The sequence below is a fragment of the Lissotriton vulgaris genome, chromosome 11 (genome assembly GCF_964263255.1).
Source record: "Lissotriton vulgaris chromosome 11, aLisVul1.2, whole genome shotgun sequence".
Taxonomy (NCBI): Eukaryota; Metazoa; Chordata; class Amphibia; order Caudata; family Salamandridae; genus Lissotriton; species Lissotriton vulgaris.
Genome location: NC_141699.1, coordinates 184,942,940 through 185,231,297, shown reverse-complemented (window position 1 = coordinate 185,231,297; position 288,358 = coordinate 184,942,940). Strand labels below are relative to the sequence as shown.

Here is a 288,358-nt window from a genome sequence, read left to right as displayed (position 1 = left end):
TTGACGTCGCACGGTACGAAGATTCAGCATGGCCAGCTTGTGAATGATCTTTTGGATGCATTGACTTTGCCTACACAAGTTGCGATTGTTAAATGTAGTGCGCATCGTAAGGTGACGGATGATGTTGGTCGTGGTAACGCGTTTGCGGATGAGACTGCTAAGGAGACTGCCCGAAACCTTAGCACTCGGATGTATGTGACGAGTTCGGTTAGGTGGCCTACAGAATCGAATATGTGTGAGGACACTATCGAGAGTGTGAAAGCAATACAGAATGAGGCTACCGAGACTGAAAAAATGAAGTGGAAAGAAAGTACGGGAAAGTTGGATGCGAATGGTTGTTGGATTGACTTGTCGGATCAGAAAAGATGGTTGTTGCCTGATGCGTATGTGCTGGCCGTTGTGACAATGGCGCATGGGTTAGCACATATTAGCGCGAAAGGTATTTGTAAGTTGCTGACTCCTGTGTGGAAGAATGATGGTATTACGAAATGTGCTGAACGTCTGGTGAAGAATTGTATGGTGTGTATAATGTACAATCCTGGCAAAGGAACCCCAACTCCTCCTGGCAGTTTTGCTCCCCCTTCGTATCCCTTTGAGGTGATTCAATTGGACTTCATCCATATGGAGCGATGCAATAACCTGAAATACGTTTTAGTTGTGGTTTGCGCATTCTCCCGATGGATCGAGGCCTACCCTCTCAAAGACAATACTGCTTTGTCTACTGCGAAAATCCTACTGAAGGAATACTTTCCTCGGTATGGAATGCCTAGAGTCGTGTGGTCTGATAACGGAAGTGAGTTTGTTGGAAGTGTGATGAAGAGTGTGTGTAAGGGCCTTGGAATTAATCAGAAATTCCATAGCGCCAATCATCCCCAGTCAGCTGGATTGGTTGAAGGGTACAACGGCACCCTTAAACTAAAGTTAGCGAAGATTCAGGCTACGACTGGTCTTTCGTGGCCTGACGCTTTACCTTTAGCATTACTGTCTACTAGGGCGACTGTACACTCCCGAGTAGGGCTTAGCCCCTATGAAATAGTGTTCGGCCGTCCTGCGAATGTGTGGGGGGTTCCTAGGCCAGGAATGTTTTCTGATCTTGAGTACCCAATGTTGATCGATTATCTACATGACTTGACTGCTAAACTGAGGTTAATTCACCAACAGGTTTACGACGCATTGCCGACGCAGACGGAGGGTCCAGGCCACCAACTCCAGCCCGGAGATTGGGTGGTGACGCGGAACTTTACACGCAAAAATAACCTGGACCCGAGGTTCACCGGACCCTACCAAGTGCTCCTGGCCACGAGGACTGCCGTTCGTCTGGAGGGACGTAAGAATTGGGTGCATGCTACGCACACCAAACGAGTCCCCATCCCTTTGCCGGCAGACCCGTGGGTAAGGAGAGGCATTGTGTCATCTGAAACAGAAACATTACCGACGTTTGTGCCTTTTAGCGACGCACAGCTTGTTGGAAAATCCTCAGCGCAGCAGAAAGACACTGTTGAACCGTTAGCATCGAAAGACTCAAGACCAGAACACTCAACTGATCAGCAGGACGCTGTCTCTCCAACGGATCCTTTGTTTGACGAGCAGACACGTCCTGGGAAAACCCGATACTTCTTGCGATCTCGCACTAAGGACAAATAAAAAGATCTTGTTTTGCTGTATTGACAATTGCATTATCCCGTTTTCCGTGATCAGTTTTGAACTTTCGTATTACTGTAATTATTTTTGTACATATATTTTGAGCTTCACTTCTTGTATCTTTTTGCCTTTACAGCTGAGAGACTTTGTTTTTTCATACATACATATTGTGTATTAAAGGCCGTAGGGCCGCGCGCGTAATTCCTTCTGGACAGTAGGTCTTGACGCTAGGTTAAAGGCCGTCGGTTCCTGGGAACTCCTAGGGATTGACTATTGCTGCACAGAACGAAGTGCGTCAAGAAACGTTGCGGACGGTCGTAGGGATTGGCATTCTCGAAGCTGAATGATTTGGAAGGAGCTCAAGTTCACAGATTCAAGCTGCAGCAACTCAGTCGTACCAAATGTTTCATATTCCAACTGTTTGTATTGTCTTTGACTGCTTCTGCATTATTGGCGGGTGGGGTGTATTACACAATGTCTTACTTCTTACCTGCTACACCTACTCCTACTCCTTACCCTAATCTTACCTCTACTGCTTCTCCCCATTCCTTTCATATGTTACCGGAACACGAGCAGGCTAGACGTGTAGAATTCCGCAACAATTCCTTTATTCAGCTCCTTCATCAGCATCAGTTAGTGGTTAACACTACTAATTGTTGGGTGTGTGGGTTGATGCCACATACTACGGATAAGGGAATTCCATATCTGGTGTTACCGTATAGTTCCCAAGGGTCAGCTCGAGCATTTCAAACAATGTTTCGAAGCGCACTGGGTTTCCACCCCGTTCGAGAACCACGTTCCCCCTACTCTGGTCCTACCTCGTATCAAAAACCTTTGTCGATAGCAATAGAGGACTTAGACAGCGATATCTATGATCCTTCGCTTATTCCCGAAGAAGAGGTACAGGCCTATAGGGTCCTAAGTAGAGGTGAATATAGTGTGTTCACTAGCGAAAAGCAGCTTAAAAGCTCGCCTCCGATATGGGTCGTACCCCACACTGGTAATTTTTGTCTTATGGGTCGTGGCCGAAGATCGCAAGCCCGACTTGGAGCAAGTGCTTGCACTGAAAATTACATTCTGCCGATGTCCTCGTCCCCTGTGTTTCTGGCTGCCAAGGGTACATACTTTATCTGTTATGATCGTGCATACGCATGGTTGCACGCTGACTTCATGGGCTCATGTTTCATTGCAAATTTGTTGCCTCCGACGTTCACTGTAGATGCCGATTATCATAAGACTAGAGTTGTACGAGGCGTAATTAGCAAAGAGGATACTGCCGGTCAAGAGGCAGGAGACTTTTTCAAGGGTTTCCTCCCGTTTTGGGGACCTATGGTCAATAGTAGGAACCTGAGACAGTTGACTCGAGTGGTAGAATCAACAGCTAATATTACTGCCAGTGCCCTTGGTAATATCACCACAGAACTTCAGGCGGAGAGACTTATGACGTTACAAAACCGTATGGTTTTAGATGTCATCTTAGCAGATCGAGGTGGGGTATGTAAGGTGATCCATTCGAGCTGCTGTATTTTTATTCCAGATAATGCTCCTACTGTCTATCAAGCCATCTCGAGGTTGCATAAGATCTCCGAATCCATACACGTGGATGTAGGGGATTGGACGCTACTTGGATGGTTTTGGGGCCTGATGTCGACTTGGGGTTGGAAAATTCTGATGATCATCGGAGTCGTTGTAGTGTTCCTGTTCACGTGTTGCCTTTGTGTACAGTGTGGTCCTGCCTTATGTGGCCTTTGTGCTACAACGTGTATGAGACAACCATCTGTTACCAAGGGGACTCGTTTGGACAGAGCTATGCTACAGCAACACCTCGATGGTCTGATGAATATCGAATATGATTCCGACTAGTGCTTGCCTACATGAGGGCAAAAGGAGCGTCTGAGGTTCCGTGACAAATTGTAAGTGGTGTTTTCGACTCGCACGAATATATTCGAGTCTGGTATCTATGAACCGCAAATGACGAGTTTAGCAAGTATGAGCAGTTTCGCTGTGCTAACTTAAACCGTTCGTTTGTTATGTGGGTTTTTCATCTGTACCCACGGGTTCCATCTTAGATACGGCATCCATTTTGTCTCTTGCCCTCAAGTAGCCAGCGAACGGACGTTGTCCGCTTCGCGACCCTGGGACTCCCAAGATATTTGCGGAAGACACATGTTCTTTGTGAGTGTCTTTATGATGAGGGGGTTGCTACTGTAAGGCAGATGGCGCCGCTCGAGGCCCATCTTGCCGCACGGACTTATTGTCTCAGCCGTGCATCTCATTAGGCACGTCCCTTTGATTCCTGTATCTCGTGTTTCTTGATACCTCCCATTTTACACCCTTTCCGATCTCCCCACTGTCTCCGTCTTCCTCTACACCTGTCCTTGTTCCTATTTCGATCTCTTTTACTGCTGATTGGAATTTGCTAATGGTGGGAAGATGGTTTTTACAGTTGGGAACCGCCAAATGTTTCCGCACTTATGTTCCGGACCTTATGTGTTTCCAAGTGACCAAAGCGACCCCTCTGGGGGATAATGGTGGGAACCGGGTTGTAAACTTTTGTGTTCAATGTAACTCTATGGGTAAAAACTGTATAAAAGGAGCGGTCCACAGAACCAATTTGAAGCAGTCTCCCCAAGTTGCACGTTGTGTACTTGTCGTGACATCTGTGTTCCCTGCAGCAAATAAACCTTGAATCTTTGACGTCTGAGGAAGTGTCCCGTGTCTCTGTGATTCGTACGCCGGAGCAGGTTACCCACGAAGGTTTCAGGTGTTGTGCCCTGGCACCGCTGGGTCCTAAAGAACCCAGTCCTTCAGGATGAACGAAACACGTTTGATAGACGAAATCAATATCAGATATCGGAGGGTGAGAATGTGGAGCACCAGGATTATGTGCATGCATAGGACTGCGTAGGATGGGGTAAGGAATCAATTGAAGTGCCGGTAGATCAGCAGGGTCCATATGTAACAGCGGGTATTCTGGGTTCTACTGATCAATTTCTAGTCGACACAGGAGCTACTCGTAGCGCTTTGTCGAAAAACTTGGTTCCGAGGGCTCCCCTGTCTGGCGAAATGATTACATGTGTAGGGTTCGATGGCACACCCTCCCCTAGCCCATTGTCAAAGCCCCTTGCACTATGTCTTGATAAATTTTTCAGTTTTGGTCAATTTTTGTTATCGCCCCATACACCAGACAATATCCTGGGCATTGATTTGCTTAAATATTTTCGAGCCACAATACGGTGCGCTTCTGAGGGAGTGCGGGTTATCCTGAATGACAATTATCCTGACTCGGATAGGTTTTGCACTATCTTAGACATTCCAGCCTTGGCCTCTCTACCGCACACGTTATGGGCGACCTCAGATACGGATGTGGGAGAGATGCGTATTCCACCAATTCACATTACTGTTAAGGAGGGGGTCCCTCTACCACGAGTACCCCAGTATAAGATTTCGAGAGAAGGTGAAATTGCCTTGACGCACATTGTTCAGGATTTGATCATTGCAGGGGTGGTAGAAGAGGTTCCTTATAATGTCTGTAACAGTCCGATTCTTCCGATCCTTAAGAGAGATACTGACGACAAAGTCTATCGGTTTATTATTGACTTGAGAGAGATTAACAAAATTGTCATTCCCCAATACCCGGTGGTGTCTGACATTACGACCTTGCTTACATTGGTGCCACCAACGGCCACGACCTTTAGTGTAATTGATTTGAAAAACGCGTTCTTTTCCATCCCTGTCCATCCTGATAGCAGATATTTGTTTGGCTTCACGTTAAATAATAAATCGTATAGATTTTGTTGTGTTCCCCAAGGTTACACTGAGAGCCCGAGTATATACAGCCAGGCTTTGAAAAGACAGCTAGATTCCTTTGAGTTGCAAACTGGCGTTGTTCTCATCCAGTACGTGGATGACCTTCTGCTTTCTGCAGACTCTTATGCACAATGTGAAGAAAGTACAATTGCGTTGCTTTCCTTTTTGGCACAGAACAATCATAAGGTTTCGAAGAAGAAGCTCCAATACTGTAGACCCCAGGTGACCTACCTCGGTCATCTGTTGTCTAAGGAGGGGCGTGCACTAACGTCTGATCGAATTCAAGCAATTTTAGACACACCAGTCCCCCGCACGCAGAGAGATGTACGTGCCTTCATAGGGTTGACGTCCTTTTGTAGACAGTGGATCATGGGTTTTTCACACATCATAAAACCTTTGCTAGCATTACTGTCCAAAGCTACACCAATGCCCCTTGAATGGACAGATGAATGTCAGAAGGCTTTTGAACAGTTGAGACAGGCCCTTTGTTCTGCACCCGTGTTAGGCACACCAGACTACACGAAACTTTTCACATTGTACGTGCACGAGAATGATGGGTGCGCGTTGTCAGTGTTAGTACAAGTACACGGGGACAAGCAGAGACCATGTGCATACTTCTCTGCCATTCTTGATCCTGTAGCACGAGGGTTGCCTGGGTGTTTTCGAGCGGTAGCAGCAACAGCAGTAGCCATATGGCAGAGTGAGGGAATAGTGTTATCACATAAACTGCTGGTGTTAGTTCCGCACGCAGTAGATGCTCTGCTAAATCAAACAAAGACCCAATACCTTACGAGTGCGCGGCTAACAGGATATGAGCTGACACTTTTGGCGCCACATATTACACTGAAAAGATGCGCTACTCTGAACCCCGCCACTTTATTGCCCTATCCGGTCGAGGAAGGTCAGGAAGAAAAACATCACGACTGTGTTTTCCTGACCGAGGAACAGACAAAGGGTCGTGTTGACTTACAGGATGTGCCACTTCCAGATGTGGATGGGGAACTGTGGGTTGATGGATCGTGTTTAAGGCTGCCAGATGGTACGACTTCCGCAGCCTATGCTATCACGACACTTAAGACAGTGGTAGAAACAGCTAGGATACCACAGAAATCGGCTCAGGCAGCAGAGCTGATAGCCTTAACAAGAGCCTGCGAATTGAGTGCTGGCCTATGTGTGAACATATACACAGACAGCCGGTACGCCTTCGGAGTAGCACATGACTTCGGGCTACTCTGGAGAGAGCGTGGGTTTTTGACATCTCATGGGAAACATATTATGCACGGAGAACTAGTGCGTGATCTCCTAAACGCGTTGCTTTGCCCAAAGAAAGTAGCGATAGTGAAATGCAGTGCCCACAAAAAGATTACGGATAAAGTGGGCCAAGGAAATGCCTTCGCAGACAGCATAGTGAGACAAACGGCTATGTCCCGGACTAGCTCCCCCATGTATGTGACACAATCGCAGGCTGAGCGATGGAGCGATGCTAGAGCAGAAATATTGGATATTCAAAAATCGGCTACTGAATCAGAACTTGCGGCATGGGCAGCAGATGGGGTACTAGATGATGAGGGTTGTTGGAGAAGCAAAGAATTGGAGAAATGGAAATTGCCTGCAGCTTACTTGCAGGCGATGGTTCAGATGACACATGGATTAGCACATGTCGGAGCCCTTGCAATCACTCGATTGTTAACACGAGTTTGGGAACATCCCGAGATTGCTAATACAGCCAAGAGAGTAGTGCAGACCTGCCTGGTATGTTTACAACACAATCCTGGAAAGGGGACCCATACTCCGAAAGGAGGGTTCGTTCCACCCTCTGCACCATTTGAGGTACTCCAAATGGATTACATACAACTCGAGCGCTGCAACAACCTGAAGTACGTCCTAGTGGTGGTATGTGCCTTTAGAAAATGGGTTGAGGCCTTCCCCACGAAAGACAACACAGCCCTGACAACGGCTAAGGTGTTGCTTAAGGAATTCTTTCCTCGCTTTGGAGTTTGCAAATTTTTGTGGAGCGATAATGGGCCTCATTTTGTTGGGAAGATTGTGGAGTATGTACTGAAGGGGTTAGGGATTCAGCAGAAGTTCCACGCTGTGTTCCACCCTCAGTCGGCAGGTCTGGTTGAACGGTACAATGCTACGTTGAAACTTAAACTGGCCAAAATTGTGGCATCCACGTCGTTGAAGTGGCCAGATGCTTTGCCGCTAGCACTGCTCTCTCTTAGATCAGTACCCCATTCACGAACTGGCCTTACACCATATGAGGTGGTGTTTGGGCGCCCCATGAATATCTGGGGGGTGCCCAAGCCGCGATTGATACATGATGTGCCTTGTGTTATGATGAACGACTATTTGGCACGATTAACAAATGATTTGCTTTCTATTCATCAACAGGTTCGAGAAGCGCTCCCTGACAACTCTATTGGAGAGGGCCATGATCTTCGCCCCGGCGATCATGTGATGATTCGATCGTTTGAGAGAGCGAGCAGTTTAGAGCCAAGGTGGAAGGGCCCCGAACAGGTCCTCCTTGCGACCCGGACCGCTGTACGAGTGACCAACAGGAAGCAGTGGGTGCACTCGACACACTGCCGCCGTGTCTCTCCGGATCTGGTGACTCCTGCTGTGCTGACTGATTACAAAGAGATTCTGGAGAAAGAAAAGAGCCCAGCTGTGACATCGGCCGAAGTTGAGGGAGCCTTCCCGGACCACGCTGTTGCTGGACGAGAGCACTACAACCTGCGTCCTCGATAAGAAGATTTTTGGTTTTTTGTACGTGACTGGTTGGTTACCGCTCCAGGTTTGTGAAACGGAAACCGGGAATTCCAAGGGGGGGGATCAGTTCTGCCAGTGTAGCGACACCCGTCTTGGCCCGGAGAAGAAAACAACGGCTACCTCGGAGTTCAGCACCGTATTTTTCTTTTTTTTAGGTATACACGCATGTGTATTTGAGACTTTGTGAACAATTTGAACTATTTGAGACTCTGTAAGAACTTTTCCGAACTATGGCATCACCAGCATCACGAGCTAAGCGAATTTTGGGTGCCATTCTCTTTGTTTTGACTATTGTGGTGATAGCTGTAATAGCCTGGGTAGTTGAACTTGTGGTACCTGCACGTGAACATTTGCTGCCGACTACCCCGGCTCAATCTGAACATTTTCACTTTACATTACCCTACCATGAAGAGCGACATCGGCAAACTTATCTGAATAACAGTTTTATTCAGATTCTTCATCACACGCATAATATGACCAATACTTCCAATTGTTGGGTGTGTGGGATGTTACCGGGGCACCAGAAGAGAGGGGGCACCCCACTCATTCCACTCCCGTTTTCGCATAATGGATCCTGCAATGCCTGGTACACCCTCCTCTTTACTCTGAGATGGCCAACCAAAGGGGGGGTGCTTTTTCGCTTGAATAAAATATGCTCCCATGACAAGGATGGGTTTCCACGGGCCGAAGGTACTTGGTTTGAATGGGAAGAGTACAGGCCCGACAATGTATCTGCCCCGCGTGTGTACAGCAATCAACGAAACATCAATGTATCCAGCTCACATGTCATTAATGTCATTGCTACTAAAGCCGATTTGTGTATTAGAAATAAAGGTTCGATTGCGGTAGGGAAAAGTGAATGCAACACCACACTTACTTTTGATAGCCCGAATGGCATCTCGTTCGTAGCATCTCGAAACACGTATTTCATTTGTGGAACGAAGGGTTATCACCAGCTTCCATTGGGATGGTTGGGCACGTGTTATGTATCGTTTGTGCTACCTCCTGTATTCATTGCCCCACCAATGTATCACAATGACTACGTCCTGTATCACGATTTTGTCCTGAATAGAGTTAAGTGGACTGTTGTTCTGGATGACATAGACCAGACTGATACTGCCTTACAACAGTATGTGGACTTCAATTTGGGACTGTTTTCCTTTGTGGGGGCCGCGTTGAACAGCCGGAAAATAAGACGATTGACACGTGTTGTCGAGGCTGTAGCGAATGACACTGCCATTGCCCTAGGAAATATCACTGAGGAACTTCAGATTTCTAGAATAGTTATGCTCCAAAATAGGATGGTGTTGGATGTAGTTCTAGCTGATTGTGGGGGGGGGGCATGCAGAATTATCGGAAGTAGCTGCTGTGTATACATAACTGACAATACTCCATCTGTTTATGATGCCATATCAAAGCTCCATAAAATAGCAGCCGAAATACACCCGGACAATGGAATTGGACACTTTCAGGATGGTTCTGGTCAATGCTTACTTCTTGGGGCTGGAAACTGTTAACGATTCTATGTATAATTGTGGGGGTATTGTTTTTTGTATGTTTATGTATCCAATGTGGCCCAGCCCTATGTTCTATGTGTCTATCAGCTTGTATACCATCGAGGACGAACATTCTGATTATGTTCACTATGAGGTCGATTCAGCTAAACGCTAAAAGGGTCGTCTGTCGTAATTGGCATGGCCGCGTTAGCGTTTAGCTGAAACTACACGTTTTCCTCCTTAACTTGGCCATACATGAAAACGCCATTTTGAATGTTGTGGCGGCCATCTTAGACCATAAGCGGCCTCGTGGCCGGCGTGCCCTTTAGTCCGTTGTCCGTACCACTGACCACTTCAGTCTGCCCAGCAACAGGCTATTTTTAGTACTGGTCAAGCTTGCACATGCGCAGTCCCAACTGACCAGTTACCCCTTAGGAATGTGCACCAAACTGACCAGCGGAGTTGTGCCCCCTCCAATGAGCTGGCTGTGTTCCAAAACATGACCATATATGTACATGAATGTGTTCTAACTTGTGCCGCCTATCTTTTATTACCTCAAAACTGTATAAAAGACGGGGTCACACCGGTGTTCGGTGTGATACCTCTTGCATTACCGAAGGGTGCTGTATGAGTGTACCACCACCCCATGGGGTCTTAATAAACTTGTTCTTTGACTTTTACAGTTTCCGTGCCAACAGTTCTTGAGTGTAAGTGGGTTATCTTCGGAGCATGTAGGCCTTGGGAACCCTGATTACTTCACAGGAACTGCGGTATCCTGCGCAAACGGAGGTGGTGATTTCAAAAGGTAGGACAGCAAAGGGTCCTCTACTACTTCCTCCTTCTTATCCGTACCCGTCGGTAAAACGGGATAACACTTATCCACAGTCATACGCTGCAATCTATCAAAAACTTCCTTTTCCTTTTCCTCCTTATCTCGCTGGAACTGCTCTGCATTTCTTACCGTAGTAACGATCCCTTCTCTCTTATTACGTTTAAGCTGCTTGATTTCTTTCTGCTTGGCTTCTTTACGCCACAACCGAAAGGAATCAAACATGGCCGGCCTTGCTTTTCTTTGGAACAATTTAACTTCAAGATTATCTAAAATCGGGGCCTCAAAACTACCATGAGGTGGCCAACTAAGGACACCGTCTTTTTTAGTATAACGAACCCAACACTCATTGAATGCAATTGGACCCAAGCCATGTCGACTGTACAAATTGTAAGTAGGAGTTCCAACCGGAGGTATCGGACACGAGTCCTCCAGTTGGGAATCCGCACCACATCCTCTAAAGCAACTGAACAAAGTACTACGGCCAGGCATCGTGCACACTGGCCGAGTTTCACAAACGTCAAGGGTTATAGGATTACAATGTCCCTGCAAAGAGCAAAACCCTCGGTTTTTGGCGACTGCAGATGTCAAATATCACAACGAAGAACAAAATACCAAGAACCACAAATGCAATGGAACCATGCAACAACTAAGCACCCACAAAAGGACTCTGGGAGCGACCCACAAATACTTACCTCAAAGATCAGTGGTGTCACCAGGAAGGCCCGTCAATCGTCTCGCTATACCAAGGTCTACGCCAGGCGCCAAAACAGGTCTACAGTCAGGGCAGCAGTCCGTCGCAGCCGTCAGGAGGTGGGGATCTTCGCGGGAAAACTTGTTTCGACAACAGGATCGATGAAGTGGGGTGCACCTTCCCTCGGAGATTTCACACGAAGTTCCTCACGATCGTCGGGCTTTGGACCGGTACCGCTGATGCAGCCCCACATTGGGCGCCAACTGAAGGACTGGGTTTTCCTAAGACCCAGCGGTGCCAGGGATAACACCTAAAACCTTCGTGGGTAACCTGTTCTGGCGTACAAAACGACAGAGACACGGGACACTTCCTTCGACGTCAAAGATTCGAGGTTTATTACTGCAGGGAACACAGAAGTCACAGGAAGTACAACATGTGCAAGTTCGAGGAGTCTGCTTCAAATTGTATCTGTGGATCGATCTTCTTATACAGTTTTTGGACATAGGATAGCATGGAGCACAAAGGATTACAACCTGGTTCCCATCGTAAAGGTCATAGGGGGTCGCTTTCATGTATTCAGGGCCCGGAACATAATTACAGTAGCATTTGGCAGTTCCCAACTGTAAAAGTACATCTTCCCACCATTAGTACATTCCGTTCGGCAGTAAACGAATCAAGGAAGAGACAGAAACAGATGCAGAGGAAGACGAGAACAGTGAACAAATCGAAGAGGGTGTAAAAGGGGTTGTATCAAAAAACACAAGTTGTAGGCATCAAAGAGAACGTGCCTAATGAATGAACAACTAAGACAATAGACCGGCACAGCAAGATGAGCCTTGAGCGGGGCCATCTGCCTTACAGTGTCATCCCCCTCATCATAAAGACACCTTCAAAGGAACACGTGTCTTCCGCAAGAGTTTGGGAATCCCAGGGTCGCGAAGCGGACAGTGTCCGTTCGCTGGCTACTTGAGGGCAAGAAACAAAATGGATGCCGTATCTAAGATGGAACCCATGGTTTCAGATGAAGAAACCCATGAAACAAACGAACGGTTTAGGCTAGCGCAGCGAAAACGCGTACACTCACCAAAACTCGTCATTTGCGGTTCATAGATACCAGACTCGACTATATTCGTGCGAGTCGAAAACACCACTTACAATTGTCACGGAACCTCAGTACCTTTCGTCGTATAGTCTGCAGTTCCTAGTTCTGGTGGTTCTGTGAAGTGTTCAATACCTTCGGGCTGAAATGCTGGTGAAGTCTTTGAACTGACGCTAGAACCAAAGTCTGTCTTGGCGCTGCCTTAAACTACTTCCAGACGATAGTCAAAGATCAGGGTAAATTAGGCTTCAGGGAAACAAACCGCTTTGCCACTGACTGAAATATCACTGCTGCTCTCGAGCTGACAATACCAAAATGCTCGACGAGTTGTCACAGGAAGTCCGTTCTTCCCTTCACGGACTCGAAGTTTACTCAGACGACTTCTTCTCAAGGATTGAGATAAGAGAGGCTTCTCTTATCTCCGAATGAGCTTGTACTCTGAATTTCCAATTCCGTTCCTCCCGCTATGGAAATAAACGCGGAGGAACGGACAAGACTTCTCCTCAGGATACGATTCAAATTGAAGTGCGCAGCTCACAGGGCTCGCGCGCTCCACGTAAACTAAACCGCCTAGCCAGGCAACTATTACCCACTACCTGGCGACTTTGGCGGCCATCTTAAGAAGGACAACTAACCTTACAGATACTGCCATATGTTGACAGTTCTAGGTTTAATTAGGAATCGAGCATGCCCAACCCTTCTAGAACTACCCAGAGCAGCCACAACATGTCTCCTGACACTAACACTCCGCTTTGAGAAAGCTGCAGCTCGAGTAAAAATCTACTTGAGCGGCAGAAAAGCACAGCTCCTACTGTGCAAGATGCCGTTTTCAATGATTGCACAGTGCCGGATGCTTGTCCGCACTGTGCAATCATTGAAAATGACATCTTGCACAGTGCGAACATGCTACTACGCAGTTCGCGTAGTGCTATGCGTAGCTCCCGTAGTGCTAAGTGCTCTTCGCGTAGCGTTACTTCACGAACTACGCCCACCCCTAGTGGTTTGGTAACATAGCCCTTTTCCACTGTCTTTATAAAATGATATCCCCATTTGTATTCTATGGAATTGCGACAATGCTGACAATATTGTGTTTATGCATTTTGTTGCTAGTAATGGCATACGTACTATACAATAGAGCACATTAGTTAAAATAAATATCTTAAACTATACTGTGACTCTAATTACTCTTATTGTGGACAGGTATGAGTGAGTGAGCGAAAGAGTTGTCTTGCTACGGCCATTCCTGAGAGCGTCTGGAGTGTTGTGTTCTGGGCTGTCTAATCATCGGTAGCTTCACTATTAGTCGGAGAACGAATGAGACACTACAGCTAGTCGGTGTTTGGGATTGTGAGCACTGGGGTGATAGGTTGGTACACCACTATCCCCGAGGTCCTGGTTTCCTACACTTAGTTCTGTATATATGCAGAATCTCTGCAACAGAACAGACCTTGAAATAGGGCAATCTAAGTGTGGCAATCCCTTTCTTACATAGAACTTGTTTTTCCTATTTTTTGTACAACAAGATTGTCACATTTTGGCTATGTTTAAAGGACTGTCAATAGTAAATGACAAACAATGGGTAACAGAACGATCCCCAACATGTGAGGGGAAAACTATGCAAAATTGACATGGATATCCTTTGGGACAAAAAAAAGTATGAAGGCTAAAACAAGAACTGACCCAAATATAAAACAAGCATTGACATAAACAATTGTCTCACCTTTGGTTCCTTATAAGTATTTAGCCATGCAGCACATTATCCTGAGTGCTACAACATCTACTGTTAATTTACTTTATTTTTCATGTGTTAAGTTATATGCAGGATATGCAGTTACCTCACAAAATACTTACAGAATATTTATTTTAAGCCATACTTTTGACCCTCCTCCTCCGCTCACTGACAGCACCCCATTGCAGTCGAAATCCTAGTCCTCATGCTTTTTTAATATACTTCAACCTCAGGATATGGGTAAAGAAAGAGAAACTGAGAAACCGGAATTAATGTCTTGAGGTCTGACAGGCAATTAAGGTTGCCAAAGGAGCACAAAAGTAACATGATTGGAAATGGCTCTTTGAGTAATCTAGTCTACATTGTACTCCCTATAAAAGACTGGGGGTTCATATACGTTTTATGATTTCACAGTAACAAAAATGGAAAACATTTTTGTTTTCTGGACATTTAACACTTGGGTCTCTGTTAATCCGTCAATCAACCAGCATTTGTATAGCGCAGCACTGTCACCCAAGGAGCATCTGTGTGCGGAGGAGGAAAATGGCAGGAAGAGGGAAGAAACGAGCAGAAGAAGCAAAATAAAGGTCAGAAGTCAGGCAGAAAGAGGCGAAATAATGGTCAGAAACTAGCCGGATGAAGCAAAATAAAGGTCATAAATTACCAGGAAGAGCCAAAATGATGACCAGAAAGAGAAGAGAAGAGGCAGAAAGAGGCACGATAAGGATCAGACACAAGCAGAAAGAGGCAAAATTAAGTTCAGAAACCAGCAAAAAAAGGTAAAGTAAAAGTCAGGTACAGCAGAAAGAGGCAACATAACAGGCAGAATGAGCAGAAAGAGGCAGAGTCGAGGGCAGGAGTGAGCAGCGAAGAATCGGAAAAGTGGGCAGAAAATTAGCAGAGTAGGCGCAACAGAAGGCAGCAGAGGTAAAACACCTGATGACCCTATTCCTTAGAAACATACTAAAGTACTGATATCCTTCATTTTCAGCATGGTGGACCACCAGGCAGCTCATAGTTCCAATACTGGCTTTCATTTACAGCAGAATGTATTATAGTTTGTAATCTTATTTAACTCCATTTGGTAAGCTAATGGTTTATAAAAAATAAGTCCTGGTGGTTGTGGTGATATAAAGTCATATGGGGACCATCAAGCTGAAGGTGTCAGTGCTTTTCTCACCTCAGACATCACTCACTCCACCATGGTCATCCACCCTTGCATGGAGCTCCACTTCTACTGAAATGTCTCCTCTACCGAGAGCCAGGCCTTCCACTTGTGTCAGCCATTGTACCAGGAAGAAGACTGACAAACCTCAGAGCAACTCCCAGGCCACATACCACAACTTATACTCATACAAGCCCATGCACCAGGGAACATAAGACTTACAAGCACCAAAGAACAACTCACAGGCCACGCCTTCCCTGCACTGAGGCCACTTCACCGCGGCGCAAAGGACAATTTTGTGTCTGCGGTTCTCGATAGAGGGGAATATGGCCGTGACCACTAGGGGGTAAGTGCTGCTAGTAAATGCCCATTTGTAGGCACCAAAATAACTACAGAGACTGGGTGTATGTCACTCTGGATATGGCATAGATGGTGAATGTTAAAGCATTTTTTTAGGCAACAGACTTCAAAGAAGTAGATGGACCTCTCAAACAAGATCTACCAGGTTGCCGCTGCTAATTCGGAATGCCTAGCGATAGCCAGTACAGGCAAGAGGAAGCACGTCTTCCATGTTTACATGGAACACGAGTTGAGGGCAACCCATTGAATGACGCACAACTCAGGTTACAGTTTGAGGAAATCCCCTGAGGCTCACAGCCATACATTTTATTTTGTCCACCGCCAAGTTAGATCCATAATAAACACTGCTTATCTGCTTCAACAAAAACATGTAATGTCAGAGTTGTAGCTGCCGAGTTTTCGGTTACATATGTATATTTCAATGTTTTCAGTGTGTGTATATGAGTGACATTTTTCGTCTGTCAAACTTGGGGTACTTTGAGTGATACTTTTCCCCTGAGTAGATGAAAAGTAGGAGCTGTATTCTAAGATGGCCACTGCATTTGTCTAAAAAAAAGTCAATTTAATTTTCACAGTCCTTAAAATGCATTCCTCGGCAAAGAGGACAGGGTAGAATAAATAGTACCTGTATTGCAGAGGAGGGGCACTAATCAAGTCAAATTAATCTGCACTTGGCAGCTGCTCCTCAGCTCGGAAACGGAAGTGATGTATCAGCTGAGCGAACCAATTAGATGGTGTGAGAAGTTGGCTTGATATGTGATGTCCACTATTCTAGTGGGCACCCTGTATCCATCCAAACAACCCTTATGGTGATGGTTGTAAAGTCAATCCTATAGACCAGCTATCCTTGTGGTAGCATGGACAAAGCAGTCTTAGGCTAATACTTCAGAGAGCATGTGAGGCCAATTGTTTTACCAATAATAACCCCTTGAATACCAAATGAAAGGACACCACACAAGGTATATATAAAATATATATGTATTTATTACTAACACAACCCCTCTGCACTCTTTATGAGGTCAGAGTTCGAGATACAGCTCAAGTGACTCAATAAGCATACTATAAGTTGCACAAATAAAATTCTGCCCTAGGCATATCACGAACCATATACTAAGTAAGTGGTATAAGAACCACTTCAGAACAGGTGAATAGGCCTAGGGCCTAGGGAATCACTGGGACTACACTGAACACCCACAGGTTAGGAAGTAGAAGTCTCACAGGATGTGTGTGCAGTGTCTAAACACACACGCGTGTTCTCATCGACTTTCAATGGGAACGTAAAGTTAACAAAGTAGTTGATTTCGGACACTTCCGGGTGGACTACGGGAAAACCCAGTTAAAGTAGGACACTTGGATAGTTATTACCCATGGGAGCACTGGAGTACTCGAGTTACCTCACCCAGGGAAGCTGGGTGCATAGGTGTGAAGTTGTGTCGGGTTTCGTCATCAAATCCTATCGAGAGCTGCAAGAAGATGCTGCAGGAGACCAGGAGGAAGATGTCCAGATGGATCCAAGGGTAGATAGAAGAAGTGAAGAACCTGAAAGCAGAGGGGACAGAGTCTGGGTCACTAGCCAGTGACCAGTAAGGAACCAGAAAGGAACCAGGCGATGTCGAGCTGCAAACAGGTGAAGAAGTGAAGCTTGTCTCTGCAGCCACGTGGACCAGGAGGCATTGATGATGACCAGGAGCTGGATACGGACTGACCCACAAAGGCTCTCACTGTTGGCGGTGTCGGCTTCCGGGTTGGAGTCAACAAGCCTTGACAAAGGCAAACCACGCAGGAAGTGAAGATCGGCTTCTTGTACAGACCATCAAGGTCTCTGGTGCTTCCCCTTTACAGTAAAGCAAGAGCAAGTCCATAGCAACCAGGCAAGCAGCATTGATTCAAAATGGTGTCTTCAAGATGGCCACTAGCCAACGGGCTAGCAACTGCAAAGATGCATCAAGGAGAAATGCAAGAGCAGGCCCCACGCGGCACTCATGGAGTGTGGAGGGCTGAGCTTCGGTGCACTTACAGCTTGGGGTTGGGGCTTTCCTAATCCCCAATACACAATTTCGAGGATGCCTCAGAAGCTGCACTGTTTAGCAAAGAGCAAAATGGCCCGGTGTCCAGTCCCACGTCTCTCGTGTCTGCCACAGGTCTCAGCTTTTCCTGGAGATGTGGATCTGGGTCAGAGAAGACTGGAAGTCCAGTCCTGTGAAGCAGAGTCATCGGGATCCTTCAGGAGCGTCGACAAAGCAAACTGGCAATTCACTAGTTGGTGCCTGTTTGCACAGGGTGGTCACTCCTTGATCACATGGGAGATTCTTCAGTCTTCTAGTTGCAGTAGAATGTCGAAAGTCCAGAGTTTAGTTTCAGAGTTTCAATTCAGGATAATCTAAAGTGTCTAGACTAAGCTCCTAGCTTTTTACTGATTAAAGGGGCTGGATTACCTGCTAGGTCCCTCCTATGGGTGGTACCAGGGAAAGGGGTGGTTACAGCCCTTTCCCTTTGTCCAGTTCTGCGCAAGAGCTGGGGCTGGAGTGCCCCAGCAACTGGTTTGAACCGGGCTATGCATGGAGCACCTTGTGTGCCCCAGGCAGTGTCTCATTTCATTCAACCCACCCTGCCCCAATACACTATAGCCTGTCTGGGGAGGTGCCAGCACCTCCCAAGGCAGGAAATCTATTGTCCAGGCCTCCCTCGCTGGAAGGGCTCCCAGCTGCAGAAGGTCAGACTTGTGTCTGTGGCAGCAGCATCCATTTTGTGATACTGAGGCTCTGTTTACCTTTAACCGGTTAAAGCTACAACTACATGTCTTCTCCCTCTTGAAGGGTGGAATGCTACCCCCCGTCACCATAACTGGTGAGGGGGTAGTAATCCAAAGCGTATGACACTTTACACGACATGTTTTGATAAAGCCAAACCAAAGTTAGCATTAACCGCAGGGATTATAATGCACTTAAGAGTATATGGTATGGCTATATCATAGAACAGCTATAAGGACATGGTTACAAAAGCCGCAGACAGGCTCAGCTCATGCTAGAGCACCATCTCACATAAAACCAAGCACTCTGCCTTCAGGATTGTCAAGGCCTGCCATAGGAGTGACTTATAGGTATATATGTGTTGATATGTAATGGTAGGTATAGGGATACTATACCTAAGCAAGGGGTGATTACACGACCTTGCCCCAGCTGGGTGATCAGCCAGTTGTGTCAATGTGGATGGCCAGCCAGGGGTGGCTTAATACACGCTGCAGCCCCTGGTAGGCCTTGGATGCGCCCATGCCCTGGGTACCTATGGTACACTATACAGGGGCTCACAAAGTGACCCAATACCCAATTAGGTATGTACCTAAAGTACATGGTATGAATTTAGAGAGAGAACAGCTGGGGTGTGGGTCTGATTAGCAGGCCCACAGCCACACTAAAGGTGAGAAACCAGTATTGAGAGCAAAAAGAGGGGGTGACCATAGGAAGCAGACCCTACTCTCCTACAGATGGCAGTCAAGAGGAGCAACACTGGAGTCAACATGTGGTAAGCAGAAGGTAGGATCAAAGTCCTTTTACTAAATCCAGCATGTCTCGAAGAAGCACCTAAAAAAGGCTCAGCAGTAAGAGGCAGAGAGAAATCTCAGGATTTAGGGAGTTAAGTAACCTCAGTCATTCATTCTAGCACACTTTTACCCAGTTTGATCCAGGGAAATGTTGTTTGTCATATGTCACCATAGTTGGCATCCACAAAGAAATATCTCTACGGTTCAAGTCCACCCTAGGATCAGACTTTTTCAAATCCTCGGAGACAGCATTTAATTTACCTACAATTAGTATGTGTGATTTAACTGATGCTAGACTAACAGGATCCTTTGGATAAAATAGAACTTATACATTTTAGAAGGGCGGAAGAGCCATTTTTATCTATGGAAGTCTTATCAACGTTGAGTAAATCTACAGCAATATGGTGCTCATTCATTCCCCTTATTCTGAGGTGATAGATTATTCAGGTTATGTACATTTTACTAGGAGGCAGTCATAGCAGATGCAGCAGCAGAGCAGGTCCTCGTATCAATTTCCCCTGCAACAGTTCTCCTGTCCAGCTTGCCCATAGTCTGCTATCCTCTGCTGCCTGCCTCCATGCTGCCCTCTGTTTGTGCTTTCTCTGCTCGCTTCTTGCTCAGTTTTACTTTTTCTGCATATTTTTTTGCCCTCTTTTTGCTGTTTCTGCTCGGTTTTCTGCCCTCCATTTTGCCTATTCTGGTCATTTATATGCCCTCTGTTTTGCCATCTTCTGCTCTGTTTTGCCTTTACTGTTCCTTTTATCTGACCCTTGTTGTTCGTCTTCTACTCGTTTTCTGCCCTCTGCATTGCTTTTTCTGCATGTTGTTCTGCCCTCTGTTTTGCTTTTCCTGCTCATTTTTCTGTCCTCCTTTTTGCCCTCTTCTGCTGTTTTACCTTTCTGCTCCTTTTTTCTGCCCTGTTTAGACTTTCCACTTGTTTTTTGCACTCTGTTTTGACTTTTCTGCTTGTTTCTTCCCTCTTTCAGATGTTCCCCTCCTCCTGCCATTTCCCTCCTCTCTCTTCCTGCAACCAAGCACCCCACCCTCCCCCCTGGACCTACTTTTATGGAAGTCACAACATGACCCCACTGAGCTGGTCCTCATACTAGCTCCCCCTGTGAGATCTCTCCTATCCAGATTGCCTTCAATCCACTACCCTCTGCTGCCTGTCTACCTGCTGCCCTCTGTTTGTGCATGTTCTGCGGGTATTGTGCTCTGTTTTGCCTTTTGTGCTCCTTCTTCTACCCTCTGTTTTGCCTTTCCTGCTTGTTTTACTGCCCTCTGTTTTGCAATCTTCTGGTCAGTTTTGCCTTTTCTGTTAGTTTTTCTGCCCTCTGTTTTGTCTTTGCTGCACGTTTTTCTGCGGTCTCTTTGGCCAGTCTGCTCATTTTTCTGCCTTCTGTTTTACCATCTTCTGTTCTGATTTGCCTTTTTGCTTGTTTTTTTGCCCTCTGTTTTGCCTTTTCTGCTCGTTATTCTGCCCTCTAATTTGTCTTTACTGCTTGTTTCGTCCCTCTTCCTGCTGTTTCCTCAAAACCTGGCTTTTCAACAGAGACCTTGCACCCCAGTGCCGAGATATCACCTGGGGTGACAGTGCTGCGCTCTGCAAATGCTGATTGGTTGGTTGAAAATAACACTTATTGTAACCATTGCTACAAGACCTCAAGTTCGTCCAACAATCGGGTTTGAATACCAGAATCAATCAATATATAATCCTGGTTCATTGTAGCCACTTATGGCGCATGATTCCTGGACGCAATGGGCTTGCCATAAAGAAATAAAGATCTGGCAGTGATTGTCCCACTTTTTTGAGTGATGTTTAGCTTTGCTCTCTCTATTAAGAGTTTCTGACTTTACAGGAGAGATCTGAAAATGCATTACCTCATCCTCTGTCTTCTTCGAACAGTCCTTACACTGTGATAAGGAATTGCTTAGTATTCAGGACTGTACAGAGGAACATCTGGACTCAGAGCAATGGAGATTACCGGTAAGTAGCTGGGTCATTAAATATTAGATGTTAGTGTCTGGAAGATGTTGTTGCATTGTAACATGTGTATTATATTTCATTGTGTATGTGATGGTGCCTAGCAGATAGGGCTTGCTCTGTTGCAACAAAAAAAAGCAATCTTTGGTGTCTGACTGAGCGCGCGTTAACCAGCCTTCGACATCCCTTCAGGTACAGGCCTGAGGTAGAGATACAGACTCTCCCGTCTGAAAACATTTCAGTACAGAGATGTTTTTCATGGAATGTCAGCGCCGACGCCACCGCACGCTGTCGACATCTTTTAAGTATGCGCGTGCATAGATGCAGGGCTTGTGGGCGAGGAGGCGAGAGCGGCCACGACAGAGAAAGCCTTTGTGCAAAGTGCAGTCTCTGAAAATAGTTTTCGCTCACACTGCGGCCTTTCACATTTTCGCAACATGTCGTTTTAGGTTTCGCTCAAGGGGCGAACGCAACACAGTAGGGAAATATCTCGTGAATTTTCCCCTAGAAGCTAGGAGCGGACTGAGAGGAGTCTCCTCGCGCTCAGCAGGCTGGTTACTGCCTCCGATGATTCAGGGTCGATGTTTATATATTCTGCCAACAAAAGACTTTTGAGAGCATGGAGGCTCTCTGAATAATTTAAGAATTTTTCCTGCTTTAAAAGCAGCTATATTTGTTCTTTTATGTTCTACAAGATCTCAGCCGCATTTTAATTTGTTTCCGTTCATGAGAAAGGCAGCATCTTACCTGTAATGCTGGTATCCCGTGGTGAAGAAAGGCATTTCGAAATGGTGTATACGCGCTGGTTCTTGCTGCTGTTACATGTTTCTGGCTTCTCCCCAGGCACATTATCTGAAAAGTCCCCGATATCCCTGATTTGTTTTTTTCCACAGAAGAAGAGGCGAGTATGGTGCGTTAAATATAATTATATTATGCGTGACAACAACAAAACACACATATCCTTTAAGAGGCAATAAATATGTCGTCCGATTTATGACGACTTGCGCATCCCTGCAAATCAGCAGGGAGGTGCCAGGTAAGATGCGTCACACAAGTTTTACTATGCGGCGCATCGTGGTGCAAGGATAAACAGATGCAAGACGCATCTCCTGTCGGAAAAGGGAGGCGCATTGCTGGAGTCGTGTCGCAAGCGCGAAGTAACTACAGCAATCCTCGTGGCCTACCCATACATAACGTGGTGCCTCACGCCCTACGCCTGCTTCAAGTAGGTGCAAGGTTTTGACGCAGAGGCATCGGAAAAGTGACTCAGTGGAATCATGTAGATTTCACTCAGGCACTTTACCGAGGCTTTACTGCGCCGGAACGCCCCCCACACCGGAACGCCGACATGAAATCTGCGTCAGGTTTCATGTGGTGCAGGGCTTTACAACGTGACTCATCTCACTAGATGTGTCACATTGTAAATAGGGTGCAACGTGGCGCATGGTTTACGCCACTGCTCCGTCACAAAAGTGACGCAACGGCGTTGCAAAAGTGGAGCATGGGGCTCGTAAATCTGCCCTGTCGACTAAAATGTGGCTAAAACAAAATGGTGGATCCATGTTCCCTAAAAAAAACACTAAAGCGTTCAGATTCATAGTAGAGCATTAATCCTAGAAACATGCCCGTTCAGAAATATTGCACAGAAATGTGCTATACACAATATGGGCCTGGTGGATAGCATACCAATGTATTCATTCCAGTAAGATAGTTTGGCCTGACATGGCCACTCCGCCTTTCATCCTTCCTAGGTCGCCAAATGGGAACATTTCAGTTGCGTAACAATGTGAACATCTGTTATTTAGCGCCAAGCTGCCCCTGGATTGTGCACATTTAAAAGTGAACTGGTCACGTTTTTCAAGAGGAGGAGAGTGCCCACAGTCCCAGCAACAATGGTGTAAGATGGACAGATGCTCAGAAGTTCAGCCTCTACGACTTAGGCCATAATTGTGGACAGCCAAAAAGCACAGGCTCGATGCCAGCAGTGCTCTACCACTGCTGGCGATATTACTGTTATTCTACGTTTCTATGCAACTGGGACAGTGCGGCACACAGGTGGCATGACCTGGACCGACTTTTCCCAAATCTTAATCCACTGGCCATCAGTACATTGCATTACGGTCGCCAACACATTATGTCAGCATGTGGCTAATGTGACTAATGAATCCACTCCAGGAGTCAGTTTGGCCTCAAGGTCTCTGGTTGAAATTTAGCAGTTCTGCTCGGCCTTTCAACTTTTTCGAGATAATAACATTAGTAGTAGAGCTACAGTCAAAAACTGTCCATTATTAAGAAGATTCCCCACAGGATGACGGTGCCCTTTGCCAATGTTTTTGTTTTAGAAAATATGAAGTAAAACATTTTAATTTCCGAATATAATCACCATATTTGGCTGTATCATCACCACCTAGAACCATTAAGGGCTTTGGAGCAGAAATCCAGGGATTGAAGACTGCATCATTCAATAAATGCCCACATAGCATGCGATTATTCACTGGTTCCACCCACGATGCAATGCCTTGCCTCACACCACTGGGACACGGCACATTGTCATAATATGATGTGACTCCTTGGTGTACGTTTTGTAAACGTGGATGTATGACGGTACGACGCGTACCGTCACAACGCGTGCTTTTACAACGCGTCTTTAACAATGCAAGTCGTTACAACAACTTGCGTTGGGGGCACTGATAGTGAATAGTATAATTTACAATTCTAACACCAGTCCCCGTGGATACTAGGGAAGGTGTTGGAATAGTAAATATACTATTCTTTATGGTTACGAATTGCGTTGTAACGGATGCGTTGTAAAAGTACTGCGGGGTAACATCCGCGTCGAAAAGGATGTTCCCCTGTAGACGTGAAAGAGGCTCACAAAGCATCTGGCAATACAAAAGGGCGCGAGTCTTGCATAGTAATAACTAACACCTTCCCTTATCTTGAGAGGGGCAGCTAGTTGAATTGAAAATTCTCCATGTGGTTTATTTCCATAAAATTCGGCCTACCACTGAACTGTAGTCAGCCAGCGGAGAGTATCCTGCAGCTCTCCAGGCCAACCGTTCCGCAATCCAGGACAATGGAACACAGTAAACCAATTAAATACATTGCAACATACACACAACCAAAGCCTGCTTACAGACCCGTACAAATAATCCTAAACCTGCCAACCAACCAGATACAACAATAACACAGTATCATTTCACCTCTCCCTTTATCAGCTATTGTTTTTTGTTTTTTTAATGAATTTTTACAAATAATATCACGAAATTGCTTAGGTAACTTGGAAACTTTAGAGGTAACTTTTGTACCAATATTTACATCAAACATTGCATTGCTAGACATATCATCATATGTTGAACTTGCTGAACATTTCCTTACAACATTCGAACAAAATCAAGAACTTGCAGAAAGTACAGAAGTACAGTAAAATGGAAAAGTTACAACAGTTTAAACTAAACTTTAAAAATGCCCCAAACGCAAATAGCACAAGGCAACAATTTCCCCTGCAAAATACTTTAAAAATTTGAATAAAAAATAAAAATGGTGAGCAAACACATGAGGAAGATGAAGAAACATGTCTGGAGCTAATCCTTTGCAAAAAGAGCAATTGATGGACAGAATGCAGAAAAATGTCATGCATTCACCCCAGTACAGAGATCTGCGCCTAAATACATTGTTTTTTTGCTCTCCGTGCCATTCCAGTTTGAACCCAGTCATATGCAAATCAGTCTTGAACCTGTCCCCCATAGGAACAGTCCAGTCCGAACTGCCAGGCCAGGTCCTCCCTGGACTGGAAACAAGCATCATAGGACTGGGTTTGGGGTTTCAGCCCCAAACTTTCCTAATCAATAGTAGCCACTGTAACACTTTTTTAACAAAATGTCATGCAGATTGTTCAAACAAGGGCAAAATTATAGCTAAGCCAATATATGCTCTTCCTATGTAAACTTGGTCTTAGCGATAACTACCCACTGGTGACCGCCAGTAGGTAATAAATATATATATATATGTGTATATCTCTTAGAGTCCTCTCGCCTCTTCATCCCCTCTCGTCGGAAGTCACGGCACAGCAAGCAGGTAGGTTTTTTCAAAATTATTTTATTTTACACACCAGGTGCAAAAGTTTCCGTGCAGTAAATTGGATGGCCTATGCGTTTCGGTTACTCCTAGCCTTCCACTGGACCATAGAGTCCCTGGAGTCTAGACCATTTTTAAAGTGCTTAGTGCAGGTACTCGCTTCCCTTTCCATTATTCCTCTAGACTGTCAACCTTGCTTACAATCTATGGCAAAATAGAGTTCGCCATTTTCTTGATATAAAACATCACAGTAAAGTACATGTAATTGTTAAATTATTTTAAATAATTGCATTTCATTATTCTCTGCGTATTATAGATTCAGACTAGAAACATTTAACTCACAGTAAAGTACCAGTGAGGAAGCAATAAAGGAAAAACATTTTTATATATATATATATATTTCAAAAAATATTTTTGGTTTTTCATCAAGTACTTTTTGCATCGTTTTCTTCAAAAATTGTTTGTTCTTATCAGGGTTTGTGTTTCTTGATGCTTATGTACATTATATACAAAATTCTGTGTTCCCTACCGAGAAAGATTTTTTTGGTTTGTTCTTACGGGAAATTTACAATTCTCGACGACCATGTACATTATTTACAGATTTCTGTATCCTCAATTGGAGTCCTCTTTTGAAATTCGTTCTTATTTCCCTTGAACTATTTGCAGTCCATATTGTAAAGTACATTTTTATGTTTCAGCAAAATATATCAGTTGGACGGACTCCAGTTTGAGATCAACTCCATCTATATACATATTACATCACAGTCAAGACAACCCATTCGTCTTTTAATCATTATGCTTTTTTTTGTCTATCCTTTCATTCAATGTTCATCTGGCGACTTCACCGGTACTTTTCAACATATTCACATCTACGTACAGATATATACAAACAGCCCCAAGATATTGGAGTTCAAAGTTGTTTGACTGGATTCTTTTTATCATATATTTACAGATGTACAAACAGTTCAGAATCTTGGTTGTGTCCATATGGATCCTCTGTCCCCATCCCAAGGATCATTCTTGATTCAAGTTTGCGTAGTTACAATGTACGATCTCCCCCTCTCTCTGATGGTTTACTGAGTTTAATCCCTGAGTATTTCAATAGATTGGGGTTGCTTTGATGACAATCAGCAAAATGTTTGGCCATGGGGTAATTGGGGTCCTTGTTCTTGATCGCACGTAGGTGTTGGAGGATCCTTAGTTTTAGTTTTTTTATGGTGCTTCCTATGTAGGACTTACCACATGGACACACAAGCTTGTAGACCACATATTTTGATTCACACGTTATGTGGTCACTGATTTTCTCCGTTCTTCCGTGTTGCAATTTATATTCAGTGATATTTGCGCCATGCTCACAGGCCTTACATTTGGCGCATTTCCAAAAATCCAGGTGTTGTCAGCCAAGAGGTCTTTTTTGGTTGCTTAATTTGTAAATGACTGAGTTAAAATATCACGTAGAGATGACGTTTTCCTATATGTGATACTTGTAAATGCTGTTAAGTTTTCTTTCAGAGTTTCATCAAGGAGTAAGATGTTCCAATTCCTCCGTAGAGCCTTTTTCAGTTCATCACTCTGGTTGTTGAAATCCATGATCAAGCGAGTCACTTTGTTGGTCCCTCCTGTTTCGGTAGTCGTTACATTTGTTTTGCCACTTCCCGGTACTAGAATATTTGATCTTTTCTTCAAATCCATCCTTGATTTCGCTGTTTCAATGACTTCCTCCGGGTAGCCCCTTTCCCGGAATCGTTGACTCATTCCTTTTATTTCCTGTTCTAGATCATTCATTTCAGAGCAGTTTCTTTTAGCTCGTAACATCTGTCTATACGGAATACTCTATTTGAGTTTCACTGGATGTCCGCTGTTAGCATGGAGTATGCTGTTGCAAGATGTGGGTTTTCTATGTATTTTGGTACATAAGCGGTCGTTCTTCACAAAAGTTTCTACATCCAGGAAGACGAGATTCGTTGAGCTGATGGTTGATGTGAAATGGAGATTAAATTAATTATTTTCCAGCAAATCAATAAATATTTGGAGCTCTTCTTCACTTCCGTCCCAGATGACAAACAAGTTGTCAATGAAACGACACCAGAGCTTAATTTTTGAATGTTTCTTTTGTTCTCGGTTTACAACCTCGTTCTCCTAGATGGCCATCAGAAGGTTTGCATATGTTGTGGCAGAAGATATCCCCATCGCGGTCCCCTGCCTTTGTAGGTATAGGTCCCCCAAGAAAAGAAAGGCATTATGTGTCAGGCAGTAAATTCGCATGTCTATCAACATTGCAGAGTGTTCCAAGTGGCTCACTGATCGTGTTTCCAGGAACTTTTTAATGGCTCTAATTCCATCCTCGTGGCGTATTGAAGTGTAAAGAGAGGCAACATCTATTGTTGCCATCATATAGTTTGTTTTCCATTCAATTCCTGAGATTTTATTCAAGAAGTCCATTGTGTCCCTCAGATATGAAGGTAGTGAGGTTACGTAGTTCATTAGGAATACATCAATGAATCTTGCAGTCGTCTCTAACAATGACCCTATGGAACTAACGATTGGTCTTCCAGGTAGTTTTACGAGAGCTTTATGTACTTTTGGTAGAAAGTATATCATGGCTGTGATGGGATTATTTGTTTTCAAATATTGATATTCATCGAAGTCGATCAGACCTTTGTCCTTCCACCCCAACAGTAAAGAATGATATTCCTCTGTCCATTCCTCCATTGGGTTCTTTTTTAGTTGTTCAAATGGGTCCCTATTGCTCAATTGTCTTTTGGCTTCAGTGATGTAATCTGTTACATGTTGCACAACAACATTTCCCCCTTTATGCGAGGACTTTATTATTATTGTAGGATCATTCTTTAATTCCGACATCGCCTGATATTCCTTTGGCAAGAGAATATTTCTATTCCATACTTCATCTTTGTTGTTGGCAGATTTTCCTGAGATTCTCGTTATTTCCTCCACCATTATTTCGTGGAAAAGATCAACTTTGTTCCCTGGTGGTAACTGTGGGCAGAATCGTGATTGTTTCCTCAATCCACTTTCACCCCCACTATTTGTGGGTATGCCAGATTGATTGCAAAACTCAATGTCCAGTTGAAATGAGTTCTCACTTTCTTCTTGACTGGATAGTGCAGTTTCCCCACTTGATGTTAGTGCCCTCATGGCTGGTAGATCCTCTTGGGTAATTGTGGCGGATTACTTTTTTCCAATTGGCATTCCGGTTTCTGATGTTTCTTCTCAGAGAAATATTTTCTCAATTTAACTTTCCGACAGAACTTGTATAGGTCGATGCAAGCATTAGGTATGTCAATGTTCTTATTTGGGCAATAGGATAATCCTCTATTTAGTAATTTAAGGTGCATCTCTGATAGCTTTTTACTTGATAAATTGATGACTATATTATCAGTGTTTGTTGTCTTTTCTTTAGTGTTACTTTTGTTTTCCTTTGCCTCTCTTTGGCTTTATTCCTCCTTCTGACCCTTCTGGTTGTTGTTTTGTTTGGGGCTTTGATTGTTCTCTCCCTCACGTGTTTGCTCTGCTTCTTCCCCTTTGTCGCGTGATTATCTGAGCCAGCTGCATCTCCCGTGAAAATCCAGTGGCATAGTTGTTGTTTCCTCATCAGCTGAACTGATTTCTGAACTGTCAACCACATCTGTGTTCTCTATTCCTGCATTTTTGTCCATCACTAACCGACTCCTTAAAGTATCATATTTGCGAGCAAATGTGTAAATCCGCCCGTTTGTATAGTCCAGCCTATCTCTCATGAATTTGTTGGCTTTTCGTTTTTCCACTTCCATCTCATGTTTAGCTACCTTCTTCTCCATGTTCTCAATTGAATCTTTATTTTCTTCTGAGACAGGAATGTTCGCTAGTTCTAGTTCTAGCGCCTCAATTACACTTGTAATTTTCTCCAATTTTCTTTCTGCATGTATAATGAGAGTTCTCATAAGTTTGAAGGAGCATTTATTTGTATCCGTTTGCCACAGTTTGATTAAATCTGGGTCAAGATCATTCAGGGTGGGCATAATAAGTATTCTGAGGCCCCGAGGAACTCTTTTGTACTCTATGTATTTTTCCAATGTTGTTTTCTCCCACAATTTGTTGATTTCCAAAGTTTTTTGTTGCTGTGACTCCCTCAGAATGTTTAAAACTGTTCTCTTCTCCTTCTCCTTGCCCCCCACATTTCCTCTTATGTTTGTGCTTGTTGTAGGGGTATTGTCGACATTGAGTAGCCCACTTGCCCTTATCTGGCGGTTTCTTGACTTGTCTGCCATATTAGTAAGCAAGGTCGAGTTTTTCCTTTTTTGCTGCACGTATTGCTCTACTAGGTTTGGCACATTTATTATGTATCTCCGGTTGTCTGCCTTCTGCTCCTCAAAATTGGCAGATTCCCGTGGGGAAACCTGCTGCTCCTTTGTAAACATACTCTTGTGTTTCCTCGGTTCACATGAAAGGCTGTTCTGCCCCCTTAATTTTTCAGCCCTTCACAGATTACTCGTCCCGGGTTCCTGGGGGTTTGTTTACCTCGCATAGATGCGCTTCCATGATACGGGTCTAACCGTGGCGTCTTTTTAGCGCGTATGAATCAAAGTTGTCACAAGAAACCTTCATGTCAGCTTCAGACGCTTACACTTTGGTTACTACCCCATGCAGTTAGCTCACGAGCGGTAGTCGCGGCTCCACACTGTATGAACGCCGCCTCCACCGCGCTCACAAACAATGCAGAGACCGCCCACCCCCCAGCCTGCTCACTCACCACAGGGTTTTCACCAAGCGAACCTCCCGCACTCATCTTGTCCCAACGTTGAGATCAAACGTCTTTCCGATGCGGCAATCAGGGAGTACAGCAGAGGCGTCGGTTGTGTTTTCTTGTATATTGTAACAACTGGAGTCCTTTTCCAACCACCTCGCCTCGATTGTGAGTGCCTGTGATGCACGTCCCAGTCCAAGTGTTAAAGTCTCTTAGCGTCCTCTCGCCTCTTCATCCCCTCTCGGCGGAAGTCACGGAACAGAAAGCAGGTAAGTTTTTTCAAAATTATTTTATTTTACACACCATGTGCAAAAGTTTCCGTGCAGTAAATTGGACGGCCTACGCGTTTCGGCTACTTCTAGCCTTCCACTGGACCATAGAGTCCCTGGAGTCTAGACCATTTTTAAAGTGGTACCCTCTTCCCTTTCCATTATTCCTCTAGACTGTCAACCTTGCTTACAATCTATGGCAAAATAGAGGTCGCCATTTTCTTGATATGTGTGTATATATATATCCCGCCTCGGAGCACAGGAGGAAAACCGGCAGTAGCGAGGTTAATTTAACCTCGTGTTTGGGCTGCAGTCGCAGTATTCGCCGCCCCTGCTCAATGGACACCTGCAATCTGGGGCTGGGCGTACAAAGGGGAGCTGAGGAGGCTCTATTGTGGACAAACAAGCTGGAAAAAAACAGAGCATGACATTTTGTTTTGTTTGATGGACTCACCCTGCTTTGTTCCCGCATCCACGCACAGAACTGTACTTTTAGTTCATCCCCTCAGCACGAATCCCCATGGTCCACTCACAAGGGACTCTGGGATTTGTAGATTTCCCAGGTGCACAGGATACTACACAGGTGTGCTGCCTTGAAATCTCAGGGGGAGGTGCGGACTCGTAACACCGGGTTTAAGAGAGAGGCGGGACTTGTAAAAGAGTGATATTCCTGTGAAGGCTTTGGGCGCTGACGAAGGCATAGCAACAAGCCAGAAATGCATCCGCCACATTATATATATTATATATATATATAACTTTTTGATATGATAATTACTAATTTTAAAACTTTTATCATATGGAATATTCGATATATCTTTTAGCATCATTAATGTATTTTACAGATTAATAATGTGTATTTTACCTAAAAGATTTCTAATCGCTCTGTATTAGACGATGACACTTACTGAGTCTGTTCTCTGGCTCTATATGTTGGAGCCCAATCAAATTCTAGCACTTGCACTTTAAATTAATCACTCCCACTATGGTTCGCTGTCATGTGAGCAAGGCACCTGTGTGCCGAAAAGTTATGAGGAAGCCGGCATGCAATTAAAGAAATTTTGAGCACCGCAGAATTTGGTCCGTGCATTGTGTTCCTTGGCGAGCTGTGATGAGCTGTTTATGCGCAGGGAAAACTTTGGTTTTGCAATATATATATATATATATATATATATATATATATATATATATATATATATACATATATACATACACACACACACACACATTCAATGAAAAAAACAACAGTTACCAGGACATTATAGTCAGGCTCAAATCTCACTCACTGAGCTAACTAAAACTTACGGCACCACAATGCACTGGCTTATGACCTCACACAATATATCACTGATGACATTATCAGTTACATCACTGATGACATCATTGATATCACAAATGACATCACTGATGCTATCATCCAGTGAGTGTGTTTAGTAAAAGTTCCTGAGAGTTAAAGATATACACTAAGCTTCTGCATATGTTAATTTGCTATTCTTTTTGTACTACTAATGAGTGGTACTGTTTCTAATATATGTCATCTGAGTGGCACTGTGACTGTCCGTATCAGTGTGGGAGTGGGTGGCTGAGTGGCTCTTTGGGTGTGTGAGTTGGTGTTTGTGTGGCTGTATGGGTGAATAAGTGGGTGTCTGAGTAGCTGTCTGGGTGAGTGAGTGACTGTGTGAATAGCTGTATGGGTGAGTAAGTGGCTTTATGGGTTAAGAAACATACAAGATGAAATCGAGAATAAGAAAAATCAGACTAGAGTGAAAGAATTTGAGGATAAAATGACAGAATGCCTGCGGAAACATGAAAAGGAGGTGAAACTTAAAAAACAACATACATTTCAAAGGAACAACAGAGATTATATGGAAGGGCATATCCTAACATTCGCCAGAAAATATGACATCTACATCTACAGGAAGGAACTTCTTCAAGAGGATTCACAGAGACGGCAGGATCCGATATCCCAAGGGTCCAGTTCGGGTGTCAGCACAGAGAATAATGATGGTGATAACCGAGCGGGCAGAGTAGGCACCTCGGGTTTTCACAGTGAATATCTCATTTTGAGACAGGCCAAGAGACCAAAGAAGGACATACCCTCCCGAGGAAGGAGAAAGGGGAGCGGAAGAGGAAAAGATGCCAACAAAGACGCAGGATCCAACAAGGAAATAGGGGAATCAATACAGGGCAAGCGCAATCTGCGCCAGAAGAAGAAAACCTAGAAGAACGAGTGACTGTTTTGAATCTATCTCAAATGAATCTTACCAAAGAGGAGACATCACTGTTAGAATTATGACCTCCATTTGATCCCTCTTCAGGATTTGATTTTGCACAGGTTAGGATTGACCTTTTTCTGTTCATTAGAAAATTAAAATGTAACACAATACACAAAGCCAAAAGCCAACCATGTATTATTGGAGAAAGTGTACCATCTTGTGATTTACAGATTGGGGAAGCAGAGGGAGTCCTTTCCCTGTAAATTTTGCATCGAGAAAGTGAGGGAGGAGATCCCCAAATTGAAATGGAACATCTAATGGAGAATCTGGGGATAGACATTAGATCAGCCAGTTGGAGTGGTTTTAAATCCAAGACATGTTCAATTCCCCTAACATCCCATCACAATCTGGTTGCCTTTCATGTACTGGTGATCAAAGACCCGATGAGGCTGAGAAAGAGTGGTGGGATGTGTAGTGATAATCTCACACTGGAACATAGGAAGGCATTACAATCCCTTAAGGATGACACCTCTATTGTTAATAATAATAATGACAAGGGGGGGGGAATTTTGTAATTATGGATTCAGCCATGTACAACCAGGAATCCATGAGACAACTAGGAGATGTTAGTTGTTATTAGGTCATCACAATGGATGAATATGAGATTTGTGTGAACAACTTTCAGTCACAGCTTATGATTGGTATGATGAAACCATTTTAGAACAAGATGAATTACATTATCTGAGCATCCTAGAGTTTCCTCGTTTTATCTGTTGGCGAAGGTGCAAAAAAAATTGAAGAACCCCCAGGAAGACCTATTGTTTCTTCCAATGAGAGTTTTCTAGAAAATACAGCCATATATATTAACTCCTTCCTTTTTCCCTTTGTTAAAACACTTCGCTCATATTGAAAGGATAAGGGTGACTTTCTCACCAAGATCCATAATCTTGTTTGGGCAGATTCATATATCATGATTACATTGGATGTCACTGCCTTGTATACTTCTATTGACCACAGGTACTCTGGGCTGATGATAATTCTGAATATGTACCGAATACCTTAATTCCAACCCGTTTTATCGGTGATTTATTCTTACTGTGGAATGGGCCTAAACCTAAGGCAGAAGAATACATAAAGATTCTCAATGCGAACATGTTTAGTCTGCACTTCACCTCACACATGCATTCCAGAGAGATCACCTTCTTAGAAATGTTATTGCAAGTAAAAGATGGTAAAATTAATGCTATGGTTCATCGCAAAATGACAGTGGGCAATTGCACCTTGCACTTTAGAAGCCAGCATCCCAAAAATCTGAAAGAAAGCATCCCTTATGGTGAAAGACTGAGACTAAAAAGGATTGGTAGTCAGTAGCAAGAGTTTGATGAACAGTTGTTGAATATGAATGGGAGCTTTCGAAGGAGAGAATATTGCCTTAAAACTCCAAATACAGCAAAACTGACATAAAAACATTACTAGGAATCAGCTACTCTATTCAAATACCAGACAGAATAAGAAAAACCCAGTCACCAGATTTATCACCTGTTTTAACTCTATGTCCCCTAAAGTATACCAAATAATGAGAAAGCACTGGCACATGGTGAAGGGTGATACAGTAATAGGGAAAAAAAAACATTAGTACCTCTGATCACATATAGGAAAGGTAGAATTTTCGGAGATACTTTAACACGTAGCTACTTCACAAAAAATCATAAACCAGATACTTGGTTATCAACCACCAAGGGATTCTTTAAATGCCATCACTGCAAAGCCTGTAGGATAGTCAAACTATTTCAATGTTTCAGTCCTCAGATGGGCAAAAAAGAAGGATGAATGGGTTCTATAACTGTAACACAGAGTATTGTGTTTATGTGCTGACTTGCCTGTGTCCTCTAATGTATGTGGGCAGTACTATCTTCCCACTGAAGAAGCATATATTGGAATAGTAATAAGCTAGTAGAAACCGTGATTTCACCTAAGCAGTGGCAAGGCATTTCTATGACTGACATGAAAGTGATCCACGATTATTAAACTGTTTAGTGGTAGCTAAAGCCCTCCTCCTGTTGTGAATGTATCTAGGACCCTAATTAAATATTCCTGATTCATGCCTTCATGCGGTTATGATAAATCATGTCCTAATGAAGACATACAAATCTTTCCCATATTCAGTAATAGACCACGCAGCCCAAATAAGGCAAGGCTACTTCCTTAGATTCCTAGAGAGCACAACGAGTTCTTTCGACACACCAAACCTTCAGCAATCTTCAGCAACCTGGCAATTCCCCATGTCTTTGTTTTGATTTGTCATTGAACTCCTGCGAGCACTAAAGGAACAGTCAGTTCTTAGTGACATCTTTTATTGACGTCTTATGTCCAACCTTACGTCAAACACGGCAACTTTCAGGTATAAATATACCAACACTTGCCTTAAGCAAACACACAGTGGTGTGAAGGAGAGCGGCTATCTACTTATCCGAAGCCCCGCTGATGCGAGAGCTGAAGGAAGCCGCCCCTCCACTTTGACACACTGGAGAAGCTGCCTTTTCTCACGCTGAGAAATCCAGCTCCGGTGTTTTCCAGTCACCCTTGCGGGTAACTGGGAGATCGAGTCCTGAGAAACGAGATACAAGACCTCCTTCATTCTATAACCAAGTTACGGAGCTGAATCAAACCTTAGAGGGAATTCTTGATTCAGATTTTTGGCAAAAAACCCAACTTAACTTAAAACTGCAACTTACTTACTCCTTCCCACATATTAGGTTTAGGTCAGGTACACCGGGGTAGGCGTATCTTAGAAGCACCAGTTTAGTTCATTAGTCAATGTTTTTATGTACGTAAATATTTTATCAGTTTTAAAGTATCATATGGCTAAGAAACCATATCAATGCTTTTACAGTATTATTTTATAAGACTCCTTTTACTGTACGCACTTTACTTCATGATAAGTATTGCAATTGTGGCAATTCATTTCTCTTGCATGTGAAAGAAGACTGCTCAATAAAATAATTGAAAACGCCCGTCTCTCTATTTCTCTGCACCCTGGTGAAATTAAGCATGCACGATTGACTGACTGAAATAGCTGTCTATTGTTTTCACACGACTCTGGAGATACACTCCTTATTCTGGGGGAGCAAAGTTGTCATGTTATATGGTTGTCAGAAGCTAATCTCTTCTTGTCTAAATCAGGGAAGTTAACCCCTCCCTATTCATTCGAGAAAGTTTCTAGTGACCTCTGAACTAGCTGGCAAAAACTAATTAAGTCTCACATAGTCAGTAGAGACCTCGATGACATCAGTCCTACGTCTACACTGCTGTTTATGTTATTCCAATGCGCAGAGCCTATTGGGAACATAGGAACTACACTACACTCCGAATATAAGAGGTTATAATAGAGTGATGAATCTCAGATGCCTAAAGTCTAGATATATCCTGATTCTTCATACCAAATTCCCTGCTGGATTGATTAAGGATAAGGAGCTGGAAGTCCACCTGGGTTTACTGTTGATGATAGCTTGCTTTGTTCTAGGGGGACGTAAATACATAAAGGTGCCTGTAGACAAAAGGACATGGGCATTTACATCTGTTCCAGGATTGTTACTCAATCACTCCCTGTATACACTCTCCCCTCTTTGACACAGACTTATTGTTAATTTTATGGTATTTATGATAAATGTGTACCCTTAGGCGCAATCCGACGGATATAATGAGTATTTATATATTTATATTTGATAAGAAGTTTTCAACAATAACGTAAACTTAAGAACTTTTATTTATTTATATATCTGCTTGGATTATGGAGCATCGAAGGAGCCTCTAAATGACTTATTGGGTATATTTGTATATTTATTTATATATGTATTTATAAGGATTCTTGTTTATTGATTCATAATTATCAATCTGATATATTTTATAGGTCTAAATGTATTGAAGAAGAGGGTGTGACCATATATGATTAAGCTGTTCCTATTGGTTTCTGAAAGATTTTCTATCACTTGAATAATTAAACTGGATAGTATCAAATTTGGGCACTGTCCGAGATGCTGCCTAACTAGGGTCTGAGTTCCCATGCCATAGTACCATACACAATGACTTTTTTATCGAAAAGAGCAGAATATTCTGCTCTTATAAAGTAGTTATATAAAAATACAGAAAACAGCAAACATGTAAATATATATATATATATATAAATTTTAATATATATATATATATATATATATATATATATATATATATATATATATATATATATATATATATATATATATATATATCCAAAAGTAACGGCGTTCCTCACGAGCACTCAGACAAAGGACCACACAGCAAACCACAGGATTACCAAGACAATAGATTTATTTCTTCATAAATCTCGTGACGCGTTTCGCACTCCAGAGAGTGCTTGATCACACAAGTTGCACAGAGTCAATTACATTATTTATGTTAGTTACACCGTACACATCAAGAAAGGACTCATGATCTTAGTCAGTCCTGTAAGCTTACACAACTTTGGAGGCCATATTGACATGGTGTATAACACATATGTTGACGTGTTGGTACAAAAGCAGGTATGAGTTGTATCCACTCTCCTACTAGATCACTGTTGTTCAATCCACCACAATGTTTCTATGCAATTAAAATTAATAGACCGCTATTAATTATACGAACACTTTAAAATAACGAAATTAGTAGCATTGTAAGTCATGACAAAAGGTAACTCATGAATCGTGCAACCCAATGGTTGTAAGTACATTGTAGGGATTTTACTTAATGTTCTTGTTACGGGACGCCTCCCAGTTGTGCGTCATGCTTGGGCCGTAGTCATGGCTACGCGAGGTAAACAGGAACTGCTCGTGTCCAGTGTTCGGTCAACGCACACACTAGTCACGATAAAGGATTATGTAACCTCTGGTTGGTGACTGAATATTAAGCCCAAAATATCGGGAGTGCAGATGAAGGGTGTGTTTCAGGGATCCCCAAAGGGTCCTGTTGCGGGACTCCTCCCCGTGTGTGTCATGCTCCGGCAGTAGTCATGGCTACGCGAGCTGAACACTTTCTGCACGCGATTGTGCATTATTTGTCCCTCTGGTTAGTGAGATAGGGAGTTCGCTGGTAAATTGCGCAACTGTAACTGTACACAGTTGCGACAGTGTCTCGTTGTCCATCCATTGGACACGATCTACACGTGGATGTAGGGTGTTTATTCCTCTGGTTAGTGAGATAGGGAATTCACCAGTGAGGTGCTCACCTGTGACTATAAGCGGTTGCGCCATTGTCACGTTGTCCAACCTGGTTAGTGGAATGGACCTGAGCCCTCTAGGAAACCTGACACGGAGCCCAATTAAGTCCCAATTTGATATAGTAAGAAGCTAGATGTTAAGGTAACTATACGTGTATTACTGCATACAACGTGTACAATAGATGACTCTAGTGCATACATAGAATAATTAAAATAAAATTCTACTTTCGAAGTTGGAAGAGGAGAGGAGGGGAAAGTCACAGTACAGGTTTAGATGAATCGTCTTATTCTTATTCTGACATCTCCCTCGTTAGGTTATCTGTAGGAAGACAGAGAGAGAACAAAAGTGTAAGACAGGAAAGGGAAGCGGACCATACTATAGTAAATACAGATGATTGTGATACAAATTACACATTGACTTTACCAAAGTATAGCCATTCCAGAGTCAAAACATTACATATTTCATTCTTGTAAGTGTACATTGTATTCTTGGTCCATGTTATGCCCCTTCGGGTAACGAGTACAAAGGCTAATAATGTATTTGGATTCTTTTTGCCTTAATTTTAATAAACGGTTACCTCCTCTGGGGCCTATGTTAACCTGTTCCAACACAAAATAGGTAAGTTTTTTGGGATCAGAGAAGTGATGACTCTCGAAATGGCGTGCTATCGGATACTGTTGGTCTAAGTTACTGATAGCTCTGGTGTGTTCCAACACTCTTTTTTTCGCCATGTGTGTCGTGCTCCCTATATACATTAGATTGCATGGGCAGGTTAATGCGTAGATAACAAATGGAGTAGTACATGTAAGGAATTGTTGGATTTGTTGCATTCTGTTTCTGCTGGGATTCCAGAATTCCTTCTTCATGTGGCTATTAGCGCAAGCTTTGCAATGGCCACATGGGTAGAAGCCCTGCAGATCAATGCCTCTGGGAACAGTAGTATTGCTGACATCATTGTGAACCAGCAGATCTCTAAGAGTTGGTCCTCTCTTATATGTTATGCTGGGGCGTTTAGGTAAACTGTCTCCTATTATTGGATCAGAAGTTAGAAGATTCCAATTTTTTACTAAACTTTTTTGTATTTGTTTAGAGTTCCCATTGTATGTGAGAATTACTCTGGTGATGTTATCATTTTCTTCCCTTTCTTCCATCTTAGTCATAAGTAGGTCTTTTCTCTCAATCTCAGACACCTTTCTGCTAGCTTTCTTGATCACCCACAAGGGATAGCCTCGTTGGAGGAATCTCTGTGTCATTGTTTTTTCTTCTGCCAAGTAATCTTTATGGTTGCTGCAATTTCTTTTCGCTCTAAGGAGTTCTCCATAGGGGATACTCCATTTCAGATTGTCTGGATGGTTGCTCTCTGCATGAAGCAGAGAGTTGCCTGCCGTACTTTTTCTGAATAACACAGTTTTGATGGTATTGCCTGTGATTTGGACTTTGGTGTCAAGATATTCCACCTCTTTATCACTGATGTTGCTCGTGAGTTTGATGTTACGGTTGTTGTTATGCAGTTTATTGATGAAGTCATTGGCCTCCGATTTACTTCCTGACCAAATGACAAAAATGTCATCAATAAACCGAAGCCATAATCTGACTTTCTGAAAGTCATTTTTCAGATCAGTGTCATTCCTGATATCTGCCTCCCATGCTCCCATGAAGAGGTTCGCCAGGCTCGGCGCAAAAGAAGTAACCATCGCGGTACCGTGGGTTTGCAGAAAGATCTCATCATTGAAACAGAAGAAATTATTCTCCAGGCAGTGTTTTATCATGTCTAATAACATGGTAGTATGCCCAAGAAATTTTATGTCCCTCTGTTTAAGATATCTGCCGCATGCTTCCAACCCCTGACTGTGTTCGATAATGGTGTAAAGAGCATTTACATCCATAGTCATAAGTAGACACTCTTTGTTAATCTCTACTTGGTTGATTTTTTCAAGGAAATCCTTGGTATCTCTCACATAAGTGGGGAGATCCATGACAAAATCCCTCAGAAAGTGGTCGATATAGCGTGAGACATTTTCCAAAACACATCCCCTGGAAGAGATGATTAGTCTTCCAGGGGGGTTATCAATACATTTGTGCACCTTGGGGAGGAGGTACAGAATGGGTAACAGGGGATAATCCTTTTTAAGAAAACAGTACTCTTCCCATTCTAGCCAACCTCTATCCTTCCATTCACTCAATTTGTCCCACATGTTTTTAATACTGTTACTGTATTCAGTCCGGTTAGACCTTTTGTACGTTTGTCCATCATGCAGTTGTCTTTCCGCTTCTGCGACGTACATCTCTCTAGGCATTATCACAATGTTCCCCCCTTTGTCTGCTTGTCGAATGAGGATACTGGGGTCATTGGCCAGATCTTGTATGGCCATTTTCTGGGCAACCGAGAGGTTATATTTGACTTTTTTCTTTTTGCTGTTGGCCTGGTTGCGTCGGCTGAGCTCAAGTAGTTCATTGCCTATCTGGTCTTGAAATAAGTCTATATTGTCGTGGTTCATTTTAGGGGTGAATGTGGATTTTGGTTTAAAATCTGTATTAGGTGCTTGATTGTGTTGAATTTCTAAAGCATCCAGTATTTTCCTGGCTTCAGTACTGAGATTTAGTTCATCTTCAGCAGTGTTTAGCTCGTCAATGGCCACTAAATTATCTATGTCACCTATGATCATATGTTCATTTTCTATGTCCTGATCATTTGTAGGTTGTCTTTTACTCTTTTTCGGTTTCATTTTATGCCATTTCTTGAGTTTCAATTTTCTGCAAAACTTGAAGATGTCAATCTTGTCATCAACATAATTCATAGTTACCGTGGGACAAAATGATAGACCTAGACATAATGTTCTTTTGACTTTCATGCTTATTTGTCTATCAGATAAATTGATTATGGTTTTGTTTACCTGTGTGTCATCCATCATTATTTCCTCTTCGTTTGGGCCCTTCTTATTCCCACTGGCCTTTGATTTACTGTGCTGTTTGTTCCTCTGTTTCCGTTTCTTCCTCCTCTTTGTCTGGTATTTCTTGGTCTGCCTCTTGTGATCTGGGCTTGTGCTTGGTTCTTTTCTTGTAGTCTTGTGGACGATCTCGTTGCTTCCCGGTTCTGTTTCATGAACCGGTATTGTAATAAAAAATTGCTCTTTTTTGGTCTCGTTTCCTCTGTTGACTTGATGCTTTCTGAGCTCACAGTTAATTCTGACATATCCGTCAGTGAATCCGCATTTTCTTCATCCTCTGTTGCAGTTTCCTCCAGGGTAGGTGTGGTCTGATCATTTTGCGATTGGGTTTCATAGAGATGGTCATATTTCTTACTGTGTGTGAGTATCCTCCCAGATTCATAGTCACCACAGTCTCTATGTAGTTTGTATTGTTTCCTCTTTTTGATATCATCTTCCAAAGTTTTTAAACGTTTCTTCATTTCTTCAAGAAACTTGGTGATGATTTCCTGTTCCTCATGTTTGTTTAATTCTTCAGCTATTTCTTCAATTTCTTTCTTGATTTTAGTTCTGTCAGACCATGCATATTTAATTAGGATTTGCATCATCACTCTGGAGCTGTTTGTGGCGTTATCAGACCAATCTTCAAGCATCTGTGGGTCTAGGGAGTCATATGATGGGATCAGATAGATTCTCAATCCTCTGGGTATCATGTTCTTATCTAGGTAATCCTGTAATGATGTTGCCTCCCACCATTTAGAAACTTCTAATTTGTGAAGTTTATATATATTCACTGAAAAAACCCATAGGTTTCACACCAGTTATAGTTAGGTGGAAATTTTACTCGCATAAAACCATTGAAATTCCCACGCTATAGTTAGTTGGACTCACTATAACTTGCGCGTGCAATGCACTGCTGATGAGGTCACATATTACATCACTCATGACATGGTCAGTGACATCACTCCTGACATCACTGATGCCATCTCAAATATATATATATATATATATATATATATATATATATATATATATATATATATATATATATATATATATATATATATATATATATATATATATATATATATATATATATATATAATTTCTATGGCAAAATGAAACCCCTCATTTTGTTCCTTTTCAAATTAAATGTATTAAGTGTTACCACTTTATTACAATCAAGATGACTTCAGGTGTGCCATACTTTTGTCATAAGTAAGACTGTTAGCGCTCTAGTTGTTCTTTAGAACACTGAGACTGCATATCAGAATTTTTTTAATGAAATATAAGAGGATTTGAGAAGTCACTCAAAATGTGCCCTAATTTTTCTTTCTTCCGCACTAATCATAATTTCTATGGCAAAATGAACCCCCTCATTTTGTTCCTTTGCAAATTAAATGTTTTAAGTGTTAACACTTTATTCCAATCAAGATGACTTCAGGTGTGCCATACTTTTGTCATAAGTAAGACTGTTAGCGCTCTAGTTGTTCTTTAGAACACTCTGGGACATTCTGTCATTGGGCTATAGTTGGGCTACAACTGGCTGATATTTGGGCTACATTTGGTTTTTTTGTCTCTGGTGGCCATCTTTGGGCTACATTGGGCTACATTGGGCTACATTGGGCTACATTTGGGCTCTAACATATATATAGCCCAATGTAGCCCAATATATATTTTTTCAAAGTTAATTTTCGTAAAAAACCACTGGAGCACATATCTTGAGACATAGCAAAGGCACATCGGGCTACCAGTCCCTACAATTTTGCAAAGTTTGGTGGAAATCCATTTAGCCGTTCGGGCTAAAATTGAGGTTGACCGCCCTATGGAAATTAACATGGGGAAAACACGTTTTGGGACCCCCCTTTTATCTCAGCCCCCGCTTGACGAATCCCCCCGAAACTTTCCGGGAAGGACCGGAGCCCCGGGAGGCAAATTTCAGGCAGATTCATCAACCGGCGCCAAAGTTATTCACAATAGAATTTTGAGATTTTGCATTGAAAAAAATCCTAACTATAACTACCTACTGGCGACCGCCAGTAGGTAATATATATATATATATATGTATTCACTGGAAAAAACATATGTTTCAGCCACGTTATAGTTAAGAATTAGCATTTAAAAAACCTTGCAAATTCACTGAAAAAACCATAGGTTTCACACATATTTTAGTTAGCTGGACATTTCACTCATACAAAACCATTGAAATTTCCCCGTTATAGTTAGTTCAGCTAACTATAACTTGTGCGCCCGCAATGCACTGCTGATGACGTCACATATTACATCACTCATGACATGGTCAGTGACATTACTCATGACATCACTGATGACATCTCAAATGACATCACTGAAGCACTCCATTTTGCAGTGCTTGAAACTCCTATGCACTATGTAAGTAGTAGTGTAACCACGTTCACACTTATGTTTCAGGCCTACATTTCCCTAGTCAGTATCTATGCACTCAATTCATAAGAAATACGGTTATTTGTCGAGAATCACTCTGTGAGTCAGTGTCCATTGGGGAAAATTGAGAGAGAATGATTTGGTTGGTTTATGTGTTTGCAGATATATAAGTACATTTACTGTTTTGGTGACCCAGGCTTTAGGGCATGCAGTGCCTGAAACTCCTATGCACTATGTAAGTAGTCGTGTAACCATCTTCACACTTGTGTTTCAGGCCTACATTTCCCCAGTCAGTATCTATACACTCTTTTTATAAGAAATACTGTTATTTGTCTAGAATCACACTGTGAGTCAGTGTTCATTTGGTAAGTCAGGCACTCTCCTTGCAGAACTGTAATCATTCAGTCAGTACCCAAGTACTCTTGCCATGAAGTAGGCCTTAGGTAATGAACTGCTTCACACCCCTATGCACTATACATGCAGTCTTCTATCTACCTGCACACTTGTGTGTTCACATCTTCAGTTCTCCACTCTGTATCCTTACACTTCCACCAAACACTCTGCACTGATGTTTCACTATTGTAGGGACTCATTCAGCAGTATGTGCTAATGTATTCACTGCGCTAAAACTCAAGCACTTATAAATTCAGTCAGGCACTGTGCTTGCAGAACTGTAATCATTCATTGCATTCTTGCATACCGGTGTGTGGTCTTTTGGCGGTCGAGTACTGCTACCAGTCCTTTTCGACCAGGAGCGTCACTATTTTCATCAAACCTCACGGGCGATGCTATGACCAGATCATCCTCCATAGTATTTTCCGTTCCTGGGACATCTTTTCTACTTTATCTTTAGGTGGATACAAAATATTCGTGCTAACAATTATACATCATTATTGCTCGCCTCCGGATATTTTATCAACTTGTGGAGATAAATACTCGTTTCCTTCACTATTGCTCTCATCATCTTACCATCTACTCACTGGAAGTTATCCTCGTGGAGGTTCTACAAATGTCAACACAAATAACGATCTGAATCTAAGCTACCTCCACTATACTGTTCTACCACCTCCTTTTCTCTGATGTCATAACATCATATGACAAGCTATAGGACTACATCGTTCCACATCTCAAGATCTTAAGAAGCTGCCTTTACCGACTGACCTTTTATATCCACGCCACACCTAACTGTCCTGGACTCTTTGAAACTCTAACAATAGACGGTCACCTGAAGAAGGCTCAAGAGCCGAAACGCGCGTAGTGGTGTCTACCGCTTTGCCTTCATCACTGTATATATGTTTCATGTCTATTGATTTTGTATTTTCTCTTTTGTATTTTTTAATTCAAGACTATATAAAATTTTAACACAATCACTTATGAAAACTATATATATTTAAAAAAAACAGTAGAAAACAAAAGAAAAATAGTCAACAACAATAAACAATAAAGCAATATCAGAAATTATTTTGCTCATTGGTTTCTGTACACAAGTGGACTTAATATACTGTTTCATTCTAGGTTTTTATTTACAAAAAACCGTAAATTGTATTATCTAATCAATGTCTGTCACTTTGCTATAGACCTTTCCTAACTCAGTGACATTACTCATGACATCACTGATGACATCTCAAATGACATCACTGAAGCACTCCATTTTTGCAGTGCTTGAAACTCCTATGCACTATGTAAGTAGTAGTGTAACCACGTTCACACTTATGTTTCAGGCCTACATTTCCCTAGTCAGTATCTATGCACTCAATTCATAAGAAATACGGTTATTTGTCGAGAATCACTCTGTGAGTCAGTGTCCATTGGGGGAAATTGAGAGAGAATGATTTGGTTGGTTTATGTGTTTGCAGATATATAAGTACATGTACTGTTTTGGTGACCCAGGCTTTAGGGCATGCAGTGCCTGAAACTCCTATGCACTATGTAAGTAGTCGTGTAACCATCTTCACACTTGTGTTTCAGGCCTACATTTCCCCAGTCAGTATCTAGACACTCTTTTTATAAGAAATACTGTTATTTGTCTAGAATCACACTGTGAGTCAGTGTTCATTTGGTAAGTCAGGCACTCTCCTTGCAGAACTGTAATCATTCAGTCAGTACCCAAGTACTCTTGCCATGAAGTAGGCCTTAGGTAATGGACTGCTTCACACCCCTATGCACTATATATGCAGTCTTCTATCTACCTGCACACTTGTGTGTTCACATCTTCAATTCTCCACTCTGTATCCTTACACTTCCACCAAACACTCTGCACTGATGTTTCACTATTGTAGGGACTCATTCAGCAGTATGTGCTAATGTATTCACTGCGCTAAAACTCAAGCACTTATAAATTCAGTCAGGCACTGTGCTTGCAGAACTGTAATCATTCAGTCAGTACCCAAGTAGTCATACAGCGAAGTAGGGCTTAGGACAAGGACTGATTCAAACCTGTATGCTGTATGCATGCAGTTTTCTATCCAAGCCCACACTTGTCTTTCACATCTTCAAATCTCCACTCTGTATCCTTACACTTTCAGCAAACAGTCTGTCATTGCCCTTGCACTGTTGTAGTGACCCATTCAGCGGTATGTACTAATCTGTTTACTGCACTAAAACTCAAGCACTTATATATTCACTTAGACACTCACCTTACAGTACTCTAATCATTCAGTCAGTTCCCAAGTACTCATGCAGCAAAGTAGGCCTTAGAACATGGACTACTTCAAACCCCTATACACTATGCATACAATCTTCTATTCACCTCCACACTTGTCTTTCACATCTTCAATTCCCCAGTCTGTATCTTTACACTGTCAGCAAATAAACTCTGTCATTGGCCTTGCACTGTTGTAGTGACCCATTCAGCGGTATGTACTGATCATTCAGTGCGCTAAAAGTCAAACACTTATAGATTCACTGAGACACTCTCCTTACAGTACTGTAACCATTTACTCAGTACCCAAGTACTCATGTAGTGAAGTAGGCCTTACGACAAGGACTGAGTCAAACTTGTATGCTGTATGCATGCACTCTTCTATCCACGTGCACACTTGTCTTTCACATCATCAAATTCGCCACTCTATATCCTTGCACTTCCACCAAACACTCGGTCACTGCTGATGCACTATTGTAGTGACCCATTCAGTAGAATGTGCTAATACATTCACTGTGCTAAAACTCAAGCACTTATAAGTTCAGTGAGGCACTGTCTTTGCAGAACTGTAATCATTCAGTCAGTACCCAAGTACTCAGAGAGCAAAGTAGGCATTAGAACATGAACTGCTTCAAACCCTTATACATTATACATGTAGTTTTCTATCCACCTGCATACTTGTCTTTCACATGTTCAATTCCCCAGCCTGTATCCTTACAGTTGCATCAAATACTCTGTCATAGCCCTTGCACTGGTGACTCATTCGGCGGTATGTACTAATCTATTTACTGCACTAAAACTCCAGCACCTATATATTCTCTTAGACACTCTCCTTACAGTACTCTAATCATTCAGTCAGTACACAAGTATGCATGCAGCAAAGTAGGCCTTAGAACATGGACTGCTTCAAACCCCTATGCACTATACATGCTGTCTCCTATACACCTGCACACTTGTCTTTCACATCTTTAGTTCTCCAATCTGTATCCGTACACTTGCACCAAATACTCTGTCACTGCTGTTGCACTATTGTAGTGACCTATTCAGCAGAATGTGCTAATGCAGTCACTGCGCTAAATCTCAAGCACTTATAAATTCAGTCAGGGACTGTGCTTGCAGAACTGAAATCATTTAGTCAGTACCCAAGTACTCATGCAGCAAAGTAGGCCTTAGAAAATGGACTGCTTCAAACCCCTATACACTATGCATGCAGTCCTCTATCCACTTTCACATCTTCAATTCCCCAGTCTGTATCCTTACACTTTCAGCAAACATTCTGTAATTGTCCTTGCACTACTGTAGTGACCCATTCAGCGGTATGTACTGATCATTCAGTGCGCTAAAACTCAAACACTTATAGATTCACTCAGACACTCTCCTTACAGTACTGTTATCATTCATTCAGTATCCACTACTCATGTAGTAAAGTAATCCTTAGTACAAGACTATATGCTGTATGCATGTAGTCTTTTATACACTTGCACACTTGTCCTTCACAACTTCAATTCTCAACTCTGTATCCTTACACTTCCACCAAACAGTCTGTCTCTGCTATTGCACTATTGTAGTGACCCATTCAGCAGTATGTGCTTATCCATTCACTGCGCTAAAACTCAAGCACTTATACATTCAGTCTTGCACCAAATACTCTGTCACTGCTGTTGCACTATTGTAGTGACCTATTCAGCAGAATGTGCTAATGCAGTCACTGCGCTAAATCTCAAGCACTTATAAATTCAGTCAGGCACTATCCTTGCCGAACTGTAATCATTCAGTCAGTACCCAAGTACTCATGCAGCAAAGTAGGCCTTAGGACATGGACTGCTTCAAACCCCTATACACTGTGCATGCAGTCTTCTATCCACCTCCATACTTGTCTTTCATATCTCCAAATCCCCAGTCTATATCCCTAAACTTTCAGCAAACAGTCTGTCATTGCCCTTGCACTGTTGTAGTGACCTATTCAGCGGTATGTACTAATCTATTTACTGCACTAAAACTCAAGCACTTATATATTCACTTAGACACTATCCTTACAGTACTCTAAACATTCAGTCAGTTCCCAAGGACATGGACTGCTTCAAACCCCTATGGACTATACATGCAGTCTTCTATCAAACCTGCACACTTGTCTTTGTCATCTTCAATTCTCCACTCTGAATCTTTACACTTCCATCAAACACTCTGTCACTGCTGTTGCACTATTGTAGAGACCTCTTCAGCAGTATGTGCTAAAGCAGTTACTGCGCTAAAACTCAAGGAATTATAAATTCAATCAGGCACTGTCCTTGCAGAACTGTAATCATGCAGTCAGTACCCAAGTACTCATGCAGCAAAGTAGGCCTTAGAACATGGACAACTTCAAAAACCTATACACTATGCATACAGTCTTCTATCCACCTCCACACTTGCATTTCACATCTTCAATTCCCCAGTCTGTATCCTTACACTTCCAGCAAAAACACTCTGTCATCTGCCTTGCACTGTTGTAGTGACCCATTCAGCGGTATGTACTGATCATTCAGTGTGCTAAAACTCAAGCACTTCTAGATTCACTCAGACACTCTCTTTACAGTAGTGTAATCATTCATTCAGTACCCAAGTACTCATGTAGCGAAGTAGGCCTTAGGACAAAGACTGCTTCAAACCTGTATGCTGTATGCATGCAGTCTTCTATCCATGTGCACACTTGTCTTTCACATCTTCAATTCTCCACTCTGTATCCTTACACTTCGACCAACACTCTGTCACTGCTGTTGCACTATTGTAGGTACCCATTCAGTAGTATGTGCTAATCCATTAACTTTGCTAAAACTCAAACACTTATAAATTCAGTGAGGCACTGTCTTTGCAGAACTGTAATCATTCAGACAGTACCCAAGTACTCATAGAGCGAAGTAGGCCTGAGAACATGAACTGCTTCAAACCCTTATACACCATTCAAAATAGTCCGTCACTACTGTTGCACTACTGTAGAGACCCATTCAGCTGTATGAGCTTATCCATTCACTGCGTTAAAACTCGAGCACTGATAAATTCAGTCAGGCACTGTCCTTGCAGAACTGTAATCATTCAGTCAGTACCCAAGTACTCATGCAATAAAGTAGACCTTATAACATGGACTGCTTCAAACCCCTATACACTATGCATACAGTGTTCTATCTAAGGTTGGGCGTAAAATCCGTTTCGCGGGCGAATTTGCGGATTTTCCGCGATTTCACGATCCGCAAACTCGCGAAATCGCGGTAAAATCCGCGAATCAGCGGGGACGAATTTTCAGCCAAGCAAGGGTTACAGCAGCAGGCGCAAAAGTTGAACCTAATTTCTTTGTAACCTTTTACAAAAGGGTTACAAACAAATTAACTTCAACTTGGACACCTGCTGCTAATTGCTTCCTGGCACCTCGTTGCCTACTTGCAACTATTCTCTGACCCTGCTCTGACCCTTGAAGCAGGGTCTGAGAATAGTTACAAGTAGGCAACGAGGCACCTGTCCAAGGAATTAAACCTCATCAGGAAGCACTTAGAGATATAAAAAACAGGAAGAAGGGAGAGGATGGCAAATACACCCATTTTGAGTTGTCAGGAGGGGTTAAACTAAAAGAGACCTTTACAGCACAATTTTCATATGCATTTTGCTAAAAATAAAAAGCTGTATGTTCTGTAGGGGCAACTCAGGAATCTGGCCCTTCAGAGATCCGGCCTCTCTTTCTTTCTCTTGTTCTCTCTCTCCCTCTCTCTTTCCCTCTCTTTCTCTCTCTTTCTATCTATCTATCTATCTATCTATCTATCTATCTATCTCTCTCTCCCTCTCCCATAAACGACTGCATGGGTAACTTCGCTATGCAAGCGGCTCGCGAAGACGCAAAAATCCCCGTGAACACGCAAAATACCCCGCGAACACGCAAAAAAACTAAAATGCGCAAATTCGCACAAATTCGCGAATTTTGCGGATCGCGAATTTGCAAATCCGCAAATTCGCGGATCGCGAATTTGCAAAATTCGCCCATGCTTAGTTCTATCCACCTCCATACATGTCTTTCACATCTTCAATTCCCCAGTCTGTATCCTTACACTTTCAGCCCTTGCACTGTTGTAGTGACCCATTCAGCGGTATGTACTAATCATTCAGTGCGCTAAAACTGAAACACTTATAGATTCACTCAGACAGTGTTCTTACAGTACTGTAATCATTCACTCAGTACCCAAGTACTCATGTAGTGAAGTAGGCCTTAGGACAGGGACTGATTCAAACCCTGTGCACTATGCATGCAGTCTTCTATCCACCTGCACACTTGTCTTTCACATCTTCCAATACCCCATCAGTATCCTTACACTTCCACCAAACACTCTGACCCATTCAGCAGTATGTACTAATCCATTCACTTCGCCAGAACTGAAGCAGTTATAAATTCCGTCAGGCACTCTCCTTGCAGAACTGTAATCATTCAGTCAGTACCCAAGTACTCATGCAGCAAAGAAGGCCTTAGGATATGGACTGCTTCAAACCCCTATGCACTATCCATGCAGTCTTGTATCCACCTGCTCACTTGTCTTTCACACCTTCAATTCATCAGTCTGTATCCTCACACTTTTACCAAGCACTCTGTCACTGCTGTTGCACTTTTTTATTGACCCATTCATCAGTATGTACTAATCCATTCACTGCATTAAAACACAAACACTTATAAATGCACCCAGGCAGTTTCACCAGCAGTTCAGGGGGAAGCATAGACTTGTAACATATTTATGTACAAATGTTAGATTCATGTGCTTCGGAAGTACTACAGTATACTGCAAGTAAACACCTTATAGAGTTATGCTGTAACACCTCCTTATAGTTCTGCACTTTCACGTTCACCATACACTACCAATGTATTCCTTCATTCATTTATGCACTACTCATTCATTCCAAAAAACTTTTACACACTATCATACTAATATAGCTCTTTTTTTTTACCAGAGAAGTTAGTTCTTAAAATAACTTTTTTTGTCTTTTTTGTTGTTTTGTATATTTTTTTGGATTTATTGAACATTTTTTTTTTGTTTTTTCAAAAGGAAAAAAAGGGAACTGCACAAACAAAACAGTCTGGAACTGGAACAAATAAACAAAAAAAATAACGGTGGGAGCAACGGCGGTCTTGTTTGCGCCTGCAAATGAAATCTATGGATTGTACTCCATAACATAGTATTTCTTTGCAAAATTTGCATAAAATGATGAGGTGTGCAAAATCTGAATGGGTATCCGGATGAGGACTTGATTGTCCTGCAGATGTGCTCGGTTGAGCTGCTGGAGTCTCCTCTCGAAGTCTGCTGCATGCCGCACAAGCATAGTTCCGTGGATGTAGAGTTTTCATGTGCTTCACCATGCTGGCACTGCCAAAGGAGTAGTGTTTATTAGGATTCCCTCGATACAGCACTGCTGAACACACCTTGCAGGTAACTTTAGCTGCATTGACTTTTTTTCTCCTTCCGTAAAGGAAAAGAAATTCCAAATTAGTGCCTCCTTCCTCTTCGTGGCTGGGTCTTCTGCCACAAATTCTTCTTCAGAAGAGTGTTCTGACATATCTTCACCTTGCTGTGCAGCCATAATGAAGATCTATTGAAGAAAGAGCTACTTCACAAAAATATGTTTCTTCAGTGAAGGTCAAAGAAGAATGATTAAAATGGGTGGGGTCCTTCAACGGTTAGAAAAGGAAGTATTATGAACCAATCAAATCTGTTGTTTTGAAGTCACATGGGGTACGCATAGGTTGCTCTTATGGTGCGCATACGTACGACATACCCCGTGATTCGCGTAATTGCTTTTAAAAGTAATATACGCTTATTAAAACTAAATAAATACTATTTTCATGATTACCTCAGATAATGTCTTGCCTTAATATTTACATTAAATTACATATATATATCTCTTTTTAAGCATTAAACATTTTTTGCGGGGTACGCGTACTGTGCGCCGTACAAACGTACATGAAGTCATGCGGAAGCGCCGATTTGACGCGTAACATCAAAACGTATTTCTAACGTATGCGTGGGTACGCGTACAGTACGATTAGAGGTGCGCAGGAGGGTGCGAGGACGTTATGCGTACCCTACATTTACCAGAAAAAAATGCAACAAAAATATATTTAAATTAATTTTAATATATTGAAAAAATATATAAACTAAAAAAAATCTTTTTTGAATTTTCTTTTTTATTATTTTGCATTAAAAATATATATTGTAATTTAAAAAATAAAATAGTTAAAAATAATTATTGTAAAAAATGAAGTAAATCAGTATAAAAAATAAATATGACAATTAATACATTTAAAAATTGGCATTTACAAAACCTATGAAATTCACTGACAAACCCATAGGTTTTAGGCACGTTATAGTTAGGAATTACCATTTAAAAAACCTTGCAAATTCCCTGCAAAAACCATAGGTTTCAGCCCCGTTACAGTTAGGAATTAGCATTTAAAAAACTTTAGAAATTCACTGAAAAAACCATAGGTTTCATACAGGTTATAGTTAGCTAGACATTTCACTCATACAAAATCATTGAAATTCCCCTGTTATAGTTAGTTCAGCTAACTATAAGTCGCGCGCCCGCAATCCACTGCTGATGACGTCACATATTACATCACTCATGACATGGTCAGTGACATCACTTATGACATCACTGATAACATCTCAAATGAAATCACTGATGACATCACTGATGACATCATCCAGTGAATGTGGCTGAAACCTATGGTTTTTTCAGTGAATTTCTAAAGTTCGATTACCGAATCTAGTAAGGAAATGAATATCCATTATATGTTATCGTTCTGAATGATAATGATTTTATGTGTGGAGGAGATCAAGTTTGCATTTTTAGGTTGTACATCACACTTTATTCCTAATTTTTATGGATTTTAATGTGATTTAATGATCCAATTTGAATTTTGTTTAATACTGTTGGTCATTCTAAGTCTTTTTTATGAAAGCTATATGAATATAGTTCTTGTATCTATTGGTTGAGAATTAAGGAATGTGAGGATGCCATTAAGAATTTTTGTTCAGATCTGCCTTTATTTCTCTCTTGAATTTGTATTAATTTCAATATAAATCGCTTCAGATAAATACATTATTTTATACATCCTTCTCTAGGTATTTATGCAGTTTTAATTAGGCCTGGGTAGTGAACTCCACTCAGTTTGCTGAGTTTTTGGAGTTTTCTGCACTCTGCGTTCGCCAATGTTAGGTTGATGAGCGCAAGCTGTCGCTCTGGTAGAATTTCTACCTGAGCTGCAGGAAGATCAGCACGAACAGTCAGTCAAATATTCTTTATATATATATTACAATGGGAAAGAAGATATTTAGTTTAAAACAGTGAGTTGTATCCATCCCAAGCACAAAGGCATCTGACAAAGGCTTTCTGCCGAAACGCGTTATTCCATCACTTTAATAAATTGCTGTCAAGGATTCCCCGCTGTGTTCATGCGTTTTCTTGTGAAGGAGGAAATCGTTGTGGATATTAGCCGTGTGGCCAGTGGCAAGCTAGGGACCCATCCTGAAGTGTTTGGAGGTTCATTGGCAAAACAGATTGAATTATTTCCAAGGGATTGGAACCCTTGGGACCTCCACAAACCACAGTGAGCTGAGGTACTGCTGTGAACTACAGTACGTGACTGCACGGAGAGGCATGCTCACCTGTGTTACCCCTCCGGGTTCGCTCACAGAAGTTGATTGTGGCTGGATGTAGGGAACCGTGACAGTGATTTTGCCGCTGTGGATGCAGGAGTCAAATTTTGTACAGTTGACCGTGCTTGGAGGTCTACTTACCCATAGTGATCACAGGAGTCTATAGAAGTCTGTGGGCAGTGAGTGAAGTTGTCCCAGCTTGCAACAAAGGTGTACCATGGGACTTAATGTCTGTGTTCAGGACTACATGTGCGTCACACTGCGAATTGAATCAGCTGGTATCCCACCAATGGGAAAGAAGAAATTTAGTTTAAAACAGCGAGTTGTATTTACCCCAAGCACAATGGCATTTAACAAAGGATTTCCGCTGAAATGTGTTATGCCATCACTTTAATAAATTGCTGTCAAGGATTCCTTGCTGTGTCCCGTGTTTTCTTGTGAAGGAGGAAATTGTTCTGGACATTAGGCGTGGGGGGGCCGACAAAAAAGGGGGGTCCCAAAACCCGTTTTTCCCATGTTAATTTCCATAGGGCGGTTGACCTCACTTTTAGCTCGAACGGCTGAATGGATTTGCATGAAACTTGGCAAAATTGTAGTGACTGTTAGCCCGATGTGCCTTTGCTAGGTCTCAATATATGTGCTCAAGTGGATTTTGATAAATTAACGTTCAAAAAAATATATATATCTGTGACAGCGCTCCGGGTAGCGCTCCGGTTCGCATACATGACGCGAAACGGAACTTCACGAAGCGAAGCTGATTGGCTCTCCGGTGTCTGTCAACATTCTAAACAGTCCGGAGCGGCCGCCATCTTGTCTCTCGGTAGGATCGAGAGACAAGAGGAGGCCAAAACGAAGGGGGAAATGACCGTAAGGGGGCATAGTAGATCCTCCCTGACCCCCTAGGTTTGATGTGGAGGCTTTAAAAGGGCCCCGCGGGGCAAAAAAACAAAAAACAAAAAATCGTTTTATTTTGCGTGGGGAGCGCCCGGTACGCTTTTGTGCAATGGGCGGTGGTAATCTAAATGATGAGGAGGGGGGGTCGGGGGGGGGCATCGTTCAAAGCACATCAGCGTGTATAAACACGAAAATGTTTTTATCTACCACGTATTTGACTTATCTCCCTGAGATGCATTCTCTTGTGTTTCGGCAATGGTAGTCTGTTCATTACATAGATCGCCCGAGGGCGGTAGTACAGACCGCGTGTAGGAAAGGGTCAAAAGCCAGGGGTATAGGAGTATGTAACAAGCGAGCCATTTAATTGAAAAAACTAAACGTGACAAACGGTTGTAGGATCAGTGAAGGTTGATTTTTTAATTGAAAGTATAACAGGATCAGTTACAATAAAATCGTTCATACGCACACCATGGGCGAGTATCATGGGTTACATTACTTTGAAGCTTTATTAATACAATAATCAATAATGAAAAATCGATATCAATAGGGTTGTCCGTATTCCCAGTCAGTACCCTTCCCCGCCCGCCATGTGCACAAAGACCGCATACATCCCCCATAACGGATCAGTGAAGATTGATTTTTTAATTGAAAGTATAACAGGATCAGTTATAATAAAATCGTTCATACGCACACCATGGGCGAGTATCATGGGTTACATTACTTTGAAGCTTTATTAATACAATAATCAATAATGAAAAATCGACATCAATAGGGTTGTCCGTATTCCCAGTCAGTACACTTCCCCGCCCGCCATGTGCACAAAGACCGCATACATCTCCCATAACGTAAAGGCTAAGTAACTAGAACGTCATAAGGAGTTGCAAGTCGCTCCCATACTGGCGCCATTTTGGTCGAGGCCAGGCAGGTCCAGAGTATAGTTCAATGTCTCCAATAAGTAGCGGCAGGACCAGAATCCCTTTCGGCAGTTCTGGCTTTGTCATTACGAGCACTAGAAAACAAGACATTCTGGGCAATACCACCCTTGACGCAGCCTTTTATGCTACAAGATGGTGTCTTCCATTCAGAAAATATTGTTGGCAGCATTTTGAAAGGAAAGATAAACGGCCGTGGGGGCGCTAGAGGGCGCACGAGCTGAATGGCCGCACTCCCGTGAGGCTCCAGCAGCCTGGCGCTGATATCCGTCGTTTATCCTGGTTGACCTGATCCGGCCCGTCCGAAAACCCCCTGCGATTGCCGAGTGTGTGCTGCTAAGCACTCGGTGAAAGTTTGGTGCTTCGAAGTTCGGTGACTTCTAAATTAGAGCGAGTTGAAGTTTTCACCCTGAAGACGCCTGGCCGCTGCGGAGCTCTGTGGCGGCGCGTGAGGACACTTGACACCGGGGTGCAACACGAGGTACACAGGCCTGAGCGCCGTTCACGGGCGGCGCTCCCAGGTGCATCTGCGACGGCGGACCGCGGCTCCTCCCGCTGCCTCCCGGAACCCATTACCCAGGATCCTGCCTCCGGTAAGGTGGCTGCCCGTGACGAGGACGGAGGGTATGGAGGTCTGACACGGGCTTGCTGATGGGAGGCGCTCTGACCCGCCACTGACACTGCGGTATTGCTTGAAGGCACTACAGTGACGCGCGCATTCTTGGGCAGCTTGGGCACTTCACCCCGGCCTACAGTACCCAGCTGGGCGGAGGCCTGAGCCGTAGACTCCCCTACCTGTGCGACGCTGGGACCAAGTTGAGAGCGTGGGGCTCTGCCTCTCTCCACAGGACCGAAGCGGGCCTGGGACACTGCCGGCTACATTGCACAACGGGGCAGCACACGGCCGTATTAACGCCAGTGATACAGGGACTTTCTACACACCTGCCGGGAGTAGTGACCCCTCTCCCCTGCCTGATACCGCTTTTACAGTTATCAAGCCCCTACGTACTGACTTGTGGCAAAGCAAGGGCTGGATGAGTAGGGAGTGGCCGTGTTTTGCAAAGAGGGAAGTCACCCACTGAAGGCTGCGACTACCGAGACCAGCACTCATATTGGCCAGGACATCTCTGTGGCGCAATGGGGAAACTTGACGGCAGGCAGCCCAAACTACAGTTTGAACCTGCAGTGCAAAAGAAGAGCACGCGGCACACGGTGGATGGCGGACAACCTCGGAGCCCGTCTGCGGAGATATCCACGCCGGCCCAGGCGGCGCCGGACATTGCTACAATGCTACAGGAGATGCGCCAGGGATTCGCCACAGTCGTGGACAAAGTGGACAGACTCTCGGCCAGGATTAATGGCATTGTCCAGAGAATGGATGTCCACGAAGAGCGTCTCACAGAAGTGGAGCGCCGAATATCTGATAGTGATGACACCACAGCATCTCACACATCGAGACTGTCGCGTATGGATAACGTGCTGAGAGTAATTGCCGCCAAGAATAAGGAATTAGAAGAGAGGAGCCGACGGAACAACATTTGCGTCATGGGCATACCGGAGACGACCAACACAGGAAAGATGGAGCTCTACATTGAAAAGATACTTGTCGCTGCGGTGGGGGCGGAGGCCTTCTCCAACCAATTCATAGTGGAACGTGCTCATCGATCGCTTGGGCCCCGGCCCAAACCTGGAGCCGCGCCACGACCCATCATAGCACGCTTACTCAACTATAGAGATCGTGATGCAGCATTGCGAGCAGCCCGGGCAAATCAGAACCTCACGCATGATGGAGTGACGTTTTCCATTTATCCTGACTTCACCCCGGTGGTGCAAGAACAAAGACGGAAATTCCTGGTGGTAAAGAAGAAACTTAGAGACCTGCAAATTGACTATGCTCTTTTGTACCCTGCCAGACTGCGAGTGACGCACCAAGGTACGCAACATTTTTTTGTCAACCCGCAACAGGTCGAGGATTACATTAAAACATTGCCGAACCGAGGGAGGCCAGCTGCGGGCGCTGAGAACCAGAATGACTTAAGCTCCGAATAGGCAGATAACTGCTGTTTGTTAAATGGATTTGTACGTGCCACCGCGTCATTGTCCCTGCCCCGGGGCCACACCCGGTGTCACTGCTGTCTATGATGACTTCAACGATTCCAAGGGATGCCACGGACGGGCACGGACTACAGGTGGTAACGTATGCCAGGCACCGACCCCCCCTCTTCCCCACCCCCTCCGGACAGTGACATAAGGGGCGTGCTTGCACGGAGCGGGAGAAATGGGGGTGGAAGGAAGTGCACCTCAGATGTCCCCTAATGGGTATACCCCACGTGACTTGATATCGTTTCTATTCATGTTGGAATGTTTGGGTAGAACTTTGGGAGGGGGGAGGGCTCCAGGTGCTGGCAAGTTGGGGATGCTTCAGTGGGCGGGGGGAGGTGGGGAAGTTGTAAGATATGGGATGTATGCAGGTAACGGAACATGGCCCCTCTTTGCAGATTTGTTTGGAGTTCCAATGGTGGGAGGGAGAGTGTTTTTTGCTGTTGCTATGGTGCCAACTATGTGCCTGCTGTGGGCTCTTTGGGTAGGGTGGGATGGTTGCATACTTTGGGGAATGGTTTGGTGTATGTTTATTACATGTGCGATGGGTATCGAAGAGCTACTTTTACGCTTTGATATGGGTGTTTTGGACTACACCTGATCTGTGACTGAGCCTGTGGTGCACTTTGACAGCTTTACCTTACAACAGTTTGCTACGGGGGGCGGCACCGTCTTCTGTGAGTCTGGTCCTTTGTTCTTCCTGGGGAAATGGTATGTTCACAACACGAATGTAATCTGCGGCTTGTTGGTGTCAGGGGTGCCAAGACATGGGCCGCGGCCTCTAGTTCATATTTCCAGCTGCCTGTATGGGGGACACTGACTTGAATATACTTACGTGGAACGTGAGAGGGCTGGGCGATCCTAGGAAGAGGAGGCAGATTCTGGGCTACCTTGACCGCCATAAGATACATATTGCCTTTCTCCAGGAGACACATTCCAAGCCGCATGGGTTACACTCCTTTGGAAAGAAATGGGCCTCGCATACAGTCTTCTCCTCATACTCGTCTTATGCACGGGGTACGGTGATTTTAGTAAAAAGAAACACGCCCTTTCATTTAGCGGGCACGAAGGCAGACACACAAGGGAGATTTTGCTTAATGTGGGGTAGACTGGGGCGCATGGCTGTAACTCTAGCCTGTTGTTACGGGCCTAATGTGGATGATCCGCAATAGTTCGCTGATCTATGGGCGGCAATTGTAGACACAGGGCCACAGCACCTGATTTGGGGGGGAGATTTCAACATTACCCTGAATCCCGCTTTGGACAGGTTGCACCCGGCCCCCCATCACCATACTACTGGGAGAGAATTTCTCCGGGCAACGATTGAAGACAATAACCTTTTAGACACATGGAGAGCTATGCATGGGTCGACGGGTGAAGGTACACACTTTACTGCGCAGGCGAGGTCATGGGCTAGATTGGATTACATTCTCTTAACGCCGCAGCTTTACACATCCCTGCTACACTCAGCGCATCTCCCCAGAACGTATTCAGACCACTCCCCAGTCCTCATCACATTGCGAGGTGCTGCATTGGGCCCCCCTGTCACGGCATGGCGTATGCAACCCACGATGCGGCTAGACACTGAATTTCAGGAAGAGCTTAGAAGTGAATGTCTGGATTTTTTTCAGCGCAATAAAGACTCTGTAAATGATGTTGAGACCATTTGGGATGCTTTTAAAGTCACACTCAGGGGTCTTTGTATCTCGAAAGGGTCAGGGGTACTTAAGGCTATAGGGAACAGGTTGAAAACTCTAGAGTCAGAACTTAGAGAGGAGGAGGCTACTCTTCGTGTAGAACCTGGGAGCGACACACTAGCTGCCATACGATATAAACTGTCGGAATACTCTGATGAAGCTGCACGGGAGGTGAAATTCAGGAACAAGCACTGGGTGGCCAGGAGGTATGGGGAGGGCGAGAGACCAGGGAAGGCCTTAGCTGCGTCTATTAAATTTATGCGCTCGCCCACTGTCATTCTTGAATTAGAAACAGCAGAGGGGGTTCTCCTCAGGGACACCACACACATATTAAACGAATTCGTAGGGCATTATAGTGCTTTGTACTCCTCAAACCGGTCGGGAGAACTGTCCCTGGACGACTACCTGGAGGATGTGTCGCTGGGATGGCTGAGTGATTCACAGCGTGCCTTTCTTAGTGCCCCATTTGAACTCCACGAAGTGAGGGAGGCTATTATGCACATGAGCTCCGGAAAGGCCACTGGCCTGGATGGCATTCCTATTGAATTCTACAAGACATATATAGAATTCATGGCGCCGGTTTTACGCGAAGTGTATGAAGACGCTCTGGAGGTAGGCCACCTGCCCGCATCCATGAGGATCGCCCTAATAACATCCCTTCTCAAGCCCGGGAAACCAGCTACCCGATGTGATTCGTATAGGCCCCTGTCACTATTGAATTGTGCTGTGAAAATTCTCGCCAAATTGATAGCTACGCGCATTAGTCTTCTGTTGCCTGATCTGATACTCCCGAATCAGGCTGCGTTTGTTCCGGGTAGGGCAACATCACATAACCTCCGCACCTTGTTTTCAATCTATGATTCAAATCATGAAGACTTGCCAATGGCAGCCATTTTTCTGGATGCCACAAAGGCGTTTGATTCGCTGGAGTGGGACTATGTCTTCCGGGTACTTGGACGTATGGGGTTTCCACTAATCTTCATATCCTGGATTAGATTATTGTATACGGACCCGGTGGCCAAGGTCCTCATTAACGGCAAACTGTCCTCGGAATTTACTATTTCCAGAGGAACTAGGCAAGGCTGCCCCCTTCCCCCGCTACTATTTGCCATAGCCACCGAGCCCCTAGCAGCCAAGTTGCGCCAACATCACCGAGATAGTGCATTGCGGTGCTTACAGAGACAGATACTAATTTCAATGTATGCCGACGACATCACGCTCTATGTCCGTCACCCTGGTGAGAACTTGAATCCTATCCTTAGAGAGTTTGTGCGCTTTGGGGTCCTCTCCGGTGTCCAGATTAACTGGAGCAAGTCATGTATATTCCCACTTACAGCTTCAACGCATAAGTTAGCCTTGGACTACCCGCTTGCCTGGTGTGAGGGAGATTTCTAGTACTTGGGGATACGAATTGAGAAAGACAGGGAGGCACTGATGCGTGCCAATTATGGCACTGTCATGGATAAGATCAGTGATAACATCTCCAGATGGATTACCCTTCCGCTGTCCATGGCTGGCAGGGCATCGCTTATTAAGATGGTGACACTCCCTCAATTACTATACCTCTTTTTAAACATACCGTTCCACCCGGGGAGTTATTTGTTTCGCCTGCTACGCACTGAATTACTGCGACTAGTGTGGGGCGGGAAATCACCGAGACTCAAATTGGAAGTCCTTATTCGGCCTTACTCGCAGGGGGGCTTTGGAATCCCAGATTTTGAGCTTTATTACCGCGCGTCCCAGGCCCATTTTGCTTATTTTTGGATACGGCAGCCCAGATATATGCCCCAAGTAGCGGCTGAACACTGGCTGGCACATCCTACTCCAATTGAGGGTGCACTTTACTCCGCTGTGGAGGGCAGAGATAAAACCCCCAACACTGTGTTAAGCACTGTTACTGCATGGCAGTATATCAGCTCGAAACTAGACCTGAAGTTGCTATACGCCCCACTGTTGCCGTTGGTTTATCACCCACAAATGCCGCTTTTACAAGAACCAGGCTTTCAGAAACTGCTAAAAAAATACATGTTAGTAAGTGGGGGGATCTGTACCATGATGGCAAATTCCGCTCAAGGGAACAGCTCTACGATGGACTCCAGCCCACACCATTAGATGTTTTTTATTATATCAGGCTCCGGCGCGGTTTGCAGGCGGTGACACCTGACTTTCCACACGAACCACCTGTCCTTGTTCCGCTACAACACATCCTCCTAAATGACAATCCCAGCAAATTGGTGTCCACGCTTTACAGATTGGTCCATGCCAATGTAGAATATGCAGACTTACCTGCCAGGGAGAAGTGGGATCAGGAGTTGGCCACGACCCTCACAGACAGACAGTGGACTTTCTGTTTGCAGCAGACGGAGCGCATATCATCTAGTAGTCGATACAGGATCATTCACTACAAATTTATACACAGACTTTATTACACACCTGCACGACTGCACAGATTTCAATTGAGAGCTACTGCTGACTGTGACAGATGTGGGGCTCCGGAGGCGGATTTCTTACACCTTGCATGGGGATGTGACCAGGTTCACTGCTATTGGGTACAGGTTTTTACAGCCATCTCCAAAATGATACATACACTGGTGGAACCGTCTCCGGTAATGGCACTGCTGGGTTATGTGGAACCGCTTCAGGCAGCCCATCGCAAATATGTAGCACTAGCTATGTTGTTGGCTAAGCGAAGAGTGGCATGCAGATGGGGGAGGGGGAGAGCCCCCAAGTTCAAGGATTGGGTGAATGATTTGGTTTACTGCCAGGAACAATTGCATACCTACTCGGAGCTGTTGCCTGTCGCCTCCAGACCTACTGATATATGGGCTCCACTACAATGTTATCTGCTAGAGATACCCACAGGAGAGCCCTCTGATTGACGGTATGCACTTCACATTGCTGTTGTACTAATGCAAGTTATTGCGCCCACGGGTCAGGGGAGGGAGGACAATGAATGTGGCCTCAGTTACTGGTATTGATGTCCCCCTTTTGTCCCTATGTAGGCCACCATGGCCATCAACGTGAGACTCTGTTGTTTCGAAAGGGCGCTATATGGCTGTTTCCTGAAGGCTGGGCATATGCTGGGCCAGACTGTTCCCACTTCCAGACACCATGGCTTGTTACAGTTCAGCTAGGCAACACGGCAGTGTCTAATGGGTAGTGCACCAGGCTTGATATAGGCTCAACACTGACAGATGGACAAACACCCCATATACAGTTCAGATACCGCACGGGTTGAAGTTAACACACCAAAAAATTAAAAAATGTGAGACGCATAGATTTGATTACTGAATCAGCATACTGTCATGATGTTATCCTTTGCAGCTGTGAGTTTGCATGTATATAGCTATATTTGATGCACTGTAATTACCTGATAATATATACGAATAGCGGCCTGCCTCCGGGTTGTTGGCGTGACGCTGTGTACACCTGACAGTACTTAATAAACGTCTTACACCAAAAAAAAAAAAAAAGATAAACGGCCGTTCTCCTAGTGAGTCTCACATTGTTACATTTATGAAGAATGTTGAAGAGTAGTATGTTTAAATCTGAAGCCATTGTTCTACAAACTCTCAACCAGCCTTGGATGGAAAAATCCTGAAGAATGTACAAACTGAAAACCAGTTTTTGTTTGCATAGCATCAGCAGCAACACTTGAGTCAGCTTTGTGTGAAGCCGCCATCTTGATCCAATCAATACCGTCCCCTTGCACACATTCAGGGATCAGGCCGCAGGACGTGTCTTCAGGTCAAACGGATTGTGGGACAAGGTCCAGAATGGAAGAGTCACCAAAAGGCAAAAAGTTCCGCCGGACCCCGGGAGCCGGCCGCCTATGTCGGGGGCGATCTCAGGCCACACCAGGGCAACAAGACTTGGGGAGGGGGCAGGAGCCAAGCGCCCCCTCCCAGTCCGCGCCACCACACCGCCTCTCGGGGGCCTCCGTCAAGCGGTTCAGGGAGGCACTGCATCACATTGCTTTCCAATGCAGTCAGGTCCTCAAACAACCCCCACTTACTTTGAGAATAGTGAAGCTGCAGCAGGTGCAAATGAGCTTCAGACAGTGTTACAAGCACTGCTCGGAACCCTCAACTATGGCACCCAACATCCAGGACTTATGCCATTTGTGCAAGGCAGTGGCATCGAAGCATCTCAGGGACCAAGCAACATACCATATCCAGAGTCCTTCCTACAGCCTCTGCCTTCCTTCTTACCTAGTTATGGTTCTTTCACTCCCACTCTAGGCTTTTAGTCTGTGGATGGAAAGCCATGAACCTACACTCACCTATGAAAATCTTACTATTGATGCTTGACTGAGGCCAAGGAGATCAGAGTGCATGTCTGTGTAAGGTGATGTACCTCTGGGGAGACAAGGTCCAGAATGGAAGAGTCGCTGTATTGCAGGAGTGGGTGAAATTTAGCCGGATGGTGGGTGAGACGCTGTAATAGCAAGAGCAGGCGCAATTCAGCTGGCCGAGAGAGACTTGGGGAGGGGGCAGGAGCCAAGCGCCCCCTCCCAGTCCGCGCCACCACACCGCCCCTTGGGGGCCTCCGTCAAACGGTTCAGGGAGGCACCGCAGGCAGCTGTTCTTCAGATCAGTGGCTCTCACCGGCAAGGCTCCCCTCCTTTAGCAGCGATCGTTGGCGCTGTGGTTGCGGCCGGAGGCCCCCCCTAGTCAACGCCCTGGCCTCTCCATGTCGTAGGCCGCAAGAGTGGGCGCAACTCTGCTGGCCGAGCGAGAAATACCGTCCCCCTGCACACATTCAGGGACCAGGCCGCATTGCGAGGGCACCGCAGGACGTGTCTTCAGGTCAAACGGATTGTGGAACAAGGTCCAGAATGGAAGAGTCGCTGTATCGCAAGAGTGGGTGAAATTTAGCCGGATGGTGGGTGAGACGCTGTAATAGCAAGAGCAGGCGCAACTCAGCTGGCCGAGAGAGACTTGGGGAGGGGGTAGGAGCTAAGCGCCCCCTCCCAGTCCGCGCCACCATACCGCCCCTGGGGGGCCTCCGTCAAGCGGTTCAGGGAGGCACCGCAGGCAGCCGTTCTTCAGATCAGTGGCTCTCACCGTCAAGGCTCCCCTCCATCAGCAGCAATCGTTGGAGCTGTGGTTGCGGCCGGAGGCCTCGCCTAGTCAACGCCCCGGCCTCTCCATGTCGTAGGCTGCAAGAGTGGTCGCAACTCAGCTGGCCAAGCGAGACTTGGGGAGGGGGCAGGAGCCAAGCGCCCCCTCCCAGTCCGCGGCACTACACCGCCCCTCGGGGGCCTCCATCAAGCGGCTCAGTGAGGCACCGCAGGCAGCGGTTCTTCAGATCACAACAGAGTCTCATGCTTGATCGATTGAGCTGGCCGAATCAGGCAACAAGAAGGTGTGTGGGGGGGGGGGCGCACCTCTTGCTCAACCACCACATGAGGAGGTGGTACTCTCTTCCTAGGAGTTGGTGGTGGTGGTGGGGATGCACCAGTTGAAGCTACAACACTTGTTATTGCTAAGTGATGAAAAAAGGTCTTCCTCTCACAAAGATGAAAGTCAGAGTGAGGAAACAAGGAGGGGTTTTCATCATTTGGGACAAAAAATAGTTCTCAACCAATGAAAAGTGTTATTTTTAGGTCACATGACCTAGCCTTACATCATTAGGAACCCAAAAGTGAAATGAACCAATGAAAAGTTTTAATAACAAGTCACATGACCTGTTATGCTTACTTTACCTGCTCCGCGCCGCGCCCCGGATCGCTTCCGGGAAGCTGCTTTTTGCGCCTCGCGCACCGGAGCACTTCTGGGTGCGCTAACGCGGCGCGTCATATGAGAGAAGGGACAGGCAACAAGAACCATCAGTCAAAGAGGGGAGGGCAAGTTCTTCTCTACCGGGTCACGTTGGGGCTCCACCGGAACTGATCGAATTGGTAGTCTACAGTGTTTCTGGATGTTTCAGACTGAAGCTGGCGTCAGCATGAGAGCATTCCGTGGCTACGTCGTGGCCATTCCGCGAGCAATCATGGCAGTCGCTACACACCGGAAGTCTGCGGGAGTCGGGGGCCCCGGTGACTCTTGTAGAATCTTCAAGGCTGAGGGGACGCTTTTGGGAATGGGGCCCATGCCCTAGCAGTCAAGCGTCCGAGTTCCAGGGTTGCCCAGAGCCATCCTTGCAGGCCAGGCCCAAGTCTGTGGAGCCGACCACCATTTCCTGAGCTCCGTGGCAGCCGCCTGTCGCTGTACTGCAAGAGTGGGTGCAATTCATCCGGATGGTGGGTGAGACGCTGTAATAACAAGAGCAGGCGCAATTCAGCTGGCTGAGCGAGGCCCTGTGCCGCAGGAGCGGGCGCAACTCAGGTGGCTGAGTGAAGCGCTGGGGTGTGGCTGAGAAACCTCCACCTGGGGAGGTGGGGGAGGCTCGTTCGCACCGCCTCTTCTTTCTAGTGCACCCCACGCCGTCAAGCGTCCGAGTTCCAGTGATGCCCAGCGCCATCCTTGCAGGCCAGGCCCAAGTCTGTGGAGCCGACCGCCATTTCCTGAGCTCCGTGGCAGCCGCCTGTTGCTGTACTGCAAGAGTGGGTGCAATTCATCTGGATGGCGGGTGAGACGCTTTAATAACAAGAGCAGGCGCAATTCAGCTGGCCGAGCGAGGCCCTGTGCTGCAGGAGCGGGCGCAACTCAGGTGGCCGAGTGAAGCGCTGGGGTGTAGCTGAGAAACCTCCACCTGGGGAGGTGGGGGAGGCTCGTTCGCGCCGCCTCTCCCTTCTAGTGCACCCCACGCCGTCTCCTGGCGCAGGTATATGTGATGGTTGGACCAGGGCACCGCAGGACGTGTCTTCAGGTCAAACGGATTGTGGGACAAGGTTCAGAATGGAAGAGTCACCAAAAGGCAACAAGTTCCGCCTGACCCCGGGAGTCGACCGCCTATGTCGGGGGCGATCTCAGGCCACACCAGGGCAACAAGACTTGGGGAGGGGGCAGGAGTCAAGTGCCCCCTCCGAGTCCGCGCCACCACACCGCCCCTCGGGGGCCTCCGTCAAGCGGCTCAGGGAGGCACCGCAGGCAGCGGTTCTTCAGATCAGTGGCTGTCAGCAGCGATCGTTGGCGCTGTGGTTGCGGCTGGAGGCCCCGCCTAGTCAACGCCCCGGCCTCTCCATCTCATAGGCCGCAGAGTATTTGGGAAGAAATCCCGGGAACGGCGGCATGCATTTGGATCGATGTTGCAGCAGGCTGCCATGTAAATAGTTATTTAATAAAACGTTTTACCCTGTTACTTTGCTGGTGTGTTGTATATATTTATAATATTTGCATAGGGTTTGTCGTTGTTTTGGGCGGGGTGGGCGGCGGAGGTGAGCTATCTTGCAGCCATCATGGCGTCGAGCTCAGTTCCTCTCACTAGTTTCATATTTCTCATGAGGGGTTGTTCCTATTGTTTCTATTTTAGCGAGGTCAAAAAGAGATCCCATTAGTGGCCTACTGATTTTGCTTGATTCCTTTTGTTGTTTCTAACGATTTTTCACTATCTGCAAAGACTAAACAGAGTGTTGCGACTCTGTGCTTGTTTGTAAATAGAGAATGAACCAAAGAGAACTAATTCTAAAACAGTAAATGCTTGGATAACAATCAATCAAATGGAGAGGGAAGCAGGCACGACGGATTACAACGGGGCAAAGACCTGCGTTACCTACCCTTCACTATCTGCAAAGAGAGAATACTCCTAAAAGAAAAGAGGGGGGGAAGGGGGAGGGGGGGAGCGTTCAAAGCACATCAGCATGCATAGACAAGAAAATGTTTTTACCTACCACGTACTTGACATTTTAAAGCTTTTGATATGTGCTATTAAAAAACCATTGAAATTCACTGAAAAAAACATAGGTTATAGACCATATATAGTTAGGAATTAGCATTTACAAAACCTTATTTTACTCACACAAAACCATTGAAATTCCATATATAGTTAGTTGCACTAACTATATATCGCGCATCCGCAATCCACTGCTGATGATGTCACATATTACATCATTCATGACATGGTCAGTGACATCAGCATTCTAACAAAACAACAAAAAAATAGCTGGCATCACGCCGGTGGCCCTGCCCCCTTCCCGCTCAACTCTACAAACGCACCTCCAGGTGCATTCTGGGTTGCGAGAAAAAGTCCCCTTTAATATTATGGGTCCTTAGGGGCCAACTAACCCAACAGGTACCTCTGGAAAGCCCGACACAGTGGGATTGCTGAGAGGTGGTCCGAGGCCATGCCCCTTTTTGCACCAGTCTGCAAACGCGCCTGCGCTTTTGGCACACTGCTGGTGGGGAAATGAGGTCCTCTTGTCCTCTTGTGTCCTGAGGACCTCAGGACTAAAATGGACTTCATCCTCCAGGCAGGAGTGCACCAGGAGGTGCATTTGCAGGGTGGTGTAAAAAGGGGGGGTGGCCTCGGACCACTCTCAGTAATCCAGCTGTGTGGGGCTTACTACAGATAACAGAAGGGCTAGTTGTCCCTCAGGGACTCTCAGGAGACAAGATGACTCCATCCCCCAACTAAGAGCACGCCAGAAGGTGAATTTGCAGAGTGGTGCAGAAAGGGGGCGTGGCCTGTGTATACCTCTCAGCAATCCAACTCTATGGGGCTTACTGAAGCTTTCAGGTAGGCTAGTTGGCCACTAAGGGCCCCGAGCAACGAAGGGGACTGGTGGGCAAAGGGGGCATGACCTGCTTTGAGAATTTACCTGTCAGGCTCAGCGTTGGTTCTCTTCGGGGCTGTGACGAATACCCTATAACCTCCCTCACACGACTCCCCTAGAGCCTGGAATAAGAACCACAGACTACCAGGAGGGGTCCCGTGAGGGCGGGAAAGGAAGGGGACAGCGGGGAGAGAGATCTGCAACGAGAAAGACAATGATTTAGAAAACACCCTCCCAGCAACCCCACAAGCAGTTTTGCTACAATCCTTCTGTGCTCTATACACTTTTATTCTAAGCTCCTACCTGAAAAAGAAAATACAGAAGGCTTTGTATTTCGGGAGGAATGATGGGGTGCAGTCAGGGATGGAAACCAACTGTAACAATAAAGGCAAATAACCACAATGAATTACAGTGTCATGAGAAGCTAGGTTAATCACCTATAATACCTTCCACATACCACTGTCCTGTGTCTCTTCTTTAGGTTTGACCATTCCCTAGATCACGTACCCCTTGGCTCCTCTCCCTGTAGTGTTAGATACAAAGCGCAAAAAACATGTTGGGGCAAAGTATATCACAAAGAAAGATATGGCAGGTTACTTTACGAAATCCGTTCAGCAGTAATCTTGCCACCTTGTACTGATTATACCAGAAGGGAGGAGTCTGCTTCTGGGCACCTCCGTGTCTTGAACCCAGTATTACGTACAAACTATATAGTGTTAATCCATTCAAATCACATCTCCTGATGAGAGACAAAAAACAGTGCAGGTATCTTGCTGGGCTACTAATATAGTCCCGATCTCACCCGACTTTCAACAAACCTCTCCCTGCATCGAGAACCCGAATAGCCGTCTCGGCCAACAGGGAGAGAAAGAAAGAGAGCCCTTGTTAACTCACAAAGTTCTCTTATGTCGGCGGAGGTGAACCCAGCCGCGTACAAAGTCAGCGTATCCAATCCGTACTTCCTCCAACCCAAAACGGGAAGAAATAATCCTGACGGATAGCGAAGAACAGAACAGGAGCTTACCGCTAATCCGCCATTCCAATCCGACTTACTTCATATCTGGAATTATCGGCACCGCTGCCGAGGATCGGCTGAGTCTTTATTTCCGGGTCTGTGCGTGGCCGACGTTGCAACGTGACGTCGTCACCCGGTATGCTGGGAAATGTGGTTTGACCACTGCGGTTGCCCTTTGTCCTGCATTAGGCGGACAGCGACCCAATACCGCCGAATCCTGACAGCACATCCCCCCTCACAAGGGGCGCTGGCCAGCGGCAGGCTTCCCAGGGAACAAACGATGGAACTTCGCCACCAGACGAGGAGCATGAACCATACGAGCAGGCTACCAGGAGTCCTCCTCCCGCCCAAAACCCTTCCAGGAAATCAGGTATTGTAGACGACCCCTCACCCACCTGGAATCAAGAACTCCCTGAACCTCATATTCACGGTCTTGATGGACCCAAATAGGCGATGGAACACGTCGCACCGGACAAATAGAGGGTTTAAGCAGGGACACATGGAAGACAGGGTGGATCCTCAAATGTGCAGGCAGGCGCAACCGAACCGACACAGGGTTCACATGACAAACAACCTTATAAGGGCAAATGAAACAAGGATTAAACACACTGAGCCTCCTAAACCTGATATACCTGGTAGACAACCACACAAGGTCACCCGATTTGTAGACCGGGAAAGGCCTGCGGTGTTTGTCGGCCTGAGCCTTGTACCTACTCTTGGCACGAACAAGGTTCTTGCGTGCATCCGCGAAGATCCGGTGCATCCGCAACAACCTGGTTTTAACCTCTGGCAGCCTAGCATTGTCATTTGGGAGCAACACGGGACTAAGCCACGGATGGTGACCATAGGAACAAAAGAAAAAGGAATGAAGTATGGAGGAATGTTGTGTGTTATTGTATGCCGCCTCCGCCACCCACAACCAGTCCACCCACGAGTCTGTATTAGTCTGAACATAGCAAAGTAGGTATTGCTTCAGGGTCTGGTTCAACCGTTCAGTCTGCCCATCGGTTTGGGGATGGTAACTAGTCGACAGGGAGGAGGAGACCTGTAAAGCAGAGCACCATTTCTTCCAAAACCGGGCAGTGAATTGGGCCCCTCTATCCGACACTATCACCCTCGGGAGACCATGTAACATAACCACATTCACAAGAAGAAGGTGCGCCAATTGGCCTGCAGAAGGAACCTGTCTACAAGCTATAAAATGCCCCATTTTGGTCAGATAGTCCACCACCACCAGGATAGCTGTCTTTCCGTGATCCTTGGGGAGACCGACTTTGAAATCCACTGAAAACAGGGTGTTTCAGGCGTGGGCAAGGGTTGTAGCAAGCCTTGTGTTCTTTGATGATCAGATTTCATCTGGGAACATTCCGCACACTTCTTTCCCCATTGAGTCAAGTCAGTTCTTATCGACGGCCACCAGAATTGTCTAAAGGCCTTTTCAAGAGTCTTCACCAATCCCATATGTCCAGCACATGGAGCTTCATGACACCAGGTGTATCCGGTCTTGCGCAGCGCCTTGGTGGGTACGAGTACTTGTGACCCCCTCATTGGCACCCCGTGCTTTAGTCTCCATTCCGGATGATGCCGAAGCCAGGTTCTCCATATGCAGGTTTGCACGCCCTTGCGTACACTTTGCATAAAGTCTTTTGTCTGAGTTACACCTACTACATTACCAGGATCGATAATGGATCTGTGAGGCGTCAAGGCGTGCATGGCTGGATTTTCTCGCATTGTCAGAGCGTCTGCCTTCTTATTTTCAATGCCGGGTCGAAATGTGACAATGAATTGGTACTCTTCAAATTACAGCATCCAGCATAGTTGTCTAGGTGTGAGGTGATGAGCGACTCGTAAAAACTGCAGGTTCCGATGGTCCGTGTAGACCGTGACCCGGTGAGTAGCCCCCAATAACCAGTGTCTCCATTCCACAAAGGCATCACCTATAGCCAACAGTTCCTTTTCTGCGATTGTATAATTTGTCTCAGCCGGACAGAGTTTTCTTGACATAAAGGCTATGGGATGTAGGATGCCGGTATTTTCGTCCCTTTGTGACAACACTGCTCCTACAAGCGACTTCAGAGGCGTTGGCTTCCACCAGAAAAGGCAAGTCTGGATTGGCATGGTTTAGAACAGGAGCTGTGGAAAAGGCGTTTTTCAAGCCATCAAACGTGCTCTGTGCTACGGAATCCCAGACAAAAGATACGTCTTTCCTTGTAAGACGGGTCAATGGTGTTACCAGAGCAGAGTAACCAAGGATAAACCGTCTGTAAAAGTTAGCGAATCCAAGTAGACACTGAATGTCCTTCACTGAGTTCGGACGCGGCCACTCTTTCACCGCTTTCACTTTTCTGTCGGCCATGATCTGACCAGAGGGAGTGAGCATTACCCCCAAGAATTCGACCGTGGTCACATGAAACTCGCATTTTGAGATCTTACAATACAGGTGATGTAGCAATAGCGCCTGAAGTACTAGGCTCACATGTCTCGTGTGGTCCTCGGAGGTGTTGGAATACACCAGAATGTCGGCTATATATAAGACAACAAAACGATCGAGATATTCTCTCAATACCTCGTTTAGGAAAAACTGGAAGGCGGCCGGGTCGTTACATAGCCCGAAGGGCATTACTAGGTATTCAAAAAGCCCATACTGCGTCTTGAAGGCCGTCTTCCATTCGTCTCCCTGCCGAATGCGGACGAGATGGTATGCCCCACGCAAATCGAGCTTGGTGTAAATGGTAGCCGATCGTACCTGTTCCAACAACACCGGAATCAACGGCAACGGGTATTGGTTCTTAATCGTGATGGTGTTTAGGGCACAATAGTCGATATAACACCTCTTTTCTCCGTTGGCTTTGGGTATGAAAAATAATGGCGAGGCTGCCGGCTATCTTGATGGCCGTATATACCCAAAGGCCAGATATATGTCCAAGTTGGCCCGCAAATACTTGTTTTCGGGTACAGTAAGCGCATAGAGTCTCCCTTTGGGCACCACCGATCCAGGGAGGAGGTCTATCCGGCAGTCATAGGCTCTGTGGGGTGGAAGCACTTCGGCCTGTACTTCGCTAAATACCTCCTTGTATGAATTATAGCAAGGTGGTAACTCCACATCTTTTTCGGCATCCGTGGCTACTTCGTGTATCGTAGACAAAGCCCTGGAAGAGCCTTCCGGGTCAAGCACACAATGGGTACGGCAATATTCCGATGTGTAACGCACCGTCTTGGTCGTCCAATGTATGACGGGTTCATGTCTTTGTAGCCAGGAAAGTCCCAAAATAATGCCATATTGAGGCGCCTGGATTATGTTAAAGGACAGTGTTTCCTGATGGATCCTGTCGTGGATAAGGACATAATCGGGGGTATGAGATGTGATAGGTCCAGCTATGAGCTCACTCCCATCCACAGCATAAACCATTTCAGGCTTTTCTTTTGTGATGAGCCGTACCCCCAGTCTTTTAGCTTCAGAAAAATCCATAAAACATCCAGTCACACCGGAATCCAGCATGGCCTTAATATCATGTTCTCTTGACCCTACTATCAGTGTCATGGCCAGAAACAGATGGTTGTTTTCTTGATCGCAACCAGGGGTCACTGAAGGGATGACATTCCTGCTTGATAGGTCCCCTTCATTCGCCCTCAAGCACTAGAGTTTTCCGACTTTCTCTCGCTAGTTCCGGACACAGACAGTCCTGTTCGGGCCTTTCCTGCTTTGGGCTTCACTGGACATTCTCTCAAGTAGTGCCCTTTCTTGCCGCAATATAAACAAAGACCGAATTTTCGGCGATGTTCTTTTTCGTTTGCTGTTAAGGCAGCCCTTACCGCTCCGATTTCCATGGATTCCGATGAGGAACCCACTTTCTCCCCGGGTCCCCCTTTCTCATAGGACATAACAAGATGTTATTTTTTCTTGGTATCTCCTTTTCTCTCTCTTATCCTGTGATCCAATCGTTACGTCAGCTCGATAGAGCCGCACAGGAACGGGGCTGTGGATCGATATGTGCCAAAACGTCCTTCATCTCATCGTTAAGGCCTTGGTAAAACAAAGCGGATTGCTTGATTTCTGGCCAGTCGGTTTCTGCTACCAGGTGACGAAAACTATTTAAGTAGGGTACCAGGTCGGTGTTGCCTTGTTTCAAGACCAGCAGTTCCCTGTCGGCAGAGAACGTCTCGGCTCTGCGGTCAAAGGTCTTCTCAAATTCGGTTCTGAACTCATCCCAATCATAGAGAAGAGTATCATCCCTCCGTACCACAGGGACAGCCCATTGTGCTGCTTCCCCTCCCAAATAGGAAATAAGAAAGGCAACCCTAGCCTGGTTGGTGGCGAACATCTTGGGCTTACACATAAAATGCAATAAAACCTGCGTCATAAAGACTTGGACTTTCTTATTGTCCCCATAAAAACGTTCAGGAGGTGCCAGGGGTATTTGTGTAGGCATTTCTACCACCACTGAGGTGGGGGGGGGGGACCAGACCCAGCATCAAAGGGGTTCCCCTGTATACGGTCCAGTCTAGCCTTTAGCTGAGCGTTCTCGGATCTAGAGGCCGCCACTTCTCTATTGGAGGCCGCTAGCTCCGATTGAACCAAAACCAAGGCTGCCAGAACATCATCTAAAGACGCCATGGTCACTTCGACACAGCCAAGAAGAGAAAAACAATCATGGGCCGATAATTCTGTCAGGCTCAGCGTTGGTTCTCTTCGGGGCTGTGACGAATACCCTACAACCTCCCACACATGACTCCCCTAGAGCCTGGAATAAGAACCACAGACTACCAGGAGGGGTCCCGTGAGAGCGGGAAAGGAAGGGGACAGCGGGGAGGGAGATCTGCAATGAGAAAGACAATGATTTAGAAAACACCCTCCCAGCAACCCCACAAGCAGTTTTGCTACAATCCTTCCGTGCTATATACACCTTTATTCTAAGCCCCTACCTGAAAAGGAAAATACAGAAGGCTTTGTTTTTCGGGAGGAATGATGGGGTGCAGTCAGGGATGGAAACCAACTGTAACAATAAAGGCAAATAACCACAATGAATTACAGTGTCATGAGAAGCTAGGTTAATCACCTATAATACCTTCCACATACCACTCATGTCCTGTGTTTCTTCTTTAGGTTTGACTATTCCCTAGATCACGTACACCTTGGCTCCCCTCCCTGTAGTGTTAGATACAAAGCGCAAAAAACATGTTGGGGCAAAGTATTTCACAAAGAAAGATATGGCATGTTACTTTACGAAATCCGTTCAGCAGTAATCTTGCCACCTTGTACTGATTATCCCAGAAGGGAGGAGTCTGCTTCTGGACACCTCCGTGTCTTGAACCCAGTATTATGTACAAACTATATTGTTTTAATCCATTCAAATCACATCTCCTGATGAGAGACAAAAAACAGTGCAGGTATCTTGCTGGGCTACTAATATAGTCCCGATCTCACCCGACTTTCAACAAACCTCTCCCTGCATCGAGAACGCGAAAAGCCGTCTCGGCCAACAGGGAGAGAAAGAAAGAGAACCCTTGTTAACTCACAAAGTTCTCTTATGTCGGCGGAGTTGAACCCAGCCGCGTACAAAGTCAGCGTATCCAATCAGTACTTCCTCCAACCCAAAACGGGAAGAAATAATCCTGACGGATAGCGAAGAACAGAACAGGAGCTTACCGCTAATCCGCCGAACCAATCCGACTTACTTCATATCTGGAATTATCGGCACCGCTGCCGAGGATCAGCTGAGTCTTTATTTCCGGGTCTGTGCGTGGCCGACGTTGCAACGTGACGTCGTCACCCGGTATGCTGAGAAATGTGGTTTGACCACTGCGGTTGCCCTTTGTCCCGCATTAGGCGGACAGCGACCCAATACCGTCGAAACCTGACATTACCAATCCTGCTGTGTGGGACTTACTGGAGGTAATAAGAGGGGTAGTTGGCCCCCAAGGTTGTCCTTTGGGGCCAACTACCCCTTCTGTTACCTCCAGTAAGTCCCACACAGTGGTACTGGTAAGACGTCTTCAGAGCCCACGCCTCCTTTCTGCACCGCTCTGCAAACACGCCTCCTGGTACACTACTTGTTGGGGGATGAAGTCCACTTTGCTCCTGAGGGACTTTGGGGGCCAAGAATCCCGCCTGGTATCTCCTGTAAGTCCTACGCACTAGAATTCCTGAGTGCTGGGCCGAGGCCCTGCCCCTTTTCTTTACCATTCTGCTAACGAAACAACTAAATTATAGTTAGAAATTAGCATTAAAAAAATCTCTGAAATTCACTGAAAAAGCATTAGGTTTCAAGGATATTATAGTTAGTAATTAGCATTTAAAAAAACATGTGAAATTCACGGAAAAAACTAGGCTTGGGCAGTAAATTCTGTTCCGCTGCCGGAATTTGCGGAATTTGTGTAGTTTTGCGATCTGCAGAGAACACGGAATTGCAAAAAATTCCGCGATCTGCGGCTTTGTGGAAGTTTTTTGCTTGTGCGCACTTTCAAAATGCATGTTTGCAAGATATTTCTCCCTGAGCACGCAAAACAGCCTTCGCAAACAGGAAAAAAGCATTGCAAACTGGCAGAACAAGCAATTCCGCATGTTCTTGGAACTTTTGTGTGCTTGCATAGATTTTTTACCATTTCGCAGAGCTTTGCGTAGCCGGACTACACAAATTCCGCCCATCCCTAAAAAAAACCATAGGTTTCAGGGACGTTATAGTTATAAATTAGCATTTTTTTTTAAAAAGCTTTGAAATTCACAGAAAAAACACTGGTGTATGGACGTTATAGTTAGTTGGACTTTTCACTCATACAAAACCAGAGAAATTTGGCGGTTACAGTTTGTTGAGCTAACTATAACTTGCACCCCCACAATGCACTGATGTTGATGTCACATATTACATCACTCATGACATGGTCAGTGACATCACTGATGACATATCAAATGACATGACTATAGCGTCCCTGAAACCTATGGTTGTTTCAGTGAATTTCAAAGTTTTTTTAAAATGCTACTTACTAACTGTAACGTCCCTGAAACCAATGTTTTTTTTAGTGATTATATATACTCAGGCCTCCACTGTCCCAAAAAAGTGTCATTATTAGCCCATAAATCCACATGGCACTTACTCTAGAACACCTGACCATTCTGCAACAAGAAAACAAGAAATCAGACGAATGGTGTGTATTGCATTGAACTTCCTTGATTTTACCTAAAAAGTGCAACTTTGAAGGGTTTGGAGATTGCAGACAAGAAGACAGTGATGCTTTCCCTCTAGTAATCAAATCCAAAATGACCAAGGACAGAATATAGCAGAAGAAGGAGTCTTCAGGACAGGAAGAGGATGATCCTACTTGATGTATAGTAGTCTCCCACTCTTTATGGCACTTTCTGCCTGTAAAAAAAAAGAAATTAAAAATGGGGTTCATCTCTGTAAAAATTCAACCTAAAATTGAATTTTTAAGTTGATTTTTAGACACCGATGCAATCAAAATTGCCAAAATTACCCAAATGGTCATCTCAGGTAAAAGACCCACCTGAAATATATTTTAAAAAGCCTAGTTAAAGAAGTGCCGCTCGCATTCAGCAAGTGCCGCCTGTGTTCATGACAATTTTGTTGCTTCTGTGTGTCTTGAATTAGGATTTCCCCCTGAAATTCTTGTTAAGCAATGTGTCTTGTTGGTGTAATCTTCGGCATTATTTGAAATGTTTGTCACACTAAATAACATGAATTATGCAGGTCTATATAAAATGTTGCCCGAGTCTAGTCTCCACCTTCTACTTTCCATGATTCCTGAAATCCACCTTATCAACTTCTAAGAGCTATCTTTGTCATTACATTTTAAGCAACTGTTTCATCGAAACCAAGGTATGTAAAAATCCTGAACTCTAAATTTTGCCCACCTACCGATGGACTTACTAGGCACCCATTTCGAGGCATGCAAAGAATCCTTGCACATTTTGAAAATAAAGTAACTTGTGCATTAAATTAAATTCTCAGGCACTCTGGTCCACCCTGAAGCCTAATCACACGGTGATCATTAAGTGGCTCACATATAGTTAAATGTATTCATGCTTTCGCCGCTATGCCTTTTCCCCTTTTTGGGGTAGTTTGCGCTTATGCCCCTGTTATCAACAGAATGTATCCATGCCAAAGTTAAAGCCCTTTTCTTCCAACATCATTGTGGATTTTAAAGGTACCCAGGGTTTGTGGGTTCCCCTCTAGTGGACACAGAAATTAGCCAAATGTAAGCAATTTTTGGGGGAGGGAGAATAGGGAAAAAGTGCTGCAGAAGAAAGCGTCTGGTTTTTCCCCTGTAAATGCAATGGGATGGTCCTTTTGAAATCTTAATCTTCCCAGCTTTCAGGGACAAGCACACATTTGTCAGAAAACCACAATTTTTTACACAGTTTTTGCATTTTACTGGGACATAGCCTATTTTTGCTACTTTTTGTGCTTCCAGTTAGTAGTAGAAATGGATGTGAAAGCAATAACAGATCCCAGAAAACTGTACATTTCTGAGAAGTAGACAAAATTCGGAATTCAGCAAATGGTCATTTTTGTAGATCCTTCAAGGTTTTTTTAATAGAAACTAACAGTTGAAAATAAGAAAATTTTAAAATGAGTTGAAAAAAACTGCAATTTTCTGCCAACATTTTCACCTGCAACTTCTTCTAAGTATGACAGATGTCTGTGAGCAATATACTGTTACAACTGCTGGACCCTTCTGGTTGTATGGATATACAGGACTTGTAGGTTCACCAAGAAACCGAGTAATTTAGAGCCAATAACTGAGCAGCATCTTGCAGTGGTTTCTCATTGTGTACCGGGTATATATACATATATATATATAGCAATTAATTTGGTAAAATATAAAGACTGAAATATAGGTATCAAAGACACCTATGTATTTATGAAATGGGAACAAAATATAAGGGTTTAGAAACAGTAGCTATATGCACATCTCCGAAAATATGGTTACCTATACTAGCCTGTGAATTGTAGGACATTTTTCAATGTGACTCCTTTTTTACACATTGTCTTACATTAGGAAGGCAGACATGCATAGAAAGTCAAAAGTCAATAAGAGTTGCTCTACAATTCTGAGTCCCCTAAGTCTCCTTACCTTCAGTGCTAGTGATAGTGCATTGACTTGTTTTTAAACCTGCCTTTCACTGGTTGCTTTATTTTCCTTTGTGTGTGCTTATGGGAATTTGGGGGGGAGCGCTTGGATGGGATTTTGGGGGGGAGTGTCTGAACTTTTACATTTACTTTTCTTTGCAGCTCGGTGAGGGCTTTTATTGTTTAGACTGCCTTTTGCCATTTGATCCTGCTCGGGGCTTGTCTCCCTTTTGCCTCGCACCACTCCGGACATCAATTTTGGCAGAGTAGCGGACATCTTGGACCTGACTCGCTTTATTCGCGGTCAGCGGTCCAGTTGTTGCGTGATTCCCCTGGCACTGGGCAAATCTATTTAGAGGGGCCCATTGCGCATGAACGCTGGTATCGTGAGCTCCTTACCTTCAGCGCTAGTGATAGTGCATTGACTTGTTTTTAAACCTGCCTTTCGCTGGTTGCTTTTTTTTCCTTTGTGCGTGCTTGTGGGAATTTGGGGGTGAGCGCTTGGACGGGAATTTGGGGGGGAGTGTCTGAACTTTTACATTTACTTTTCTTTGCAGCTCGGTGAGGGCTTTTATTGTTTAGACTGCCTTTCGCCTGTTGATCCTGCTCGGAGCTTGTCTCCCTTTTGCCTCGCACCACTCCGGACACCAATTCCGGCCGAGTAGCGGCCATCTTGGACCTGACTCGTGTTATTCGCGGTCAGCGGTCCAGTTGTTGCGCGATTCCCCTAGCACTTGCCACTCCCTATTTCAATGTGCCTTGGCCGTACGCCCAGCGGGCGGGCGCAGCAGATGCGCCTAAGGCAAACCCGTCTGCGCCCGTCAGCGCTAAGGTAGGGCTCAGGGTGAGCCATGCTGCCGGTTTGGATCCCACTCATCATATTGGTCCACGTATCCGGTATTCCAGTTCAGCATTAAGGTCCTTGCGAGGCCCATGTTGCGCCTCCTATCCCATGTTTACCGCAGACCCTGTAAGTGTTCTGGCTTGTCCTGACTGCGGCTTTCTTCCCTCCTTTCAGCTCCGGTCGGAGGCACGATGTATCGATACCTGCCTCACGGCCAGTTTTAAAGCCTATCTTATTTAGTCCAGATCTCTCAAACGGCACCATGTTGATATTGCCGATCTGGTTATGGATACTGACCTTGATCTCCTATTTGTGACGGAGACGTGGTTAGATGCATTCTCTAATCCGATAGTCACTTTGGCCACCCCCGCTGGGTATAAAATACACCGGTTTGACCGCCCACTGGGGAGAGGGGGGGTGTTGCCATATTGTACAGAGATTGCTGGGTCCTTCAGGGGGAAGCATCGAATAATTGGGTAGACTGTGAGGCTCTGGACTTCAGTCTGCAATTGTCGCCCTATTTTACCTTGGGCGGCTCTTTACTATATCGCCCTCCGCCTTTAGGGAAAAAATCAGGGATATTCAAGATTCCTTCCCAAAAAATGTGACGCCTGCTCTGCCCTTGGGGGGGGTCTTGTGTGGCAAAGGACCTGGATTATTCCCTTTCTGCCTTTAGCCCCATCGACCTCTTGGCCTCCCGCAAAATCCTCGGGGCTCTGCAATCTGGTTCCCCCCACGACCCTTGCGCGGCTCGGTTGCTGGCTGATCTAGCTGACTCGATTAACCTGGAAGGTAATAATCTGATTAATCAGTCGCTTCGCGAGGCACATGTCCCGCTTGCTTGGAAGCAGGCCCTTTTATTGCCTTTACTCAAGAAGCCCACTCTCGACCCCTCGCTTCCTGGTAATTACAGACCTATTTCTCTTTTGCCTAGCTTGGCCAAGGTCTGCGAAAAGGTGGTCACTTCGCAGCTAACCAACTATGTGGCGAAGTTGGGCGCGCTACATCCTGCGTAATTGAGGTTTCGGGTTGCCCACAGCACAGAGTCGGCATTGTTGGAGGTGGCTGAGGCTATTAGGGACTGTTTGGACGCCGGCGGCAGAGCAGCCTTGGTGATGCTGGATCTCTCGGCGGCTTTCGACACGGTTCCTCACTCTCTCCTTCTTAACCGACTTGCCGATATCGGCATTACGGGTACAGCGTGGAGTTGGTTGCAATCCTTTTTGGAGGACAGGTCACAGCAAGTCTGGCTGCCTCCGTTTTCCTCTCTCCACTGGTGTCCCGCAGGGCTCTTCCCTTAACCCCCTTTTGTTTAACATCTTTATTTCGGATGTATGACGTTACAACGCATACTTTTACTCCGCATACCATTACAACGCGGTATTTACAACGCATACCGTTACAACGCATAGCGCTTTGGGGTGCTGGATAGTGGTAAGTATAATTTACTATTCTAACTCCAGTCCCCGTGGACCCTAGGGAAGGTGTTGGATAGTAAATTAAACTTACCTCTTATCCTAGAGCGCCCCCCAGCGCAATGCATTGTAATGGTATGCGTTGTAATGCCTGCGTTGTAGTGGTAGTGCGTTGTAAAAATTGCGTTGTAACAGGTGCATACCCTTTATTTCTCCCCTGGTTTACCTCGCGGAGTCACTGGGGGCTAGGGTGATGGCATATGCGGATGACACGCAGTTTTTGTTCACCTGGAGAAGGGGTGAGGACTCGGTCATCATGGTTCAGTGTTGTCTTTCTGCGGTGTTTCGCTGGCTGGCCAATGTACAACTTAAGTGCAACGAGGAGAAGTCGGAGGTGCTCCTGTTTGGGGCATTTCCTGCTGGCTTTAGAACTAGACTGTGGCCTCCGGACTTTCCGCCCCCTCGATCAGACAAGGGCCTTGCAAAAAACTTGGGGGTGTGGTTTGAGGAAAATCTGAATTTTGCGACGCATGTAAAAAAAACTCACAGGGACTTTGTTTTGGTATACTTAAAACCCTGCGAAAATTCCTCCCCCTTCTGCCTATGGAGGCCAAAGAAACAGTAGTCCGGGCTTTGATCCTTTCGCGGTTGGATTATTCCAACGCGCTTTTAGTTGGTTGTCCAGGCTATTTGATTAAAAAGTTACAGGATAGGATAGGATAGGATAGGATGTGAATTTGTAGAGCGCGAATTGCTGCCCGGAGGCGTCCAAGCGCTAGGAATACCGTGAATCCGACCCAGAGGCCCAGAAGGGGAGAGAATGGGAGTTAGTTAGACTGGGTGAAATAGGAAGGTTTTCAGCTGTTTACGGAAGACCGTGAGGTTGGAGTTAGCTCTTAGATGAAGTGGAAGGGCATTCCAGGCCCTGGCAGCATTGTAGGAGAACGTCCTACCTCCAGATCTAGATCTTTTAATTCTGGGGGTCACTGCGAGAAATGTCTGATTAGAGCATAGGTTTCTGTTGGGCGTGTAGTGGGTAATTAAATCCCGCGTAATCCTGGGACCAGTGTTCCAGAATGACTGGTGAGCTATGCACATGGCTTTAAACATAACTCTCTGGCGCACCGGTAGCCAGTGAAGGGTTACTAGTCCGGTCCTTACTGACTGTCTGCGGGGGAGGTCGAGTAAAGTGGGTGCTGCGCAGTTCTGAACTATTTGAAGCCTTCTCAGAGTAGATTCCGGAGCACCGAGGTAGTGTACATTATTAAAATCAAGGCGTGACTGAATCAGACCTTGTACAGCTGTTTGTTTGGCTTCCATGGGGAGGAGAGAGAAAATTTTCTTAAGCATCCTCATGATGCTGAAGCAAGTAGCTGAAAGTTTTGTGGCTTGTACATTGAAGGACAGAGATCTGTCCATCCAAATTCCAAGGCTTTTAATGCTGTTTTTGGGGGTTGGTGGGGGACCCAGACTGGGCGGCCACAGGGAGACAGGGAAGCTGAGGTCCGGATGGCCTAGGACCATAAGCTCGGTTTTGTCCCCATTTAGTTTTAAGGACGATGGGGACATCCAAGTCTTCACTTCCTCTAGACACTCTCTAAGCCCGCCCCGTACAGGTAGATTGGCTTCCTGCGTCAGGGAGCCCACCAGCTGCGTGTCGTCCGCATAGGAGATGATCTTAATCCCAAATGGGCGGACAACATCCGCCAGTGGCCTCATGTACAGGTTAAAAAGTGCAGGGCTTAGAGAGGAGCCCTGGGGGACTCCGCATTTCAAAGGTCTGCTGGTGGACACAGACTCGCCTTCGAACACACGGAACGATCTGTCCTCTAAAATGGACTGAAACCAAGACCACGCTTTGCCCTTAATCCCGACCAGGACATATGGTACAGCAGGGTGTCATGGCTGACCGTATCAAAGGCCGTGCTTAGATCAAGGAGGATCACTGCCACTGATCCTCCCTGATCTAGGATTTTTCTGGCCTCCTCGGTGACCATGAGGAGGGCGGTCTCGGTCCCATGTTTTGGTCTAAAGCCAGTCTGAGTGGGGTCCAGTAGGTGGTGATCTTCCAGGAAATTTATTAGCTGATGGTTTATATATTTCTCCAGGATCTTGCTTGCCCAGGGGAGCAGGGATATGGGGCGGTAGTTACTTAGATCCGTAGAGTCCAGGTTAGGCATTTTCAGTAGGGCTCTAACCATAGCCTGTTTCCATACGGTGGGGACCGTGCCCGAAGAGATGGAGGTATTTAAAACCTCCCTTATGATAGGCAAGGTGGTCTGCGAGGCTGCCATTATTATATCTAGTGGAGCAGGGTCATTGGGGGATCCGGATTTGACTTTCCGTGCTAAGGGTTCAAGCGTGGCAAGATCCAAAGGAGAGAAGTGAGACAGCGTGGGTAGCTGTTGACTGGAGGGGGGGTCTGTGGGGTAGAGGGGAGGGGTTAGGGGGGTGAGGTTATTCTGGGGAAAGGCAGAGTAGATCGAGCTTATTTTCTGATGAAAAAATTTTGCGACATTGTTACAGTGGGTAGTGGACTTGTCCACCTGCAGGCTAGGGGGTTGTTTTGTTAATTTTTTTATGATTTTGAAAATTTCCTTGGGTTTAGATTTGGTGAGCAGAATTTTCTCAGAGAAGTATGAGGCCTGGGCCTCTTTTATCTTAGTTTTGTATTCACTGATAGCTTCTCGATAGAGGGTTTTATTTTCTATTGAGTAATCGGATCACCAGCGTCTTTCCGATTTCCTGCAGAGACGTTTCTTGTCTCTAAGAGTCTCCGTGTACCACGGGGCAGTTTTGTGGGGGCGTTTGAGCGTGATTTCCTTTTTGGGGAGAACAACGTCGAGAGATTGGGAGATCCGATTGACGTATGCCTGATTTGCTAGACTGGGGTTGTCTTTAATCAGAGGTGGGTTCTCAGCAAGTTTGTTGATCCAGTTGTCAACTGCTAGATGGGACCAGGCTCTCGTGAGTCTTGTAATAGGTGTTGGTTCAGGGGGTTTAGACGCAGTCCATTTAATGGGGATCAAGAAATGGTCCGTCATGGGCAGGGGGATGGGTGGACTGGTTAGGAGGCCAGGGCAGTTGCTGAAAACTGGGTCCAGCAAATGGCCCTTCACATGGGTAGAAGAGGTAACCCGTTGGGAAAGTAGCAGAGCTGCTAGGTCATCTGCTAAGGTCATGGCAATGTGGTCTGAAGATGAGTCGAAGTGAAAATTAAAATCGCCTTGAAGGATGAAGTTGGATGTAGAATTGAGACGTTCAGCCACATTTGAGGGTAGGCTGACGTGGAACTTCCTTGGGGGACCAGGAGGTCGGTAGATCAGAGTGCCATAGAGGCATTTATTAGGTGAAAATTCAATATTAAAAGTGAGGCTTTCACAGTCCGGGATGGTTTCAGAGACCACTCGGCAGTGAAGCTGTTCTTTATGAATTATTGCCAAGCCTCCTCCTCTCCCTTTAGGGCGGTCCTGGCGAGAGATTTGGAAACCTGATGGAAGGGCAGCTATGGCCGCTGGATCAGCGTCAGGGGATAGCCAGGTTTCTGTTAGGAACAGAATTTCAGGTGAATGTTCCTCAATTAAAAGCGCAATTTCGGCCGTATGTTTGGGGAGAGAGCGGCAGTTCAGTAAGAACATGCGGAAATCGTGTAGCGGTTTAGTAATTATTTTGGGTTTGAGGGAGTTATGACATTCGGGACAGGTCGGTGGCAAGGTGTCATCTTGATAGCTGTGACAACTGCCGTTGCTGGTGGGTGCCCTAAGACTATGGAGGGTTTCAGCACTGTAGTGTATAGGGTCTGAGGGCTGGGGCGCAGGGGGACTGGCCCTGGGCCCGGACTCGGCGCCGACGAGCGCAGACGAGCTTGCCTTATGGGCGCCTTCGGCGCGCAATCGTCCTACCTCCAGATCTAGATCTTTTAATTCTGAGGGTCACTGCGAGAAAGGTCTGATTAGAGCGTAGGTTTCTGTTGGGCGTGTAGTGGGTAATTAAATCCCGCGTAATCCTGGGACCAGTGTTCCAGATTGACTGGTGAGCTATGCACATGGATTTAAACATAACTCTCTGGCGCACCGGTAGCCAGTGAAGGGTTACTAGTCTGGTCCTTACTGACTGTCTGCGGGGGAGGTCGAGTAAAATGCGTGCTGCACAGTTCTGAACTATTTGAAGCCTTCTCAGAGTAGATTCCGGAGCACCGAGGTAGAGTACATTATTAAAATCAAGGCGTGACTGAATCAGACCTTGTACAGCTGTTTGTTTGGCTTCCATGGGGAGGAGAGAGAAAATTTTCTTAAGCATCCTCATGATGCTGAAGCAAGTAGCTGAAAGTTTTGTGGCTTGTACATTGAAGGACAGAGATCTGTCCATCCAAATTCCAAGGCTTTTAATGCTGTTTTTGGGGGTTGGTGGGGGACCCAGACTGGGCGGCCACAGGGAGACATGGAAGCTGAGGTCCGGATGGCCTAGGACCATAAGCTCGGTTTTGTCCCCATTTAGTTTTAAGGACGATGGGGACATCCAAGTCTTCACTTCCTCCAGACACTCTCTAAGCCTGCCCCGTACAGGTAGATTGGCTTCCTGCGTCAGGGAGACCACCAGCTGCGTGTCGTCCGCATAGGAGATGATCTTAATCCCAAATGGGCGGACGACATCGGCCAGTGGCCTCATGTACAGGTTAAAAAGTGCAGGGCTTAGAGAGGAGCCCTGGGGGACTCCGCATTTTAAAGGTCTGCTGGTGGACACAGACTCGCCTTCGAACACACGGAAGGATCTGCCCTCTAAAAAGGACTGAAACCAAGACCACGCTTTGCCCTTAATCCCGACCTGGGACAAACGGTACAGCAGGGTGTCATGGCTGACCGTATCAAAGGCCGCGCTTAGATCAAGGAGGATCACTGCCACTGATCCTCCCTGATCTAGGATTTTTCTGGCCTCCTCGGTGACCATGAGGAGGGCAGTCTCGGTCCCATGTTTTGGTCTAAAGCCAGTCTGAGTGGGGTCCAGTAGGTGGTGATCTTCCAGGAAATGTATTAGCTGATGGTTTATATATTTCTCCAGGATCTTGCTTGCCCAGGGAAGCAGGGATATGGGGAGGTAGTTACTTAGATCCGTAGAGTCCAGGTTAGGCTTTTTCAGTAGGGCTCTAACCTTAGCCTGTTTCCATACGGTGGGGACCGTGCCCGAAGAGATGGAGGTATTTAAAACCGCCCTTATGATAGGCAAGGTGGTCTGCGAGGCTGCCATTATTATATCTGGTGGAGCAGGGTCATTGGGGGATCCGGATTTGACTTTCCCTGCTAAGGGTTCAAGCGTGGCAAGATCCAAAGGAGAGAAGTGAGACAGCGTGGGTAGCTGTTGACTGGAGGGGGGGTCTGTGGGGTAGAGGGGAGGGGTTAGGGGGGTGAGGTTATTCTGGGGAAAGGCAGAGTAGATTGAGCTTATTTTCTGATGAAATAAATTCGGCGATATTGTTACTGTGGGTAGTGGACTTGTCCACCTGCAGGCTAGGGGGTTGTTTTGTTAATTTTTTAATGATTTTGAAAATTTCCTTGGGTTTAGATTTGGCGAGCAGAATTTTCTCAGAGAAGTATGAGGCCTGGGCCTCTTTTATCAGAGTTTTGTATTCACTGATAGCTTCTCGATAGAGGGTTTTATTTTCTATTGAGTAATCGGATCGCCAGCGTCTTTCCGATTTCCTGCAGAGACGTTTCTTGTCTCTAAGAGTCTCCGTGTACCACGGGGCAGTTTTGTGGGGGCGTTTGAGCGTGATTTCCTTTTTGGGGAGAACAACGTCGAGAGATTGGGAGATCCAATTGACGTATGCCTAATTTGCTAGACCGGGGTTGTCTTTAATCAGAGGTGGGTTCTCAGCAAGTTTGTTGATCCAGTTGTCAACTGCTAGATGGGACCAGGCTCTCGTGAGTCTTGTAATAGGTGTTGGTTCAGGGGGTTTAGACGCAGTCCAGTTAATGGGGATCAAGAAATGGTCCGTCATGGGCAGGAGGATGGGTGGACTGGTTAGGAGGCCAGGGCAGTTGCTGAAAACTGGGTCCAGCAAATGGCCCTTCACATGGGTAGAAGAGGTAACCCGTTGGGAAAGTAGCAGAGCTGCTAGGTCGTCTGCTAAGGTCATGGCAATGTGGTCTGAAGATGAGTCGAAGTGAAAATTAAAATTGCCTAGCAGGATGAAGTTGGATGTAGAATTGAGACATTCAGCCACATTTGAGGGTAGGCTGACGTGGAACTGCCTTGGGGGACCAGGAGGTCGGTAGATCAGAGTGCCAGAGAGGCATTCATTAGGTGAAAATTCAATATTAAAAGTGAGGCTTTCACAGTCCGGGATGGTTTCAGAGACCACTCGGCAGTGAAGCTGTTCTTTATGAATTATCGCCAACGTGGAACTGACGTGGATCTGCCTTGGGGGACCAGGAGGTCGGTAGATCAGAGTGCCTGAGAGGCATTTATTAGGTGAAAATTCAATATTAAAAGTGAGGCTTTCACAGTCCGGGATGGTTTCAGAGACCACTCGGCAGTGAAGCTGTTCTTTATGAATTATCACCAAGCCTCCTCCTCTCCCTTTAGGGCGGTCCTGGCGAGAGATTTGGAAACCTGATGGAAGGGCAGCTATGGCCGCTGGATCAGCGTCAGGGGATAGCCAGGTTTCTGTTAGGAACAGAATGTCAGGTGAATGTTGCTCAATTAAAAGCGCAATTTCAGCCGTATGTTTGGGGAGAGAGCGGCAGTTCAGTAAGAACATGCAGAAATCGTGTAGCGGTTTAGTAATTATTTTGGGTTTGAGGGGGTTATGACATTCGGGACAGGTCGGTGGCAAGGTGTCAGCTTGATAGCTGTGAAAACTGCCATTGCTGGTGGGTGCCCTAAGACTATGGAGGGTTTCAGCACTGTAGTGTATAGGGTCTGAGGCTGGGGCGCAGGGGGGCTGGCCCTGGGCCCGGACTCGGCGCGGACGAGCACCGACGAGCTTGCCTTATGGGCGCCTTCGGCGCGCAATCGTCGCGCCTGCTGCGCTCGTCCGCTGCGCCTGCGATGCATGCACATTGTTATAGGGCAGGTAGGGGGTGTGGCCTCGAGGGGGGCATGTCCCTCGATTCCTCGTGGCCGATGGCGGCTGATCAAGACTCCCGCGAGCACTCCCTCTGAGCGCTAGATCCGCTGCAGGGGATGCTTGTAGGCAGGGAGAGCAGGAAGAGAGCAAGTATTTAAAACCAAGTTACAATCAATTTTTAAAACAAATGTTGTGCAAATACGCAAATGAGCAGCGTTGTCTCCCGGCTGTGCCTCAGGAGGGGTGGGGGTATTCTGGCGCGCTCGTAGGTCAGCACGCTGTTTATATTCCTAAGGGGGCATGGCCTCGAGGGGGCGTGTCCCTAGATTCCTCGTGGCCGATGGCAGCTGATCAAGACTCCCGCGAGCACTCCCTCTGAGCGCTAGATCCGCTGCAGGGGATGCTTGTAGACAGGGAGAGCAGGAAGTGAGCAAGTATTTAAAACCAAGTTACAATCAATTTTTTAAACAAAGGTTGTGCAAATACGCAAATGAGCAGCGTTGTCTCCCGGCTGTGCCTCAGGAGGGGTGGGGGTATTCTGGGTAGTCCAAAACGCGGCTGCTCGGCTCCTACTGGGCCCCTCTTCCAGGCAGAGCGTGCGGGTCCATCTCCGCCACCCTCATTGGCTCCCAGTTGAGGCCCGTTTGAAATTTAAAATGTTGGTCATTGTCCAACGGGCCGTGTATGGATTGGGCCCACTCTATCTGCAGAAGCGTTTTACTTTTTATTCCCCTACTAGGACTCTGCGGTCTTCGGACCAACTCTTTATCCAGACTCCGCGTTTTTTGCGCCATAGGTTAGGTGGCTACTCTTTCACCCGTAAAGCTGGCCTAGCCTGGAATGAGCTTCCTCTTGCTCTTAGGAAGGTTGCTGATCCGGCTGTCTTTAAAAAGAGCCTAAAAACACTATCGTTCTGAGCCCATTCTTTTGAGGCTTTGCCTGCTGTGTGGGTGGGCGGGGGTTCAGGGTAGCAGTGCCGGGATACTCTGAGTAACTGTGCGCTTTAGAAATGCAGGATAACATAACATAACATCCTGATAAAGATTATACATCTCTTGTGTGGGTAGGCCTAGTGCTCAAGACAGGAAAAGGCCCAAAACGCAATGTAGACACTACACATTTTTACAGTGAAAACAGACTCTTGTTTTGCACAGTGCCTAGCTGTGGATTTTGAACCCTATTTCAGCCGGCACCTTGGGAAACCTAGCAAATCTATACATTTTGGAAAGCTAGACTCCCAGAGGAATCCAGGATGAAGTGACTTGAGTGGCTCTCATCGAGTTCTGTTCCCCAGAATCCCTTGTAAATTTCAAACTTTGTAAAAAAAACAACACATTTTCCTCACATTTCTGTGATGGAAAGTTCTGAAATCTGCGTAGACCCACCCCACATTCCCGAAAGTCTTCCTATAAAAATGGTATATCACTTGTCTGGGTTGGCCTACTGCCCGCGACAGGAAATTACCATAAACGCAATGTATACACACCAAATTTTTACAGTGAAAAAATACCCTTTTTTCGGAAAGTGCCTAGCTGTGGATTTCGAACCCTAGCTCTGCCAGCACCTAGGGAGACCTAGCTAACCTATACATTTTTGAAAACTAGACAACCAGAGAAATCTAGGAGGGGGTGACTTGTGTGGCTCTCACCAAATTCTGTTACCCAGAATCCCTTGCAAACCTCAAACTTGGTAAAACAAAAAGCAAATTTTCCTCATATTCCTGTGATGGAAAGTTCCAGAATCTGAGTGGATCCACAAAATTCCACCTACCCCGCATTCCTCAAAGTCTTCCAATAAAAATGGTACCTTACTTGTATGGGTAGGCCTAGTGCCCGCGACAGGCAAAGGCCCAAAACGTATTGAGGACACATCCAAATTACCTATCACAAAACGACCTGGTTTTGCAAGTGGGGGTCGCTTGCTTTTTTGACCTCGGGCTCACCGGCCATTTTGGGAAACTACCAAACCCACACATTTCCTGAAAATAAGACACCCGGGGGAGTCCAGCGAGGTATGGCTTGGGTGGACCCCCAGCATTTTCCTACCCAGAATCCCCTGCAAGCTTCAAATTTAGCTGACAAAAATCAGTTCTGTGTGAGAAAGTTGTGGGATCACCAGGCTGACACAAATTTCCTACCACCCAGGAGTACCAAGGTTGTACCTCACTTGCGTGGGTTGGCCAAGTACCCATGACAGGCAAGGGCCCAAAACATAAAACTCAAAAAGAGGGAAGGATCAAGGCTGAAGCTCCTGCACCAGTCAAGATACTCTATCTAGGCGATATTTATTGTTTTATAAATTGGTGCAAAGGGCCTGGGACATGACCTTCATATGTCCCAATGAAATGGCACGCATGCCACTTGAACAATTTGGACAAGGGATAGACCTGCACTCAAGCAAGTGAATGATATATAAGTGGAATTTACTTATTGTCCACAATCACAATATGAAAGGAAAACACAATAAGTCAAGATCTTCCCAGTTGAAGAAAACATTGATAGATTTTGAGTGTAGGTAAATAAATTCTTTATTCTTTTTCCATTGACAAACTCTTAAAATTCGAGATCGCCCAAACATTTTGTCCTCATGCAGACTTCTTCAGGGCTTTGTAGTAGTCAAAAATGTCTTGAAATTAGATTTCTCAAATGTGATCAAATCAAATAGCAGAACGAATCAATATGAAACAGTTCACATGGATACGTGTGTCGAGATTACTCTTCTTAATTCGAGAAGATCATATTTTGCTTGAATTTCTCTAATGGTAGTGATGTTGGATATGTGTCTCCTGTGCGTTCAAGGTGTCGTCTGGTTCAGGATCGACGTATTGAGGAGATATCAAAGTTACATATCACAGAACAACCTGGTTTTGAAAGGGGTGGGTCACTTCGGTTTTTGGCCCCAGGCTCGGCGGCGATCTTGGAATCCCCTGCAAACCTAAAATTTTGCTGAAAAAATCAAATTTTGCTCAAATTTCTGTGTGGGAAAGTTGTGGGATCACCAGGCTGGCACACATTTATTGCTACTTAGTGTTCAATTAATCCATCAATCAACCAATCAATCAGAGTACTTGTAAAGCGTGCTACTTACCCGTGAGGGTCTCAAGGCGCTGAGGGGAGGGGGGTGCCGCTACTGCTCAAAGAGCCAGGTCTTGAGGAGTCTTCTGAAGGCGAGTAGGTCTTGGGTCTACCGTTGGTGGGTAGGGAGGGAGTTCCAGGTCTTGGAGGCAAGGTAGGAGAAGGATCTGCAGCCGGTGGTAGTTCGTTGGATGCGGCGGACAGCAGCGAGGGTGAGGCTGGTGGAGCGGAGCTGGCGGGTGAGGGTGTAGAAGCTGAGTCTGCTGTTCAGGTAGGCTGGTCCAGTGTTGTGGAGTGCTTTGTGTGCGTGGGTGAGGAGCTTGAAGGTGATCCTCTTGTCGACGGGGAGCCAGTGTAGGTCTCTCAGTTGGGGGGTGATGTGGCTGCGGCGGGGGATGTTGATGATCAGTCAGGCGGAGGAGTTTTGGGTGCGTTGTAGTCGTAGTAGGTGTTTGGCTGGTATTCCTGCGTAGAGTGCGTTGCCGTTGTCCAATCTGCTGCTGACGAGGGCCTGTGTCACTGTTCTTCTGGTTTCGGTCGGGATCCACTTATAGATCCTGCGGAGCGTGCAGAGGGTTTTGTAGCAGGAGGAGGAGACAGCGTTGACCTGCTTAGACATGGAGACGGAAGAGTCAAGGAGTGTTTCCCCAGGTCTCCCGATAAAATTGGTAGCTCACTTGCCTGGGTGGGCCTAGTACCCGCGACCATCAAGGGCCCAAAACGCATTGAGGAGACATCAAAATCATCTATCATAAAATAACCTGGTTTTGCAAGGGGGGTCACCTGGGTTTTTGGCACAAGCTCGACACCCTTCTTGGGAAACTACCAAACCCACACAATTCTGAAAACTATACAAGCGGGGGAGTCAAGAGAGATATGGCTTGACTAGACCCTGCAACATTTTCCTACCTAGAATCCCCTGCAAACCTCAAATTTAGCGGAAAAAAGTCAAATTTTAAACATATATTTGCGTAGGATCACCATGCTGGCACAAATGTCCTACCACACTGTGTTCCCCTCAGTCTCCGAGTAAAATGATACCTCACTTGTGTGGGTGGGGCAAGGGCCTGGGACTGGGAAGGGCCAAAAACATAGGCATAAGGGTATAGTACAACAAATTCGAAGCACTACATAAAAAAATAAATATGTTTTTAACCAAATTTCATTGGACACCCACACAAGTGAAGTATAATTTTACTCGGGAGACTGAGGGTAACTCTGTGTGGTAGAAAATTTGTGCTAGTACGGTGATCCTAGGTAAAAAGATGTAGAAAAAGTGACTTTTTCAGCTAAATTTGAAGTTTGCAAGGGATTCTGGGTAGGAAAACGTTGGGGGATCCATGCAAGCCTTACCTCCCTGGACTCCCTTGGTGTCTAGCTTTCAGAAATGTGTGGGTTTGGTAGGTTTCCCTAGATGGCCTCTGAGCCCTGGGCCAAAAACCCAGGTGCCCCCTTGCAAAACAATATAATTTTGTGATAGGTAATTTTTATGTCTTCGTAATATGTTTAGGGCCCTAGTCTGTTGCTGGTACTTGGCCCACACACGCGACTGAGGTGCCATTTTTAGCGGGTGACCTGGGGGAATCCTGGTTTGTAGGAAATTTTTGTCAGCCCCGTGATACCACAACTTTCCCACACAGAAATTTGAGAAAAAAAATATTTTCTCCGCTAAATTTAAGGTTTGCAGGGGATTCTGGGTAGAAACAAGTTGGCGGGTCCACACAAGCCATATCTCCTTGGACTCCCCTGATGTCTAGTGTCAGAATCGGTCCATTTTGGGCCGCTGTCCGCGCAATGCGTGGGGAATTGAGGCCTTGAAGGATCAAACTACAATCCCCAGAGGGCCATGGGTGTAATAGCGCGAGAAGTTACCGCGCAAATCCGGAAACATAAACCCCACGAACGGCACAAACGGAGCCGATAATTCTGGTTAGCCGGACTGAAGGGCTGTTGTGCATTTCTGCAAAGAAACCGTGAGTAAGGATTAACAGTGTGTTTCCGGCGGGGAACTCACGACGCCAGAGACACGTTTTGGTACTGTTGTTGGATCATTGTAAAGATCCCGGGAGAGACGAACACGGCTGTGTTTGTCAGTTTCATTTCTCGGTGATCTTTTCCCGGAGGCTAAGTGTTTGTGTTCCGAGGGTTTGGGAAGCACGGCTGCGCTTCTATTTGTTGGATGATTCCTTGGATTCAGGACGCACGCACTTGCAGAGTTGGAAGTTACTGAACTATTTGGGACTCACAGGTTTTGGTGAGAGATACAAGACTGTGATAACGGACTAATACTTGGCATTTCACTTTTATTTCACATTTTGATACCTTTTGGTGTACTGAACTGAATTAGTTGAAAGGTGCAGTTAACCTTCAGCTCGACATAATATTCCATGTTTCTTTTATTTTCCACAACTTGCTTGTGTTTTCTTTTCAAACTGCAGGAGAGCAAACAGGGGGGTACCTTGTAACGAAAGAGTGGATCAAGACAAATTCTGGTCAAGTATTGGTATGTGAGGTGGGATAAGCAACCTATGATTTATGGTACATTTGTGGTGTAATACATGTGCCTGTATGTTCTTTCCTTATCAGATTATTGCCACTGATAGGACCTTCCCTCGATCTCCTGCATATAAAGATTTAGAATTTTCCTTTACAGGTAGGCTTGAGTAACAGTGGGGGGAAAGAGTCCTGTTGATTTCTATAGAGTGCATTGGTGTCATAGAGTAGATAGGGAGGGGTGTGAAACTAAATCCTGTGTTCTTTATCGTTTCAGATCTCCCTCCCCGCTGTCCCCTTCCTTTCCCGTGATTGCGGAACCCTCCTATTGGTCTGTGATTTATGCTGGGTCACGGGTGGGTTGCGTGATCGTGGGTTTGGTACTTTCAACACAGCTCCGAGGAGAAGCGTGTCGGATCTTGACAGAATTATCGGCCCAAGGAGACGATCCTCCTCTTGGCTGTGTTGAAAGAAAATGGCCACTATGGATGACGTTTTGGCTGCCCTTGCATTAGTCCAGACGGAATTAGCTGCCTCCAATCGAGAGGTCGCTGCTTCCAGAGCAGAGAACGCCCAGATTAAGGCCCGTTTAGATAGCCTACATGCAAATCCATTCAGTGCAGGAGCTAGTACATCTACTCCTTCCTCTGTAGTGGTATAAATGCCCATCCAGATTCCGCTAGCCCCCCCTGAGAGATTTTTTGGTGATAACAAAAAGGTCCAGGTATTTATGACACAAGTACGCCTACACTTCATGTGTAAACCTAAAATGTTTACGACAAACCAAGCCCGAGTGGCCTTTTTGATTTCATATTTGGGTGGGGAAGCAGCGCAGTGGGCAGTTCCCATAGTCAGGAGAGATGATCCCCTTTTACACGACTGGGATGAATTCCGGTTGGAGTTCGAGAAAACCTTCGATCGCAGGGCAGAAACGTTTTCTGCGGACCGTGAGCTGTTGGTTTTGAAGCAGGGCACATCCGATCTGGTTTCATATCTGAACAATTTTCGTCGCTTGGTGGCTGAAACAGATTGGCCCGAGGCCAAGCAGTCTGACTTATTCTATCAAGGATTAAACGACAAAATGAAAGATGTGTTGGCACACATTGACCCTCAACCCCGTACATGTACCGCACTCATAGAGCTCGCTCTTCGCCTGGACCACCGCATAAGAGAACGCAAAGGAGATTTACGTAAGAAGGAGCCGGTGGTGATGGTACATGAGAGAACAGGGGGGAACAGTGAAAAATCTACGTCCGCTCAAGAAGCGATGGAGATAGGAGCGGTTAGAGCAGCACTGTCCTTCAGCGAGAAAGAACACCGCAGAAAAAATGGACTTTGTTTATATTGTGGAAAGAAGGGGCACTATCTGCGGGAGTGTCCGGTTAAACCGAAACCCGGAAGGTTCAGGCCTGGCCAGACTGCAGTGAGCACCGTGGAGGAGAAGTCGGGAAACTCCAAAGCTTGAGTGTGAATGGAGGGGAACCCTCAAGCCAAATCATTATCCCTTCAATTACGGCCTGCTGCGATCAAGACAAGAACCACGTCTTCCTATGATACTGGTGATGGATACTGGAGAGCAAGGTGTAAAGGCTATGGTGGATTCCGGAGCCACTGGGGTTTTTATGGATTATGCAGAGGCAGAGAGGTTGGGTATTCCGCTCCTTGAAAAGAAACACCCGGAACCTGTATATGCAGTGGATGGTAGCGAACTGATTGCAGGACCCATCAGATACCACACTCCAGAATATAGGTGCATTAGCAAGGACTTGCATCAAGAAATCATGTCATTTAATATCATCCAAGCACCACAATATGGTATCATATTGGGTCTTCCTTGGCTTCAAAAACATGAACCATCCATTCATTGGACGTCGAAGACGATCAATTTTGTCTCTGAATATTGCAAAGAACATTGTATGGCTTCCACTGTTAGCCCTTCTCAGACCTTGGCCAGGGTTTTCAACATCGCCACTGCGGCCGAGAAGGAGGTACAACTCCTGTCGTGTTATGCTGAATACGCAAAAGTGTTTAATGAGGAACAGGCGGAGGCACTTCCCCCCCACAGAACCTTTGATTGTCGCATTGACCTTGTTCCTGGAGCGGTAATCCCGAACGGCAGGCTTTACGCGCTCACTGTTCCGGAAAACGAATACTTGAGGAAGTACCTGGACAAATATTTGGCCTTGGGGTATATACGCCCCTCTCGGTCGCCGGCATCGTCGCCCTTGTTCTTCATCCCAAAAGCCAACGGGGACAAGAGGTGTTGCATCGATTATCGCGCATTAAACACCATCACGGTAAAAAACCAGTACCCTTTACCGCTGATTCCGGTCCTACTAGAACAAGTCCGAACTGCCAATATTTACACAAAGTTAGATCTGCGAGGAGCCTACCACCTGGTCCGCATCAGAAAAGGCGATGAATGGAAGACCGCATTTAAGACGCGGTATGGGCTCTTCGAATACCTTGTGATGCCCTTTGGATTGTGCAATGCCCCCGCCGCGTTTGAGTACTTTCTTAATGAAGTACTAAGAGAATATCTAGACCTCTTCGTAGTCGTCTACATTGACGATATCCTCGTATATTCCACCAAGACGAGTGAACATCAGTTTCATGTGAAAAAGGTGTTGGGTGCCCTGATGAAACACCATCTCTATTGTAAGATCACAAAATGTGAATTCCATGTTACCACCGTCGAGTTTCTGGGAGTTATGCTTACCCCTTCAGGCCAGGTCATGGCTGAAAGAAAAGTACAAGCCATAAAGGATTGGCCTTGTCCCCGTAATGTGAAAGACATACAGTGTTTATTGGGGTTTGCGAACTTCTATAGGAGGTTCATATGTGGATTCTCTGCCTTGGTAACCCCATTGACCCGTCTAACAAGGAAGAAGGTGCCGTTTCACTGGAACACCGAGGCACAACTAGCGTTTGATGGGTTGAAAGACGCATTCATCAAGGCTCCTGTTCTGAGACATGCCAACCCCTCTTTGCCGTTTATTGTTGAAGCGGATGCGTCTGAAGTCGCCTTGGGGGCGGTTCTATCACAGCGACAGGAAGACACCGGCATGTTACACCCAATTGCCTACATGTCCAGAAAACTCAACCCTGCAGAAATCAATTATACGATAGCCGAAAAGGAGCTACTGGCTATAAAAGACGCTTTCGTTGAATGGAGGCATTGGCTTCTAGGAGCAGTTCATCAGGTGACGGTTTACACAGACCATCGCAACTTGCAATTCATAAGAGCAGCACATCATCTGACGCCCCGGCAGTTACGCTGGATGCTCTTCTTTGAAGAATATCGATTCATAGTCACCTTCAGGCCCGGAACAATGAACAAAAAAGCAGACGCTCTAACCCGGCAAGAACATCCGGTATTACACACGCAGACCCCCGAAAGATCAATTATAGATCCTTCTAAAGTGGTGTGTGTGACTCAATCCACCGATTTTGTGCAATCCTTGCGTTCAGGGATCCAATCATGCGTCTGGAGAACTTGGCTTAGACATCATCCAGAATGGCGGTTGAGACAAGGTGTGGCAATGAAAGGGAAACAAGCGCTAGTGCCCACAAAGACCTTACAACGTCTAGTGTTTCACTGGTGCCATGAAATACCGAGCGCCGGACACATGGGATATGTAAAAACTTTGGAAAAGGCTTTAAGACAATTTTGGTGGCCCTCCATTCGACTGGACTTGAAAAGATGGGGAAATCAGTGCTCGCAATGCGCCAGGATGAAAGCAGATCGACAACAACCTCAAGGTCTTCTGCTACCTTTGCCAACCCCTGAAATGCCTTGGGAAAGCATTTCCGTAGACTTCATAGTGGGTTTGCCTAAAGACCATGGGAAGACGGCCATCATAGTAGTTGTGGACTTTCTTACTAAAATGGGCCATTTTATAGCTTGTGATAGGGTGCCTACGGCAGGTCACTTAGCTCATCTCCTTTTAAGACACATAGTTAGGTTGCATGGACTACCGAAAGTGATAGTGTCAGACAGGGGGGCCCAATTCACTGCAGGGTTCTGGAGAGTATGGTGTGCTGAGTTACGGATCTCATCTTCATTATCCACCAGTTTCCATCCGCAGTCGGATGGACAAACTGAGAGGCTGAACCAGTCATTGAAACAGTACCTCCGCTGTTATGTTCAAGCCGACACAGATTCTTGGGTGGATTGGTTGTGGGTGGCGGAGCTGGCCTACAACAGCACTTTACACTCTTCCACAGGTCATTCCCCTTTCTTTAGCAATTATGGTCACCACCCTAGGGTTACTCCTCTGATTCTCCCCAGACCCACGGTTCGATTTCCTGATGTCAAGACACGATTGTTGCGCATTCGCAGAATACTTCTAGCGACGCGCAAGAATCTGGTTCGGGCCAAAGGGAGATACAAAGCTCAGGCGGATAAACACCGTAGGCCGAGTCCTGTGTACAAACGTGGGGATCTGGTGTGGTTAGCCACTAAACACATCAAATTCCGTAGATATAGTGTATTTAACCCTAAGTTCATCGGGCCTTATAGGGTGGTGAGAATGGTGATCCAGTGGCTGTGAAGTTACGATTGCCTGCCCACTTGCACATTCACCCTGTGTTCCATGTGTCTCTATTGAAGCCTTCCAGAAGCCCTGTTGATCGTCCTCCCGTACCTGTGTGGGTGCAGAATGAGTCTGAGTACGAGGTGTTGCGGGTGTTGGACTCCCGATGGGTGAGAGGGAAACTGCAATATCTGCTTTCATGGAAGGGTTACGGGCCTGAGGAGAATTCCTGGGAGCCTGCGGGGTCCGTGCATGCTCCGCGGTTGGTGTCCTGTTTTCACCGCCGTCATCCGGAGAAGCCTGCTCCTGGACAGCGTCCCTTGTGAAGGGGGGTGTACTGTCAGAATCGGTCCGTTTTGGGCCGCTGTCCGCGCAATGCGTGGGGAATTGAGGCCTTGAAGGATCAAACTACAATCCCCAGAGGGCCATGGGTGTAATAGCGCGAGAAGTTACCGCGCAAATCCGGAAACATAAACCCCACGAACGGCACAAACGGAGCCGATAATTCTGGTTAGCCGGACTGAAGGGCTGTTGTGCATTTCTGCAAAGAAACCGTGAGTAAGGATTAACAGTGTGTTTCCGGCGGGGAACTCACGACGCCAGAGACACGTTTTGGTACTGTTGCTGGATCATTGTAAAGATCCCGGGAGAGACGAACACGGCTGTGTTTGTCAGTTTCATTTCTCGGTGATCTTTTCCCGGAGGCTAAGTGTTTGTGTTGCGAGGGTTTGGGAAGCGCGGCTGCGCTTCTATTTGTTGGATGATTCCTTGGATTCAGGACGCACGCACTTGCAGAGTTGGAAGTTACTGAACTATTTGGGACTCAGAGGTTTTGGTGAGAGATACAAGACTGTGATAACTGACTAATACTTGGCATTTCACTTTTATTTCAAATTTTGATACCTTTTGGTGTACTGAACTGAATTAGTTGAAAGGTGCAGTTAACCTTCAGCTCGACATAATATTCCATGTTTCTTTTATTTTCCACAACTTGCTTGTGTTTTCTTTTCAAACTGCAGGAGAGGAAACAGGGGGGTACCTTGTAACGAAAGAGTGGATCAAGACAAATTCTGGTCAAGTATTGGTATGTGAGGTGGGATAAGCAACCTATGATTTATGGTACATTTGTGGTGTAATACATGTGCCTGTATGTTCTTTCCTTATCAGATTATTGCCACTGATAGGACCTTCCCTCGATCTCCTGCATATAAAGATTTAGAATTTTCCTTTACAGGTAGGCTTGAGTAACAGTGGGGGGAAAGAGTCCTGTTGATTTCTATAGAGTACATTGGTGTCATAGAGTAGATAGGGAGGGGTGTGAAACTAAATCCTGTGTTCTTTATCGTTTCAGATCTCCCTCCCCGCTGTCCCCTTCCTTTCCCGCGATTGCGGAACCCTCCTATTGGTCTGTGATTTATGCTGGGTCACGGGTGGGTTGCGTGATTGTGGGTTTGGTACTTTCAACACAGCTCCGAGGAGAAGCGTGTCGGATCTTGACATCTAGCTTTCAGAAATGTGTGGGTTTGGTAGGTTTCCCTAGATGGCCACGTAGCCCTAGGCCAAAGTCCCCGGTGCCCCCCCACCCTGGCAAAACCTTGTAATTTTGTGATAGGTAATTTTGATGTCTCCTCAATACATTTTGGGCCCTTGCCTGTCACAGGTACATGGCCCACCCACACGAATGAGGTACCCTTTTATTGGGAGACCTGGGGGAATTCTGGGTGGTAGGACATTTTTGTGTCAGCCCGGTGGTCCCACAACTTTTAAACACAGAAATCAGAGAAAAATTTGGGTTTTTTAGCAAAATCTGAGGTTTGTAGATGATTCTGGGTAGGAAAACATTGGTGAGTCCACTCAAGCCATACCTTCCTGGACTGCCTCAGGTATCTAGTTTTCAGAAATGTGTAGGTTTGGTAGGTTTCCCTAGATGACCAACGAGCCAGGGGCCCAAATCCCCAGTGCCCCCCCCCCCCAGGCAAAACCTTGTTGTTTTATGATAGGTAATTTTGATGTCTCTACAGTTACAACGCGTCCCTTTACGACGCAGTTTTAACAACGCAAGTCGTTACAACGACTTGCGTTGGGGGGGGGCGCTGATAGTGAATAGTTTAATTTACTATTCCAACACCAGTCCCCGTGGATAGTAGGGAAGGTGTTTAATCATGAGCGGAAAATCCTTTCCGCTCGCGGATTTCGCGCATTTTCGGTAAATCCGCAATCCGCGATCCGCGAACTCCTGCGAATTTACTGAAAATCCGCGAGATACGCGAGCGGTGGATTTCGGGGGCAAAAGTTCAAGCCTGTTGACTTTTAACTGTTTTAGGATGCCGCCGGCAAGCTGCCAGCGCCATCCTAAAATAGTTACTAAGTTAGCTTCAACAGGAAGCACTAATAGATAAAATAAAGCAGGTGCTCGAGCACCTGCTTTATTTTATCTATTAGTGCTTCCTGATGAAGCTAACTTAGTATCTATTTTAGGATGGCGCTGGCAGCTTGCCGGCGCCATCCTAAAATAGTTAGTTAGGATGATGGGTGTTTTGTCGAGGCTGGGTAGGTGTGGGATCTCCCCATATCTATCGTCGAAAATTAGATATGATGCTTGATGGAGGCCTTTGCATAATTGACTTTCACTAGCTCAATTCCTGTGCAGTTCCTGTGACCACGAGCTTCTCTCATCCGTGCCTGTCCTTTTATACACGCAAGAGGCATGTTAACTTGCATGTAAGCCCCGTCCGTTTGGCCCCTCCCCACACACTAGTGGTGTGTGCACCGTCTTCGCGCCCTTTACCCACTTGATGGACAGCTCACTCGAGGGACCCAGGCGCTCTTTGGTGTGATGGCAAAGTTAATCATCCTCCCAAAAATTTGTGTTTTGTCGAGGCTGGGTAGGTGTGCGCTCTCCCCATATCTATCGTCGAAAATTAGCTATGATGCTTGTTGGAGGCCTTTGCATAATTGACTTCCACGAGCTCCATCCCTGTGCAGTTCCTGTGACCACGAGCTTCTCTGATCCGTGCCTGTCCTTTTATACACACAAGAGGCATGTGAACTCGCATATAAGCCCCGTCCGTTTGGCCCCTCCCCAAACACTAGTGGTGTGTGCACCGTCTTCGCGCCCTTTACCCACTTTATGGACAGCTCACTCGAGGGACCCCGGCACTCTTTGGTGTGATGGCAAAGTTAATCAGCCCCCCCAAAAATGTGAGTTTTGTCAAGGCTGGGCAGGTGTGCGTTTTCCCCATATCTATCGTCGAAAAATAGCTATGATGCTTGATGGAGGCATTTGCATTATTGACTTTCACGAGCTTAATCCCTGTGCAGTTCTGTAAAAGATGAAAAATTAGTTGGCCCTTTGTTGAATGAAAATATTAAAATTGAACCGTAGTTTATATTAATTTCTGTATTTTAACCTGCTTGCAAATAAAATGAGCCCACTAGTCATAATGAAATGTTGCTCCATGGTGCACAGCTGGTGCACAGAGGGTTAAATTAAGTTGTCTGAAATTCAGCTGAAACCAGGAAAGAAAGGCAAGTGAACATGTACGTGCCCATTCTGTTGTAGCTCCAAGTTGTTTAATGATTCACTAGCTTTTCACCTATGTACAGAGCCAGTTCAGTCAGTTCAGCGAGCCCTTTCTAGGAATCGCTCGCTGACCTAGGACGTGACAAGTTTGGCCTGCCCTTGCCCCGTTAAGTGAAGAGGCAAAGTGTTTGCTCAGCACAGATAGCAAGTGCGTCATTTGTGTGGGAAAGCAGAAAACACGGACCTCTGCTGATAGTAGATCAACATTGCACATTGACATTTCAAGATAACCGGCCAAGGCAAGGCTGAAAGTCAGGAGGTGGTAGTTTAAAGATTAACCTGTAGCTGCATGGTCAGATGCGTCGCAAATAATGTAAATTGTGAACATAGACATATTTCTGAAATGCACCTTGATACTGTAATGTACACGTGGACCTAATTCTAGCATGGTCACACCATGATGTTATTGTTAATGATTAATGTATCCAGGTTCTGAAAATTGTATATAAGAACTGGCTTGCTTTCTGAAAAAACCAGATCTCTTTGCACTTCTGCAAATTGTCTCAGCTGCAGCTTTATTGGCAATAAAGCCACTTTCTTTTGAAACCTTGAATGTGCCCTTCTTCTTGTCCCTATTAATTTATTTTATGCTTTTACAGATGGCGCCGTGACTCGACAGGAACTGATGGTCTCTGCAGGGGATAAAGAACTGCTGTCTTTGGATTCTTCAGGGGCCTTCCAGTCTCGGTGTATTCTGCGCAGCTACTGAGAGGACTTGTTTCCTGACACGCCCAGACGACAAGGCTCCCGTTGATAAGCCTTTGACAAAAGACACCACCAGCTTCCTTTGAGCCATCAGGTGATTTTTGCCACAGCTAAGAAGGGTGCATACAACGGCATACAACTGGTCTGATGATCAGGTAGGCAGTGCTTAACTGCACTGAACTCAATTTTATCAATTGAATAGCGTTTTTCTAAAATACACCAGTAGATACATACTGAGATTCATTAGGGGTCTCTAGGGGAGGTCTGAGGGCGCCTTTAAGATAGGTGCCTGAGGAGGACTGTCCAACCTGTGAAAGATCATAAGGATCCCAAGGACAGGAGAAGGACCGTGGGTGGTCGCTTTTAGGAGAGGGACCGTGGGTTGTCGCCTTTAGACAGAGCATGCTTCTGAAAGACGTCTAAAAAATAAAAATACATATGCATATTGTTGAAATAGGTCATACAACTGTATCTTGCAAAAGTGTTGAAATATAGTATAAAAAAAGTGTGTAAAGTAGTGTAAAATAGTGTATTTTAAGTGCACTTTAAAACAAAAGGAAATAAAAAGTGATAAAAGAGGAAAAATAATAAAATTAGTAACTAAATAAAATTCAAAATGCTTAGCAAACTATTTTTGAGCACAGCTAAAGGCCGCAGGGCAGCCTTAGATGTCACTCAACCAACACCTCCTCGTGGCACACCAGCATGGTACGTGTCACGGAAAAAAGGGTACCATACAGCTATTCATCTAGATCAATGGACTCATTATACCAGGAAAAATCCTGATTTACAGTGGCCAGAATATGGGACATTTGATAGAGCTAAGATGCTTTATTTAGAAGATTGTTTAAGGGAACGTGAAAAGAAAGGGAAGAAAGTACGTTTATTACAATGGGATGCATTTCATGCATGGCGGTCATACGCTGCTAACAGATGGCCAGGGGAACCTAGGACAACGAAAGGGAAAGCTTTGGCACATGATAGGGAGAAGGCAAAAGAAAGATGTGTAACAAGTTGTAGGGAAAAAGAAATGGAAATAGACAAATGCCTTACAGTTCACAAGCCAATACCAGATGTATACCCCACTCTACCTAATGCTCCCTTAGAACAGGAACATACTGAAGATCCTGTAATAGAGGCATTATTAACAACTCCATCACCATACAGCCCGCAAACAATGCAAACTTCACAAACCTCATCAGCACCACACACACACGCACACCACAAGCTACGTCACCAACTAGTAAGACAGTACCTGTACAACTTCAAGATACACCTCTTTCTACCTCTGGTAGACCAGGGTTACGAACAAAAATATCAGAAAAAGAACAGAAAATAATACACGAGTGGGTGATGGAGGTTATGAAAAATGGTACTTCTACATGGCGTAGTGCAAAAAGCCGCTTCCCTACTGATTTCACGCCTGCACTTCAACGCAGTGCTTTGGAAAAGCTGGACAAGAAAAGTTACAACTGGTTTAAAGACTGGGACAAACATTGGCCTGAGGAAGACAGCTACCCCCAACCTGACAGGTTGTCTCGTGCTCATAACGTCACAATATCAGCGGTCATAGACGATGTAGGGGCAACAAGCACAGAAATACTAGATGCAGTCCAGATATTAGCTGAATGGATAGATACACTTCTGATACTAGAACGAAAATGTACTAAACTTAAAAAAAGTAAAGAGGAGGAAGCTAGGGCTCTTTCCCCTTCTCTTGCCATGCCATTAAGAGAAGTACCAGGTAGTCAGGAAGGGAAGCCCACTATTAAAGTGCAGACACCATGGTCAAATGTTGAATTACATAAATTTGCACTTCAGTTTCCAGATATTAGACAAGACAGAGAAGAATGGTACAGACAGACAGAAATAATACTAAGAGTTAGCACTCTCACACTGGATGACATAGAACAAATGTTTTCTATAATATTGCCACCAGACATTTGGGGAAAAATAAGGAGAGAGGATGATGAATTTTTAAAAATAAAATGGGAAGATATAACTTCAGTAACAAGGAAAGGAGGAGATGATATATCAGATGATATTAGAGACTTACCAGCAAAAATAATGGCTAAAGTAAATACACTGGTACCCAGAAAACAAATAGACTGGTCAAAATTAAATGCATGCATTCAAGACACTGAAGAAACAGTATCTGGGTTTTTCGCTAGAATACAGAAAGTCTTCACAGCTTCAAGTGGTTTAGATACTGAAAAGGAAGCACCACAAAGTGCACTTGTCTCTTGTTTTATAAATAATTTAAAACCATCAATTAAAAAAGGGATTCTAGAGTACAACCCTACTTGGTCATGCAAACCGCTAACAGAAGTTTTACAATTGGCACAGTATTACGAAATGCTAGGTAAAAAGGAGTTGGAAAGTAAAAATAACAAATTAAAAGAGTTAAAAACTAAAGTTTTGATTCAGCAGGCAAACCAGTATAGCGGCAAAGGACAAAGAAGCAGGGGTAGAGGAAGAGGCTGTGGGGGCCCACAAAGGTCATTTTCTACTCCCCCTACACAGCATACCACCACAAATGAACAAGCACACACACAAGGATGCTTTAATTGTGGGGGTCAGGATCACTGGAGAGCTCAATGCCCACACCCCGTCAAGCAGTCACAAAGAGGGGGTGGGATGGGAAGATCAAGAGGCCGAGGAAGGAGCATGGGAAGAGCTGGATATCAACAGCAAGGACGTGACTCACAACATGGCCCTACAGAGTATCCCCCCAACACAAATTTCTTTGATAATGAACAAATACCAAAAATGCAGGTGCATCACCCTTATGATGGAATATATCAGGAAGGGCCCCAAGGGGAATGGGACTATTATGCACAATAGGGGGGCCGAAGAGAGTTAATACAGAGGATGGTAATCCCTGTAGATCCCACTGGACCATATGTGAGGGGTAAGATTGAAGGTACACCTGTGGAATTACTTATAGATACAGGGGCCACCAATTCCTCCTTGACCAAGAAAAAGTTTCCAGATGTTCCTCTCTCGGGAAAAATAAATAAGTCAGTGGGATTCACCAACATACTTGTAACACGCCCAATTTCAGCACCCTTGAAATACAGTATAGGCCCAATTCAGGACAGCAATTCATTCCTTATATCAGACAAATGTGCATTTAATTTGTTGGGATTAGACTTGCTAAAAAAGATGAATGCCACTATTAAGTGCACTGCAGATGGAGTTTTCTTGGAAGTAGATGGACCAATGACAGAGGAAATGGGCAACTGTTTCCTATCAATAGGAATACAAAATATTGCCGCACAAATAATGGATCAGATAGATTCAAGGATATGGGCAAAACACAAACATGACACAGGGAAAATGAACTTCACACCTGTAACAATTACAGTCAAACAGAATGTAAAATTACCAAGAATACCACAGTACAAAATAGCTCCAGAGGGTCTAAAGGGATTGCAGGATATAATAGCTGACTTACTAAAAGAAGGGATTGTTAAAGAAATATCAGGCAGTCCTTGTAACAGCCCTATTCTTCCGGTCTTAAAAAAGAGCGATGGAAATACTAATGAAAAAAGTTACAGATTCATAGTTGATCTAAGAGAAATTAATAAAATAGTGGTGCCACAGTTCCCGGTTGTCCCAAATGTAGTATCAATATTGTCAACACTGTCACCAGAAATGGCATATTTTTCTGTGGTGGATTTGAAGAATGCCTTCTTCTCAATTCCAGTAGATGAAGGTAGCATGTACCTCTTTTCATTCTCTATAGGCGGGAGAACGTTCTGCTTCTGTAGGGTCCCTCAAGGTTTCACAGAAAGCCCGAGCATTTACAACCAGGCCTTAAAGAGAGAACTAGACACATTCGATTTATCACCTAACTCTGTGCTAATTCAATATATAGACGACCTGCTGCTTGATAGCATCTCTGAGGCACAATGTACAACTGACACCATTAATTTGTTAAATTTCTTAGCTGAACGTGGTCACAAAGTTTCACCAGAAAAGATTCAATTTGTTCAACAGGAAGTATCCTACCTAGGACACATCCTGTCGAAAGGGCAGAGAAGATTGGATGATAAGCGCATTAAATTGATTCTACAGACACCAGTGCCACGCACCCAAAAACAGGTGCGAGCCTTTTTAGGCATGGCCAGTTATTGTCGACATTGGATTGCTAACTTCTCCTTGATTTCAAAACCCTTATTGGCCCTGACCCACAAGGACACGCCCGAACCCCTTCAGTGGTTGCCAGAACATGAACAAAGCTTCCTTGCCATTCGGCAAGCTCTCTGCTCTGCTCCTGCTTTAGGCCTACCAGACTATTCTAAGTCTTTCCAACTCTATGTTCATGAGTCTGACGGGAGTGCTCTTGGGGTTCTATGCCAGCAGTTTGGTGACCACAAAAGACCATGCGCATATTTCTCTGCCACCTTGGATACTGTAGCCAAGGCTTTACCTTCCTGTATACGTTCTGTTGCATCAACTGCCTTAGCACTGCAACGTGCAGAAAGCATAATAATGGGACATGAAGTTGATGTCTATGTTCCACATGCCGTAGAGCTAATACTAAATAAGACACGTACGCAGCACCTCACAAATGCCAGGCTCACGCAGTATGAGATCTGTTTATTTGCAGCACATGTGACACTTCACAAATGCAACGTGCTTAACCCTGCCACTCTGTTACCTATTCCCACTGATGATCTAGTGGACTCAGACCATGATTGTATTTTGTTAACTGAGGAGCAAACAAAAGGGAGAATCGACATGACTGATATACCCTATGCAGATGCAGAGGGAGAATTCTGGGTGGATGGTTCCTGCCTTAGAACAGAAGATGGAAATACATCAGCAGCCTATGTAGTTGTAACAAATAAAACTGTAGTTGAGTCCTGTAAGATACCTGAGTTGTCTGCACAAGCAGCAGAACTTGTGGCACTCACACGAGCTTGTGAATTATCTGAAGGAAGGTGTGTTAACATATATACAGACAGCCAATATGCCTTTAATATGGCACATTCCTTTGGAAGACTCTAGAAGGAAAGAGGTTTCATTACCTCACAAGGCACAAAGATACAGCACGGAGTGCTTATCACCAAATTACTTAACTCCCTGGCACTTCCAAAGAAATTGGCCATAGTTAAATGCAGCGCTCACAAAAAGTTACAGACAAGGTAGGCCAGGGAAATGCATTTGCTGACATAACAGCAAAACAGACAGCAAGAAATGATTCAGCACTAGTACTAACGGTCCAAGAATTACCTGATGAAGTGAAGTCACTAGATCTAACAAGTGAAGGTATAAGACTAATGCAACAAGGAGCAACAGCAGAAGAACAGATGGGTTGGTCAAAGGACGGGTCATTTGTTCAAGGATGTTGGATGAATGACGCCAAGGATAAATATATGTTACCAGACAGGATGGTCTACTCTATGTGTTTGGCCATGCATGGCCTGGCACATATATGCAGGGATGCAATTGTAAATTGCATGGACAAATTCTGGGTGAACAAGAACATAAAAAAAATAGCACAGGAGATATGTCAAACATGTATGGTATGTGCACAGTACAATGTGGGTAAGACTGCTCCAGTACCCAAAGGCCACTGTCAGAAACCAACAATGCCATTTGAAGCCCTGCAAATAGACTATGTGGAGATGCCCCCTACAAATAAGTATAGGTATATCCTGGTGGTGGTGTGCATGTACTCAAAATGGATAGAGGCATATCCGGTGAAACACAATGATGCCATCTCAACAGCCAAGTGCCTGATAAAGGAGCTGATCCCACGTTTTGGGGTCCCAAAAACAATATTTTCAGACAACGGCAGTCACTTCTGTAATGAAATAATAAAGCTAACATGCAAAGCCTTGGGAATACAGCAGAAGCTACACTGCGCCTATCATCCAGAGGCCGCTGGTGCAGTGGAAAGAAAAAATGGAGTGCTTAAGGCCAAGATAGCAAAAATATGTGCTGACACAAAATTGACCTGGATGGATGCCTTACCTATTGCCCTAATGAGCATGAGGAGCACACCAGATGCCAAGACCAAACTCAGTGCACATGAAATTGTCACTGGGTTGCCAATGGTAGCTTGGGGAGTTCCAGACAAAAATGCTCTGCCTATGATGACGAATGAACTGTTGAATGATTACTGCATGTCACTTACACGTACTCTTGCTTCTATCAACCAGCACGTGAAGGGAGCCCTTCCAGAGCCGCTGCAGGTCGAGGGGCACAAGTTCAAGCCTGGTGACTGGGTGCTCATCAAAGCATTCCAGAGGTCCAACTGTCTCCAAGCTCGCTGGAAGGGACCGCAGCAGGTACCGCTCGCCACAAAGACAGCAGTGAAGTGCACCAACAACAAATCTTGGATCCACGCCAGCCATATAAAGCTGGTACCTCCTGAGACTGCATCCAGCCAAGACCCAGGTCAGCAGCACATGCCAACACCAGAACTGATCAAAGAAGAAAAAAGGTCCAATTTGAGGTCTACAAAGAAGAAGGAGATGAAATGTCAGTAATTCTGGTACCTGAGCTTCTGCAGGAAATAGATGAAGTACTACTATTAGATATTATCCTAACAGATATTTTGACAACAATTTTTGACTTTGAGAATAGCAGTGAAGAAGACAACGAAGACGCACTCAGTTACCTTGAAGAAGTATTTAATCAGCTAGAATACCAACTAATGCGAGATTTAAATAGTATAGCATTACAAGAAGTCTTGAATAGAGTACTTTTTGACTGATATTGCACACTACCACCAGGAATAACAGCCTGTCTGCATAACAGGAAGAGACTACAACAATTCATCAGGGAAGTTCTTAGTAAAAAGTGGGCCAGTACAACGTTGAGTAGATGAACTGATCCAGGAGGTATTTGCGAGTCCTCCTGTAACTGCATAGTGCCCGTGCCACTGCAGCAATTAGTAGATGAACTGATCCAGAAGGTATTTGCGGGTCCTTCTGTCACTGCGAGCACCCGTGCTGCTGCAGCAACCAGCAAAGGACTTTTTCTATATCATCAGGATAGCCAGCTTCAGAAAGATACATTTGGGGTGAGGTATAGTGGACACTCCTGTAAAACTAAATGTGGCTGCACTAACAATTGATATTCATGATCAAAGGGTCGTGTCTTACCAGAATTACATGCATATCTTTGGGAGGAGAGAAGTACCAAAAAATACTCAGAGACCATCTGAAATATTAAGGAATAGCTGTTCGCAATATATTCTATACTACAGCCTCACCTTATATGTGTTTATGCTTTTTGTGTGTTTAGCTTATATTATAGTAAAGATTCATAGTGATAATTCACAACATAGTGTCATCAATAGCACTACATCCAATTAAAGAAAGACTAAGAATAGATAAGTATGGATAGGGAAAATACAGTTCTAAAAATGAAGAGAAAATGGTACAAGTCTAAAATGTGCATATCTGGGGTGATATTCTGTCTGTTATTATTAGCAATAATTACTGTATATCTATTAGATGTGTTCTATCCCATGGAAAGTTGATCCCAACACCAACAACACCTGCTACAATACCTGCATACACTTTGTCACCTGAAGAAATAGCCCACAGAGAAGATATGCACCACAATTCCTTTGTGACTTTGTTGCATCATACCAATAAGATATTACCAAGGGGAGATTGCTGGATATGTTTGCAATTCCCAGCTTCTGTAGACCAAAGTTTGCCCCTGGTTCAAGTCCCACTACCGTTTGCAGCATCCTGTTATGCCATTTACATAACAATAGTAAAAATAGAACTGATAGCTGTTTTGCAGAATTTAAAGAAAAGTACTGCTGGTGCAGGGGCAACTATGGCCCCACCTGCAGGAACATTATATAACAAATATATGGCAGATATTCTGACACTAGGGAACTGCACGGAAGTGATAGAACAAAATGCAACATTTCCCCTGTCTGACATCTTTACTCTGCTCTTTCCAAATAAGAATACAAGCATTAGGATAGCAGGCCCATCAAAAGAGGCAAATAAGAATATACAATTTTTGAAGTTAAAATTAAGAAAACACAACGCAATAGGGAGTATATGTATTAAGAGTAATGGGACCTATCAGGTGGGCAATAGTACAAATTGTAACATGACATTTGAAATGACGGCCGGAAATATTAGCATTCCACTCTACGTAGGTGACTCAATTTATTTCATTTGTGGAGAGAAGGCTTATACATGGCTTCCAACAAATTGGGGTGGTTGTTGTCACCTAGGTTTTGTATTACCTGCTATAGCAATAAAAGACACAAAAGAAGTACGAAGGGACATGCAAAGACATGCACCACGGCGAGGCAGGAGAAGTGTGGATGTGGATCAAAGAGATACAGCATCACAGATAGCGGGTGACATATTTAAAGGAGTGATACCATGGATTGGTCCAGCTATCAACTCCAGGGATATACGTAGATTATCCAGGCTACTAGAAGCAACAATAAATGAAACAACAAGTATACTTGAAAATATTACAGTAGAGCTTCAAGCTGTGAGATTAGTTTCGTTACAAAATAGAATGATTCTCGACATGATGCTAGCAGAAAGGGGAGGAGTCTGTGCAATTATAGGGGCGTCCTGTTGCACCTATGTCCCGGACTCCTCTGTTACTGTCAGGGAAGCAATAAAAAGATTGCATCATATAGGTGTAGAAGCACATCAGGATTCTGGTACATGGGATATAGGAGGTTCACTTTGGAGTTGGTTGAGCGCATGGGGTTGGAAGATAGGAATGGTGTTAATAACAATTTTCCTACTAATAATAGGCTGTTGTCTATTAATTAATTGCCTGCCAATGTGCTGTCAACTATTGGGACAGCTGACAAAATGCCAAGTGAGGAAATTAAAGGAAAAAGAAAGAATGCTGATGCAAACAGTCACTACTGAGTTAATGAACATAGACATTTCTGACAATGATAAGAATGAACAATATAATTATTAAATTGTGATATGCTGCGTGACAAAATTATTTTAAACTGAGGTTCAAAGGGTCGCTTTGTAAAAGATGAAAAATTAGTTGGCCCTTTGTTGAATGAAAATATTAAAATTGAACCGTAGTTTATATTAATTTCTGTCTTTTAACCTGCTTGCAAATAAAATGAGCCCACTAGTCATAATGAAATGTTGCTCCATGGTGCACAGCTGGTGCACAGAGGGTTAAATTAAGTTGTCTGAAATTCAGCTGAAACCAGGAAAGAAAGGCAAGTGAACATGTACGTGCCCATTCTGTTGTAGCTCCAAGTTGTTTAATGATTCACTAGCTTTTCACCTATGTACAGAGCCAGTTCAGTCAGTTCAGCGAGCCCTTTCTAGGAATCGCTCGCTGACCTAGGACGTGACATGTTTGGCCTGCCCTTGCCCCGTTAAGTGAAGAGGCAAAGTGTTTGCTCAGCACAGATAGCAAGTGCGTCATTTGTGTGGGAAAGCAGAAAACACGGACCTCTGCTGATAGTAGATCAACATTGCACATTGACATTTCAAGATAACCGGCCAAGGCAAGGTTGAAAGTCAGGAGGTGGTAGTTTAAAGATTAACCTGTAGCTGCATAGTCAGATGCGTCGCAAATAATGTAAATTGTGAACGTATACATATTTCTGAAATGCACCTTGATACTGTAATGTACACGTGGACCTAATTCTAGCATGGTCACACCATGATGTTATTGTTAATGATTAATGTATCCAGGTTCTGAAAATTGTATATAAGAACTGGCTTGCTTTCTGAAAAAAACAGATCTCTTTGCACTCCTGCAAATTGTCTCAGCTGCAGCTTTATTGGCAATAAAGCCACTTTCTTTTGAAACCTTGAATGTGCCCTTCTTCTTGTCCCTATTAATAAATTTTATGCTTTTACAGTTCCTGTGACCACGAGCTTCTCTGATCCGTGCCTGTCCTTTTATGCACACAAGAGGCATGTGAACTCGCATATAAGGCTCGCCCGTTTGGCCCTGCCCCTCACACTAGCGATGTGCACTGTTTTCCCACCCGGCCATTCCCCACACAATCAGCAAAATCCGCACATTCACGGATTTTGCGGATCGCGAATTGCGCATTCGCAAAATTTGCCCATGCCTAAAGGTGTTGGATAGTAAATTAAACTATCCCCTATCCTAGAGCGCCCTCCAGCAAAAGTCGTTGTAACGACTTTCGTTGTTAAAGCTGCGTCGTAACGGTACTGCGGTGTACCAGTTACGTTGTAAAGGGTGTTTCCCCCAAAACGCAGGTGACACCCTTGAAAAACCAGGTTATTTTGTGATAGATATGTGGACACCTGTGTTTTTGGTCCAAGGCTTGCAAACATCTAGGGAAGCTAAAAAAAAAACATTTCTGAAAACTAGACACCTGTGGGAGTGCAGGGAGGTATGGAAAATCTGTGTGGGAAAGTTGTGGGATCAGTGCACATCACAAATGTCATACCATTCAGTGTTCCTCTCAGTCTCCCGATAAACATTATACCTTAGTTGTGTGGATGGGACAACTATCTATGACATGAACGGGCCAAAAGCGTGTAGAGATTGAGGGGGGCCCAAGGCGGGTCCAAAAGGGCAGTTTGTTTATATGTTTTTAGGCTGATGCAACTTTGGGCACTTACACAAGTGAGGTATAATTTTTCTTGCCAGACCAAGGGGAACGCTAGGTGGTAGGAAATGTGTGCCTGTGCAGTGATCCTACCACTGACCCACACTGAAATATGAGGGACATTTTACTTTGTAAGCAAATTGGAGGTTTGCAGGGGATTCTAGGTAAGAAAACTCTGTGGGATCCATGCAAGCCACACTGCCAGCCAAGAGTCAGCACACACACACCATCATCCATGCCCACTACCAGCCAAGCACCATCCATGCCCACGGCCAGCTAAACGCCATCAATGCACACCGCCAGCCAAGCCACATCCACGCACTACGCCAGCCAAGCGCCATCCGCGCACTCTGCCAGCCAAGTACCATCCATGCACACCATCAGGCAAGCACCAATCTACACACATTGTCATCAAGCGTGAGTCCACACACACCATTAGCCAAGTGCAAGCCCATACACACTGCCAGCAAAATGCCAGACAAAGGTCAGTACACAAGGACAGTCAGCCAAACTCCAGTTCACACACAAACTCTCCTTGGTTTCTATTGGTTTTCGGCCCCCGCTTTGGTGTAGTTGAGACTAAAACAGCCACTTTGTGTGCCTAAACAAGAGGAGTGACCCGTACCTATGGGACTTATCTCTGACATGTACAGAAACATACCCCTGGTTCCGAGTGGGCTTTCTGTCCCAGCTGGAGAGGCAGATAAGGGGCTATTGCCCCGATCTGCCTTCCAGGGGCAGAAAGACATTTTTGGGTATAGGGCATTAGCATGCTCATTCTAGGCAACCCCCACCCCTACGTATAAAAACATTATCCCTGGTGCCTATTGGGCTTTCTGCCCCCAGGGGGCCAGAAAGACTAGAATTTGGGGGTGAGGCATTTTGGACAGCCCCCACCCTTACTGACGTAAAAAGCACAAACAATCCCTGGTGCCTAGTGTGCTTTCTGCCCTCCAGAGGGGAGCAGATTGGTGGCTATTTCCCCCATCTGCCTCCCTGGGGGGAGTGGGGGGGGCATAAAGACTGTGGAAATTGGGGGGTAGGGGCATTGGCATGCCCATTGTGGGATTCTCCCCTTTCTAATGATACCTCTCCCGTCTGCCTCAGTGCTCAGGGGGCTGCGTTAGCCCCCTGAACACTGAGGCAGTGAAACTGAAACTGAGTTTCAGTTTCTCCGAAAATACATCAGCGAGACGTGCACACTGACCGTCATTTTAGAGAAATGATCAGAACACCTTTGGGAGCTGGGGAAGCTCTTCACCAGCTCTCAAGGGTGTTTTGACAAAAAGGAAATCCCTCTGGTGACCGCACCAGAGGGATTTCCTGTGCCAGCCAGGAGCTGTCTGATGCACATGAGCACTGGTGCGTCGGACGGCTCCCCGCCGGTCAACACACCGAAGGGGATAACATTACTTTCAAATGAAAACTCCCACAGTGTCAGGGCCTTGCGTCTTTTGTTTGGTAATTAGTTTTTGAAATGCAAAAACCTTTCCTGAACAGCATTAATTATGTTGGATGCACAGCAAAGGTGCAGATCCAAGAGTTCTACTCAAACCAGACAGAGGTCCCTAATTATGGTGGGATGGGGGTCCACTTACCCATCTATAAAGATGTGTGTATAGAGATTTCACTGTATTTAAATGAACTGAATGCACTAGAGATATATATCTTGGAGAATGTTGTACTCAGGTTTTGGATCTCTTTCTGGAATGGAATTCTAAATGTACAAATCCTTTGAATCATATCTCACGGAGCTTTGCTAGATGTTGGAGAAAGTGTGAAGTAGAGGTTTCTAAATATTCATTTTTTTCTCCTGTTCTTGCATCACAGATGTTACGTCATGTTATGTTATGTTATGTTATGTTATGTTATGTTATGTTATGTTATGTTATGTTATGTTATGCGATTTGTAAAGCGCATGGCCATCCGAGCAAAGGGATGTCCCAGCGGTAAAGAAAAGGGGAGAGAAGAGAATGGGATGCTTACAGCTACTGAAACAACCAAGTCTTTACTGTCTTTCTGAACACCAGAATTGGAATACTCCTAATAGCGAGAGGTACTGAGTTCCATAGAATAGGGGCTAACACTTTGAATGACCTGCTTCCGACTCTAGTTCAAGGTCAAGTTCAGTAATTTATATAGCGCACTACTCACCCAGGGGGTCTCAAGGCGCTTAAGGGAGGGTGGGTTCATTACTTATCGAAAAGCCAGGTTTTGACCTGCTTTCTGAAGGAGAGGTGGTTCTGTGTAAGGCGGAGGTGATTGGGGAGGGAATTCCAGGTTTTGGCTGCTAAGTAGGAGAATGATCTTCCTCCCATGGTGGATCTATGGATGCGCGGAATTACGGCGAGGGCTTGATTGGACGATCGTAGTTGGTGGGTGGGTGTGTAGAAGGATAGACGTGTGTTGAGGCATTCGGGTCCTAGGTCGTAGAGGGCTTTGTGTGCGTGGGTGAGAAGGCGGAACGTTATTCTCTTGTTGACGGGGAGCCAGTGGAGGTCTTTCAGGTGACTGGAGATGTGAGCTTGACAGGGGATGTCCAGTATGAGTCTGGCTGAGGCGTTTTGTATGCGTTGGAGTTTTTTTTGTAGTTTGGCTGTGGTTCCGGCGTAAAGGGTATTTCCATAATCAAGTCGGCTAGTGACCAGTGCGTGGGTGACTGTCTTTCATGTATCGGTGGGGATCCAACGGAAGATTTTTTTGAGCATGCGTAGGATGTTGAAGCAAGAAGATGAGACAGCGTTGGCTTGTCTGGTCATTGAGAGGGGGGAGTCTAGGAAAAAGCCCAGGTTGCGTGCGTGGTCTGTAGGTAAGGGTGCTGTTCCCAGGGCCGGTGGCCACCATGAGTCGTCCCAAGCAGAGGGGGATGATCCTAGGTAAGGAGTTTAGTTTTAGACGACTGTTCTTCATCCATTCGGCTACTTCTTTCATTCCTTCGTGTAGGTTTGTTTTGGCGGTGTTTGGGTCTTTGGTGAGGGAGAGTATCAGCTGGGTGTCGTCTGCGTAGGAGATGATGTTGAGGTTGTGTTGTCGCGCGATGGATGCGAGGGGACTCATGTAGACGTTGAAGAGGGTGGGGCTGAGTGATGATCCTTGTGGTACGCCGCAGATGACTTTGGTGGCTTCTGATCTAAAAGGGGGGAGGCGGACTCTCTAGGTTCTTCCATCGAGGAACGAGATGATCCAGTCCAAAGCTTTTCCTTGTATTCCGACGTTGCTGAGGCGTTGTATGAGGGTGCTATGGCAGACTGTGTCGAAGGCGGCGGAGAGGTCAAGTAGGATAAGGGCAACTGTTTCTCCGTTGTCCAGTAGCGTTCTAATGTCGTCTGTAGGAGCGATGAGGGCGATTTCGGTGCTGTGTTTGGCTCGGAAGCCGGACTGAGAGGGGTCGAGGGAGTTGTTGGATTCAAGGAAGGTGGTGAGCTGGTTATTGATGGCTTTCTCAATGACTTTAGCAGGGAATGGAAGGAGTGAGATGTGGCGGTAGTTCTTAAGTTCAGAGGGGTCTGCTGTGGGTTCCTTCAGAAGGGCGCTGAGTTCGGCATGTTTCCAGCTTTCCGGGAAGGTTGCGGAGTTGAAGGGACAGTTGATGACATCGCGGAGATGGGGTGCGATGATGGGATCTGCTTTGTTGAAGATGTGGTGGGGACATGGGTCGGTTGGTGAGCCAGAGTGGATGGAGTTCATCAGGCGGATGGTGTCTTCGGTAGTGATTGGGTTCCAGGCGCAGAGGTTGTGAGAGTGCTCTTTTGGTTCGGAGGTGGGTGGAATGGACTGTTCTTCGGAATGGTTTTCAAAGCTGTTATGTATGTCGGCAATTTTGTTGTGGAAGAAAGAGGCTAAAGAGTCTCAGAGGTTGGTAAATTCATTGACGATGTTGAATAGTTCCTTGCTGTTGTGGGCGTTGTTGTTGAGTCGATCCTTGAATGCTGATTTCTTTGTGGATCGGATCAATTGGTGGTGTTTGTGGGTGGCGTCCTTGAGGGTGGTCATGTTATCAGTGGTTGGGTTTTTTCTCCAGCTTTTCTCGAGAGTACAACATAATTTCTTGGATTTCTTAAGGTCATCATTGAACCAGGGGGCCTTTTTGCTGCCTTGTTTGATCTGGAGGTTTTTCAAGGGTGCTAGTTCGTCAGCGCTGTGGGTGATCCAATGTGTGAGTTTGTTAGCAGCTAGGTTTGGGTCCGATGATATGGTAGGAGGGTTTTGGCTAAGTGATGTGAAGAGTTGGTCGGTGGTGATTTTGTTCCAGTTTCTTCGAGGAATAGGTTGGGGGGGATTGTGGGACGTGGTCTTTTTGTAACTGAAGTGAACGCAGCTGTGGTCGGTCCAATGGAGAGCTGTGGTGAGATCGAAGGAGATGTGCTTGCTGGAGGTGAAGATGGGGTCGAGCGTGTGTCCGGCCAGGTGGGTGGGGGTGTCAACAAGTTGTTTGAGTCCGGAATTGGCGAGATTGTCCAGAAGGTTGGTGGTGTTTCTGTCGTTATTCTTTTCCAGGTGGAAGTTGAGGTCTCCCAGTAGTATGTAGTTCTCGGAGGCGAGGGCATGTGGGCCGATGAAGTCAATGATGTCTTCGCTGAATTGCGTGCGTGTTCCTGGTGGTCTGTATATGAGGGTGCCTCTAAGTGTGGTCCTGGGGTCGGGTGGATCTGGAAGTGAAGGTGTTCGGCGGTCGCGAGCTTGTCGTTAGAGCTGGTCGTGATTCGGATGGTGTTCTTATGGGCGATGGCGATGCCTCCTCCTGTTGGCTTGGTGCGGTCTTTTCGGATGATCTTGTCAGTGTCCGGGATGGCTATGGCGATGTCGGGCGCAGAAGAGGCGTTCATCCAGGTTTCTGTAAGGAAGGCGACGTCCGGCGAAGTGGTGTCGAGTAGGTTCCAGAGTTCAATGGCGTGTCTGTGGACCGAGCGGGTGTTGAGTAGGATGCACGTCAGGTGGTTAGTGTTGGAGCTCTATTTGGAGGATGTGGATTTAGGGTTGGTCCTGATGCAGTCGAGTTTGCAGGAGTGGCAGGTGAAGGGTCCATGGGTGAATCCAGGGGCGGCTTGGTACAGGTCGTGGAGTCGGCTGGGATTGAGTGCTGAGAGGGATGCGGAATCGTACGTAATGCGGGAGGAGTGGGTTTTGCGGGGGCCAGGGGGTCTGGCCCTGGGAGCGGTCCAGGCACTGACGGGCGTAGACGGGCTAACCTTTGGCGCGCCTTCGGCGTGCATGGGGCGCGACCGCTGCGCGTAAACACTGCGCGCAAAAGCATCTGTCATAAGTGAATAGTGGAGGGGGGTGGGGCAGGAGAGGATCAGCTGGGAGGCGTGGGCGGGGTGGAGGGGCGGGCTGGGGGGCAAACAAACAACAAAATGGCTGAGACAAAAGCAAAACCAGGCGAGTGACTAATGCAATGCGATGTAGCGCTACGATATAGCGCTACGATGTGGCACACTTTAAATGCTACTAATGAAGCTGACCAGCGCAGTGCTACGATAACAAAATGCTCACTATGTATGCAGGCAGTTTACACAGTTCTGCGCAGTAATACTAAAATAAATCGTCACAATTTGAAATGTGATCAGTGTCTGGAGCAGCAGCGCTACGATACCAATCTGCCTTGAGGGAAGAGCCCGCTGTGAAGTAAACCAGCACTGCGATGGCGGGGATCGTGGGGAGCGACCTCCTCAACAGGAGTCAGGATGGTTACAAAATAGCTACAAAAACGAGGTGCCCCATCGGGTGTAGATCCGCAGAGCGCAGAGCACGGCAGGGGATATAGTGGTGGCCAAGGTCTCTAAGAATCACCGGGTCGGTGCCTGTCAGAAAATTATGAATACCACAAAGTGCTTTAAACCTAATTCTTTGCTCCACAGGGAGCCAATGGAGTCAACGCAGCCCCCCTGAGACCAAGCTATACTTAGGTAGTGCAATTAGGATACGCACAGCTGCATTCATGGTTCGTTGGAGACAATTGGTCACAGACTTGTTAGGACCAAGCAAAATGCTGTTACATTAATCTAGCCTTGCTAGGAATGTGGCTTGCACAACCAGCTGGCACATATGAGTGTCAAACAGACCCAAAATGGGTTTATGTCTGCGCAGAATACCAAAGCATGTTCCTGCCACTGACTTGGCATGTTCCTCAAATGAGAGTACAGTATCCAACCGAATGCCAAGATTTTTTACCGTGGCCTTGGTAGGAGGACTACCCAACACCAACGGCCACCAGTTGTTGCCCCAAAGTTAAGAATCTTTGCCAAACCGAAAGATCTCAGTTTGGATGAGTTTAACTGCAAACAATTTGCCTCCATCTATCCCGCAATGGCTGCCAGAACCTTCTGAAATGTAATCATGTCCTGGCTGGAGTCCTTGTTACAGGAAAAGATCAGTTGTGTATCGTCCACATAGGATACCAACTGTATGTTGCGAATTTTGGTCAACAAGGCCAGCTCATCTATGTAAATGTTGAACAGGGTCGGGCTCAAAGCCGACCCCTGTGGGACTTCACAGCACAAAGGATGTATCTGTGAGCGGAACGGAGGAGCGATGACCTGGAAGGACCTGTCCCACAGAAAGGAGGAGAACCAATCAAGGGTGCTACCTGTGGCACCGATCTCACGCAGCCGATGGATCAAGATGAGGTGTGAGACCGTGTCCAAGGCTGTGCTGTGAGGTCACGCAGGATGAGCGCAGTCAGGTTGCCCTAATCCATGGAGGCTCTTAGTTGTTCTCTTACAGCTAATAATGCTGATTCTGTGCTGTGCTTAGGACGGAAACCATTCTGGGAAAGGTCTAGTATGGAGTAAGCCTCCAAATATTGCATAAAAATTCAATTCATATTGGCTTCTTTAATTTTAGCTCGGAATGGTAGGAGCAAAATCGGGGGGTAGTTCTCTGGCCTAGAAGCATCAAGAGAGGGTTTCTTCAGGAGGGGATCACTTTCGCATGTTTCCAGGTTGGAGGAACCTCAGAGTTGGAGAGGTAGAGAATAATAAGATCCAGGCAGCTAGGCAAAAGGCAGTCCTGATGCTGAACAAAAAGATCAGGTTTGAGGGGGTCATCAAGGGACCATGATTTTATCTTCATAACCAAAACCTTGAGGCCGTCTAGAGTGACAGAAGGAAGGGTGTGCAGAGAGTTAATCCCAATTCCTGCAGACTCATCCCACTGAATCACAGAGGCTTCAGACTTCCCATGGAAGCTATCGTAAATGCCCACTACTTCATTGAGAAAGTAGGTGGCCGACACCTCACACTGTTCAATAGAGGTGATGGAGCTGTCACTAGTCACTGGAGATTTCCCTGTATCCTTCATTAGGGAGAAAATAGTTTTGAAAGGGTTATTGCTTGTATTGAATTTGTCAGCAAAGAATATGGCGCGGGTTTTCCAAATCAATTTGTGGTAGGTTTTCCTACTGGTAATGCACTCATATTTGGCTATAGTACAGTAGGCGAGTCTCCAACTATGCTCAAGAATTTAGCAATTTTTCCTGGCCTCAACAAGAGATTCATCAAACCACTCCTGGGAATGGCCTTTCTTAGGATGGTTCCATTTGGCTGCAATACACCTATCTAGTGCCTGATTAATCTTGTTCCCAAAGCCTGCAATAGCCGTCTCGACATCCACGGAGAGGGTGGGCTGAGAACTGGCAAGAATATTATGGAAGGTAGATTGGTCCAATTTCTTTCAGAGGCGTTTGTATATGGCATTAGGCAGTCTCTAAATCTTAGAGCAGGTCTGATGCAGTGAGAAACCTATAAGGTGATGGTCGGTCCAAACCTTTGGAGCCACTATTGGGGCCTCAGTGAGCAGAATGTTAGTTATCACAGGGTCGAGCAGATGTCCTGCCTTATGCGTAGGTCCGGAGACAAGTTAATTTAGTTGGCAGGCAGCCAAATCATTCAGAAAATTATGTATGTCTGGGTCCATATCGCAGATGTAAAATCAGATCCCCAATAATAGTAAAGTTGGCAGATTGTAGTGCAAGGCTACTAACTGTGTTAAAGAGCTCTTCTCTGAAAATTTGGAGGGCCCAGGTGGGCGATAGCTCGACAGTCCGGTGAACGTAAAGTTATTTGACAAAGCTATTTAAAAGATGGCGCTTTCACAATCCCGAATAGGTGCATGATTAAAAGTGCAAGTGTAGCAGTCTTTATAGAATGCCACAATACCCTCACCACAAGCAACTTCTCTGTTAACAAACTTAATGACAAAACCCAGGGGCAGAGCCAAGGCAGGAATAACAACAGAGTCTTAGGAAAGACATGTTTCAGTTAAAAACAGGAAATCTAAGGAATTTTCAGATAGTAAGTCAATGATTTCAGCATGATGCTTAACCAGGGACAGACATTGATGCTGCCAATGTTGGCTTTGGTTGAAAATTTGCCTCACTGAGCGCCGAAGCGACGCTGAGGCTGAAAACTGCAGAGACAGCATTGCCAAGAGCCCTCCGAGGGAGACCCACAGTGGGACCCACACAAGGATATAGCCATATGAACCATGAGCAGCTCCTCACGCGAGTACACCATCCATTGGAAGGGCGGATGGACAGGGTCCCTGGCTCCTGGTGATGCCCAGGAGCGGACGGGTGCAGACAGGCTTGTCTTTGGCGCGTCCGCTGCACATTCACACTGCGGTGTGCATCAAAGACCTGGGGGCACAACGGGTTCCGCCCAGGTGCGCTTCTGATTGGATGAAAATAATCAATCAGAGCGCGACACCACTGATGACAAAAAGCCCACTCTCAGCACACAACTAGGATTTAAAGGTGCCTAGCGCACTCAAAATGATGAATACTAGGGTGGCAGTACAACAGGACAGAATAGAGTTTTGGCAGCAATGGTATCAGCAATAAAAAACCATAAAACCACTCTTCCCCCAACAGCGTTTTCACGCTACGGCGAGCCAGAAATACCTGGGGGCACAACAGGCTCCTCCCAGGTGCGCTTCTGATTGGGTGAAAAGAACCAATCAAAGCGTGGCACTACCATTTACAAAAGCCCACCCTCAGCATACAACCAGGATTTAACAGTGCCTAGCGTACTCAAAACGAAGAATACTAGGGTGGTAGCACAACAGTACAGAATAAATGGGGATTCATTAATTTATACATTTAAGCAATTCTCTCAAACCCTAATAAATACAGAAAACGTTGCAATTCTGGTATCAAGGAATACTCAGATTGCTACTTCTTTTGACCTGGCTCCATCCAGGAAGTAACCAGGCAAGTGGAGATATAGTACTACCTTACTAAAAGATGCCAGATTTTCTCCGGAATTCAAATAATTTTTTCGTTTACATTTTTGTATTGAACACTTTACAGGATACATATATACAAACAATTTGGCATTCTTTCAAAGCAGTAGCTAAAGATTGTATACATATGTTTGCCTCAAACAAGACATAAGTATTTGAAAAAGATTCACATTTTTTGCAGCATATTTACATACTTATAATCAAGACCAGATTTACTATGTTTCAAACTCTATATCATTGGAAGATTCAATGACATTTAATAATTGAATGAGCCTTTTATTTTAGAACGAATACAAATTACATTGGGGAAAACAAAGCTGGCAGTTTACCTGTTAATTATCAGTAAGTTAAATAAGAATGTGTGAAAATTAAATTATTGAAGGATGATGAATATTTTTATTTTTCTGATATTTGAATTATCTTTGTAAAATGATGTATAGACGACCAGAGATTGTACCTAATGATAATGTAATAAATTATTACCTATTAATCAATAAGGACCTTTCCACAACTTTTGATTCTTCTCCTTTGAAATGTGATATTTTTTCAAATGGGGTCAGTATATCTTTATTTTCACTGAACAACACAAAACACTCAAGCAAGAAGATTTTTCTGCTGAACTCTATGTATTTTTCTAGATTATAGATCTCAAATATTATGACTTGAATAATTAATTTCGTTTATAAAACAAAGTGCTGTGTCCTTTTTTTGGAGGCAAAGACATGTCTTTGACCAAAAGCAGTTCCCGATTCTAAAGCGAGTAAGAAATACCGACCAATTTCCATTATTATTATTGATTTATAAATTATATACATATTTTAGCTATGCGTTTAATTTTGTTTGCCACATCTAATTGCAACTCTATCAGTCCCATATCCTTCATAAGATGTGGCCAGGCCGCTTCCTTGTGGCCTCTCTCTGATTTAAAAAGCACCCTTTGAAGTGTACTGGAATCTACGGACTCTCCCTTCCTCCATGGGGTTCCTCCCAGTTCACAGGAATGCAGCAATGCACAAATCTGTCTGGAGGGATTCCTTCTCTGTCTCTCTCATGTTTCTTCAATCTGCCATGGATCTTCAAAAATGGAACCCCGTCTTCCATGTATTGTGCACTTCACAGACACACATACACCCAATACATAAATATGCTATACATACACTGCACAATACAGCCTTATCCCTACATTATACCACTCACATCCTCACATGTATACCACTCACATGCCCACATACACCCAGCACATGTACACCACTCATGCACTGCGCAGCACCGCACACAAAACTGATCTAGGCCAAGAGTGCGTTAAGCACACAGAAGTGGAACTTTAACTGAGTATGCCTGTAGGCCTCATTCCAGTGATAAGGGGGAAAACATGTTCACTCCTACTGATCATTACAAAGTAAGCTGCCACAAGCACCCTTGTGCTGCTTAATTCCTGGCAAAGGCAGTAGCCTTTCACCACTTTAAAGGTACTGCTTTGGGTGCCCCTCCTGGTCCAAAAATAACAAAATCTGTGAGCAGGTCTATGTCATGTGCACAGGCATGATCCGTGTTTGCCCGTCAGAACAACAATAAGCATTAGGGGTTCAGACATTGTGACAATTGGGGCACTAAGGGCAGGGGTGCATGCCAATTATGAAGAAAGATTTTTTCCATCTCAATAATTGGTGTTTGTAAATATACAGAAACACAATCAGTTAAAAGCATTAGCTTATGGTGAGGATATGATGCCTAATGTTCATATCGAGATAAATCTATGCCAACTGTTTATGAAGTTAATTCTTATTAAAACATTTAGATACCTCAGCAATTTTACTAAAAAAAACTTTTCATTTTAAACTATGGTTGGATAATTATGGATTAACATGGAATAGTACCAAGATAAAGTATTTTGAAATATAAACATAACTATTTTTTTTTTAGATGAAATTCTTCATTCTTATTTTGGTTAGGTTCATTAGATTCATATGTCTTACGTCACTTATATAAAATTTAAGCGATAATCTCAAACATATTTTAAAAGGACAGAATCCTGATTTACAATATCTTTGTTGTATAAAATGAATGTTTGTATTTTCTCACTCAAAATGAGCAACCCTGAAGTAGAAGTGAGAGTTAATTGTAAACATTTGTATTCATACTGCTAAGAAAGGACAACATGTTATCTTGTCTGTTTTTTCTGCCTTTAGGAATCTGTGTTCTATGTCACTGAACTGGCACAGTGTGTATCCTTTTTTAATTGGCTTAACTTTCCTGTATGGCCAATGTAGCTGAAATAAGAAATGGACCTGTGGCATGAAAGGCAAATACCATAAGTTGGCTAAAGTTTGTATCTACACATGCTATTAATATGACAAAAACATAAGGCTTCAAGGAGCATGGTTGTGCTCTGGCTTTACTGCAACTTAAATACACTGCTGTGACAGGTGACAGTAAAAAAGTGCCTTTCTATGTGACATACCATATGTTTTTATATTAACTAACATAAATTCAAAAGGATTCCGCTGCACTCCTGGGTTAACCAAATGTCTTATGTGGAGTATTACAAAGAAAGTAGAGTCTTTTAGGGTGCTCAGGGTGATGGCCTTGCTGTCCGGGAAGAGCAGAACGTGAAAAGTGCTTGTGGAGACCTTGTAGGCACAAGGTGGTTAACCTGAGCACTTCTATGTGCTTGAATGAGCAACAGGGTAATCCAAAGGTTACTTTGGTCTCTTGCCTATGTTCACTGAATCCACACCACCTTTAGTCCGCTTTCTATTGCTTTTGGCATTCCATTTAACGCACCCGCGGTTTCACGGATTACCTCCACGCGTTTACTGGATGGCGTCTTGTAGCCGTTTTCTCCTGAACAGCCGTTTCTGCATGTAACACCTCGGTAAGCAAGCTCGGGTACCTACTTCCCGTATAGCTATTTTAACACACCCGTAAAGTTCTGCTTCGCACCCCACGGTGATTAGACGTTACGTTACACTTTCCAATAACCTTGATTCCCGGTGGTGGGTGTATCTTATAGTTTGCACAGATGGTCACCTTCTTTAATACGGAGCACACATTCACACCGCATCTTCGTACTTCCTTGCACAATTTACGATTCTTCAAGGCTTACTATGTTTTCTTTTTACACGCACTCGAGTGCTATTTGGGTACACTTTCGATTGATTGGTCACATGCATGTGGATCAACGTTTTTACGTTTTTTGGTACTCACGTATTTTTCACTATAGATTGTCAAATACTTATCTTTTTAACACTTCCGGCTCCTGACTGATACAGTTTCCCTCCACTCATTTACAGCTTATACCCCCTGACGAAGAGCCTCCCGGCTCGAAATGCATTGGGGTGAGGATATATGCATTTGACGCCACCTTATTGAATTTGAATACTTTGAAGAGTTCATGTAATGAAAAAAACTTGCTTCAGTTTCTATTATATGAGGAACACCTTGGATTATATTGTGAAAACATCAATTTAATGTGAAAAAGTGAATAAAACTTTTTTGAACATTACCTTTGGATTACCCTGTTGCTCATTCAAGCACATAGGAGTGCTCAGGTTAACCACCTTGTGCCTACAAGGTCTCCACAAGCACTTTATATTAACTAAGCCACTGATAAGGTGTGCCTTGTAAACCTAGAGAACGTTATGCCTAATATATGATGAAGGGGGGACACTACGCATTATAAATAGTAATACCTGACAGCTAACACTTACCCAAAAAATGTTTTACTGTTAATCAATCAATCAATCAAGGCATTTGTATAGCGCGCTACTCACCCGGAGGGTCTCAAGGCAGTCAGTCAGTCAGTCAAAATACACTTTATTCGATTTTTGTTAAAATCATAAAAGGACAAGATACAGTACAATACAATTTTTAAAACATTAATAAATATGATTACTAAATTTATGACGTGAGTTATTGATTTCATTTTTCCACAAAATTACAATGATTAAAATTTGTAGATAAAACCAAATTTAAAATTAGATTAAAACAAGGCTTTCCTAGATGTTCTTTACTTCCTTAGTCTGAAGGCGGCTGTTAAGTAACATGCAACGCTAAAGATGGTATGAGTTTCCGCTAGTGATTGGAGGAAAATTAAAGCTGGCCTTACTTGGATGAAAACAGTAGCCTTTAGAACAGGAAGTAAATATTTTACCCTCTCCCTAGTATACAGACCACAGAAAAAAGTAAAATGGAGGGTGTCCTGAATTGAAAACTGATCACAATCACAAGGTGGTCCATCTTCTGGTTTTGACCACACGGGGAAATTACCAAGTGAGTAATGGATTAGGTTCAGCCTAAATTTTGTCAGCAAGAGTCTGTGGAGTGGATTGGTAACAATTTTTAAGTATGGTTCAAGGGAGGGAGTGGTAGTTAAAACTATGTGAGCTCTTACAGAGGGTATCCTCAGTTCTAACTCCTCTCTCGCCAGACAAGCCCTCTCCAGAAACTCCTGCTTGATCCATCTGATATCTTCCCTCCTGATGTTGATTCGATCAGTAAAAAGTTCTGGTCTCCCAAGCGTGGTGAAAGTATATCTAATGTATTTCAGCCAGGGTTTTCTCATAGCATTGTCTCTTGAGGTAACATCTTTAAGAATGGCATGATTTAATGTTAGGTCAGAATTCAATCATGTTTTAGTCCAGAAAAGAAGTGGGGCTAACTTCAGTTCATCAACAATATAAGGCAAGCCCATTTCCTTATGAATCGTAAAGGTGGGAGTGGAATTGGCGACAGATAAAAATTTCCTAATGAGTCCATTTTCCACCCTCTGGATTTTATCCAAGTTTGCATAGCCCCACATAGCAGACCCATACCTGGCAATTGGGATACACTTACTGTTATCTACCTTTATCACTGCCTCCATTGGTTTGGCACCTAGTCTTTTTGTAAAGGCCAACAGGGCTGATGTAGACCGAGCTAGACAAATGCTCTTTGCCTTAATCTGGGGGACCCAGGAGCCTCTCTGGTCAAAAAGGACTCCAGGTACGGAAAAACAGGAACCCTAGAGAGAACCTCACCCTTGCAAGTAAAGGATTTTGTGTGCAACATATTTCCTTTTCGGCCTATAATCATAGTATGGGACTTTGTTACATTTATATTTAAATCAAGATTCTCCATAAAGGAGCCAAAGCCATTCAAAAGGGCCTGTAAACCAATGCCAGTTCATGCAATTAACACGGCATCGTCCGCGTATAAGAGGGCTGGTATCTGTTCTCCTCCTATACGCAGTACATCAGCCATTCCTGCATCTAGGTATTTCCCCAGCCCATTTATATAGATGGCAAAGAGAAGGGGGGCAAGGATACAACCCTGGTGCACCCCTTTCTCAGATTTAAAACTGTCCGTGCACCTTCCGTCCCTAGTGACCCTTATTTTAGCTGACAGGTCCTGATGTAGACTAGCAATGAGACCTACTAGGTGTTCTTCTATGCCCATCTCGAGTAGGAGGGATCATAGCTTGGACCTATTCACCAGGTCGAAGGCTGAGGAGAGGTCCATAAAGGCCAGATATACTGACCCCTCCCCGGCCACCGTATATTTAGAGACCAAAAGGTGCAGATTGGAACATTGTTCAAGTGTCCCCCGTTTTTCTCGGAACCCGTATTGAATATTCGAGAGCCCCCCACATCGTTCTAAATTTTCCCTCAATTTGGTCAATAAGACTCTGCCCAAGATCTTGAAGGCAGAGTCAATGAGGGAAATGGGGCGGTAACACCCTGGGTCCTCACGATTGCCCTTTTTAAAAATGGGTACAATGATGGATGTTGCCCATGTTTCGGGAAAGATTCGGGAAAGATTCCCCAAAGACTCTAACTAGTACTTTGGACCAGAGTGTCGGACAGTATTTAAAAAAGTCCGCCGGCACACCATCGGGGCCAGGGGCCTTGTTTTTTGTAGACTCCATTATAGCTTTGTGGACCTCCTCCTCAGAAAACTCTACTGTAGCTAAGTTACGGTCCATCTCCATTGTACCTACTGTTTCATGACGCTTACCTCCATATACATTGCTAAAATGCTGCACCCACTTCTCATCTGGAATCACACAATCTGTGACCGTATTATCATCTCCCGAGAAGAAAGAATGATTTATAATGTCCCAAAATCGTTTACTGTCTCTAAGGACATCTATAGTAAGGAGGTCATTCCATGCATTGTTTTTAATCTCGTTTTTCCTTGCCTTGATGTTTGCTTTATAGTCACGCCTCAAGTTTGAAATTTCATCCTTGTCTCTTACCTTGGCCTTTAAGGCCTGTTTCAGGGCTCTATAGGACCTTGAACATTTGGTATCGAACCATTTATGAGGCTTTGTAGGGAACTGTGATAAGGGTTTCGTGAGGTCCCTGGCAGTTTGAGCACAAATGGATTCAAAAGCTGCTATAATTTCGGGGTTTGGAGTGGTATGATCCATACAAATTTCCAGTGATCCCTCAATTTTAGGCAATAAAATGTCCATAAACGTTTACTCCACAACCCTACCCCATTTAAGCCGTCTGCCCTGGTCACTGGGCACCGCCATGGTACAAGCCAGGGGTTGTCCCACTTGTTTGCGCCATAAGTCACTCCAGTGTAACTCCGCTGCCAGAGGATTGTGATCACTATGGGGTGAGGCAGATGCCTTATAATCTTTCACCTTTGAAATAAGGCCTGGGGAAATTAATATGTAGTCGATAACCGACCCATTTGTTGAGCCTTTGTAGGTGGGTACCATCTCGTTTATTCCTGTATTAAATGGTTCATACAAGTTAAAACTAGCTAGCAGTAGTTAAAGCGCCTCCCCTGTTTTGGTATGTTCAAAGTGGGGGGTGTCTGCTCCATTAGGAGACTCTGAAACGCCTAAATGGCACAATTGTTTACATTGGTGACTGTTAAAATCTCCCATCAAAAGGATCTCAAAAGGAATATGTGTATTTTGACTATAGTTATTCAAGAAGTTCTCCAGGTGGTCCACGTGATCTGTTTCTGTTAGTCCTCCCCATGCATTATAAAAATTAATTACGAGTAGGGTGCACCCTGGGGAAACTAACCATTCTATTATCAAGATATTGGGCGAACCTGAGTCCAACTGATTAAAAGACTCCGCTAGCTCTAAGTAGAATAGTAAAGTAAGCCCCCCTTTCGCTCTCCCTGCATTGCTTGGGGTTGCTGGTACAGTGAAACTTAAGAAACCATCTAATAAAAAGGTTGGTGAGGTGGTTTCTTGAATATAGAAATATAGTTAACCCAAGTTGGATCTGACCTTTTAGCTCTCGTCCCTGCGACGTTCCAGGTCAGGAATGTACATAGGGATGGGGCCACCACCTCGGGGGGTACTGGTGTTGGGGTCACTGTTGAGACTGGTTGTCAGTCGTTAGTATTTAAGTCGGCTAATGAGTCAAAACAATTAGCTAGAACCAGGTTTAGGCCATCGCTATTGGGTGTAGGTCTATTTTGTCTTGCGTTACTAGGTACTGTTTGCCACCCATTTCCCGCTGTCCCTGTGTTGGGGATTGTGTTCATGTGTGTGTTAAGTCGGGTATGCCCCCTTAACGGAGGATAAAAGAACCCTAAGTTAACCGCTCTAAGGGTATCATTTTCTCGTATATCTGACCCATCCCAGGACAAGCTGTTCGGGCAATGGGCGTTATCAAAATTTATCACCACACAGTCACCTTTCACGGTTTTGGCTCGCTTCCCCACCCAACCCACCCTTCTCGCTAGGATAATACTAGAGGAAGTGTTTGATTCTCCACTACTGGAGTCATCACACCATTTTTTTGCCTTCCTCATAAGGGTGGCAGTAGATTCCGCCTCTCCTTTTCTTAGCGGGGGGACCCCTATAAAAACTGCAACAAAAGGTACTACTGCTGGGGGCAGATTTAGATGGATCTTACATTCTGAATGAATATGCTCCCTTACTGAACAAGGAAGAAGCCCCTGTGAGGGATTGGATGTAGCTGGTTGAGATTTCTCATTCATACCTGACCCTACTCTATTTACTACCATGGTGTTATTGACGGGTGATGGTAACAATGATTTTTGCCACAAATTTGTGTGGCATTCCAATCCCAGTGTATGACCTTTGTGGACACTATCAAATTTTTTAACTAAATCGTCTATCAAGACACATTTTTTTAATAATCCTTCAAGGCATGTATTCATAGTGTCAAAGATGTCCTTCGCAATGCCCACTAATAAAGGTTCGATCCGTTTCTCAAAAAGAGCATCAAGATGATCCTTTAAAGTGTCCTCCACCACTTTTCTGACTTCGGGGTCCCCCTCTCCTTTCTTCATCTTTTTCGAAGTCAGTTTTGGAATTACAGGTGGGTCCAGAGTCACTATGGGTTGCAAAACCTGTGGAGCACATACTTGTTTCAAACTAGGGGGAGAAGTGGGTTTCATTATTATGACATCAGGTTCTAAGGGGATGCCTTGCACCCTAGTTAGTTCTGTTGTGGTGGGAGAGCCGGCTAATAAGCCCAGTTCTTGCTGTGCCATAGCGATTTCTTTAGATAAAGCCCCAACCGCAGTAGTAAGGTAAGACATAATGGAATCAGATTGTTTAGCGACTTTTTCCTTCTTCCCCCCATCATCCGCAGTGGCTCCATTTTTGCGCTTACCCATTTTGTCAGTGGTTGTACGATGGGCGGCCCAGCCCTGCCTGGTCCAGCCGTGGACTGCCGTAGACTGTCCCGCACTTGTCCCGGGCTTCTCCCGGGCATCTCCCGCGCGCGACTGGCAGGGCGAGAGTAGCCTCTGCCTTATGTAGCACCTCCAGACGCGCTGGTCTTGTGGCAGGTGTGCGGGGTAGCCGGGGTTGCTGGGAAATGTAGTTCCCAATTGGAACTACTGCCGTTGCCCTCACGGCGCTCACGGGTCTCTGGCCGTTCCCCTCACGGCGTTCAAGTGAGACACAAGCTGACCCCCCGAGATGTCTCCCGCTGAAGCTCGTTCAGCCTCTGCTTTATGTAGCGCCTCCAGGGGCGCTGGTCTTGTGGCAGGTGTGCGGGGTAGCCGGGGTTGCTGGGAAATGTAGTTGCCGATTGGAACTACTGCCATTGCCCTCACGGCGCTCACGGGTCTCTGGCCGTTCCCCTCACGGCGTTCAAGTGAGACACAAGCTGACCCCCCGAGATGTCTCCCGCTGAAGCTCGTTCAGCCTCTGCCTTATGTAGCGCCTCCAGGCGCGCTGGTCTTGTGGCAGGTGTGCGGGGTAGCCGGGGTTGCTGGGAAATGGGTTCCCAATTGGAACTACTGCCGTTGCCCTCGCGGCGCTCACGTGTCTCTGGCCATTCCCCTCATGGCGTTCAAGTGAGACACAAGCTGACCCCCCGAGATGTCTCCCCTCTCAAGGTTTTTTGGGGGGGGTCCGCTTCTGCTTCGAACAGCCAGGTCTTGAGTTGCTTTCTGAAGGCGAGGTGGTCTTGGGTCAGGCGGAGGTGGGTGGGGAGGGACTTTCACGTCTTGGCGGCCAGGTAGGAGAAGGATCTTCCTTCCGTTGTGGCTCTTCGGATGCGGGGGATGGTGGGGAGGGCGTGGCTGGTTGATCGAAGCTGGCGGGTGGGAGTGTAGAAGTTGAGGCGGTCGTTGAGGTATCCTGGGCCTTGGTTGTGAAGCGCTTTGTGTGCGTGGATGAGGAGTCGGAACGTGATTCTCTTGTTGACGCGGAGTCAGTGCAGGTCTCTTAGGTGTGTGGAGATGTGGCTGTGTCGGGGGATGTCCAGGATGAGTCGTGCTGAGGCGTTCTGGATCCGCTGGAGTAGTTTCTGGAGTTTTGCAGTGGTTCCGGCGTAGAGGGAGTTGCCATAGTCCCGTCGGCTGGTGACGAGGGTCTGGGTGACCGTCTTCCCGGTTTCGGTGGGGATCCACCGGAAGATCTTCCGTAGCATGCATAGGATGTTGAAGCATGATGAGGAGACGGCGTTGACTTGTATGGTCATGGAGAGGGAGGAGTCCAGGACGAAGCCCAGGTTGCGTGCGTGGTCTGTAGGTTTGGGTGCACTGCCCAGGGCAGGGGGACACCAGGAGTCGTCCCAGGCGGAGGGCGATGATCCCAGGATGAGGACTTCCGTCTTATCTGAGTTCAGTTTCAGGCGGCTGTTCATCGTCCACTCGGCTACGTCTTTCATACCTTCGTGTAGGTTGGCTCTGGCGGTGGCGGGGTCGTTGGTGAGGGAGAGGATCAGCTGGGTGTCATCGGCGTAGGAGATGATGTTGAGGTTGTGTTGGTGTGCGATGGCCGCAAGGGGGCTCATGTAGACGTTGAAGAGGGTGGGGCCGAGCGAGGAGCCTTGAGGGACGCCTCAGATGACTTCGGTGGCTTCTGATCTGAACGGGGGGAGGCGGACTCTCTGTGTCCTTCCGCCGAGGAAGGAGATGATCCATTCTAGTGCCTTCTCTTGGATTCCGACATTGCTGAGTCGCTGCACTAGGGTGCGGTGGCAGAAAGTGTCGAACGCCGCAGAGAGGTCCAGAAGGATGAGGGCCACTGTTTTACCATTGTCAAGCAGGGCTCGGATGTCATCTGTGGCTGTGATGAGGGCGGTCTCAGTACTGTGGTTGGCCCGGAAGCCGGACTGCGAGAGGTCGAGGGATCCATTTGTCTCGAGGAAGGCGGCCAGCTGATTGTTGACGGTCTTCTCGATGACCTTGGCAGGAAACGGGAGGATGGAGATGGGGCGGTAGTTTTTGAAGTCGGTGGGGTCGGCTGATGGTTTCTTCAGGAGGGCGCTGAGTTCGGCGTACTTTCAGCTCTCCGGGAAGGTTGCGGAGTAGAAGGAGGCATTGATGATGTCCTGTAGATAGGGAGCGATGACGGAGTCGGCCTTGTTGAAGACGTGGCGAGGGCAGGGGTCGGTTGGTGATCCGGAGTGGATGGAGTTCATCGTGCGGATGGTGTCTTCAGTGTTGATCGGGGTCCAGGCGTTGAGGGTGGTGGTGGGGGGTGCTGCTGCGGTCTTGGGGGGCATCGGCTGTGTGCTGAAGCTATTGTGTATGTCTGCGATCTTGTTGTGGAAGTACGAGGCGAGGGAGTTGCAGAGGTCTTGCGATGGGGTGATGTCGTTGTTTCCGGCGCTGGGGTTGGAGAGCTCTTTGACGATGTTGAAGAGTTCCTTGCTGTTGTGGGCGTTGTTGTCCAGTCGTTCCTTGAATGCTGTTTTCTTAGTGGTGTGGATCAGTTGGTGGTGTTTTCGAGTGGCGAGCTTGAGGGTGGTCATGTTGTCTGGTGTCGGGTCTCTGCGCCAGGCTCTCTCGAGGGCTCGGCAGTTCTTCTTGGAGCTCTTGAGTTTGTCGGTAAACCATGGTGCTTTCTTACTGCCGGGTCTGCTGGGTGGGGTCCTCAGTGGGGCGAGGTTGTCTGCGCAGTTGCTGATCAACATCGTGAGGTTGTTGGCGGCATGGCTGGGGTTCGCTAAGCTGGCGGGAGGGTCCTGGCTCAGGGATGCGGCGAGCTGGTCGGCTGTGATCTTGTTCCAGCTTCTGCGTGCAACCTGTTGCGGGTGGTGGTGGATAGTGTTCTTCCTGAAGCTGAAGTGGACGCAACTGTACCCGTGCAGTGGAGTCCGGTGGCGTGGCTGAAGGAGATGTCCTTGCTGGAGGAGAAGACGGGGTCAAGTGTGTGGCCGGCGTAGTGGGTGGGGGTGGTCACCAGCTGCTTGAGTCCGAGGTTGGCGAGGTTGTCTAGCAGGGTGGAGGTGTTACGGTCGTTGTTGTTCTCCAGGGGGAAGTTGAGGTCCCCGAGGAGGATGTAGTCAGGGGAGGGGAGGGCATGCGGGCTGATGAAGTCGGCGATGTCCTCGCTGAATTGTGTGCGGGGTCCCGGGGGTCTGTAGATGAGGGTGCCTCTGAGGTTCGGAGGCTGTGAGGGTGTCGTCAGTGTTGGTCGTGAAGGTAACGCTGTATTTTCCATATTAGGCTTAGCTATGAATTAAATCCTTATTTCATATTCATGCAAGGGAAAATATTACTGAAATTAATAAAAGTTATTCTTCATTAAGTATCAAGGCATTAATTCAATGGTGAACGTAGATTTGTGATAACGGTAGTGAAAAGTAGCTTTATAAAGTGTTCTTGGTGTGCTACCTAAGAATAAATTGCTTTAAGGCCCTGCTGCAGAGACTCAGTATTCATCCTTTTCTGATTGACTAATGACTCTACTATTTAGGTGACTGGTTAAGGGCCTTATTATTGGTGAGCGCCGAATCCGTGGTTGTGGTCTGACCATCGTCACGCTGCAGGACCGCCTGCACTGTTAGGACTGCGGCGGTCGCTGCGCCACAAGACTGCCAGCACTGCCAGGATCAAGGATTTTGCAGGGCTGGTGATCTGAAACCGGCTGTAATATGTTGGTGGTGCCGCTGCCAGCACCGCAGAACATATTACAAGTTGCATTTTTGTTGCCCTTTATCTGTCGGTGATCCCGACATGAACAGGGTGGCGGAAAGGCAACAAAGGGGTCCCTAGCAGGCCTCCTGCTGGATTTGGGCTGGGGTTGCAGGCAAGGGGGCACATGTAGTGCCCCCACTGTATGCTCCCCCACTTCATACACTGTGTGGCATACATGCCACACCATGCAGGAAAGTACAGTTGGCGGTCTGACTGTGGTGGTCTGCAATTTAGGCTCTTCTATGAGCCTTGCAGATCACTGGAGTCGGACCGCTGCAATATCACCCTCCGGACCAGGATTTAACTCCTGATCTGGTAGGCAGTCACACCACAGATTTGGCGGTCTTACAGTGGACGGTGGAGGACCACCGCTGCTTTAGTACAGCAAAACTCATAATCAGGCCCTAAGTCTTTGACAATGGGGTTGTTGACCATAAGTGATCTCTCTGCAATGATTAGGTATCTAGTACAGGGGCAGGACAGCTGGAAGAACAAATGACAGCTTTCAGAGTTCTTCGTTTGGTAAGGAAATGAAAAAAGGGGTTTTGGGAACTGTTATCATTCCTTCCCTATACTTTTTCACTCTATGCCTACGAGATAGGAAAACATCTACAAGCCCTGACAGTGTGGAGAACACCTCACCTTCATAGTAGAGTATCTAGGGAAGAAACAAGAGTTCATCCAGACAGAAGATAGTCGGAATGTCCTTTGTTGAGGTAGGTTTGCAGTAAATCAAGAGAGGAAGTGGTGAAAGAAGAAATGAAAATTATATGAAAAAATGCATGTGATTGAAGACAGCAAATTCTACAAATACTAGTTAGTGCAAAGGGTAACACTGCTTCCTCATCAGCACCTCCTCATAGAATTTCTGGACCTGGGAACAAACATATGAAAGAAAGGAAGATTGTGCATGACTCCTGGGAATTGAAGACCAAAAGAGCTCTGACTCTGGCACCCAGGCTCCGGAACAACTCTCCAAGGGTAAAGCAATTGACCTCTTGCCGCTACTTGGAAAAAAGTGCAGAAGGCCTTTCTATTCGGAGGAAGGGTCAGCTGAACAGTTGGAACTGGACCATGGGAGAGCCCTGGATGGAGAGAGACATGGTGCCTGGAAGCCCGCCTTCAGGATCTAATGGTTCTAGAAGGTACCTCAAGAGTGACCTTCCGATCATTATGAAACGTTTGAGACTATTGGTTGTAGCAGGATGAGCAGACACCCCTGTCACCCATGGAGCTGTGACAAGACTCTCACAGAAGAGCACTAGGATGAATGCAAACTTTTGAATGTTTCAGACTGCTCCTCACTCGACCATCCAGACTGCTGTGTGGGCACTTCTTATGGTTCAGGTTGTTTTATGCTTGAACTCTTCAAATTACTTTATCCATTAGTAATCCAAAATCAAAATGTTTATTTTTAAATAATATTTGATTTATAGTGCCTTTATTCAGTTCCAGTTTAAAATATATTTTTCTCTTTGTCAAAAATGAATTCATGATATATACGAAACTGGAATGCCCATTTATCCCAGACACCTATACACCCTTCCTTAGGTATTGACATTGGTCTTGAGTTCACTTCTTGTGTTTCATGTCAGTATGGCAATCGTGCCAGATGATCAGGTGTTCTTTCTTGTTAGAACTCAAGTCGGGCTGCTTTAGCCAGGCACAGATTAGCAGAGTAAGGGGTTTCGAGGACCATAAATTACCACATTGGATCTTTGGCCTTATTTATTCCTTGGCAGGCACACATTCCACACCCCTACCCCACTGGTGGGAGATGAAGGTCATGATTACTGCCTTCCTGGTTCTGGGCCACCTGCCATATTCAGAGTTCCCTGCCTGTCAGGCAGGGATCTCGCTGCTGTGAAGGGAGTTGCTGCCACAGTGGATCCATACACAGCAGTGAAGTTTGCCATGCCAACCAAAATGCTTGTGCAGTGGGATTTTATTACACTTTTCTGCTTTAACCCCTTCTGTTAACATTTTATTTCTAAATAAGTATTCAGCACGAATGTATGCCTATGGAAATGCAAATATTTGTTTTCGGAACGTAGACCCTAACATAGGATCAAAGATTAATAAAGGGATACTCCCAACAATAACATGCTTTGTGTAAAATAAACCATATATTTTTGGGAGAAACTGATGTCATGAAATACATTGACAGATGACAATCACCCACCTACCCGGTCTCCTGCAGATGTTTTCACTAATCATGCAGTCTTCCTGGCTGAATGATGGGTCTTGATAAGTGAACAATTGTATGTACAGTGGATAAGAAATGCTTGGCCCACCTAGCTTTCCTATCTCCCTGTCTGCTATTACAAGACAAATTCTGTTAGGGTCTAATTTCGTCCAACTCCAGCTGAAGGCTCCTGCAAACCAGCAGTAATCTAGTGCCACAATGGGAACAACACTAGACTTAACACCCAAATTATCACATTTTTAACCTTAATGGCAAAAAAACAGTACTTGCAATAAACACGCAGACATCGCACCTAACAAAAAGCACACTGCACCGTGCTCGACCCCTGGGCTGCATAGCGCAGGAAGGTAGGTTTGGAAGCCAGAACGGAATTAACACAAGCTTCACGTATAAACCAGTTTGGGGCATATTTACAAGGGCCATATCTCTGCTTTTATGGCTTTTAAAGCAAAAAAGCAGAGATAACAACATCGCCCTATTTACAAGAGGGTGCTAACACGCATTAGCGCATGTTCGCACCTTTTTTTCTGACGCCTCCATTTGGATCTGTAATGAGATGCAAAGTGAGCATCATTGGGCAGTATAACCTTGTAAATATCGCTGATGTGCACATCGCAATATTTACAAGGTGGCCCACGCATTTTAGCAGACGTTAGTTTTGGGCGAAAACCACTGTTTTCGCCAATAACTAACATCTGCTAAAATCATGACTAACCCATACCTAACATGGGGGGTGGATTCTTGTGTTACGACCAGATGGTCATATCAACAAGCATATCTCCGTTTTGCAGGAAACATCGCTGGAAAACCAGCGATGTTCCATGCTAAACGGCGATTACCCAGCTATCGTTGTAAATACAGAACAAGCATGGTGATAAATTCCAGCGATAGACGGCAATAAAAATAAAAATGATAAGCATGCTTTGTGATATTATCGTCCTCTGTTGTAAATATGCCCCTAAATGACCAATCTTGAAAATATGGAACCATTATTGAACCACAAAATAAAGCATTTCAAGAGCAATCTTATTTTTTTCTTGGACAGCTGTGAAATAATTTGAACGTCAATGCATTTTTATATTCCTTTCATTTATTGTAATCTGTTATTGCTTTGTTTGAAAAGGTTTTAATTAACTATGCAAAAACATTTAATTGAACTGACTGGTTTGAGAGTTGGCTGCTCTACTCAGAACTGTATGTGTCATAAATAAATGTCAATACTGACTTTAATTTATTATTTATCCACCATTCTGAACCTGGCGTTTGTATAATCAATATTTTGACATGGCTTGATTTACAAAAGGGGGTTTGTTTTCAATCTCACTTTCTCTGGGTTTATAATCAGCTTTAAAAGACTATAAATACAAAGCTTAAAGTACCTACTACTGTATGTTGATGTGTTGCTATGACTCTGTTCTCTGACCTGTGGGATTCTTTATGATGTGAATTTGATCGCCTCTGAGCTTATTTAATATTTACGTTGTCTGAAGCTTCTCTAGTGCTGCTCGAGGCTCTCTTATTGCAACTTACACATAAATTACTTTTTGCTCGGTCTAGCCTCTGGGTCCTTGGCTAAAAATGTACATCAAACCTACATCATGTTATTTTGATATCAAACCTTGCACTCAACTTTCATTTATGTTTGTTTTTGGTGAGCTCCACAAATAGGCAGATATCACACATATTGTCGGCTTATGAAATAGTATTTTCAGCATTATCCCGACAATATTAAAATAGAGAAATGTATTATTTGAAACTATACATGAATCCATACATTACTCGATTTATGCAGTTTATTAAGGCCTTGCCATTTCTACAGATTTGTAATTATATTTCAGAGGTCAGTACAGATGTAGATTAAATAATGGAAGTGGCTATTTGCAAGGTTGCTGGCCAAACAGTACATAATCTCTGCTATTTACCCAGGGTCCGGCAAAATAGTATTTAATCGCTTGTGGCTAAAAAGCAGAAGTGATATGCACTTTGCCCAGAAACCGAATAAATAGTGCCAAGCAGGTCTTTATTTAGCCGGTCACGAAGAAAAAAGGATTCCAGGCATTGGTAGGGTGGTGGCCATCCGGTAAGGAGGATGCAACATGTATGTAGCATTTGTATTTACAAATATACCAAATACACACTAGTTTGTACAACGGTAAGTGCATAGATTATGCTAAGCTGTTAAAATGAGAAATAGTAAAACCGATTTTGAATAAAAACACTCATCCTGTTTTAATATTCAAATAGGAAACTAAGGAATAACGGGGCATATTATCAAGGGGGTTTATCTCTGCTTTTTTGGCTTTAGAAGCCAAGAAAGTGGAGATAAAATTATCTCCCTATTACCTAGCTGTCGCTAACACCAGTTAGCGACAGCTAGTAGGAGATAGCGACCATCTTGGGCCCCGCTTTGCATGTCAGTGATATTTATCACTAATGACATGCAAAGTGGGCGTGCCAAGATGTTAGCGACTGAAAACAGTCGCTAACATCGCTATCTCCTATTACCAACTTTTGGAGATATTCGCGCTAAGCGCGAATATCTCCAAAAGCTAACACCTGCCCTGAGCAGTTCTTAGCCATGTTATCCAATGGGAGGTGGATAACATGGTTAAGAGCATTAGCTCGGTAATGCATGAATATCGCTGACTTTTCAGCGATATTCATGCATTGCGGCGATTTTTATCGCATTTGCGATAAACCTTGGTAATACCAAGGTTTGTTTGCGGTAAAAATCGCCGCAGCCCAGCGGTAAATTTTTCCCGCTAACCAAGCAATAGCGATAATTATCGCTATTGCTTGGTAATATGCCCCAACATGTCAGTTTCAGGAGCTTCGGGATAAGGCATACGATATTGTTTGCTGCAGTCTAGGAGTAATGCAAAGAATAATGGTTATGATTTTATATCATGTTACATAAATGTTCTATTCACTCAAGCAAATATGTTTTTTTTAAATGTTTGCGATCCTCTTTTTGAGGGCTGGGCTCTTTTTGTGCTTCTTATGGGAAACCTTGTGCTAGCTTTAGGCCTATTTTTAGAGGGTGGTGCTTGTTTGGTATTTCAAACCTAGAAAGACCTCAGTTGACTGACAGGAGCAAAAAGGGAAAGCAGACATCTTGGCCTCGATTAAAAGTAATCTGAGAGAAAATCCTAACTTTACGACTTTCGGTATTCACAAAGGGCATTTAGGAGTAGTAAAGTTAGGTCATTACTTTTTTTTTTTTGTCCTCATAAGCCTCTTTAATGGAAAGAAAAACAATGACGCTCTTCCACTTGCACATATTGATGGGTGATCGAATCCTGAAATCATATGCTATTTAACAGGTAGGATAGTCTAGGGAAACGGAGATCATAACTCTATATGGCCCTCGGACATGACCTCCATATACCTTATTTTCTTTTTGTCTGTCTCAATCCTCTCACTTTCCAGCCGGCAGACTAGACAGTAAGAACCTAACCAGAGACCTGATGAGGCTGAGAAGGCTTAATCATAGGAACTCTGAATCACTCCTGTTGGTATTTAAAACATCACACCATTCGAAAAAAGGGAGTCAAAAGTCGAAATTTCTAGAGCTCTTCCTGTCTAAAGTGGCTATATGTTTAAAGGAAGTCAACCAGTTGTCAAGGCTGGCGTGGGCAGCAGCCACCCACAACTTACATATCTCCCTAAGTGCCAATAATATAGCATAAAAAATAAGCCTTGCCTGATTTTTAGTACTTTTAACTTCTGGTTCCACCTGTCCAAAAATAACAAGCATAACGCTCACCTTGACATTAAGCTCAAACATTTCAGAGAGTGCCCTACTCACTTCTTTCCAGAAGAGTGGAGAAGTGTGGCTCACTGGTTAGACCAGGGTTCAATTCCCCGCCTCGGCGGGTCTTGGGCTCAAAATTCCACGGACTCGACAATTCTCGCTCCGGTGCCTACTCGATTCACGGGTTCACACTCTGCGACTCTGGGCAATAGCTTGCTTAATCTCCACAATGGCCCCTTGCGGTGGGATGCCTGGCTTTCACCTTGTGGATACCCTGCCGGGGTTATCTCACAGGAGAATACCAGGACGGGTTCCCTAAGCAAGCACTTAGATACCGGGTCGGTGATTTGCGCTATATAAATACATGTACAAAGCCAGCAATTCCAGGCATTCAACAAACATGTGGACATTGTCCTCTTTCATATTACCACACTTCAGACAGGGGAATTCACCTCCTCTCCCAAACTTTGACAATTTCAGGGGAGACCAATACGCTCTATGAATGGAAAAGAGATGATTTCCCTTCAGGTATGCAGGCTTAACTAGTTTGAATAGCATAGACATAGATACTTGCCAGTGATATTCCAGCGATGGTTCCAGGAAGTATTTCCCCCATAATTCTGCCGGCAAAGTAAAATCTCCATACTCGATTTCAACCATTAGCCAGCAGATAGCCGCTAACTCCTTCTTATGGTTTGACTCTTGCTTTAGTTGTGTTTCCAAGTCGTTTTGTTCACCTATCTTTATTTCTGGGTCTTGGAACAAACTTCGCATTCGAAGATATTTAAATCTAGTTAAGAGGTAGTTTGCTTGTTGGTTGCACTCTTCCCAAGAAATGAGCTTGCCATCCACTGTTATCTGTTTCCATCGTAAGAGGTCCCCCTCTTCTATCAGTGGTTTTGCGAGAACATCTTTTGTCCATTTCAGGGAACCCGGTCCATCCCAAATAGGGGAAAAATGACTATAGTGTGGAATTTTTAGGACTTTTCTGACATTGTACCATGTCTCTGCAAGCCCACTAAGTATCTTTAACCTGACCTTTAAACAAAAAAAAATTGGGTCAGCATATTTAAAGAGAAACCCCTCTTTGCCTCCTGATTTCAGACTTGGAATTTTAAACCACAAGCCCCCTTTCGGCGAGGTGTGTTAAATAGGCACTTCCCATTTTTTAAAAGAAAAGCCCAGGAGTAGAAAAGTAAGTCTGGCAGAGCTAACCCCCTTTCTCAACCCTCCTTCTAAGCTTTTTTCAAGCTATTCTTCGACCTTTACTTGCCCAAATAAAAGTACAGAACTCACGTTGCAGCTTTGTTATCCATTCCTTCTTAAAAGTCAAGGGAATAGAGTCAAATATGAAGATATGAAGATTGGGAGGGCTATCATTTTAACTAAATTACTCTGTCCAAGAAGTGTTAGCTGGAGATGGGACCAGGTTTGCAGAAGATTTGTGATCTCTTTCCTAGCTTTCTCAAAGTTGAGTTTTGCTATTTTGTTAATGTCATGAGCTATCGTAACTCCCAAGTATCTGATTTCTTCCATCCCAGTCTCTCCCTCGATGTTCCAGGTCATGATTTCAGTCTTGCCACTATTGATTTCATAACCCGCAACATTTCCAAAGTCTGTCGTTATAGCCATCAGACGGGACAGAGTTTTTTGTAAATTTGTGGTGTATATCAGAATATCATCTGCATAGAGCCCCAGTTTTATGTCCCAATCAATGAAAATGAAAGGTAACATTTCGGGATCCTCTCTAATTTTCCTTGCTAGTGGCTCTATGTAGAGATTGAAAATCAGAGGCGACAGAGGGCATCCCTGCCTTGTCCCTCTAAATATAATCACAGGCTTAATTAGAGAGCCGTTAATTAACATTCCAGCTTCTGGGGCTTGATAGAGACCAGCCAGTGCATTACAGAAATTTGTTCCTAGATTCAAAGAAACTGCCACCGCTTTCAGATAGACCCAGTTCACGCGGTCGAAGGCCTTGGCGGCATCCAAGTCTACCACCGCCAGTGGTAGACTGTTGGAGATGGCCAGATTTATTGTGTCAATTAATGTAAAGGTCAGGTCTTTCAGGAGTCTTGACAGAATGAACCCTTTCTGGTCATCATTTATCAGCTCAACCATTAAACCATTCAATGTGCCTGCCAAAATCTTTGCATAGATCTTACAATCACTATTTAATAAAGAGATTGGCCGGTAGGAGTCACATTTCTAGGGGCTTTTTCCGGGCTTTAAAATTAATGAGATTGTAGCTTCCTTCCAGGAAGGTGGCAGATCGGATCCATGGACATAAAGATCAATAAAAAGTTTCACAAAAATGGGAGACAATGTGCTTGACAAGACTTTATAAACCTCTTGGGGAATACCGTCAGGCTCCGGGGCTTTCTCATTCTTGAGCTAACTGATTATCTTTTCTCCCTCAGTAATATCTATAACTTTATTTAACTGATCAGATTTTTCTGGTGTGACAGGGTTTCTGGTATCTTGTCCTAACCATGTTTTTAGGTTATTTTCAGATGGATTGAATTCCTCTCGGTAGACTTTACTTAAATAGTTATGGAATGTTTGCTCAATCCCGCTGCTGTCCCCAATCAAGACCCCCGTTTGTCCGCATATGACCTCCTCAATTCTATTTCTTATTCGCTCCTTTTTGGCCTTCCAGGCCAGCAGTTTGATGCAGCCTCGATATATTCAAAATGAGCCATCCGGCTGGCCTCCCATCTCTTCCTTACCCTATCTTGCAATATAATTGCTAAACTAGATTTTGCCTGTGACACTTCCTGCAACAACCCCGGCCTGGCCGCCTCTCCTAACCTTGGATCAATTAGTTTATCTTCCAGAGAGCAAACCTTTTTCTTCCTGTATCACCACCTCCTTATAATACTTTTTCCGCGGCCAAAGACCCAAGTCTACCCCTTAAGAAGGCCTTATAAGCGTTCCTTGTCACTCCAGGAACTGTGGACCCCCAATTATACTCCAAAAATTATGTTCTCTCTTCTCTAAGTACCTGAATAGATCCCTCGTCCTGCAATAAAGTGCGATCAAGAGGCCATCTAGATTGAGTGCCCACCTTGCTGAGCTTCAGTTTAAGCATCACTGCCGAGTGGTCGGACAGATGAACTCCTACATGGTCAATCTGCTGTACATCATTTTTTAACTTACAGTCAATGAGGAAGTAGCCTATCCTGGACTGGTGTCGATACTTCTTATTGTAAAAAGTAAAACATTTTTTTGACCCAGCTTTTTGTCGCCATACATAAAGCAGGCCTAGTTGTTCCATCATTTGTTTTATTAATCCAAACATTTTAGGATTAACCAGTGCTTTGCTGTGTGAAGACTTATCTAAAGTGTATTTTAACACTACACCAAAGTCTCCGGCCAGAATAATTGGATCGGAAGAGTTTAAAAGTTCGGCCATCAGTTCACTTAAAGGTTTTACTTTGTCAAGGTTTGGACCATAGTAACCTGCCAGCGTATAGGGCCGGGCTGAAATTTTTACTTTGGCTACTATCCATCGTTCAGCTTTATATGAAACAAAGGAGTCTAGGTTTACTTGTAACCCTGGTCTGTTTAAGATTGCTACTTCTGGGGGGCGTGGCCTGCAGCTGAGCATGGCGGCAGCGTAGAGGGAGAGCTCCGTGAGTGAGGCAGTTTTCTCTAACAATCCGGCCAGTTATCCATACATTCTTCATCTTCTGAACAGGGTCACGAGGCCCAGGACCGGGCGGAGCCAAGTGCAGAAATCCCGGTGAAGATCCGTGACCGGGTGTGAACAGAGTGAGCAGCGTCCAATTGCGGCCTGGACGACCTCAAAGAGCCCCGGGCTATATTGCCCAGCGTGGCCGGGCAGAAGTCCTTGCATCCCGGGAGAAGCCTACCAGAAGCTCCCTGGCCGTGAAGTGTGGGAGCCGCAGAAGCAGTGAGGGACGGCGGAATCCGGGCACCGGCGCTGCAGCCACGGCAGATCTGTGTCCTGCACAGGACCAATCGGAGGCGCGAACGCCGGGGGAGCATTGTGTGGCTGAGCCGGACTATGGGCACCGACATAGTAGACAGCGAAGCACCCGTGAGCGACGCCGCAGACACCGGGGGAGACACACCAGCGCACAGCTGACACAACTTACCGGCGTATCACGTGTGTATGTGATGCGGGCGGTGTGGCGACAAGAGGACGCAGCGCTGTCTGGAGCGCTAATAGAGACTGCGTAGCCTGGCGACTGGGCTCACGGAGAGGCACAATATCCACGGAGTGCCCATGGAACGACGCCCGCGATAATTTAGCCCATACCTAGACTTCCTGAAACACAAAGCGCACCCTCCAGACAGCGTGGCGATGGGAAGCCATGGCGGCATAAGACAAAACACCAGACTGGCAGCCGGGTACAGCCGGGATGCTAGACAGAGCGGGTTCTCCCTAAAACCAAAAGAAGAAACGGCCACTAGTTTGTAACCAGGCCTATATCCTCGTGCAAACATCTGGATGACAAAGGACAGCCTTCCCTGCTTTGGGAGACTGATGCAGGTGGGACAATTCGCAGTGGGCATTATAATCAGCAACACAGTGAGGGGCCCCATGAGTAATTGAAGGCAATATAGCTGAGTTCTCCACAGCGCGTGGTGCAGCGACCAACGCCGGCAGGAGAGCGCAAAGTGCGAATAAGTGGGACACAGTCTGCACGGAACTCGCATCAGATTGAGGAGGGCCCTACCCGAGCCCCGTCTCTGTTTCCAACCCGGCGACCAGCGACCCACTTCAGTAGTGGTGAGACACTGCGCACGACAATATGACGGGCAAGAGCGCGAAAGCTAACGCGATGCAGACCCCCCTCAGCAAATTCGCCTACGATAAGGCCAACTTACCTCAAGCGGAATCAAGAACATCCGTTGGGAGGCAAGCAGATGGACACGGGGGTAAAAAAATAACGTTAGAAGACGTTATGAATGCACTAACACAAGTACAGGCCACAGTGGGTTCGATATCCACTGAAGTCACTCTGATACGCGCAGACTTCCACAAAATGTCCGAACGTGTGAAATCACTTGAAGTAGTCACAAAATCGCTAGTGGAGGATGTGTCGGAGTTACAGACAGCGATGGAGCAGATGACAGCTGAGAACAAATCCTTGAAAGAAAAATTGGACGACCAGGAAGGACGCTCAAGGAGGAATAACGTCCGATTTCTTGGGGTTCCGGAGTCTGAAGGCACCAGGGCAATGACCTGTTCGTGGAAGATTTAATAAAAACGCAACTTCAACCTAAAGGACTGTCCACTTTCTTCTCCGTCGAAAGGGCACACATAGTCCCGGGAGGACAACCAAAACCGGGCGCAGCGCCGAGGCCCATACTGGCACAACTCTTCAACTTCCGTGACAGGGACGCCATCCTCCAGGCGGCTCGGGTGTCCCCTCCCATCAAAATTCAGAACTCTACGCTTGCCTTCTTCCTGGACTATACAGCGGAGGTTGCCCGCCGCCGGAGAACTTTTCTAGAAGTAAAAAAAGAATTACGGGCGAGAGAGCTTCCTTACTCAATGTTATTCCCGGCTAGGCTGCGGGTAGTAGCAGACAATAAAACCTAGTTTTTTGATACGCCTGATATGGCCCAGGACTGGCTGGAGGGGTGGCGACCGGCCAATCAGCCTCGCCGTTCGAATAAAAGACAGCATGGCCTGCATTCCGAAAGAAACTCAGGATCACAACAGTCAGGGCCCGGAGAGGAAGAGTGCTCACCGATAAGAGACAATCTCACCGAAGACACCGGAGCAGGATAATGATCACCCGATACCTGTGCACTAACCGTTAGACAAGATACCTGCACAGAGGACCGCCATTGGACACTGGGCTGAGGGCCTCCGAAGAGGGTAGGAGGGGCCGCCGACTCCGGGGTTCCTTCACCCCGACAAGCAAGTATCTTGTGTGAGGGATGGGTTAAGCACTCTGCTAAGTTGGGGGGGCGGGCGGTTCAATGTTCGTGTAGCAGGGAGGCAGGGAGGGGGGAGTTGCAGGGAGGGGAAGTTTTTATTTTGTTATTTCTACATGCAGGGGGAATGTTTAGTATGTTGTTGACTCAATGTGTGGCAGCAGGACTCGACGGCGGTGACACGCTGGTGGTGTGATTGGGGGATAGGCTATGAGCACTGTCCTCTAGAACGCACCCAGGTACTCACGTTCTGATTAGGTATGGCACACGTCACACAAGATAACACCTTAGATGAACGTACGCAGGACACACAGGTAGCACCTCTACAGATCATGTCATGGAATGTGAGGGGCCTGGGTGACAAAATTAAAAGGGGATTGGTTATTCAGAGCATAAAGAGACTAGGTCCAGCACTGTTTCTCCTGCAGGAGACACACCTTATAGGCGCAGCATGTCAGGCTCTAGATAGAAGAGGCTATCACATGGTGGTACATTCAGAGTTCACTTCAGGATCACGCGGCACGGGCATACTGTTGCGAAAGTCATCCCCATTAATACTTAAAAACATTGAGGCGGACGACCAGGGCCACTTTGCGGCAGTGCGCGGGCAGTGGGAGGGCAGACCTCTTACCATAGTCCTGGTTTACATTCCACCAGCACTTCTGGTTTACATTCCACCAGCACTTCATACAGGTGCTTTGCCGGCGCTTGGGAACTTCCTCCTAGAACTACCAGAGGGCGACCTCATCCTTGGGGGGGATTTGAATACAGTGGCGCATGACACGCAGGATAGATTCCCGACACGCACACAGACACTTGGACCCTCGCGATTTCATGACTTTCTGGAGGCACTGGGGCTCATAGATATATGGCGGCAAATGCACCCCACTGCGCAACAATACACCTACTACTCTGCATCACATGGTAGTTTGTCCCAAATAGACTACTTTCTCATCTTGGGCGAGGGCCTTCTAACTATTAACAATGTCACTGTTAGACCCAGGGGTATTTCTGACCACTCCCCCATTACGCTGACCCTGTCCTGTCCAGAAAAGACCCATAAACGAATATATCCGATCTGCGCAGGATACCTAAAGGTTCCAGTGGAGTGGTGTGGCTCACTGGTTAGAGGAGGGAGACCCGGAAGCAAAGGACGGCACGGGACCAGGGTTCAATTCCCGACACGGCAGGGTCGTGAACCAGGGTCAGCGGACTCAATAATTCTCACCTCAGTGCCTACTCTAACCAGTAATCACACTCGGCAACTCTGGGCATTAGCTTGCCTCATCTCCACAACGGCCCCCCACAAACGCCGGGGATGCCTGGTTTGACCTTGGAGATCCCCAGGAGGGAACATCTCACAGGGAAAGCAGGAACGGGTTCCCCAGCGGTCTATAGCACCAGGACTCCTCCGGGTAGCAGTGCGCTTTACAAGACACACACATTTACATTTACATTACGTCCATCAATACGGAAAGATCTGAAAAAATTGCCCCAGTATTATTTCACTGAAAACACAGCATCAGTGAAGTCCCCCTCAGTCCTGTGGGAGGCCTATAAAACTGTCTTGAGAGGGCAAGCAGTCTCATCTATAGCGGGTCATAAGCGTGCCCAGAGAAGGGAATTAGTGGAGCTAGAATTGGCTCTACAAACTGCAAACGCAGCCCACATGACGAACCCAACATCAGACACGCTTCATGCTCTGCAGCTGTGTCAGCAGCAGCACGATAATCACCTGAAGCGCTGAACCATAGACAACATAGCAGCGACCCCACTTAAAATATACAACGTGGGGGAAAAGGCAGGTAAACTACTGGCCTGGTTGGACAAGAAGTGGGGAAGCAGAAAAAGTATCTTGCAACTACGCGCTGCTGACGGGACTCTCCTCGCACGCCCGACGGATTGACGAGTTAGCAGACCACTTTCAAACAGTACATACCCCAGACGTGGAAGTGTCGATTGAAACGGCGCAATTCGCCCTCCAAAGCGTGCTGACGCACACTCTATCCCAGGAAGCGGTGGCTGAGCTAGAAGCCGACTTAACACCGGAAGAGATACAGCTTGCCATCAATGCTATACAAGCAGGCAAGGCTATGGGCCCCAAGGGGATCCCAATTGAATGGTACAAGTCAATGTCGGAGACACTGAGTGCACCCTTACTGGCCATGTATGTCGACAGTTTAGAAACAACAGTTCTTCCCCTCGACCAGCGCACAGCGACAATAGTAGCCATTCCAAAACCGGGCAAACCACCGACGGAGTGCACATCCTACTGCCCAATATCGCTCCTTAATGCGGAAGCCAAGATACTGGTGAAACTTCTGGCTACGAGGTTAATGCCTCACCTCTCGCAATTGATTCACCCAGATCAATCTGGCTTTATGCCACACAGAAGCAATGCCTTAAACCTTCGACGAGTCCACGGTGTGGTGGCGCGTGCACCGCAACTACATGAACCGGTAGCATTATTATCCCTAGACGACAAAATTGTATTTGATATGGTCAAATGGCAATATCTATTTGCAGTGCTTACACACATGGGGTTTGGTCCCAAATACATATCCTGGATAAAACTCCTCTATGCGAGTCCGTTGGCACGTGTATCAGCAAATGGGCATATCTCCAGCACAATACCACTGGCTAGAGGGACGAGGCAGGGTTTTCCGCTGTCTCCTCTACTATTTGCGCTGGTCCTGGAACCACTGGCCACCTTAATTAGGACTACTCCATTACTGAAAGGGATCTGCTGGGGGGAGTGCTGGGAGGACAGAGTCTCCCCCTATGCCAATGACATGCTAGTCTATTTGATAGATCCGGAGGCGGGGATTCCAGAACTTCTGGCGCTCTGTGACAATCACGGAAAAGTGTCTGGCTACATGATTAACTTGATGTAATCAGTGATTTATGTACTTAAGGGCCCGGCACCGTTCCTCCCATCTGGCTGTCCACTAGAGATAGAGGACACTGCCTTCAAATATCTAGGGTTACGGGTCGCGCGGAACGCAACCGACTTCTATGAGCAAAATTTGAAGCCGCCCCTTGCTCGCCTACAGAGCGATGTACTCCACTGGAAGGCCCTGCCCCTTACGCTACTGGGGAGAGCAGCGTTATTCAAAATGATGCGGTTGCCGCGCTTCCTGTATGTACTGGAAAATACCCCATACCTAGTGCCATCTCACTATTTCCAACAAATAACAGCTATGAAAACTGGTCTGCTGTGGGGAGACCGCCCAGCACGGATAGCCCACGTGAAGCTAAACAGGAGTTGGTACGAGAGGGGGATAGCTCTGCCAAACATCCAGTTATACTATTGGGCAGCACAACTTAAAGTTATTAATCATTGGCTACACATCCCCCAGGATGATCTGGCCTATCAGGCAGACAGAATACAGCCGGGCTCACATAGCTTACTTGAGATGCTCTACAACAAGGGGCGGGCAGCATAATTCCTGGGACCAAAAAAACACACAGTGGCGCTATGGCATAGAGCGCAAGCGAAACTCAAGTGGGATGGTGTCATCACGAAACTCTATGGGACACTAAGGTGCTGGGTCATCTGCGACACAGCAAAGGGTTCACGCAGTGGGATAATATTGGTATTTCCACGGTAGGTGACATGTGGACGGGCGGGGGGTGGTTCCCTTCTCCCAACTTCAACAGCAGTACGACTTAGGCCCCAATGAAACTTATAGATATGTCCAAATTAGACATGCACTATTGACAGCCATACCGGAAGACACCGAGGTCCCAGAAGCTTCTCCGTTGGAGGATTGCTTACTTACCGACTTCATGCAGTCCAGCGCCACTTCCCTTTCATATCGTAAGCTAATGAATAACCTACCAGACCCTTTGGGCAAGCTGCGAGAGAGATGGGTGGGAGAGCTGGGAGAAATTGATGAGATGGACCGGAACGCGGCACTGGCGTCCCCGAAGGAAGCAGGCATCTCTGCCAGATTTAGACTGGTGCAGCTTAAGATACTGTACCGGATTTATTACATGAGGACCAAACTACATAAACTCCATAGGGCGGACCACCCATACTGTCTCTGAGGGTGTGGGGATGAAGGTACTTTTATACCCACAATTTGGGAGTGCCCGGTTATATTTGATTACTGGAGGCAAGTGATGCGCACCATCTCCCAAACGTTGGAGGCATCTCTTACACCGGAACCCCGTGCATGCCTAGTGAATGTATGGGAACCTAATGATCTCCTGTGCCAAGGTCAACTATGGGCCATTGTAGGTATTATGGTTGCGAAAAGAGACATAGCGCAGAAATGGGGGGCAGTGGACTCGCCAACTTTAGCGCAATGGTGCAGGAACATGGATACACTCATGGTGACCGAAAGAACAGTGTACAAATTAAGGGCGAACCCTCGAAAATGGAATAAAATATGCTCGCCGTGGAACCGCTACTGCAGAGATTTATGTGCCCCATTGATGGAAGGGGATAGTGATAGCTCGGGTGACGAGGGAGAGGAGGACTAAGTATCTTAACCAGACTGACATAGGAGGTTCTAACACAGTTATAACTGATTAGCAACGCTAAAGAGCTGAGGACTAGGGTGTTCAATGGGTCTGTGCCAAGTGACCTCTGTGTGTACACATTATCGATACCTGTGTCGGTCGTCGTCAAAACTGCCACAAACACAATTCGATGACAGTCTATGCAATTGAGTCTTTTAGTTTTGTTATGGTTGTTTAAAACGAAAAGTAAGATGTCATTTGATGCTAATTGAACGAAGCCACTACACTCAAGGCTCATCCGAAGTTATGCAGCCGGACCCATGGTTGTCGGCTGAAGGGCTGTGTATTATTTTGATTCCTTGATTGTTTCATTTATTGCAGCGGGTCTCAGGGTTGTAGGCTATCTGCTGTGTGTTGCTACTAACGGTCAATAAAGATATCAAGTTAAAAAAAAAACTAAAAAAAAGATTGCTACTTCTTTTGTCACAGCTGATTGAGCTTTGCAAGCCATGTGGGCAATCCAATTCATTGACTTAAACAGGTCTGTTGCCTCCTTTGCCGTTAGGTGGTCTCCTGAACTATTATAATTTGGGCTGAGCAGTCTTTAAGATATTGTAGTAGTTTTGCCCTCCTTCCCCTGACCCTAAGACCATTTAAATTCCAATACAGGATTTTAATAGTACTCTCCTTCCTCTCCCCCATCATCGATACCCACTAAGTAAATATTCTGCTTCTGAAAGATTAAGAGTCCTCAGAGGAACTATTTTTTTTCCATTTTTCCCCACTGATCCCCACCCTGTGCACCCCCGTCCCATGGAAAAACCCTCCCTACCTCTACATGGCCAAGGGCCATATGGGTTCCCCCTCAGAGCGAACTATCTACTAAAATATTCAACATCTGAGTAAGCCTGCTTAAGGCAGACCACTCTGGGAAAAACAAGCTAGGAGAATTAATTATATGATTAGGTAATTCATTGTTTTTTTTTATAAACTGTTTTTTGGTGTTATAGTTGTTGTTATTGTCTCTAAATGTTTACGTTATACACATTTGTTTTCCCTTTTCACCTCCTCCCCTCCTTGCTTTTTTATTTTTTTCACATTCAATTAATTTCAAATGGATAAACCAAGTAGGGTAGGATTACAGACCACCTGCTTGAAGGTCACTTATAAATTTATCTACCTTTTCGCAGGAATGAAAAATTAGCATTTTGTTGTCATGCATCACCTTCAGAAAGGCCGGGAATCTAAGCTTTAAGTTGATCCATCCTCTTTCCTAACTCCCATTGCCTATTTGAGGTAGCAATTGTTACATCCGATCTCAATTCATATTTGGCCCCCTCAACCTCTATCTTTTTCAGAATCAGAGCTTTTGATAGTATCTTCTCTTTTAAAGAGAAGGTTAGAATGTTGAGCAAAATCTTTCTGGGCTTTGTCCTAATTGTGTTTAGCCTGTACGGATCTCTATGCACACGTTGTATATCTCTCCCTAATTCCTCTTTGGATTCTTCAATCTGTAACTCTTTTTTAATCAGTCGCACTACATAGGTTTTAGTATCTTCTCCCTCTCTACCTTCAGGCAGCTTAGACATTTCTATGTTATTCTTTCTCTGGATGTTCTCCAACTTTTCGACTCTGTCGAGGTACTCCTTTTCTGCAGATTTTAATTTTGTTATCTCGACTGAGTTCATGGCTACTTTCTCTCTAAGCTCTTTCACTTCACCCTCTAGCACAGTTGTTCTATTACTGAGGTCTTGCTTTCTCTCTAGAGTGTCACATGCCTGCCTTATTTCCTTCGGGTTTCCTTGCGAAGTCTCAAACCTGATTTTAATCTCAACAGTCAAAGCCCTTAAAAGCCCGCCTAAAGCTGGATCCTCCCTCTCTAGTTGCACTGGACTTTGCCCTGGGATGGCTGGCATTACCTTCTCCTGCCCCATCTCTACCAGAGGCTGATTACTCATTTATTCCTCTGTGGGAGGCGTGTCGGCTGTCCCCCTCGACGCCCCCGGACTTCTGTGCCCGTCTTCCTAAGCTTGTTGCCCTTTTTTGCATTCTGTATGCCCATGTGCCCCTGAGTCTGTGACCTTTTTGCCTTCTGTTCCCCAGTGTGCCCCTGATTCTACGCCCATTTTGCCTTCTGTGCCCACGTTTCTGTGACCATTTTGCCTTCTGTACCCCTCGTGTGCCCCTGATCCTGTACCCATTTTGCCTTCTGTGCCCCTGATTCTGTGCCCGGTTGTCCCATGCCCCACCCCCCTCACTGACCATTCACTGCCCCTGCCTCCCATCTCCCAGCTGCTCCCCCCTCCCACCTCCCCATATATGGCAGCTGCTGCACTGCCGCGCCGAAGGCGCGCCTAAGGCAAGCTTGTCTGTGCCCATCCGTGCCTGGACCGCGCCCAGTGCCAGAACCCCTGGTCCTTGTCCCCTCCGCACCCACGACCGCTGCCGCTACCGTGCCATCACACTTCACACTCTCAACCCTGGACAGACCCTCACCTGCTTCAAGGCCGCCCCGAAACGCACTCATGGTCCCTTCACCTGCTGGAACGACAGCTACACCAGCCTCAGAGCCGCCAAAGCACCTGCCAAGAAGGACCTCAACCACCTCCAATGCATCCTACTGAACAACCGTCCACACGCAAACACGCTGTTGAGCTCTGAGACCTGTTCGACACATCATCACCGGACGTCGGGTTCATGACAGAGACCTGGATGAACGACTCCTGATGAACTGACATCGCCATAGCCATCCCAGACGGCTATAAGATCACCGGCAGAGACCGCACCAACGGAGTAGGAGGAGGAATCACCATCGTCCACAAGAACTCCATCAGGGTCTCGAACAGCACCGACGACACTCTCTACACCGCCAAACACATGTACTTCTAGATCCACACGGACCGCAACACCACCCTTAGAGGCACCCTCGTTTTCTTTCCCCCCGTACCCTGACCCAGTTTAACGACTCCATCACCTACTTCATCAGCACACACACCCTGACCTCCAACGACTACATCCTCCTCGGAGACCTGAACTTTCACCTGGAGATCAACAAAGACAGCAACTCCACCACTATGATCGACAACCTCGCCAACATTGGACTGAGACAGCTCGTCACAACCCCAACCCATTCCACCGGCCACACGCTAGACCTCGTCTTCTCTTCAAGCTCCTATGTCTCCTTCAGCCACACCACCAAACTCCTCTAGACCGACCACCGCTGCATCCACTTCACCTCCCAGAAACCCACCGCAAACCTCCGCACCCAACAGATTCCACGCCGCTGCGGGAATAAGACCAACTACAGACAAACCTCGCTCTCAACTCACCCACCAACCCCTCCAACGCAGATGACACTCTCCACAATCTCAGACAATGGATAGACGACTGGGCCAACACCCTCACCCTGCTGAAAAAACCCACCTACAGAGACACCAACAAGAGAGCCAGCTGGTTCACCCCTGAACTCCTAGCATCCAAGCGCAACTGCCGGAAACTAGAGAATAAATGGCACAGTGAAAAAGACACGGGACAGCCATGCAGCCCACAAAGACGACATCCACAACCACCATCACCACATCATCAGTTCCGCCAAGAGGATCTCTTTCAAAGACCGCCTTGATAATAACGCACACAACAGTAAGGAGGTCTTCAACATCGTGAAGGAACTCTCCAACCCCAGCTCCAACACCAACAACATCCCGCCGTCGCAAGCCTTGTGCGATTCCCTCGCCACCTTCTTCCACCGCAAGATCACCGACATCCACGGCAGCTTCAACACCCAGACAGCCCCAACAGACACCGACACACCAGACTTGTCACACACCATCAACCACGACCCCTTGCCTGCATGGACCAACGTGAACATCGATGACACCATCAAGACCATGAGCACAATCCACTAGGGCTCCCCGTCAGACCCTTTCCCGCACCACATCTTCAACAAAGCCAGCAGCTGAGATCAACACCCAAGGAGGACCCGAGAGACCTCAAGAACTTCCAGCCCAGCTCCCTGCTTCCATTCCCAGCAAAGGTCTTCGAGGCGATCATAAAACAGGCAGCTAACCCGATACCTCGAAGAAAACAGCATCCTGGGCCCATCCCAGTCAGGGTTCCGCAGCAACCACAACACCACAACTTCCCTCAACGTCGCCACCGACGACATCAGAACCCTGCTGGACAACGGTGAGACCACAGCCCTCATCCTGCTGGACCTCTCCGCTGCCTTCGACACTGTCTGACACCGCACTCTATGAGCTTGCCTCCATGATTCAGGGATCCGAGACAAGGCCCTGGAATGGACCACCTCCTTCCTCTCCGGCAGAATCCAGAGAGTCTGCCTCCCCAATTCTGATCCGAAGCCTCCGAGATCATCTGCGGCGGTCCCCCGGGATCTTCCCTCAGCCTGACACTGTTCAACATCTACATGGCCCTGCTCGCACGCATCGCCCGACAGCACGACCTCAACATAATCTCCTACACCGACGACACTCAACTGATCCTCTCCCTCACCAAGGACCCCCTCACTGCCAAAGCCTGGGACGACTCCTGGTGGCCAACGACACTGGGGGCAGCCTCAACACCCACCTACCACGCACGCAACCTGGGAGTCATCCTCGACTCAATGCTCTCCATGACCAAGCAAGTCAACGGAGTCTCCTCCTCCTGCTTCAACCCCCTCCGCATGCTCCACAGGATCTACAGGTGGATCCCAACAGATACAAGAAGAACAGTCACCCAGGACCTCGTCAGCAGCAGACTCGACTATGTAAATGCCCTCTATGTGGGAGCCCCGGCCAAGCTCATCAAACGACTGCAACACATCCAAAACACCTCTGCAAGCCTCATCCTTGACATACCAAGCCACAGCCACAAAACCCCCCACCTGTGAAACCCGCACTGGCTCCCCGTTGACAGGAGAATCTCCTTCAAACTCCTCATCCACACACACAAGGCATTCCACAAGACCGGCCCAGCCTACCTCAACAGACGACTCCTCTTCTACGTCCCTAACGGCCAGCTCTGCTCTGCTGACCTCTCCCTCACCACCATCCTGCGCATCCGAACAACGACCAGATCTACCGGAAGGAAGCAGATCCTTCTCCCACCTCGCCGCCTAGACCAGGAACACCCTTCCACTCAGCCTACAACAGACCCAAGACCTTCTGATCTTCAGGAGGCTACTCAAGACCTGGCTGTTCGACCAGTAGCAGCACCCCCTCTTTTTTCCCCAGTGCCTTGAGACCCTTGCAGGTAAGTAGTGCGCTCTACAAATTCTGTGATTGATTGATTGATTGATTGATTGTCGCACACTTGGTACCTATTTGGAGATGCATCTTTATTCCAGTCTAAAGCATCCTCCGAACCTGATCCTGCAGAAATTATGGCCTGCTCTATACTAGGCTCCTTCCCTGTAGTAATAACTCCCTCCATTCTAATGTCAGCCAGTGCTATTGTTGGGGGCAAGACTTTAAAGTATGTTTTCAAAGAGGGAGTCAACTTTATCTTCTGATCTGCTGTTCGCTTCCGTACTGATTTTTTCTTAACACTTGCCTTGCTTGTCTTACTGTTGGCTAATTCATCATCATCTTCCACTCCCAAAAACTTTTGAATCTCCAGCTGAGCTTGTTACATCCCTTTGTTCTTCTCCCTTATATTGCCTCAATATCCTAAGAGCATAGCCTGGGGGTATCTCACCTTGTATAGTCTTCTTATTGCCTTGGTTAACTTATACCTGAATATGCAGCTCCTTACCACTAGCTCTGCTAGTGCCCGGTGTTTTCAGGTCAGGCTTCAGCTTTTTCGCCAGTTCTTGAAGAAGAGGCCAGCTTTGGATTCCTCCCTGCTTGCGTCCCACTGTTTTTCGGGGCTGTAGCCTCTCCCGGTCGCGTAACCAAGCCCGCTACTGCCTCGTCCATCCTTCCCCCGGAAGGAGATCCTAGCCATTGCGCCTTTACCCCCTGCGAAGTTCCAGGGCTGCCCTTCTTCATGGCCGCTCCATTGTTGCCGCTGCTGCCGCTGCTCACGCCTCCTTCGCTCTCTCCTTTAATCCTCTCCTGACCTTCAGTCTTCGCTACTTCATACTGCACCAAACCTCATGTAAGTATTGACATGTTGTAAAGGTTTTTAATACATTCCAGCTTTCGTGTTTCCTCAAGTTTTACTCCAATTTACTCAGATATTCATCGCGTATTTCCACTCCGCTCTGGGGGTACTCCCGCGACCGGGTACTCACTGGTCGCCATGTTTTTCCCTAGTGATATATAGGGAAATGACTTTTGTGACTCGGGCTCATAGGTTGTATGTGCCACACAAGGAAGGATACTTACAGTAGACAATTAATGTGTGGGACACTTGCAGTAGATACTTTAAGTAAGGCACAGTGTTAGAAATTGGGTTACTGGTTGGCAGAGGCATGCAGTTTGTCCAGAAGGAACCACAATCCTAGTCAGGGTAATTCACAATGCTCTCTAAATGATCCTGTGCTCTTTGTTTAGTATCTTGGCACAGAGCAGTCAGGCTTAACTTAAGAGGAAATATGTAAAGCATTTCGGCAAAACTTCAAACAGTAACACAATAAAAAAAACTCCACACCAGGCTAGAAAAATATAGTTTGATAAAACAAGACCAAAACAACAAGAATCCAATACATTGAAATTAAGAGATGTTTTTTCAAAGAATAAGCTGTTTATTGGCACTTTGGTGAAATAAGAGCCTATTTGGGATATCTTGTTGCACTGGACTGGGGACAAGTCAAAAGGTCAGGCTGACCGTGATGGAGCACAGGCCTTATACAGGTACCCACTTAGGACTGCTGGACAAAAATACCTTGATCCTAGTTGTGGCAGTGTTGAGGAAGATGAGGGGGCATCCAAGGTGTTTTTCTCAATGCAAATTCCCAGATGTGTCAGTTTGGAAGTTGATGCACTGGTCCCAAATGTGATATGTCAGTTCTGCTCCTGTAAGAGAGATTGCATTAGTTCTGAGGACGCTGAGCTGGTTCCGAAGGCAATGCGCCGGGTCCACTCCAGTCAACATTGAGGATGTGCTGGTTCCAATCCTTGCTATGGTAAAGACACACCTGTTGTGATCTCCGCAATGGCAAAGATGCGCATGTTATGATGAGGATTTGTGGGTTGGCTGAAAAAGCACCTTAGGCCTCACTTTCAAGAGTCCTGGACCGGGGTGGCACCACTTGACAGGGCAAAATCACAGATCACTGAGTCCAGGTGCCGATGCAGTGAAGATGGAATTCTTTTATGTACCTGAGACTTCAAATCAGGAGGAAAGCCAGCAAGTACTTGAAATCACTTGGGATTCAAGTGATGCAGGTCCATTCCTTCTCACCCAGACAGGGGAACAGCAGGCAGGAGGGCAGCACAGCAAGGCAGTAGTTCAACAATGCAGCAGTTCAGTAGAGTGCCAGTCATTCAGCAGCACAACAGTTCTTCTTCATGGTAGATTCTTCACAGGTTCATAAGTGTACTAAAGTCATAGTGTCAGAGGTCCTGTACTTATACCCAGTTGTGCTTTTGATGTGGGAGAAACTTCAAACAAAGGTATTTGCAGTGCACAGAGGTCCTCCTTTCCTGCCCTAACTCCAAACTCACTATAGGGGTATGCAGCTCTTTGTGTGTGGACAGGACACAGCCTACTCAGGTGTAAGTATGAGGCTGTGCCCAGCTTCTCCCTCCCATCTCCCAGAATGGCCCATCAAGTAGGTCACACCTACGCTCCCTTTGTATGTGGCTGTCTAGAGTGAATACACTAAGCCCAGTTGTCACCCAACTCAGAATGAATAGACAGACAGCAGGCACTGAATGGCTTATGAGAGAAAATACTAGCTTTCTTAAAGTGACATTTTCAGATTTGCAATTTAAAATCCGACTTCAACATAAGGTGTGATTTTAGGTTGTGATTCCAGAAACATCAGACGTGGGGCTCTTATCTCTGCCCAATTGGAAATTACACATATAAAATGTAATACGGAAATCCCAATGTTATCCTATATGCTTGCATGAGTGGGAGTTTTTCACTACCAAGACATGTAAAATGTAATAGTACCTGTTCTGCCCTTTGAATACATTGCACTGTGGGTTATACAGGGACTACCTTAAGGGTAACCTATATTTATCAAAAGGGAAGGTTTGGGTCTGGCAAAAGGTTTTTTTTGTCAGGTCGACACAGCAGTGTAAACTGCGCACACAGGCTGTGGGGTGGCAGACCTGGTTAAAGGGATACTTAACTGGATGGCACAATTAGTGCTGCAAGCGCACTAGTAGCGTTTAATTTACACACCCTGGGAACATGGAGTACCACTTTACTAGGGACTTATAAGTAAATTAAATATGCCAGTAGTGGATGAACCAATACTACCATGTTAAGAGGAGGGAGCACAAGCACTTTAGCACTGGTTAGAAGTGGTAAAGTGCAAAGGGTCCTAGAGTCAGAAAAAAGGAGGTCAGAAAAGTAGAGGAGGTAGGCAAAATGTTGGGGAAGAGCACCCTAAGGATGCCAAGTCTAACACACAGTAACTTATCTCCTGTGGAATGCGGAAGTGAATGTAGGAGACAGGTAAGTAATGCATTTGGGTAGTTTATTCAGTTGCCTACTGAATAAAAATGCGTTTTCACACTATTCACCCAGCAGAGTGGGTTTCAGGCATAGAAGCTTGGCCAGTCAACCGCACTGACATTTTAATCACCCGCACAATGTATCTTGGAAGCAGTAATTTAGATTTTTAACATGATAAGCAATTTTGATAAGTGATCAAGGTTATATCCCTTCTAACCCCCTCATTTCTTTCTTTAACAGTTCTGTCTCAGTTAAAACCAAAAATAAAGTGGAAAGCTTTGAGGTTGTACCTAACTAAAAGCTTTGTGGATAGGTCTGGCTAAGGATGTAGTCGGATCAGTTGGAGAAAGATGATAACCAGCTGGAGAATAAGTGCCAGAATTTGGACCACTAGAAGGGCTTGGATGAGGGAGACCTAATTCATAAGGAACATGGGGCCAGATGAAGGTGGCCCAATACGGGTCGGTAACTGCCGAAAATACAGAATTTCAGCCGTTACCGACCGGTATAGGGCATTTGGGATGTAGGTGGCCTAAATTGCAAATTCAGTAATTTCAAGTATTTTAAGGAATAGGTAAATTACTGATTCCTTAAAATACCAAATCGGTAAATTACCGAATTTACAATGTAGGGAGCACTCAAATGAGTGTTTTTCCCATTTTAGGAATCGTTATTTACCACCAAGTATAAGTTGGTGGTAAATAAGGAATACCTTTGAAAATGCAAATCAGTGCATTTTCAACTATGCCATGTGGCACACATACATGCCCTTAGGCATGTATGTGTGCCACATCTTCACACAAGCACGATTCAGGGGTGCAACAGGGTGTCAAAGTGACACCCTGGTACCCTTGAATGTGTCCCCCAGGCCCAAAAGAATGAATGGCAATTACCAAATCAGTAAATACCGATTCGGTAAATGCTGAATCTTACCGATTTGGTAATTTTTACTGATTTTTTTGCTACATAGCATTTACCGATTCTAAAATACTGAATAGGTATAATTTGGTATTTTAGAATCGGTAAATATTGTTTACCTACATCTGGCCCGTAGTTACCAGTGGCATGAACACATAGATAAGGAGGAACAGTACATGGAAAAACAGGATTGAAGTTACAGGAAACAGAGAGAGAAGCATCAGGAGGGCCATGAGGATGTAGAACAGGGGAACCTAGATCCAGTGGACAAGGGTCAGAAGTAAAAGAAGGACCAGGGGTAGGAGGAACAGAAGACACTAGACCGCAGGAGCAAGGAGGGTTAGTAGGGCCTTAGTGTACAGACCAGGACCAGAGGAATGAGGGTAGCCAGGTCTAGGAGTAGCAAACCTAAGAAGACCAGCCAAAGAGGACCCAGAAACCAGTTGAAAGAAGGATTAGACAGAGAAGGGCCAAAACCACATAGATCAGGCTAAGGATGACCAAGAGGCCAGAAGCGAATGGAACAAGATCTAGAAGCCCAAACTAGAAAGGAATAAGGCTAGTAGGACACGGAGACCCTAGATCAGAATGACCAGGAAGGATATAAAAGACAAGGAAGTTTAGACCAGTGTGACTAGAATCAGAGAATCTATGAGGGCCAGACACACAGGGATCCCACATCAGGGTGACAAGGACTACGTGAACCAGGGTGACATGCAGAATGGAAAGTAGGAGGGCCAGTGCCACAGGGTTAAAGGAGACCAACCCCAGTAGGACCATTACTAGGAGGACCATGCTAGAGGGGCCCATAGTCAGATGGATAATACCAAAGCAAAACAGGTAAACCAGGAAATCCGGAGGACAAATAGATAGGGGTGAGGAGACTGAGTTACTAGGAGAGTTAGGGAAAACAAAGCCACTGGGACCAGCACCAAAAAGGTCCAATACCAAACAAAGCGGTTTCAGACCTAAGACCAGGGCTACATGGACCAGGCAGGCCAGGAGCAGAAATATTAGGAATAGGCAAACCAGGGGACTAGTTAAACAAGGAGAGCAGGACTAGGAGGACTGATGGCTGAGAATTAAGGGGAGGAGGATGACAAATTCCAGGACTGGGAGTCTGTGAAACAGGAGACTCAGGATCCAAAGGATATGGGACAGGAGTACATGGGAATAACAACCAGAACAACCAGGACCAGAGAGTACAAGGCTTGGAAGTTCTTAGAGTAGAATGAACCATAAGTCAAGGGACATCAGTACTAGGAAAGGCTAGGATAATCTGTAACAGGGCAAAGTATTACAGAACCATGAGGTCAAGGAACAGAAGGGTGAGGGCCAAGAGAATCAGGACCAAACTGAAGAGGACTATGAAGATCAGAACCTGGAGGGAAATGGCCAGTATGTCGAGGATACTAGGATAAGTAGGATAGGGGCAAATAAAACTAGAGCATCATTACTAAGGGCACACAGAAGACAGGAGCAAGAGGACTAGGTAATCTTAGAGGATCATGACTTGGAGGATCAGAAACAGAGTTAAGATGGTCACGATGATCATGACTCAAGAGACCAGGCCTTGGATCGCCAAGTGGGGCAAAACTATCATTACAACTAGCAGGACCACTGTGAGGAGGATCGGTTGTAAGAAGCTCAATCAGAATATCGAAGACCAAGTAGACTGGAGAGTTTTGACCAGGAGGATCAGGGCCAGCATGACAAAGTTAAGGAGGACCTAAACAAGGAGAACCTGCATCAAGAGGACCTGCATCAATGGCTGCTGTACCAGTAGGATTTGATGGGCAGGGATCAGAACCCAGAGTACCAGGACAACCCAAGCCAGGAGGACAAAGACTACGAATGTCAGGGCACGAGAACCATGATGGACCAGGGCCGATAGTACCAGGGCTAGGAGTTTGATGGTGAGGAGAATCAGGACAAGCTGACTAGGACCAAGAGGACTAAAAAGGAACAGGGCTAGATAGATAAAGACTGGGGGGAACCAAGAAGTTCCAAGATGATTAAAAGGCAAAGTTTATGATATCAAGTACAAGTAGGACAAGAAGAACCAGGACATTTAGGACCAAAGAGACCAAGTCTAGGTTGGCGGGTGGCTCAGGTCTAGGTGAAGTAGACCCAGGAGATCCAAAACTATAAAGAATAGGTCCAAGAGGATCAGGGAAAGGAGGATCAAGTCCAGGGAAATCAGGACCAGAGTGATCCAAGCCTAAATGTCTAGGCCACAAGGCTAGCAATAGAATGGGCAGAAAGATGAACAACATCATGGCCAGGCCCAGGAAAACCAGATAAAGAAGGACCATGATGAGTTTGTGTAGAAGCATGATGACAATGAGCAGGAAGGCCAGGACCAGGAGGATCAGGAGCAGATCCGGGAAGATTGGATCCAAGCCAATATGACCAGGGGGCAGAATGAACAAGATATTCAAGGGGCCAGCACCAAGAATGCCTGGAGAACCAGGGTCAGAAGGACTTGGACTAGAGTAAGGAAGAGTAAAAGGATCAACACCAAGATAACCAGGAACAAGCCTCGGAGTTCCAAGGGGCATTACCATAAGGCCAGGGCCCAGCGAACAGAGTGGAACAGAATAACTAGAACCTGGGTGTAACGGTACCAGGGTGCAGAAGACCAAGAGCACTAGAATAGCCAAACTTATTAATACTAAGGGAATGGACCTGGATGTCCAGGAGAACCAGTTCCAAAATTAATGAGGTTCCAAAGGACCCATAAAAAGGTACTATGGACCAAGAGATCCCAAACCACTGGGTGAAATGCCAGAAGGACCATGAGGACAAAACTCAGAGCCAAGAGGACAAGGATGATCCAAACCAAGAAGACAAGGGCTAAGAAGCAAAGGCCTAAGAGGGCAAGGACGCAAAAAGCCAGGTAGATCAAGGGGCCCAGCAGGACCAGAACTGATGTACTAGGAGTCAGATAAGCAGGGTGAGAGGATCAGAAGGACCAGGTCAAATGGACGAGGATCAGAAAAGAACAGGAAGAGCTGCCAGGAGAAGGGGGACTGAAAGAACCAAAATGGTCAACAAGACCAGAACAAAGAGGAATAGGCATACAAAGACCCAAACAAGGAGGACCAGAAACAAAAGTGTCAAGTTTAGTTGGCACAAAACCAGGAAGAAAACACAGACTGTGAATACCAGGAATAAGAAGACCATTGCTAGGCAAACCAGACTGAGCATGAGGAAGACTAGTAGAACAGGACCTGAAGAATCAAGAGGAGATGGCTAGACAACCTGAGACAGCAGGGCAAGAGTTAAAAGGACCAAAGCAAAGAGGACCAGTGCGACCATACTCAAGGGGAAAAGGAAGATCAAGTTACAGAGGAAAGAAGTTACAGAGGCAAAGAGTATCAGGACCTGTCATACCAGGACAAGTAGGACCAGGACAAGAAGGGTTAGGGAGGACCAGGACAAGGGAGTTCAGGATGAAAGAAGCCATGATGACCAAGGTGGGTGGCTAAGATCAAGTTGAGCTGAACAAGGAAGATCAGGACAAAGCAGAAAAGTTAGTCCAGGATGGCAATAACCATGTGTACAGGGCCAAGAATATCATGACATGTTGGAGGAGGACCAAGAGAATTAGTCAGGTCAGGTACAGATGAACTAGGGCCATTAGGACCATGGACCAGATGAGCAAATATTAGGTGGACTATATGAATCAGAATCAGCAGGATCAGGAACAGAGCAAAGAGGGCCAGAGAGGTCAGAGCCAAGGGGGTCAGGACCTGATGTTCCAAGTGGAGCCTGGGGGCTGGTGACTGAGGTTTTAATACCAGGATGGCAAGGATCAAGGGAACCAGGAGAACCAGAGCCAGGAGGACCAATTGGACCAGACCAAGACCAAAATTACTAGTCCCAGCTTAAGTGGACATGATAAGGAGGACAGGGACCAAATGGATGCTGTACCAGATGGACCACAAGGACTAGGGCAAGTAGAATCAGGATGACCCAAACCAGGATCACTATGAGTGATAACCCTAGGAGAACCAGAACAACAGGGCTAGATGAATAAGGATCAAGGACACCAGTAGGTTCAGGGTTAGGATCAGTAGTTCCAGGATCAGGAGTCCCCGGAAGAGCAAATTCAAGGATGAGCCAGAAGTAGGGACCGGAAGGATGAAAAACAGGAGCACCAGATTCAGAAAACCAGTACCAGGGTAATAAGAACTACACTGTTACCAGGGCCAGTATAGGAATCACAAGGACCAAAACAGCCCAGGAAAGTATGATTTGGAACAGGACTAGGAGGAGCACGAACACTTGAAGGCACAGAAGAACCTGGAAGAAAAGGAAGACAACCAGGAGCAGGATGACACCTATGTGGGTCTAAGCAACATTTATTACGATATCCCTTTTGTAAAGTTCTAAATACATGGACCAGTAAGATGCCTTTTAAATGAAATGATGGAGAGTACATATAGGTTCCCTACACAGTGGACATGTATTAACTGCATCGTTGTCGGTGGAGGGTGGGGAACCAGAACTGAAGTGAGGGAGACTGGAGAAAAGGCTACCCAAAGACATTTTGTTAGGTCCTTTTCAGCGAAGGGCTGCTGATTAGTTCTCCCTGAATGACAACATATAGTAGATAATAGAAATAAGAGTTAGGTGATACATTTCTCTTGTTTAAGGTGTCAAAGTGTTTAAGTAGGGCTGCTCTTTTGTCTGTTACTGAAGACTCCCAGTTCAAAATTCTATCCATGGTATAATGGAGTGGCATTCTGTGCCATATCGGAAAAATGGGCAACAAGGGCCTGATGTAGCGAAATCATAGGCTTTGTGAACCAAAAAAGTACTTATCATTATGTTCAAAACCTTTTTTATGAGTTGGAAAATTCTTTTTACTAGTAAAAAGGACTTTTGAAACCTTTTCTTAGTTACAAATAGGAGGTTAATGAAAGGGGTATCTCCCCTCCCTTTCCAATTCAGAAAGAAATTAATTGATAATTTGAGTCAGCAGTCACTGTCGCAAATCACTGTCTGGTCCTTTAAGGGACATGGGATGCTTTGAAAACAAGTTTTTTGTTCTGGAATGCACTCACAGAGATGATGGTGTGCTGTCACTGGCAGGCCACCAACTCTGGTATTATAGCCAATCACAGAGGGTCACAAATTGATACCTGCTTGATGAATATTAAATTGACAGGTCATTCTGAAACCCCCTTGAATTCAGATTAAACAGTGCATACCCTTGGATTCAGATTAAACAGTGCATATGTGTGTTACATATGTGAGGTGGGCAAAATAACTACACACTGGGAGCGGCCCTAGTAATTTCCAGTGGCTGAGATTAATAACAAATTATATTCAACACTTTTCAGTTGCTCTGAGTGGGACGGATATGCCCAATTGTAAATCATGTGCACACTGTGTCACTAGAACCAAACAATACCTTGCCAATGAGTCCTAAAAATGGAGTAAATGCATGGCATGGTTTACCTAATAGCACAAGGCTAATCACAATAACCACCAATATCCACTTTAAAAAAAAGACCACTAACTTGGGTTCTAGAGCATTGAGGGGCACAGAGTAAAGTGTTTCAATGCCTTATCTGTCAGTTATAGCTGATAGAGACTGAATAATAATTCACTTACAGCTACTGACACTCTTAAACTCACCTAAGATCAAACTGCTACAGGTCATGTCCATCACTCAGTAACGCATCAGTCCACAGCAATAAACCACTCATCACCAACTGAATAGGGATGGAATAACTGAAGAAATCTGTCACATGCTGCTGGGCAAGGCATACTTTATTTTGGTCACCACTGCTGGTCACAATAATCTGCATGCTATGACTGCTTCTTGATGTCTCACAATGACAATTAGTTGTGGCCATATTATTAACAAAGTACATCCCAACAGATCATTTCTCCATTTCTCCCCCCAATATATGCCTGGTCAAGACCATAAACTTTAAACAAAATATCTCAGAATTGCCAACCCAGTGTAGTAGCCTGGTAAGTGGACTACACTCCTAAGCTTGCTGAAAGCCATAAATTGCATGCCTCTGGCTCACCCCTCTTCATTCATGGTAATGGCTTCTTGGTGGTCATTATTCACACCATGGAGATACTTCCCATATAAAATCTAAGTAAGGACAACACACAGAGTCAGTGTAAATATGGCTAGAAATGCAGGTGGCTTATGGGTGGAGAATAATTGGAAAACTAGATAATTAATGCACACTGCTCAGCTGGGCACCGCCTGCTCCCACACCTTTAATGATCATAGACATCAGTTAAGGGTCGCCAGAGATCGCAGTTGTGTGCCCTGTGCGACCGCTGGCACTGCCTTTGTGACCCCTGACCTCAGAGGTGGCAAAATCAGTGCGGAGAACACAAGGGTGACTCAAACTTCTTATTTTCTCTCCATTTTACCAAAAGTTAATAACGTTTTAGATTTCACTATTACTTTAATAATAAAATAAAGCACAATTACCTGGAATGGACATTTGGTGGCAGTTAAGGTGAGTTAAAAAAACATTTAAATGTAAGCTGTGTGCATGCTTGTGAGTAAGAGTGTATATATTTGAGAAAAAGTGTGTGTAAATGATTGTATATAAGTGAGTGAGAATGTAGGGTTATGCTTGAAAATCTATTGTTGGCTCTGGCATACTGAAGTTAATTCTTGCCTTAATAACAAACCCTGTGACAAAATACAGGCCCTGGCACACTGGAGGCAATTCTTGGCATAATAGGCACCCGTGAAAAAATGCTGAAACTAGCACATTGGAGGTATTTCCTGGCACTAAGAAGGACAGGCTGTCCTTTTTCTCTGACCAACGAGTAGAGAGGTGTGAAGATGTCTGCCCACCTGCAATGGATGATTGTTCTCAATTGCTCCAGCTTCCTGATTAAATGGAACAAGCAAGTTTACAGTACGGAACCCAACAATCTGAAGGCCAGGAACTCTTTTCGGTACAATGGACTCATCCACAGGAAAACAGTCGGTGTGGAGCCGGTCGCTGATGGAAAAGGAGTCATTGTGGTTCTGAAGAAACGAGCAGGTCAGCGCAAACCAGTCTCCGCCTATGAAAAAATCACCATTAACAAGAATGCCCGGGCTACCCTGAGCAGCCTGCGTCACATCATTCGCAAGAACAACTACAGGAAGGACCTGTGCATGGCGGCTCTCCGTCGTGCCAGTGGCATCTTGAGAAGCTAGCAGCCTGTGGTGGTTAAGAAGAAGCGTACCAGGGCTACCAAGATGTTTCATAGTTAATTGAATATAATAAAACAAAAAATAACAGTAAAAAAAAAAAAAGAAGGACAGGCTGCCATATGTGAGGGCAACTATGACAAAATGCTGGTCCTGATATATTGAGGTAATTTTTGTCACTTATGTTGTATATGGACAGCATAAATAAAATCAATTCTGGCACTGGCTTGCACAGCATATGATGCACCTATGACAAAATGTTAGCCCTGGCACAATGGAGCTAGTTTTTCACATATAGTGGTATCTGTTTCAGATTTTGGGGTTACCTTCTAGGTAGCATTCCCAGGTAGCATCAGCTTTCATTTGCTTGGCACACAATTAAATTATGTTAAAATTATTGAGAGTCATTTCAGATCCTATGATGTTTTAGGAAATGTATGTGAAAAATGGTGCTTTAAAATGCTCTATATGACCACATCCATTTCAAGCTTTTCTCAGGGAGAGAAACCACTATTAGAGACTTGGCTTTTGCGCATCACTCGCTAACTACAATTCCGGGCAAGTTTCACATAATCAAACTTTCAACAATTAACTCATCAATCTAAAATCAGAGTATCAAAAATACATGTTTGTCTTTGTTGTGTTAAGATATTGATCATGTTGTTTTTATGGAACTGGAGCAATGACATATATTTGGATGTCATATTGGCTTAAGTCATGTCACATGACTTCCTGGAACAAATCCCTTCCTGTGATTTCATTAAGATCAAACGATATGTGATATAACTTGCGCTACCCCTGGTATTTTGGTGAAATGATGCCCATGGTAATGGTGAAGGTCATTTTCTTCTTTGACAAAAAACAGAGGTCTGATTTAAAGGACCATAAACTCTCTTTTTGTTGGAACATCATCCTGAGTCGGAGCTATCTAAAGCCTAACACATACACTCCAATGCTCTGGAAAGGCTCACAGCTTATTATCACTTCACAAGTACTTAATGGAAACTGTGGTTTCAAAGCTGGTTGTTGACTTCGTTCAACTAATGCTTCTAAGAAATATTAGAACATTGTAATGTTGAGAGCTCCATAGAAGATAATGGAGCACAAGCGTCCTATATTAACTGGTCTAGGCCCGCTGTACTAAACATTTCAAAGTTTTAATAAACAACCTCTGCCTTTCTACCTCCCTGCCTCTCCAAAATACATGAAGTGGGCAGGATAAGGAGAAAGGCAGAGGCTGTGCTGCAGGGCACACCAGAGCCTTCCCCCTCCGTCTTCCGTAGCTCAGAGTCACTTGAGCGTTGGAAGGAGGGAGGGATAATGCTGCTCAGCTCCTGGGTCTCCATGGCTTGGCTGAACTACAAAAAGCAGTTCAGCAAGCCAGGAAGAACCGGGGGTGACTTCAGTCCCTTTTCACAGCTCTTGCTGTGGATATTCAAAGCTAACTGCCAAGGCCCTGTGCATGGCTGTTAGCTGTAGAACATTCACAGCAACATCTCATCCCCTTCAGGCTCCATGAGGTCTTTGTTTTACTAATTACAAGATTCTGTCCTAACTGGGCACAATGTTATAACAGCTTTATAGCCCACTGTAACTGGGCTATACTGGTCGGCCATTTAAGGCTCCTCCCTTGTTAAAGGCCCTAGCCTTTGGCTCAGGCATTTAACATTGGAGGGGGCCTTTGAAGGTCATTATACCCTGCTATGGCGGGCTATTAAGCTATATCCATGCACTGTAGGAGTTTGAGAAGTATTTGTCTGTATGAGTAATTATGCAAATATTACTTAAATGGCATTTAATATGTTTTTATTTAATTATTTTATATCACTGCTCATCCTATTGCAAGTGTTAGATCACACATATCACACACATATTTTATACAGACATGATAAATTGTACAAGTGTAAAATCAGTGTACAGGATATGTTACCTAAGATATTGAGGGTTACAGTTCACATATCATCCATGTTGGTAGACATTATCTGTTGAGAGTGAAAGTAGGGAAAAAATAGTCAGGATTTGAAATATAATGCATTATCTGGAGTTGTCCGTACTAATACTTTATTACTACACAATCAACACAATAAAACCCTCTTTAGCCGCTTAACCGCGGCAGCAATTCTGCTGTGGTGCAGAGGTTTAATTGATAGGAAAAGGCTGCGTCGGCCAATGGATGTGCGCAGCACTACAGAGGTAGTGCTCGCGACAGCCGTTGGCCGACGCACCCATCGAAGGGGTCAACACCCTTAGAAAAATGGCAATTGAGAAAAAAACAATAAAGTTCTAAGCTCATATCTAGACGTTTATGGTCAGCTCCTTGATACTGGTTCATAGCTCATTGTTCTCTATTTAAAGGATTGAAAATTATCAACTGCAAGTAACAGAAGAATCTCAGTGTCAACGGCAGAAACCTACTTACCTATATACATAGAATAGATATCTGTGATCTGCATGTCACACAACATCCTTTGCAACCGCTACATTAAACTTCTGTGGTACTTTATGAGTCAAAACTATGACTAAACAGAACTCATAGCCCTCCAGCAAGTGCATTAACCACCAGAGTTACTTACTGTTAATCCGTGAAAATATTGCATGGCACACAAAGATCTCGGCATCAGGTACTTTAAACCTATAAGAATTTGAAATTGCAGCCCTTTTTCCCAATTAAGTATGACAGAACGGATGTATTGTCACATTTGTCCTTGTTGCCTATTGCTTTGCGGCAGAGATTAAAACACATAAATATATACATTGTTTGCCAGACTCTGCTTTTCATAACCTTGTGACTCCACCACTTTTCAGCTGTTACAACTTGACCCACAATGTATGGGTTCATGGAGTAGAGGTTTTTCTATTTCCACCATTGACACAAATCTTTTGATAGTCATGCAATGGAGCAATTATTATTGTACCCTGAAACAGTGAGCTCACTTTGTTTTTATAGATTAAGGACTGGATAAATTGTGATTAAAGCAAATATTGTGTTACTAGTGCCGGATATCAGTTTGCGCCCTGTTTTGGAGAAAGAGCTACCTATGCTGCTCTGTTTACTCAACACAACTGATTTCCTTTCTCTTGAAGGTCCGTGCTCGTGTTATTTTCACAAAACGTTGTAGAGAATGAGTAGTGTACAGTGAACCAGCAATGTATTGTGTTTCATGCTCACAATGGTTGGGTTTGTTTGTTTGGGTGAATCTAGTTACTAACCTCTGAATGTGAGTTGCGTACTTTGGCAGGGGAGTGGTTCTCAGAGAGCTATACCAGACCTACCCACTGGTTGCAACTCTGAAGTTTCCATTTACCACATTTCCTACTTGGCTACTGCTTTGCATTCACTACTTTGTGCAGGCCAATTGTCCTCCCTGTGTGAATGCCCTAATTAATTAGGGGGCATATTTATGAAACTGATTTTTAGTCGGAAATGCTGCGAATAAAAAGGTGTGTTTGCGACTAAAAAATTACAAAACGCGATGTACCAGGAAAATCGCATTGCAATATTAAGGAAACGCAAAATTTGCGATTCCTTAATTTTGCATAAGCATTTAAGGAATCGCGAATTGTGATTCCTTAAATGCTATGCAACTAGCACCCAAGTTGTGCGATTTCTCCTTAAGAATCGCAAATTACCACCAACTTCAAGTTGCTACTAAAAAGAAGACAGCACATACAAAATCAGGTGTCTTTTTGAAAAAATCACTTTAACCAAAGAGGAAAACATTTTACTGGTGAGGTTATGGAGAGGCCCTATCATCTGCATAAGCTCTTTCTCCTTGCCCCCAGTTCTCAATTAAACATATACAACTTTGCAGGCTGTTTGCACTGGGTTCGTGCATGGAGAATGTCCAAGGACTGGATAATCCAGACCAGAAAATGTATACATTCTATTCCCTAGTTCACAGGACTTGTTGTAGAATAGATATGCTGCACATTTACTGGATTTTCAAGCATAGTATATTAAATGTATAATATGGCTCAGAATTGTGTCCAACCACTCACACCCTTAAAGGACATATTTAGCAAAGATGTCACCTCAAGACCCTGGTTGCAGGTTTAATATTACAGAACACAATCTGTTGTTCTTTAATTAAAATCAGTCTCGGATTACCAAATAAACAAAGTAGGCACTGGCCTATGGACCCCACTCCTTTTATGGGCCAGTAACAATGGATCAAAATAATATTGATTTGATCTTGAAAGAAAATTACAATCATGCTTTCTTAAATATTGTTTGTAAAAGATAGAAAAAATTAATCAACTCAAAGAAACAAAAACTTTACATTAAAGACTCTAACGGGAAAAAACTGTATTAATGTATTGTACTCATTAACAACTTAAAGTACATAAACCAGAGACATCAAATTTATAGAACAGTTTGGGAGATATTTACATAAAAAGGTCAGAGCAACTTGCTAACACCACCCTCTGACTTTTTAAAAGCAGGGATGCACTGGATTTACAAAAATACTGCACACAACTGTATTTCCCCTAGCACTGGTGCTAAGAAAAGCGGCCTACATGCCCTTTGTGACATGTTAGAAGGGTGCCTGGGCTTCAGGGGTGATTGTTTAGGTGCAGGAAGGAGCACCTTTCTGTACATAAACAAGCTTTAAATGCGATTTGCTTTTTTTTTTGTTTAATAAACTTTATTAAGTAAATAACTGTTACTTAAAAGATAGGCCATGAAGCGCAATATAACTGTGATATAATAGAAATTGAGAAACAGGCAGTAAACAGAGTAGAGAGCTGTTTTCATTTTATCAACAACATAGGGAGAAAGGGGGAGGGAGGAAGAAAAATAAAATGAGAAATATAATGCAATTCTATAATTGAAGATCGTGAAAACAAATTGTGAACCTATTAAAGAAGAATCAAACACTTAAAACATCAGAAATGCAAGCCAAAAGTGAAAGTAAACGGAAAAAGTAAGGGAGGGGAGAAAGCAGACACAACAATGAGTTATGGATGTTGAAACAGCTCTGTTGTTGCTCATGCCTTTCATTGTTCATGTGTTGTCCCTGCGTATCTACCCCCAACCCCCTCCATTCATTTGCCCAGCACTTCCCAATAAAAAAAAGGAATAGTGGAGAATTAGAAATAAAATAATTTAAAGAAAAATACATTTAAAAACATATATATATATATATATATATATATATATATATATATATATATATATATATATATATATATATATATATATATGTATATATGTATATATGTATATATATATATATATATATATATATATATATATATATATATATATATATATATATATATATATATATATATATATATATATATATATATATATATCACTGAAAAAACCATAGGTTTGACACATGTTATAGTTAGCTGGAAATTTTACTGATATAAAACCAATGAAATTCCACGTTATAGTTAGTTGGACTCACTATACCTTGCGCGTGCAATGCACTGCTGATGACGTCACATATTACATCACTCATGACATGGTCAGTGACATCACTGATGACACCATCCTTGTGACATAGTGACAGACCTCCTTTCACTGTAATGTAACCCTTGAGACACATATTCAAAAATAGAAACTGAAATTTAAAAAAAAATGGAGATACCTATATCAGTTACAACAAGCAATTCAGTAATTCCACTATCTATATACACATCCACTCATTCACCAACAGTTCTATATAGTCACTCATACATATACTCACTCATCATATGAAGTGATACACCTATACATCCTGTTACACACCAACAGTCTTCCAAAAGTTACTCACACACATATTCACACGTGCAAATAAACTATTGAACATCCATTTATTTGAATATAGAGTTATACACACACTTCCACCTTACTTCTATTGAAAATTACACATATTTATTCTCTTAAACAATCACTTATAGAAACACATACTTATTTAAACAGGAACTCTTACAATCTCTTACTCTCACATATACTCACTTATATACATCAATATTCATATATACTAGATTAAAACATATGTAGTTACTGATAAAGACACTAGTGAGACAGTCATTCACTCACTAACAAACACATATAGACACTCATCCACCCATACAGTCCTGTACATATGCTGTCTTCAAAACACATGCAAACAGAGAGTCAGTCACTCATGCATCTATGTGCTAAGTAATACCCCCACCAAACCATATAGACACTCATACTGATACTGAGAAAAATATCTAATAACCCATATACATATGCATGTAGCTACTTACCAACACATGTAGCCACTTATACACAAAGTGAAACACTAATATATATATTTAAATATTTAAACATAACTCACTAATATTTATTTTTCAGAAAAACACATATTCACTGGATGGTGTCATCAGTGATGTCATGAGTGATGTCACTGACCATGTCATGAGTGATGTAATATGTGACGTCATCAGCAGTGCATTGCACGCGCAAGTTATAGTGAGTCCAACTAACTATAACGTGGAATTTCATTGGTTTTATATCAGTAAAATTTCCAGCTAACTATAACATGTGTCAAACCTATGGTTTTTTCAGTGAATTTCATAGGTTTTTTAAATGCTACTTCCTAACTATAACGTGTGTAAAACCTATGGTTTTTTCTGTGAATTTCATTGGTTTTTAAAATGCTAATTCAGAAATATGTCGTGTATGCAACCTATACTTTTGTCAATAAAGTCCTGGCAATATTTTTTTCAAAAACAAGCCGTTTTCTTCACTGTTCAAGTTGCATAGAGACTCCTTGTAAAGCGATACAGAATTCGAAAGTCTGTACCGTGCCTTTTTTTAAACACATTAAAATTTGTCTGTAAATAAAAATAGCCTTACTAAACTTTCGTGCGCGACCCGGTGTGCGCACTCTCGGCAACAGTTGTCAATAAAATGGATATCGCATTTCCAGGCTTTCGTGCGCGACCGAGTGCGCGCACCTGCCTATATATTTCGTGAAAACTTTGCAATTTGAACTTTCCAAAAACAGCTCCAGGAGCATATTATAAAGGGCGTTTATCGGCTTTCGATCGTGCGCGACCGTGTGCGCGCACCCGCCTATATATATTTCGGGAAAACTTCGCGATTGCAACTTATTAAATTTCTTCATACACCCACCATAGAACTTATACTACTCAGAAGATATATTAAATCCGGATATGTTTCGATTTACTCCTTTTCACGTTTTGAAATTGGACCGCTACTTCCAACCAGATACTATCACCGCGTACACGTCCTGAGACGCGCATGTGAAGTCATGTGACTTGAAAACAACACTTCCAATTGGTTCCTAGTAGTTTCTATGCTGCGTCAATACCTACGCCTGCTTCAAACACATGCACAGTTTTGAAACAGCATGGGCCTGAAAGTCACTGAGTGAAATATCATACATTACAGTCAGCCACTTTCAAGACGCATTCGTTCAGAGGAACACTTACCGTTTATTAGAGGTAGATCGTCCGACTCCACCGGAAAACACCCCTAATAAAAAAGACATATATATAAAATGCGGACTAGCCGCTGTATTGTACTAGCAAACTTTAACTTAAAAATCGTTAGAGAAAACAAAAGGAATCGAACAAAATCAGTAGGCCACTGATAGGATCTCTTTTTGACCTTGCTAAAATAGAAACATTAGGAACAACCCCTCATGAGAAATATGAAACTAGTGAAACTAGTGAGAGAAACCGAGCTCGACGCCATCTTGCCCCCTTTTAGGCCCCATCACGAACATAGATAACCCTACATAGCAAAACGTGGTCTTATCGCCTGCCCAACTTCAGATCTGACCCCCCCCCTTTTGCTCTCATGTCCTGTCGGAATGTCCGGCTGTAGATTACAATCACATGTTCCATTTGGGAGGGGAAACGACATCAGAGCGACAAATATTAGAAATATACCACACGACAGCAAAATAACAGATTAAAATGTTTTTATTCTTGAACAAAAATATATTAAAACAACTATGGAGAACCATTGCGCGAATAGTCCGGAGGCGACACCATGCGCCAAGGCCTGTCCCCAGGATGAACCAAGGAATCCGTTCCTGGGACCATGGCAAAGAGCAGCCGGTCGCCATCGGCCAGAGAAGGCATGGGCCCGACCCGAGATGTAGTTGTCTTCCCATTCTCTTCCTCTTTCGGCGCCTTGCAGGCCACGAGGGGGGGATGTCTTGCATATGCCTCCGACCCCTCCCCCTCTCTTCATCGCCTGGTCCGGCCATAACAAATGTCAGCAAAACGCCGTGAGGTACACTGGGAGGGAGAGACGGCGCGGACGATAATCTTTCGGCGCCTTGCAGGCCACGAGGGGGGATGTCTTGCATATGCCTCCGACCCCCCCCTCTCTTCATCGCCTGGTTCGGCCATAACAAATGTCAGCAAGACGCCGTGGGGTGCACTGGGAGGGACAGGCGGCGTGGACGAGCCTCTCCCGCCTCCCCACGTGCAGGCCCCTCAGCTGCACCCCCAACGCTCCACGCACCCGTCAAAGGACTCGTCCACTCTTGCGGTGCAGCAACGCTCCATGCACCCGGCAAAGGACTCGTCCACTGTGGCGGTGCAACGATGCTTCGCCCGACAGGCTTGAGTCCATCAGCTCCTGCAACCCAGTGACTGCCGGTGGTTGCAGATCTTTCCTTTCAAAATTCTGCCAACAATATTTTCTGAATGGCGTAGCCACGAGACGTTGGCGCTCTCATGCTGACGCCAGCCTCAGTTTGAATGACCAACAATCCGGGGCGCGGCGCGGAGCGCGTACCGTAAGCATAACAGGTCATGTGACTTGTTAAGGCTTTTCATTGGTTTAGAAATATTTTTATGAGCATATTTGACTATTTTATTAAAGACACTACACATAACCTGTTTTTCAAGTTATGTTTAATTTTAAATGAAACGGTTTACATTTTCACTTTTTATTTCCAGTAAATTTGAAAAATAAATGTTTATAGTTCCATATGCTGAAGCACGTCAGCTTCCCACCCTATGTCATACAATTCTGACAAATCGGCATCCTCATCATGTTCTTCATCATCCTCAGGATTTAAATCATCTAAGGGTTCCACTTCCACTGACGTTTCAATGACATGTTCAACAATAAGATCGAGACCAACGAATTGCTCATTATCACTCATGGTTAATGTCCTTATCTTTAAAGAAAGAGAACAACAATGAGATGTTGCAGAGTAAGAGACAAATCTCAGACACTATAATAGTAAAATTGTTTAACAACAGTAACATTTTGCAGCTATTATTTAGCCATGTCCAGCGATGCTGAGGAGGTGAGTCCTATGTCCAAGTTTTCAGTGAACAGGACTCATCTCTTTTTAACCTTCGATAAGCTTCACCAACTCTGTGTCCCCTGCTCATACTTAAATGTAAAGGAGCAGATTTATGTTAACTGGCGCATCCCCAGAGATGCACCAGTTAATGTGCACCGCTGCTCTGCCACCCATGGTGTGCCGCATTTACAATGTGGAGCACCATTTACTCGCAGTGACAAAATGGCGGTCAACACTTCCTGATTTCCTTCGAATCGAACGTTAACAGACGTCACGCAGCAAAAAAAAATTCCGCTCGCGCGCAGCCCCTCCTTCCCCAAAGTAGCAATGTTGGGCTACTTTTGGGCTGCTTTCTAGTAGGGTTTTGTGCGTCAGAAAGTCTACAAAAGCCGTCGGCAACGGCCTGGGGTGGAGAACCATTACGCGAATAGTCCGGAGGAGACACCACACGCCAAGGCCTGTCCCCAGGATGAACCAAGGGATCCGTTCCTGGGGCCGTGGCAAAGAGCGGCCGGCCGCCATTGGCCAGAGAAGGCATGGGCCCGACCCGAGATGTAGTTGTCTTCCCATTCTCTTCTTTTTTCGGTGCCTTGCAGGCCACAAGGGGGATGTGACATACCTAATAGTATAACTCATATATATCCGACCTCCCCCTCTCTTCATCGCCTGGTCCGGCCATAACAAATGTCAGCAAGACGCCGTGGGGTCCACTGGGAGGGAGAGGCGGCGCGGACGAGCCTCCCCAGATGGAGGCCCCTCAGCTGCACCCCCAACGATCCATGCACCCGGCAAAGGGTTCGTACTCTGTGGCGATATGGGGACACTCCACGAGCCCAGCAAAGCGTTCGCATGCTGTGGCGGTATAGGGACGCTCCACGAGCCCAGCAAAGGACTCGCCCACTGTTGCGGTACAGCGACGCTCCACTCACCCAGCAGGGTCTCGTCCACTGTGGCGGTGCAACGATGCTTCGCCCGACAGGATTGAGTCCATCTGCTCCTGCAACCCAGTGACTGCCGGTGGTTGCAGATCTCCTAAAAATGGCGGTCGACTTTGCAGGAATGGGCTTGGCGTGAAAAGTTGGCCTGGTCACCTGTTAACCAGAAAATGGGCCCCTGTCTTTCCTTTCAAAATGCTGCCAACAATATTATATCAAACTCTGCATCGGTACTTACTTATAAATGCAGAAACAACTCAATTAACACAAGGGCTCTTTTCAGAGCCACCTTATATCAAAGCACTCAAACTTCTGATTTATCTCCATTTTCACACTTTTGTAAATAGGTGTGCGTGCCCGAGTGCGCGCACCCCGCAACTTTTTCGAGAAAAAAATATATATATTTTCGCTTTTAAGGACCTTACTGCACACCCTGAGAAAACCTACGCAGCAAAACAATCTCTACCTTCTCCCCTTTCCATGTTCCAACGCTTTGAAATGACAATATATTTACTCGCAGTGACAAAATGGCGGTCAACACTTCCTGATTTCCTTCGAATCGAACGTTAACAGACGTCACGCAGCAAAAAAAAATTCCGCTCGCGCGCAGCCCCTCCTTCCCCAAAGTAGCAATGTTGGGCTACTTTTGGGCTGCTTTCTAGTAGGGTTTTTGAGCGTCAGAAAGTCTACAAAAGCCGTCGGCAACGGCCTGGGGTGGAGAACCATTACGCGAATAGTCCGGAGGAGACACCACACGCCAAGGCCTGTCCCCAGGATGAACCAAGGGATCCGTTCCTGGGGCCATGGCAAAGAGCGGCCGGCCGCCATCGGCCAGAGAAGGCATGGGCCCGACCCGAGATGTAGTTGTCTTCCCATTCTCTTCTTTTTTCGGTGCCTTGCAGGCCACAAGGGGGATGTGACATACCTAATAGTATAACTCATATATATCCGACCTCCCCCTCTCTTCATCGCCTGGTCCGGCCATAACAAATGTCAGCAAGACGCCGTGCGGTGGACTGGGAGGGACAGGCGGCGCGGACGAGCCTCCCCAGATGGAGGCCCCTCAGCTGCACCCCCAACGATCCATGCACCCGGCAAAGGGTTCGTACTCTGTGGCGATATAGGGACACTCCACGAGCCCAGCAAAGCGTTTGCATACTCTGGCGGTATAGGGACGCTCCACGAGCCCAGCAAAGGACTCGCCCACTGTTGAGGTACAGCGACGTTCCACGAGCCCAGCAGGGTCTCGTCCACTGTGGCGGTGCAATGATGCCTCGCCCGACAGGCTTGAGTCCATCTGCTCCTGCAACCCAGTGACTGCCGGTGGTTGCAGATCTCCTAAAAATGGCGGTCGACTTTGCAGGAATGGGCCTGGCGTGAAAAGTTGGCCTGGTCACCTGTTAACCAGAAAATGGGCCCCTGTCTTTCCTTTCAAAATGCTGCCAACAATATTATATCAAACTCTGCATCGGTACTTACTTATAAATGCAGAAACAACTCAATTAACACAAGGGCTCTTTTCAGAGCCACCTTATATCAAAGCACTCAAACTTCTGATTTATCTCCATTTTCACACTTTTGTAAATAGGTGTGCGCGCCCGAGTGCGCGCACCCCGCAAATTATTCGAGAAGAAAATATATATATTTCCGCTTTTAAGGACCTTACTGCACACCCTGAGAAAACCTACGCAGCAAAACAATCTCTACCTTCTCCCCTTTCCATGTTCCAACGCTTTGAAATGACAATATATTTACTCACAGTGACAAAATGGCGGTCAACACTTCCTGATTTCCTTCGAATCGAACGTTAACAGACGTCACGCAGCAAAAAAAAATTCCGCTCACGCGCCACTTGGGTGCGCGCACGCATGCGCGCCTATAGATATATAATTGACTTTAACTTTAATTTTCTCAACAACTACTGAACGGATTTACACCATTCCAAAAAAAGCGTAATCTGCGAGCCGGACTGTACAGCTTTGCCAAATTTCTTATAAATCCATTCACCCGTTCGACCTGTAGCCGAGTCTAAAGGTCCTATGGAAAATAACATGGAGAAAACACGTTTTGGGACCCCCCTTTTATCTCAGCCCCCACTTGACCAATCCCCCCCAAACTTTTAGGGAAGGAGCGCAGCGGACTGAGCCATCTTCTTTGAGAAATTCGCTAAGATTCTTCAACCAGGGCCAAAGTTATTCCAAATAGAATGTTGAGGATTTCCTATGGAAACTAGGTCCTAACTATAACTATATATATATTCACAGAAAAAACCATAGGTTATAGTGGATATATAGTTAGGAATTTGCATTTACAAAACCTTGAAAATTCAATGAAAAAACCATTGGTTTTAGGCCATATATAGTTAGGGATTTGCATTTACAAAACCTTTTTTTACTCGCATAAAACCATTGAAATTCCATATATAGTTATAAGCGCTAACTATATATCGCGCACCCGCAATCCACTGCTGATGATGTCACATATTACATCATTCATGACATGGTTAGTGACATCACTGATGACATCACTGATGACATCTCAAATGACATCACTGATGACATCACTGATGACAACATCCAGTGACTGTATGTTTCTGTAAAGTAAAAATATGTCTTACATATTGAAGAATGAGTGGATGTATAAGTGTCTGGATGAAGGATTTAGTAGGTGCATGTCTGACTGTATGAGTGAGTGATTAAATGTGTCTCACTGAGTGCATGGGTTAGTGACTAAACTGTCTTAATTTGTGCATCATTATGTCTGTTGTTCTGTAAACTGCTGCATGTGTTGATCAGTAGCTATATGAGTAACTATATGGGTTATTGATTGGTTGCCCAAGTATTTGTATGGGAGACTGAGTGTGTGTGTGGGTGGCTGGGAGGTGTATGACTCTGTGCATAGATGTGTGAGCAGTTGATTCACTAGATGTATGGGTTCAAAAGTGCATGTGGAAACAGCTGTATGGGCGGTTGACTGTGTGCATGAGTGTATTGGTGAATGAATGGATATCTCAGTGCTACATGTCAAAGTAAGTACATATGTAAAACACAGTACATGTGAGAGTTGACATATATAAATAACTGTGCATAAGAGCCAGTGAATGTGTGAGTGGCTGTATGGATCATTGTGAACTTGTATCAGGGATTGTATAAGAGAGTAAAGTAAATATGTGTTAGTATATGTTTGAATAAGTAAGGTGTGTATAACTGTATAGTTGAGAAAATGGAGGTGTGATTGATTTTTGGCATAACTGACTAGGTGTGTGAGTAACTCCATGGATGAGTGACAGTCTGTGACTGTCTGTTTACACTGATTGTATCTAAGGTTATATTAGAGTCTGAAGAGGTTCATGGTATTATCATATGAATGATATCATCAGTGATGTTATCAGTCATGTCAAATGAGATGTTTTCAGTGATGTCATCAGTGATGTCATTTGAGATGTCATCAGTGATGTCATCAGTGATGTCACTAACCATGTCATGAATGATGTAATATTTGACATCATCAGCAGTGGATTGCGGGTGCGCGATATATAGTTAGCGCTTATAACTATATATGGAATTTCAATGGTTTTATGCGAGTAAAAAAAGGTTTTGTAAATGCAAATCCCTAACTATATATGGCCTAAAACCAATGGTTTTTTCATTGAATTTTCAAGGTTTTGTAAATGCAAATTCCTAACTATATATCCACTATAACCTATGGTTTTTTCTGTGAATTTCATTGGTTTTTTATTAGCAAATATGAAAAGCTTTAAAATGTCAAGTACGTGATAGGTAAAAACATTTTCGTATTTATGCACGCTGATGTGCTTTGAACGCTGCACCCCCCCCCCCCCCCCTCCCCTCTTTTCTCTTAGTAGTACTCTCTCTTTGCAGATAGTGAACGGTAGTTAACGCAGGCCTTTGCCCCCGTTGTAATCCGTCGTGCCTGCTTGTCTCTCCATTTGATTGATTGTTATCCAAGCATTTACTGTTTTAGAATTGGTTCTCTTTGGATCATTCTCTATTTACAAACAAGCACAAAGTCGCAATACTCTGTTTAGTCTTTGCAGATAGTGAAAAATCGTGTAAAAAAATAAAAGTAATCGAGCAAAATCAGTAGGCCACTAATTGGATCTCTTTTTGACCTCGCTAAAATAGAAATATTAGGAACAACCCTTCATGAGAAATACGAAAATTGTGAGATGAACTGAGCTCCACACCATGAGGGCTGCAAGACAGCTCGACTCCGTCACCCACCCCGCCCAAAATAACGACAAACCCTATGCAAATATTAAAAATATAGACAACACACCAGCAAAGAAACAGGGTAAAACATTTTATTAAATAACTATTTACATAACTATTTTATACTTTTTATTGCCCGATCCGGCTAGCTCAATCGATCGAGCATGAAACTCATGCACTCTGATAGCAAGCGTTGCTACTGATGCTATGCAGACCAGAACTGGTTTTCAGTTTGTACATTTTTCTAGATTTTTCAATCCAAGGTTGGTTGACTTTGTAGAACGATGGCTTCAGATTTTCAACATACGGTGTGGTGGCGCGGACTGGGAGGGGGCGCTTCGCTCCTGCCCCCTCCCCAAGTAAGTTTTTCATACGTGAAAGTACGTTAATGGTTTTGGTCCCTGAGTTGCTTCAATGTCACTGCCATTCTCAAATGGCATAAGTTCTGGATGTTGGGTGCCATAGTTAAGAGTTCTGAGCAGTGCTTGTAACACTGTCTGAAGCTTATTTCCACCTACTGCAGCTTCACTATTCTCAAAGTAAGTGAGTGTCGTTTGTGGACCTGACTGCATTAGAAAACAATGTGATATGTTACCTTCCTAAACAGCTTGACGGAGGCCCCTGAGGGGCGGTGTGATGGCCATGGACTCGGAGAAGACGCTTGGCTCCGACACCCTCCCCAAGTCTTATAGCACCGGTGTAGCCTGAGATCGCCCCCGACATAGGCGGCCGGCTCCCGGGGTCCGGCGGAACTTTTTGCCTTTTGATGACTCTTCTATTCTGGACCTTGTCCCACAATCCGTTTGACCTGAAGACACGCTGTAGTGGGGCGCCCCTTTACCGTTTCAGTTGCCATTCCGCCCGCTTTTGCTACACTGTGCCTCTTCCGCCATTCTGCTGTTTACCGCCCGCTCTTGCGACTACAGCGTCTCGCTCATCATGTAGTTGAGTTGCTCCCGCTCTTGCGGTGCAGCGATAGGCGGCTGCCACAGGACTCTCAAAATGGCGGCCGGCTCTTCGGTTTTGGACCTGGTCCACTAAAATGGCCCTGGGACACCTTTGAACTCGGACGCTTCACTGATAGGGCTTGGGTCCCATTCTCGAAAGCGTCCCCTCAGCCGTGAAGATTCTACAAAAGTCTTGGGGGCCTCCGACTCCAGCAGGCTTCTGGTGGGGAGCGGCTGCCATGATTGCTCGTGGAATGGCCACGACGGAGCTACGAGATGGTAGTGCTCTCATGCTGACGCCAGCTTTAGTCTGAAACATCCAGAAACACTTTAGACTACCAATTCGATCAGTTCCGGTAGCGCCCCAACATGACCCGGAAGAGAAGAACTTGCCCTCCCCTCTTTGACTGATGGTTCTTCTTGCCTGTCCCCTCTGTTGTCATTTAACAGAACTTTTTGGACTGCTGAAAGGGGTTGTGTTCGAACGCTGGTTGGTGGAGACATTTTGACTATATTCTTGACCTACGTTGTCGCGTAATGCGTTATATGACACGCCGCGTTAGCGCACCCGGAAGTGATCCGAGGCGCGGCGCGCAGCGCGTAACGTAAGCATAACAGGTCATGTGACTTGTTAATAAAACTTTTCATTGGTTCATTTTGCTTTTGTTATTTTAATGATGAAAAGCTTGGTCATATGACCTAAAAATTACGCTTTTTATTGTTTTCGAACATTATTTTTTTTAAAACATATATGTTATAATATTCCAGGCTAATGTACTTTCCCGGAAAATTTACAACTGTCCTGCAAGTAAAATATATTCCTTTTTCGAGAAAAAGGGCGTTTCTTCGTTCCATGACGGAGCCGTTGAGTAAAAGAGACTCGGCCTGCTGTCTTAGTCGCCGATACGCCTGATTATCAGATTCTTATCGATCACTTTATGTTGCAGAAATGAAAAACACAACTGCCCTTGACCATTTATCTTTACTGCGTTCGTACATATTATACCTTTTATCCGTCATGTAATTGGACTGCTTTATTTCACTTGCCTTTTACTGATTCGAAAACAGTGACTAAAAGTAAAAACTTTACCAATGTAAATACTACTACCGTGTTTTGTTTTAAAAACCTTTATTGTGAAAATATCAGTATACAAATACGGGCCTATAACCACGTGGACCGGCCACGGAGCAAACTGAAATCGTATATGATGAGGAGACATTTACACTGTAGAGGAACGTAACGAGCGGGCCATTAAGTTGCAAGAACAAAGGTGTCTAACAGTTGCGGAATCGGTGGACGTACATTTTGTAATTAAAATACGACAGGGCCACTTACAATAACATTTTCTAGATATACATTTGCGGGCAAGGAGTTACGAGTCCCATTTATACCGGCGCCATTTTGTGCGAGGCCGGGCAGGTCCAAGATATAGTCAAAATGTCTCCACCAACCATCGGCCAGACCAGAACCCCTTTCGGCCCTTTATGCTACAAGATGGTGTCTTCCATTCAGAAAATATTGTTGGCAGCATTTTGAAAGGAAACAGAAACAGACGTTCTCCTAGTGAGTTTCACATTGTTACATTTAGGAAGAATGTTGAAGAGTAGTATGTGGAAAATCTGAAGCCATTTTTCTACAAACTGTCAATCAGACTTGGATAGAAAAAGAAAATCCTGAAGAATGTACAAACTGAAAACCAATTTTTGTCTGTATAGCATCAACAGCAACGCTTGAGTCAGCTTTGTGTCAAGCCGCCATTTTCATTCAATCAATAGCGTCCCCCTGCACACATTCAGGGACCTGGTCGTGTCTTCAGATGAAACGGATTGTAGGAAAAGAAGCAGAAAGGAAAAGGAAAAAAGTTCCGCCGGACCTCGGGAGCCGGCCGCCTATGTCATGTGCGACCTTTGGCCACACCAGGGCAATAGTGAAGCTGCAGCAGGTGCACATAAGCTTCAGACAGTCTTACAAACACTGCTCAGAAATCTCAACTGAGGCACTCAACATCCAGGACTTGCCATTCGGATCTTGGCGCCTTGTGCTGGTTCCGACCTATTCACACATCGGTCCACTACTGACATCACCTCATAAGCCAACGGGGCACCCCACGCCGACTTTCGGCGCAGCATTGTAGGATGGCCACACCAGTGCGGCAACTTGCTGGACACCACCTCGGTGCCATCCGGATCTCGGCGCGTTCGAGTCACTGTGCCAGAAGAGTGACCGGAACTCAGCTGAACACGCCGTCTTTCGGCGCAGCATTGTAGGATGGCCACACCAGTGCGGCAATTTGCTGGACACCACCTCGGTGCCATCCGAGTCTCGGCACGTTCGACTCACTGTACCGCAAGAGTGACCGGAACTCAGCTGGACACGCCGTCTTTCGGCGCAGCATTGTAGGATGGCCACACCAGTGCGGCAAATTGCTTGACACCACCTCGGTGCCATCCGGATCTCAGCGCGTTGTGCTGCCTTCGGCCTATTCGCACATCGGTCCGCTACTGACGCCGCCTCACGTGCCAACGGATTTTCTACGCTTTTTGTAGCCCTATGCCGCATAACAGGTCATGTGACTTGTTTATAAAACTTTTCATTGGATCATTTTACTTTTGGTTCCCTAAAGATGGAAGGCTTGGTCTTATGACCTAAAAATAACACTTTTCATTGGTTTAGAATTTTTTTTTTTCCCAAACGATGAAAGCCCCACCTTGTTTCTGGATCATTCAGACTGAAGCTGGCGTCAGCATGAGAGCACCACCATCTCGTGGCTCCGTCGTGGTCATTCCGCGAGCAATCATGGCAGCCGCTCCCCACCGGAAGCCTGCGGGAGTCGGGGGCCCCCAAGACTTTTGTAGAATCTTCACGGCTGAGGGGACGCTTTTCGAGAATGGAGCCCAAGCCCTAGCAGGCAAGCGTCCGAGTTCCAAGGTGTCCCAGGGCCATTTCAGTGGACCAGGCCCAAAACCGAAGAGCCGTCCGCCATTTTAAGAGTCATGTGGCAGGCGCCTATCGCTGCACTGCAAGAGTGGGAGCAACTCAACAACATGGTGAGCGAGACGCTGTAGCCGCAAGAGCGGGCGCAACTCAGCTGGATGGCCGCCACCTGGGGAGGCCCGTTCACGCCGCCTCCCCCACGCGACCCCCCCCCCCTGGGGCCGCCGCACGCAAATTTTCGGAGCAGCATTGTAGGATACCAAAACCAGTGCGGCAGTTTACTGGACATCACCTGGGTGCCATCAACATCTCAGCGCGTTCTGCTGCCTTGGGACTATTCGCACAACAGACCGCTACTGACGAGGCCTCCCCCCGCACCACCCGGGACGCCCCACGCCAATTTTCGGAGCAGCATTGTAGGATACCAAAACCAGTGCGGCACCCAGGCGACATCACCTGGGTGCCGTCCAGAACTCTGCACGTTGTGCTGCCTTGGGACTATTCGCACAAAAGACAGCTTCTGACCATTGTTGCTTTTTTGGGTGAAAAATGTTTAAATGTTTTTACAGTTTTTGTTCCGTTCATTATAGTTAAATGTTAATAAAGTTTTAAAATCTAACTTTGTTGGAGTGCTATATATGTTTAAAAAATCGGGTGAATGGGGCCTTGAATCGGATTATTGTCATGTGTGGGCTTTGCAAGTGTACTGCTACAAGATCGGACATTTCAAACTCAAATGCACGTTCTTTTTCTTACCTTTCCGAAGCATGGAGCGCAATAGCAGGCAGAGAAAGGGTGATGCACGTGTTGAACACTGCCTGGCCTGGCAAGTTGCTGGCAGTGCCCCCCCCGCCCGCTCCTGAAAGAGGGCACACACACACCGCCGCCCCGAGAACTTCATAAATCTTTAAAAGACCATGCGCTTGTTCATGAGGCTTAAATGGTTTATCACCCCTTCTAGAACCCCTGCATCGACCCTCTGACGTTTCCTGGAAGAATTAGCACGTAACACAATACCAAGCCCTGTCAGCTGAAACCCCCGAGAAATCATGGGGCATATTATCAAGGGGGGTTATTTCCGCTTTTTTGGCTTTAAAAGCCAAAAAAAAAGAGATAAAATTATCTCCCTATTACCAAGCTGTCGCTAACACCAGTTAGTGACAGCTAAAAGGAGATAGCGACCATCTTGGGCCCCGCTTTGCATATCAGTTATATTTATCACTAATGACATGCAAAGTGGGCGTGCCAAGATTTTAGCGACTGGAAACAGTCCCTAACCATCGCTATCTCCTATTACCAACTTTTGGAGATATTCGCGCTAAGCGCGAATATCTCCAAAACCTAACACCTGCCCTGAGCAGTTTTAGCCATGTTATCCAATGGGAAGTGGATAACATGGCTAAGAGCATTTGCTGGATAATGCATGAATATCGCTGACTTTTCAACGATATTCATGCATTGCGGCCGTTTTTTATCGCATTTGCGATAAACCTTGCTAATAGCGAGGTTTATGTGCGATAAAATTCGCCGATGTGTGGCGATAATTTTTGTCTCTAAACAAGTTAGAGACTAGCATAACATTTAGAAAGGCAAAATCCATGCGAGACCAACTAGTGTGTAATTCCCCTACACTAAGAAAACCAGTCACGTGGCCCCCACCGCAGAAAGGCTTTAAGAAATGCACTAAGTGCAAAGCCTGCAAACAAGGGCTCAACATGAAGGAGGTACAAGTACCATTCAGGAACAAACCCTACACCATTAGGGGCGGCTATTCCTGTAAAACGGAATATGCCGTTTATGTACTGGTCTGCAGTTGTGGTAAGCGCTATGTGGGAAGCACTATCCACCAAGCACATGTGAGGATATTGCAACATTTGCGCGCTATCACTAACAATGACCTAACGTACCCTGTGGCCAGACACATCAATACCATGCATGATGGGAATATCAAACATATTTCCTATTATGTGATTGACAGCGTACCAAAAAATCCAAGGGGAGGGAATCGCAAACTTGCCCTAAGACGTCTTGAGTCACGATACATAATCCTGCTGAATTCAAAAATCCCGAATGGATTAAACTCAGACGAAGCTATGACTGTCCACCTATAAATCCTTAGCTGAGCCCTACCCGACAAGACATTCCCATTTCAATTTTTAACTCTGTTTATATATAACATACACCTAATTTTGTATTTGGGACACATTAAGAGCGCCCAAGGTTTTTTATTATTTAATACATTAATTTTGACACAGTTATATCTGTATGTAAATAGAACCACAGTCACACATTTGAAACTTAGAAACGTATATGACTATTTTCTTTGCGTAATATTTTGCTCAGCGGTAATTATGTCCACTTGGAGATAATGTCATAGGTAGCATTACCTTGAATAGTTATTTTTTCTTTAAATACCATGGTAATTGTAATGTAGCAAAATTACTTGACTGGTTTAACGTAATAACGTAGCACAATGACAAGTGAATACAAGTCTAACAGTGACCAGTTTCAATAATTGTGGCATACGCGCATATATGATTTAATTTAATAACTGCACTTACAGATATTACGCACTAGCACAATGTGTTCACAATTTAAAATGCCCTAGTTGTGAGTAATAATCAGTAGTTTAAATAACGTGTTACTATTCTACTGCAAGGCGCGTAAAAACTACAGACTCTTCTGTGTCTATGTTAATAGTATGTTCATGCATGACTCTCCTGTTGTCATAACAACCAACAGCCAATCATTGGATATGACCGAGCCCACGATGTGTCAGCATGTTATGTGTTATAAAAATGTATACCATTCACAGCAGAGTTAAGTGAGCAAGGCGGAGGCTTCCGCCGAAACGCGTCTGTAAGGCATGTTGGATTAAAATATTTTCTTGAGTTTAAGTCACGGTGTCAGTGCCTTCCTTGCATCCGAAGGAATTGGATTGGTAAACAATATATATATATATATATATATATATATATATAAATATATATATATATATATATATATATAACCTACTGGCGGTCGCCAGTAGGTAGTTATAGTTAGGATTGGCTACCATAGGATATCCACAACATTCTATTGGGAATAACTCTGGCGCCGGTTGAGGAATTTGCGTGCAATTTTCCAAACTTTTGGCCAGCTCCGCTCCGCTCCTTCCCTGGAAGTTTCGGGGGATTCGTGAAGTGGGGGCTGAGAAAAAAGGGGGGTCCCAAAACGTGTTTTCCCCATGTTAATTTCCCTAGGACGGTCTGACAAGTCTACAGCCCGAACCGCTGAATGGAATTACGCCAAACTTGGCAAAATTGTAGAGACTGGTACGCAGATGTGCCTTTGCTATATTTGCTGAAAATTGCTCCAGTGGTTTTTTTGTAAATTAACTTCAAAAACACATATATATCTATATGCGTGCTTCGAGCGCTTACAGGTAAGCGTACCGGGGAGCAAACCCGGCACGCTACGGGAGTGCGCAAGCGGAAAGCTGATTGGCTATCGGGTTTCTGTCAACATTCTAAACAGTCCGGAGAGTCAACCATCTTGTGTCTCGGTAGAATCGAGACACAATAGGTGAAAAAAGAAAGGGGGATATAATTAAAAGGGAGCAGAGTAGACACCCCCTGACCCCCTAGGTTTTCTGAGGGGGGCCTAGAAGGACCCTGAAGGGCAAAAAAACATTTTTTTTTAAAAGAAAATTCACGGGGTAAGCGCTGGGTGTGTTCCCGGGTACGCTCTCCGGTACGCGCACCACGGGGAAAAACAGTGTAAAAAAATAGAATAAAAAAATAATGTAGAGTGTTTAGAGGTAAGTTAGCTCTGAAAAGAGCTGTTGTGTTATGTTGGTGTTTTTTGTACCAACAAGTAGGTACCAATGCAGAGTCTTATATTCAAGAGGAAAACTCTATTCCCCTCATCTGTAAAATGCACACCATCTCTCCAGTAGATGTCTTGCATGTTGTAACGCAAGTTGTTGTGGAAAATGGAACCCATAGCATAGTCTCTGAGGAAAGCAGAAACAGATTTATTTACATGTTTCCTTGCTTTTTCAATCTGTGGACAAAATTGGTTGGACCAGTTCCATTTTTGCCTTTGGCATATATTAGAAAATACCAAGGCAGTTTTGGGAAAAAGTGACATCAATTGCCAAAAGATGTCCTTTAAAAGCATTTCCAGACCTACCCCAGTCAAAGTGCCTAAGTCATTTCCACCACAGTGCACAATTATAAGGTTAGGGTGTGGTAAATACATAAAGGATTTTACCAATGGTATCAATTGGTGACTCCTCAATCCTCTCTGTCCAATCCATACAATGTCCACATTTGGTAAATCAAGATTGTAAATACCTCTGTTAGCTGCGTATTTTTGACTCCAATGGACATAGCTATGACCCACAAACCAGACTTTCTGCATGTTGGAGGTAGATGTGCTTCTAGTCAGATGAGTTGTGGAAATGAAATGGCAGTTTGATTATGAAATAAAAGTGTTTGAGAATCAGTGCAGTTAAATAACCAGAAATGATTGGAGCTTTCCTAAAATCTCCACTGAAAATTAGGGTGCATGCTTTTTTTTTGTAAGAAGTCATTTCAATGGTTGAGAAAAAGTCATTTAAACAAATATTTCATTTTATTAGCTAGTAGATTGAGAGGTCAAACAGCCTTGATGGATTTTTTTGCAACATAGTATGATGAACTTGTGAACTGTGTGCTGGTTTAAGAGACAGTTACCATGGTTACTTGGTGAATGAGCACTAGGGGGAGGGGTGAATGTTATGTGAGTTTCAAAGTCTTGAAATGTAAAACTAATTAAAATCTGCAGTTTGGTTTTGTATTTGTGTGGGAATAATTTTCATTGGTTAGGTACAAGAATATGGCTCTGAAATGAGAAAGAATCAATGCCATTATTCTCTGGCTCAAGTGAAGGAAGCATTGTTCAGACATTCTGCTTAAGAATATCTGTTGACTGTGACTGACACTGTTTTTCATCTTCCAAAGCATTTTTAAAGGTGAGTAATGATTCTTTTAGAAAAGATAGACAGCATAAAGATTTTTGACAAGTATCACAGTGAGTGTCTGGTGAATTAAGGAATTATATTTTTATATTTTTCCATAATGTTAGCTGTGTGTTTATAAGGTAGACTTATTTTAAATAGTTTTTTATACTTGGATTCAATGCTGGTTTAGAAATTGTGTAATGGTTTCATTGGACTTGTAAATATGCTCCTTTTTTGAAGCACCTTGTACAACCTTTAACATGGGTAGAAGCAGTGAACGTATGGAGAGGGATAGGAATAGCAGATAGAAAACCATATGAAATGGTGTGGGAGATGCATAAAGTATTTCAGTAATGGTATCAATTGAGTTGGAATATAAGATATAGAGGGGCATATTTACAAGCTGCGTGCGCAATGTTTAACATTAATGCTGTTCCAGAGATACTGTAATGGTTTCATTGGCATATTTACAAGCCGTGTGCGCAATGTTTGACATTAATGCTGGTCCAGAGATACTGTAATGGTTTCATTGGCATATTTACAAGCCGCATGCACAATGTTTACCATTAATGCTGGTCCAGAGATACTGTAATGGTTTCATTGGCTAATTTACAAGCTGCGTGGCAATGTTTAACATTAATGCTGGTCCAGAGATACTGTAATGGTTTCATTGGCATATTTACAAGCTGCGTGCGCAATGTTTAACATTAATGCTGGTCCAGAGATACTGTAATGGTTATATTGGCATATTTACAAGCTGTGTGCGCAATGTTTAACATTAATGCTGGTCCAGAAATACTGTAATGGTTTTATTGGCATATTTACAAGCCGCGTGCGAAATGTTTAACATTAATGCTGGTCCAGAGATACTGTAATGGATTCATTGGCATATTTACAAGCTGCATGCGCAATGTTTAACATTAATGTTGGTCCAGAGATACTATAATGGTTTCATTGGCATATTTACAAGCCGCGTGCGCAATGTTTAACATTAACGCTGGTCCAGAGATACTGTAATGGTTTAATTAGCATATTTACAAGCCGCGTGCGCAATGTTTAACATTAATGCTGGTTTTGGAATTTTCGCGGGGTAAGCGCTGGGTGCGTTCCCAGGTGCGTGCTCCGGTACGCGCACCCTGAGTGCACCACTAGGAAAACAGAATTGTAAAATATGTAAAGACTACAGCTCTTTTTTGAGAATAGGAGGTAGTTCTGAAAAGAACTTTTTTTTTTCTTCTTTTTTTTTAAATATTTTTTTTATACTTTTTTAAAACGATTTTATATTTTTTTGTATTTTTTTCGGGGGAAAAACAAAACCAGGGATTCCAAAACTGCACAACATGAGCAAAAAAAAGATGAAAAATTAGGGACGGGGAGGGCAGCGGTGTTTCTGTCTCTTCATAGCAATGAGTTCAACGCTCTGCTCCCCATAGCAGAGCAGTTCATCACAGTTCACGCATAGAAATTTTATGCCTGCAAAGACCGGCTGCACCTTAGGGATCATTCTTCCACGTGGTGTTCCCGAAACTGTTGCTCCACCAGTGGAGGTGCCGGCGCCATCTCTTTGTGCATTCTCTGCCAGGTCTCTGACACTCTCTTTGGGTGTATTCTCTGCACATGGCTAATTAAGGTGGCATTTCCAAAGCTATATTTCCTATTAGGATTGCCTCTGGATAAAATAGTGCCACATATCTTGCAGGTTACCTTAGCAGCATTAACCTTTTTTTTTCCTTCAGGGATGTCAAAAAATTTCCAAATGAAGTGGTCCTTTGTTTTGTGGTGAGGAGGATCCTCAGGCAAAAAACCATTAGAATCACTGCTGGTTGACTCTCTATCAGCCATTGCTGTAGATCAAAAAACTTTGAGAAGCAGATAATGCACAGAACACCTCTTGATGTCTCAAAGTACAAAAGTGAGAGAAATGGGTGGGGTTCTCAATATGTGTAAAAAAAATGTTCTGAACCAATGAAAAGTGTTATTTTAAGGTCACATGGCTTGACGCGCTTACGCTACGCGCCCCGGAGCGCTTCCGGGGCGCTTACGCGGCACGTATGTGGGCGTTTCCTGGAGCGCTTCCGGGGGCGTTTACGCGGCGCGTAGCAGTGACGTTTTGCTAATTTTTCAGGAATACGTTTAAAGTTGAAATACGGTTCTTAAATATTATAAATAGTACTTTTATATATTATTATTTACTTTTAATACAATATTACAATTTTTTTATTTTTTTGTTTCGATCGCAATAGGGCGCTCTTGCTGCGCGTACCGGCGCGCGTCCTGGTACGCGTACCTGCACCGGTGCACAAATAAAAAAAACATATAAATGAAAAACATGTAAAAAATTGTTTTGAACAAATATAGAATTAAGAAATAATTAGTAAAAAAAATTAATAGTTATAATAATGACCTATCATTAAAAAACAATATTTCACTTAAAAATTGTAGTTTTAAAACTCATTAAAGTTACGAATTAGCATTTTAAAAAAGTTGCAAATTCACTGAAAAAACCATAGGTTTCACACACGTTATAGTTAGGAATTAGCTTTTAAAAAACCTTTGAAATTCACAGAAAAAAACCATAGGTTTCACACATGTTATAGTTAGGAATGAGCTTTTAAAAAACCATAGAAATTCACAGAAAAAAACATAGGTTTCACAATCGTTATAGTTAGGAATTAGCATTTAAAAAACCTTTGAAATTCACTGAAAAAACCATAGGTTTCACACCAGTTATAGTTAGCTGAACATTTTACTCACGCAAAACCATTGAAATTCACACGTTATAGTTAGTTGGACTCACTATAACTCGCGCGCCCGCAATCCACTGCTGATGATATCACATATTACATCATTCATGACATGGTCAGTGACATCACTGATGACATCACTGATGACATCTCAAATGACATCACTGATGACATCACTGATGACATCACTGATGACATCTCAAATGACATCACTGATGACATCATCCATGTGATAATATGGTGCACCTCCTCACACTCTAATCTAACCTTTGATACACCCAGTGATAAATACAAACTACCATTCCTGAAATTATTGACACACCAATACCAGTAACTACATACGCACTCACTAATTTCGAGGTCTACACACACATCCACTCATTCACCCATACAATCACTCATACATACAGTCACTCATCAATAGAACACTATCATAACCACTCATACACCTATACAGACACTCACACATTGACACTCATCCACGGAGTTACTCACACACCTAGTCAGATATGCAAAGTATCAATCACACTCCCATTTCCTCATCTACACAGTTATACACACTAAACCTTACTTATGCAAACATATACTAACACATACTTACTCTCTTTTACAATCACTGATACAAGTACACATTGATCCATACAGCCACTTACGCAATCACAGGCTCCCATGTATAGTCATTTACATATGCCAACTCTCCCAAGCACTATGTTTTACATATGTAGTAATTTGGACATGTAGCACTGAGATATCCATTCACTCACCAACACACCCATGCACATAGTCAACCGCCCATACAGCTGTTTCCACATGCACTCTTTAACCCATACACCAAGTGAATCAACTGCTAACACATCTATGCACAGAGTCACACACCTCCCAGGCACTCACACACACACTCAGCCTCACATACAAATACTTAGGCAACCAATCAATAACCCATATAGCCACTCATATAGCTACTGATCAACACATGCAGCAGCTTACACAACAACAGACATAATGATGCACACATTCAGACAGTTTAGTCACTAACACATGCATTCAGTAAGACACATTTAATAACTCACTCATACAGTCAGTCACGCACCTTCTAAATCCTTCATCCAGACACTTATACATCAACTCATTCTTCAATATGTAAAACATATTTAAACTCTACAGAAACTCACAGACACTGCATGATGTCATCAGTGATGTCATTTGAGATGTCATCAGTGATGTCATCAGTGATGTCATTTGAGATGACATCAGTGATGTCATCAGTGATGTCACTGACCATGTCATGAATTATGTAATATGTGACATCATCAGCAGTGTATTGCGGGCGCCCGAGTTATAGTGAGTCCAACTAACTATAACTTGTGAATTTCAATGGTTTTGTGTGAGTAAAATGTTCAGCTAACTGGTGTGAAACCTATGGTTTTTTAAGTGAATATATATATATATATTTATATATATATATTACCTACTGGCGGTCGCCAGTAGGTAGTTATAGTTAGGATTTTTTTCAATGGTAAATCTCAAAATTCTATTTGAAATAACTTTGGCGCCGGTTGACGAATCTGCCTGAAAATTTCCTCAGATTTGGCTCGCGGCACTCCGGTCCTTCCCTGAAAGTTTGGGGGGGATTCGTCAAGCGGGGGCCGAGATAAAAGGGGGGTCCCAAAACATGTTTTCCCCATTTTAATTTCCATAGGGCGGTCGATTTCACTTTTAGCCCGAACGGCTGAATAGATTTACACCAAACTTGGCAAAATTGTAGGGACTGGTAGCCCGATGTGCCTTTGCTATGTCTCAAGATATGTGCTCCAGTGGATTTTGAGTAATTTAGGTTCAAAAAAATATATATATCTAGAGCCGCGCCCCGGTACGCGCACCGGGGAGTGCTCAAAGCGCGCCACGCGACTTGCGTACGGAAGGCTGATTGGCTCTCGGGTGTCTGTAAACATTCGAAACAGTCCGCAGCGGCCGCCATCATGTACCTCGGTAGGATTGAGGTGGTAAAAATCAAAGGGGGAAATGAGCAAAAGGGGGCAGGGTAAAACCCCCCCTGACCCCCTAGGTTTGTTGCGGGGGTCATAAAAGGGCCCCACAGGGCAAAAAAAAAAAAAAATTTTGATTTGCGTGGGCGGAGCGCCCGGTACGCGCACCGGGGAGCAGACCGGGGAGCGTACCATGGAGAAAAAAGAATGACACTTTTTTTTAAAAAAAAAATAGCATTTTTTTATAAATTGGAGGTAGTTCTGAAAAGAACTTTTTTTTGTTTTTGTTGTTTTATATTTTTTTTATACTTTTTAAAACGATTTTATATTTTTTTGGGATTTTTTACAGGGGAAAAACAAAAACAGGGATTCAAAAACTGCTCAACAGGAGCAAAAAAATGAGAAAATTTAGGGACGGGGAGAGCATCGGTGTTCCTGTCTCTTTATTGCAATGAGTTCAACGCTCTGCTCTCCATAACAGAGTAGTTTGTCACAGTCCACGCATAAAAATGTTATGCCTGCAAAGACCGGCTGCACGTTAGGGACCATTCTTGCACGTGTTGTTCCTGAAGGTGTTGCTCCACCAGTGGAGGTGCTGCCGCCATCTCTTCGTGCATTCTCTGCCAGCTCCCTGACACTCTCCCTGGAATAATTTTTTGGGTGTCTTCTTTTGACATGTCTAATTAAATTGGCATTTCCAAAGCTATATTTCTTTAGAGGATTGCCTCTGGATAAAATACTGCCACATATTTTACAAGTTACTTTACTTGCATTAAGTTTTTTTTGTCCTTCAGGGATGTCATAAAATTTCCAGATGAAGTGGTTCTTTGTTTTCTGATGAGGAGGGTCCTCTTGCACAAAACCATCTGAATCACTGCTGGATGACTCCCTTGCAGCCATTGCTGTAGATCAGGAAATTAATGAGTAGATAATTCACAAAACACCTCTTGGTCTCTCCAAGTGCAAATCAATAGTGAGAGAAATGGGTGGGTTTCTCAAAATTTAGAAAAAAGTAATTATTGAGCCAATGAAAAGTGTTATTTTCAGGTCACATGACCAGTGGCTTCATCATTATGAAACCAAAACTGTTATGAACCAATGAAAAGTGTTATTTTCTGGTCACATGACCCGACGAGCTTACGCGACACGCCCCGGGGCGCGCCCCTGGGCGCGCCCAGGGTCGCGTTGCGTAAGCGCGTCAGACGCCTACGTTGCGCGATCGTATTCGCTCGAGTGCTTCCGGGTGCGCTTACGCCGTGCGTATCACGCGGACGCGGCTACGCGATACGTCACGATCATGTTTTCGTTCACGATTTTGTCGCTAATGGGACGCTCCCCGGAGCGCGCCCCGGGGCGCTTTATGAAAAAACGCTCTGGGGGCGCACCCCGGGGCGCGCACCGGGAGCGCTTCATAGCAAAAAAAAAAATTTTTTTAAAAGAAATTGGGAAAATAGTAGGGATTGGTAGCCCAATGTGCCTTTGCTATTCTCAAGTGGTTTTTACGAAAATTAACTTTGAAAAAAATATATATTGTGCTACATTGGGCTATATATATATGTTAGAGCCCAAATATAGCCCAAATGTAGCCCAATGTAGCCCAAAGATGGCCACCAGAGACAAAAAAAAGCAAATGTAGCCCAAATATTAGCTGGATGTAGCCCAACTGTAGCCCAATGACAGAATGTACCAGAGTGTTCTAAAGAACAACTAGAGCGCTAACAGTCTTACTTATAAAGTGAGACTTATAGTTAGGAATTAGCATTAAAAAAAACTATGAAATTCACTGAAAAAACCATAGGTTTCACACCAATTATAGTTAGGAATTAGCAGTTAAAAAACCATTGAAATTCACTGAAAAAACCATAGGTTTCACACCAGTTATAGTTAGGAATTAGCATTTAAAAAACCTATGAAATTCACTGAAAAAAACATAGGTTTCACACCAGTTATAGTTAGGAATTAGCATTTAAAAAACCTATTAAATTCACTGAAAAAACCATAGGTTTCACACCAGTTATAGTTAGCTAGAAGTTTTACTCGCATAAAACCATTGATATTCCCACGTTATAGTTAGATGGACTCACTATAACTTGCGCGTGCAATGCACTGCTGATGACGTCACATATTACATCACTCATTACATGGTCAGTGACATCACTCATGACATCACTGATGACATCATCCTTGTGACAGAGTGACAGACCTCCTTTCAGTGTAATGTAACCCATGAAACACATATTCAAAAATAGAAATTAACATTTTCAAAAAAATGGAGATACACATACCAGTTACAACAACCAATTCAATAATTCTACCATCTATATACACATCCACTCATTCACCAACAGTTCTAAATAGTCACTCATACATATACTCACTCATCATATGTAGTGATACACCTATACATCCTGTTACACACCAACTGTCATCCAAAAGTTACTCTCACACATACTCACACATGCAAGTAAACTATTGAAGGATGTATGATGTTACCACGCGTACTTTTAGCACGCATACCATTACCACGGATGTTTTACAACGCAGGTCATTTTACAACGGATACCTTTACAACGCAATACACTACAACGCAGATACTATTACAACGCATACCATTACAACGTAAGTATAGGTAAGTATATAATATTATTATATAATGTAAATAATTATTGTTGTATTATTTTGTATTATTTATTTAATTTAATTATTTATTATTTAATTATTAAATAATGTTATTAATAAAATTAATTTTAATTTTATTATTTCTAAATATATATTAAAAAATACCCCTGTACCCCAAAACCCAAACCCAGCCCTAAAACCTAAAAATACCCCTGTACCCCAAAACCCAAACCCAGCCCTAAAACCTAAAAATACCCCTGTACCCCAAAACCCAAACCCAGCTCTAAAACCTAAAAATACCCCTGTACCCCAAAACCCAAACCCAGCCCTAAAACCTAAAATACCCCTGTACCCCAAAACCCAAACCCAGCCCTAAAACCTAAAAATACCCCTGTACCCCAAAACCCAAACCCAGCCCTAAAACCTAAAAATACCCCTGTACCCCATAACAAAATACTACTAATAAATGTTTTTAAAAAAAGATAAACTTACCTATAATTATACTTACGTTGTAATGGTATGCGTTGTAATAGTATCTGCGTTGTAGTGTATTGCGCTGTAAAGGTTTCCGTTGTAAAATGACCTGCGTTGTAAAAAATCCGTGGTAATGGTATGCATTGTAAAAAATCTGTGGTAACAGTTACATACCACTATTGAACATCCATTTATTTGCATATACAGCTAAACACACACTACCACCTTACTTCTAAGGAAACTTACACATACTTACTCTCTTAAACAATCACTCATAGAAACACATACTTATTTAAACAGGAACTCTTACAATCTCTTACTCTCACATATACTCACTTATATACATCAATATTCACATATACCAGATTAAAACATATGTAGTTACTGATAAAGACACTAGTGAGACAGTCATTCACTCAGTAACACACACATATACACACTCATCCACCCATACAGTCCTGCACATATGCTGTCTTCAAAACACATACAAAGAGAGAATCAGTCATTCATGCATCTATGTGATAAGTAATAACCCCACCAAACCATACAAACACTCATACTGATACTAAAAAAAACATCTAATAACCCATATACCTACACATGTAACTACTCACCAACCCATGCAGCCACTTATAAACAAAGTGAAACACTAATACATATATTTAAATATTTAAACATTACTCACTAATATATTTATTCACTAAGATACACTTAATAAGCCAGTTAACCAATCCTTTTTTTTAAAAAAAACATCCATTTAGACACTTATTTAAACATTTAATCTTCCATCAACTTTTACATATACATATACAAAACATATTTATTTTTCAGAAAGACACACATTCACTGGATGGTGTCATCAGTGATGTCATGAGTGATGTCACTGGCCATGTCATGAGTGATGTAATATGTGACGTCATCAGCAGTGCATTGCACGCGCAAGTTATGGTGAGTCCATCTAACTATAACGTGGGAATTTCAATGGTTTTATGCGAGTAAAACTTCCAGCTAACTATAACTGGTGTGAAACCTATGGTTTTTTCAGTGAATTTAATAGGTTTTTTAAATGCCAATTCCTAACTATAACTGGTGTGAAACCTATGGTTTTTTCAGTGAATATATATATATATATATATATATATATATATATATATATATATATATATCCAACACGAAAAGGTTACCCTTGTAAGAAGAGCCACAAACAGGAAGGTTAGTATTTCTTGCGTTTAATTTCGAGGAAGCTGCAAAACAAACAGAGGAATTCTTTTCTCAAAAGTTCAGGTGCCTGACGCGTTTCATGCGCTCTCGCATTTCCTCAGAGGCACAGACTAATCACTGCGTGCAGCCTCCAACAGTCATTAAATATGCACACACCTGCCCCAGTGGGCGTTGGCCAGCGCTGAGCATGCTGGTCTAGGTAGTGCCAAAATGAATCTTCAGTGAGTGGCTTGCAGCGCCGTGAAAATGTTCATAATAAAGCCACAGTGGGTTGGAAGAGAGTCTCTGTTGATACCGTCTTGCACTGTGTTTCTTCCACAAAAACGACCTTCCTGCCCTTTAAATGCTGTTTCACATTGAGTACAACACAGGTCCATTCAATTCTGGTAGGGCTCTTCACCCGACCGGGATGGCCGGTATAAATCCAACACGAAAAGGTTACCCTTGTAAGAAGAGCCACAAACAGGAAGGTTAGTATTTCTTGCGTTTAATTTCGTATATATATAAATATTTTAATTAAAATCATTTATTTCGATTTAATAAGGTTTTAATACCTACTTACCTTCTCACCTGTTGCCCAACCTACTATAATACCTGTCATGTCTGACATGGAATCAGACGATGCTATCGCCAGTTCCCCATATCATACAAATGACTCCTTCAAAATCTTCCTGCAAGAGCTTGGCCGGGGTAAAACATAAATTAAAGAGGACTTTATATTGTTGCGCCTTTAGGTTGGTAGACCAAAACACTTTATTCGCGAGCTGAAGAGCATAATCTAGGTTAAAATCAGGGTCCCTCAATTTCGTCATCCATGATGTTTCTACTTTATCCATATCGTCTACTATTTATTTATTTATTTATTTATTTTTGAGATTTATACAGCGCGTACAATTGCCAGTAGGCGTCTCGGCACTAGAAACTTTGAATGTATTCCCGAGGTTAGACCGGTAACTATTCTTGATCAAGCAGCCAGGTCTTTATCTTTCTGCAGAAATGCATCAGGGATGGGCTGTCTTTGATGGAAGCTGGCAGGGAGTTCCATAACCAGGGAGCTGCTATTGAGTCGGTTAGGGATTTGTATATATATTTAATTTTAATCTGGGCTGCACCTCCGAGCATATGCTTGATTATTTTAATTTTCCCTCCTGGATGAATGCGGGGCCTTGTCCAAAGTATTATTTGGATGGATCTGAAGGTACTTAAAAGTGTGGGTGGGGGGATGCCAAATTTAGTTTGGATATCAGTAACGGCGAGTAGTTTCCCTGTGCCCTTATCCAGAATGTCCCCCATTCTTCTGATTCCTTGTTGTTTCCAGATAGCCCCCATCCTATCATTACTTAATTGAGGGAAGATTTTGTATACCCATAGAGGTGTATAATAATTTATTTTAGGAATTAATAATGATTTCTGGATATTTTTCCACATTTTTCTTATGCTATCCATAATTTTGTATTTCGTTCTATTGTAATACCCTTTTTCTGTTCGACGTAACCCTTGAACATCATCATCCACTAGTAGTTCAAAGATAGAGGGAGGATCAATTGGCTGAGTGTGGTTAGGAGAGATATCCAACAATATACTCGTTTGACTCATAAGGCATGCCCTTTGGTAGAATCTGATATTAGGTGCTGCCAATCCACCCCTCTCTTGCAGAAGCGATAAATATGTTAGGGACATTCTGATTTTGCCATAGGACCATAAAACATTTGAGAATACTGCTTCTATACTTTTTATCCATCCCTCACCAGCCAGAAGCTGAATTGAGTGGAAGAGCTAACAAATTTTTGATAACATAGTCATTTTTAAAACATTTACTCTCCCTATTAGGCAAAGATGAATAGTATATATTCTTTTTAATTCATGCGTAATGGAGGCAACCAATGGAGCGAAATTATCTTCAATTAGGGAATTAACTGCCGGGGTTATCCTTATCCCTAGATAAACTGCAGAGTCGACCCACCTAGTATTCTGTTTTACCATATTGTTGGTGCATATAACTTGAGTCTTGTTTTCATTAAGACGGTATCAGGAATAATTACCCTAGCCATATCTGTGAGAGCTATTATAGCCGCTTCCGGGTTCGGAGTTAAGACAGCCAAATCATCGGCATATGCCGAGATTTTTGTCTCATAGCCCCTACATACTACTGGATTGATTGCCTCACATCCTAAAGGTCTGCGAATCATGGGGTCTATATATATGGCAAAGAGTATTGGGGAACATGGGCACCCCTGTCGTGTCCCGCAAGATATCAAAATTTCTTCCGAACTTCCCCCCATCATCTGGATCCAGGCCCTGGGGTCGCAATACATCGCTTTGAATGAACTGATTATTTTAGGTCCAAATCCCCTTCGCACCAATATCCCCCATAAAAACCGCCAGGTGACACGATCAAACGCTTTCTCAACGTCGAGGAGGATCACAGCCATCCGATCCCCCCGGGCAGCATGGATATTGAACAATGTAATTACTCTTCTCACATGGTCCGCTGTTCCCCGACCCAGGATAAACCCATGCCGCCAAGGGGACAACAGACCGCCGATGACCCTTCCCAGTCTATTAGCAAGGACTTTGGCGTAGATCTTTGTGTCTGAATTTATGAGGGATATTGGTCAATAAGCTCCGGGTTCGTCCTTAGGTTTACCCTTTTATGGAATACCACGATGTTGGTTTCCTTCCATGAGCTAGGGATATCCATGGTATAAATTATACCATTAAATAGATCCGTTAGTAAAGGAACTATAGTATCCTGTAGGCATTTATACAGTTTCAGCGGGATGCCGTCTGGTCCTACAGCTTTCCCTATCGCTAGGTCCCTCATAGCCTCAATTACTTCCTCATTTGATATATCTTCTTCCAGCCCGAGGCAATCTTCTTCTGTCAATTTTGGGCCCAGATCCTCCCAGCTTGTATTAGAGAAGTCCAACCTTATCTCTTCCTTATACAGTGGCAGATAGTAATTTTTAAATATTTCTCGAATCTCATCCGGCTCTGAATAATTCTGGGGTCCTTCGTGAATGTTTTTAATGATATTTTGGCTACTCATTTGTTCAATTCTAAGAGCTAGTAGTTAACCTGCCTGCTCCCTGGTTTCGTACAATGAGCCCCTATCTGATTGATATTGATTGGCCGCACTTTGGGATATTAACTGATTTATTTCTGCTTTAATAACCATAACTTTCTGTTGTGATTCTATGATCTTACGCCCCCTGGCTATCGCTCTGACCAATAGTTCTTCTGCATCTTCTAGCTGTGTCAGAAGGTTCTCATTATGGGCCTTGATTTCCTTCCTGAGTCGGGCAGAAAAGTTAATTACCTCCCCTCTTAAAGCCGTTTTGAATGAGTCCCAAACCGGATTACGAGTCGTGTTATAGCGATTGATATCGAAGTAGCTTTGGGCCCAGTTCTTTAGGTGGACGACAAGTTTACGGTCAGCCAGTAACTTTCTTTCAAAAGTCCACCTTGATGATGGTTTAGTCAGGCAGTCAGGGTATCAATATGATATTGAAGTATCAAAGGGTTATGGTCAGAGATTACATTGGGTGCTTTCTTAATTTCCACCCTATTCAAAACCAAAGCAGAAACAAGAAAATAATCTAGTTTAGAAAACTTTTTAGCAAGACAGAAAAAGTATGTATATCCAGGATTATTAGGCTCCTTTTCTCCCCACATGTCTTGCAGCCCATGGGTTTTAATTAATGCAGTTTTGGCGCGAAATACCCTGGGCTTCCGTCCCTGATATGGGGTAACTATACCTGATTCTGTAAAATCCGCAGAGATATTAAAGTCTCCACAGACTACAGTAGGGGCGGGCCAATATAATAATTCAATCTCAAGGTCGTCAAAAGTTTCCGGATCATTGTGATTTGACCCATATATAGTACATAGTGTAAAGCCAAGCTCCATTTCAACCACTGCCCAGGGCCCATAAGCATCTGCCAGGTGTCGTCTACTCCCACCCAAAGCTGGTTTAGACAATATAGCAACTCCTCTAATATTGGAGGTTTGAGAGGAGCTAGCCAACAGCTCGTAACCTCTTATATTCAGAAGATGTTTCTTAACCCATGGTAGATGGGTCTCTTGTAGACAGAGAATATCAGTTTGGCTTAGTCTAATATATTGGCCCAACCTCTATCTTTTACCCCAATCATTAAGACCCCAACATTAATATAGCAAATACTAAGTCTCCCCATTGCGTGTTTGTAATTCAGACTCTTGTACCTTTTCTCTTTTTTTCAAACATCTCACACAGTTTCCAGTTATCCCTTTAACAAAAACTTTGTACCAGGTATAGTGAATTTAAAAAAAAAAAATTCTCCCCAATGTTGAACCCTCCTCCCCACCTCGAGGTCTCCCCCCACCCCCATACCCACCTCCCTTCCCATCCCCCCTACCCACCCTAATATTCCCTTTAACCCCGTTGGGGCACTCAGACACAGGTCTGAGCATGTGATGTAGACTGTGGGAAGTGGCAAACTTAACGTGTTCCTATATCTTGACGGTGACCCTTAATTAACATAGAATGATACAGGTAATTCAGGGGTCTTGCCTCAAACAGGGGGGGGAGGGTGGGGTCCTATTCTGATTCCTCTTACTTATCAACTTAGACTCAGTGACCCCACTAACCCCATATTCCTTTTCCATTACCTGTATCCCTTTTCCATTTTACTTGTTGTTATAGAGACAGAGCTTGACCACCTTTACTGTGCCCGCCCCCATGTACCCCCTTTTTTCTTCTAGTGCATGACAAATTACAAACAGCCTTAAACACCGGCTATACGAATTGACCAACAGCTCTATGACTTGGTTGCTTCTTTTTTAACAGGAGCTTAAAGTACGATAGCCCGCTAAGTACCCAATGTGTCCAGGTATTCTTTGGCCTTTATCTCTGAAGCAAAATATACCACAGAACCATTATTAATTACTTTTAGTTGTGCTGGTTTGATCAAGAACACCTGTACGTTTTTGTCGTGAAATGGTTTGATGAGCTGCCTGAGCTGCCATCGTCTCTCGACTGTCACATGGCAGAAGTCTGGGCAGACAAAGAAGGAGACTCCCCCCAACTGATCTCTTACCATCTGGCCTCGCCTTTTCATATATTTTGCCACCGCAGGAGGAAATTGCAGAAGAAGACGAGTAGAGCTTGGGGTCTCTCCCCATCTTTAGGTGGTGCCCGCGGTTTCAACGGGATGCAGTGTGCTCTTTGGATTTCCGCTGGCCAGTTCCATTCTGATAATTCTGGGAAGGCCCCTGGGAAGAGGTCGATTATGTATCATCTGGGGTCCTCTTCTTCAAGGCCTTCTTGTACTCCGAGTACACAAAGGTTATTACGTCTTTGTCTGTTTTCTGAGTCTTCGAGTTTCCACTGGATATCCCTGATTTGTGCCGAGTGTTCTTCTGCCATGAATGTAACCTTTGATGCATCTGCCTCGGTCCCGACAATCCTCTCCTCCAAGTTAGAAATTCTGTCACCCAGATTTGAGAAGGCTTTTGAGAGCTTACTTACAACGCCTTGCACTTTCCTCATCCCGGCTTGTACCTTCCGACTAACTTGTCTGGCCTCTTCTCTGTGACTGATGTATTGTATCTAGCGTTGAGAGTCCAATTTCCTTAGCTGGCATCATTTCCTTTGATTTCGGGATGGGGGTAATGGAGCCGTTGTCCTGGGCTGAATCCATCCCCCCCCTAGGCCGTCCTCTCCTATTCTGTGTGCTTTTGAATACGGATTTAACGGTTGTTTGTGGCATTTCCCCTTTGTCTTCATCTTCTGAGTCTTTGCCATTTTAATCTGGACTGCTTGCCCCTAGTGAAGTACTTTCTCTATCACCTGACCACTCTGCACCTTCAGAGAGTGAATAAAAACAGTCACTGGGCCCCTTCTCCACCCTTTCCCCCTCCTGACCCTCATACTCCTCTTGCTCCGTTTCCGGCCACTCTTTTCTTTTCTTCTTTCGTACAACTCTTTGACAGCCTGCTTTAGATGGGTGGGTCTGAGAGGGTTTGAGAGAAGAGGTTCTCACTGTATCTGGTGCTTCCTGATAAGGGGTAGCTTGTGGGGGTGTATGCGATTTACCACTGCCCCTCTGTGACCCTTCACCAATCTCCAGACTGTCCGTGACGGGCCCCTCTCTTAAGGTCGGGATAATATCAGAGTGCGAAGGGCATCCAGCCTCCTCATTTTCCTTTGCCTTCATCATAGACCCAAATCCGGACCCTATTGGGGTTGTTGCTGGGGTTGCTGGAAGTACTGGAGTGGGGGGGATGGGAGTGGCGGTGTGAGTGGTGAGGGGGGCACCCTCTTCTTCCGTGACTCCCTTTGTATCAGACACGCTTGCCTCATCGCCTAGGAGGCTGCCCTCCTTGCTTTCTGCACCCATGTCCTTGCCCAAATCCGTATCATTGATGTTCTCCTTAGGTGTCCTCACCCTTTGCACCCTTTGCAGCAGTTCAACTACAGAAGGCCCTGTCACACGGTCTACACGATCCTTTGGGGGAGGGTCACCCTTTCCCCTTCTTGGAGGTAGTGGCATCAGACGGTCATGATCAGGATTAGGATTAGGGGAACTCAGCTTGCTCTGACCCGGTGATCTGGGTCGGGGGGTCCCAAACATCGCTCCCCCAGCTGCTATTTCCACCGCCTCAGCAGCCTCTGCCACCCCCTCCACACGGGCCTTACGGGCCGCTGCAGCAGCTGAAGTCTGAAATTTCTTGCATAAAGGGAGGGATAGAAGGAGATATAAAGAGTAAGATATCAAGTGATATAATAAAAGGAGGGGTGAGAGAGGGCAACCTTGAACTACACCGTGCTGTAAATTATAAAATTGGGAGACAAGACATTAACTACAACAGAAGCTTTAGGGGCTGAGTAAAACAGATAAATCATAGAAATTAATTTAGGACCAAAACCATGCCATTGAAGAGTTTTAAATAAAAAGGACCAGTTCACTCAATCAAAAGCCTTTTCTGCAGTGATGGAGACTGCAGCTAAGCGATATGGAAGAGTTGAGGCTTCATTCAAAACATCTCCGATCACCCGGCAGAGGGCAGGCTTGTGTGGCCTGCCCGGTGTCAATGCTGGCTTGAATACGTTGCCTGAGAGTGGAGGACAGAGGCAGTCCTGACAGCTGAGCTTTGGGATCCTGGAACAGCGGAGGTGTCTCTCGGATGGTGTGTGCCAGATCGGCAGAAGGAGGACGCCCCATCAGAGCAGTTCAAGACCCTCGAGGAGCGGAGGTACACTGGTGGGGATGTGATCTGGTCCTTAGACCCCAGAGTTTGTTGGGAGGCCCATGGAACGTGTAGCCTACTGAAGGTGAGCCCAACCGAGGGGAAGAACATTGCCTTACCATCCCTCAACAGCCTGCCCCCCCTGACTGCATAACTGCGTTTGCCGGCCGAGGTGCCCCATGTAGATGCGCACAATAGAGGGAGCTAGCATTCCGAGCAGGCGCCATGTGATGTGGATGCGGTGCAGCGTGGAGGCCCTCACCCCAGAACGCAGTGCCGGGCCCGGGTGAGCAGCAGGGACGTGATTCTACCATGGGCTTTTCGAAGCAGGGAGGCTGGAAAGCCTGTGTCTTTGGCTGTCGGCCTCTAGGGTATTAACCACTTTGAGCCCCACCAGTTCAACTGAAGCGTTGCAGAGAGTAGCTCTGAGAGTCACGCAGTGATCACCAGGGACAGAGGTGGCACACAATCGCGAGCAGCACCTGGGAGCGAGTAGACTTGTGCATGAGGCCTAGAGATAACCCGAGACACCCCTTGGGGCTCACTGGAGCTGATTGCTGGGCAAGGTCAGGAGGCCAGCACGAGTGGAAGGGCTGACTTGCTGGGACTGTCCCCCACTTCATGAGTGACGAAATCACACGGTGGCAGGGCCTTGAGACTCAGGGGTCTGGTTTTGAGAAGGGCGATAGTCGTAAGGTGCAACAAAAGATTGTTCGGAGGAACTTTGAAGAGGATGGGCCTCCCGCACCCCCCCACCCCACATATCTATTTACCCGCTCATCACTATCATAGCCTGGAGTTTTGACATAAAGGGGGAAGCAGTGACTCCGTCCTCGAGTGGAAACACGTACAAGACAATGTTGAGGGACCAGTCACACGTGGGTTCCTTGAATTCTTATTTGCCTCACTGAAAGGGGAATTCCATGCCATGAAGAAGGAAATATCCCTGTAACTTTGGGAAATGCAAAGGGACATAGACTCAATTGGCGATAGAGTAGACACACTGGAGACACAGGCTTCGACGAGGGATGAGAAGATTGATCAACTTTTGCAGGAGGTCCTCCGCCTTCAAGGTCCTCCGCCTTCAAGATCAGCAACTGGAACTCCAAGCACAAGTGGAGGACCTAAAAAATTGCTCCTGCCGGAACAACATTCGGATCCGGGTAGTTCCTCAGGGATTGGAAGGGCAGCACGCAAAAGCTTTTGTGGAGGAACTCTTCCGGTTCATCCTGGGCACCCCTCCGGAACAACAGATCAAACTGAACAAGACCCACTGGGTAGGGCCTAAGAGACTAGCAACATGTCACCCCTGGACATTTTAACGTGTGTCCACAACTTTAAGCTGAAAGAATGGATTCTTCGGGAGGAACAGGATAAGCACCCTATAGACTTTCGTTCGTCCAGACCCCTCTTGTTCCGCTACTCTTCAAAAAAGTAGGGAGTTTAGACCCATCACCAAATTCCTGCGCTCTAAAGGCATTTCATATTTATGGGGGCACCCTTCAGGATAATTTTTAAGTGGGATGGTAGGCTCTGTCAAATCCGCTCCTTGAATAAAGCCAAATTGCTGATCAATATGCCCGAAGACAACGCGTGGACCCCTGCACCAGAGAACACTGGAGGGCGACACACCGGAAATGAAAAATGGCGACGGTTGGGAAGGTATCCACTGCGACTCTATCCCGATCCTGAGACGATAGCCAAAGAAAGGAAAGCAGTCATCGCAACATTGGAAGTGGACTCAGCTGACTCAGTTTGAAAAGCGCACTGACCTGACACCAAGGGGACGAGTCGGGAAAAGAATGGCACCACCTGATATTTGCCCAATCGGGAGGGATGGGGGTGATGTAGGGGTTCCTGATGAACATCTCACGCCTCACCATGGGGTTTGCAACCCAAAAGATTCACTGACTTTGTACGTTGATATTCAGTTTTGTTTATTCTGTTATTGGGGTAACAAGCTTCTCTCCTCCTTCTAATCATGCAATACCTTTGAGATGTATACCCCAGGGTGACCACTGGATACTCCGATCAGGCATGAATACAGTGTGTATTGGGTTGGGGTGGGTACGGGCCTACAAGTCCCTACTGTGCATTTCGACATCCATCATCATGACATCGGACGTTAAAATGTTATTGCTCAATGTCAAGGGTCTTAACAGCCCAGTTAAGAGGCGATCTGTCCTGTCCTTCCTAGAACATTCTGATGCCCACATATGGCTCCTCCAGGAGACCCACCTCCTGGCAAAGGATACACACAGATTACGTTCCAGGGCATTCCCCCACTAGTTTTTTTCATCTCATGCCTCTAAAACGGCGAGGTGGCTATCCTGATCTCTGCTAGGTTCCAGGGTAAAATTGGCATTAAACAGGCTGAGTTCAAGGGTAGACTTTTAGCATACACCTTCACATTGGGGCAGCATACTTTTACAGTAGCCACAGTTTACGCTACCAACGACGGTCAGGAAGGGTTCCTCCAAGATAACATACCATTTGGCCTCATTTAGTACCCAGCCTCGCTCATTACAGAACCGTATAAAATCATTCAGCAGTTGTTGGAGGCCTTGAGGGGGTTTAGAGATTAATATGGTATTATCATCAAAAAGGAGTGCAGGTACTCTTCTCTCACATCTTTTGGGGGCAACGTACCCATACCTATCTAAACCAACCACCCAGTTAAGAAGAAGTGAAAAAAGAGTGGGCGCTGACACACACCCCTGTCTCACACCATGTTTTATTGGAAATTGCTCTGTTAGTTGCTTATTCTCTCTCCATCTGACTTGGGCTGTGTTAGATGAATGCAATCTGATTAAGATTTCTATAAGGTTGCGGAGTAAGCCTATCTCTTTCACTACTCTCCAGAGAGTGGCTCGGGGTACTCAGTGAAACGCGGACCGTAGATCAACAAATGCCACATATAGCTTCCCACCTTTGATGGCCACTTCCTTCCAGTAGAGACACAGAAAACCAAAGGCCTGATCCAGTGTACTTTTAGCACTTGTATTAGCACAGAAGCCAGCCTGGTAATCGCCCAAAATACGAGACTAAAAATAATCCAAACCTGGATCCTATACAATAACTGCTTGTAGAAAACTTTTTGCAGAGAATCAATGAGGTTTATAAGTCTGTAGCCGACCGGGTCAGCTCTATTGCCTTTTCTTATAGATTGGTATTATTTCTGCTATCTTCCAAGATGGCGGAATATCCATACCTGATGTAATAGCATTAGTTACCATATTGATATAAGGGCCCCCAGCAGTCAAATCCTCTCTGTACAGGTGGTCTGGTATTCTATCAGGGCCGAGGGCTCTGGCTGGAACACAGGAGCAGATCGCTACTTGTGTTTTCTCTAAAGAAAAAAACTAGAGCTTCATTTGCTCCATAATATACTTTCCCCCTCCTTTCAAAAGGGTCCTCTACATTCAGATTACCTGAAGCATAGAGAAATGGGATACCCACTCTTCAGGCTGTACTGTATACTGCTAAACAGTCTTTCTGCCATTAAGCCATTTTGTCTCTTTTATCCAGAAGGTCTTTGAGTCTTTTGCTATCAATGCCCTTTGTAGGGGGACCATAATCAACCTTCCCAGCTCTTCTTAGCTGACTCCAATGCCTGCCTGTACATTGCCCTACAAGCCACTATTTCAGGGTGCACATTCAATTTTACTGCCAGTACCAACTCCCCCTTAGATTTCCTGCAGTCCAGGTTACACCATGCTACGTGTGGGTCACACCTCAGCTGTTTCTTTTCTTCATCCAGTATGCGCTTCTTGCGCGGTTTACCCAACAGGTCCCTAATCTCATTGCAGAGGAGTTCATTGCGAATGCCCAATTTCATGATTACTTCTTCTTCAGGGTATCTGGCCAGCTCCTCCATTTCCAAACAGACTATTGACTATTTCCAGGGCCCTCGGATGTTCCTCCACCCAGTCCCATCTGATTGTTCTCTGATTAATTATGATAGCTAAACCGCCCAAATCAGGCATATTCCTAATGACCTCTTCGGGTTCGCCCTGGATTTTAAACCCTTGCATGCTGCGGAAGGCCCCCGGCCGTCCAACGACATGGTGGGATAGTGCGGAGGACGGCCGGGGGCGGTCCGAACCCCACCCGCTCTTTATTTTGCCCGCACAGTGCGAAAAGTCAAGCAGCGCGCAAGGGGTTAAGAGTAAGGATGAGGGCATTGTAGTACTATCAGATCTTTTGGCCACTAGCATGTCATTAACAAGGGGCCAACGTTAGTGGGCAACCAAGCACTAATCAATTCTGCTAGCATAGCCAGGTCTATTGAAAGTTAATTCACCATTTGGATCAGATTTAGTCCTCCCGTTGGTGGCTCATGCGTCCAATCACTCACCCACCTATTGAAATACCTTTATTCTAACCTCCACCCATTCAATAATCCAACACAGCAACCACTTGAATTAATTCAGCAGTGAATGATAAGCACTTCCATCAAAATAGGATGCAGACCTTTTGGCTTTGGCAAAGTTTGTTTCCAAGTGAGTTTTTTTCGGGTCTCTCACTCTCTCTCTCTCGCTCTCTATATCTCTCTCTCCACAGTAACAATTGCATACAATTTGACATTCAAAGTTGCAGAAAAATTGCAGAAAAGTATGTTACTGTGGCAATTGAGGATATTTCTTCCGGCCCATACAATTACAGGTTTGACAGACAACAATATCTAGGTTTATTTGCAGTGGCAATTTAGCCATCTGTATTGAGAGTTGGACCATTGCAAGATATCCCTGCAATAGACGTGACAAGCACTAATACATTAGAGGTGAACACTGAACAATGCTCCCTTTCAGTTAGAATGCAACAGGGTTATTAAAGAACTTGGGGGCATATCAACAAAGCGGCGATAAAAAATTATCGCCGCTTTTGCAGCCGTTTTCGGACGAAAAGTGGCGATAATTTTATTGCTATATATTAGCAAGGTCACGCTATTGCGTGAATTCTTGCTTTTGAAACCTTTCCTGTAACGCCCACCTTTGCATCTCTAATGAGATGCAAAGTGGGCATTCAAGCTCAATATAACTGGAGAATGTCGCTAACCGACATTTCGCCAATTATCAATGGTCACGCTAACAAGCATAGCGATAAGAAAAGTAGCGCTAACCTTGGTTATCGCTACTTTCCTTACGCCCGCTTTTCCTTTGACTAAACAATGTTAGTCAATGGGTGGTGGATTATAGGGCTGAGACCACCCATCAACAAGGATATCGCCGTTTTCCATGGGACATCGCCGGAAACCAGTGTTCACAGAGTGCCCATAACAATAATGTAATACAGGCGGGTGGAGTAAGTCCTGCCCTGACTTACCTTGTAAGTTCTAGCAGGGATGCTTGCGATATATTAATGACAGTACAGTGGAGTGAACACGACTCATAGCAGAAGCAGTACCCTGCCTGGAGACCTTATACAGTGAAGTAGAAAGTAAATGTAGAATTGAACTATGGATGAAATAAGATGTGTAGGCGCTCATGACCTCCATCTGTCATGAGCGCCTAGAGACCTGACAGTGATTTGGCGCTATACAAGCTTCAGTTAACAATAACAATAACAATTGGGCACGGCATACTACCAGTAGTAATGCTGGACTTGCTGATTGACATACTGAAAAATAAGGAATAAAAATGCTGCAACAACCAGTGCGGGTCGGGGAGGGTGCGGATAAGGCAGGGAACAAACCGCTGGGATTGTGCCAAGTCTCAGCAGGCCCCGAGGCTTGAAATATGCTATCAGCAGTCAGGTCAGGCATGATTAAATGCTGCTTTGACGATGATCTACTCTGAGCAGCTCTCCTGTAAACAAGCGACAATGCCGTAATTGCACCAGTGGATGGGAAACTCCACAGCAGATCGGATTCATGTTGCTCGTAATTGAATCTGCATATTGTTAGAGCAAGCGAACATTTGGCGTATTCATTTATCTGTTAAAGGTAATCTTTTCCCAGGCTGTTAGATGTATTGGCATTTGTTTATCCGTTTTATCTGTATGTCTGCTGTAATCTCTCCAAATATGTCTGTGTATGATGGTTTCGCTGCGCATGCCTGTGTGTGTTTGTAGGTGTGCATGCATTGTTGTACCTGTGTAAGTATGTGCCTACGTGTGAGGCAGGTATGTGTCTGTGTTCTGTGGGTGAGAACTTGTGTGTTTGTATGGGTCGGGGGTGAGTGTCTTTACTTTTTATGTACAAATAAGAGGAAAATTATTTTTATGAACATTTACATTTCTCGATAGATTTGCTGGCTAAAACAAATATGATCAAAACAGAATGGATTTATCACCTCTTCATACTGAAGTGAAAATGGCATGTATCTATTTGAAGGCATGCATTGTAAAGTCTCAGGTCTGTGGTGGCTTTTGTTGTACCAAATGAAGTGGGTTTCATTCCCCCATCTTCAAGGAGCGAAATAATACCCATGAATTGGCTACCATAACTGGGGAATATTACATAATTCAAGTGAATTGTGGACTTCATCCAATGAGAGTCTTGTTCTTAGTTTGATTAGCTTCCTACAACGAAACTAGTCTCCAAGTATGACGGTGAAGTTTGCTAATGACAGACATAAATCACAGTGCTGAACTTTACCGTGAAAAAAAGTTCCCCATTGCCCTTTGTATGCTCCGAATACTCTTCGAATTAGGTCAAGTAATCATTAACATTTTAATTTCGAACTAGTCCATTGTTAGCCTGAGACATAGGGCGCAGACAGCATCTTACAGCACATCTCATGTCGGCTGAAGTAATGAGCATTTGAGCACAGTAAACATCCCTTTTGGTAACATATTTCAAATCTTTTTCTTTTTACTGAAGACAGTCAAACAGCATAAACCAGCTGTGATCCTAATGTTTTGAAAGGCATACGTCTCCTTGAATAAAAGAATATTTTTATGCAAGGTTTTTTATGTTAAGGTACGGGGCATATTATCAAGGGGGTTTATCTCCGCTTTTTTGGCTTTAAAAGCCAAGAAAGCGGAGATAAAATGATCTCCCTATTACCTAGCTGTCGCTAACACCAGTTAGCGACAGCTAGTAGGAGATAGCGACCATCTTGGACCCCACTTTGCATGTCAGTGATATTTATCACTAATGACATGCAAAGTGGGCGTGCCAAGATGTTAGCGACTGGAAACAGTCGCTAACATCGCTATCTCCTATTACCAACTTTTGGAGGTATTCGCGCTAAGCGGTAATATCTCCAAAAGCTAACACCTGCCCTGAGCAGTTCTTAGCCATGTTATCCAATGGGAGGTGGATAACATGGCTAAGAGCATTAGCTCGATAATGCATGAATATCTCTGACTTTTCAGCGCTATTCATGCATTGCGGCCGATTTTTATCACATTTGCGATAAACCTTGGTAATACCAAGGTTTATTTGCGATAAAAATCGCCGCAGCTCAGCGGTAAATTTTTGTCTCTAACCAAGCAATAGCGATAATTATCGCTATTGCTTGGTAATATGCCCCTACATTCTAGCACTATTTATTCAAACCAGGATTTTCCTGACAAGGATCCTATCGCCACGGGCACATCACAAAAAGTTCCCGTGGTGATAGGGGCTTGTACATATGCCCCAAAGAGTCCTAAAATTGCCACTGCTGAAATCATCGGTTTTGGGTAGTAATTGCACCCTCATACTTAGCTGTGACGAGTTCCAATCCCTGGAATGAGGACTAACCATGTGGACCAGGGATTATCATGACCCTTTCAGAAAGTTTAAAACAAATTATGTAGACTTTTCTGCTCATATGTACCACTTGTTCTGAGCAGGTGGTACACGGGAGTGGGGCCAATGTGGGTTACAGGGAGTCAGCAGGTCTGGCGTGTCAGGCTGTGATGGGTGGGTAGTGTCCCTCCATGGTCTGCTAGGGTGCATGAATGAATCAGCTGAGGGCTGAACTATTCCTGTACATGCAGCCTCTTTCCTGGAGTCAAAGGTGATCTTACTGGTCGCAAAAATGCAGCTGGTAAAATTGGGCAATATGTTCCTGCAATTACAAATTTTGATTGTGGGTACTCGTGGCCACATGGAACCAGATGGAGATGTACTCACATGGGATTAACACCATTACCACTACCTTAATTACCAGTACTACATTACCTCCCCATATGTCTTCCTCATCACAGTCCTTGCTAATGAGGCTCCTTTCTTCAATGTAGTTCAGTCCAAGTGAAATAAAAAAAGTCAATCTTCTAGATAGACTGAAGGCTGGAGCCCAGCCACTCACCAAAGCAGTGATACAATAGGAGGACTAACCCCCTTAAGCATCCTGTTTCTCTTTGTTTCTGGTGAGACCATTCTTAAATAAAGGTAAGTTATATTTTTAAAACCCAAACACAATTAAAGGCAAAACTATATCGCACCCACCACAAAATTTGACCTGGCGCACAGAATCCGTAGACCCAGCCGCTGAAAGGTACTACTGTAGGGTAGATAAGTATAGAAAAGCAAATGTGTTAGATTTTAGTTTTTCGTTATTCTTGTTCTGCTGACTCACTCTCACTGACTCACTCTCACCGACTCACTCTCACTGACTGACTCACTCTCTCTCACTGACTGACTGACTCACTCTCTCTCACTGACTGACTCACTCTCTCTCACTCTCACTGACTGACTGACTCACTCTCTCTCACTGACTGACTGACTGACTGACTCACTCTCACTGACTGACTGACTTTCCCTGACTCACTCTCACTGACTCACTCTCACTGACAGACTCTCTCACTCTCTCTCACTGATGGACTCTCCCACTCTCTCTCACTGACTGACTGATTCACTCACTCTCAATGGCTGACTGACTGACTCACTCACTCTCAGTGACAGACTCTCAGTGACAGACTCTCAGTGACAGACTCTCTCAATGACTGACTCTCCCACTCTCTCTCACTGACAGATTGACTCTCTCTCACTGACTGACCCTCACTGACTGATTCTCTCTCACTGACTGACTCTCTCTCTCTCACTGACTGACTCTCTTTCACTGACTGACTGACTCTCGCTAAAAGACTGACTGACTCTTGCTAAAAAACTGACTCACTCTCACTGCCTGACTATGTCACTGACTCACTCTCTTTCACTCACTTACTAACTGACTCTCTCACTTTCATTGAGTGACTCTCACTCTCACTGACTGACTATCTCACTTTCACTGTCTGACTGACTCTTTCACTCTCTCACTGACTCTCACTCTCACTGACTGACTGACTCTCACTCTCTCACTGACTGACTCTCTCACTCTCACTGACAGACTCTTTCACTCTCTCAGTGACTGACTCTCTTTCACTGACTGACTCTCTCACTCACTCTCACTAACTGACTAACTGAGTGACTGACTGACCTTCACCATCCTGTTATTTATGCCCCCCATAACAAAATAAACCACAACAAGCAACCATTGGGACAGGCAGATACAAGTTGTCAGCATTGAAAGGACAAAAAAAAACTCAACAATATTTTAATACTTTTTAATAAGGTCGCTTAGTTGTACAGAATGTTTTTTGGTCATATCTAAGGTAGCAAAAGTGCTTCTGACGCTTCTTTATTATAACTTTTCAGCATGCTGCAGACTTCTGTACGGCACAGCTGAAAGACATAGGTAAAGTCAATATCTCTGACTAAACTCTTATTAATTCCCAAAGGCGAGACCTATTGGCTATGCCAATGCTTGTTTCATATATGACTGCATTAGGAGGATATTTTGGGTACATCCTCATTTAGGGCTGGGACGAGAAAGACAGATGAGGAGGTAATGCTTGGATTACTTACTATTAATCTTCATCACTCCAATTAGTAATCTTCCTCATCAAAGTCCTACATTCTCTTGCACTATACAAGTTCTTTATGCAGGTTATTTTTGGATTAATTCTTGGTATAAGAGGATGCTCAAAGGATTAGTCCCGCTTTTGTATCACTGCTTTAGTGGGGGGCAGAGCTTTAACTGTCAGTTTCCCCAGACCATTGTTTTTTTTAAATTATACTTGGAATGGTCTACGTTGAAAGTAGGAGCTTCAATTGCTCAGAATATTTAACAAGATTATCGGTAAATAATCTGAGCAATTGCCAAAACCATTATCAATACAAGCACTAATGTATGTCAACACAAAAAAATCATACCAACACCATAAAACAAACGTACAGCCAGTATACAGCATCGATACAACAACTTTGACATGTATACATAAATAGCAGCAAATGACTGCACAACAGCCACTGTTTTTTTTAAGCGTTTTTATTTATTGAGGGTGTAAACTATCCGGCATCAGAAAATCAGTACAGATACATCAACATTTCAGCACAGTACAATCTGGGAAAGAAACAGTACAAAGTGATCACAGCATTTCTCATATTTAACAAAGATTGTAGTGGAAAGGATTCATCATGAAGTAAACATTATTTTCAGGACTAGAAAGAATATACCAACAGCAGATATCTGCACCAAAACTCCTTACAGTGAGTGAGGCGGATTAAGTTTCCCAATAAAAAAATCATTAGAACCTAACTCTAGAAACAAACCCTCTTCCCCAGGTCACAAACGTAGAAATTTTGTCGACTCTGTTATATGTCACTTCATCCGACAACTCTAAATGTCAGGGGACTACTCTACCCGCAGCATGAGAGTGTCCAATTACTGTACTACCATTTCAGCATCAGCTAGGTCTAAGGGAGTTTCCTCAGACCCCTGCATCCCGGCAGCCTCTCCCAGGGGGACCTCGGATATCAAGATGTACCAAGCTCTAGCATCTTCCAAATTTTCATCCCTCCTGACCCTCTTCATTTGGACTAATTCCACCGTTGCCCATTCCTGTAAATATTTGGCCCACGTTTCCACCCTGGGGGGCTAGAAGCTCATCCAGTGAATCGCTATCCTCCTTTTGGCTAACACTAAACAAGTTTCTTCCACTTGGGGCAGGCTAGAAGACCCAACAGTTTCTCTGTAATGGACTGAGGGAGCGTCCATCCCGTGACCTGTCGCAAACGTTCCAGTGTGAAGTTCCAAAAAGATTTCCGCCTCAGGCAGTCCCATAGCATATGCCATCAGGGGGTGTCATCATAACCACAGCGGGGGCAACAAGAAGAACGATCAAGATATATTTTATGAAGCACACGTGGGGTCAGATAGGTTTGATGAATAACAACAAACTGGATGAGTTTAAATCTAGTATTGGAACTAACTCGTTTACCCCCCTTTGTGTACTCTGTTCCTTTTGGGATCTGTGAGGGGTGCCTCCAATACTGTATCTCACCGGGCCTCAATCAGAAGTGGGCGTGCAGTAAGATCCACCCTTAATGTCCGATAGATATGAGAGACCAGTCTGCGGCCCCCAGCTAGACTCACAAGGGCCGGATGGGTGACGGTTACAGGTGGCTACTCCGGGAACTTCATCCAAATCCCCTCTGCCACCACGGAAAGTTTTGTATATTGAAGGTATTGACTTCGGCCCAGGTCAAATGCAGACTTTGCCTCCTGCCTAGTTAGGAAGTGCTGATTCAAATATAGATCACCCATCATCTTACAGCCTCTCTCCACCCATCTGGAGATGGACATAACATGGCAAATTTGTCCACACAAGACAACTGTCCACCGTGGGTCCTCTGGGACATAGGGCGCCCTATGCATCGCCACCCTAACTGCAGATTCCCAGACGGAGGCCACATGTCTCACAATACACGAGAGTTGCTTGGGCACGGGTAACCAAACTTTTGAAGGTCCGGGAGAGGAATATCCTGGTGAGTACCCATCAATAACTGTTTCTCCCAATTATTATTCCCATCGAGCCAGTGTACGGTGTGTTGGAGCTGCACCGCCATATAATAGAAATTTAGCGGTGGAACCTCTAGTCCCCCTGTTTCCCAGCTAAACACCCCACTGTGCCATCTTTTTCACAATGCAGGCGCCAATGGTTCCATCGCCTAGGCAAAGAGGAGCTGCAACAGGGGGCAACCCTGCCAAGTACCCGTCTGAAGTTCAAAACTGTCAGAAACTTGGTTGCGCAGACGAATCCGAGCCGTCGGCCTAGTGTAAAGAAGCTTCAACCAGTTCACATATTCGTCCCCCTATCCCATTTTAGCAAGCACTTCCCCATTCAACCGTATCAAAAGCCTGCTTAATATCTAAAAGACACAAGGCCCAATCGCTATTGTGCAAATGCGGTACGTGCCAAATATGTGCAAGTCATCTTAAATTATGTGTGGTGTTTTGACCAGAAATAAAATCAGCCTGGTCATGATGGACCAGTCTTGTCTTATATGGTTGGAGTTGCGCAGCCACACTCCACTAGGTATAGTTTTGTCAACTTTTAAAAGCGATATGGGCCTGTAAGAAGCCAGGGAAATGGGATCTCTTTCTGGCTAGGAACCATAGACACCAGAGCCTCCATCATGGTTGTGGGAAGTCCCTTCCTCTCGAGACCCTTGTTGTACACCTCTAGGAGGTGATCCACCAACTGAGAGGCAAACATCCCATAACAGGAGACCATCACAACTAGGGCATTTTGCTTACTGCAAGCTCTTAATTACAGTTAACACCTCCTCCCTAGTAAGTGGTGCTGGACTGTAGAGCCTTAAATGCTGCAAGTATCGCTGTTTGTGTACGTACCACCTTCCTTGTATTATTACAAAGTTGTAGCACTGGTATCTGTTCAGTTTCATTACAAATCAGTCATGCTGAGAGTGCCCCAGATCTATCAACATCCATATAAAGCCGCTGGCTATAGGTGGTGTATTTATGTTTCTCCAAGCGGGACCATGCCTAAAGCAACTCCCCTTTAACATGTGTCCACTCAGCCATATCTGTCGTGGTCTTGTAGAGTGTGGTCTCTATGGCTTTTAACCGCATTTGCAGGGAGTCAATATCAGCACTGAGTTGGTGTTGAACCTCAGAGGCAGTCCTCATACAGACTCCTCTAACCACAACCTTTACCGCCTCCCACTTAGTGGCTCTATTGGAGGCGGTATGACAAAACAAATACCAGTACTGCAATTCTATTAGAAACAATTTTCAAATGGACAAAATGAATTAAATCACTGCATCACAAAGACTTCTTTTTCTGTCTGACTTCAATCTATATTTTTATTCTTATATAAAAAATTGTTTTTCTTTTTTATGACATTTGGACATTTGAATACACTACAATAACGTTTGCACTATATCATAACCTCCAAAACCACAATATATTCCCTCATTCTCTCTATCATTCTTCACAAGCATTCAATCAGACACACTTCACTTTACCACGCTTTTCTTTCACACCAATCCATACACAATATACATTTTTTACATTAATTTTTTACAATAATTTTTTACAATTGCCAACAGCCATGGGATCACTTTTTTTTCAATTATTAGTTTGTATGTGTTGGGAAAGCTCCTAAGGCTGTATGAAGGACTAGTCTACGCGTTTCGAACTCCCTCACTTGAAGGGAGTTCTCATCAGAACTACGTAGCTCTACCTTGTGTCGGTAAGTTTTTCTTGAAAGAATTAAGATGGTCTACCACGCTTCTGCTGTTAAAGATGAAAGTGAGTAATAAGGTCTTGCAGGTGTATTGGAAGTCCTTAAATTTGTAGCAAGCTGCAGCCGTTCATGTTCTATTTTAAAATCGGCAACTGGGGCGCTCCGTGCCGTGTTTTGGCAATAGTGTCGACTCTGTTGACTCTGTCGTTTTTATCTTGTACAGCGTTCCTTTTTTTTCGGAAGTCTATTAGAGGCGGAGCCCCAATTTTCAGCCAAATAATGTTGAATAGCCTCCGCTACCGTCTGCACAAATTGGGGGTCCATAAGGGCCCCACCCACAGTCTCCAAAGTTGAATGGCCGGTCGTCCAGATCCACTGGACACTGTTAACAACAGCGGGGCTGGATCTGACATTTACCACGGCAAATAGGAAATGTCATCAGTTGCCACAGAAAGGCCCGCAGAAAGGCCCGCCGAAAGACAACAATGATCAATTCGGGAAAGGGTATTAGCTGCTGGGAAAAAGCAAGAGAACACCCATCTGTTGGGATGGAGGTCTCTCCATGTATCTCTCAGTTGCATGCCTTCAAGTACATCAGTGAGGGAGATCACCTTACAGGGTTTACTATGTTCTTATGGGGGCTCTCTATTAAAACTACCATCCAACACACAAAATCTCCAAAAATGGAGGATCTCAGCACCCATATAGGGAGTCACCACTTTTAAAACAGCTGGGTAAAAATCAGGGCAAGACAGATTGGGGGCATAAACATTAATTATGCAGATCTCTCTTCCTTCCCACCTACCAAACACAATAGCATATTGTCCCTCAGCACATGTTGGATATGATGAAAAGGAACTCCAGACGCCACCCACACTAGCGCCCCATGTGCAAATCCACAGTTTGATGGAGCATATAACTGTCCCCTCCAACGCTTACAGAGACTCCCTATTGTGTTTCCCCAAATGTGTGTTTTTCTGCTGCCTAGCTATTGCTATTTTATAAGCATAGCAAGAAACCATATAGTTTACAACGCTTATCTAGAGTCGCCAACCCCGAAGGTTCCAGCTATGACATCTCAACTTCTGTGCTGTCATGGTGGTGTTGTAGCAAGTGTCTGACGTATATCACACAACAACCACTGTATGTTGAAAAAATCAACATCATATGCTAACATACCCCCTGTTATATGCTAACAAACTATCATATGCCAACACACCAACATAATACATTCAACAAAACAACATAAAATGTGAAGTCCCCATCAACATCAACACATTCACCATCATACATCCACACAATTCACATTGTATGCCAACATACCATCCTCATAATACGCAAATATATCAACAAGTACACAGCCAACATCAAATGGCAACATACAAAAGCAAAATAATCTTAAAAAACAATGAAGTCCTTAAAATATTAAAGTTGAATGGGTGTTAAGGTTGATTAACATACACAGCAGGTTCACCATAAAAGGAAAGAAAGTCATGAAATAAGGTGCTGTTTTTATGTCTGGCCCCAATCCCAAGGTACTGTGTCAACCTTAACCATAAACCCTAACATAGAGTCTTTAAAATGTCACACACATTTTTAAGTAAAAACAGATTACAGGCAAACATTATTATTTCATCACAGGTTAATACATCCACCTCATTAGTCCTCAAAAGCAGTGTTAGATAGTTACAAACCCACTGTATTATGCCAACACATGCAATTTCCTATGACTGTGTGCCCACCACCATAAGGCAAACAGCCATCATGTACAGCATGATCATGTACACTCCTTCAGCATCACTGGCTTAGAAAATCAATGATATGAGGTTGAAGCTTTGAGATCTTCATTTACCCAAGCCTTATGCCAAGAGTAAATTGTGGTAAATCCAATAGAACATTGCCTTGAACCAAGCTGGTAGATTTGGAGTAGATGAGGGTACCATGGCTAACTACCTGTATTACATAACAAAATACTCACATAAACATAAAATAGGGTTAAAAATATCACATGACATCACAGGGCATGCCATGTACATCGTATACTTGGAAATACAAATGAAAAGTTTTCACTGTCATGCTGTTGCCTAACTGCCTCCATCTCAGCTAAGATAACTGGTCTAGCCTTTGCCAGGACCAGCCTCTGCAATATAATAACTAATGACGGATGTTTTGTGCAGTGCAGGGTGCATCGCCTCTGATTGTCCAGAGCCCTAATTCTAGGCAAGTAGTAGAGTATATTCTGGGTATTATCTGTGTCCCAGGCCTTTCAGGTCTCAACCCCCACCATGCAAAAATTCCTGCGATAAGTTGCCTGATTGAAAGGTGCATTCTCTAGTTTGGCTGGGTGTCGGAGATCCCTGATAAGACCGATGATGCCTATTGATGAACACATGCTCCACTATCCCCACTTGCTTCTGTTTCCCTCTCTGTTCTCTCCGAATCAATGTTGAGAAAAAATCCAAATCACCATGATGGACATATTATTGTTCTTTATCTTCTGATTTGCTCATACTGAACAATTTTGTTCTTCAATGTGCTCAATTTCAGGTTTCCATGATTGGTTGGAAGTGTAAATATACAATGTTACTGAGCTAAATAAGTCATGTATATGTGACAAAAAGGATGTTGAGGCGCACAGCAGCTCTTCAAGCATAACAGAGACTAGGGATTTGATACACACATGTGAATCCGGTATATAGGCTGCATCCACTCATTGCAATTGTGTGGAATATTACACCTACTAAATGTAAATATATCCATTATCAAGTGTAACGATTCACACACAGCAAATCAGCAAAATAGGGAACAACGTACATTCACCACAACGGTGTCCCTTAATACAAGACAAAATATGACTCAGCTTGTACTAAATGATCACTGATATTTGGATCTTCACATTGCCATATTGACTGTTGTCGCAGGAATACGTTGCCACTGGTGCCTCATGATGATAGGTGTGAATGTAGGTATGTTCCCCATTTCATCATTGTCTCAACACTGTCCGCCCACTGTGAGGCAACACCCAGGTGTGCATCACAGATGAAGTATGAAGGAAAAGGTCATTGTAAACATTCAGACCTTGACCTCTGGACGTACACTTGACCTGCACAGGGCTATGGTGCTGGGTGTGCATCTGTATATACATCCTAGTGTAATGTGACCTTGTGCAGCATGCAACAGGCAAGGATGATCTTGCACACTACTTTTGGGGGGCACAGTATCGATCCTTTGTACAATCAAGACATCTGAATTGTTATTAAATGATTGGGTTACCATGACATCTTCATAATGACCTGCAAAAGGGGCATTGATTATTTAATTACAGTACTTCAGCATTCACATTTTTTTATATTACACATGTGCATAGATTCCTATGTCACCTCAGGGATTATGTAGGGTAGAATCTTGTGATTTGTGCCTCTTATCCTGAAATTGTCGTGCGTTTGTTTGCTGTGCTCACCAAGCAGCCACATGTCTCTGCAATACCAGCAATCAATTAGTGTGGAATCACCAACTGATAAAAGGAGCAGGTATTGTGAGTTGCACCTGGAAAAGTGCAAAAACCACAGTTGATGGACAGAATGCAGAACAATGTCATACATTCAACCCACTACAGAGATCTGGGCCTAAATCCATCGTTTTTTTGCACTCCACACCACCCCAGTTCAGACATGGCCATATGCAAATCAGTCTGACCCTGTGCCTCATTGGAACAGTCCAGCCCGAACTGCCAAGCCATGCCTTCCCTGGACCGGAAACAAGCTTCCGAGGACCGGTTTCTGGCATTCCAGCCGTCTTCAGCCCGGCTTGCTTGAATCCAGTGGTGTGGAGTGCATGGTACTCACGTCTGAGCATACTCATCCCACTCGGGGAGACAAATGCAAAAACCACAGTTGATGGACAGAATGCAGAACAATGTCATACATTCAACCCAGTACAGAGATCTGGGCCTAAATCCATCGTTTTTTTGCACTCCACACCACCCCAGTTCAGACATGGCCATATGCAAATCAGTCTGACCCTGTGCCTCATGGGAACAGTCCAGCCCGAACTGCCAAGCCATGCCTTCCCTGGACCGGAAACAAGCTTCCGAGGACCGGTTTCTGGCATTCCAGCCGTCTACAGCCCAGCTTGCTTGAATCCAGTGGTGTGGAGTGCATGGGACTAACGTCTGAGCATATCCATCCCACTCGGGGAGACAAATGCAAAAACCACAGTTGATGGACAGAATGCAGAACAATGTCATACATTCACCCCAGTACAGAGATCTGGGCCTAAATCCATCGTTTTTTTGCACTCCACACCACCCCAGACGTGAGTCCCATGCACTCCACACCACTGGATTCAAGCAAGCCGGGCTGAAGACGGCTGGAATGCCAGAAACCGGTCCTCGGAAGCTTGTTTCCGGTCCAGGGAAGGCATGGCTTGGCAGTTCGGGCTGGACTGTTCCCATGAGGCACAGGGTCAGACTGATTTGAATATGGCCATGTCTGAACTGGGGTGGTGTGGAGTGCAAAAACGATGGATTTAGGCCCAGATCTCTGTACTAGGGTGAATGTATGACATTGTTCTGCAATCTGTCCATCAACTGTGGTTTTTGCATTTGTCACCCCGAGTGGGATGGGTATGCTCAGACGAGGGGCGTGGCTTGCACGCCGAGGGTGATGGCGGCGTGAGCCGGGAGCTCCGCGCCCATTCCCCGCACTTATCCTGTCTTCTGCTGCAGGGAGCCCAGCGCAGCACCTGGAAAGCATCGAACCGGGCACTGGCATTGGTAGGGCGATAGCGGAGCGGTCAGGGAGCCGTTGGGAGGACCGGCCTCCGCCGGACCACGGAGACGCCAGAGCCGAGCCGGGAGAACACCCAAAATGGCGGCCGCAGTGACGGACTTGTAACGTCCGGCTGCTTGGACCAAGTGCTGACACCTGGGGGTGAAGCCGGGACCCGCCGAGGATCGGAACCAGTGGAGAGGTGCCCCCTCCCCCCCGGAGGCCCTGAGGAGATCTCTCCTAGAAGCTCCGAGGAGCAGCGAAGCGGCCGCGAGTGAACGGCCCGGGGAGGCTGCGAGAAGAGCGCTGTGCGCTGCGGACATCCTGTGACCAGACTGGCGCGGCTGGGGCCCGGCGAGCCGGAGGGATCCTGAACGCTCCCCCTCCCCCCCCTGAACTACGTGGTAAGCTGTAGCACTGAGCAGCCCACAGGGGGGGTGAAGAGAGACGGGAGAGAGCGGCGAACGATTGGAAGCAACCTGGGTTGCTCAAGGCGGAGGCGGGCACACCAGGGGGTGACTGGGATTGCCAGCTGGGGGGCCCTGGCCGACTCCCGCCACGAGGGCTAGTGAGCCTCGCCCCCGGATAGCGGCGGACGGCCGCTGGGAGTGAACCTGATCTCGGCGGCGTTAGGACATCGGAGCCCCACCACCCATGGCTCGGGGCACTACGCACATATCCCCTCGTGTCTGTCCCCTACCCAGCGACGCTAACTGCAAACGCTGGATGCCCAGACAGGGTGGATTGGCCTTGCTTTGCGAGAGTTCGCACGACGCTGAAGAGGCAGTGTGAAGGGCGAGCGCTGGACTGAGCCCAGAGAACACACGCAGGCCACTATGGGGAAGCCAAGAGGCAAGCAGGAGGAAGCGGCGGCCTCGGGAACGGCGGAAGGAGACATGGAGGAGCCTTCGGACCAGAAGAGGCTATAAGATCGTATCCTGGAGGCCATAACAGCAACAAGAGAAGCGCTGCATAATGATATTGCGCAGGTGGCGTCGGGGCTCGGCCTGCTCCGTGCCTACCACGACAAATTGAAAGACAGGGTAAAAGAGACTGAGGTGGCCCTGAAGGTCCTGGCTCCTGCCCACAAAACTCTTGAGGGAAAACTCACGGAGGCTCTAGACCGGATTCAGGTATTGGAGCGACGAGCAGAGGATGCGGAAAACAGAAGCCGCCGCAGCAACGTGCGAATCGTAGGCGTGCTGGAGAGCGAAGGGGGGACGGACCTGGTGGCCTACTGTGACAATTGGCTAAGAACTGTAGTGGCACCTGAGGGCCTGTCGCCCTTCTTTACCCTGGAGAGAGCACATCGGGTCCCATCCGGACCACCCAAACCTGGCCTGCCACCAAGACCCATCGTGGCTAAACTGCTGCACTACAGAGACAGGGACCTGCTTCTGCAAAGAGCCCGGGACGATGGCCCGTTCCAAATCGCGAACAGCAAAGTTACGCTGTTCCCGGATTTCACGTTCGAGACACAGAAGCAGCGGGCTTCCTTTCGGACAATCAAGAAGGAGCTACGCACAGAGGGCATCCAATACTCCTTGCTATTCCCTGCCAGACTTCGAATTGTGGTGGACGACAAAACGATGTTTTTCAACCTGGCTGCAGACGCTTGGGACTGGTGGGAAACCTACAAAGCGGGCACGGATGGCGCCAAGGTTCGAGAGGAGCGGGAAAGGGAACGGGAAAGAGCGCCGGAGGATCCGCGCAAATCGCAAAGACTGCGCAAGCGACGTCGCGGAGCCGGGAGACCGACCGCTTCGCAAACGGAGGCTGAGCGCAAGGCTGCGCTGCAAGCAGTGGTCACAATTGGAAAAGGGGGAGGGTCTCAATCCAAACGAGGCACGGACACAGAGACGCATGTATCGGCCTCGGGCTCGGAGTCGGACCTGTCGGGGGTCCACAATGCCAAAGACCCGGTGGTGACACCGCAAACAGCAGAAGAAATCCTGAACATCTGACTTGCGCCTGATGGGTAAAGGGAAAGGGCCTTGAGGGGGTTCACCCGATTAACGGGAGAGTTAGCTCCAGGCATGGGCGCTGGGTGACTGGCTATGCGCTGTTCTCAGTAGTGGGGGGATGGCAGCGGGCCTGGGTCATGTAGCCCCCTCTTGGGCGAGGCCTCGCTCCGCACGCCCTTAAGGCAGTTGCGGCTACGGCCGTGAACTAAATACTTGGGGGTTCTGAGTTAAGGGAGTTTGGATGGGGTCTGGTATCTCGATATAGGGGCCTGTTCTGGGGGAGGGGGAACACCACAGTTGGGGTTTGGTGATGGGGGGGTTTTGCAGACACAGACCTTGAATTCTTTAGGGGCTGAACAGTTGGGAGGTTCTGTTTGGGGACGGGGTGGGACCATCATCCGCAGGAATGTGTATAGGGAGGGGGAGAAGAACCGTGACTTATGGGACAATGGCTAACTCTAATGTTTTGAAATGCATGACCTGGAACGTGAGGGGCCTACACACGATGCAGCGCAGACATAAAGTGCATGCCTACCTACAGCGGAGAGGGATTCACGTAGCGCTCTTACAGGAGACACACATTACGAAACGGGAAGGGGTGGCACTACAGAGGAGATGGCGGGGGCAGGTTTTTCACACCTCTTACTCGGCCTACGCAAGGGGCGCTCTGATCTGGGTGAGGGCGGGGACGCCTTTTCAAATGACTAGACAGCTGATAGATCCAGAGGGGAGATTTGTAGTAGTGGAGGGCAGATTGCGGGGTAAAGCTATTGTTCTATGCAGTGTATATGCCCCGAATATAGACCAATTAACCTTTTATGCAAGCTTATCGGGGACACTGGCGCACTTCCTGGTGGGTCCGATACTCATGGGAGGGGACTTTAACTCTGTGGCGGATGTGCAATTAGATAGGTCCCACCCACCCCTGAGAGACTCCCCGGTACACCGCGTAGCCAAGGGTAGACGGGGCTGGCAAAAGAGCTGGGGGTTAACTGATGCATGGAGGGCGCAGCACTCAGCAGACCGGGACTACTCGTTTTACTCCGGGATACATGAACTCCACGTTAGACTGGACGCGATATTGTGCACACGAGAAGTGCTGCGCAAGTTGCCTGGTCGGAATATCTGACGAGAACGATCTCAGACCACAATCCGCTTTTAATTCACTTAGACTGGATGACGGAAAAGCCTAGGGTGCCAACCTGGAGGCTCCGGCCGGAGACTTTAGAAGACCCGATACTCGGGGCGGCACTGGAGGAGGGGTTGACACAATACTTTGCCAATAACGAGGGTTCCACGAACTCTAGGGCAGTGGAATGGGACGCCTTCAAAGTGGTAGTGAGAGGACAGTGCATCACACAGTTCGTAGGCACGAGACGGGTGCTGTTGACCGACCTAGAGAGGGCAGACGCCAAACTGAGGGTAGCGGAGAGGGACCGACCAGGCCGGCCGGAGCTGCAGGGAACGGTTAGCTCGGCCAGGGAAGCGGTGGCGGTTGAAGTAGAAAGGCTACGGGCTTACGATCATCGGGCATACGCGCTGCGTTCTCATGTAGAAGGCGACCGATCGGGCACTTTGTTGGCGTGGCTTGCTAACCCCACGAAACGCTGCTCCCCTATCTTGCAAATTGCCGAGGAGGGGGGAAGTCTGTCCTACACCCAGTCGGCCATAGTGGACGGCTTTCAGGGATACTACGAGAAACTTTATAGTAGCACCCTGGGCGACCGAGGGAAGGAGGCAGAGGCTTTCCTGGATGACCTCACCCTACCGTGTCTAGAAGACGAGCAGGCGGAGGATTTGGGGAGAGACATCGACTTAGGGGAAATTAGAAAAGCTATTAAGTCCATGGCCCGCAATAAGACGCCAGGTATAGATGGTTTGCCCATTGAATTTTACGGCAAATATGTAGACGCCTTAGCGCCGCGGCTTTTAGCTGTGTACAAAGAAGCGGGAACCACGGGTCGACTCCCCCAATCGATGCGGGAAGCGATAGTCATCCCGCTACTGAAACCTGGCAGAGAAGGCAGCAGTCCAGCTTCCTATAGGCCGCTCTTGATGCTCACAGCTGACTATAAAATCTTAAGCTCTATACTAGCATCGAGACTCCTGCCGCACATGACCACTCTGATCCACGAGGACCAGAACGGCTTTATCCCTACCCGGAACACGACGTTAAATATTAGAAGGCTTATCCGACTCATGGAAGAACTGCGAGAGGGGAGTGGAACCCCACTTGCCCTCTCGGTCGATATAGAAAATCCGTTGGACGAAAGTGCTTTATACAGCGGCAGTGGCGAGAGTGCGGGTTGGATCCCTGGTGTCCCAACAGTACCCAGTGGAGAGGGGCACCCGGCAGGGGTGCTCCCTATCCCCATTACTGTTCGCATTAGCGATTGAACCGCTGGCGGTGGAAGCCCGCAGGGGGCGGTACTTCGCAGGCATGCAAGCTAGTGACGGGTAACAGTTTATTTCGCTGTACGCCGATGATCTCCTGTTGTTCCTTGACAACGACCCAACAGAGATCGATGGTGCGGAGGAGTTGCTGGGACGTTTTGGCGACCTCTCGGGACTAAGGGTTAATTGGACGAAAACGTGCCTCTTTCCATTGAAGGAGGACGCGGCCCGCCCAGAACACCGACCGCTACTTCACTGGGAGCCGACTTGTCTCCATTATCTTGGAGTTTACGTTTATCACACAGCGACGGCTTTGTTCGAGGGCAATGTGGAGAGATGCGTCAGGGGGCTGAAGGGTAGCATGGCATTCTGGGCCACGCTTCCACTGTCCATAGCTGGTAGGATAGCACTGTTAAAAATGGTGGCCCTCCCGCGGCTGCTGTATTACTTTCGAACGCTCCCGATCTGGATCCCCAGCTCCTTCTTCCGTCGACTTAGATCCCAGCTAACTACCTTCCTATGGGGGACGGGCAGATGTAGAATGGCGCTGGCGACACTCACCCGCCCAAAAGATGAGGGAGGCTTGGCGTTCCCAGATTATGAGCTCTATTATCTAGCTGCCCAGTTGCAGATTTTTACGCAAGAGGTAGCTCGTGTTTACCGGGGCCCAAGAAGATGGGCGACTGCGGGGTACGCCACGACACATACTAGCCTACATCGCTCTGGGACAGAAACTTGCCGCCCGGGACTTATCCCTTGAACAGGATACATTTCTGCGCTGCTGGAACCGAGCACAGAAGCGAGCAGGGATTAAGCACCCCTACGCCCCGGAGATGCCACTGGGCATGTTGACTGCGCTGCCCCATGGAAGCGATTGGTCCCGCCTGCAGCAGTGGGAGGAGGCGGGAATACAGGTGGTAGGGGATCTTTTCGAAAACGGGGAGCTCCTCCCGTACTCGGCCCTCCAGGAACGATTTGATCTCCCACACGAGGGGTTATCTCCTTCACGCAGCTGTGATAAGAGCAATGCAGAAACACTGGGGACTGGGACTGGCGGAGCCGGAGACGGCCATGGCGTGCCAATACACCATGATGGCGGCGGGAACGGTGAAAGCGGTGTCTTGTTTATATAACAGAATGCTCCACGAGCACTTGCCGCCCCTCGATGCGCTGAAACTCAAGTGGGAGACTGACCTGGGCAAGCCCATCCCGGACACGACGTGGGCACAACTGGTGCGAAGGGCGCGTAATAGCACAAGGAACGTTCGATTTCAAATTATCCATTATTACGTACTGCACAGGGCGTACATGACCCCTGGGAGAATCCTGAGATACTTTGGCGCGACTGATGCGAAATGCCCCCGCTGCGCAGCAGAAGGAGCCGAGCTGGTGCATATGCTCTGGTCATGCCCGGCCCTATCGGACTATTGGCGGTCCGTGGGGGAGTCCATGAACGAGGTGACGGACCGGACTGTTGACTTTGATGCAGCGGCGTGCATCCTGCATTGGTTCCCACATACCCCCAAAAACAAGCTCTCAAGCAAATTCATAGATATGGGATTGATGGTAGCCAAGCGTGAGATAACTAGAAACTGGAAGGCAAGGACGAGCCCGACGCATAAGAGGTGGTACAACGAATTTCTGAAGTGGGCGGCCTGCGATAGCACGCATAGATATCAGATGGCGCGTAGAACTGCTAATGAGAGGGCGCTAGAACAAGCAACGGCCTGGGAGGTAATGGTACAAGGCCTCAGGGATAGTGGAATGGTGGATGATGGGGAGGACCTAGACGTGGCCGGGGACAGCACATTACAATAATCTGGAGATAAGAGAACCGGTAGAAGGGAAAGCCTGAAGCCCAAGGTTAGAGGTACACATCGAGAGGCTCCTGTGCGGATGGTGGGTTGGGGGGGGGAGCAGGGGGGGGGTTAGATTCTTTGGACTGGGGGGGGAGTTGGGGGGGGAGTTCAGGGTTTCCTTAGTTGAGGACGGAAAAGTAGGCACACACACAAATCCGAGACAATACTCCTGTGGAAGAACAACCAGGCATGTGGGTGCGGAACCGCTGCTGCCGCCCGGCCCCCGGGATGTGGGCCTGCAGGCTGTGTAAACGAGATGTTGGTATACCAGACTGTGGCACTGTGATTGATACTGAATATGCGTAACTATTGGCCTGCGCAAAGTGTGTTTACAATAAAAATTACTTTAAAAAAAAAATGGGTATGCTCAGACGTGAGTACCATGCACTCCACACCACTGGATTCAAGCAAGCCGGGCTGAAGACGGCTGGAATGCCAGAAACCGGTCCTCGGAAGCTTGTTTCCGGTCCAGGGAAGGCATGGCTTGGCAGTTCGGGCTGGACTGTTCCCATGAGGCACAGGGTCAAACTGATTTACATATAGCCACGTCTGAAATGGGATGGTGTGGAGTGCAGAAAAACGATGGATTTAGGCCCAGATCTCTGTACTGGGGTGAATGTATGACATTGTTCTGCATTCTGTCCATCAACTGTGGTTTTTGCATTTGTCACCCCGAGTGGGATGGGTATGCTCAGATGTGAGTACCATGCACTCTACACCACTGGATTCAAGCAAGCCGGGCTGAAGACGGCTGGAATCCCAGAAACCGGTCCTCAGAAGCTTGTTTCTGGTCCAGGGAAGGCATGGCTTGGCAGTTCGGGCTGGACTGTTCCCATGAGGCACAGGGTCAGACTGATTTGCATATGGCCATGTCTGAACTGGGGTGGTGTGGAGTGCAAAAAACGATGGATTTAGGCCCAGATCTCTGTACTGGGGTGAATGTATGACGTTGTTCTGCATTCTGTCCATCAACTGTGTTTTTTGCATTTGTCACCCCGAGTGGGATGGGTATGCTCAGACGTGAGTCCCATGCACTCCACACCACTGGATTCAAGCAAGCCGGGCTGAAGACGGCTGGAATGCCAAAAACCAGTCCTCGGAAGCTTGTTTCCGGTCCAGGGAAGGCATGGTTTGGCAGTTCGGGCTGGACGGTTCCCATGAGGCACAGGGTCAGACTGATTTGCATATGGCCATGTCTGAAACGGGGGTTGTGTGGAGTGCAAAAAACGATGGATTTAGGCCCAGATCTCTGTACTGGGGTGAATGTATGACATTGTTCTGCATTCTGTCCATCAACTTTGGTTTTTGCATTTGTCACCCGAGTGGGATGGGTATGCTCAGACGTGAGTCCCATGCACTCCACACCACTGGATTCAAGCAAGTCGGGCTGAAGACGGCTGGAATGTCAGAAACCGTTCCTCTGAAGCTTGTTTCCGGTCCAGGGAAGGCATGGCTTGGCAGTTCGGGCTGGACTGTTCCCATGAGGCACAAGGTCAGACTGATTTGCATATGGCAATGTCTGAACTGGGGTGGTGTGGAGTGCAAAAAACAATGGATTTAGGTCCAGATCTCTGTACTGGGGTGAATGTATGACATTGTTCTGCATTCTGTCCATCAACTGTGGTTTTTGCATTTGTCACCCCGAGTGGGATGGGTATGCTCAGACGTGAGTCCCATGCACTCCACACCACTGGATTCAAGCAAGCTGGGCTGAAGACGGCTGGAATGTCAGAAACCGTTCCTCTGAAGCTTGTTTCCGGTCCAGGGAAGGCATGGCTTGGCAGTTCGGGCTGGACGGTTCCCATGAGGCACTAGGTCAGACTGATTTGCATATGGCCATGTCTGAAACGGGGGTTGTGTGGAGTGCAAAAAACGATGGATTTAGGCCCAGATCTCTGTACTGGGGTGAATGTATGACATTGTTCTGCATTCTGTCCATCAACTGTGGTTTTTGCATTTGTCACCCCGAGTGGGATGGGTATGCTCAGACGTGAGTCCCATGCACTCCACACCACTGGATTCAAGCAAGTCGGGCTGAAGACGGCTGGAATGTCAGAAACCGTTCCTCTGAAGCTTGTTTCCGGTCCAGGGAAGGCATGGCTTGGCAGTTCGGGCTGGACTGTTCTCATGAGGCACAAGGTCAGACTGATTTGCATATGGCCATGTCTGAACTGGGGTGGTGTGGAGTGCAAAAAACAATGGATTTAGGTCCAGATCTCTGTACTGGGGTGAATGTATGACATTGTTCTGCATTCTGTCCATCAACTGTGGTTTTTGCATTTGTCACCCCGAGTGGGATGGGTATGCTCAGACGTGAGTCCCATGCACTCCACACCACTGGATTCAAGCAAGCCGGGCTGAAGACGACTGGAATGCCAGAAACCGGTCCTCGGAAGCTTGTTTCTGGTCCAGGGAAGGCATGGCTTGGCAGTTCGGGCAGGACTGTTCCCATGAGGCACAGGGTCAGACTGATTTGCATATGGCCATGTCTGAACTGGGGTGGTGTGGAGTGCAAAAAACGATGGATTTAGGCCCAGATCTCTGTATTGGGGTGAATGTATGACATTGTTCTGCATTCTGTCCATCAACTGTGGTTTTTGTATTTGTCACCCGAGTGGGATGGGTATGCTCAGACGTGATTCCCATGCACTCCACACCACTGGATTCAAGCAAACCGGGCTGAAGACGGCTGGAATGCCAGAAACCGGTCCTCGTAAGCTTGTTTCCGGTCCAGGGAAGGCATGGCTTGGCAGTTCGGGTTGGACTGTTCCCATGAGGCACAGGGTCAGACTGATTTACATATAGCCATGTCTGAAATGGGATGATGTGGAGTGCAAAAAACGATGGATTTAGGCCCAGATCTCTGTACCGGGGTGAATGTATGACATTGTTCTGCATTCTGTCCATCAACTGTGGTTTTTGCATATGTCACCCGAGTGGGATGGGTATGCTAAGACATGAGTCCCATGCACTCCACACCACTGGATTCAAGCAAGCCGGGTTGAAGATGGCTGGAATGCCAGAAACCGGTCCTCGGAAGCTTGTTTCCGGTCCAGGGAAGGCATTGCTTGGCAGTTCGGGCTGGACTGTTCCCATGAGGCACAGGGTCAGACTGATTTGAATATGGCCATGTCTGAACTGGGGTGGTGTGGAGTGCAAAAAACGATGGATTTAGGCCCAGATCTCTGTACTAGGGTGAATGTATGACATTGTTCTGCATTCTGTCCATCAACTGTGGTTTTTACATTTGTCACCCCGAGTGGGATGGGTATGCTCAGATGTGAGTCCCATGCATTCCACACCACTGGATTCAAGCAAGCCGGGCTAAAGATGGCTGGAATCCCAGAAACCGGTCCTCGGAAGCTTGTTTCCAGTCCAGGGAAGGCATGGCTTGGAAGTTCGGGCTGGACTGTTCCCATGAGGCACAGGGTCAGACTGATTTGCATATGGCCATGTCTGAACTGGGGTGGTGTGGAGTGCAAAAACGATGGATTTAGGCCCAGATCTATGTACTGGGGTGAATGTATGACATTGTTCTGCATTCTGTCCATCAACTGTGTTTTTTGCATTTGTCACCCCGAGTGGGATGGGTATGCTCAGACGTGAGTTCCATGCACTCCACACCACTGGATTCAAGCAAGCCGGGCTGAAGACGGCTGGAATGCCAGAAACCGGTCCTCGGAAGCTTGTTTCCGGTCCAGGCAAGGCATGGCTTGGCAGTTCGGGCTGGACTGTTCCCATGAGGCACAGGGTCAGACTGATTTGCATATGGCCATGTCTGAACTGGGGTGGTGTGGAGTGCAAAAAACGATGGATTTAGGCCCAGATCTCTGTACTGGGGTGAATGTATGACAATGTTCTGCATTCTGTCCATCAACTGTGGTTTTTGCATTTGTCACCCGAGTGGGATGGGTATGCTCAGACGTGAGTCCCATGCACTCCACACCACTGGATTCAAGCAAGCCAGGCTGAAGACGGCTGGAATGCCAGAAACCGGTCCTCGGAAGCTTGTTTCCGGTCCAGGGAAGGCATGGCATGGCAGTTCGGGCTGGACTGTTCCCATGAGGCACAGGGTCAGACTGATTTGCATATGGCCATGTCTGAACTGGGGTGGTGTGGAGTGCAAAAAACGATGGATTTAGGCCCAGATCTCTGTACTGGGGTGAATGTATGACATTGATCTGCATTCTATCAACTTTGGTTTTTGCATTTGTCACCCCGAGTGGGATGAGTATGCTCAGACGTGAGTCCCATGCACTCCACACCACTGGATTCAAGCAAGCCGGGCTGAAGACGGCTGGAATGCCAGAAACTGGTCCTCGGAAGCTTGTTTCCGGTCAAGGGAAGGCATGGCTTGGCAGTTCGGGCTGGACTGTTCCCATGAGGCACAGGGTCAGACTGATTTGCATATGGCCATGTCTGAACTGGGGTGTTGTGGAGCGCAAAAAACGATGGATTCAGGCCCTGATCTCTGTACTGGGGTGAATGTATGACATTGTTCTGCATTCTGTCCATCAATTGTGGTTTTTGCATTTGTCACCTGGAAAAGTAGCACACACAGATCTGACATTGCTGGTAGCTTGCTCATTGATGGACTGCCAGCAGTTACATTTTCAGTTTTGATAATGGCGTGTCATCTGCTAGAGTGATTGAAGAGTACGATATGTGCAGTGGATGACATCAAGCATCCAAACAAAGGACAGTGGCATAGAATGACTGAGCTAAACTGTCTGTCTTGCAGGGATTGTGGCATGGTGGTGTACTACTGCATTCAACTCTTGAGACATTTCAAGATCTGGTGTCAGTGCCAGGATTGACATGCCTGTGAGTTCCTAGCCATGACCAGCTGATCCTCAGGAATGATCCAGTGGCTTCAAAGGAGTGTGCATCTAGTACCTTGCCATGGACAGGGATGCATGGGAGAATGCTGTTATTCAGATTAGCTTCTTCTTCACAGTCTGCAATACATATTACATTTGGGGGCAGCAGTATCTTCCCACAACTTCTCCCTCAGGCATACCACAAGAGTTCATGCTCAGCCTTCTAATCCTTTATCTCCTCCTCAAGTAGTTATTCCTGGTTCACTGACACAACATCGATGTAAAAATAATATCAATGTAAAAATATCAAGTAAAAAATATAGACAACAAAATATCACCTCTTATACTTAAACAAGTAAGCACAAAAATATTGAAAGAAAAAGAACGATGTAAAACATATAGATGTAAAAAGTATTGATTTAAATATATATGTAAAATAAAATAATATATATTAAATATATTAAATATTATTATTTTTTTACCAACATGTATTACATTTAATATACATTTTTACAACATATGACAAATAAACTTAAATTAGAAAAAACATTCAAACATAACATTTTATACATATATATGTACTTAAAAAAGATTAAACTATTATCTTTAATCTATTTTAAAACTTTAAAATTATATACAAATAATATATATATATATATATATATATATATATATATATATATATATATATATATATATATATATATATATATATATTCTAGTACTCTATCTTAAGAATCCACTCAACAGACAGGACTCAGATAGACAAGCGCGGACCCAATCTTTCGTGCTTTTCAGTATTTATTTAAAGAAAATTCGCCACGCATCAGTATGCCGCCATGATGCGTTTCGGTCCGACCTGCACCTTGATCATATATATATATTAATAATTTAAAGTATAAAAAACATTAAACTATGAATAAATATTAAAACTTAAATTGCCTAATACATGCAGTGCAACAGTAGGAAAAGTGTTAGATAGCAAAATTGTTAAATTTACTATTCTAACCCCAGTGGGTGCAACAGTAGGGAATGTGTTGGATAGTGGAGGTGAAAAAATTAATATTCCAACTCCAGTGAGTGCAACAGTAAGAAAAGTGTTGAATAGCGGAGGAGTAAAAATTACTATTCCCACTCCAACCATTGCTACAGTAGGGAAAGTGTTGAATAGCAGAGGGGAAAAAATGACTATTCCCACTCCAGTAAGAGCGACAGCTGTTGGATAACATTTACTGTTTCCACTCCAGTGAGAACAACAGTAGGGAAAGTGAAATATATACTAAAATACATAACAATAATAAAAAACAATATTTTTAACAACTGTGTTTTTGCAAACGATATTAAACAATTAGATATTTTTAAAATCGATATTACTTACCTTAAATCGATATCCTTGACCACGATATTCTTGCTGTTAATGTTTCTGACCCACGATATTACTAACTCGATATTTGTGCAATTCGATAGTGTGTACTTGATATTCTGTCTCTGCAACATTATTCCTCTTGATGAGAAGCAGTGCAAAAAATACTGACATCACGAAAACTTTGTTTTGCTTCTGACAGTCTTACATATCGTGCTGACCTGTGTGAAATCTACTGTTTGTTTGTGATGAGGAACAGCTGGGTAGAGGTGTACTGTAGGTGTTGTTAAGGATACCCCCTTGGAATAGTAAGTGTGTATGTATCTTGATGTGCTTTTCACCTACACTTCTGTTCAGTCTGAACTAGAGGTGGGTGAGCCACTGTAGGCTCGCTCCAGCCTCAAGGCAGATGCTTGGCTCTGGCTCAGTTAGAGGTCCTTTTGGACCCTCAAGTCCAAAATGAGCAGAGCCTGCCAAGTACAACATTGATCAAACCCTAACATTCCACATACCTCCTGCACGAATAGGTGAAGTAGTGAGGAGCCCAAACACCACATCTAAACGCTGCAGCCATCTTCAGAAAGTAATTAGAAATGAAAAAAACTAGTGCAGTTTGAGTTCTGCCATAAAAGACTGTTTGCGACTTTTAAAGACGTTAAATCCCCAGAGCTTTTATTTTGTTAAACATTTAAGGGCAGAGTTACAAGCACCTTGTGACTCCTTGGCCGCCTTTGCATCCCTTCTTTTGACGCAACGGCGGTGCAAACAATGTGGCAGATTTACAACATGATGCATCTAGGGAGATCTGTCACGTTGTAAAGCCCTGCATCACATTAAACCTGTGCTAGGTCTAATGTATGCAAGGTTGCCATTCCCATGCAAAAAGCCATGTAGAACTGAAGCAGTAAAATGTACACTCTATGCCTTTACTGCGTCAAAATCCCTATGCCTGCTCAGACCAAGAGTAAGGAATTACGCTGGGCTTTTTAAATGGGACTCACCTATCTGTTGAGGCGCATTGCTGGAATTGCGTCACTTTCAAGAGCAAATTCAGCAATGTGTCACTTTTGGGCCAACAGATGTTTCAGAATTTCAGACGCATCTGTTAATCCTTGCGCCATGGAGCACTGTATTGTAAATACAGTGCATCCATGGTGGTGCAAGGACATTTGGCGATGGTGCAAGGAAATTGACGCTTCTATGCAGCCCATAAGTTGTCTTCACAGACGAACTGAGCCACTGTGAAAGTTGTGCTTTTGTTTAGTCAGGAGAAGGTGGCTGAATAATAAAAAAGTACTTTTGGTCGAGGTCTAGGGGTTACATGACTGAATGCCATACAGTCTTTGTTTCTGCTTTATCATGAGCCCAACCTGGGGGAATATTTGGAAAGGTCAAGGGGCTTTTCCTGTTGGTAGTGATGGCAAGGCAGAATAGCGTTAATTCTGATACAGGGCATTTCTTAATGGGAATGTTTGTAATTAATTAATATAATTTTATCCATTTAGCAACATCTATTAGATAAGCACTCATATGGCAAGAGCAATACTCTTGGGTGCAAATTCTTTTGTGTTGACATTGATTTCAAGCAAATGTTCTTATTAAAATGACACCGTTCTGGCAAGCGCTCACCATTATGGTGGTTGATGTTGTGCCAATACCCACAAACTATGCACTAGAGACAAAGAGCTTTTCCATTAGTAGAGACTAGGCACTTGTAATATTTCTGCAGTTTTTCTGTCCGTTTCATGTTAAATTGGACACGTCTTAGAAGATTGTTCCTTGCTCCAGTTATAGAGGGGTGCAATGCAATTTCCTATGGTCCCTCTTGATTGACTGCATTATCAGTAGACCTTATTTCTATGTCAAGGAGGTTTTGCGTAATTCATTCATATGTATTTACAGACACCTGGGGTTCGATTAGGATGGCGTTTGGTAAACCATTCCGACCGCCATGATACCAGAAATTAACCTTTCGCAGGTAGCGAGGCAAAACCGGGGATCCGATTAGGACCAACCGCCAGAAAAATCAGACCATGGCAGAATGATGCCGCAACAGACTGCCGGTAGTGGGCCGAGCAGGTGAAAATCCATCTGCGGCGGTCGGATTTGTGGCAGAAAAACCCAAACCCGCCGCTAGGCCAGCACAGTGACCGAACGCACAATTAAGATACCATTGAGGTGAGAGAGGAACGATCAGCTGTTTCCGACCGCTGCAATTGCCATACTGCATCTAGAGAGTCTCACAGGAACAGCCAGGGGAGTTGAGGCTGGTAAGTACAAACAAATGTCTACCATCACACTGCTATGTACTGTCTTGCACAACTACAAAGCCACACCTCCTCGCCCCAGATGCACCCATGTACACCACACACTCCCCACCCATATCTCACAGATCCAGCATTCACTCCTCCTCATTCACACCAAAGGTAGCTAGCAACATTCCCTGGGTTGCATGTGTACAGGCAGCCAGCACTAAAACTCCCACCAGTCCCCCTTGTCCCACAGCTCAGCAAGATGTAGCACTTCCACCCCAGCCAGAAGCATGTGGCAGCCATTGTATCTCACCAAACAAACTTACAGGTAGGTACCCATCTTAACGGGGAGGGGTGTTTGTGGGTGGTAGGCCAGCACTACAACTCCCTCCAGGCCCCTTGTCCCACAGCTCAGCAAGATGGAGCACTCCCCCACCCAGAAGCATGTGGCAGCCATTGTACCTCCTCAACCAAACTCACAGGTATGTAGCCACCTTCATAGGGAATGGTGTTTGTGGGTGGGAGGCCAGCACTTCAACTCCCAACAGCCCCCCTTGTCTCACCACTGAGCAGGATGGAGCACTCCAACCCACCCAGAAGCGTGTGGCAGTCATAGCATTGCTCACATCAAACTCACAGGTAGGTAGCCATCTTAACAGGGAGGGGTGCTTGTGGGTAAGAAGACTGCACCACAACTCACACCAGGCCCCCTTGTTCCAGAGCTCAGCAGGATGGAACACTACCAACAACCCTGAACCAAGTGGAAGTCAATGCATTGCTCACTTTAAACTTACAGGTAGGTTGCCATCTTAACAGGAAGGGATGTTGGAGGGTGGGAAGCCAGCATTACAACTCCCACCAGGTCTACCTTGTCTCAAAGCTGAGCTAGATGGAGTACTCCCCCCAGCAAGACGCATGTGGCAGCCATTGTACAGCCACTAATAAACTAACAGGTAGGTAGCCATCTTCACAGGGAGTGGTGATTGTGGGTGGGAATCCTGCACTACAACTTGAACCAGGCACTCTTGTCTCAAAAAGCTGAGCAAGATGGAGTACTCCCCCAGCCAGAAGATTGTGGTGGCCATTGCATAGCTCACCTCAAACTAACAGGTAGGTAGTGATTTCAACAGGGAGGGATGATGGTGGGTGGGAAGCCTGCACTACATCTCCCACCAGGCCCCCTGTCCCACAGCTCAGCCAGATGGAACACTCTCCCACCCAGAACCATGTGGCAGCTAATGCATTGCTCTCTTCAAACTCACTGGTAGGTAGCTATCTTAACAGGGAGGGGTGTTGGTAGGTAAGAAGACTGCACCCCAACTCACACCAGGCCCCCTTGTTCCACAGCTCAGCAGGATGGAGCACTTCCCACATTCTGAACCAAATAGCAACCAACGCATTACTCACTTCAAACTAACAGGTAGGTAGCCATCTTAACAGGGAGGGATATTGGTGGGTGAGAAGCCTGCAATATAACTCTCACCAGGCACCCTTGTCCCAAAGCTGAGCAAGATGGAGTACCCCCCCAGCCAGAAGCATATGGCAGCCATTGTACAGCCCCAAACAAACTAACAGGTAGGTAGCCATCTTCACAGGGAGTGGTGTATGTGTATGGCAAGCCAGCAGTACAACTCCCAACAGGCCCCCTTGTCCCACAGCACAGCAGGATGGAACACTCACCACACCCTGAACCATGTGGCAGCTATTGCATTGCTCTCTTCAAACTCACAGGTAGGTAGCCATCTTCACAGGGAGGGGTGTTGATTTTTGGGAAGACTGCACCACAACTCCCACAGGCCCCCTGTCCCACAGCTCAGCATGATGGAGCACTCGCCCACCCAGAACCATGTGGCAGCTATTGCATTGCTCTCTTCAAACTCACAGGTATGTAGCCATCTTAACAGGGAGGGGTGTTGGTGGGTAAGACGACTGTACCACAACTCACACCAGCCCCCCTTGTTCCACAGCTCAGCAGGATGGAGCACTCCCCACATCCTGAACCAAGTACCAACCAATGCATTGCGCACTTCAAACTAACAGATAGGTAGCCATCTTAACAGGGAGGGGTGTTAATGTGTGGGAAACCTGCACTACAACTCCCACCAGGCCCCCTTGTCCCAAAGCTGACCAAAATGGAGTACTCCCCCCAGCCAGAAGCATGTCATCCTCACAGGGAGGGGTGTGTGTATGTGGCAAGCCAGCACTACAACTTCCAACAGGCCCCCTTGTCCCACAGCACGGCAGGATGGAACATTGACCACACCCAGAACCATGTGGCAGCTATTGCATTGCTCTCTTCAAACTCACAGATAGGTAGCGATCTTCACAGGGAGGGGTGTTGGTAGGTGAGAAGAGTACACCACAACTCAAACCAGGGCCCCTTGTTTCACAGCTCAGCAGGATAGAGCACTCCCCACACCCTGAACCAAGTAGCAGCCACTGCATTGCTCACCTTCACCTAACAGGTAGGTAGCCATCTTAACAGCGAGGGTTGTTGGTGGTGGGAAGCCAAAACTGCAATTCCCAACTGGCCCCTTGTCTCAAGGCTGAGCAGGATGGAGTACTCCCTCAGCCAGAAGCATGTGGAAGCCATTGCATTGCTCACTTCAAACTAACAAGTAGGTAGCCATCTTAACAGGGAGGGATGTTGGTGGGTGGGACGCCTGAACTACAACTCCCACCCGGCCCCTTGTCCTACAGCTCAGCAAGATGGAGCACTCCCCACAATCTGAACCAAGTAGCAGCCAATGCATTGCTCACCTTCACCTAACAGGTTGGTAGCCAGCTTAAGAGGGAGGGGTGTTCGTGGGTGGCAAGCCAGTATTACAACTCCCATCAGTCCCCCTTGTCCCAAAGCTGGGCAAGATGGAACACTCCCCCTCCCAAGAGCCATGTGTAAACATTCCGTCCCTCTGCTCTACAGGGAATCAGCCATCTTAACAGGGAGGGTTGTTTGTAGGTAGGAAGCCTGCACTACAACTCACATCAGGCCCCCTTGTCTCAAAGCTGAGCAAGATGGAGCATTCCACCACAAACCCAGAAAGATGTCAGAAAATCCCCCCAAATGTGCCATAGAACATGTAGACAGTGCATGCACCCCACCATTTCTCCCTAAAAGCATGGAACCATAGGACCACACCAGCCCTCACATCCCATCATACTTGGCATAGATCTAAATGTCACTTCCAGTGTGCAGACAGGTAAGCGTATGTAACTGTCACAGAAACCAAAGTGTGACTCACCAAATCACATGTATAAGAAATTCAGGGCACAGTTATGAACTGAATTATATCTGTAAGTGCCATGGGGGCAGAGCATCAAGGCCCATATGAAAACCAAACAAATATGGTCTGCAGTAAAAACAAAGCAAAGCACATGACATGACAAAAGTATGCATGAGATTACAATGTCTAGTTCATGATCAGATGCAAAGTCTTTCATGCAGAGTAATCAACAAAGATGCTTCACATAAAGTTGTTGTGCTCCTAGATGTTAGATGACAACATGTCCTTGTAATCACAAAATCTGCACGTGACGCATGGTATCTATTGACACGTCACACCAAGGACTAGTAATGTATGTACCTCGACATCATGTCATGATGCAAAGTACTGTGCAGACATAAATTGTGATACCAATTTAAACTGTGTGGTGTATAACTTGTGAATAAAATAAATCTAACACCAAGCTTGATTGGTGCAATCCAATGACCATTTCCCCTCTGTTACACAGATGACCAAGAACTGACAGCAGAAGATGGTCACACCAACCTACAGAGTCAGTCTCCACCCCCAGGACATGGACTCTCTGATTCTGACTGCCTAGATTTCTTGGACGTTGAGCCAGAAGCCAGCCCATCAGGCATTCCAGGGTGCAAAAGGTCCCAGGACCCATCTTGTCCCCACCACCACCACCTCAGCAACAACAACTACGCTGAGTGAAAGTAGGGGAGTGCAGGGAGTGCCCAAATAAAGTGGATCTGCTGCAGTATCTGCCTGAAAGTGAGGGTTAGTGTGATACACCGCCTAGCATGCTGACTTCAGGGGAACGGGGTCTGTAGCCTTTTTTACACATTTTCCCGGCTGCATATCAGGATGGGAGGGATATGCAGTGTTTTTGCAGCCATACAGTGACACAGCAAGTTTGCTAATATGGAGTCAGGACAGAAATTACCTGTACAAATGGATGGGAGGGTTCATGAGGTTCTTCACAGGCTCATCTGTGACATTACAAAGAGTTTCCGTCCAGTGGGTACTGATGGAAGTATGTTTGACTTTATATTGTCACCATGGATATGTCAGCATATGTAAGAAAGATGCGGCTCCGCCCATTTAGATGTCACGTTTTACAGTTGACATATGCTCCTGTTTTCACTATTTCACTTGTGAACGTGTTGGGGAAAGTTGCAAAATGTGAAGCGATAAAGGTTGCACTTTCGATCCTCATAAGTATAAGTTCCTTAATATGTCTATACGTTGGAGAGCTTAAAAATTCCTACCCGGCAAACCGTGTCATTTCCTTTCTCATAAAAAAAACATCTATTTATTGCTGTTATTCTAAATAGAAGATATAAAAAAATATCGTTTAGAATAGAAGAAAAAAAAGTATGTGCTAATATTGCTCATCACTATGGCTTTTGTAAAGCGTACAGGTACCCCCGGAAAGGTGTGCCGGCGCTCGGAGGTTGGGAAGATTAAGCAAGGTGTGGCCCAGACTGACATAGCGGTTGGCTAATGTGCCGCTGGAGCCGGGAATCGAACTGTGAACGCAGTTGTTCAAAGTCAGGTATCATAGCTGCTGAGTCACACTTTTTCCACACTTATTTGTTAATTACTGAAAATTAAGTTTTAACCATTGTTACATTATAACTTATAACAGCCTACTGTTACAGTTAGTTGTTCACTACAAAAAGTATGTACGTCTTTTTAAAATGTACTTAAAAACAATATAGGTTTCAGGGACTTTGTAGTTAGAAATTAGCATTTATAAAACCTTAGAAATTCACAGAAAAATCCATAGGTTTCACAGGCGTTATAATTAGAAATTAGCATTTAAAAAACCTTTGAAATTCACCGAAAAAACCATAGGTTTTACGGACGTTATAGTTAGAAATTATCATTTAAAAAACCTTAGAAATTCACTGAAAAAACCACAGGTTTCAGGGACGTTATTTTTAGCTAGACATTTCGCTCGTACAAACCCATAAAAATTCCACTGTTATAGTTAGTTCAGCTAACTATAACTCACGCCCGCAATGCACTGCTCATGAATTCACATATCACATCATTCATGGTATGGTCAGTGACATCACTGATGGTGTGTTGTTGGATTAAAGTTGTGAAAAGTAAGCTCTGGAGTGCAGCGTCTTTCGTGTGAATATATATATATATATATATATATATATATATATATATATATATATATATATATATATATATATATATATATATATATATATATATATATATTGCCACACACAAGTTGCCCTTGGTAGGGAAGCCACACTCGGGAGGGTTGAAACACAAATGCTGCCCGTGGCGCTGTGACAGTCTGCTCCACGCTATCCCTTTCAGCTTGCCAGACGCGTTTCGGGCGTGTCTGCCGCCCTTTCTCAATGGCTGCACAAATGGGAGACAAGACTTCTGTTCCACACCTGCATTTTATTGGAAGTAAATCAGTCCCGCCCATGTGGGCTGTTGCAAGGCATCGTGGTTAATGAAGTTCCTGCACAAAGACCACTGCAGGTTTAGCCCCAGTGGGCGTCTCGAACATCGACTTGTAAATGTCTGCCCCAGTGGGTGGAAAGGCATGAGGCATCGCTGGTACAAGTCCAATATATACAGGCAGCTCAGGCCCCTCTCGTTCGCTCTGCCGCTCGGATTTCATGAGCAGCGACGATCCGCCTAACCAGCGGCGGGGCTTCCCAGCAACCGGACCAGCCGCTAACTATTGCCACACACAAGTTGCCCTTGGTAGGGAAGCCACACTCGGGAGGGTTGAAACACAAATGCTGCCCGTGGCGCTGTGACAGTCTGCTCCACGCTATCCCTTTCAGCTTGCCAGACGCGTTTCGGGCGTGTCTGCCGCCCTTTCTCAATGGCTGCAAAAATGGGAGACAAGACTTCTGTTCCACACCTGCATTTTATTGGAAGTAAATCAGTCCCGCCCATGTGGGCTGTTGCAAGGCATCATGGTTAATGAAGTTCCTGCACAAAGACCACTGCAGGTTTAGCCCCAGTGAGCGTCTCGAACATCCACTTGTAAATGTCTACCCCAGTGGGTGGAAAGGCATGAGGCATCGCTGGCACAAGTCCAATATATACAGGCAGCTCAGGCCCCTCTCGTTCGCTCTGCCGCTCGGATTTCATGAGCAGCGACGATCCGCCTAACCAGCGGCGGGGCTTCCCAGTGACCGGACCAGCCGCTAACTATTGCCACACACAAGTTGCCCTTGGTAGGGAAGCCACACTCGGGAGGGTTGAAACACAAATGCTGCCCGTGGCGCTGTGACAGTTTTCTCCACGCTATCCCTTTCAGCTTGCCAGACGCGTTTCGGGCGTGTCTGCCGCCCTTTCTCAATGGCTGCACAAATGGGAGACAAGACTTCTGTTCCACACCTGCATTTTATTGGAAGTAAACCAGTCCCGCCCATGTGGGCTGTTGCAAGGCATCATGGTTAATGAAGTTCCTGCACAAAGACCACTGCAGGTTTAGCCCCAGTGGGCGTCTCGAACATCCACTTCTAAATGTCTGCCCCAGTGGGTGGAAAGGCATGAGGCATCGCTGGCACAAGTCCAATATATACAGGCAGCTCAGGCCCCTCTCGTTCGCTCTGCCGCTCGGATTTCATGAGCAGCGACGATCCGCCTAACCAGCGGCGGGGCTTCCCAGCGACCGGACCAGCCGCTAACTATTGCCACACACAAGTTGCCCTTGGTAGGGAAGCCACACTCGGGAGGGTTGAAACACAAATGCTGCCCGTGGCGCTGTGACAGTCTGCTCCACGCTATCCCTTTCAGCTTGCCAGACGCGTTTCGGGCGTGTCTGCCGCCCTTTCTCAATGGCTGCACAAATGGGAGACAAGACTTCTGTTCCACATCTGCATTTTATTGGAAGTAAATCAGTCCCGCCCATGTGGGCTGTTGCAAGGCATCATGGTTAATGAAGTTCCTGCACAAAGACCACTGCAGGTCTAGACCCAGTGGGCGTCTCAAACATCCACTTGTAAATGTCTGCCCCAGTGGGTGGAAAGGCATGAGGCATCGCTGGCACAAGTCCAATATATACAGGCAGCTCAGGCCCCTCTCGTTCGCTCTGCCGCTCGGATTTCATGAGCAGCGACGATCCGCCTAACCAGCGGCGGGGCTTCCCAGTGACCGGACCAGCCGCTAACTATTGCCACACACAAGTTGCCCTTGGTAGGGAAGCCACACTCAGGAGGGTTGAAACACAAATGCTGCCCGTGGCGCTGTGACAGTCTGCTCCACGCTATCCCTTTCAGCTTGCCAGACGCGTTTCGGGCGTGTCAGCCGCCCTTTCTCAATGGCTGCACAAATGGGAGACAAGACTTCTGCTCCACACCTGCATTTTATTGGAAGTAAATCAGTCCCGCCCATGTGGGCTGTTGCAAGGCATCATGGTTAATGAAGTTCCTGCACAAAGACCACTGCAGGTTTAGCCCCAGTGGGCGTCTCGAACATCCACTTGTAAATATCTGCCCCAGTGGGTGGAAAGGCATGAGGCATCGCTGGCACAAGTCCAATATATACAGGCAGCTCAGGCCCCTCTCGTTCGCTCTGCCGCTCGGATTTCATGTTTACAACAAGGGGTGGTGAGAGACAGAGGCTCTGAATTAAGCAGAAAGCTCTCACCCAGTCAAGAGATCAGGGCTAGATCCAACACCGTTTTTTAGCTCACTGCACCATCCCAGTTTCAGAACCTGGCTGTATGCAAATTAGTCTGTTCCTGTCCCAGTGCATGATGGGAACAGGGCAAACCAAACTACAAAAGCCAATTCTTACACTGGGAAGGAAACAAGCTCCCGGGGACCGGTTTCTGGCATTACAGCCGTCTTCGGCCCAGTTTGCTTGAATCCTGATGGTGCAATGAGCAAGGGTCTCACATCTGAGAATACCCTTCCACTCTTAGGGTGGACAAAAATATTTACAACAAGGGGTGGTGAGGGACAGAGTCTCTGAATTAAGGAGAAAGCTCTCACCCAGTCAAGAGATCAGGGCTAGATCCAACACCGTTTTTTAGCTCACTGCACCATCCCAGTTTCAGAACCTGGCTGTATGCAAATTAGTCTGTTCCTGTCCCAGTGCATGATGGGAACAGGGTAAACAAAACTACAAAAGCCAATTCTTACACTGGGAAGGAAACAAGCTCCCGGGGACCGGTTTCTGGCATTACAGCCGTCTTCGGCCCGGTTTGCTTGAATCCTGATGGTGCAATGAGCAAGGGTCTCACATCTGAGAATACCCTTCCACGCTTAGGGTGGACAAAAATATTTACAACAAGGGGTGGTGAGGGACAGAGTCTCTGAATTAAGCAGAAAGCTCTCACCCAGTCAAGAGATCAGGGCTAGATCCAACACCGTTTTTTAGCTCACTGCACCATCCCAGTTTCAGAACCTGGCTGTATGCAAATTAGTCTGTTCCTGTCCCAGTGCATGATGGGAACAGGGCAAACCAAACTACAAAAGCCAATTCTTACACTGGGAAGGAAACAAGCTCCCGGGGACCGGTTTCTGGCATTACAGCCGTCTTCGGCCCGGTTTGCTTGAATCCTGATGGTGCAATGAGCAAGGGTCTCACATCTGAGAATACCCTTCCACGCTTAGGGTGGACAAAAATATTTACAACAAGGGGTGGTGAGGGACAGAGTCTCTGAATTAAGCAGAAAGCTCTCACCCAGTCAAGAGATCAGGGCTAGATCCAACACCGTTTTTTAGCTCACTGCACCATCCCAGTTTCAGAACCTGGCTGTATGCAAATTAGTCTGTTCCTGTCCCAGTGCATGATGGGAACAGGGCAAACCAAACTACAAAAGCCAATTCTTACACTGGGAAGGAAACAAGCTCCTGGGGACCCGTTTCTGGCATTACAGCCGTCTTCGGCCCGGTTTGCTTGAATCCTGATGGTGCAATGAGCAAGGGTCTCACATCTGAGAATACCCTTCCACGCTTAGGGTGGACAAAAATATTTACAACAAGGGGTGACGAGGGACAGAGTCTCTGAATTAAGCAGAAAGCTCTCACCCAGTCAAGAGATCAGGGCTAGATCCAACACCGTTTTTTAGCTCACTGCACCATCCCAGTTTCAGAACCTGGCTGTATGCAAATTAGTCTGTTCCTGTCCCAGTGCATGATGGGAACAGGGCAAACCAAACTACAAAAGCCAATTCTTACACTGGGAAGGAAACAAGCTCCCGGGGACCGGTTTCTGGCATTACAGCCGTCTTCGGCCCGGTTTGCTTGAATCCTGATGGTGCAATGAGCAAGGGTCTCACATCTGAGAATACCCTTCCACGCTTAGGGTGGACAAAAATATTTACAACAAGGGGTGGTGAGGGACAGAGTCTCTAAATTAAGCAGAAAGCTCTCACCCAGTCAAGACGATCCGCCTAACCAGCGGCGGGGCTTCCCAGCGACCGGACCAGCCGCTAACTATTGCCACACCCAAGTTGCCCTTGGTAGGGAAGCCACACTCGGGAGGGTTGAAACACAAATGCTGCCTGTGGCGCTGTGACAGTCTGCTCCACGCTATCCCTTTCAGCTTGCCAGACGCGTTTCGGGCGTGTCTGACGCCCTTTCTCAATGGCTGCACAAATGGGAGACAAGACTTCTGTTCCACACCCACCTGCATTTTATTGGAAGCGCTGGGAAGCCCCGCCGCTGGTTAGGCGGATCGTCGCTGCTCATGAAATCCGAGCGGCAGAGCGAACGAGAGGGGCCTGAGCTGCCTGTATATATTGGACTTGTGCCAGCGATGCCTCATGCCTTTCCACCCACTGGGGCAGACATTTACAAGTGGATGTTTGAGACGCCCATTGGGGCTAAACCTGCAGTGGTCTTTGTGCAGGAACTTCATTAACCATGATGCCTTGCAACAGCCCACATGGGCGGGACTGATTTACTTCCAATAAAATGCAGGTGTGGAACAGAAGTCTTGTCTCCCATTTGTGCAGCCATTGAGAAAGGGCGGCAGACACGCCCAAAACGCGTCTAGCAAGCTGAAAGGGATAGCGTGGAGCAGACTGTCACAGCGCCACGGGCAGCATTTGTGTTTCAACCCTCCCGAGTGTGGCTTCCCTACCAAGGGCAACTTGTGTGTGGCAATAGTTAGCGGCTGATCCGGTCGCTGGGAAGCCCCGCCTCTGGTTAGGCGGATCGTCGCTGCTCATAAAATCCGAGCGGCAGAGCGAACGAGAGGGGCCTGAGCTGCCTGTATATATTGGACTTGTGCCAGCGATGCCTCATGCCTTTCCACCCACTGGGGCAGACATTTACAAGTGGATGTTCGAGACGCCCACTGGGGCTAAACCTGCAGTGGTCTTTGTGTAGGAACTTCATTAACCATGATGCCTTGCAACAGCCCACATGGGCGGGACTGATTTACTTCCAATAAAATGCATGTGTGGAACAGAAGTCTTGTCTCCCATTTGTGCAGCCATTGAGAAAGGGCGGCAGACACGCCCGAAACGCGTCTGGCAAGCTGAAAGGGATAGCGTGGAGCAGACTGTCACAGCGCCACGGGCAGCATTTGTGTTTCAACCCTCCCGAGTGTGGCTTCCCTACCAAGGGCAACTTGTGTGTGGCAATAGTTAGCGGCTGGTCCGGTCGCTGGGAAGCCCCGCCGCTGGTTAGGCGGATCGTCGCTGCTCATGAAATCTGAGTGGCAGAGCGAACGAGAGGGGCCTGAGCTGCCTGTATATATTGGACTTGTGCCAGCATTGCCTCATGCCTTTCCACCCACTGGGGCAGACATTTACAAGTGGATGTTCGAGACGCCCACTGGGGCTAAACCTGCAGTGGTCTTTGTGCAGGAACTTCATTAACCATGATGCCTTGCAACAGCCCACATGGGCGGGACTGATTTACTTCCAATAAAATGCAGGTGTGGAACAGAAGTCTTGTCTCCCATTTGTGCAGCCATTGAGAAAGGGCGGCAGACACGCCCGAAGCGCGTCTGGCAAGCTGAAAGGGATAGCGTGGAGCAGACTGTCACAGCGCCAAGGGCAGCATTTGTGTTTCAACCCTCCCGAGTGTGGCTTCCCTACCAAGGGCAACTTGTGTGTGGCAATATATATATATATATATACATATTACCTACTGGCGGTCACCAGTAGGTATATATAGTTAGGACCTAGTTACCATAGGAAATCCCCAACATTCTATTGGGAATAACTTTGGCGCCGATTGAGGAATCTGCGTGTAATTTTCCTTGAAATTGCTCCGCTCCATCCCTGAAAGTTTCGGGGGATTCGTCAAGCGGGGGCCGAGAAAAAAGGGGGGTCCCAAAACGTGTTTTCCCAATGTTAATTTCTATAGGGACCTTTAGACACGGCTACATCCCGAACGGCTGAATGGAATTACACCAAACTTGGCAAAATGGTAGGGCCAGGTATGCAGATATGCCTTTGCTATGTTTGTTGAAAATCCCTCCATTAGTTCTTGAGAAAATTGAATTTGAAAATTTTCAAATGGCATTTTCTATGGGTCCTTTAGACACGGCTACAGCCCGAACGGCTGAACAGAATTACACCAAACTTGGCAAAATGGTAGGGACAGGTATGCAGTAGTGCCTTTTCTATATTTGGTGACAATCCCTCCAGTAATTGTTGAGAAAATTGAATTTGAGCAAATTATATATCTATATGCGCTCAACATTCTATTGGGAATAATTTTGGCGCCGATTGAGGAATCTGTGTGTAATTTTCCAGAATTTTGGCCAGCTCCGCTCCGCCCCTGAAAGTTTTGGGGGGATTTGTCAAGCGGGGGCCGAAAGGGGGGTCCCAAAACGTGTTTTCCCCATGTTAATTTCCATAGTGACCTTCAGACACGGCTACAGCCCGAACGGCTGAATGGAATTACACCAATTTTGGCAAAATGGTAGGGCCTGGTATGCAAATGTGCCTTTGCTATGTTTGGTGAAAATCCCTCCAGTAGTTCTTGAGAAAATTGAATTTGAAATTTTTCAAATGGCATTTTTTATGGGACCTTTAGACACGGCTACATCCCGGTCGGCTGAACGGAATTACACCAAACTTGGCAAAATGGTAGGGACAGGTATGCCGTGTTGCTTTTTCTATATCTGGTGAAAATCCCTCCAGTAGTTGTTGAGAAAATTGAATTTGAGCAAATTATATATCTATATGCGCTCACCGTACGCGCACTGTACGCGTACGGTACATGTACCATACGCGTACGTGCGCGTACCCTTACGTTCACCAGCGAGTTTCTGATTGGCTGGCAGTCGACTGTCAACATTCCGACCTGTCCAAACCAGGAATTGTAGGCCACCATCTTGTTTTTCAGGAGAACTGAGGCACAAGAGACCCCAAAACAAGAGTGGAAAACACGAAAAGTGGGCAGGGTAGAGACCCCCCAACCCTCTAGCTCTTCTCAGGGGGTCCGAAAAGGACCCCCAAGGGCAAAAAAAAATTTACAAATTCAAAAAAATCACGGGGTACGCGCACCGTACGCGTACGGTACGCGTACCGTGCGCGTACCGGGCGATTTAAAAAAAGAATAATTTTTTTTTGCACTTGGTGGTCCTTCTGGGACCCCCTGAGAAGGGATAGTCAGTCAGGGGTCAGGGGGTCTCAACCCTGCCCCCTTTTCACGTTTTCCACTCTTGTTTTGTGCTCTCTTGTGCCTCACTTCTCCTGAGAAACAAGATGGCTGCTCAGGTGGTCCCAGAAGAATAATAACATATATAAACGTTATCCGCTAATAGAATTAGCATTTACAAAACCTTTGAAATTTATTGAAAAAAATATATAGGTTTCTCGCCTGATAAAGTTAGGAATTAGCATTTAAAAAACCTTGCAAATTCACTGAAAAAACCATAGGTTTCAAGCCTTCTATAGTTAGGAATTAGCATTTAAAAAACCTTGAAAATTCACCTAAAAAACCATAGGTTTCAGGCCTTATATAGTTAGGAATTAGCATTTAAAAAACCTTGCAAATTCACTTAAAAAACCATAGGTTTCAGGCCTTATATAGTTAGGAATTAGCATTTTAAAAACCTTGCAAATTCACTTAAAAACCATAGGTTTCAGGCCTTATATAGTTAGGAATTAGCATTTAAAAAAACATTGAAATTGCTCCTATATAGTTAGTTGTACTAACTATATTTTGCGCACCCGCAATCCACTGCTGATGATGTCACATATCACATCATTCATGACATGGTCAGTGACATCACTGATGACATCTCAAAAGACATCACTGATGACATCTAATTTGACATCACTGATCACATCACTGATGATATCATTCATGTGATAATACGATGCACTTCCTCACACTCTAATATAACCTTTGATACACCCAGTGTTAAATACAGACTACCATTCTTGAAACAATTGACACACCAATACCAGTTACTACATACGCACTCACTGATTCCTAGGTCTACACACACATTCACTCATTCACCCATAGAATCACTCATACATACAGTCACTCATCAATACAACACTGTCATATGCACTCATACACGTATACAGACACTCACACACTGCCACTCATCCATGGAGTTACTCAAACACCTTGTCAGTCATGCAAAGAATCAATCACACTTCCATTTCCTCAACTATACAGTTATACACACAACACCTTACTTATTCAAACATATACTAACACATACTTACTCTCTTATACAATCACTGATACAAGTACACAATGATCCATACAGCCACTCGCACATTCACTGGCTCTCATGTATAGTCATTTATATATGCCAACTCTCACATGCACTGTGTTTTACGTATGTACTTACTTGGGCATGTAGCACTGAGATATCCATTCACTCACCAACACACCCATGCACACAGTCAACCACCCATATAGCTGTTTCCACATGCACTCTTGAACTCATACACCTAGTGAATCAACTGCTCACACATCTATGCACAGAGTCACACACCTCCCAGCCACCCACACACACACTCAGTCTCCCATTCAAATACTTGGGCAACCAATCAATACCCATTTAGCCACTCATATAGCTACTGATCAACACATGCAGCAGCTTACACAACAACAGACATACTGATGCACACATTCAGACAGTTTAGTCACTAACCCATGCATTTAGTAAGACACATTTAATCACTCACTCATACAGTCAGTCACGCACCTACTAAATCATTGATCCAGACACTTATACATCCACTCATTCTTCAATATGTAAAACATATTTAAACTTTACAGAAACACACAGTCACTGGATGATGTCATCAGTGATGTCATCAGTGATGTAAAAATGAGATGTCATCAGTGATGTCATCAGTGATGTCATTTGAGATGTCATCAGTGATGTCATCAGTGATGTCACTGACCATGTCATGAATGATGTAATATGTGACATCATCAGCAGAGGATTGCGGGTGCGCAAAATATAGTTAGTACAACTAACTATATAGGAGCAATTTCAATTTTTTTTTTTAAATGCTAATTCCTAACTATATAAGGCCTGAAACCTATGGTTTCTAAGTGAATTTGCAAGGTTTTTAAAATGCTAATTCCTAACTATATAAGGCCTGAAACCTATGGTTTTTTAAGTGAATTTGCAAGGTTTTTTAAATGCTAATTCCTAACTATATAAGGCCTGAAACCTATGGTTTTTTAAGTGAATATATATATATATATATATATATATATATATATATATATATATATATATATATATATATATATATATATATATATATATATATATATATGTATATATATATATATATATATATATATATATATATATATATATATATATATATATATACATTACCTACTGGCGGTCGCCAGTAGGTAGTTATAGTTAGGATTGTTTTCCATAGGAAATCCTCAACATTCTATTTGGAATAACTTTGGCCCTGGTGGATGAGTCTTTGCGAATTTCTCAAAGAAGATGGCTAGGTTCGCTGCACTCCTTCCCTGAAAGTTTGGGGGGGATTGGTCAAGTGGGGGCTGAGATATAAGGGGGGTCCCAAAACGTGTTTTCTCAATGTTATTTTCCATAGGACCTTTAGACTCGGCTACAGTTCGAACGGGTGAATGAATTTATAAGAAATTTGCCAAAACTGTGGTCTTGTTCGCAGATTACGCTTTTTTTGGAATGGTGTAAATCCGTTCAGTAGTTGTTGAGAAAATTAAAGTTAAAGTCAATTATATATCTATAGGCTCGCACACGTGCGCGCACCCAAGCGGCTGCGCGTGAGAGGTATTTTTTTTGGCTGCGTGACGTCTGTTAGCATTCGATTCGAAGGAAATCAGGAAGTTTTGTCCGCCATTTTGTCACTGCGAGTAAATATATTGTTCATTTCAAAGCGTTGAAACATGGAAAGGGGAGAAGGTAGAGATTGTCTTCCTGCGTAGGTTTTCTCGGGGTGTGCAGTAAGGCCCTTAAACGCAAAAAGATATAATTTTTCCCCGAAAAAAAAATACGGGGTGCGCGCACCCGGTCGCGCACACCTATTTACAAGAGTGTGAAAATGGAGGTAAATCAGAAGTTTGAGTGCTTAGATATAAGGTGGCTCTGAAAAGAGCCCTTGTGTTAATTGAGTGTTTTCTGCATTTATAAGTAAGTACCGATGCAGAGCCTGATGTTGCAGAGGAAGATTCTGTTTCCCTCATTCGTGAAATGAACACCGTCTCTCCTATAGACGTCTTGCATGTGGTAGCGCAAGTTGTTGTGGTAAATAGAACCCATGCTATAATCTCTGAGGAAAGCAGAAACAGATTTATTTACATGTCTCCTTGCTTTCTCAAATTGTGCACAATGGTGATTGGACCAATTCCATTTCTGTCTTTGGCATATATTGGAATATACCAAGGCAGATCGAGGAAAAAGTGTCATCAATTGTCGAAAGGTGTCTTTTAGAAGCATTTCCAGACCTACCCCAGTGATTGTGCCTAGATCGTTCCCACCACAGTGCACAATTATAAGGTCTGGTTCTGGGAGATGCATAAAAGTTTTCACCAATGTAATCAATTGGTGACATTTCAATCCTCTTTTGGAAATCCATGTTATGTGTACATTTGGTAAGCTGAGGTTGCAAATTCGTCTGCTTACTGCATATTTTTCACTCCAGTGAATATAACTGTGTCCTATTAGCCAGACCTTCATTTTCAAGGGATTTGTAGTCGTCCTCCGATCGGTTCTGGAAGTGGAATGGTAGTTAGAAGTTGAAATTTTAAATAAAGAAAAAGGAAGAGGCTGGGTGTGGTTAAAAAAATAAAAATGATTGGTTGATTGTAACAAGTGGAGATTGAACAGGTCAATGTTTATGTTAAACGAAAAGTACCATTGGGTGTGAAAAAACAAGACATGTAACAGAGTTGTGGATTGGCAGGTGTTTCTGGAGGGAAAATAGTATTCTTAGTTAGCTGTAGAACGTTGAGACATGAACTTTTGACCTGTGCCTTCAGCAAGGTGCAGAATGAGGTGTAACCATGGAAACAGCCGGAGATGGCAGTTGGTGATGGGTTCACTCTTTGGTACCTCTGCATCTGAGTTTGTTCTCTGGTGGCTGGCGGACAACTGTTTGTTATTGTGGAGATGAAAGGGTGATAAGGAGAGAAATACGACATAGCGTCTGGCCTGTAGAAGCGTGGGAGCAGTGATTAACTCTGAGTGAAGCGGAACTGTGTCGGTGCTTAGTAACAGTAAAAAAAAAATGTTAACAGTGGTATAACTGTCTTTACAGTGCGCGACCTACTAAGAAAGAGTTCACGGGCCGTAATTGGTTTGCAGGTTCTAGTATCAGTAAGTGAGGTCGAGAAAAGAAAACATTCAGGACTTTATTTATGAAGGCCTTGCGCCACCGGTGCGTTACTTTTTCCCATTTTAAAAAATGAGGCACTGGCGGCGGAAGGTCTTCATAAATAAGGTCCTCAGTGACTACAGTTAAGGTTATGTGGAACCCATGAATAGTTTTTCAATATGAAATCATTTCAGTTGAGATTATGGATTAAAAGAGAAGCCGTGAATATTTGAAATGTTTATTTAGAAATGTACTGTTTTAAAGGCAAATCATTATGTAATATGAGTACAGAAATTGCAAAAAACACAGTAATTGGTATTGTCAGTAGTACATGGAATACAAACGCTATAGTTGAAGAAAAATGAATATAGTTGGAAAAAACATTGTACACTCTTATAAGGAAGTATACTATATTTTAATAAATGGAAGAAGGTTTGTGGCCTTTCAGTTTAGGAACGATATATGAAAATGCAAGTGGTTATACATCATTACTTTATGAATGAGCTGTCAAACAACACGAAATCATAATGTCCACTGTTAGTAAAGCAAATAGGTCTGTTCTTCAAAAGAAAATATGGAAAAGAACGTGAAGAATATAGAAAACCAAAAGGAAATGAGGACGTCAATGGCTTGTTTGAGAGTTATTGAAGCATTGTTTAGGCAAAATAGGTAGTTTCTGCTTGTAACAGGAAATCAGTTTTATCATTTGAAAGTATGTCAGCTATCCAATGGAAAAGAGTAAAGCAGTACTGATGATCTGTTATAATCGGAGCGTCTTTTACCATCAGAGGGAGCTCGGTGGGTTTTCGATGTAGCTCGCTGTTAGGAAAGATTGAAGTGTCCATTGTGTAGGCAAAGTATGCAGCAAGTGCCTCTAACATGAAATCATTGTTATCATCTGAAAACATGTCAGCCATCCAATTGAGAAGATGAAAGGAGCATTCATGATCTGTCATTATTGGAGTGTCTTTTACCATCATTGGGCAGCTCGGTGGGTTTTCGATGTAGCTCTCTGTTAGGAAATCTTGCGCCGCTGCAAATATATTCCAATGACCCAGAACTCCTTGTATCGCTGCAAAGGCCATAAACCCTCCGTTGTAACAAAGCTGTTCATGATCAAGTAACGGATTCATGAGGTGATTGTAATTCGGTTCAGGAGGTACCAAATTGCAGAGACATAAATCCAGGGCCCACGTGAAATCACAGCTCAGGCAATGAAATACAGGCTGCACACAGGTGAAATGCGAATATCGAAATGATAATCGATATGAAGTATTCAAAGTCGAGAGTGGTAAGATGCCGTAGTAGTCAAGCATCCTCTGGCGAAATAGTTCTAAGTGGCCCGGCTCGTTTGCGAAGGCAGGAGGGACATCCATTTTGAATTTCCCAAGATGGTACAGGAAACGGCGCAGCACCGCTGGTTGTATAGCAACTCCACAGAATTAGGTCGCCGGCTATGCAGTGGAGAGGAGCAGAATGACTTGATACATTTTCTAGGAGTCTAGTCACTTATATATTGCTTAGTGGTTATTAAAAAAGTAGCTTTTTTTGAACTGGAGGATGCATTAAAAAATAAGGGAGTGATTTGAGGGAGTTGTAAAGCAAGGTCAATTTTTTTTACATCAATGCTGTTTTCTGTGAATGTTAGCTTAGTGAAAGATATGTGTGTGAGCAGATGTAACGTTCAGTTTTAAATGTGACAATGGCGCTCTTGTTCATGTCTTCCGATTCAAGGTCGGTATTCGCTGCCAAATACAAAGATTAAGAAACGCATGCGTGGGGTACATAGTGTGCATTCTTAAAGGAAAGTAAATGAAGGGTTATTTTTACCGCGTTAGCATTGTCGTTTAAGTTATAGTGATTTCTATTGTATGTGAAGAAAGTGTCACTGATGAAGACTGAAAATAAATCCTTATAAATGATACGGACTGGTGTATTTTAGAAAAGGTTTGTAACATTACATGAATTGTGGAAAAAAAATAATGTAATTGAAAGTGTATGGTTTGAAAATGAAAAGTAGAGGTTTATAGTTCATGTTTTGAAAGCAGTTCTAGAGGGTCAGATGAAAGTGTATGGTTTGAAAATGAAAAGTAGAGGTTTATAGTTCACGTTTTGAAAGCAGTTCTAGAGGGTCAGATGCATCATAGATTTATTAAAAATAGAACATGTTTTTAAATAGTATTTTGGAAAAAATATGTGTCTTTATGTACTATTTACATTATGTGCCTGTTGCGTATTCTTTGAGTTTTAGTAATCCTGTGTCTTATAAGTTTTCTAGGGGCGGTTTGAGGTTCATGGTGGGTTTGGGCAGGGAGGGTAGGTTGGGGGTTTGTAATAGGGGGTTTGGCTGGGGTGGAGTGTGAAGTTTAGTGAAAAGTGAGGGGGGCGGGGAGTTACGGTGTTTGGTAATGGAGTAGAGTCAGAGGACGCCACATTTGTGTTATGGGCTGCCACGGAAATATGTATTTATTCTCAGAGGTTTATTATATTAAGGATATATATTAGCATGGTGGCTCTTGTCGTTTTATTGTTTTGTGTATGTTTATAATGCTGGCTCTGTAGTTTTTGTTTATGGACCTTATTGCGACACACAGGGGATCTACGTTGCACAGTTGGAGATCAGAGACTTAGGAAATAAAACTTTATAATTGTAAGGGCTGTAAGCGATAGAAATCGCCCGTTCTCGGTGTAAAAAATATCACCGCTATTGGTGGTATTTTCTACGGTGTTAGTACTCGAAGGAGACTATTAACATATATGTGTAATAAAATTATGTAATAGGCTCAGCATTTTACATTATCTTGGAGAGCAAAAGTTGATTTTACATAGCAATAAGTCTCTTATAATTAAGGGACGGAGTGTATATAGTGCTATTTAGTACTCTGCTATGTGATTGATGTCGAATATTTCATAAGAGGAGGCTTTAAAAGATTTACGATAAACTGGTTTTCTAGCGAAGTGGGTGGAGTGTTCCGTGTAAATTGCAGAATAGAAACTAGTAAGAACCAATTGGAAGTGTTGTTTTAAAGTCACATGACTGCACATGCGTGTCTCGACGCCTGTACGCGATAGGTGGGTGCGCGCACCCGGTCGCGCACTATAAGAAAGCGGCGAGAAAATATTAGCTAATATGCTCTTCAAGCTTGTTTTGGTACAAAGAGTTAGTTCTTAAAAGAACTTTTTTTTTTTTTTTTTTTGGAAACAAGTGTTATGATGCTTTTTATTTCTTAAAGTTGCGACGACATTTTTCAGAATGTCATACTATCCAAATAAAGTGAAGAAATTAAACTTTTCTTGGAGCATTTATGACTCTCAATTATTTGTTTAATTAGAGTAAAGCTTTGCTCTCCGTATACAAGAAGTTCTCCACAGTTCGTGCATTTCATGTGCACGTTCGCCAGATATGGTCTCAAGTCCATCTCAGCACTCGATGGAGATACAGGTCGTCCACCGGAAGATGTGTTGATTACTTCTGATGGTAATAGCGTGGCCTCCGTTTTTCTTGTCAAAGGTGGTCGCTCATTTTCATCAGATTCGGAAGATGAATGCGGAACGGTAGCCATTGTATCGAAGTCTTCGGGAAGATGTTCGACGTTGTTGTCTCTTGAGAGTAGAAAAGAAAGTGATGGTAGTGGGTGGAGTGCTGCGTGTAAATTGCAGAATAGAAACTACCAAGAACCAATTAGAAGTGTTGTTTAGAAGTCACATGACTTCACATGGGAGTGTCAGGTCCTGTACGCGATAGAAGGGTGCGCGCACCCGGTCTCGCACTAAAATAAAGTGGCGAAAAAACATCTTATAATAGGCTCTTCGAGCATGTTTTGGTGGAAAGAGTTAGTTCTGAAAAGAACTTTTTTTTTTTTTAGCCTCCTCTTATGAAATATTCGACATCAATCACATAGCAGAGTACTAAATAGCACTATATACACTCCGTCCCTTAATTATAAGAGACTTATTGCTATGTAAAAGCAACTTTTGTTTTCACGCGATAATGTGAAATGCTGAGCCTGTTACACAATTTGCTTTCACATATATGTTACTATTCTCCTTCGAGCACTAACACCGTAGAAAATACCACCAATAGCGGTGATATTTTTTACACCGACAACGGGCGATTTCTATCGCTTTGACCCTTACAATTATAAAGTTTTATTTCCTAAGTCTCTGATCTCCAAGTGTGCAACGTAGCTCCCCTGTGTGTCGTAATAAGGTCCATAAACAAAAACTACAGGGCCAGCATTATAAACATGCACAGAACCACAAAACGACAACAGCCACCATGTTGATATATATCCTTAATATAATAAACCTCTGAGAATAAATACATATTTCCGTGGCACCCCATAACACAAATGCGGCGTCCTCTGACTCTGCTCCATTACCAAACACCGTAACTCCCCGCCCCCCTCACTTTTCACTAAACTCCGCACTCCACCCCACCCGGACCCCCTATTACAAACCCCCAACCTACCCTCCCTGCCCAAACCCACCATGAACCTCAAACCGCCCCTAGAAAACTTATAAGACACAGGATTACTAAAACTCAAAGAATACGCAACAGGCAGATAATGTAAATAGTACATAAAGGCACATATTTTTTCCATAATACTATTTAAAAACATGTTCTATTTTTTATAAATCTATCATGCATCTGACCCTCTAGAACTGCTTTCAAAACGTGAACTATAAACCTCTACTTTTCATTTTCAAACCATACACTTTCATCTGACCCTCTACAACTGCTTTCAAAACGTGAACTATAAACCTCTACTTTTCATTTTCAAACCATACACTTTCAATTACATTATTTTTTTTTTCCACAATTCATGTAATGTTACACACCTTTTCTAAAATACACCAGTCCCTATCATTTATAAGGATTTATTTTCAGTCTTCATCAGTGACACTTTCTTAACATATAATAGAAATCACTATAACTTTTTAAACGACAATGCTAACACGGTAAAAATAACCCTTCATTTGCTTTCCTTTAAGAATGCAGACTATGTACCCCACGCATGCGTTTCTTCATCTTTATATTTGGCAGCGAATACCGACCTTGAATCGGAAGACATGAACAAGACCGCCATTGTCACATTTAAAACTGAACGTTGCATCTGCTCACACACATATCTTTCACTAAGCTAACATTCACAGAAAACATCATTGATGTAAAAAAAAATTGACCTTGCTTTACAACTCCCTCAAATCACTCCCTTATTTTTTAACGCATCCTCCACTTCAAGACAGGCTACTTTTTTGATAACTACTAAGCAATATATAAGTGACTAGACTCCTAGAAAATTTATCAAGTCATTCTGCTCCTCTCCACTGCATAGCCGGCGACCTAATTCTGTGGAGTTGCTATACAACCAGCGGTGCCGTTTCCTTTACCATCTTGGGAAATTCAAATGGATGTCCCTCCTGCCTTCGCAAACGAGCCGGGCCACTTAGAACTATTTCGACAGAGAATGCTTCTGTACTACGGCACCTTACCACTCTCAACTTTGAATACTTCATATCGATTATCATTTCGATATTCGTATTTCACCTGTGTGCAGCCTGTATTTCATTGCCTGAGCTGTGATTTCACGTGGGCCCTGGATTTATGTCTCTGCAATTTGGTACCTCCTGAACCGAATTACAATCACCTCATGAATCCGTTACTTGATCATGAACAGCTTTGTTACAACGGAGGGTTTATGGCCTTTGCAGCGATACAAGGAGTTCTGGGTCATTGGAATATATTCTCAGCGGCGCAAGATTTCCTAACAGAGAGCTACATCGAAAACCCACCGAGCTGCCCTATGATGGTAAAAGACGCTCCAATAATGACAGATCATGAATGCTCCTTTCATCTTCTCAATTGGATGGCTGACATGTTTTCAGATGATAACAGTGATTTCATGTTAGAGGCACTTGCTGCATACTTTGCCTACACAATGGACGGTTAACTCTTTCCTAACAGCGAGCTACATCGAAAACCCACCGACCTGCCCTCTGATGGTAAAAGAGGCTCAGATTATAACAGATCATCAGTACTGCTTTACTCTTTTCCATTGGATAGCTGACATACTTTCAAATGATAAAACTGATTTCCTGTTACAAGCAGAATCTACCTATTTTGCCTAAACAATGCTTCAATAACTCTTATACAAGCCATTGACGTCCTCATTTCCTTTTGGTTTTCTATACGTTCACGTTCTTTTCCATATTTTCTTTTGAAGAACAGACCTATTTGCTTTACTAACAATGGACATTATGATTTCGTGTTGTTTGACAGCTGATTCATAAAGTAATGATGTATAACCACTTGCATTTTCATATATCGTTCCTAAACTGACAGGCCAGAGACCTTCTTCCATTTATTAAAATATAATATACTTCCTTATAAGAGTGTACAATGTTTTTTTCCAACTATGTTCATTTTTCTTCAACTATAGCGTTTCTATTCCATGTACTACTGACAATACCAATTACTGTGTTTTTTGCAATTTATGTACTCATATTACATAATGATTTGCCTTTAAAACAGTACATTTCTAAATAAACATTTCAAATATTCACAGTTTCTCTTTTAATCCATAATCTCAACTGAAATGATTTCATTTTGAAAAACTATTCATGGGTTCCACATAACCTTAACTGTAGACACTGAAGACCTTATTTATAAAGACCTTCCGCCGCCGGGGCCTCATTTTTTAAAATGGGAAAAAGTAACGCACCGGTGGCGCAAGGCCTTCATAAATAAAATCCTGAATGATTTCTTTTCTCGAGCTCACTTACTGATACTAGAACCTCCAAGCCAATTACGGCCCGTGAACTCTTTCTTAGTAGGTCGCGCACCGTAAAGACAGTTATACCACTGTTAACATTTTTTTTTACTGTTACTAAGCACCGACACAGTTCAGCTTTACTCAGAGTTAATCACTGCTCCCACGCTTCTACAGGCCAGACGCTATATCACCCTTTCATCTCCACAATAACAAACAGTTCTCCGCCTGCCACCAGAGAACAGACTCAGATGCAGAGGCACCAAAGAGTGAACCCATCACCAACTGCCATCTCCGGCTGTTTCCATGGTTACACCTCATTCTGCACCTTGCTGAAGGCACAGGTCAAAAGTTCATGTCTTAACGTTCTACAACAACCTAAGAACACTATTTTCCCTCCAGAAACTCCTGCCAATACACAGCTCTGTTACATGTCTTGTTTTTTCACACCCAATAGTACTTTTCGTTTAACATAAACATTAACATGGAACGTACTGTTCAATCTCCACTTGTTACAATCAACCAACCATTTTTATTTTTTAAACCACACCCAGCCTCTTCCTTTTTCTTTATTTAGAATTTCAACTTCTAACTACCATTCCACTTCCACAACCGATCGGAGGACGACTACAAATCCCTTGAAAATGAAGGTTTGGCTAATAGGACACAGTTATATTCACTGGAGTGAAAAATATGCAGTAAGCAGACGAATTTGCAATCTCGGCTTACCAAATGTACACATAACATGGATTGCCAAAAGAGGATTGAAATGTCACCAATTGATTCCATTGGTGAAAACATTTATGCATCTCCCAGAACCAGACCTTATAATTGTGCACTGTGGTGGGAACGATCTAGGCACAATCACTGGGGTAGGTCTGGAAATGCTTCTAAAAGACACCTTTCGACAATTGATGACACTTTTTCCTCGATCTGCCTTGGTATATTCCAATATATGCCAAAGACAGAAATGGAATTGGTCCAATCAACATTGTGCACAATTTGAGAAAGCAAGGAGACATGTAAATAAATCTGTTTCTGCGTTCCTCAGAGATTATAGCATGGGTTCTATTTACCACAACAACTTGCGATACCACATGCAAGACGTCTATAGGAGAGACGGTGTTCATTTCACGAATGAGGGAAACAGAATCTTCCTCTGCAACATCAGGCTCTGCATCGGTACTTACTTATAAATGCAGAAAACACTCAATTAACACAAGGGCTCTTTTCAGAGCCCCCTTATATCTAAGCACTTAAACTTCTGATTTATCTCCATTTTCACACTCTTGTGAATAGGTGTGCGCGACCGGGTGCGCGCACCCCGTTATTTTTTTCCCGAAAAAAAATATATCTTTTCGCGCTCAAGGGCCTTACTGCACACCCCGAGAAAACCTACGCAGCAAGACAATCTCTACCTTCTCCCCTTTCCATGTTTCAACGCTTTGAAATTAACAATATATTTACTCGCAGTGACAAAATGGCGGACGAAACTTCCTGATTTCCTTCGAATCGAACGTTAACAGACGTCACGCAGCAAAAAAAAATTCCGCTCACGCGCAGCCACTTGGGTGCGCGCACGTGTGCGCGCCTATAGATATATAATTGACTTTAACTTTAATTTTCTCAACAACTACTGAACGGATTTACACCATACCAAAAAAAGCGTAATCTGCGAACAAGACTCTACAGTTTTGGCAAATTTCTTATAAATCCATTCAGCCGTTCGACCTGTAGCCGAGTCTAAAGGTCCTATGGAAAATAACATGGAGAAAACACGTTTTGGGACCCCCCTTATATCTCAGCCCCCACTTGGCCAATCCCCCCCAAACTTTCAGGGAAGCAGCGCAGCGGACCGAGCCATCTTCTTTGAGAAATTCGCAAAGACTCATCCACCAGGGCCAAAGTTATTCCAAATAGAATGTTGAGGATTTCCTATGGAAACTAGGTCCTAACTATAACTACCTACTGGCGACCGCCAGTAGGTAATATATATATATATATATATATATATATATATATATATATATATATATATATATATATATATATATATATATATGCAGAAACTTTCTGTCCTTTCCGAAAGGCAACACAGAAACAACCGACCACCAGGCAATGTGGAATTTAAGCAGGTCGATTTATTATCCCTCCTCTTTACCCAGCATGATGCGTTTCGGGTAACCAGTACCCTTGATAACATGACGAGTCAGCAGTACAAAACAGGTTTATGTACGCATTTTTTTCATTTGTTTTCTCCATTTGACCATATACAGTGTAAAGAGACTCTATGTGCAAAACACGCAAATCCAAGGAATTAATGGTTCATGATTACACCAATTCTTAACAGATGTTAGCTTATTCTCCAACCAACATATAGCAGCATAAATGCGTAGTTATAAAGTGCAAATCTCGCAAATTCATATCGTGCAAATATCAACAATAACCATATAGCAGCATAAATGCGTAGTTCTATTGTGCAAATCTCGCAAATGTATATCGTACAAATCTCAGCAATAAATAGTACACAATAAATATTTATAAATAATATTTAAAACCATAGATATACATGATGGATAAGTGCAACTATCGCAATTTATTGTATTTATGGGGTTAAATGAATCCACATTTATATATCTGCATAAATGCTGAAACGTGGAGCGAAGTCAGTTAATTTACTGAACCCATTATATCCAAATACGAGTTATTTATATGTGCAAAAATACGCAAAGTTGGATTAATGATCATATTAATAGATCAAAGATTAAATTAGCTGCCTAAATGCGGTCACATATTATTAAAGGATTAGCTAAAATCTAAATATAATCTGCTAGAATAGTATAACTCTACTGCTGATAAGAATGGTAAGTTCAAATTAGGTGACACAACATAATTTCAATGGACTTGCACTCGTGCTATGTGCTTAAATTAGTGGTGCAAAGAAATAATCAAATAAAGTGAAAATCTATACTACTATTATAAAGAGAGAACTGTGTCCTTTGAGCCAGGTAAACTCGAAAAGTGCACCACCAATCACAACACCCAATACAGCATTGGAAAGGGGAGGTCCAGGAGATGGACATTGGCTATACATTTGGGCAACATATACATTACAAAGTGAAAACAATATTCGGGGTAAAGTAGTTCCTTGTGGGCGTTCTTCTGCTGTTAGGGAGTAGCATCGGCGTGTCAAACTAAACCTGTGGTTGGCAACATTGGCAGAGGGGCATGGTCCATACAACGTCACTCGCCTCCAAGGGCTGCGAGTTTCAGGCACACAGAGCGCAGCAGGCACACACAAAACACCGCGAGTTCAGTAACACAGAAACTCGCTGCATGAAGACAGAAACTCGCTGCAACATTGAAGCATCTATAGAAGTAAGCGATAGTGACGGTGGGCACATAAAGAGCGTGGGCATGGGCGGGTGTAACTTACTGAGGGAGGTGACATAAACAGCGTGGGCGGGGGTTTGAGGGACGTCGCCATGTGTAAGTAAACAGAAAAAACATTCACATATGCCATGAATGTAGAAGTTGATGTGTATTCACTTCAGGCAGACACACTCAGCGCATCAGTTCTGTAACTACGCCTTATAAGGGGCGCGGATTACTTCAATGGCGCGGCTTCCATCAACAACACACGTTATGTAGGAACGCTACATTCATGGCCCGCCTATTTGACGCTCCTGCTGCTCCCGCTGCTGGCCACTCTGCTGAGCGTCTCCTGCAGCGGTGCTGCCCCCAGCCCCTTTCTGCCCCGGACAACGTCGGGACGGGCTGCTAGTAATGAATAAAACCAATGAATTAGATTCAACGCCTGAGGCTCTTCGGTGGAACCACCAAAAGAAAAACGGATAGTGCCCATAACTGGGTATAATTCTTAATCATTAAATAGAAAGCAGATAAGAAGATTCACTCATTGCAAGCCTGTAAGAGTGTAATCATAATTTAAGTCTCTAAATCAGAAATTACAGAATAAATAACTGTGTCAAAAAAGAATCAGCAATCTTTAAAAAAAAGTATGCATATCTTCCGTTGTGTTGAGACCATTTGGACATTTACTGTCCAAATGTAAAATAAATCTTGTTTCAAGTTGTCTCAACAACTTTTCCCTATTGCCTCCGCTGCGTGGTCAGGGAACAGAATCAATTACAAAGTAGGATAAGCTGTTTTTATCATGAAATGCTTTATAATGTCTAGCGACCGGATACGCCGGATCGCAATTTATAATGGCTCTGATGTGTTGTAATAGTCTCACATTCACCTGGAGCTTCGTACTTCCCACGTATCTAAGCCCACAGGTGCATGTGAGAATATAAACTGCGTATTCTGTACAACAGTTATATTTGCCAATGATGTCAAATTCTTTATCTCTGATTGGAGTGCTGTACTTTGTGGTATTAACACCAATTTTACAAGCACGACATGTGGTGCACTTGAAGAAGCCCTGTTTCGGTATTAACCATGTTTTAACTGATGCTATCTCTACCTTAGATCTAGATAGGTGAGTCCCCATGGATAACGATTTTCTAAATGTTACAGTCGGTTTGACTGGAAGTTTTTCATTTAGGATACCATCAGTTAAGACGATTAGCCAATTTTTGTTCACAATGGCTCTAATTTTATATAAATATATATATTACCCTCTGGAGGTGGCCAGTAGGTAGTTATAGTTAGGACCTGATTTCTTATAAAAAGCTGTTTTTGTCAATAACTTTTGCGTAATTTAACAAATCTTCAGGAAATTTGCAAAACTAATTTGATGCTCACTTCAGCTCCTGTCTTGAAAATTTCAGGCTGATCCGTTAAGTGGGGGTTCAGAAAAGGTTTTTTTTTTCTTAAATGGTGTAAATCTGTTCAGTAGTTGCTAAGAAAATCAAAAAATAAAAGTTTCGATACTTAGAGGTACGGAGGACGTGCAGACTCTCCCGGCCGCAAGCTGCATTCTAATTGGCTGTCAACACTCCAAACCAGGAAGTGTTGGCAGCCATCTTGTGCCTCGGTAACCAAGACACAAGAAAAGAATAAAACAAACATAAAAAACAAGAAAACCCAAGGACAAAAAAAGCTTTTTTTTTAAATAGTCGAGATTCGTGCACCCAGAGCCAAATCCCGGGGTCATGTAAAATTGAAATTGCGGGGACCGCCACCCCCGGGGCTTTCACAGCCCAGGGGACCGCCACCCACTGGGGCTTTTGTTTTTTATGTGTGGGGGCCTGCAAGGCCCCCCAAGCTCTGGGACCGCCACCCCCAGGGCTGGCATTAATCATTTTGTGGGGGCTCACCACCCACGCTGTCCCGGGGACCGCCACCCCCTGGGCTTTAAAAAAAAAAAACTATACCTGTGTGGCCGGGGACCGCCACCTCCCCTGGAAACTAATTATGCAAATTCGGGGGTCCGTTACAGACCCCCAAGCTTCGGGGACCACCACCTCCCCGGGGCTTTGCCACTGTTTGGTATGGGGGCAGTGCGGCCCCCCTCCAGGAGCCCTTGATGGCCCTGTGGACCACCACTCCCCAGGGCCAGCTCCTGCAGTGTCCCGGGGTGCCCACCCCTGGAACACTGCTGTTTGCAATGACTGGTGGAGGAGCCGCATGGCTCCCACCCTGTCATTGCAAACTCTGTTCTACTTCATTGAAGCGAGAGCAGGGAAACCTGCTCTCGCTTCAAGGAAGAAAGCAGATTGCTTTTCCACATGGGGAGCCACATGTTAGCAGCTACCCATGTGGAAAAGTAATGGCGGATCTCGCAGGACGCGGGGAGCCAGTGGGACCGTGGGGGAATTGGGGCTCTCCCATGGTCCCCAACGGAGAGGGCCAGCCCCGGGGTATTGGATCCCGGGACTAGAAGTGGCCTGGGTGGGGGGCCACACGGCCCCCTCCCTAAAATGTAAAAAAAAAAAATAAAGACTGGCCCCGGGGGATGGTGTCCCCGGGGCCAATAGAGGCCTCAGGAGGGGGGCTACGCAGCCCCATCCATAAAAGATAAAAAAGAAATGTGGCTAAGCTCCGGGGGATGGGGTGCCGGGGCGAGAGTTAAAGTAGCATATTTCTGCTCCTCTGACTTAGAGGTAATTTTATTCTCCATGCCCTATTATGTATTATGTACTGGGGCCTTACAGAGGAGGTCATGCTAATCACAGGGGTACCCCAATGCATAGTGTTCCCTAGTGTATGTAGGTGTTTTCCCTGTATTCCAAGTGTCTTTTAGCATAGCACTGGCTCTAGGCCTGGTTAGTCAAAGTCAGTTACCACCAGTACCCGTTAGAAAACGTTGTGGGCACAGGATGATTTTGCAACAAGGCCTCTTTCTGCTCCTCTGTTGGTTCTTTCTGTCTGGCTCCTGATATGATTGCCGTGTTTTTCTCATTTATAAGGTAAATAGATGAATTATGTTATAACTAGAAGAAATATAAAGAAGTTAAATATAATTTAGCAAATTGTGTTGATTACATCTGGCATTGTATAGTGGCTGGTGACTTTAATATCCATATGGACGACGATCTGGATGCCGACACAGTAAAAATGTTGGACGTCGCAGTTCCTCTTGGTCTGATTCCCTACCATATAGGACCAACCCACGAGAAGGGACACACCCTCGATCTGACTTTTTCTACAATCCCTATAGAGATGCATACACCTAGTCAGGTGTTATGGTCGGATCACAGACTGGTCAAATTTTATATTCAGGAGGTTAGGAAGTCCTCCTGTCCCCCTCGACAGGTCTCCCAGGGATTTAGGGCACTTCATCGGGTTACCCCGGAATCACTAGCACAGGAATGTGCGGCCCACCCTTGTATTCTGACAGGGGATTTAGACGGGGATACTGAGCGGCTGCAGGCGTGGCTTCTAGAGAGGCTGGATCACCTGGCTCCTGTGAGACCGCCTTGCAAGGTGGGTAAAAGTGCATCTGCTACCTGGTTCACAGAAATGTTGGCAGCTTCCCGTCGGCAATGTAAAGTTGCCGAAAGAGCATGGCGCGCCAAATATGATCCGGCGGCCAAACTCGCGTATAAATCTTTAGTGAAAATGTACCATCGAGACATCTTGTCTGAGAAGAAGAGCTATTTCGCTAGGAAAATTGAAGCTGCCTCCAATTCTTGTAAGGAGCTATTCGCCATTGTGCGGGAGTTTACGACTTCTCGCGCCACGTCGAATCAGACTCCCCCTGCTGAGCCTTGGGTCAGGGCTATAGCGGACTTTTTTATTTCTAAGATCCGTCTGATCCAGGACTCCTTTCCTGTGTTGGAGCCCGAGATACCTTGCTCGGTGAGGGAGACCTTGGCCCTCCCGACCAGCGCTGGCCCTGTTTTAGCAGTTTTCCCCCCTATTACCATGGCCTCTTCGTTGGATTTGATGGCCTGTCTAAAGTCTGGCTCTCCGCGGGATGCCTGTCCCGCCAAGTTTTTAGCGAAAATGGCGGCAGTCATCAACCCTCTTGTCAACCCCCTGCTGAACTGTTCTCTGGTTCAGGGTGTGGTCCCTCAGTCATGGAAGCAGGCGATGATCATCCCCCTGCTTAAAAAGCCTGGTCTGGATGTGGAGGTGCTAGCGAACTATAGACCTATCTCGCTCCTGCCGGCCTGTGCAAAAATCATCGAAAAACATGTGCATAAGGTGCTCGCCGATTTTCTGGAGTCCCATGACCTTCTCCACCCCACTCAATCAGGTTTCCGCACCAATCTCAGCACCGAAACAGCTCTCCTGGAAGTTTCGGAGGCGATTAAGGAGGTGCTGGATTCAGGGGGTAGGGCGATGCTGGTGATGTTAGACCTGTCGGCGGCCTTTGACACCGTCCCCCATGAGGGTCTCCTCGTAAGACTTTTTGAGATCGGTCTTAGGGGGACGGTGCTCAATTGGTTTCGTTCCTTCTTGACGGGCTGTCGGCAAACGGTCTGGGCCTCCGCCTGCTCCGCCGAGATGGCACCTTTGGGGGTCGGGGTCCCTCAGGGCTCTGTTTTGAGCCCGACCCTTTTCAATATCTTCATGACCCCTTTGGCGGCTTTGGCGGAGTCTTTTGGGGCTCAGATCGTTTCTTACGCTGACGATACCCAGCTGCTCTTCACCTGTGAGAGGGGTGCGGACTTCAACGGAGAGAGGATCCGGGGTTGCCTTGAGGCGGTGTTTCAGTGGTTCCATCACAACAGCCTCAAGTGCAACTCGGATAAATCCGAGGTCCTCTTCTTCGGGTGCAGTGTAGATCCGGACTGGAAGGTGTGGTGGCCGGAGAACATGTTCCCACCAGCTAGTTCTTCCCAGGTGGCGAAAAACCTTGGGATTAAGATCGACAATGGCCTCACACTGCGCTCCCAGATAATCGGCCTTACCGGCACGTGTTTTGGCCTGCTCCGGATGCTGTGTAAGTTTCTCCCTTTACTATCTGAGGAGCACAGGAAAGTCACAGTGCAGGCGATAATTGGTTCGCGTATTGATTATGCGAACATTCTTTATCTTGGCCTGCCGGAATACCTGCTTCAACGGCTACACGTGGTCCAGAACTCGGCAGCACGGGCTATCTTTGGACTATCTCGCCGTGCTAGAGCCTCGGGCCTCCTGCAGGCGCTGCACTGGCTTCCCATTCGGAAGCGGATAATTTTTAAGGCCTTGACGTTGGCACATAAGGCGCTGCATTTCACAGGAGCGAAATACCTTCAAAAAAGGCTGGCTTTTTACCATCCAGCCAGGTCCCTGAGGTCAGGGTCCTTGTACCTTGCAAATGTTCCTCGTGTCAAAAGGGCACGTATTGGAGGCCGTTCCTTCAGATTGCTAGCCCCCCAGCTCTGGAACACGCTGCCAGTGGTGCTACGCAGCACGTCTAACTTACTGGCTTTTAGGAAAGGGCTTAAAACTTGGCTTTTCACCTCTTAGTTGCGCCCCGGGCTCTGTTTCTCCTTCCTCTCTGTATCTTCTGTTTTTTTTTTTATTTCCTTTCTTTCTTGTTGTGTTATGAGATAGGTCTGCAACCAAAGCGCCGGGACACTCTTTTGAGTAGCCGTGCGCTATAAAAAAACCAGCATAACATAACATAACACATAACATCTCATAATTTGCGACTCGCAAAAGTGAATGTACAACAATGTCTCAGAAACAGTTTGCGATGCCGAATGGGGTAGCAAATTGAATGCTTTCTTAATACTCACGAGGCAAACAAAATTTGCAACCCCATTGGGAATGGTTAGCACTCCCAGGGATGGTGGCCTGCTGGGGTCAGCAGACCAACAATGTCTGTGACTGTTTTTTAAAGAAAGCAGTTTTTTTCAAAATACAGAAATACAGACCGTTTTCCTTAAAGTAAAACAGGATGCATTTAAAAAAGAAAAATACAACTTTTCAGTTTCATTTATAAGGGCAGGCAGTGGTCCCTGGGATCATTGCCTGCTCTTAAAAATATGTTTTCACACACTCACAAAGAGGAGGGGGTGGTAAATCTGAGAGTGCTTTGTGACCGCAAATGCGGTCGCAAAGCAATAGTACATGGCATTGAGACTCGCTATTTGGAAATGACCCCTCTACCTAAAAGCGAGAGGCGGAAACGCTATTTTGCGAGTCAGTGACTCGCAAAATAGTGTTTTTACATGCCTGGACCTTTTTTTGCTGTCACAAACGGGCCAATCACCCATTTGCGATCACAAAAATGGGTCGTACATCTGCCCCTTAATTCTTTACCTTTATATGTTATCTCCCTATTCAACAGTCTGCCATCTAAGGCAGTCTTAGAGAATGCTCTTGTACACAGCTATGAGCAATCATTTCGAAATAATCCATGCTTGTTAATGTGCTATCAGCGGTTAACTTGAGTTGGAAATGTGAACAAAAGTGCTTTTCGTTAATTACAGGCATGAAAGCATAAGACCCTTAACACTTCACGTCTTAAAGAGCCACAGTGTGTTCAACAGCTCCTATAATTTGACTCCTCAGAACAAATCTGTTACAACATCCTGCCCTGGAGATGTTCCAGAGAAATTTCACATGTAACTTAACTAAAGCTTTCATCCTTTTCCTTTCTTGTTTGCCAGTTTTAATACTTGTGTTATCACCAAGTATTCACATGTGCAATATTAATTGACAACGTGTGGTTCCATTTTGATCTCACCTCTAACATACTGTGTGTATTGCATAGGCAAGCCTTGAGCAGTTTAGCATGAACTGGGATTGGAACGTGACGTGCATTTGTAAAGTTACAAGAGCGTGTTAGAGGAATATTTACCTGTAGTTATTTATGTGTATTGTACCACTTATCTTTGTTGCAGTTTGTGACACATATATCACTCATAACTGCGGAGTTATCAGGTATTTCAAATGCAATCGAAAGCCATCAAGTTTATTGGTATGTTTATTTACATTATTTAATTCTTTGTATTGTCATGAGAAGAATATTCAATGTTTTCCCTAGCATAATATTAATTTATTTTTACAAAGATTTTGTTGGACTTGCTATCATCCCAGATGCTTTTTAAAGAAAGTAGTTTTTTTCAAAATACAGAAATACAGACCATTTTCCTTAAAGGAAAACAGGATGCATTTAAGAAAGAAAAATACAACTTTTCAGTTTAATTTTTTAAGGGCTGGCAGTTGTCCTTGGGATCATTGCCTGATCTTAAAAAAAAGTTTGCACACACTCACAAAGAGGAGGGGGTGGTAAATCTGAGAGTGTTTTGTGACCGCAAATGCGGTCGCAAAACAATAGTACATGGCATTGAGACTCGCTATTTGGAAGGGACCCCCTACCTAAAAGCGAGAGGCGCAAACGCTATTTTGCGAGTCAGTGACTCTCAAAATATCTTTTTTTACATGCCTGGACCCTTTTTTGCGGTCGCAAACGGGCCAATCTCCCGTTTGCGATCACAAAAATGGGTTGTACATCTGCCCCTTAATTCCTTACCTTTACGTGTTATCCCCCTATTCATCAGTCTGCCATCTAAGGCAGTCTTAGAGAATGCTCGAGTACACAGCTATGAGCAATCATTTAAAAATGATCCATGCTTGTTAATGTGCTATCAGCGGTTAACTTGAGTTGGAAATGTGAACAAAAGTGCTTTTCGTTAATTACAGGCATGAAAGCATAAGACCCTTAACACTTCACATCTTAAAGAGCAACAGTGTGTTCAACAGCTCCGATAATTTGACTCTTCAGAACAAATCTGTTACAACATCCTGCCCTGGAGATGTTCCAGAGAAACTTAACATGTAACTTAACTAAAGCTTTCATCCTTTCCTGTTTGCCAGTTTTAATACTTGTGTTATCACCAAGTATTCACATGTGCAATATTAATTGACAACGTGTGATTCAATTTTGATCTCACCTCTAACATACTGTGTGTATTGCATGGGAAAGCCTTCGAGCAGTTTAGCAGGAACTGGGATTGGAATGTGACGTGCATTTGTAAAGTCACAAGAGGGTTTTAGAGGAATATTTACCTGTAGTTATTTGTGTGTATTCTACCACTTATCTTTGTTGCAGTTTGTGACACATATATCACTCATAACTGCGGAGTTATCTGGTATTTCAAATGCAATTGAAAGCCATCAAGTTTATTGGTATGTTTATTTACATTATTAATTCTTTGTAATGTCACGAGAAGAATATTCAATGTTTTACCTAGCATAATATTAATTTATTTTTGCAAAGATTTTGTTGGACTTGCTATCATCCCAGATGCTTTTTAAAGAAAGCTGTTTTTTTCAAAATACAGAAATACAGACCATTTTCCTTAAAGGAAAACAGGATGAATTTAAGAAAGAAAAATACAACTTTTCAGTTTAATTTTTTAAACCAGAGTGTGGACTAGAGTTTTTTTTGCCGAGGCGGGAAGGATGTCCAAGGTTTTCTTTAGCATTTTGAGGGTTCCAAAACATCTCCCTGCAAACTTCCTGGTGTGGGACTCGAAGTATAGTTTTTAATCGAGCCACACCCCAATATGTTTTACTTCTGTTTTAGGCATGGGGCCGGTTCCCAACCTCTGGGGCCACCAGGCTGAGCACCAAATTTGCCAATGACCATAACCTTCATCTTACTACCATTAAGCTTTAGGCAGTTATTCAATATCGATGAGGCTAGATCATTAAGACAGGAGGAGAACTGCATAGCTGACTCATTGGAGTCCTGTGCTAGAGTCACTACAAGTTGGGTGTAATCTGCATATGACACCATGGTGATCTTGTGTTTATCCACAATATCTGCCAAAGGGTCGATATAAAGATTAAACAGGGTGGGGCTCAGAATAGAGCCCTGTGGAACCTCTTGTAGGCGTAGCAGAGGGTTTGATCGATGTGGGTGCTCTGCAACCTGGAAACTATGGTCCTGTAACAAGGACGGCATCCACTTAAGTGCTTCTACATCTAACCTGCACACCGGGAGACGTAGTAGGAGAAGTTTGTGGGATAATGTGTCAAAGGCTGGACCAGGGTAGCCATCTGACCGGCGTCTACACATCTCCGTAGAGACTCTGTAGCAAAAAGAAGTCCTGATTCAGTTTAATATGAGGCTCTAAACCCTGATTGTGTTGGGAGAAGATTGTGTTGATTGATATGACCCACTAATTAATTGTTCACCACCTTCTCTGTAGTTTTAGACATGTAGGGAAGCAGAGAGATAGGGCGAAGATTTTTAAACAACTCGGGGTCAGCCAAGGGCTTTTTCTTCAAAGGTAGAACAGTTGCATGCTTTCATGTCCTAGGGACCTCCCCACATTTAAATGATAGGTCCATTAGTTGCTGCACACAGGGTAATATCAGATCTGTGCCCTCCTTTATTCTGCTCAGTATGGCTGGGTCAGTAGGCAAGCCAGATGTAATGCTTAGGGCCACCCCTTTGAGATCTATCACTCGGGGGGGGGTAGGAATTCCTGAAGAGGATTAAAAACCCAGCTCAATAGACCTCTCAGGCTGTGATGCAATGCCATTACAGGCTTCCTCAGGGAAGGTATTGTATATATTAGATATTTTTAGTAGGAAGAAATCAGCAATCTGATTACTTAATTCCACAGAGCTAATAGGTGTGACTTTAAGAAGCAGTTTAATCGCAGTGAGCTGTCGCTACCTATTTGTCTGTGTGAATCCTTACACTAATTTCTACTTTTAAATTTATTTTTAAAGACTTTTATTAGTGTTGCTCATCTGTGTGACTTCTGTTGCTCGCACTCTGCACTTTCTCTCCTGCTACGCACTCAGTCCGCCACGGCAAATAGCAGAAGGAAGTAGATCCTCCCCTCCTTCCAGGATAGCCTACTGTTCCGGTGAGGTGGTGGGCTAGTCTTTTTGGGCTCCTGCCACTATTAGAGGAGCATGGTCGGCCAGACGCGCAAACCTTAAGAAGCAGTTAAATCGCTGTGAGCTGCTGTTACCTATTGGGCTGTGTGAATCATTACACTCATTTCTACTTTTACATTTGTTTTTAAAGACTTTTATTAGTGTTGCTCACCTGCGTGAATTCTGTTCCTCGCACCCTGCACTTTATCCCCCGCTGCCCCCTCGGTCCGCCACAGTGGTTAGTGCACATTGAGCGGGAGGATGTAGCTCCTCCCCCCTTCCGGGATAGACTACTCTTCCGGCAGGGTGACGGGCTAGTCTTTTTGGGCTCCTGCCACTATAAGAGGAGCATGCTGGGCCTGTCTGCAACCATCTGCGCCCGTCCCAACAGGGTCAGGGGCCACCCACCATGCCCGTTTGAAGCCTGAATAGTCCCTGAGGTGTTCAGGAAAAGCCTTTAAGGAGCTGGAGAGATTTTTACTCGGTCTGTGCTATCATTCACTGCAGGTAAATCCAGAGACTCTACGCTGTAACAGATGTTCTTTTTCATATAGCCCTGATAAGTCAATACTCTGGCAAGATAACTTGAAGCTTGCTCTTGTAAATTGTAGGTCTCTCACTAACCATAAAATTGAAATCTGCAATTTCATTACATACAAGCAGCCTGAAGCCATGTTTCTTACTGAAACCTGGCTGAGTGCGGACTCTGCCTCTGACTTGTTAGAAGCACTCCCAGAGAACTATAGCATCTTTAGACAAGACCGCCGTATCAGGGGCGGAGGTGGGATAGCCATCATTTTTCACCTGTCAATAAATTGTACCTTCGATAATGTCCAAGTAGAAAAAGCTGATGTAGCGCATTTCACTCTTAAGAGGACTAGTGACTTTACTTTGAGCTGTCTTTTAATCTATTGCCCACCAGGGTTGGCTACTGACTTCACGCCTAATCTGGCTGAGTCCTCCTTCCAGCGCCCGAGACGGTAACTGAGTCAGTGGTCTTCCGCTATAACAAACAGCACTATCTTTCCAGCGACCGCTGGGTTGATGGTGTTCCCATTGTCTTCCAGTGAGCTGCTGCTGGCACCAGCAACGGTAACTGTGTTGGAGGTCTACTGTACTCTGTTAAAGCGATACGATTCCATTGCCTCCTCTGCTAACTGTGATGGTAAATTTTTGACGGTATCAACTGCTGTGTGCCTAGATACTGAAAGTACTGTATACTTTGAACTGCACTGCATTTTATTTCGAAATCCAAGTATGAAGAATATTTATCTAAATATTGAAACTGTATAAAGTATATTTCTGATTTGATGTCTTGTTACTCAAAACTTACATAAGGATTGTGTTATTTTTTATACAACCTTGGCCTTGAAATTATTCTTGAGTATGTGTCTCATTTAGTGCCTCTGTAGGTATAAAAAATCTTTAATACTGTCCTCTGATAAGCCTAACTGCTCTCCCACACTACCACAAAAAGAGAGTAGTATCTACTTGCTGCCTCTGTCTTCCTTTGGGGATCTCTTGCAATCGCTACATAGTGTACTCCCTTTAAGCTCCCTGTTCAGAGAGGTGGTTTCCTAGATCAATTAACTGGGGAATAAATGGCTGCTTGCTACCTAGCCAGATATACTCATCACAGCTCACCCTAGTCCTGCAATTCACAACAGGGGTTGTGTCATGTAAAGGGCACACTGCACCTCCTTGAAGGGGGATAGCTGTAGGGTCCATGTCACTAATTTTCCCCTCCTATTAGGACTGCCCTTGGGGTGTGCACTGACTGGGCAGAATCTATTTCTTGTGCAGTCAGTGCACTCCTTAACAGCTCCTTTGCCTCTGCACCTCCATCTATGATGTTGCAAGGGTGACAATGCAAAATGTTCCTCATTTGTGTGGGTTCACACCCACATGCAAATAAGGGAACTCCTCCTTGAGTTTGGGATGGCACCGGATATGAATCAGCAGTATTTGAAGTGCTCTGAGGGCACAACAAAAGCGCACACATGCCTCCTGCTCCCAGGGCACTTTGTGGAATGTGGCCCTTATTTTTACACAACTGAAATAGGAAATAAATATTATTATGCTGGTGCTGTCTTCTAAGAACCATCACAAAGAAAAAGCACTGAGGTGAAAAGGCCACCAGAGAATACAGGCATTCACAGCCATTTTAAGGCATCGGCAAAGTGGGTAATTGTCTAGAGACCACACTTCCTAAGAACGCTCTAGTGACATTGCTGGGACATTCAGAAATCCCAATCTAGTAACCAAGTAACTGTGTACATAAGAACACATTTTCTTTATTTGATAGCTAGGCATCTACGTTTTAAAAATTAACCGCAAATGCAAAAGAACACAAGTGCCTGTTATCCTTGATGCTTTCGTTTTTTTATTATTGTATTATGAAATACGTCCTTGCTTCAATATTTGATGTGAGGGGGAATATCAACTTAAAATATAATGCCAAAAGATGGATTTGCATTTTATGTAATAAGTCACAATTTCATGTCATTTTGCCAAAATATTGTGTAGTTATGCAAAAGAAAATTATGCAAACTTTGCACACCCCAGAATACAATATAAATTAAGCTAACCTGGTGGACGGCATTTTTTTTCAACTACTATTGGCACAAATTAACAATAGTTCCAATGGACCAGCTATTTTCCTTCTCTCAAGTCCCTACCTAAGTCCCACTATCCCACACCGCATCCTACCCTCAATTCATTATCAGTACAACAAATATAGTATTCGTGGTTATTGTTAGAAAAGGTCTAAAATGTCAGGGCATGGATGAACGCATCATCAGCACCCGACATCGCCATAGCCATACCTGACGCTTACAAGATAACCCGAAAAGACCGCACCAATCAAACAGGAGGTGGCATCGCCATCATCCATAGAAACACCATCAAAATCACGACCAGCTCCGACGATAATCTTGCAACCGCCGAACATCTCCACTTCCAGATCCACACCGACCCTAGGACCACACTTAGAGGCACCCTCATCTACAGGCCTCCAGGAACCCGTACACAATTCAGCGAAGACATCACTGACTTCATCAGTCCTCATACCCTCGCCTCCGAGAACTACATTCTACTAGGAGACCTCAACTACCACCTGGAAAACAAACACGACGGCAAAACACCTCCACCCGTCTGGACAACCTGGCCAACCTCGGACTCAAACAACTTGTTGACACCACCACACATATAGCTGGACACACGCTCGACCCTATCTTCACCTCCAGCAAGCACATCTCCTTCGACCACACCACAGCTCTCCACTGGACGGACCACAGCTGTGTTCACTTCAGCTACAAAACCACCCTGACCCACAACCGCCCACAACCTATTCCTCGGCGAAACTGGAACAAAATCACCTCCGACCAACTCCTCACTTCGCTCAACCAAAACCCTCCCACCCTCTCATTGGACCCAAACCAAGAGGCCACCAATCTCAAGCAATGGATCACCCACAGTGCCAACGAATTAGCACCCCTGAAAAAGCACCAGATCAAATCAGCCAGCAAAAAGGCTCCCTGGTTCAATGATGACCTAAAACAATCCAAGAAGCTATGCCGCACCCTGGAGAAATCATGGAGAAAAAACCCAACCACCAACAACATGGCCACCCTCAAGGCAGCTACCCGCAAACACCACCAACTGATTCGATCCACCAAGAAATCAGCATTCAAGGATCGTCTAGACAACAACACTCACAACAGCAAGGAACTCTTCAACATCGTCAAAGAATTCACCAACCCCACCGCAGCATCTAACGACATCACTCCCTCCCAAGACCTCTGCGATGCGTTATCCTCCTTCTTCTACAACAAAATTGCCGACATCCACAACAGCTTCGAGAATACTCCCAGCGATCAACCCTCCCCACCCCCCTCAGATCCTACTCCGCCAACTAACATCATTAGCGCCTGGAACCCAATCACCACTGAAGACACCATCCGCCTAATAAACTCAATCCACTCTGGCTCGCCAACCGACCCCTGCCCCCACCACATCTTCAACAAAGTCGACTCCATCATCGCACCCCATCTCCGTGATGTCATCAACTGCTCGTTCAACTCTGCCACCTTCCCAGAAAGCTGGAAACATGCCGAACTCAGCGCCCTCTTGAAGAAACCCACAGCAGACCCCTCTGAACTTAAAAACTACCGACCCATGTCCCTCCTCGCATTCCCGGCCAAAGTCATTGAGAAAGCCGTAAACAGCCAGCTCGCCACCTTCCTTGAATCCAACAACTCCCTTGACCCCTCTCAGTCTGGATTTCGAGCCAAACACAGCACCGAAACCGCCCTCATTGCAGCAACAGACGACATCCAAACACTACTGGACAACGGAGAAACAGTGGCCCTCATTCTACTCGACCTCTTCGCCGCTTTTGACACAGTCTGCCACAGCACCCTCATACAATGCCTCAACAACATCGGCATACAAGGAAATGCCTTGGACTGGATCATCTCGTTCCTAGCTGGGAGAACTCAGAGAGTCCGACTTCCCCCATTCAACTCAGAGGCTACTGAAGTCATCTGTGGAGTTCCACAAGGATCATCACTCAGTCCCACCCTCTTCAACGTTTACATCACTCAGTCCCACCCTCTTCAAAGTTTACATGAGCCCACTCGCATCCATCGCGCGCCAACACGACCTCAACATCATTTCTTACGCCGACGACACCCAATTAATCCTTTCCCTCACCAAAGACCCCAACACCGCTAAAACCAATCTGCACGAAGGCATGAAAGAAGTAGCCGAATGGATGAAACATAGCCGCTTAAAACTCAACTCCGACAAAACGGAGGTGCTCATCCTGGGATCCTCCCCCTCTGCCTGGGACGACTCTTGGTGGCCTTCTGCTCTGGGCATAGCACCCACACCCACAGACCATGCACGGAACCTTGGCTTCATCCTAGACTCCTCTCTCGAGATGTCCAGACAAGTCAACACAGTCTCATCCTCCTGCTTCAACGTACTTCCCATTCTCAAAAAGATCTTCCGCTGGATCCCCCTCGAGACAAGAAAGACTGTCACCCACGCACTGGTCACAAGTCGACTGGATTATGGTAACACACTACACGCCGGAATCACAGAAAAATTACAGAAAAAACTCCAACGCATCCAAAACGCATCAGCGCGACTCATATTGGACATCCCTCGCCAAGATCACATCACCGGACACCTAAAAGACCTCCACTGGCTTCCCATCAACAAAAGAATTACATTCCGTCTTCTCACCCACGCACACAAGGCCCTCTACAATCTGGGACCCGAATGCCTCAACACTCGACTGTCCTTCTACAAACCCACCTGCCAACTAAGATCGTCCAATCAAGCCCTCGCAGCAGTCCCGCGCATCCGAAAATCCACCATGGGAGGAAGATCCTTCTCCTTCCTGGCGGCCAAAACCTGGAACTCACTCCCCACTCGCTTCCGCCTTACTCAAAACCACATCTCCTTCAGAAAAGAACTTAAAACCTGGCTATTCGACAAACTATGAACCCCTTCCCAAGCGCCTTGAGACCCTCTGGGTGAGTAGTGCGCGATATAAATGCCCGAACTTGAACTTGAACTTGGCCTAGGTTTAGGTTTGGCTATGAACGGGTTGGGTTATGTGGTTAATGGGGGAAATTGCTGGACAAGATCAGGTAAACAGTTATTAACAAAAGGAAGGAGGAAGAAACGGAGATGAGAAATGTCAAGAGGGGTAAGTAAGATGTCACTTCCACAGTATGAATCACGCCCTGCAAGAATTGAACACAAAAAGGAAAAGAAAATATTTGCCCACGTAAAAGTGACCAACACATTTTTGGATTAAAATTTGAATTCACTGGTGTGGCCGCTTTACTAGTGTTTTGTTTTATAAATAACAGCCTTTCAGTTGTTCCACACGCTTTGCTATCCTTATTTGCGAAGGAGATAAAAATAAATCACCAGATTACTAGGCACGCAAAGTGCAGGTAAATGCCTTAGATGCATGTCCATATATCAGATGACGGCTTGCCTTTCAATGGACAAGTTGCACAACCGGTTCCGTACAGCCCTTTGGTATTACCCATCAAAGATCCAAGAGCATTCTGCCACAGATCTTTAAAAGTTGACACCTTCACTCAACAGGGGAACATACATGCATTATGAAGAGCATATCATAACAGCCATAATCATGCGTTACCCTGTTAAAGAAACTTCTAAACAGTTTCTAAAGTCACCCAGACTGCACTGGTATGTCATACAAATGACAGATAACGCTCTATACAAAAACATTTAGTAGAATAAGTTTCTCATGCATTATATCTGCATAATGGGCAAGCAATCAACACCACCACTCAGTTTTCAAGACAAACTTTGAGAGCTAGCTTACTGATCAGGTAAGGACATTTAAATGTATTTCACTAGCATATGATAGCAACAGCCTATCTTACATAACAAACTTAGTAGCAGTATGCAGAGGTAATATTTCACTCCTGAAGCATAACACCAGTTGTTCAACCCATCACAGAACCAGCAAGTCCACATCGCAGCTACAGCTGAAACTTCCTTATTCCTTAGTTCTGCAATAAGGTTTGGCAAGAGCTTGCCAGCGACATTCGAAAGGTTAAGCCTTTTTATTCCATTTGGTAAAAATAACCTTTTAACATTAATCTCTGCTGGTATTTGTATTCTAAAATTGTGTGTTTTCTTTACATTAATGGTATAGAATTAATTGTTTCTTGTGATACTCTTGTTTCTTAATTGAAAAAATAATTCAGTATACAATTGTATGCAGTGTCATAAATGACCAGCATTAGCAATAATAATGTGTCCACTTTTTTTAAGTGCTTCTGAAGTGGAGTGCAATTACACGCAATGCATCACTTCAGAGAACGACTAGTGTACCGTCATGTTTTCAGTAGCAATCTAATTAAATATTTCACAAGTCTGAAAATTGTGCTTTTAGTAGAGTCAGAATATAACCTTTAGGAGAGCACTGACCCGCAGGTCAAATCAAGTAAATGCAAATTTTCCGGAAAGGAGCGGTGAAACTGTATTTCTTCTCTGAACACTTCTTTTTTTTTTTTAGATATGTTCAGACAATCAGTACATACGCAAACACACTCTTATGCTTCACTGGCGCGCTTTCTCTAACACAACTTTGAGACAAAAAGAACGGAAAGCCAAACAAGCTTAATATAATAAAAGAATGCTTACACACTATGCAAATTAATGGTCGAGAATGGATTTTAAGATTATAATAGAAGAAGGTAGATACTTGTATTCGATTTCTTTCAAATCATACAAGGGTGGGACGAGCCAGCTGAATGCATAAAATGTAAAGCAATTGCTCTCGTTTAAAATTACAGTAAACTAATTTGTATGAGGGGTAAAATAATGTTAGGACAGTTAAGATTATAATTAAAAAAGGCACCAGCCAGTTTAGTGTAGCTCTTCAGCAATAATCCAGAGAACGGTGATGCACACCAATAACATGAAATAGTCACACTGTAGAAATATAGACGCAGCAGGGGGGGGGGGGGTGAGAGAGCAGGCAGACCAAGCTGTCCACCGAGCATGTCCTGTTGTCCTTCCAAATAGGATAAAGAAAGTCCTTAAGAAAGGGACCATAGACAAGTATTGGATGAGCAGGGGTGTGACCTACATCGGTGGAACATCAAAAATACGAGCAATAGATATAAAAAAAGGATAACACAAGGTGATCTGCCTATGGGGCTCCACCTTACATAAACACTTGACTGCACTGCATAACCTACACACAGGGCACCATCTTGGACCAGCAGATTGGTTTGTGTGGTGTGACTGTAACTGCCAAGAAAAGTTCTTGCGATAAGTCAATTTAGTTTTACATTGTTTTCAGTTTTTAACAACGCTGAATATACATTGACATTTTACAAACTGTAGTAAATGACCATTTTCCTTCTATTAATATGGAATAATTTTCTATTGTTTAGATTTAAGCAAATGTACTTACTTCGCATGAATGTTTTTGGCTAGCCTGCATCTAGGGCAGAGCTTCTGTTAAAATGTATGAAGGAAAGCATAGTTGCAATATGGGAGATTGCAAGGACACAAAGGATATTCAACTATACTAGAAAGGATCTTAGCATGCGCACAATCAGTCCATTCTCTAGCAGTGACGCGAAGTGCCAGTATGCAGTGACTTCTTGCTTCTTACTGCTAATGTGGCACTAAGTGGGAGACGAAATTAGTAAAAGAAAGAAGATGTGTCAGAGATCTTGGCTGTAGCAATCACTGACCATTTACTCTTTTGTTGATTGTTGGTACTTCCCCTTCTAAATGTGGGTGAAGCTAACGCTTGGTCAGAATGCCTTCACTCATATTTGTGATCTTCCAAACACCCAATGGGCAGTGGCGGCTGCTGCAAATTTAAAGTAGTAAGGTGGCGGGGGAGGGGTTGGGGAATAAAAATAAAATAAAAAGACTTACTTGCCACTTCAGCTGACGCTGCCTGCCAGTTGCCCTGTGCTCCTTATCTCCTGACAGTACATGGGCTACAAAGCACAGGCTCCCAACCCAAACCCAGATGCTGCTCTCATGCTATACCTAGCATAAGAGAAGCACCGGGTTTGGTCTGAGTGGGCTGGTCTGAAGCTTGTTCTGGCACAGGGAGCCTGTGTCTTTTCTCCATCTGGCTCTGCAACACAGCTGGGTTGGAGAAACATAAGCGCGCATGTCGGTTTGGCTGTCCTAAGATGGCCAGCCAAACTGACATGCACACTTACAGTGCTCACCATTCCTCCTCCCTGCCATGGCTCAGCCCCGCCCCACCCTAGACTCCATCTTTCGACTCAGTCAGACAGTGATAAATAAAATGATAATAACTTTGTTTATTGTGATTTATTTATCATCTGCTGGCTCTGAGCTGTGGGGTGACGCTTCTCTGCCATTACAGAGGAGCTCATCAACACACAAAAGGGGGGAGGGCCAAAATTGTTTAAACTCCAATACCCCAGGCCCCCTGAAGCAAACCAAATGATCACACACAAGGGGTATATGGAGTACACAACAACAACAAAGGAAAATTCTCCAATTTGGAAAATCTGCCCTCACTCACATACCGAGGTCTGTGACATGCTTCATCATAGGGCCTGCTACAGATGCCCTGGTGTAGCCACATCCAGGGCGGAGCATTAGGGAGGGGGGAAAAATAATAAATTCCACACTACGAGACGTACAACAGAATCAGTCAATACGTACAACGAATAACACATATGAGTAATAGAACGTGCAGTGAACACCTCGTGGATAAGCTGATAGTGCGACAAGAAAGTGCAGTAAGGATGTGATTAAAACTGATTAAGGGTGCCAGTAGAAAGAATTATTTTATTAAACCCAATTTGATACCCTTTTCAGGATTAAAAAATAAGAAAAGGATGGGGAAATGTCTTATTGAGAAAATAAGGTTCCCCAAGACTTCCCTCCTACCACCGCTGAAGTCAACATGTTTCGACCGCTTCAATTGTGCCTTAAAAGGTCACTTCGGTCTTCATCAGGACTGTCGCGATCAGAACCACTCGTTACCCTGCCGTAATTTGGTCACAGGACCTCCAGACTGGAGTAGGTCTAGCAGATCCGTACTCCTCCCGGTCTTCCGATCATTCAGTGGAGATTAAGCCCCCAAACATAAGGGGAGAACATTCACTAGAAAAGAGTAAAGAGTAATGATAGGGGTACGACTACTAATCCCCACGTTTTTTTACTCAATCCATCCCCTAAAATGTATGTTTCTCTAACTAGGGTATTGCTCCAACTAAATGATCTATGCTCACAAAAGTTCCATAATAGGACTCAATAGTATGGTGTTGTAGCCTGGGTTTTCTTTCCAAACACTCCAGGTGATTAACTTTGATTACTTAATCTTGAATCAAATTATTCGATAAGCGATATGGTAATAATATACGCAACACACTCACGATCCCATAGCCAAGCCTGGGACCACCATGAACCCACACACACTCCACGGGTGAACCACTCTTAAAATAGGCACATCGCTAAAAAGCCTCCAATTAGGCTAGTGACCCACAGATGAATGAGACTTACCGAGTTTATGTATTACACAAACTCGAACTGGTGTCCGTCAGGAGGGTCTGCCTGTGAACACAATCTACGAGGGAATGGAGCGTGAGAGGTATTTAGCGTCATCACTTCTGCCGAGCCGGCGTCATTCAAATCACATGGTGAGGTGCCGGTCTATCCAACCCTCATCCGTTCTCCTTACCGTTCTTTTAGGCTAGCCCTGCCAAAGAATTCCTGTACCTTGAGGCACCGCATAGATGGGAAACGCGGTGTCAGATCGAGTATTTACCGATGAACCATTGCCTGCTCCGCCCCCGCCGACTGACGTCACGGGCGTCAAAGCGTCATGACGTCGGGCGTGGCAATCCCTTAGGAGCTGTCGGGAAATATAGTACCGGCTGAGTCGCTCGTCTCTATGCTTAATCGCGCAGAGGCAAGGGGGGCTGATATGCAAAACAAACACTAACAAACCCCACAAACACGGTAAATAAACAATCTGTTATAAATTCAGCATAGACTCTATTTGCAGTACTCTAATTATTCAGTCAGTACCCATGTACTTATGCAATGACCCAGGCACTAACACATGCACTGCTACAATCCCCTGTGCACTACCTGTGTTGTCCTCTAGCCACCCACACACTACTCATTCGCTCCTTCAATTCCCAGTAGTACCCATGCAGTCCGGCAATCACCCTTTCACTCCCCATGAACTCCTCCAATCATCCAGCCAGTGCTATGTACTTATCAAATCACTCTGCCAATACCCAAGCACTTGCAAATTTACCATGCACTCTCCTCGTAGTACTCTAATAATTCAGTCAGTACCCATGGACTCATGCAATGACCCAGGCACTAACGCATGCATGCCTACAATCCCCTGTACGCTACCCTCGGAGTCCTCGAACCACCTAGACACTACGCAGTACTCTAATCATCTAGTCGGTACCCATTTACTCATACAATGACCCAGACAATAACCATGCACTGCTACAATCACCTGTGCTCTACCCATACACTCCTCTAACTACCCAGACACTACTCATTCACACCTTTAATTACCCAGGTAATACTCTGTCACTCCCAATGCACTCTTCCTATCACCAAGTCAGTAGCATGTACATATCCAATCACTCTGCCAATACCCAAGCACTTAAAAATCCACCATGCTCTCTCCTTGCAGTACTCAAATCATCCAGTCAGTACCCAGGTACTCATGTAATGACCCAGGCAATAACCATGCACTGCTACAATCACCTGCGCACTACCCATGCAGTACTCTAATCACCTGGACCCTACTTATTCACTCCTTCAATTACCCAGGGAGAACACATGCAGTCAAGCCATCAACATGTCACTACCCATGCACTGCTCCAATCACCCAGTTACTTATCCAATCACTCTGCCAGCACCGAACCAACTGCGTGTCCCTGTATCCGCGCCACACTCTTGTCCCAATTCATAGTATTCATGCACAACCAAACCCAACCCCAGCCGTTGCTTTGCACCTCTGTTCTTCAGATTAAAATGTGGTTTCTGAAATGGGTGTGCGCCAGGTCATTAAGTCCAGTAGTCAACAGTAGTGGAAAAACAGTACTTTATTACAAAAACATAAATTAACAACACAAACACATCTAACAGCAATTGACATTCCCAACAGGGAACATCATCACAGCAACTTGTGGATCCATATAACTTCAGATCGTCCTGGAAATCCCAATAAAATTCTGACAGTCTGTATTTAGAAACCTGTTGGATAAATGGTGACAATGGTCAAGCGTTAGAATGTTCACAAACATAATCTGATACAATGTATTGCACTTGGACAACCCAGAATGCTTGCAGGTATGATCAATCCTGCACGAAAAGAGTGTAACAGAAGTTTGTGTGGTCGTAACCTTTGTAGGAAAGAAAAAGTAGGGGATGACCACATGATTTTCTGCTACGTTCTCATTATGCAGGATTTATCTTACCTGTACGCATCATGGTTCGTTGATACACCTGCAGCTGTTTCAGGAACAACTGGAGACTAAGCAAGGTAACCAAGCCATAGCAGGCTTCCTGCACGTATTGGGGGCAATTGATTGCGCACATGTCCTACTTGCGCCCCCTGCCGACACTGCACACAATCACCGCAACAGAAACCACATGCATTCTAACAATGTGCAGGCAAAACTGACCACTGGGGCCTGTACACTAATGTTGTCGCTAACTTCTCAAAAAGTGTGCATGATTCCTACATCTTGTGCAAGCACC

General features: G+C 45.1%; 1 pseudogene; it reads left to right on the top strand.

Annotated features, from left to right (window-relative positions):
- The first annotated feature begins 166,215 nt into the window (after positions 1 to 166,215).
- On the top strand, positions 166,216 to 166,637 carry LOC147679496 (large ribosomal subunit protein eL28 pseudogene; annotated as a pseudogene).
- The last annotated feature ends 121,721 nt before the right edge of the window (positions 166,638 to 288,358 follow it).